Source organism: Aplidium turbinatum, chromosome 16, assembly GCF_918807975.1.
Source record: "Aplidium turbinatum chromosome 16, kaAplTurb1.1, whole genome shotgun sequence".
Taxonomy (NCBI): domain Eukaryota; kingdom Metazoa; phylum Chordata; class Ascidiacea; order Aplousobranchia; family Polyclinidae; genus Aplidium; species Aplidium turbinatum.
The window spans coordinates 15,021,120-15,300,054 of NC_137487.1; the positions used below are offsets into that span (position 1 = coordinate 15,021,120).

General features: G+C 37.5%; 17 protein-coding genes and 1 long non-coding RNA gene across 23 annotated transcripts; 8 read left to right on the plus strand and 10 right to left on the minus strand.

Annotated features, from left to right (window-relative positions):
• Window positions 1–489: 489 nt before the first annotated feature.
• LOC145785659 (dynein light chain Tctex-type protein 2B-like) lies at window positions 490–6,129 on the minus strand. Of its 2 annotated transcripts, none has more exons than XM_082597343.1 (4): window positions 5,934–6,129; window positions 4,706–4,839; window positions 4,197–4,330; window positions 490–1,296 (listed from the first exon to the last, which is right to left on the minus strand). In XM_082597343.1, the coding sequence occupies exons 1-4, from the start codon at window positions 6,014–6,016 to the stop codon at window positions 1,249–1,251; spliced, it is 399 nt and encodes a 132-aa protein (XP_082453469.1). In that variant the 5' UTR covers window positions 6,017–6,129; the 3' UTR covers window positions 490–1,248. The 2 variants fall into 2 exon arrangements, with proteins under 2 accessions (XP_082453469.1, XP_082453467.1); XM_082597341.1 differs by having other exon boundaries at window positions 4,197–4,342.
• A 6,187-nt stretch (window positions 6,130–12,316) lies between these two features.
• On the plus strand, window positions 12,317–16,834 carry LOC145785996 (uncharacterized). The gene has a single exon (XM_082597687.1). It carries the CDS (start codon window positions 12,373–12,375, stop codon window positions 15,142–15,144), a length of 2,772 nt encoding a protein of 923 aa, XP_082453813.1. The 5' UTR covers window positions 12,317–12,372; the 3' UTR covers window positions 15,145–16,834.
• A 4-nt stretch (window positions 16,835–16,838) lies between these two features.
• Window positions 16,839–26,890, plus strand: LOC145785997 (propionyl-CoA carboxylase beta chain, mitochondrial-like). The gene is made up of 11 exons (XM_082597688.1): window positions 16,839–17,047; window positions 17,361–17,480; window positions 18,975–19,100; window positions 19,406–19,519; window positions 19,770–19,922; window positions 20,100–20,287; window positions 20,535–20,616; window positions 20,907–21,030; window positions 21,558–21,766; window positions 22,212–22,410; window positions 25,198–26,890. The coding sequence occupies exons 1-11, from the start codon at window positions 16,874–16,876 to the stop codon at window positions 25,317–25,319; spliced, it is 1,611 nt and encodes a 536-aa protein (XP_082453814.1). The 5' UTR covers window positions 16,839–16,873; the 3' UTR covers window positions 25,320–26,890.
• Window positions 26,891–29,970: 3,080 nt separating this feature from the next.
• Window positions 29,971–46,965, plus strand: LOC145785467 (uncharacterized). The gene is made up of 9 exons (XM_082597117.1): window positions 29,971–30,062; window positions 30,270–30,416; window positions 37,931–38,017; window positions 39,628–39,808; window positions 40,968–41,064; window positions 41,605–41,717; window positions 42,218–42,388; window positions 43,154–43,305; window positions 46,678–46,965. Exons 1-9 carry the CDS (start codon window positions 30,023–30,025, stop codon window positions 46,815–46,817), a joined length of 1,128 nt encoding a protein of 375 aa, XP_082453243.1. The 5' UTR covers window positions 29,971–30,022; the 3' UTR covers window positions 46,818–46,965.
• On the minus strand, window positions 30,691–37,774 carry LOC145785466 (uncharacterized). Its single transcript, XM_082597116.1, has 7 exons — window positions 37,439–37,774; window positions 36,964–37,081; window positions 35,461–35,668; window positions 32,945–33,412; window positions 32,551–32,790; window positions 32,052–32,252; window positions 30,691–31,949 (listed from the first exon to the last, which is right to left on the minus strand). The coding sequence occupies exons 1-7, from the start codon at window positions 37,735–37,737 to the stop codon at window positions 31,777–31,779; spliced, it is 1,707 nt and encodes a 568-aa protein (XP_082453242.1). The 5' UTR covers window positions 37,738–37,774; the 3' UTR covers window positions 30,691–31,776.
• Window positions 46,966–64,012: 17,047 nt separating the features above from the next.
• Window positions 64,013–91,231, plus strand: LOC145785037 (elongation factor G, mitochondrial-like). The gene is made up of 17 exons (XM_082596740.1): window positions 64,013–64,203; window positions 65,093–65,257; window positions 65,685–65,873; window positions 66,211–66,359; window positions 67,428–67,618; window positions 68,418–68,494; window positions 68,687–68,868; window positions 69,761–69,842; window positions 70,171–70,308; window positions 70,993–71,094; window positions 71,637–71,783; window positions 72,639–72,769; window positions 89,097–89,166; window positions 89,833–89,925; window positions 90,217–90,364; window positions 90,560–90,774; window positions 91,047–91,231. Exons 1-17 carry the CDS (start codon window positions 64,099–64,101, stop codon window positions 91,179–91,181), a joined length of 2,319 nt encoding a protein of 772 aa, XP_082452866.1. The 5' UTR covers window positions 64,013–64,098; the 3' UTR covers window positions 91,182–91,231.
• LOC145785039 (uncharacterized) lies at window positions 73,802–78,656 on the minus strand. Of its 2 annotated transcripts, none has more exons than XM_082596744.1 (6): window positions 78,489–78,656; window positions 76,633–76,902; window positions 76,286–76,475; window positions 75,069–75,200; window positions 74,364–74,459; window positions 73,802–74,204 (listed from the first exon to the last, which is right to left on the minus strand). In XM_082596744.1, exons 1-6 carry the CDS (start codon window positions 78,527–78,529, stop codon window positions 74,148–74,150), a joined length of 786 nt encoding a protein of 261 aa, XP_082452870.1. In that variant the 5' UTR covers window positions 78,530–78,656; the 3' UTR covers window positions 73,802–74,147. The 2 variants fall into 2 exon arrangements, with proteins under 2 accessions (XP_082452870.1, XP_082452869.1); XM_082596743.1 differs by lacking the exon at window positions 78,489–78,656 and adding an exon at window positions 78,244–78,339.
• LOC145785038 (aldehyde dehydrogenase 1A1-like) lies at window positions 85,107–98,684 on the minus strand. 3 transcript variants are annotated; one of them, XR_014291105.1, is made up of 12 exons: window positions 98,573–98,684; window positions 97,898–98,002; window positions 97,170–97,310; window positions 96,407–96,536; window positions 95,870–95,931; window positions 95,029–95,194; window positions 94,626–94,805; window positions 93,281–93,465; window positions 92,652–92,819; window positions 92,323–92,480; window positions 85,419–85,537; window positions 85,107–85,117 (listed from the first exon to the last, which is right to left on the minus strand). XR_014291105.1 is itself a non-coding variant. In XM_082596741.1 (11 exons), exons 1-11 carry the CDS (start codon window positions 98,621–98,623, stop codon window positions 91,627–91,629), a joined length of 1,503 nt encoding a protein of 500 aa, XP_082452867.1. In that variant the 5' UTR covers window positions 98,624–98,684; the 3' UTR covers window positions 91,198–91,626. The 3 variants fall into 3 exon arrangements, 2 of the variants coding, with proteins under 2 accessions (XP_082452867.1, XP_082452868.1); XM_082596741.1 differs by lacking the exons at window positions 85,107–85,117; window positions 85,419–85,537 and adding an exon at window positions 91,198–91,783; XM_082596742.1 differs by lacking the exons at window positions 85,107–85,117; window positions 85,419–85,537 and adding an exon at window positions 92,041–92,099.
• An 8,053-nt stretch (window positions 98,685–106,737) lies between these two features.
• Window positions 106,738–149,859, minus strand: LOC145785822 (sucrase-isomaltase, intestinal-like). The gene is made up of 58 exons (XM_082597531.1): window positions 149,739–149,859; window positions 149,305–149,434; window positions 148,540–148,639; window positions 147,888–148,095; window positions 146,538–146,698; window positions 145,982–146,150; window positions 145,434–145,530; window positions 144,806–145,044; window positions 142,394–142,512; window positions 141,952–142,141; window positions 141,447–141,560; window positions 141,011–141,101; window positions 140,301–140,445; window positions 139,888–140,012; window positions 139,118–139,298; window positions 138,676–138,795; window positions 137,961–138,103; window positions 137,498–137,601; window positions 136,204–136,371; window positions 135,564–135,722; window positions 135,303–135,382; window positions 131,605–131,768; window positions 131,147–131,256; window positions 130,480–130,628; window positions 130,139–130,307; window positions 129,762–129,895; window positions 129,080–129,277; window positions 128,222–128,360; window positions 127,750–127,902; window positions 126,971–127,181; window positions 126,406–126,544; window positions 125,507–125,675; window positions 124,977–125,093; window positions 121,071–121,219; window positions 120,564–120,707; window positions 120,303–120,425; window positions 119,793–119,931; window positions 119,195–119,347; window positions 118,849–118,957; window positions 118,315–118,456; window positions 116,740–116,842; window positions 116,346–116,512; window positions 115,937–116,050; window positions 115,630–115,787; window positions 114,903–115,022; window positions 114,401–114,528; window positions 114,179–114,285; window positions 113,631–113,748; window positions 112,744–112,863; window positions 112,570–112,666; window positions 111,882–112,015; window positions 111,119–111,280; window positions 110,543–110,659; window positions 109,892–110,040; window positions 109,549–109,693; window positions 108,559–108,657; window positions 107,520–107,678; window positions 106,738–107,138 (listed from the first exon to the last, which is right to left on the minus strand). The coding sequence occupies exons 1-58, from the start codon at window positions 149,814–149,816 to the stop codon at window positions 106,917–106,919; spliced, it is 8,151 nt and encodes a 2,716-aa protein (XP_082453657.1). The 5' UTR covers window positions 149,817–149,859; the 3' UTR covers window positions 106,738–106,916.
• Window positions 149,860–153,461: 3,602 nt separating this feature from the next.
• LOC145785922 (uncharacterized) lies at window positions 153,462–154,904 on the plus strand. Its single transcript, XR_014291226.1, has 2 exons — window positions 153,462–153,666; window positions 153,874–154,904. It is a non-coding gene; the product is annotated as an uncharacterized LOC145785922 (long non-coding RNA).
• An 11,976-nt stretch (window positions 154,905–166,880) lies between these two features.
• On the plus strand, window positions 166,881–171,437 carry LOC145785528 (ubiquitin carboxyl-terminal hydrolase 10-B-like). The gene has a single exon (XM_082597186.1). It carries the CDS (start codon window positions 166,948–166,950, stop codon window positions 169,003–169,005), a length of 2,058 nt encoding a protein of 685 aa, XP_082453312.1. The 5' UTR covers window positions 166,881–166,947; the 3' UTR covers window positions 169,006–171,437.
• A 152-nt stretch (window positions 171,438–171,589) lies between these two features.
• Window positions 171,590–179,230, minus strand: LOC145785529 (spermatogenesis-associated serine-rich protein 1-like). 2 transcript variants are annotated; one of them, XM_082597187.1, is made up of 5 exons: window positions 179,143–179,230; window positions 176,229–176,379; window positions 173,723–174,124; window positions 173,570–173,629; window positions 171,590–172,148 (listed from the first exon to the last, which is right to left on the minus strand). In XM_082597187.1, the coding sequence occupies exons 1-5, from the start codon at window positions 179,153–179,155 to the stop codon at window positions 172,025–172,027; spliced, it is 750 nt and encodes a 249-aa protein (XP_082453313.1). In that variant the 5' UTR covers window positions 179,156–179,230; the 3' UTR covers window positions 171,590–172,024. The 2 variants fall into 2 exon arrangements, with proteins under 2 accessions (XP_082453313.1, XP_082453314.1); XM_082597188.1 differs by lacking the exon at window positions 173,570–173,629.
• Window positions 179,231–185,227: 5,997 nt separating this feature from the next.
• Window positions 185,228–191,485, plus strand: LOC145785432 (cilia- and flagella-associated protein 298-like). Its single transcript, XM_082597090.1, has 6 exons — window positions 185,228–185,487; window positions 188,275–188,380; window positions 188,700–188,829; window positions 188,985–189,135; window positions 189,440–189,675; window positions 190,380–191,485. The coding sequence occupies exons 1-6, from the start codon at window positions 185,349–185,351 to the stop codon at window positions 190,497–190,499; spliced, it is 882 nt and encodes a 293-aa protein (XP_082453216.1). The 5' UTR covers window positions 185,228–185,348; the 3' UTR covers window positions 190,500–191,485.
• Window positions 191,486–191,591: 106 nt separating this feature from the next.
• LOC145785644 (pfs47 receptor-like) lies at window positions 191,592–193,866 on the minus strand. Its single transcript, XM_082597327.1, has one exon. It carries the CDS (start codon window positions 193,838–193,840, stop codon window positions 193,154–193,156), a length of 687 nt encoding a protein of 228 aa, XP_082453453.1. The 5' UTR covers window positions 193,841–193,866; the 3' UTR covers window positions 191,592–193,153.
• Window positions 193,867–199,502: 5,636 nt separating this feature from the next.
• Window positions 199,503–213,893, minus strand: LOC145785561 (uncharacterized). The gene is made up of 6 exons (XM_082597218.1): window positions 213,619–213,893; window positions 205,410–205,751; window positions 204,631–204,717; window positions 203,563–203,748; window positions 201,890–202,744; window positions 199,503–201,414 (listed from the first exon to the last, which is right to left on the minus strand). Exons 2-6 carry the CDS (start codon window positions 205,731–205,733, stop codon window positions 201,403–201,405), a joined length of 1,464 nt encoding a protein of 487 aa, XP_082453344.1. The 5' UTR covers window positions 205,734–205,751; window positions 213,619–213,893; the 3' UTR covers window positions 199,503–201,402.
• A 6,434-nt stretch (window positions 213,894–220,327) lies between these two features.
• Window positions 220,328–232,404, minus strand: LOC145785639 (uncharacterized). The gene is made up of 5 exons (XM_082597318.1): window positions 232,169–232,404; window positions 226,635–226,733; window positions 225,181–225,520; window positions 222,980–223,091; window positions 220,328–222,410 (listed from the first exon to the last, which is right to left on the minus strand). The coding sequence occupies exons 1-5, from the start codon at window positions 232,299–232,301 to the stop codon at window positions 221,619–221,621; spliced, it is 1,476 nt and encodes a 491-aa protein (XP_082453444.1). The 5' UTR covers window positions 232,302–232,404; the 3' UTR covers window positions 220,328–221,618.
• A 7,108-nt stretch (window positions 232,405–239,512) lies between these two features.
• On the minus strand, window positions 239,513–251,850 carry LOC145785829 (uncharacterized). Its single transcript, XM_082597538.1, has 9 exons — window positions 251,630–251,850; window positions 250,684–250,813; window positions 250,155–250,261; window positions 249,076–249,331; window positions 246,522–246,714; window positions 242,745–242,957; window positions 240,600–240,775; window positions 240,223–240,326; window positions 239,513–239,796 (listed from the first exon to the last, which is right to left on the minus strand). The coding sequence occupies exons 1-8, from the start codon at window positions 251,833–251,835 to the stop codon at window positions 240,240–240,242; spliced, it is 1,368 nt and encodes a 455-aa protein (XP_082453664.1). The 5' UTR covers window positions 251,836–251,850; the 3' UTR covers window positions 239,513–239,796; window positions 240,223–240,239.
• Window positions 251,851–260,872: 9,022 nt separating this feature from the next.
• On the plus strand, window positions 260,873–268,055 carry LOC145785523 (ribonuclease H1-like). The gene is made up of 4 exons (XM_082597181.1): window positions 260,873–261,291; window positions 263,151–263,259; window positions 263,642–263,783; window positions 265,497–268,055. The coding sequence occupies exons 1-4, from the start codon at window positions 260,922–260,924 to the stop codon at window positions 265,731–265,733; spliced, it is 858 nt and encodes a 285-aa protein (XP_082453307.1). The 5' UTR covers window positions 260,873–260,921; the 3' UTR covers window positions 265,734–268,055.
• Window positions 268,056–278,935: the final 10,880 nt, after the last annotated feature.

Sequence of the window (278,935 nt, forward strand, 5' to 3'; positions counted from 1 at the left end):
ACATTAGTCACAACAAAAAGCTGGCTGCTTGGCGAGACTGCCTGCACCACCCTTGAAAGGACATTGGTTTGACTTTTCTGAAAGGAAGTTATGAATTGGTTTCAACAAGTTTACAAATCTATGCAATACATGGCTGGTTGAGAGCTACTTTACACAGCAATGCAAAGACACTTCCGATGTGCAAGTAGCAACAGAGCAGGCTATGCTATACCTCTGATGTCAAACAGCCATCATGCAATTAACCTGATCCACTGAACATTATGAGTGTAAAAAGTAAAAACAAAAGGCTGAGGAGTCACCAATGATCTCTAGTTCTTCGACGCTCCAGTTGTTCATCATGTTGCGTCCCCTTTGGAACGCCGATGGGCTACTGAAATGTTGTCACAATAGGCGAAAAATAAAAATTCCTGTTTTCCTCGATGCATGTAGGCCTGCTGGCAATTGTTTTCTTTCCTGTTTCGTAACAGTTAAAAATTCAGTTAATTACTTGCCAACATTGCTTTATTAATGTTTTTTGCGTGTTAACATTCACAAACAATAGGACTTAAATCACACACGAGTTTGTAGGCCAATGCAAATTCACAAAGTATAAAGTTCTGAAAATACAAAGTTAATAAAAATGCTCATAATAAAACCAGATTTCACTCTAAGCGCAAAAAGTAACAGTGTGGTGTGTTTTCCGTTATTGACGCTAAGCATGACATAGGCTACTTCATCATTTTATTAGTCTACTGCGGCCCTGACCGGTAGCGTTGACAGGGGGTTCCAGGAGTAGGCTACTTTTGGACCAGAAACTGATTTTAAAGGTCGAAACCTTCACAAGACTATTGCGTGCTCTTCAGATGTAGTGCGTCATCATCCAACCCATTTCTTTCCGGAGAAACTCCATTGGGCGAAAAAGCACCAAATTCACATCTTTCGATGGAAATTGGCTACCAGTGTTGTATCTTTTTGAAAAAGAGGTACCGGTATTGTGTCTTAGAGAATCTCATCAGTACCAGGATCAAATTTAGCCTACCTCCTACTACTAGCCCTGGTTCTTCCAACCCCATTAAAGAGTAAAGTATCACGCGATATTTGAAAAACTTCCAAAATAAATTTAAAAAATAGTTTTGCGTTGTATACAAAATCGACAACCAAAGAAAAACAACAACATGCGAAAATACAAATTCATAATTAGTGAAAATCTTTCCTGAAGGAACAAATGCACCCATCGATCACTCCATATCAGCCACTATTGATATATCATCAATAAAAGAATACGCCATACGCCGCGGTGACACAAAAGAGTGAATTCTGAAAAAAAGCAAGGACACCGATTACGTTGCATTATATAATTCATTTTTGTACCAAAAAAATTTCATACGAAGCAGATTAACAATCTCTACCATTTTTATATTGATTCATCTTGAAACAAATAGCAGACATTAGAAAGAATTATTTCCCCGAAAAAGTTATTAAAAAAGTAATTGCCAGAGAGAATATGCCTGCTTCGATTGAAAAAGGCTAGTTTGTTTGAAGTCTAAGGGTTGGATGCAGTTGGATGACTATTTTTTTGCATGGATAGACCAAACGTAATGTGCTGATTAGAATTGCCCATTACTGATCAGCAGATGAATTTGATCCTCGCAAAGATTTGTGAGTTTAGTAAATTCTTGCAAGCTTATTCTCGATCGTCCAATCAGACGGCTGGCTTAATCGGCTGCTTAAAAGATCAGCTTTGATGGACGGAAAGCAAAGAAAGAACCTAAAGTGTCAGCTCGTAAAGTTGCCTATTTCGTTTAATACATTCTGGACAGAAAGTAATAGGCTGCAATCATAGGCGTCGAAATAGGGTGGGCCGGGTGGGCGGCGCCCACCCTGCCGTGAAACGAGGGTGGGCAAAATATATTTTGCCCACCCTGTTTTTATGACACTAATGAAGTGTTTGTTACAATTATTTCTGATTACAATTATTTTGTTAAACGCTGAATTATCCAACCAACTGCAGCGCAACTTCTTGTTTTACGTTATGTCTCTCGCAAGGTATCCGACAGAAAGCAATTTTGCAACAACGCCGCGTTGAAAAAAGGCGGTACTCACTGCATTGCTGTTGCTACGGCAACTGCCACACGCTGACAAATCCTGGTGAGAAAGCCACGCCCACATTTGATCTTTTCTCCGAATGGTCTCACTTTCGTTACCTCACAATCAAACTTCAGCTCCGGGTCAGCGTAATGGAATGTGAATATGACATCATAATAAACATGACAATAAAATAACCGATACAAACTAAAGACTACTGAAACAATCGATTTTTACAAATCTTTCCCTACAAACTTGTTGCTGGGTATAAATTGGGGCACCGCGCGATGTTGTCATTTCATTATTGAAAAGTTAAACATGAAGCAAAGTCAAACATCTATTCGCGCATTCTTTAAACCAGCTTCCAAAAGGCGTCAATGATCATAACGCTGAAGAAGCCACGTCCAGCACGAATGAACGTAGAGATGACATTGATGAAGAAAACAGTGCTTCAAGGATGGACAGTGGTGAAGTCAATGTCTCAGGCAATGCACCGGTAGTTGTAGAAGACAGCATGAGCCATGGATCTCTACCTGTTCCATTTGACGTTAGCATGCTGCCGGATCAGCTTCCGGCTCGGGAAGATCGTGTGTTGCAAAGGAAGCTTTTTTTCCGAATTCCAGTGGATGCGTCTTAACCCTGATGGTACTTGTTACTGTAGTCACCTGTCCGAACATTTTGCTGCAAATCCGAAGGCGCCACTTTAAAGATAACAGGTCACGAGTCATGCGCTTTTTAGGTCGCAAAGGAAAACATAAAAGAAGTTTGTTTAGTTTAGTAGCGCTCATAAGATCGCAAGGCGTAAGAAAGCAAACATCAAACCTATTAAAGCTTAATTGCTGCAACGACGCTAAATGCAGTCTTTGTGAGAAAGACTAACCATTGCAAATTTGCGAACATACACATTTAATGAAATCTGTTTGAAAACTCTCGCCCACCCAGAATAGGCTACCTCTCTTCTAAGAAAAAATCGACGCCCATGGCTACAATTATCGTTTATAGAAATGGTGGAGAGAAATAGAGGAGTCATGACAGACAACTGGTCTACCCTTATGTTTCGAAATGAAGACCAGGCTTCTTTGAAGCAAATGGAGAGGGAAAGCCATCCCGGATAAAAAAAAAAAAGGGAAAATAGTCAGAATCAATGTTTAGAAAGTATTCTTCAAACAAAACCATGTTACCAGCTGTTCTTCAGGTCACTGACTGTCACAAATGCACAGATCTCAAGCATTCGTCGTTGGCTCCAGCTTGTGTCGGAGCATTGGTTTTGTCTTCAAGTCGAATTTGGCTTTGGATGGTGATATCGTATGTGGCTTTGGAGGCCCTCTGGCCCGGTCTTTGATGGAGAAGAAGTGGACAAAAGTCACATTGTATGGACTCTTGCCTTGTCCACGTCTTTTCCATCATAGACTTGGCCAGTGGGCGCAGGGATATCTAGAGAAGGGGATACGAAGGCTTTTAATACGTCTGACAATAGAAGGGCTTCTGTTTATCGTAAATAATCTCTGTTTATCGTAAAATGACAATTGGCACCGGTAGTAGTTTAATAACTCTTGTTATGATAACCTGCATTGCGCTATTAGCATCAGGCCTGGATACTCACTGCATGCTCATGGTTACATGTTAATTCAACTACCCGTATACTTGCCTTACATCTAGCCTATACTGCAAAGGCTTTATTAAGAAAAACGGCTTACTGGTAACTTTTCAACTGTCTTTCCAAACATGTATTCTTTAAATATGCTCTTTTATGTAACATTTACTAACTGTCTTCTGTAGCTGACTGTACCAGCAGCACAACAAAACTTTCTGAAATTGTGAAAAGAACCGCATGTTTCACGCGTTACAAACTACCGCCCTGGTAGTGTAACAAGAATAAGGCAATCGCTGTGAACCTTCGCATCCCCTTCTTTAGATATCCCTGAGTGGGCCTCCTAAGCCACATACGACATTCTTCTTTTTTAACAGATTAATCATGTTTAATCACTGTGTTTACTGTTTATGCTAGAACTTCTAGCATACTTTTTATTCCCGCAATTTGCTTGATATTGTCAAAATATTTTATTTTTTATTGTCCTTTTGTTCATACGGCATTACTGTCGTTAAATATCACACAAACAAAAAACGCTTACGTTCATGAACACGTCTTGTGCGTAGTTATCCGTATCAGAATCCCAGAAACATCTACATGCCATCTTGACATCTTCACCTCTTTGTTCTCCAATGACGCATTGTACCACGAATTTGTATCTATCGAATCCCATTTCTGAAATACATTCTAGACATAAAGAAACAATAACTTGAGTGAACGTGTGTATGCTACTTGAAGGAACAATAGCGATTAATAAATGATTAAAATACTGTTTCTAAAGTAATGACAAGATGAGTAAAATGCAAATTTAGATTCCAGAACACTACTTTCTTTAAGAACCAAACGATACTTGAAACTTTGTTTCTTAAAATGCCGTGTATCCTGTAGATGTAGACGCCTGTACACTTGTTTCATTAACAATAATTGAAGCAGTCACTTCCATAACATAATAAAAAAGATTCATACGTGTTGTGTGAAGAAATACAGGTCAAGAGATGATAGTTGCACACTGTTTACGGTAATACAGTTAAAGTTAGTTACGTGGCTTGCCTTTGAGCTCTAGCTTTATTTTATTTGATATTTCTTGAGTCCATGTCGATACTTCTCCTGCATTGTACTGTTTTCCATGTAGTATATCAGATAAAACATGATGAATACATTCTTTCACAGTAGCTTTCTTGAATCTGCGGAACCACAATTTGAGGCGAAATGTCTCATTGCAATGCTCATTCATCAAACGTGACACTACATGAAGCATGCCACTGATCAAAATTGTAACCATTGATAATTATTTATCGGCACATTTTTACTGTAGCCATTTATAGTGTATTTGAAAAGTGATTCGTAAAGTGAGATTTCGAAAAGTGAGTGGCAAGGTAGGGTATTCTCCGATAAATGTGTGTAACATTTCATAAATATTCGGTAAATGAAAGTGTTCGTTCTTGTACTTGCAATACAAAAAACTCGTCTTGTATTTAAATCTGAATAATAAATGCTTTATTTTTTAACTGTATTCTGAAATATATTCACAAATACACGAAGTGTAGTCATTTAAATAGAAACAAGGTTCCTAATTCATTGATGTTGCTTTGATAGATGAGTTTTCAAGAAACAAATTTAAAGTGCCTAACACATGGTACACACTACATTGTTTCAGCCTTGAGAAAGTGATCAGCACAAACGGTACCGGTAACAGTTATTGGCGTTTTGCATATTTAAACTATGAACAAATTTTCAATCAGCACATCTGTATTGTCATACGTTTGACTATGTTGTTGGTTGTTGACATTGCCAGTAGTCACTGCTACGATACCAAAAAGATGCACAACAAAGCTAAAGAAGGAAATTACACATCACAAACTAAAGCCTTCTCCAAGGCCAAGCCAATGAGCAGAAATCTAGAAAGATATTCTCAGGCAAATTCCAGCAAGACCTAGAGACGTTATGAGAAGCTTTTTGACACCATTGTGGTTATTCATAAATGTCTGCTATGCTGCAACTTGGGAGTGCAATCAATTAATGCTAAAAAAAGTTGGAACCAGACTATGTTAAAGGCTTTCACTCTTTGTGGCATGATTGCGGCACATTGACTTAAATAGCCTAATCTCTGTTCTTTCAGTTGTTGTATGGTTAGTTAATTGCATTGCATAAAATTGCCAGGATCCAAGCATCGCCTATAAAGTATAAATATTGACAATAATCACACAGTGTGTTTGACAATAAAATTTGACAAATTATGTATTTAACTGGAAATGTTTGTTAAGGTAAATGAAATTACTTGTGTTGGTAGTTGGGACGAATCATGTATGTTGGCTTTATTTCTGAATTTTTCAGATCTTCATTTTCTTCTGCATGTTCCATGATTATATATATTCGTTAGATGTGTGTTAGCTATTATAAACTCAATTTGCAGAGAAAGGCTTCTTCCAATTGTAAATCAATGGTATTTAAAATTGATTATGTAAAGATAATAAAACCTTTTGCAATATAAAAATCTTACAATTATGCTGAATATACTGACTTATTGTATGATAATAACTAGATGAAAAAAAACTATTAAATATCTCATATTAAAATTAATCACGGTTTCTGCTTTCAAAATATAATAAGTCTTGGTTATTAGCAGATTTGATTGGATTATTGAAAAAACAGGATGATACAATATCAGTGAAAAAGTTAGGCTAAATAAAAAAGCTAAGCAGAGGTGGGCATTACCGAGTACAATTGTACCGCGATACTTTTTGTGTACCGGTACCGCTGTACTTTTTGAAATTTGTACCGATTGCCTAAATACCCAGTACTTTTTTGGTCAAAATACCCGGTACTTTTTTTCAACAATGTTAACTCCGCAACGATTTAATCCGTAACGATTTAATCCATGAACGAAAATGGCGCGAAGAGAAATCATCATGAACGAAATGGTACTTTGGCATAGCCTAAAACTAAACAAGTGAAAGTAGAAAGTAATGAAAAATAAAACTACTCAAAAAGTAGCCTACTAGTTACTGAACATTGCTACTTAACATAAAAGTAAAAAGGAATTGTAGTGTCACTGTCTTCTGTTTATGCTAATTTTTATGGTAATTGCAAGCCAGTCCATTTTAGATGGATAGGCTACCAGTTGTTTTGTTTTATTGCTACTTAAGTAACACTACTTTCATTACTTTACACCTCTGATGTTGAAAGGCCTTTACTTCCAATAGCTTTCTATACGGCATGTTGGGTTGGCCCTTAACTATAAGTCTATAAACTAACAAGTATTAATAAGTACTAATATGCCAAGCCTTAAAGCAGCCTGCGGCCATGGCCGCTAAGTAGTGCTTGAATGACCGCCGGTGCTACTTCCTCCGTCGGCCAAGTTTGGCCGCCGGTTTCTTCTAGTCAATTATTTAATTTCGCAATAGAATGATCGTGGATTAAATGTCGAAAATATGTAGCATCAAAGAGTGACGCAGAATTAGGTCAGCGCATCATATTCATAGTCACTACTGTTGTATTGAATACATCCAGCTGCGACCACCTGCGCTGTAAGTCTTGTTTGCAATTCCCGATGTTTATTTTAACGAAGTGTTAATCCGAAGTGCTAATTTACATCGGCTGGCAATATTGTCGTTTTTATATCGATTCAATGTTGCCGGACATTGAATCGTTGTTAAAAAGGAGAACTAGGTTAGTTGACATCCGTGGGTAAAACACGTGTCTCCATAGTTGAGAACGCTGTGGGTTAGTGACTTCACACCCTCAAAGGTGACATCATAACGGAATAAATGGTCAGGTTTTATGAAAGGCGGTATGCAGTTGAAACAATTTACTGAGCTGCGAGCAGGTAAAACAATTTAGGGTCGTTAGATGGTCCCGCAATACCGGATTACAATCCCGATAAAGCATTTAATGCGTGGTACAACGATTCTATTGCAGGACGTCGCCCAGACTTCAACAACGCTAAGTGATCATTTTAACATTGTTGCAAGTTTAATGCTATTTACTTGTGCTATCGTTAGTGTTTTGGCCTCCAAGCACGCAGATTTGGCCGCCGAGAAGGAGCTCTCGGTAGGCCACGATGGCTGCCGGAAAAAAACACAAGTTTTAAGGCCTGTATGCCTACCTTAAATTTATACATTTAAAGGCGACTGAGCAAAATCAAGAGACTTGTGACTTTATTTTCCGATCTGTTCCATTCAGCTTTGCGTGCCTACCAAAGGGCTGGTTGAGCAGTCTTTGTGTAGAATATGAACATCGTCATGCAGTAGCGTAGCCAGGAATTTTGAAAAGGGGGGGGGGTTTGACGACCCAGCGGTGGTGGGTCTGGGAGGCTTCCCCCAGAAAATTTTGAATAATTACTTTGAATTTGGTGCATTCTGTAGAGCACTTTCAATAAAAATGTGGGTATGAATATTCCTGTAAAATGGTGCTGTCCGGTGGCTTAGCAAAAGGATAAGATCATGTTTTCTTCGGCATTTTTCGGAAATAAAGCTAAGTCTCTATGTTTTCTTGTTGCTACTTCCTGGCTGAGATGTTTGAATGTTTGGTATTAGCAAAACTCGCTCTTTTAATGCAGTTTTGTTTAAAATTAGGCAATTTTTTTTTGATTGAAAGCATCATTCTCAAGCATAAAGAGACTGAAAGCATCATTCTCAATATCGTGACGTCACACGCGTGCCAAAGGGGGGGTGTAACCCCCAAACAGAGATGTACGTATACGCCACAAACTTGCGGCTTTGTTTACGCTAACGCTTGCGGCCACATTTTTTGGATAGTTTGCGCTTGAGGCTACGCCGTAAATTTTCGCGGTTTTTTAGCGCATAGCGTCAACGCATACTTTTTAATGTTTTTTTTTTCGCTACAACACGCCCATAACTTCCAGCGCTGCAGCTGAAAGAATGTTTTCAATGGACAAAGACATATTGGAACCAAAACACAGCAAAATGTCAGATGAACACTTTCAGATGCTTGTGTTTCTTCGTGGAAATTCAAAATAAAATTTCTTTGTTTCGAGTGGTTTATACCGTGTGAATGTTTGGCACCTAGCAAACAAAATTAGTTTACGCTAGTGTATGCGCTAATGCTGACACCGCCAACTTTTTTTTACAAGTTGCATTGACGCATACGGCGTATGGTTTTTTGAACGTTTGCGTTAACGCTGACGGCGTCAATATTTTTTGTATGCGCGTACATCACTGCCCCCAAAACCCCCCCTTGGCTACGCCACTGTCGTCATGGCGCGTTGCTGTTACTTGTTAATATAATTGAGATGGAGATGAATCACATTTGTGGTTTTAAATGTAAGATTATTTCGATTACCCAATCAGAAAATTCATCATTCTAAGTCTTGTAACTTGTATTTAAAAAAGTACCGTACCGAGTACCGTACCGCGATACTATTTTTGCCCAGTACCGAGTACCGGTACCGTGGTACTTTTAAATTGTACCGTGCCCATCTCTGAAGCTAAGGTATCACCATAGATACATGACAATACTCAACCTTTTGATGAATACAGAAACAGCCAACTTGAAACAAAAACATGGACAGTTAAGTGGCATAGAATAATGAATCTGAATACAAAGGTTTTATGTCTAACTCTATTGAGAGCATGTAGACCCAGAGCAGTAGTACGGTACCTATCAGGGTCCCAGGTATGGGTTAAGTACCGGGAGAAGACTTGGCTCTTGTAGGTGTGATGTGTTGGCGTACTGCAATTTACATGCTCCAACATACCCAAACCAAGCCCTCCAGCACTGGGTTAAAATGCCCTTGCAAGTTTGATGGAAAAAGAAGTCTGATGTAAAACCTACAACTCAGGGACCTCCTCGTCTCAGCATGCTGAGCTACGGTAGGCAGACAAACCTTGTGTTTAATGGGTGAGGCCAGGATTGCGCACAATGTACTTTACCTTAAAACTCTATAGCGCAGGCTCAAGTTCACTTCACGTCTTAGCCTAAACCCCAAAAGTCCTGTAACAATGGGAAAGGGATGAGTAGGCAAGTGAAAGATGTCACTGGAAGCCACAGTCTCAATCCTGCATGCAGGTGGTTCAGAAGTATGGGTCGTCTGATGCTGAACTAGGAGATCCTAGCATCACCCGGCAGCACCCTGAATGACCACGCAGCCTTCTCTAGGGAAGCAATGCCTGCTCCACATGGAGAGAGGCCTAGTAAAGGTGGCCCAAACAAAGCATGTCTCTACTAAAACCAGTTAGCATACCACAGCTAACATTTTCTAAGCGGTAAAAAAAATAAAATAAAACTGAAACTTGCTTGCTGGAAGGTTAGGACCATGCTTGATGATGTAAAAAATCCTATCAGAACAATACTCTGCACCGACTGCCCACAAACTTGCTAGACTGGACATGCCACTATCAACGAAAGACTATTGCTGCTATTAGCAAAGCTCGCTTTCCTGATGAAGGCAGCCTCATAGAACATGGTGCTGGTTATGCATTCTTTGGTTGGGTAAACCTCTAGAAGAGAAATGCATTTCTGGTGTTGGTTTTACAATTAGGAGCCCTATTCTACTCAAGCTTGAAAATCTACCCAAGGGACACTCGGATTGTGTCATGTCCTTATAAGTATATGGTACAACTCCGACTTGGCTGTGACCACTACTCAACACTTATAAGTGTCTATGGGATGCTCTAACTCTAATAGCAGAACAATCTGAAAAAGAAAGATTTTTATGCCTCCATGCGCCATCTCGCAAAAACATCTCCACATTCCCAAGTGAATATGATTTCTGTTTTACTACATGATTGTTCAAACTGCAAGCCACGCAGCTTATCAAATACTGAAAATTATCCACAAAATAACATTCCAACTCAACTTCACAAAGGTGAAAAATGAACAAAACATACGAAATTTTCAATGAAAGCGACAGTAGGCTACCGGTAAGCTGTTTTTAAAACAACCTAAGTTCAAAACAGGCTGGGCCAATCGCTGTTGTGGTTGCCAAGGTTGGCGGCTTTTTTTTTTTTATTTTGGAAGGACTACTTTTGGAACACTACAAAATTTGGTTTTAACTGTTGCGATTTCTCATCTTGCAAGCCTTTTTGGGATTTGATCATCTTCAAAACTTTGATTTTGGTCACTGACAGTAGAGAAACGAGATTGTTTAGGCCAATCACGTAAAAAATATTTCTTTTTGATAACCAAAAGTTCCAATGGCAGGGTGGCAAGCATCTTCACTTTGAGGTTTTGTTCGTACTTTATTTGATTCCGGTTTGCGTAAGATACGCTTTAAAAAACTATTGAATGTTTTCTTTTTACAAAAAATGAGAATAAGTTGAGGTAATTTTTTATCAAGTTTCAACTTAACTTTGTAACTACAGTATCATGCAAAATTGAAAAAAATGTAGTTTCTAAATATTTCAGCAGTCGTAGTGCGAAAGCACAACAATGAACACGGGAATATTTATCATTCCATGATTCAGCTTAAGTATTACTAAAGTTTAGCAGTGAAAATATAATTAGTTATTTTCACAAATTCTTCGTTTATAGCTTTAGCTTATTTTCTGAGTTTCAGGCTTCCTATTCAGGTTAATTCACTGCTCTTTCCGTGAACACACTTGCTGGGTTTTAATAATGTAATGTGGTTTTTCAGGACATAAAAAGTATTATGCTCATCTAAACTGCCTGAATTAAAAACATACAGTATGCGCCTCCTGACAATGTAACATTTTCTGCCAAACCTGTCGTAATCGCTGGGGTGTTAACAAAACACTTCAGCCACTTGGTGAAAAAAGCATGAGAACTTAAAAAAAAAGTACTTTCTATTGCGGATATTGTAAAATCGTGGCTATGGAAACAATTGTGTTAGGTTTGGATAGTAGAACTGGTTGAAGGTAGTTCAACTCAATTTTTTTCCAGGTAGGCGTAAATCACAAATTAAAAGTTTGGCAATCGGTTTGGGTAAGAAATTATGTCTGCTTGAATTAAGAAACTCTGTTCTGAAATTTATTCCAATAGTTGATTCTAGTTATCCAATTGAAGACATTGGTGCTCACTGGCACTGCTAGTGCAGCTACGATAATTCTTACAATTTAACATACGGTAGGCAATAAAAAGATTTGGGCTCAAAATTTACTCCAGTTTGAAGTTTTGGTAAAGCTACTACTTTTCAACAATATTTTCATGAAACAAGAAATTACCGTAACTTTTTTTGTAATTATTTACCGTATAATTTGCAGTGTGTGTATTATTTCATTGTTTTGTTTTGGATATGGACAGCTTTGTCTGACACAAATAAATAATAATAGTTTTTGTTGCGATTGTCTATATTGTTCTGATTTGCATTAATCACCATGCAGCTGCATTGCAGCACAATATCAAGCAAATTACGGGAATAAAAAGCATGCCGGAAGCACTAATAAAAACAAAAGACAGAACAAAATCGAAGCAGTTCATAAGGTACCTGGTAGATCACAGCTGATCAAACATGATCAATCTGTTGAAGAAGTGTAATATTTTATTGTAAGCCTAAATTAAGTAAGCCTAAATTCACTGTAATTAAGTGTAAGCCTAAATTCACTAAATTAAGTGAATATATAAAACATATTGTACTTACCACAATCCATAGTTAACGCTTTTATAAACCTTTCTTTGAAAGCCACATTAATCATAATGTTTTTTGTAATTGCTGAAACTTAATCATTTCTCTTTTCAAGGAAACAGAAGTCAGGCTTACACTAAATTATTTAATTAAAATTTCATAAATACTGCAAATTATGGGAGCCGTTGAAAAAATAGAAGATGACATAAGAACGATTTTAAAGACAAAACGTGTAAGGGTCACAGAATTTTTCAAGGATTTTGATCGCCTTCGTTCTGGCTTCATCACAGCATCCCAATTTAAACGCTGTCTTGATCAGTGTCTTGGTCTTAGATTAACTTCAGATGAAGTGAATTCTTTGACTGACAAGTACAGTTTGAGAGCAGATGACATGGTCAATTATCGAGCTTTTTGTGATATTATTGATAAAAATTTCTTGACAGATCAATTGGCAGGACACCCTGAGTCTCAAACAGTTCCTGTTTTGGAATATCTTGGTACAGAAAAGACTCATTTACCATTTGGCCCAGATGTCATGGAAAAGGTCAATTCGATTTTATGTAAAATTGAAAACTACTACACTTACCATGGAGTTAACATTCGCACGTGTTATGAAGATTTTGACAGACACCACAATGGTCTTGTTACTTCTTCCCAGTTTGCAAGAAGATTTCCGGGACCTCCGGATGTTAGTGAAGAAGACATATGGCTTTTGTCCCGATATTATCAGGATCCAACAAAGCCAGGCTTGACAAATTATCTTAATTTTCATCATGATGTTGAACAGCTGAAAAGAGTTGCTTCACTTGATAAAATCGTTTTGGGAGGCAGTTCTAGACCTGATGCTGAATCACCACAATATTTAGATGCAATCATTGCAAGCAATCCTGATTTAAAAGCGATTTTTGACAAAATTCGAATTGCTGTTTACAAGAATGGGATCAGGACCACTGAGTTTTTTAAAGATCATGATAAACTCAGAAGCAAAATAATCACCAGAAATCAATTTATTTGCGGGTTGTCTTTAGGTTGTGGCAAGCAAGCCAATTTGACTGCTGCAGAAATTGAAAAGTTGGCAGATTTGTATCAGACTCCAGATGGAAGAGTAGAGTACAAGCCTTTTTGTGATATAATGGAAAATGCTTTCAATGTTCCTGGGCTGGAAAAGCACCCCACTGTTCATCCTGTAGTACCCCCTTCTGGCTCGTTAGCTCGTACTCTAGCTAACATTACTGGTGATGATAGAGAGCGCTTGATTCAAATTCTTTCCAATGTGAGTGAAGTGGTCAGGAAAAGGCGTCTTTTGCTTTATCCTTTCTTTAAGGATTATGACCGAGGCACAGCCTATACGAGGAATGTTACAAAGTCTCAATTTGCTCGTGTTTTGCATACTGTGAGCTTAAGTCTTAATGAAGAGGACGTGAAATTGCTATGCAAAAAATTTGAAGAACCCATCAGTGGTGATGTTAATTACCCGGCATTTTGCCAAGCAGTCGACCAAGAGTTTGATCATTATACCATTGATGCACCCGCACCAATTCCATCAACTGAGTATGTTCCTCCACCTCTTCTTCAACCACTCGATTGTTCCCATGTAAATATGGGAGAAGTCATTTCTCGCATCAAACACCATGTCCTTGTGAATCGAATAAGAGTTGGAGAGTTTTTTGAAGATTATGACCCTCTTCGCTGTGGCTCTATCTCTAAGGCTGTTTTTGTTCGAGGTCTGAACTTAATGGGAGTAACCTGGTTAGATAAATTTCAAACACACTTGCTGTTGCAATGCTACACTGATCAAAAGAAACCGGACTGTATTTTGTGGATGAATTTCATGATTGATATTGAGTCAGTGTTTACACAGCCTGACTTGGAAAAAAACCCAACAAAAAAGATTCCTCCCCTGGAAACATTCGTTTTGCCAAAGGAAGGAGCACATGTTAAATGGCTGAGTGCTCCTTCTGAGTTGAAGTCAGTTCTGGAAGAAGTTATGGCTAGAATGCGGAGCAAGGCAACTCAACGACGCTTACTTGCTAAGCCTGTTTTTCAAGACTTTGACATGCACAACAACGGTCATATAACTAAGTCACAGTTTCGCCAGTGTTTGGCAACGCTAGAACTGAGTGCTGATGAATTGGAGACCAGTGCTATTGAAATCAAATTCTGTGACAACATTGGTTTCGATTATATAAGATTTTTGCAAGAACTTATGTCCAAACCAGTGGCTGTTCCAAAATACAAAGAACATTTGGCAGAGTTGCAAGCAGTAAACTCCAATAAAAAACCTGTAGAAATTGATGCTCTGGTTGATCTGAACGCCATCATGACTAAAATCATGTCAATTGTGTCTAAGCAGAGGATGCGACTGTATGAGTTTATGAAGGATTATGACAAACTAAAAAGTGGTCGGATCTCGACAACAAATTTTGAGCGTGCTCTTGATCTTGCTGGTTTACAACTAAAAGAATCGGAAGCGAAAATTCTCATTGATGCTTTTAGCTCTCTGGGACATCCAGGATTTGTTGAGTATTATGCTTTTTGTGATGCAGTTGAGTCAATTTTCACAGTAAAGCACTTGGAAAAAAATCCCCTTTGCACACCACGGCAGTTTGTACCACCAATTGAGTGGGAACAAAACACTCTAACACCAGAAGAAGAAATTGTCTATAACAAATCAATGACGAGAGTTGCTGAACATGTTCATAAAACACGTACACAGTTGTTTCCACTTTTTGAAGATTATGACAAAGTGCATAACGGATCAGTGTCAAGATCCCAGTTTCAAAGGGTTTTGAGTGAGTTGGAAATCAGTTCCTTGCTCAACGCTCAAGAATTTCACGTCATATTTACTAAGTTTAATGTGCGCATTGGTGGCAAAAATGATGTCAATTATATCCCTTTCTGTGACCAAATTTACGAACTTGCAAAATTTGATGCATTTAAACCTTAAAAAGATTAATTTGCTTTAATTTTTTGTTTCTGCTGTCTAGCTGTAAGTATTTATATATGTTTTTGTCATGTGCTTGTGCTCATAAATGGCTCTCAATTCTCATCTAAGAAGTATTGTCTATTGTTAAGTAAATGTTGAATTCTTATACTGCGTCTGATTTTATTACATTATTGGTACTATTTGTACCAGTTTTTTAATTCATAAAATGTTTCATTTATTGTTGCTTGTATATATATGCTTATCCTGGTAATTGAACATTTGTTTAAATAGTGCTTGCATTTATAGCGAACTTGAGTGTTTATACAAAGTAGTCTACACTCCAAAAATACTTCAAGCCATGTTGTGTCAGCCTCCTACTGCACTTAGTTTTTTTTTTTTCTGAAAATGTAGTTGGTGGCATGGTTTGAGAACATTTAAACTGCTCACTGACATACCAGACCTAATAGATTCTGCTTTGAATTGTCAACAAGGTTTGATAGTCAACCTTCAGTTGAATTGAAAGTTGTAATTTCTTTCTTCATTTTTTCAACATTGTTTTTGTTGTAATTTTTGTTACTTGTTAGGGCTATTTGTAGTAATGTCTTAGACATTGATTTGCACTGTGTGCTATGTGGTTTGATTTGAAGATATTTGCTTGATATTGTATTGAGCACAATTTCTCACATTATTTTTGCTTTTATTGTCTGTACCTTGAAGTGCTATATATTGTATTTCATTTATTAATTCTCTCATCGAAAATGAAATTATCAGTATGAAAAAATATTTGTGCTGGTAACAATTGAAAGTTTGTTCACTCATTTGACTATAATTTTAAACATGAAACGTATCATTATTTGAATTTGCCGACATGAATTTTTTTGTGTAAGCTGGCAAAAACACCAGCTTGCTCTTCGTTGTATATAGGATTCAAACAATTTTAAAAGTTGTTTTGTTTTTGTCGTATCCAGGGTTACGCTCGGTGATTGAAAATTTCAATTACTTGAATGAGAAGGCAAGGAAGGCAATCTTCAGACATGCCTTTGAGTGTCTTGCCAAAGATACAGCCGCATACTCTTGAGCGGTGTCGAACTGGCGCCCTGTCGAGTGTCGTTCTACTACTCACTACTCGGCAATGCAACTGACTTATAAATATATATATATATATATAAAAGTTTATGCGTACGTAATTGCTTACTTTATGCTTAACTGATGTTGGTTTACCAAGTGTGTTTTGAAAAATCTTTAAATGGCGGTTGGTTTCGTTTTGTGCTCTAACCTTGATGTTCTCTATGGCTACTCGTTGAATAGCAATTTGTATTGTCGCACTGTGTTGAAATAATACGTTTCTACATTTTGTGTAAAATACATTTTGACATTTTCACGCATTTTGCACCAAAATATCTTATTCTAATTTATGTAATTATTCTTGGATTAAGTTTCACTATGAAAAATAGTCCTTAAATTCTGTAGTTGCCGCTTGATAATAAGTTGAACTGTACAATGTATAATGTATATACCACAGCAACTTAATTTTTTTGCTCTATTTCCTTTAAAATATCATCAATGCTTTCTAAGCGCAATATACCGGTAGCCCATTTTCAGACGTTTGCCGTTCAACATCTCTTGATTACTTCAATCGAAGCGTCATAAATTAGCCTAAAAGAGTGAATTTATGATTGTGTTTTACTTGACCTATTTTCATGTCTGTTAGGTTAGTTCCGTTGGAAATTTAAATAAGTAGTAATACAAAATGATATTTGCGATCAAGAAATGCTTCTCAAAAGGACACCCTGTTTCTTTGGCTCTATCATTCGTAAGGAGAAGCAGCCATGCGGCAACAACTATACAAGAAAACATTGAAAATAAACGAAGACGTGCCAAACTTGGTGGGGGACAACACAGGATAGATGCCCAACACAAGAAGGTATATCCATCAATTAAGTGATTTAACTCGTCATTCATAAAAAACCCATTCCACCTCGACTAGAAAATTAGTTCATTTTTACATTGATTCGACATCTACAACTCTAAATGTGGCAGTTGAACTACGTACCTTTGCCTTAGTATTCCTTGGTGCAGAATGTTGTTTACCAGTTGAGTTATAGTGACCGAAATATTTATGAAGTAACTGAGACTATAGGTTAATTGCGTTGATAATTATCTTTCTGAAAAACAATCTTTTTGTATGTAAATATCGGCAGTTGATATATAACGAGATGTCGCGATATTTTGAACAGGGGAAACTGACTGCCCGGGAACGAGTTAACCTCCTGCTTGATCCGGGAACCTTCACGGAGTTCGACATGTTTGTAGAACAGCGTTGCACTGATTTTGGAATGGACGCTGAGGAAAATAAGGTTCTTTCATTTGGACGGTTTTTGTCGAATTCATGATATAGGCTATATATATACTGTATAATATGCCTAAAGTTATTCACATTCTGTTTACTTTCGTGACTTAAATACACCACCATACTGCATTCGTCCATATACTTCACAAAGTTTTGTCATTGCCAAATACGTTAATTTTAACAGCATATATGGTCATTCCGTATGAAAACAGCCAATATGAAGATATCTCGTATATGGCACCTCTCATGTTTTGCTGAATAGTTGTCATACTATGCCTTAGGTTACCAAACGAAAGAATCCTAAGTTTTATATCAATACCGTATCTCAAACGGTTTTCCCATGGCGGCCATTTGAATTTCGGGTGTCACCCTCGTTTTTGACTTGCGGGAGTAGCGAATAGAAATTTCAGCCATTTTTAGAGCTCCATAACTTCTATTGCAATTGTGATAGAAGATTAAAAATTCCTGTGCTAGTTCATTATAAACTATCGGACACAAATCAATAGTAAAAAAACAACACCTCTTGGATGATGCATAGGTGTTATGTGGATCATCAAAATCCTTTTTTTTTCAATTTTCAAATGCTTCTAACACCCAAACCAATGGAAATATTTCTCTAAAACATGATTAATACGTAATATTTGGAAACTTTTCTTTCCCATCTTGAATTTGAGAGTTGTGGTGCCATTAACAGAGATTTTATGGGGGTCTGAAAACCCTATCGGGCAGCCAGAAATGGCCCTTTTTTAGCCCTATGTTCAGATCCCGAAATGATTGCGTAGAAATTTTTTGACCAGGCTGAAATTTATGCTAGACAGATAGGCTACATACATTTAGTTTTCATTTTATGAAATAAAAATTTTGACTCTTAAACTTCCTTAACTGTAAATTGTACGTCTTTAAAATGAAACATTGTGGTCATTTTTGGCAAATAATTTCAAGTCCGTAATGTAGGTCAGCGAAAATTCAACAATGATTCACCATGAAAATAAGTAGGTACTATGCTTAGAGATCATAAACAGTTGAATGCTCACACTGTTGGCCATTAATTTATGTTCACAATGATGCTTTCATCCCTTCTCACCCATGAAAAAGTACTTCCCTGCAATCAATAAGCTATTACGTGGAGATTAAGTTGTAGGAAAATGATCAATCCGTTTTTAAAAAAGGATTTTTTTTCAATTTGCACTATGATTTTGAATTACATCAAATATAGTTATTACTTTCTTAATCTCTACAGCCTGTTTTACCCTAAAAGGGATCATCAGAAGATCCTTATTCAAATATAATTGTATTTGCATATATGGATCTTCTGACAATCCCCCTTTTAGGGTGAAACAGGCTGTAGAGGTTTTAGAAAGTAATAACTACAGTATATTACATGTAATTCGCTCTGCTTGGCTTTTTTGCCAGGCATTGAGCACTTTTTGTAGTATTAATATTAGTTTTTTGCTTTATTTTGAATTATTATATATGTATACAGTATTTATATTCTCTACAGTTTTCTGGGGACAGTGTTGTCACAGGACATGGCTTGATAAACGGCCGTCAAGCTTACGTCTTTTCACAAGACTTCACTGTCTTTGGCGGCTCATTGTCCAGTGCTCATGCACAGAAAGTATGCAAGGTATTCTGTTCAAGCAGTTACTTTCATTCTGTTTCTTGGTGTTGTCATATCATTCATAATCAAAACTTTTGAGTGTGATATGCAAAGTATTTCTCAATAGAGCGATGTTGGCTTATAATGCATTTGTCAGCATTTTAACTTTCATCCGATATCACGTTCGGTATTTGTGCTATTCGCAAAATGTTGGTGGTCATTGGCCAAGAAAATATTCTGTGTAACCTTCTAATACAAAACATGACTTGCAAGCTGATCTTTCCACACGTTGACAACTTGACATGCATATTGCATATGATATGTCGTTTCAGATAATGGATCAAGCTATGCTTGTTGGTGCTCCCGTCATTGGTTTAAATGACTCTGGTGGCGCAAGAATACAAGAAGGCGTAGAATCACTTGCTGGCTATGCTGATATATTCCAGGTGAAAAGCAAAGTAAAGTAACTCGCTGTATCTCAAAAGATGTGCTTTTCTCATTAGTTCAAAGCATCTGCAAGGACTGCTTAAATGAAGTTTCCGTAGAGGTTTCCTCAATCCAGGGATGAAAATTCCCGCAATCGGTCTTAAACTTTCGTATTTGTTGAATGAGGATACACGACACGTATGCTATTTACCTGTAATTGGATTTTTCCGAAATACCACTTCCACAGTTTAAAGTCCCTTTTGTTTCCAGAGAAATGTTATGGCTTCCGGGGTGATCCCACAAATCTCCATGATCATGGGTCCGTGTGCCGGAGGAGCTGTGTATTCTCCTGCTCTTACTGACTTCACCTTCATGGTCAAAGACACATCTTACCTTTTCATAACTGGACCTGATGTTGTGAAGGTTTGTGGGGCTTGTGTAGTGCGTTTAGTTATTTATTTGCACAATTTATACGTTTTATCACGTTGTTTTTTTGTGTTCGCGGTCTACTCATTAGTTCAGATTCTATCCACACGTTTTCGGCTTCGTCACGTGACTTAACTTTTGTGAACAACTTAGATTTTATGGTTTCTTTTTCAGTCTGTTACCAATGAAGACGTGTCTTCTGAAGAGTTAGGAGGAGCTAAACCTCACACAACCGTGTCCGGTGTTGCCCATGATGCATTTGAAGACGATGTGGATGCGCTTCTTAAACTCCGAAAGTTCTACAACTACTTACCTCTCAGCAATCAAGACGCAGCCCCAATTTTATCCACAGATGACTCGAGGTAAGAACGGGCTTCACCAAGAGAGTATAACAAAACATCTATCTCGTCGCATAGCATACTCTGCTCTAAAGAGGTTGCCCATTTCCACCGATTGGTTACTTGGGGCCTGTTCCGGTAACTAGTTTGGATCAACTGTGTCTCAAAAATGATAAAAAACATAATTCCTGGTAATGATGGAGTGAGGTTTGTACAATATCTTTCCTACCGCTATGAGCAAAGTGTAACCTTGCCTTGCGCATTTTTTCAGCGAACGATCTTGTCCAATCTTAGACGATTTAATTCCAGTCGAGAGCACAAAAGCTTATGATATGTTGGAAGTCATAACAACGGTACGATTGATAACTATTATGCAATTTATGCTAAACTGTCCTTGTACAGTATACGCATTATTCATTTTCCAAATAGTAGCCATATAGATGTCTTCATTTTTAAAAGTTTTAAATCATTGCAAAGTGTGAAATTCTGTCAGGAACCGTACATTAAAACACTGTCAAATCTACTTGTATTTTTGTAACATATCTTTCGAAAAACATATCTGACATGCGTGGTCATATTTTATAATATCCAGAAAATGAGTTGATTGTTTAAAGTTGTTGAAAATCTATTTTTTTATCGTCAGCTTACAGACAGCCATGATTTCTGGGAGCTGATGCCGAGTTATGCGAAGAATATCGTTGTGGGGTTCGGTCGGATGAACGGGAGAACAGTCGGCTTCGTAGGAAATCAACCAAAAGTTGCTTCTGGTGAGGGCTTTAGAGTTGAAAGTTTTCATAGTTTTGTGCTTAGTTATTATAACGAAAGTGTAGGGTATTAATTGCAGCCAGAGCTGTGGAAGTTGAGTCTGAATGATTTTGGCGTATCCGGAGTCGTTAAAAAAAGGCCGATTCCGGCTTGACACGAAGCGCTGAAAAATAAAATTTTTGTTCGCATTTTTTTTCTAACCATTGTTTCTTGTTCTCCGCATGGTGCTTTCAAACTTTTCCAGAAAATAGAAGTGTTTGTTCTTGCTAGTTTTTGTTAAAGTCACCATTTCAATTTCGATCGCAACTTAAATGAAATTAAATTTAAAATGAAAAAGGACACAGATTTTATAAAAAACACTGAAGCCGGAGTTGGCTCATTATAAATCGAGAAGTCGGAGTCGTCTATTTTTCGCCCGACTCCACAGCCCTGGTTGTTGAAAGGTAAAAGGCTGAAAACCACTGGAATAGACCCCAAAAAAGCATTTGTTTGGCAACTTTATCACGTTAACGACATCTCGTCTCAACAGGATGCTTGGACATCAACGCCTCCGTTAAAGGGGCCCGGTTCGTTCGCTTCTGCGACAGTTTCAACATCCCTATTGTCACACTGGTTGATGTTCCTGGCTTCCTGCCAGGCACCTCGCAAGAACACGGCGGGATCATTCGTCACGGCGCCAAACTTTTGTTTGCCTACGCCGAGGCAACAGTTCCCAAGATCACCGTTATCACAAGAAAGGTACTAATTTTATTTTTGTTATTTTATTTATTTATTTTTTTATTGTTATTTTTTTTTTGTTATTCTTCCTCCTCAAAACCTTGTAACTTTTCTCAGAGGCCGATAATCATTTGCGTCACTTCATGGATAGGGAAGGAGTATTATGGTAAAAAATAATGAGTTCGTAGATTTAATGTCAGGTTTCGCAGTGCTGGTGGTGTGCTTAGTAAAGGAAAGAATGATTTAATTTCCTCCCAACAATAACAATAAGGCAACTGTGTTTCTCACAGGCAGTTAAAATAACAGTTTTTAACATTGAAAAATAAAGAACATAAGCTTCTAAGCTGTTTAAAACTTACTTACTTTTGCCAAGATTCGAACCATTGTCGCTTAATCTTGTCACTTCATTTGCAAAATCAAGTACTTATCCAGCAACTTTGCGCATTCAATGCATTTTCATTTCCAGGCTTACGGAGGTGCATATGATGTGATGTCATCGAAGCATCTGCGTGGTGACCTGAACTACGCATGGCCGACGGCCGAGGTGGCCGTGATGGGGGCGAAAGGAGCCGTCCAGATCATCTTCCGCGGAAAGGAAGATCAAGCGGAAAAGGAAGCGGAATATATCGAAAAGTTTGCCAATCCGTACCCGGCAGCTATCCGAGGTTCGATTGAAAGAGTTACCGATTGTTTGTTTTTAATAAAATTTGGAAATGCATCGGTACACTGTGATTGTTTCGAAGGGAGTCTTACAGATGCTATAATTTTTTTATAAAATGTATCATCTACGTTTATAACGACCCGGCCAGTAAGTCAGTCATTTTCAACATTGATTCAATGTCTGCGGAATGGGAATAGTTACTAATCTGAATAAAAACTTGCAACAAGATGATATCTGTGCGCTATATGCCCATTAGGGTGTTTCATTTTTTCACCATTTTTGAAATTCAAAATGCCTGGGGTCCCATCTGGTGGTATTTGGGGAAAAAAGTTTACACCCCAAATTTTTTTCAATTATGACGTCATATTGAGGTGGTCCACGAGGTTTAAAATTTTTGGGCCTCAAAATCTCGAAATTTGGCCGTATCTCCGGAACCACTCATCATAGATCGACAAAATTAGTATTAAAATGCGCAGAAGGGTCGGTTTCCTATACCTGATGTAGAGAATATTAAGATCTATCTGCTTCAGAAAAAAAGTTATTTCAAAAAATCTGATTTTCGGTGTATTTTCTCCTGATGAACAGAGATCAGGTGATCAAGATCAAAAGTTTTTCTGTATTTTTTCACTCTTGAAAGCTGTTATTGCGTAATAATAGTTGGTGTTAAGGTTTCAGCACTGGGCTTGTCTAGTCTTGCTATCTGGTTAAGCAAAGCCCCATCTTGCATTGCTCCGGGACTCTTCTTGGCGCCGTCCACAAAAGAAATGACATGGAAAAGATATATTTCGTTTATGTTGAACATGTATTTAATTTAAGGGTATGAATATCATGACCAACTTCATCATTAAAATAATTGACCAGTCGAGTATTGACTCCGGACTTTTTTCCTGTATTGAGAGCAGTCGTATCAGCCATGACTGAATAGTGAATATACTTGGGGTAGGTGAACTTTGCAAGCCTCCTGGATGATGTTGTCAAAAGTCAGTGCTGCAGTGACTGACACACTTTTGGGAAAATTTTTAACAGCAAGCACACTTTCGTGCTTCATGCCATTATCATCAACAAGTTGACCTAAGAAAACGTATCGATCTATTTTATCGACAACGCGCCCATCATAACATAACTGCATGGTAGAAGCTGAGTTAAGAAGGTTCTCACTTTCCATCAGAGATTTTTCTCTTGTTTTTTGTCGTTGGTGGTATACTGTCGAAGGTGATGCAGCTATTTGATCTTTTCCAAAAACCGACCTCATAAGATCTGACTGTTGGCGTACCGAAGTCATCCTACGATCAGCAAGTAAACAACTTCTATCATTTATTGAAAAAGAATGTACTTTCTTGTAGCCTACACTTTTCCCCCAACAGCTGATTTCAGAGGCTCGTATTCCCTATCATCTTCCCAATTTATATCCCCATCAGAGTCGCTTTCGCTACTGTGTAGACATCTAACTGCTTCATTTCTTTTTCTCTGTTTCGAACATAGTAGTGCCGATGCTTTGGCAGATTGTATGCCAGAAGTGCTCGGTTGTTCAACTTCACTGCTCGTTTCCCACCTCCTTTTATGATTTTCCCGTTCCAAAGCCTTTTCTACATGGTTGACATCTACGCCACCGATAAACATTTTTCGATCTTTTCGCTGATCTTTCAAGAACGCGATTTCTTTCTTCTGGACTCGGTTTTCGAGTTCACAGCTGCAAGAGAGTTTCTTTTGAAAAACAACCTGATTTTCGGAGATCGAACACTTCACTTACATGCACATATATCGAACAAGTTCTGCAACCATTCTTGATTAACCTCATTACCTCTGCGTTTCATTTCTTTCTTTCTTGCTGTATTGTAGTCTACTTCTCTATCACGTCTTTTAACTTGGCTTCAATTCTCTGTTTGCTAAGCACTGGAAGACCAGCTTTGTTCCATATGCCAGCTACATCTTTCAGCAGTTCATCTCTCAAATCTTTGAAATGGGGTATTTTCTTCAAAAACTTTGGGATTAGTTTCGGCTACCGTACTTTCTTCCTCAAGTAAAAATAGTGATGACTATATCTGAATTAAGGGGAAGCACATTTTTCTCCGATTCCTTGAAGTTTTGCATCGACTTACTAATACTTGACCTTAATGCCATAATGACACTTAATCAAAATCTAAAGCAGGTGAACAGCATAGCTCTTCCTCAACGGTCACATTATAATATCCTCGACGAGGGGTAGCCGTAGCCATCATCATTATAATAGTAATACCTTCAATAATTAGTTAATTACCCTTTCGTCTCTTGCAAAACAAACAAGGACTATTATTATGCAATAGCAGCTTTCAAGAGTGAAAAATACAGAAAAACTTATTATCTTGATCACCTGATCTCTGTTCATCAGGAGAAAATACACCAAAAATCAGATTTTTTGAAATAACTTTTTTTCTGAAGCAGATAGATCTTAATATTCTCTACATCAGGTATAGGAAACCGACCCTTCTGTGCATTTTGATACTAATTTTGTCGATCTATGATGAGTGGTTCCGGAGATACGGCCAAATTTCGAAATTTTGAGGCCCAAAAATTTCAAACTTTGTGGACCACCTCAATATGACGTCATAATTGAAAAAAATTTGGGGTGTAAACTTTTTTCCCCAAATACCACCAGATGGGACCCCAGGCATTTTGAATTTCAAAAATGGTGAAAAAATGAAACACCCTAATGCCCATGCTAATAGTAAAGAAAGGTATAGCCGATATAAAGCAGCAAGCCTCCAGGCTTATTTCGTCACGAAAATCATTAAATAAAACTGATATGTTTCAGGCTACGTTGATGACATCATACAACCTCGCACTACAAGAACGAGAATATGCAAAGACTTGAACTTACTCGCGAGTAAGAAGCAAAGCAATCCATGGAAGAAGCATGCAAACATGCCATTGTAGTGCTGTGTTCTTCCTCGTGGCACAAGATGTTATTTCTCTTTGGTTCGCCTCAAATTCTCACCAGAATGCTTCCACAAATTTTACGAAAAGTTTTTTCTTTGAAGTGGGTTCACCACGAAAGGCATGAGTTGTGCTTTCCAGTTACAAAAAATTCATTCGTATGATATTAAGGTATCGCAAAATCTATATAGGCCACTGCTTTGTCGTCATTTTCTTGTCGTCAAGTCAGTACCAGTTCAGTTCTATTTATTTGATTTGGCTTATGAGAATGTACGCGTGGCAGCACTGCGGGTTAACGGAATATTGAAAGACATCTTAATCTACAAGACGTAATCAATTGATCATGCTTGATGTCAGATAAACGTGTTGTTTTTATTTATAACGCGTCTTTGTTGATCGTGTAACATCGGGTGTTACGTTATGGCAATTTCTTAAATTATGTGAACCTCGCATAGTTAAATGCTTTGATAGCTAACACGAGATGTTGGTGTGCCATCGTTTTGCTTCTTAATTTTGCCACATATTTCATGTCTTCTAGGTCTTGTTTCTTGCTGCTTTCAATTAAACTTGTGCGCCCTATTGGTGTTAAGTAAATTCAGAAACATGCTCACAATGCTAAAAAAAATCCGTCAAAGTTCAAGTTATTTACTTACAGCTTACGTCTGCCATTTTACGTCTAAATATTTATAAAAAATATGTTCAACCTCTTTCCTTTTAACGGCTAGGCAAGTTGATAAAAAGTCTATTCAGATTTTGACACGTGTTTAGTGGTAGTTTGAAGGCACGGCCCCTCGTATCTTTTGCATTAATTGTAAAGTTTTACCTACTTCGCTTTTGATTTACGTCATTCAATAATTGTTTGGTATAGTACTTCAAGCAAAGTCAAGTGGCGACGATGAGAATTTTAAAGATTTGGGCAACCAAGATGTTCATCTTCTAACAATCAAAATGTGATTACTATGTAATTACATCGCAATTGCGACACCATATTATGAACACATCAGGGATAAACCAAAAATAAACATTGTTCATTTTTCTTTGTTGCAACAAACTGTTCGGTGTTTCTAACGTACTGTATGTGGAGATAATGTACAGTCCATGTTTCCCGCCTATTCAAGCAAGTTGTTAATCGGCGACCATGCAATCACATACTGGCCAATATTTAACATCACTCACACTTATTCCAAAGCATGCTTAGAGGAGTGCTACAGAAATAGCGTATGACACAACTCTTTTGCATCATACAACACCACACTGCGATTTTCGCCAACCTATATCGAGAAATGTGACAGTTATGCCCCCTCCCCCTTCAAGGGAGTCATATGTTAAAACAGCCTCTTATCACTTTGTCGGATTAATTGAATCAGACTTCATTTTTTCATTTTGATAAAGTTAAATATAAAATTGTCGCTTGTCTACAGTACGTTAAGTTACATGATATTTGCTTTTTATACTACAATTAGTACCCGGTATGTTAAATTATTATTTCATTTCTCGCACATTGCCTTCATTCTTTTACCCAATCATGTGTCAATGACCTTACTTGCCGTCAGAAAATAAACAAACAAACGAAAAAGTGAAATGCTTGTTTATAAAGAAGCTATCTTGTCACTGACTTCAATTTGCGTCACGCTCAAATGATGTACCTTACCCGCAAACGAGCGGACAAATCTTTGCAGAATAATCATCAGGTGCAATTTATTACTTTCTCCTTTGCTCGGTAAAAAACAAACTTGAATCAATTAACTGTAACAGTTTTTAGTATTACCTTGTAGGCACTTTTTGTGGTAAGTTTGCGGAGTGACTGAGTTGTTAACGATTACCTAAACGGGATCTTTTGCGCTGCTATTTGTTTTTCTGCCTGGCCTCTTGTAGTTTCACCGGTTCAGCATGATTAAGCGCTGAGCTGAAGCACGAACAACACGAGTAAAAGGAAAAGCGTGTACCCACTTCCGCTCTCAAACAATCGACTACAGTCCTGACATCATAACGAAATTTGCACGTAAAAGATCGGAAAAAGCTGGTCCAGAAATGTAACAAATGAGACTTGTGGCACGAAACAGCTTAATCCGCTTTCGGGATTTTGTTCTATTTCGGTGCGGCAAACCTTAGTTGTTTCTGGTAGAACACAAGTGTCGACTTGCCTTCGCTGAAAAACCCAATATCGAGAGCTCCCACTCTCGCATGTGAGGCAACGTCGACCAAAGGGTGTGAAGACTAGTCAGTAGTCACCCTCCCTCGCAGACTTGTGTGAATTTGCAAACACGTATTTAAAGAATACACTAGTGTACAGAACAGTAGGTCTATGTCTAGCGCAGCTACCCTCGTTAAACCTAATAACCTGCAGATTCTGTTACACTATAAAACAAGTCAAAATACTCGTATTATTCAGGAACATCAGATCAAGATTAGAATAAGTGAATGAGCAATGAATACACGGTCGAATCAGAGTTATCATTTTTTTCCTGTCTCCATGGGCTGTATCCAAGGGGGGGGGGGGGGGGGGTGATCACCAGAGGTGGGCAGTAACTAGTTACTGTAACTAGTTACTTTTTGAGTAACTGTAACGGTAACTTCGTTACTATTTTCCAAAAGTAACGAAACGCGGTAACCAGTTCCTATTTTAGCACTTTTTCAACAGTTACAGTTACAAGTTACTTTTGTATTGAAATTTCTGTTTCTAATCGCCGTCCATTTCTCTGCACATGTTTGTGTCATGCTTTATGCGTGTTTGCTGCGCGTTGCGCAATAATGCATTCTTCTCGCAGCTGTATCGGAGCAGCACTGCCCATGCGCTGCGCTCTTGTTTTGTGATCTTATGGAGCAGGATTGCCATATTGGCGGATTCATCGCCAAAATCCAGAAATCTGGCGATTTTTTAAGACGTTTTGCTTAATATTTAAGGTTTGGCGATTTGGCTCTTTTTTAGCGCTTTTTGAGAACTAATTTGGCTAAATTAATTGCTTTTGGTGATTGATCAATATGTGACTTTCTATGCAATGTTTAGCAAAAGTGTTTGGCAACACTTGATAGCTTAATTCATGCTTGTCGTATAGCTGCCAGAGGTGTACAGGAGCCGTAGTTTTGGAGTATAGGAACCGGAGTCCCGGTGTTACGTTCACTGTTCGCAATTTTATTACATCATTGTTTTTTCGATTCAAAATCGGAAGTCGATGTCTAAGTAACTTCGAGTTATAGCAGAGAAAACAAATTATTTCCTTTGTTTCGAGCATTTAAAGAGAATATAGTTTCGGGAGAGAGTTTTCTTTTTTGTACCAAAGACAGGCAAAGCACAACAATATCACAGAGTTGAGCATTACAACAATATATTTTACATATTTACAAGTAGTTTAACAGTCAAACGTTTCCGGCTTAACTTAAGCCCTCATCAGGAATCTGAAAATATGTATAAATTGCAATAAATTTAAACTTTTTGAAAGTAACTATAACTGACTGACTATAAGCATCAAGAAACACGCAACGATTATTGTAAGCAATAGTGTGGAAAACAGACAGACGGAAAACAAATTACATTAGGAAAAGGCAACTGCGTAACTAGAAAAGAATTTGCACCACAGGGTGCGTGATACATCTAATAAATGTTGAGGAGAATGGATGCGCCTCCCGCAAATAATTGTTTGTCTAAATTTGGATTACAGCGTTTACGTTGAGATTTATGAGTACCGGTAACTGAAAGTAACTAGTAACTAGTTACATTTTTGAAATCGGTAACTGTAACGGTAACTCAGTTACTATTTTGGCCAAGTAACTATAACTGTAACTCAGTTACTTTTGAAAGTAACTTTGCCCACCTCTGGTGATCACCCCCCACTTATTGAAGTGGTTTGGAATAACTAAGACGATTTTAGCCCACTGTCTAAAAATCACCCCCCTCCCGAATTCTGAAAGTGGAAAGAGCCCCTGCCTGTCACCACAGTTGCAATATACAAGTTACAGAAGCACAAGAGTCAGGAAAATAAAGCAAAGCACGCGCATCTTTAAACAGACAATCTTTATTCAAATCAGCAGCTACTGATGGAAAGCATTGTGCATCAACATATCAAAAGTTTGATACATTTTTTGTTGCTGTGTTTGCATAATTATTGCCAAGTCATAATGACATAGCAAAACATTTTTAAGGAAGGGATTATGACATGATTTATTGTTAAATTCTATGCCCTAGCAAAGATCACTTTTTTATGTCAAATTAATAACGTTCTTGAAATGTAGGCTACTACCGTAATGCAAACATGGGATCTTTGAATGACAAGGCACCATCATATTTGCTGAGTCACTAGTCTGGTATAAAACTGTCTGTGTTGTTTAAATGTAAACAGAGGCTAGTCACAATGGTAAGTAGATACCACAGCGATTGTGAGATAATGGCGATCAACCTAATGTTCGCGTACGCGTTCAGTCGCTTCAACTTCTTCTAAACCGCTGCTGTTTGTTTTGACTGGCAATGGTAGAAACAAAGTTAATATTCAAGTTATAAGAGAAACACTATGGTTTGTAAATGGGAAATGCTTGGTAGTAGGCTACAATTTCAATCAGTTTTATCTTGTGGACTGGTTAACCAGTATAACCACACAGGGCTTGAGGATAGGTTAGTCTGCCTCGAGGCGAGTTGTTGATTTAACAAACGATTTCTACACAGGTTCAGTTGTTGTGAGTGGCTTACTTATTGTCATTGCTGAAACAAAATGTCGGTGATTCCAGAGGCAGTCAATCAGGCATACAAAAGTAAGTAATTGCTTGGTAATACAATTGCAATATGCGTCTTGCAGTCATTTAGGTAGGCCTACAGCTGCGCAGCTTAAAGAATAAGATTAGAGCCAATTTTTTTTTCTGTATGCTTCACCACTTACAAAACTTTCACTTGAAAAATAGTTTCAAATGTTTTGTACGAAGTTCGCTTTCTTCGGATTAAACAATATTATGGCATTCCAGGTATGTTTGCAGCAGATGCAGTAGCCATGCCTGTTCACTGGTATTACGATGCGTCCAAAATAAAGGAGCATTATAATGGCTGGATCACGCAGTACGAAGAACCCAAAGAAAAACATGCAGCCAGTTATATGTCTTTGCCACCTTCAGGTAGGTTAGACCTATCCTGTAACCTGTATTTTTACCACTATTATTGTCATATCTAACTTTTTTTTAAATAAGTCTTATCAAGTTGCTGAGCCATAGACGATGCATATTTTTTTTTATCAAAATGTCCCGTTGGATTGCAAGCTGTTAGAAAACAGAAAAAGGATGCATAACTGTGCGCCTGTTTGATAATGAAACTGTGATTAATAAAGCTACTAATTTTCTTCAAGGCAACTGAAGTTTTCTCTCCTGTAAAAACCAGTAACCAGTGTAGTACATTCATTCTTTTATTCCTTGGTACAACTACAGCAGTAACGAAATATACGTGAATTAATTACTAAATAACCAGTTAGTTACACAACGGTTTGCAAGAATATAGGGAACACACCGTCTTAAAAATAAAGCTTTGGCCATATAAAATTCAGAAAAACCAAATTACTTTAATAGAAGTTTGCGGTTTAGTCGGACAAATTTTCAAACCGATTATTACTTTACGTAGAAAAAACACAACTTTACATTTTTACTGCAAAGTTGTTCTGCTTTTCCGAGAAAACACATCACACAATTCTAGCAGGTTTCGCTTCCCACCAAATGATGTGTATAATAAAGGGAATATTTCCGTCAGCTTTAGTCTTGTAACATCCACGGAAGGAAGCCAAACTACGACAAAGCTGATCAATTGTACAGTATGAAAACCGATTAATTCTCGAAATCGATTCTATGTGTTATAAGCATTTTATGTGAAACGTTAAACATATGAGAGTAGGCTTCCAACATTGGGTGTACGTCTGGATACGACAAACCAGTATTGGCATATTTCCCAGGAAATTTCTAAGCTTGACAACTAAAAGATTGCATCAACCACCACAGCGTTTGACCACAATAGCCTACGCCAGATAAACTACAAACCCAGAAAAGAGACCACACATTTGCCGATTTCCCTTTTCGCAAAAATGATCGCGCTTTATAGGCCAAATAAAACCATATAAGGGAACGTTCAAATATTACGTAACGCCTTCGAGGGGGAAGGGGGGGTTTATGCAAAGCGTTACGTTAGCGTCACATTGGGGGGTAGGGGGTTCAAGCAAAACGTTACGTAACGCTTTCGAGTACGGAATGGTAGTTTTTTGTGCTGAATTCGTACTGAAAAAGCGTTACATGGAGGAGGGGGGGGGGGGGGCAAAAATTCGGAAAAAAAGCGTTACGTAATATTTGAACGTTCCCTAAGTCAGCAGCGTTTTTGAATAAAATTTAGTTTGTTAGTTTGGAGAGGAATTACTTCCTGCTGGTGGTAATTTACATATGGCACAATCATGACAAGATAGTTGTGATAAGCCAATAAGAATTGTATTCCGCCAGCTTATTAATTTTGGAACGAGACTCTAGGTCTTGGAAGAGATCGAAGATGATAGGTTGGTTCTTCCCGAGTAGGGGGCTGAGGGGCCTTCGGTTTCATTGCCTGTTGCTCTTTTATTTCAACGGGGACCCTCGGAACTTCAGGCTTCCATTGCGGCTGTTGGTTAAACAACATACCGGCTGGGAAATTTTTCAAAACATATTAATGATAGCTGAGAGATCATGGTGAAACACATTTGCACGTTAAATTCGGAGCGTCGCGATATACACTCAATAGCTTACCTGGTCTGGGGTTGGGGTATTTCCCAGGAGAAATTTGCTGACTCTTTAAGGGCAACGGAATGATTGTGGGGCGAGACTGTATCCATTGTTTCGTCTGTGGGCAGAATATTCCTCGAGTAGGCCAAGCAATGTAGGCGGGCTGCAACACCGAATGCGGAGGAACACTAATGCGTGTGCTGGATGAAGGAAACGGAGGAAGGCCTGTTTGAGTGACGCAAAAAACGGTGAAACATTGCGTCAATGATACATTAACCATTGCGTCAATGATACATTAACGTTATGAAACTGTATTTTTCAAAACGTTAAAACTATAAAATACTTGATTATAGTCTTGTCAACTGAGAAAGAGACAGAAGTTAAACCGGTTAGCCTATTGCTTTAAACATTATACGATGGCGTTGGTCATAAACAATTTCGGATGCAAGTTCAAAGTTGCAGATTTCTTAAATCTCATGTCTCATGTACTTTATGTTTTGTATTTGCGTTAAAAATATCCTACCTGAAGACATTGCTTTTGTAGCGTTGTCCATTGCGCCTGGATGCTGGTGCAATGGGGTTTGACTGCTAATTAGAAAAGTTTGCGACTGGTTTTGCTGTTGGGGCAAGGCAGTCTTCGGCGGTGCAAGAGCATGATTTTCATTGGCTGGAATGAAGTTGGTGTTGCTCCCATTCAAAATTGCCATTGGTTTCGTTATCGGCTGCTGCTGCTGAAATCCACTTCTAAAGTTTTGCGGAACAGCTGGAAAGGCAAAGTGTAGATATTTGTCATTAAAAGTTTACATTTTGAACTTTCTCTATCAAGTAAAGTGCAGCATATCGAATGTGCGCTCAAAAACGATCTATATCAACACTGCTTCGACTCCTTTTTGGGAAATGTTGAACTAGGAACTTACCCGGTGGTTTCTCCATTGTCACAATTGGTAGTTTCTGGGAAGATGCTGGCTTGCTCAGATCAAGAGGCTCGTCTGACCCAGGATTTTTTTGCTCTTTTTTGAAAAATACGACCTGATTGGTTGATACCAGTGTTGGCACGTGTTCAGCAGCCTTGGTGCTTTCTTTGTTAGATTGATCGCAAGCCTTCGTTTTTTCCTGCTTCGTGGTTTCTTCGTTCTTTGTCTTGTCATCCTTTTCTTTCTGTGGAAAGTCAGTAGGTTCCACTAGAGTCTCTTTCTCTTTACTTTCCACAAGCTTGTTGATTTGAGTGCAGTAATCTTGAAGAACCTTCATATCATTTTTGACTTCTTGTTTTACCACGATAGGAGTGCGCACAAAGTTGTTTTCTAGTGTCACAGCGGGATAGTTTGGTGTCAATTTGTGCTCTCTGAAGTGAGGTTGAGTGACCATAGATGGAGGAAAAGAATCTAAAGAATAGTTTTTTTTATATTACACGATACCAACATGCTGACAGGACTGATCCATATAGCACAGTACTAGATTTGAAATTAAAGATAACCCAACATAATTTTACACAAAATATGTTACAGTATAGCCTATCTTGAGATGGCTTGAACAGTTGGACACGTTGAGCGCAGCACAAGCTGGATTTCTCAGGTTAGATGGATGATCATTGCAGCTAGGGGTGTTCAATTTCGATTTTCGATTCGATTTCGATTAAGGTGATATTCGAAATTCGTTTTTCGTATCGGACATATTCGAAATTATAGCCGCCCTTTCGGCTGAACGCGGTTGAAAGTAACGCGAGTGGCGCGAAATCTGTCTTGTCGCATTTTGCAAGCAAAAAAAGACTTCGACGCATGCGCATCGTCGATCACGTGACTATCACACGCTCTCGCGGGTCCAACGGCCAGTCCTGCACCAGGGATGCCAGGTTGGCATTTTTAATGCCAAATTTCTCTTAAGAATGAAGATAGCTAGGTTGTGCAATAGCAGAAAGTGTAGGCTGAGCTTTGTCGCAGTTTTATCCATTTTTACCGAATCCATAGGCGCCTAAGCCGTGGGGGCAGGGCCGTAGCCAGACCGCAGAGCAAGGGGTAGCCAAACCGCAGAGCAAGGGGGGCAACTTTTTTTAGGGGGGGGCCGAAAAAATTTAAATTGGCAAAATCATTATCATTGTAGCTGTTGCCCGAGAATGTTGAGATTTTTCCAAAGGGGGGCAAAATTTTTTTCAGGGGGGGAGGCCCCCCTTGACCCCTGGCCGGCTACTTCGGCCTGCGCATATTTCTGTGTTGGGGCAAATTTTTATGCTGTATTGATACATAAAACAATAAATGAACTAGCGATCGGCAGCAGGAAAACACTTTTTGAATGCAAACCGCAACAGCTTCGCGATAAATATAATCACTAGAACGAGTTGCGATGCTACATCCAACACCAGACAACAAAATCTGTCATTTTTACATTGATTTAATGTCTGCAGACGTTGAATCAATGTAAAAATGACTGATTTTGCTTCCTGGGACATAGCAAAAATCTACCATTTTGTGTCGATTCAATGTCATCAGATGTTGAATGCACCCAAAAACAACATAATTTGCTTACGTAGACGGAGCGTGCGTTTAGCTTTATGCGCTTGCAAACATACTCGATGTTGCTTTCGAGTCGAAACCTCTGCACTCTGCAGTGAAATGTCGCGGCAGTGAATCGCTCGCTGTGAAAATGAACTTGAAGTGTTTGGGATCCCAGCGACCTCGGCTCCAGCGGAGCGATCGTTTTCAAAAGCTGGCCTGACCGTCACAAAGCTGAGATCCCGACTGACGGGTGATCATGTCGATCAGCTTGTGTTCATCAACACCAACTTGGGCCTGGAGCTGTAGACGTTATTTTGTGTTCTTTTTTTTGCAAATTTTCATGGCTTTTTTTAGCGTTTTCTAGCGAATTTTCATGTCGTTTCTTTCAATAAAATCACATTTTGCAGTTTGGTGAATAGTTGTGATATTCGAAATCGAAATTCGGAAATCGAAAATAAATTGAATTTCGAATTTCGAATATTGAAATAATCGAAATTGAACACCCCTAATTGCAACACAGTGAGCTCAAGGCAGACCAAAGCTTTCTTGAAACGAGCTCTTGAAGCGGCGTGATCTTGTAGCACATGAACTCTACCAACTAACCGGATCGCAAGGCAGAGCAAGATTTTGCTCTCGACAGACAAACAGGCCATACCCTCGTTATAATGATTAAATAATGACCTGTATAGTATAATTAAAGTTATAAAAAAGCGACTGAATAAAAATGCACAATTTTTTTCAAAAAACAAAGCCACGCACAAGACTATAAAGTATAGGGAACAACATTTGAATGTGAACTCCTGACACTGAATCTCTCAACTTTATTGATCTGCAATTAATACTACTGTGCTGCTACAGTTAAGATCCACCCACAGAGAGTAGATCTGCAATAATGATGCCATTCATGCATTGAAATTCTGCTTGTCACGCCTGCTACTAACCTTCTTCGTCAAACTGAAATTCTTCTTGAAACGAAGGATGCTTTCTCGGTTGAGCTTTTCTACGCCTCTTGTTGGGAGTTTCTGTTTGTGATCGGCTTATTTCTTCTGCTCCTAAGAACTGATTCGGGCTCCTCAAGACGGACGCAGTGCTTGTTTTATCATATAAAATAGCTTGATGTCCCATTGTTGTACCCGGTCGACTGTGACCCTACACAAACCCCAGGTGTAAAATATTGAAAAGTACACCGTGAGACTTACACGCAGTTTATAATATAAAAAAGTACACAGGTAGTAGCAGCCTAAAGTAATTTTTTGTTTCCTAAAGATGCAACACGCTTATTTTCGTTCTGACGTTTCACAACTTCAAACGCAGGAAAACCACGGTTAATCATGAGCAGTGGGGTACCGTACATAAAGTTTTCCTTGGAAAAGGTTTTGAATTTTTTTTTTCCAGAAGACTACGTTAAACTGTAACTATGGTACGGTAACCTAATTGTACTCTACGACAGAAACGAATGTCGGTCTACTGTATATGGCACCTTATAGCATGTGAAAGGCCATATGTAAGTGTAGAATTGTACTAATGAGTATGGCTATGAGACTGCCGAGAAAATTTAGCCGATGAACTGTTTTGGTAAAAATGTTGAAATAAAAATTTATAAAACTTGTTGTTATACAACCAAATCAAAATATAAGGTCTCATTCCAACTAAGCCGTTAGTCAAATTAAAATTCAAGAGACGTCCAATAAACGATGGAAACTTTCTCACCAATAATCTGGTAAATCGTGAAGGAAGCTCACTTGGGTCAACAATAGCCTAGTTTTAAGTCAAATAGCTGTATTACGCTAATAAAACGCAAAAGCTGCAGCGGGTCAATCATTTAGAAGTCTTGATAACACCTAGGAAACAAGGAAGACCCAAGAAAACGTGGAAAAGGCAAGTTGAGGAGGAAAATAGCATGGTAGGCTTGGCAAGAGAGGACGCGTTAGATAGATCGATGTGGAGGCAGGGCGTGCAGGCGATTGCGGCACTTAGAGGTGAATCCGGCCACCCTCGGTAACGGAGACATCACCGGATTTAAACTGGACTAGTACTACTACTACCAGACTAGGTTACCTTTTCAATTTTTTATCACGTCACATTTTTGCCATATCACTGAAAAAATACGTCTTCCTTTACGTCAATTTAAAAAAAATGAATAGATTGCTGTGAAGAAAAATAGAAAATACTACGCAATATAACAATAATAACCTACGCAAAAAAGGCTCAATAAAACATTTAAAAAAGATGTATCAAGCTCAGTGGGTGGGTTTGGGACCCCCAAAATTCCACTTTACGTATCCCACTGATCATGAGTAACTTAACTGTAATTTTGTTCTAATCTTATGCTGTAAATTGTTAAGCGCGTTATTAATTTAACAGCCGTTATTTTGTTTATTCGGTTAAATAAGCGGGCTTGCGTCTAAGTTTCATCAACAAGCAAGCTACATTTTAAAACTCACCGGTACTGGTTGCTTGTTGGATTCCTCAAATATTCTAAGCGGGTGCTTTTTAGCAGATCCTGACCTCATGCTTCGCTTCATAAACATTAAGAGATCGGGGCGTTGCCGATGAAAGTATCTTAAAAGTAAAATAAAAGCACATTATAAAGCTGCCATTACACCATAAAATACCAGTGCACTCACATTATTTTTCAGCACCTATAGAGGTTTTGCTCTTATCTTTGAGCTTCACCCAAGTTGTGTTTTATAATTTATTCTAATATTATGTGCTGTATTGAGGTGTTTTTCCAACTGAACCAAACAATTTTTCAACTCCACTGCTAACGTGATGGAAAAAATATGGCTCCTTAGATTAATAACTTCAAAATAATACGATTTATGCTGCACTTGCAAGAACAATTGTTTTCAAACTGTGGTAGGCTACCAAAATAGCCTACAGTTAACAATCTCAAAGTTAAAAACTTTGCCAACTTACGGGTGATAATATCGTCGAATGTTATTTGGCTCACCGTACCCTTCTATCACTTTTCGAAATCCATAAGCATGCAATTGTCTGATGAAGCTTGTTGTCGAAGTAGTTTTCAACTGGTATTTCCACCTAGCAAGAGTTTGCTGAAGCAATTCATCTTCAAAAGCTCTGGTATTCAAAACCAAATGCTCTCCATCACCCCCCCACGTCATGCAGTGACACTGCGCATCGCTAACCATTCGAAAAAGCTTGATAGGGAATAAAGAAGCAGATGCAGCAAAGTCATTTAAACTCAACATGGCCATGCTTTTAAACAAAAACCACTCACCACTTTGAAGCGAGTTCAATCGGAATCGATTGTTTATCGAAGCTTTTAAGTTTGCAAATGTTTTCCACCAATTATGACGTCATAACAATACACTGTTACCATTCTCGTATTTGACGTAACGCCGCATGCACAGAACATTCGTTGATTTTAAAATTTTCCACTTTTTAAAGGAGAAGGAAAGCCACCTCAAGTCATCGGAACAGTGATCATGCATGGCAAAGCGGATGATTGGAAAAAGGATGTCCATTACCATAAAGGTTCGTGCTTTCACGCGGTTTCGGCATAATGATTCGTCGACGATCACCGAGACTTAACTTTGTACCAGAATGAGACTTATGAGAATCTACTGGATGTTGTTTTTGCAAATGTTATGTGCTTCATGTTTGATAAGTTTATTTTTCGTCTTGTTCCCGTCCCGATGGCTCAAAGTGCTCGATTTCGAACGAAATGAAGAAACAGCAAGATCAAGTTATGCTGGTTCAACTTGTTGGGGTACGCGCTTGAGCAAACTATTTCAAGTACAGCTCAGTTTGTTTTTATTTCTGACCATCACAACGAAAAAACAATATATGACAAACATAGCAGAGGTCTAGAAAAAAGTAGAAGCGCCTAAAGGCGGACGTTATAACGTGCATGATCCCAAAGCAGGACAATCAGTTTAAAATATGGCACGGTCGCAACCCCTCAAAGCTCTTAGTTTTAGCAGCCAATTGGTGAATTTAAAGCTCACAGACTACAACACCCCAAAAACAAGCGGAACTTTACACTTGTTGTCTTTGTATGGGCGGAATAGGCCTATAAGGGCGAAGATCTATTTTTAACACGCCATGTTAGTGATATTTCACCGGGCTACACCAAGAAGCTAGGCTACTGAAGAGTAGCCAGTGGCCTTATCGTCCAAGACATCCCCACCTTCTGGTCCTTTTTTTTACCGTAAAACGGTAGGTTTACAAACTCGTTTCTCAGTGCCACACTCGCAAAAAGAAAAATGTACCACACTCCTATGTTGAGCGGAAAAGAACGACATCGGTGCGAAAGCGGTGGAGAGGAGATGCACCCACCTCTGTTTCGGCAAGGACAGACTGGTGGGGTGTCATCATAGGAGATAACTGCTTGCACTGGATCTTTTTCCGCTTTTCATTTACGGTTCGCCCATTTAGGGCAGAGGTCTTTTGTTTGTCAGTTTCGCTAAGGAAAAGTTAAGCGGCTGGCATGCAATGGGTATAGTTATTTTAGTCAACGAAATTACTCGTTTGGGAGAACATAATATAGGTCATAGACCTGTGACAGAACAGTAGGCTTTAGGCTATGTGGTTTCTTTGTCACGGATTTTTAACAGGTTGGGTGCTTACAAGAAATGGAAGGACGCGGGCGTTAATTGTAGTATCGATGCTGTAACAAGGAACACTATGGCGCCGGTGCACAGAAGTGTGCTGAGGAGGTGCGCGATAGTCTGCTGAGTGCTGAGTAGACAAGAGCTGCAGCACGTAGTCTGTTAGTACTTGCTCGCTGCTCCCCAGCTGGAACCTGCAAAAGGCTTCTGAAAAACAGCGCAAGACGACAGTTTTTTTTACGCAGAAACAGGTGACGGCACGTGAGCGACCCCTATAGTTTCGCTAAGTTTTAATCACCTGTTCTGAAGGTAAAGCTAGTTAAAATTGTTTTTGAATTCAACACTGGCTTTTTCAGTGGATTGCACGATTCTAATCATGTGCGTGCTCGAACAACATTAAAATACTTGCTATTAATTTTCCATTAAAAATACCTTAGTTGATTTAGCAGATGTATTATTCTATTCATTTACTTACAATGATCAGAAAGCCAGACAATAGACTTACATGCTAAACTTTTTCTGCTTTTACTGCAGGGCTGAAAGCAGGCGAAAACACTCTGAACTGTGTGCTTGCTCTTCGAGTGATGAAAATTCTCCGTGAATGTGATTCTTCTATGAGTGATACAGATGTTATAAAACGGATTTTTTCGAACTTTGTTGAATTTATGACCACTCCTGGAAACCACAACGATACCTACTGTGAAGGCTGGATCAAGTAATTGAGACTGCAATCCTTAATGATAATCAGGCTTCTTTTTTCAAACTAGACTTCGGCAGGCTTAACCTTAGAGTCAATACAAAAAATGGAACGTCAAAACGTAGTTTTACATGTTTTTTTTTTCAAACAGCCTCAGTTGCTATATGCGTTAATGTCAGAGATGTACGTATACGCGCAAATTCTACACCGTAGACTTGCGGCGTAGACTTTTTGTTTACGCTAACGCTTGCGGCCACATTTTTTTGTAGCCTATAGGCTAGTTGTCGCTTGAGGCTACGCCGTAAAGTTTTCGCGTTTTTTTAGCGCATAGCGTCAACGCATAGGCTACATTTTAATGTCTTAGCTGTTGTTTGCATTTTTTTTTATCAAACTTTCCAAATTTTGAATAAGTTGAAAGAATGTTTTCAATGGGCAAAGACATATTGAAACCAAAACGAAGCAAAATGTCAGATGAACACTTTCAGATGCTTGTGTTTCTTCGTGGAAATTCAAAATAAAACTTGTTTGTTTCGAGTGGTTTATACCCTGTGAATGTTTGGCACCTAGCAAACAAAATGAGTTTACGCTAGTGTATGCGCTGACGCCGCCAACTTTTTTTACAAGTTACGTTGACGCATACGGCGTATGGTTTTTCGAACGTTTGCGTTTGCGCTGACGGCGTCAATATTTTTTGTATGCGCATAGATCACTGGTTACTGTTAAATAACTTCTTGATAAATATCACCCTTGAAAAAATTTTCCCTCGGAAAAATCCACCTTGGCAATTTCAGGGATATGGGCAATTTCCATCTGAAAATTTTTTACCGGGCAAGTAGGTATTTAGCAAGGTGGATTATTTCCTAGGAAATAGTTTTCAGGTGTAGTTTCTCTGGAGTTATAGCTTATATAATACACTTAGTGTTAACAGAGTTGCAAGCTAGAGCTACTACAGCACATAGGCTAGCTAACAGTACGTTTTTGTTGATGTCATCATAATCTGGACTAAGGCCAAGGTCTGAAAAAGGTGCGAGAAATTAGCTTTGGCCTACATCAACCCAACAAACGCCAAAATATTTGTCAAAATAATCAGTAGCCTACATTTTCAATTCTAACTTCACATTCTTTTTTGTAGGTACCGCTTTGTAAACAGTAAACGAAGATTTTATTTACTTTTTAGAACCTTTTTCATCGATTGGGTTGTGGCTGGAAAACCGACCAGCGAAGATGATGTGTATAAGTTTGTAACGGAAAGATCAGATAGAATTCTTCCAACGGTTAGATTTGTTATTTTGGTTAATATTATTTATTTGTGTTATTAGTTATTTTTTTGTTTGTCATTAGTTACTTTTATCACTGCTCATTGTCGGCTGTGCTGTAATAATGTATATTTCATCTTTTGTTTCATTGGTAATTGTCTCCGTTCGACGATTGTCATCGGACGGAGAATGTCCTTTTAGCAACTTAAACCCTGGAATGGTAAAAGGGTAAACCCTCGGCCCTGAACTTTTAATAGTCCTGGCACCAGCTTGAAATTTGTGATGGTGCCTGAAGTGTTCTTGTCATTAAACGTCGTTGAATGGAGCACCACAGTTGAGTTCTTCTGGTCAGCTACACCTACATACCACTTCGAAGATTGAAAAGATCGTACCTTGACATTCTCATAACTTGACGTAAGACAAGCCGAAAGTATCTACTTAGCTTTTTTACGTTGAAAAAAATAATTTTATTTTTGACTTATCCGGCGAGTTGAAGTTGTAGTCTAACGTTTCTCAACCAAAATGTCACGTTATATAAAAGCTACTTTTTATTTTTAGAATAATTCTAGCCTGGCCATGATTGGAGGTACAGTTGTCACCACTTCAATAATTCTTCATAACATTCATCGGCCTTTAGATGAAGTAATGGAGATAGCCAAGAAATTTTACATGTGAGAGTTTGTAAACGTTTGTTGATGGTGCACCATTCTTTGCCGAAGGAACAGCAAGCTAAGATCATTGCAGAATGATGGTTTTTAGGCTACCCCAGAGTCCTTTTCATTTAAATTATCAATGAATAACTTATTGATTAATTGATCGTAGAAATCTTCATCCTCGGATTGAAAGAACTTCTGTGATAGCTTGATCCTGTCAGTTTCGCATACTTGTGACGAACCACTTTGAACCACTGACGCAGGCCGGCCTCCAAGATTGATAGAGTGAAGTTTCCGCTTGTTGAAGTGTTGTCTGTAAACTATTATTCTATCGGCTAGGTGCCGCTGAATGGAGAGAAGACGCGCTGCTTGAGCGCACACCCTGAGAGCCGAAGCAGTGCTGTTTGATCTTAAGGTTGCAATGCTAACTTCTAGGGGAATGACCACTTCTAGATACAAGTAATTAGTGTATCGATGTCAAATCCGAAACATTTATATTGTTTTTTTTTTTCATGCAGTTGTACCCATCCGGTGGATGAGATGGTCAAACCCCTCAATTTATACATAAAGATTTTGTATAATCTTGTTCGTGGAGGTTCTTTGAAAGAAGAGGCCGAGAAGGGATTGCTGGAACTCTTTGGGGATGAAGGTCAAGCCACTCTAAAAAGATTTGATGACATTGTTTCAAGGTGGATAGTTTAAGCTACATTGGTTGGTACGAGCTGTAAGCTTCTGTTTCAGTTAATAATTACCTTAAACTTCAAGTTGGTTAGTTTTATCGATTAAAGAAAGCGGATCTATTTATTTTGTTTAACGTTTGATAATTGTGGTCACCCCTACCTTATCTTGCTGTGTCTGATTGTATCCATATGAAGAAACGTATTTGGTCATTCAATGACGAACTGCCATTAGGCATGGAGCACTTAGCTGTTTCTTAGATTTAGTTCCCTATCAGTAAGTTTTGCTTTGTCTTCGTGCAGTCCCTCGAAGGTTGTGGCATGTAGGCAAGTCGTTGATATATTTGCAGGACTGCTGAAGATAGCTGCTGAGGCTTGGTACCAATGAGATCTTCGGGCCCCCCAAAAAAAATAAAAAAACAAGACATCTTATTAGAAAAGAAAACAATAGCTATTTTCTTCACATTTTTGTGACTTTTGGAAAGCATTATCCGAGCCCGGGTTTCAAAGTTTTTTTTGGCCCCCTGTCAATGCTATTGTATGTAGACCTACCGGTATAGGCTTAAATATTTTTTTTAGTTGAAGGTTATAACTTTCAAATTTGCTTCTTCATTTACATCATTGATTTGCAAGAGAAGCCAGACACGGTCCTTTTATTTTTCCGTTACCCATTTTTCATTTTAGTTGCCGGCGTACAATTGTTAGATTAGCATGTATTATTATGAAGCTATGTTTATTTTTTAGCTGACACAATAATATTATGTATCATGGTTTCAGCTCTGCTGATGAGTTGTCTGGATTTCAAACGATTGCCAAAGAGTTGGGTTTGCAATGTAGCACTCAAAGTGCTCTGCCTATTGTGCTCTACATCGCAAGACGCTTTCACGATGATTATGAAGGGGGGATTCTCATGAATGTAAATGTGGGAGGTATGGATTTGGTTTGTTGATTTTGAATCTTTATCTTCAGACTGACAAAACTTTTGATAGGTTATTCCTGTTAGTTTTGCATACATCTAGAGGCTTTTGACGTAAGGCCGGTTACCGAGATTGGCAGAGTGACGTTTTCCGATTGTTGTTGAAGTGTAGTGGCCGGAAAATTATTCCATCCACTAGATGTCGCTGAATGGAGAGCAGTCCTGAAATGCGTTGCTCAAACGCATACCCCGAGAGTCTAAATTGACTAAATTTATTTGTTTCTTAACAACTGTGAAACATTGTTGTTGATCTCTTTCTGAACTTTACTGCTGTATCGTTTGAACTGAACTACTGAAAATTTTACTATAGCCTACCTGTTATTAAGTTATGCCGCAGAGAATTTAATATTCAAAATCGCGATACACAACATGATAACTTGATGCAATTTGAACTTGTCGTAAGCTTACATTTTCTGTTGCTAGAACCTTGAGATTTTTTCAAAACGTTAGTTGAAGAGTTGATTGTTGGTACAGAACTTGAAGATTGCGAGTAAAAGTTTGCTCATTGCTTAAAGCTGGTTTTCGTCTGACTTACATCAGGAGCTATCGTCAGAATAAAATAAAGCTAAATGTTGTGAGGTATTTAGTCGTTGATGTCTGAAAGCTCTTTCGTTACTTTAATTTCTCTGGTTAGCCAAAATTTACATTTTGTTTTTACTAGCACAGCTGTGGCCGAGTGGTTTCGCCTTTGAAAACGGTACCGATTGTGTTCTTTCTTGCATAACGCAGTGAGGATAAGTCTGGTAATAATGTGATGACGTCGTAAATCTGATATAAAATTAAAAATGAACCTTATCGCTAAAAGACCTCATAGCAGTTGTAGAGCGACAATAAATAAAACGATAACATCATTCTGACGATAGATCCTGATCAGAATCAGACGAAAACCACTTCGAGCAGTGAACCTTTTACTCGCAATCTTCAAAACATTAGTGTAATCAAATAGGCAGATTAACTCCAATCAGTTGAGCTGCGACTGCTCTGCAGTTAACAAACCGCTTTGACTTCCGTTTTTTTGCATTTTATGTGAAAGATATGTGCATGCTGAGTCATTAAAACCAAATTTGAACTTTTTTTCTCATTAAAGCAAGACTGATAATGATGATCACGACGAGGCCAATGTAGGTAATAAGGCTCATGGGCCCATGGGGTAGGAAAATTGTACCGTTGTGCACCCCTGGTTAAGAAAGTGAGGATTAAAGACTTGAGTAACCCAAAACATTCTTGTTACACCATTAATCCAATTTTTTATTGCAATGGAAATATCATAATTTTAGTATCAAAATACTATAGCATCCCTACCATGTCCATATCTAAAAACACCGTGTCGCAGTAGCGTAGCCAGGAATTTTGAAAGGGGGGGTTTCGACCACCCAACGGCGGGGGGTCTGGGGGGCCTCCCCCAGAAAATTTTAAAAAATTACTTTGAATTTGGTGCATTCTGAGAGCATTTTCAACAAAAATGTGGGTACGAATATTCCTGTAAAATGGTGCTGTCCGGTAGCATAGCAAAAGGATAAGATCATGTTTTCTTCGGCATTTTTCGGAAAAAAAAGCTAAGTCTCTGTGTTTTCTTGTTGCTAATTCCTGGCTGAGATGTTTGAATGTTTGGTATTGGCAAAACTCGCTCTTTTAATGCAATTTTGTTTAAAATTAGGCAATTTTTTTTTAGACTGAAAGCATCATTCTCAATATCGTAACGTCACACGCATGCCAAAGGGGGAGGTTGTAACCCCCAAAACCCCCCCCTTGGCTACGCCACTGCCGTGTCGCTTCGAAAAAAATGGAGCATGGGGTTGGGAGGGAATAGTTGTCTCTGTGTATTTACTTATTAGTTCTGTGCCTGTGTTGTCGATTAGAAGTTGTTTTGTGGTGTTGCTATTGTGAAAATATACCAATTTTCTATCACTTTTGGTGCAAATTCTAACCGGGCCTTATTCACAGCACATGCATCTAAGGCCTGCTTCAGATTTTTTTTAATATTTCACAACTCCTTTTACTAAGAAACTTGTTTCACATATATGTTGTTTAGATAGACCCAAAGTATCCGTATTCCAAGTTTCGTTCAAAATTATGCGGTATTTAGAAGAATATTGTGGTTTGACAATTAGCGGACCTTATTAGCTGCAGGTACCTTACTTGAAAATATCACAGCCCAAGATTCTTTTCAAGACAAGCGTGAACAATACATCTCATGCTTCTACTGGTCTGAAATAATTAAAAATAATTAGCCTCCAGTAATTGGCTTTACTTCACATCAAAACCACTCTGCCTCAGTGACTTCTCAAAACACAGATCAAGAAAAGTAACCTACGATCCCTTTACCTAATCACCGATAGCTTTCACACGCTTACCCTAAAGATTTACGAGAACCAAAGTTGGAATCCCTGACCAGGGTCTGTTCTATATGCAGTCCCCACAGCGCTTGTTCAGTGATGCTACAAAATTTTTTTCTGAAAAAGCTACGTCATAAAAAAAGAACAAGCAACACCTTACCTGCAAAATTTGCAGACCCAGGGTTGCCAATTATTTTTTTTATTACAAAAAAAATTAATATTAAGAATTTTTTAATTCTTCAAGCGAAATAAATAAAAAAGGCAAAACTATCTATATGTATTATAATTTACATATGCACAAAAATGTTGGGGGGGCTGCAGACCCGCAGCCCCTTATGACGAGCCGCCACTGAGTCTGACTATGCGCTCAGCATCATGGAATTGGTAACAAAACTTACCGATGCATAGCGCTCAAGTCCGCTTTCCCGCAATGCAGGATAAATATATGAAAAACAAACAAACAAACAAATAAAAAAGTAATCATGAAAAGTGAGATAATACCATTTCATGTTGAACTGCTACTAACTTCTGTAAAGTGATTTAACCAACAACTTGAGTTAAAGAAACCGAAAGAACTCAAAACTTTCGTTGCTTACTTAATATAGTAAATTTTGAACTATTTGGCGCAGAAATGAAAGCTTGCTTAGGGTGCAGGATAGCTTTGCGCCGGCCCTCTGCGCTACCGTATGTTATGTAGTTGTACAATTTTATTTCTCAACATCATACCGAAAACAATGCATGCCATCAACATAGCAGACGTATGGGCGTATAGATAATTTAGCCCGGATAGCTGATATCAATAAGAGGTCCGGGCGTCAAAATAAGCGTTTTCCTTCCAAGCCCCCTCCCCCGAACGATTTCTACCCCCTAAAATGATCATAAAATATGTGTGTGTCCAAACGTGGGCTACCCAGTACCCATGGACCAGCAGTTAACGCTACTGTGTGTTGATAATCGCGTTATGCATGACTTCCTTGTCGTATTTGTAGGAGAAAATGTTCACCGAGGGTCTCCGTTGGGTGCTCTTCTTGGAGCGACATGTGGAGGACATGGAGGGAAAATTCCAGCTAAATGGATTGATGGGTTGAAACTGAATTCTAAGATCGATGAAGTTTTATCAAGAAGTTAAACTGTGTAGTGTATAGCCTATATGCTTAAACGAGTTGCATATTTTAAGCCATCATATGCACGTCATGTTGTCTTCTGCTATCACGATTGATGTAAGCTTCTGTATTTTACACAGCTTTATACATCATTACATCTCTATTGGTCCCTGTGTAGGAAATTACGCATGGTTTGAAATGGTTCATTTTAGTTAAAGAAAGGGAATTTATATGATGAAATAATGGATCGCTACACCTGTACCATATCTCCGTATATTTTGTATAACGAGGCATATGAAAATACTGTACATAGTTTCTGAAAATATCTGTCATAGCTGATGGAGCTCTATCCTACAAAAGGCTTATTCTGGTTAACCTGTTTGTAGCCTAACCTGCAGATGTAGAAATAAAATTCCGCTCCGATAGCTCAGTTGGTTAAGCGCTCGACTATGTGGTCGAAACCGCAACATCAAGCAGCGCTGGTTAAACTTTCCGTATGAGCGCTTGAACAACTCATTTCAAGGACCGCTCTGTAGTCTACGCAGCGATATTTGGTGCATGGAATAATTCACAGACAGCAATGGAAACTTCATTCTGTCAATCTAAGCTGACCGGGTCTACTTCAGTGGTTCAATGCCTTTATAAGTAGCCTGTGCGAAACAGCCAGAATTAAGCTTGCAACGAAGCTTTCACGGTCCGAGAATAAAGGTTTCCATAAAGAAAATCTCTACCCTAGCAAGCACAATGTAAAAAATAAGCTCTTGCAAATAAAATTTTAAGCAAAAGTTATCTGCTAGGCTACCAAAATGTGCAGTGCTGTGGGATGCCGCAGCGGATAAGGCGTTGGCTTTTCAATAATGCGAACCTGGTTCGACTCCCGGCTCAAGCTGGTTGTTGAAAAACACCGCTCACCTCTACCCAGGGAATAATAAGCTTAAATTGGGTGGCCATAGCTGCTGAAGGAAAGGCGGCGAGAAATAGAAACTAGACACCCTACTCTCGTTAGTGCCGAAGGCTAAGTTCAATAAGAACCTTAATTATCTTCTCATTCCCCAAAGTTCAATAACTGAGTAGGCTATGGGCAGGGCCTCCAAGAGCCCTGCCGGGCCCCGGTGCAGATGTTGCTGCCGGGCCCCCCAGCGCGACATGTCGCGTGATATCTCACCAATCACAAGCAAAATTTGCGATGCGCGTTCTTACAAAGGATAAATTAGGTTAAAGTATTTACCCTCCATTATTTCACAAACAATGCACTATTGTAAATATAACTTTAAATTCACAGACACACACTAGTTATACACAAAGATAAAATGCTAAAACACTAGGCTACATAGTGTAAATATAGCCTCAATAGTGTTGTCAGATATGGAATTCTGCCCTAATTTGAGGAATAGTTTATAGCTGTTGAAAACAAAAACTTGTATTTTGGATATTTTTTTTAGTCCTGGGTGAAGATCAAAACCCTAACCTTTCCTAACTCTAACCCTTCCTAACTCTGGCAACACCTGATTGTAACCATGGCAACAAATCGGTAAAATCAGCCGTTTCGAAGATAAAAATTGCAATACTATCCGACATGGCTAACATAACATTGCATATGTGTGCTTACAGCTTTACATTAACATACAATACCATTTCTGACCTTGAAATCTGCAGAGACTAGGGTAGCAAACTTAGGATGAATGCATTGCTATTGTTCATGACATTAAGAAATACCAACTTCAATATAAGAAATACCAACTTCATATAAGAAATACCAACTTCAAAATATTAATAAAAAATTTATGCAAAATTGACCTTAACACGCAAATTTAAACATTTTATTGACCCCCTGAACGCAAAAAAATGAAAATATAGTTGTTCTAAAAAATGGCATAGGCTACCCATGAGGGAGCCCATTCAAAATACAAAACTAATATTTATATTAAAAACAATATTTTATGCAAAATCGACCTGAGCACGCAAATTTAAACATTTTGTCGGGCCCCCCTAAACTCAAAAAATTAAAAATTCTGTAACTTTGAAAAATGGCAAAATGGGGCCCTATTTGACAAACGGAACTAATATAAAAACAATATTTTACGCAAAATTGTTAAAATCAATCTTTTTGTCGCGTGAATTTAGACATTTTGTCGGGCCCCCTTAAACTCACCGGGCCCCGGTGCAATGCACCGGTTGTCTCTCCCTCTTGTGGGCCCTGGCTATGAGACCGTTACTTTGCTTATTAAAACGAATACAGTGTGTCGTATGATACAACATTACAGAGGTTCAAAAAAAAAATCGTAGATACAATACAAACGTGAACCATGACATAATCGAAGGCGAAGAAATATAGTAAGTTAGGTTAAGCGCAGGCTTTTATTCAAGTTTGTGACTTTTTTGACAACGGAAGGAGGTAACTGCAACATAGTTTGTGTAACCACCACAGGTTGAGTTACTGATTCTATTTGGCGACCAATAGTAGTTATGCGGACCGCACATACATTAAACAGAGAGAATACAATAAGGGGGACCCAACACACAGCAAAACCTAAAAAACAGGGCTTAGCCCCACTGAGACCAGGGAGCTTGCAGGGCGTGGAATAAGAGGGCTAGTTAAGCACCATCCAAAGTCACGAATTTATAAACTGAGCGCTAGTAATGGACTAGGCCAGCATAGGGGTATAGCAGAGGAAAGGGATGAAAGATTTACTGAGCAGTAGCACCAGCAGCCATTTAGTTTTCACGAATCCAGTAGGCAATTACATCTACATTGATCTTTCAGTATGATACAAATCCGATATCAATTAGTTACTGATCCCTTTCAAAGAATAGAAATATAAACATTAAGTTAGTTTAAGAGTGTACTTACATACTGTGTGACTTCCACGATAATAAATATTTAAACCCTAAATAAAACTGCTTTCGAATCTTCCGCCTCGCCGTCAAAACATCATCGCGGTGACAACATCCGGGAATGTGCATAAAGCCTATTTTGGGAAGGGCAACGCAGTCGACCGAAACTCGCCATGTAAACAAGGGCTTCGTAAAGGGTCAGAAAGCAGGCATAAACAATTATGATTAAATCGGAACTGAGCATGAGGTTATGAAACCAACATACCGGCCTCAAAAACATTACTGGGGTAGAAGTAGCTGTTTTTCCCAAGAGAAAAATAATCGAATGCTCTTATTACATGAGCTTGTTCAGACAATACAACGTTTCAAATGTACAATGTCGCATAACTATGGAAAATATTTATGATCTCTGAAGTGGGTCCCCTGAGGTCGTTTGGAACACAAAAGCAAAGCTAGGCAAACGCATTGGAAACAAAACACAAGCAACAATACCATACAGTAAGTTACGTAAATGTTCGCGTCGCGCGCGTAATAATAAACCTGTCTCTATCAGTAAGTCCAATCATCAAGGGAAATCGATTCAAATGTCTGCTTCCAAAAGACACAGTTTTCGAACATCACGCACATAGGTTGAAGTCGCAGTCTTTAGACGAACCGTGCGTACAACGTCGTCTTGATCAGGAAACACTTCCGTCACTCTCGCTTTGGGCCACAACCCTCTGGATTGACAGTCATTTATTACCAAGACCACGTCGCCAACGGCGAGATTTCGAACTGGCTTCTGCCACTTGCTACGGGTTTGCAATAATGTCATGTATTCTGCAGACCAACGCTGCCAAAACTGGTCGGCAAGGTAGTTAACTAACCGCCATGACTTACGGTAACTGTCAGCAAATGTAAATATATCACATGGCATGCTTGCATCAAGCTTGCTTTGTAGCAAGCTATTAGGTGACAGAGCCGCCAAATCTTCGGGATCGTCGCTAACTGTTGTCAATGGCCTGTCATTCATAATGTGTTCTGCTTCGGTAACAAGTGTTATTAGGTCTTCATCCTTCAAAGTTCGGTCCTTGACCAAGGCATGCAGAATTTTTCTGGCAGATCGGATGCATCTCTCCCAGGCTCCACCTCTATGCGATGCCAATGGGGCATTGAAGGACCACTTGATGCCTTTCTGTGATAATCCTTTCTCAATATGGGCAAGGTTCCATCGTTTGATGCCTTCAACGAACTCTCGTTTAGCACCGACAAAGTTTGTGCCATTGTCACTCGTGAGTTCTTCAACCATGCCTCTTCGATTTACGAATCTTTGAAATGCTTGAAGGAATGAGGAGGTATCGAGGGAATAAGCAATTTCAAAATGTACAGCCCGAGAAGCCATACAGGTAAATACACACAAGTAACGTTTGGACATGCTTCTACCAGACTTGGTCATAAACGGCCCTGCATAGTCCACTCCTGTGCAAGCAAACGCTGGTCTACCAGGGGTAACCCTACATTTTGGAAGTGGTGCCATGATTTTTTGACCCCCTGTAGCATCTCTCAAACGACACACTCTACACTCACGCAACACACAACGCACAGTAGAATGATCTTTAATCACCCAAAAAGCCTCCCTACACACACTAAGCGTATGAAGCGCGCCGCAATGGGCACTACAAACATGAAAAAACTCATGGCGCGTCACCAGGCGCGTCACATGGTGTCGGCTGGGCAAGATCATTGGATGTTTTTCCCTAAAGCGAAGCAAAACTTCAATCAGATTGCTTGTTTGGTCTGGGCCTTGAAGTAGGTTGTCATTTAAAGAAGTGCCCCTGAACTTAGACGCACAATCGAAGACAATGCGGAATTTTTCACCGGTAGCATGATGAGAGGGGTACCATGTTCGGTTGGTCTGAGGCAATTGATCATGTGGCATCCTTTGTGCATATCCGTTGTCTAAATATTCTCTGATCTTCTGACTATACATATCGAAGAACTCGTCATCCTTTCCAAACCTACGCCGAAAGTGGTTCAAGCGTTTTTCGGCAACCTTTCTGTTGCCAGAGAGTGTAGTTTCCTCATCTTTCCATGGTAGTCCTAGCTGATAATGTCCCTCCACCTTTTTGACCGATTCTTTCATTAAAGTCAGCGCTTGTTTGTCATTGATGGACATGGCAAGTTCATCTGGATCACCAACATCATTGAAGTCATGATCGTAGGTTTGCTGCATGTGACGATGCAGTATGTCACTACCAGAGTGAATAAAATTAACATGCACCAAGGCCTTGGAACTATTATGTCCCACAGGACCACTCAATGTCCAACCCAAGCCAGTACGAATGGCATTTGGTTCACCATTCCGGCCTCTGCGAAACGCATGCATATAGTGTGCTTCCTGCACATCAGCACCAATTAAAAGGTCAACTGACTTTTCAGCCAGCTCTGGGATGTCAACGCCTTGCAATACATCTGGAAACATGCTAGCATCATCAGCATTCGGAATACTTCCATCCAGAGCAGGTAATGCCGGAGCCGCCAATACAGCATCAATCTCCATCCCCTTACATTCTTTTATGCCACGTGTATACAGACCCTGCAACCTGTAACCACGTTGTTGACTGACGCCGTTCATAGTTGAAATGGAGTAATCCACACTCTTGCCTGTCATCCCAAGCCGCTTCATCAAGTCGATTGTGCAGAGGGTGGTGTCTGAGCCTTCATCAAGAAAGGCATAAGTATCGACTTGTGACTTTCTATCCGGGCTCCAAACTGTAACCGGTACCACCTTCAGACGTACCATATAACTCTTTGCACCACGCAGCCCCGAACTAGCGCAGGTTACTACAGAAGTACAATTGGGAGATGTAGAAGAGCCGGCCTCTTTGCTGTCCTGGCCAGGTTTCATGGGTTCCGTGGCTCCATACTTTCTTCCACTCCTGTCATCTTGAGGGCGGTGCAGCAGAGTGTTATGTCTTCCTTTGCAAAGCTTACAACTCCTGTCCCACTTGCACTCTTGTACACGATGTCCAAACTCTAAACAGTTAAAACAACACTGGGCAGCTCTAACTGTCCGCTGTCGGTCCACTTCAGCCATGCGACGAAACTGCCTGCATTGCCACAATGGGTGTCCGTTAGAACACACAGGGCACTTCCAATCGCATGGTTCTGAAGAATAGTTTGCACCAACGCTACTCTTAGCAGTATGAGGTCCACCCCTTACTAAACCCTGTGATGAATATGACAGAACACCTTTACCTGACTTGGTTCTTCTTTCCTGGTTCGATTGAATCTTGTCTCTGTTGAGAGCCTGTGCCAAATATCCACCTTGGACCCGAGCATACTGGTAAATCTGATCAGCCAGATGAGCAAATGTAAGCCCTTCAACAGAGACCTCAATCAACCGATCTTGCAACCTGGGTGGCAGACGACTCACAATACTTGTCAGGGTGTGACGTGTGTTCAACCCACAATCTAGTCTCCCCCCACAAGTCATTTCACAATCCTTCATCTGACGCGACAAATCCAATAGTCCCTGCGTGTTCCCTTCCTTAAATGAAGGTCCATTTATGATCTTTTCAATAAAGGCTGTGGTAACACTGTCGATCATGCCAAAGTTTCTGTACAGTGTGTTACGGGCATGCTGGTAAGCAAGGCTTGGTGGTTCCATGACAATGCATTGCTCGATGCTGCGTCGTGCCCTCCCAGTGCAGCAAGAGATCAAAAGGTCCAACATAGCAGCTGGATCGTTTACATCGCGAATGACATATTTCTCAAAATATCGGACAAAGCGATAATAATCTGTTGGCGTACCATCAAATTTACTCTCTTCTGTTACCCGACCACCCTGGGCGCGGCAGACCGCAGTTGCCATTGAATGCAATGCACCGACAACCTTTTCAATCTGTGAATTTGCCGGATGCAATGATGTATTCAGACCTGTGGACTCATGCCTTACGGGCAGGTGCCTCCCAACACCTTGGTAGCCAGGCGCAGACCTCATGTCTGCGCTGTGCTGGCCATAAGAATCTCCTTGGTATCCCATCATCATGGGTTGATGTGGTGCTCTCCAGCCATTCCACTCTGCTTGGCACTCCACGTGAGCATCCTTAGGCTTGGCTTCATAATTCACAAACGAATTCCAATGCGAAGCCGTGACGCGTTCACCAGGCAGCACAGACCGCGAATCCATGTCGGCATGGCTCCTGGTAACAAAGGCCTTTTCGCTAGAAACGTCTAGCCCTTTGTCGCTACGGTGCAGTTCCCCTTGACAAGATTCGAAAGTACTGTGACTCTCATTTCCAACGAGATTGACAACTGTCTCTGTTTTTGGCGGAACTGCGTCTTTAGACAGGGGGACATCGCCAGTCACATGGCGAGATACAGATTCCTCACGAAGTAAACCCTCCCCCTCACCTATTGCCTTCTCTGACTCAACCTTGCCATCGCCCGTCAGAGAAGATTTAAAACGTCGACGCTCCAGCTCCAAGGCCCGGCGCTCTAAAGCCATCTCCTGGCGTTGGAGCTGCAAAGCGCGGCGCTCCAGTTCTAACTCTCGTTCCTCCAATTGGAGAGACAACTCAGCATGGCGCTTATCCATAGTGAGTTCAACAAAATTAATGAAAACAAATACTACCAGTAAGTATTAACAAAGTAAAATAGCCGCAATATATCCCTACAGTAGATATAGGCTACAGATAAGCCAGACAACACAACAGTAAACAAAAACAAGAAATAACCAGGGGAATTCCCTTCGGAAATAACCTACGAGTCAGCAGCTTACAACTAACAAAGCGAGCTACAACTGATCACAACAGTAAATCAAAAATTATGTAAGTTGGAGTAGAATCAATTAATGCGCATTCAGCCACAATTAACCGAACTAGACTACTGCAACCTCACACAAGAAATTGAATGACTGACATTCAACTCACACAGCAAAAGCAGCCACTACACACATTCATGAATCAATCGTAACGTAGCCTACCAGGGTACGCAAGAAATCAATAATTGATATGATGTAACCACCACAGGTTGAGTTACTGATTCTATTTGGCGACCAATAGTAGTTATGCGGACCGCACATACATTAAACAGAGAGAATACAATAAGGGGGACCCAACACACAGCAAAACCTAAAAAACAGGGCTTAGCCCCACTGAGACCAGGGAGCTTGCAGGGCGTGGAATAAGAGGGCTAGTTAAGCACCATCCAAAGTCACGAATTTATAAACTGAGCGCTAGTAATGGACTAGGCCAGCATAGGGGTATAGCAGAGGAAAGGGATGAAAGATTTACTGAGCAGTAGCACCAGCAGCCATTTAGTTTTCACGAATCCAGTAGGCAATTACATCTACATTGATCTTTCAGTATGATACAAATCCGATATCAATTAGTTACTGATCCCTTTCAAAGAATAGAAATATAAACATTAAGTTAGTTTAAGAGTGTACTTACATACTGTGTGACTTCCACGATAATAAATATTTAAACCCTAAATAAAACTGCTTTCGAATCTTCCGCCTCGCCGTCAAAACATCATCGCGGTGACAACATCCGGGAATGTGCATAAAGCCTATTTTGGGAAGGGCAACGCAGTCGACCGAAACTCGCCATGTAAACAAGGGCTTCGTAAAGGGTCAGAAAGCAGGCATAAACAATTATGATTAAATCGGAACTGAGCATGAGGTTATGAAACCAACAGTTTGTGTGCTATGCATTCAGACATGAGCTATGCTATTTTGAGCCATGCAGTTAGACTAGGGATTGTAGATCATAGGGATGCGAAACTTCATCCGCTTTTGACTTATCCGCAACACTAGAAGGGTTACGTTTTTTTGTAATTTACAAAATATTTTACTTTTTATGGGTTATATAAGAAGAGTGAAGTTGGTTTTAAAGTAATTTAAGGTTTTTAGTTGAAAGCAAGCCAACAGTAAAGCGTAAAAAAAATGTCAAAGTGGCAATTGACCCTTCTAATGTTGAAGGAACAACGGAGTTGCGCGTCCCGTAATGTACCGTCCCTAAGTTAGACTTGTTGGCCATCTTGAAAACGAAAAAGCGGACAAGTCTGAATCAGGCTTTTATTGCAGCCTATGTGGTTGGCGTGCATAGGTGCGAAGAGGAATGATGAGGCTTATCTGTGCTGTACTGTAAAGCTTATGCTACAAAATGAACATAGGATGGTTGGCTGGAGTTCTTGTTCAATTGATTTTAAGTTCAAGTTCAACTACTTAGTTGGTCACAGCGGTAAACCATAATCTCTTCGTGGGAAAATTGTAACGTAAGATTCCCGAATCCGTTCGTCTGTATGTAATGACCGAAAAACAAACACTCTTTTGAAACGTCTTTTCAAAAAGTGTATTCCTGTAAAATTAGCCCGCGGCTATCGAAATTGGGATGCAACACCGTACACCACTGAAAAATTGTCACTACGATACAAACTACTTAGATAAAAGACGGAAATTTTGTCCAGCTAGCAGCACTAAGCGAAACAGTTAAATCTGCGACCAACTTCAAGCAACAATTTTACGAATGATCAGAATACATGGCAATATCTCAAACTCACGTACGCAGTTATGTGACGCAATAATCCATATGCATTGTGAAGTAATTCTCAACAGGTGTGATACAAGTCTTACGAACGATGGTGCAATCTCTGCTCATGTTTTAGGAATTTCCATGACGTAAGATTCAGTAGACCTGAACGGTTTTATATGACGTTTGATTTGTACAGAGATTGGCCGTAACACTAGTAAATGGAATAGTTTACAAACAGTGGCCGAGTGGTTAGCGCGTTGGGCTCGCAGTCGAGAGCCTGCATGTTCGACTCCAGCCACCCGCGCTTGCTGTTGTTTCTCTGGGCAAGAAACTTTACGCTAATTGCCTCTACCCAGTGATCGATTTCGAGTAATTTATTATTATTATTATTATTTATTTGCAATCAGACTCAAAGTCCATAGAATTTAAATTTTTAACAGTCATCACACAAAATATCAGACTAACACAACATCAAGCAGGCTACATCAAACAACGTACAAAATACTGTTGTAGTGAATATAAAATGTAGAATTAAAGTAGTAATCAGAAAACATAACATTGCGCAAAAGTGGATTAATTGATCTTTTGCAACGTTCTACAAATGCATAGCAATTTTTTCTTAATAGAGCATCACATGTTAACACGTCGTTCTGTACCTGATACACTCTAGCACTGTCGCATCTCGACAAATTGTGGATAATTCTGTACGAGTCGTTGTAAGCAACTCGTATGCGATTTAAAGTAGAAGTTTTATAGTTACACCATAGTTGCGAACCATACATTGGCATACAATATGATTGGTACATTACATTTTTAACTTCGGTAGAGCAATTTCCAAACTTGGACCTAAGCTGATTGGCAGCGACATAAAGAGATCGCACTTGCCTTTTAATATCTGCGTCATCACTGATGGTATCATCAATCAGTATACCTAAATATTTCACTTGTCCAACAAATTTAATTTGTGTATTGTACAATAAGGCGATGTGAAATTTGAATGGACAAAATCGAATTATCACACAGGGTGACTACTGTTGTGTAGAGTATTTTTGTGAAGTTTTATGCAATAAAATCCAGTATCCGTAAACATGTAAGCGTTTTAAGGTTAGTATTTTCTAATTCTTGCAAGGTGATTCCACAAAAAATGCTATCACAACGCATCAATCCCCGTGATCCAGATAGCGCGCTCTGAATGGCTAGTTAGGGAAAACGCGTTGTGTGCCGCACACACGCGCGCGCGAGCGATTGCTGTCTGCTGCTGAGAGATTTATAGCTTGAGATGCTGAATTGCTGAAGATAAGGCTGCAAAATTCAGATAAAAAGTTGTGTTCAGCCGAAATGTTTGCCATAATTTTATGCTTGGTTGTTAAATAATCATTCAGGCTTCGGTTCAAAGTTAGTTTAGGCTAGGTTTTCCAAATTGTGTAAAGTAGGCCTAAGAGGCAGTGTCTGTAATTATCAGGTCTTCTGGAATAAGAACTGCTTATTCAGGTGAAGTTGCTGTTTGTGGTTCTGCATTTTTTATATGTAGCTTTGAGAATGACACTATTAAAGTTCATAGTATTACGGAAGGCTCAGACAACTAAGTTTTCAGCACTTAAAATCTTAGTTCTGTGTACTGTAAGTGGGCTATGTTTATTGTTTATATGTTTGTAGTAAGTTTATAGTAAGAAGCATGGAAAGCTCTTCTGTCATTGGACCCTCCAAGGAGCTTCCCACTGCTGATTTACCAACACAACGATATGTTCTTGCATTCTGTACTTTGTTAAAGGTGATACTCAAGTACTTTATTACTGCAACTTTTTCTCTGACCGGTTTTAATTAAGCTTGGTAGTGACATAAAACATAGACCAACTCGTATATCTTCGTATGGATGAAGGGTAATTGTTAAAAATACTAACATACCGGTATAGCTTGCATGACTAAACAGTACACGTAGGCTACAATAATCAACTAGCAGACACTTTTCAAAACCTTAATGTGTTGAAATAATTAATTGCACGTTTGCAGAGGCAGAGCACTCATAAGGAATTAATTTTTCAGGAAGCTGGAAAAAAGCTAACTATTCAAATGAAGATCGCATTCCTAAAACAATTGAGGTTTCTCCTCTGTTACGGCCAATCTCTGTACAAATCAAACGTCATATAAAAACCGTTCAAGTCTACTGAATATTACGTCATGGAAGTTGCTAGAAAATGTGCCAAAATTGCACCATCGTTCATAGACTTGTGTCAAACTTGTTAGGACTTGTTTGGGCCTGTTTAAACAGGAAATATTACATTAGCTTTAAACACCTGTTGAAATGACTTCATAATTGTCTTTCATTATTGCGTCACAGTACTGCATACGTGAATTTGAGATATTGCTATCTATTCTGGTCATTCGTAAAATGATTGTTTGAAAGTTGGCCGCACATTTAACTGTTGGCTTAGTGCTTGCTAGCTGGACAAAAGTTCCGTCTTTTATCCAATTAATCTGTATTGTATAGTGACAGTTTTTTTTTAGAGGTGTAGGCGTTACACCTATTTTCGATAGCCTCGGGCTAATTTTACTGGAATACACTGTTTGAATAGACGTTTCGAAAGTGTGTTTATTTTTGGGTCATTGCATGCAGACGAACGGATTTGGGAATCTTACGTTACAATTTTCCCACGAAGAGATTATGGTTTACCGCTGTGACCACTCCTCTCCCAACGTTATCGTGGAGTAGAAGCACTGTTATACCAAATTGAGCCTCTTGACAAAAGGACAACGAAAACGCTTCAAAAGAGAGTTAACAAAAGGTAAGTTCTTACATACGGTCTCTTTTCAAACTTTTTTGTCTAGTAATTTTCTATGAAATGTAAGGCTTTTATAAGTATATTCTTTGATAACAAGGTCAATGGGTCATGCATAGACATGTCCCATGTTGTGTACTGGGGTTGGTCAGTTGTTGTCATTGACATGGCTCTTCTAACAACATTTGTTGAATAGAGCCATATGAGAAGGAGAATGGGTTACTGCCAATTCTACAACCCCACTTCACCATTGCAGATGTAGTGCAACCAACTCTAGATAGTATATAGGTGGTTTAAGGATTTTTCGCTTTCCTTAAGCATTTCCTCGTGGGAAAGTGATTCAGATGTTCTGATTTCTATGTCTGTAAAGGCAGGCAGCTTGTGCTTTCACTAAAGCTAGTCGTGCTATGGCGAGAAGATTTTTCTTGACTATCACTGATTTTTACTGCCATTTGTTCGAAAGAGTACTATTTGTTATGTTTGGCATATATTGTTTTTCGTTGTGATAGTCAGAAATAAAAACAAACTGAACTGATTTACATGGATTATTTTGTGTTCTTTACATTTATCATTCACACAAAAAACTTGTTTTTCAAGAGCCTCAAACAACAGCGAGGAGATGATTTCGCTGCAGCAAAGAAGTCACAAGTGATCGAGGAAGAGAACTGGAAAAAAACAGCAGTTTTCTGCAGCAATTGATGAAGAAATTGACTCTCCTTTCGAACCAGCTGCACCTGGTACATCTGAATGTGACAATGCCCCGGTATCCAGTGATGATCCTGCTCTGCGATCTTTTTCTGTGAACATGTTAGAAAATATTCGCAAAGGCAGTAACTCTTGTGATGTTTCTGTCGATGTCCGCACTTTTACCCAACCAAAATTAAATTTGGATGCCAACTCACTGTTCTCTTTGATTGGGACGATGCCACGCTTACTGAGTCTATCCTTACTTCACACTTGACCATAGATGGGCTAAAGGGTTTGATAAACACAAAGTTTGAATGCCCTCATTTTCCTGCCCATACTCAGGCTGTGCAGCGTATCATTTGGGAAGTCACTAACGACTGTGGAAGTGTTGCTGGCCATCAATGACGGTATGGTTTCATTCGGGCGAGAATTGCTTCGCGTAGGGTCTTGCCGAAAGCAGACACGAAATCTGACTTTCTTTCATTGGCTGCAGTACAATGTTTTGATATTCACCATTGTTTCTTGTTCATTGTCTTTATTCTGCATTCGTTTGTGCACGTTTTACAAGCACATATAAAGTTGGTTGGTTGATGTGTAAGCTACCATTGGAGAGTTGCAGTTACTATATCTGTCAAAAAATAAATGTAAATCGGCGAAAACAATCGAATATTAATGCAGTGCGTTGTGTGATTATGTAATACATATTACTACAACAAAACCAAAGTGTCATCTTATGCACAGTGCATTCCTACTCTTGCCATTGAAGTGAAAAAGGCTTTAATATCATCAGTTTTTGCTGACCAAGCAATAATAGGGTTGCCAGGTGATTGCTTAATATCTTACTGTACACCGCCAGCCTTTACTTAAAAGGGCAACTAGCAGTCGCATCATATGTAATTGTTGTTGTGGTTGTTAAAGTTGGAAATTTTTACAATTTAAAAAAGATAAACAAAGTTTTTTCTTCAAAAAATTTGTACCTGGCAACTCTGTGCTGGCAACAAATGCCAAAGACAAAATCGACTACATGTTTAAGGTTACTGAATATTTTTACGTGAAATTTTACAGAAATGCTCTACATAGCAATAGTCACCCTGTGTGATAATTCGATTTTTGATTTTTTTAAATTTTTTGATTTTCACATCGCCTTATTGTACAACCGCATGCATGGAGAAGTCAAAACTTTAAATTTGCGACATTGATGGACCAATCCAACAGTTTTGTTACAGTTGAAAATAATGTCATGTCTAGAAGCATAGGATTCACACACATCAATGAGTTTTTGGGTACCTTTAGCACTTGGACTAAATACACACAAGTCATCTGCAAACATTAGGTGATTCAAGTGAGATGAACCAGTATTACATCCGACATCTAGGGAATTCAATTCAGTCGATAAGTCATCTATATACAAAGAAAACAGGTAAGGACTTAAAACCCCTCCCTGCCTTACTCCGTTGGTGACATGGAAGGGGTCAGAAATTTGATTCCCCCACTTTATTCTCATTATTTGTTCTTTATAACTTACCAATGCTTCAATAATCGTACAAAGCACATAGGAACATTCCGTGAAACTAACTTGTTAAATAAGATATTGTGATTAACTCTATCAAATGCTTTGGATGCATCCAGAATATGGGTAGTACCAAATTTAAGTCATAAGTAGAGTAGACAACCGGAAACAGACATTGCAGTCGGCTACAGCGTGGGTCAGGTGTAGGCTACGTCGGAAGGCGTACACCGATGCATAGCGCTCAAGTCCGCTTTCTCGCAATGCAGAATAAAGATAATAAAACAAAAACAACAAACAAAGTAACACTTCAAGTGTTCAACAATCGGAAACTTTTTTCTGCAACCAGGCCTGCGTCAGTGGTTCAAAGCCTCTTCAAGTTTGTGAAACTACCAGAATGAATTCTGATTTTACCAGGATTGCGTTTGCAATAAAATTGCAATAATAAGCTCTCAAAGAATCCTTCTCGCAGTCCGAAGATAATCATCAGCAGTAGCCTAAGCAAATGAGTGTGGTTTACGAAAACAAGAGAGGAAAAAGAGAGACTTCATTCAAAAAAGTGGTCTTTTTGTTCTCTTCTTTTCGTAAACTACACTGGCTAAAATACAAAGGTCGAAATTCCAAATCATAATCGTTTCGTGTACTTGTGCTGTTGTTATGCCATAAGATTTTATGGTAGGCTACCCAATATGAGAAATGTCAAATGGAAAACGTTGACTGTATTGGCCTACGCATATCGAAAAAATCTCTCCGTTAAAAACACAAAAGCATCAAAAATGATTTTATTTTTTGCACAAATGGACAAGAAAATAATCCTGGCACAAGTTTAATTTGCAATCAGCAAATTGGACAAACATAATTGTAGTAAATTATCACCACAAACCCGTTTATCTAAAATTGTATATAGGCATTAGACAAGTCAACAAGAAATCGCTTAATTCTTTTAGATTGTGCTGTTGACAACGAGCAAAATAGTTCACAGGTTGCTCCAACTGGCAGTTTCACAGATCACGCACTCCATGACAGGTTTATTTTGCTCCTAGCTTAAAACCTAAAGTTTTAGATTCAATAAACAAATCTAAAAGCAATGCTAATTTATCACACGTTGATCAGTTATGACTGCAAAAAATTACAAAATTATGTCAAAATTAGCCATGAGCATCTCGATGTCCACAAATCAGTCTAAAAAAATAATATAATTTTCAGGAAAAGCCTAATGGAGCATGTTAAAACCAAATATATCCACAATTGGCACTAAAAAGCAGTATGAATAATTTTAAGGTGGCTGGTTTGAGGCCCAGGTGGCCCATGTTCACAGGACCCGCTTTTCCCTATTTATTTTACTTAAATCTATGACCATGTCGTAGCTTTACTGTGAAACCAGCAAAACTCATGTTTGGTTTCCTCGAAATAGTGATGCCAGATCATTATTTTTTTGTAAATTAGTGAAATTAGAAAACCGTTGAAGACCGTTGGAAGATTAAAATTGCCATTGAAGTAGTCTAGAAATTTTAGTGCAGGTTTGTCTAAGCAAAAAAATTGTAAATTGTGAGTTTTGTTTTTAGAATCAACATTTTTTTTTAATTTGAGTTATGTTGTGAGAAATTCACTGTTAAAAGTCTGGCAACACCGTTGCGAAGGAAAAAGATTTCATCATGCCAAGGTGAAAAGTGGGCCCAGGTCCCAGGAGCCCAATGTTTTTTTTATCTTTGATGGCCCAAAGGCAATTGGTTCAGATGTAGCTAAGAGTAAGACAGATATTATTTGCTGAATACTGTATTACTCTTGTTATCATAGCAATGTCACCACAAAAAGCATCCTCTGAAAATCTAAACAATTATCTTTGATCTAAACATTTATCAAAGATCTAAACAATTATCTTTGAATGTACGGTACCATTGGTAGCTTTAAATATACTATAGGTAGCTTGGAATTGGATGGCCTAGATTAGTAGACTATAACTATAAGCCAAAAACCTGGAAATTGTAGAATAGCTTAGTATACAACTTGTTTAAATTTAAGCATTGGTTGTTATAAAGACTTCCCAGGAGATTATGTCTACCTACTATCCCTGCTTTGCTCGCTCTACTGCCATATACATATTCTTGCCATCTTTTGTGTTTTGATGATTTTATTGAGTTTCCTAATGGGATAAAAACCTGATTTTTTTGTCGGACACTTAAGGACTTCAGTACAGAAAGAAGTGGTCAAAGTTCATCTTGTAACATCACAGAGATAATTAAACTTGAAAAAAGTCCGATTGCCCAGTTTGTTAAAAATGCTTTGACCATACAACTAATGGCTGGCAATGCACTGTGTTGTGTATTATGTAATAAAGCACTGATGAACTCCTCCAAGTTTAATTAGAGTTGCAAACAGTTGTAGGATTGATTGATTGAATCTTTATCCTCGGACTGGGAAAGCTTCTTGCAGAGCTTAATCCTGGCAGTTTTGCATACTTGTAGAGGCTTTGAATCACTGACGCAGGCCCGGTCACCGAGATTGACAGAGTGAAGTTTCCGATTGTTGAAGTCTTGTTGCCAGGGAGCTATTCCATCCATTAGATGCCTCTAAATGGAATTAAACTGAATTAAACCACACAGTTGTGAAGCCCAATGCAACTGAGTTGCAAATTCACAATTCACATGATTCCTAGCAATATTGCCAGATCACAATAAACCTTTTTTCTCAAGCAAATTAATTAAACATATCAATTAGATAATTCTATCAAAACGTCTGGCAAATGCCTGATGCCATTAACCGATTTTGTCTGTAGTGGATTGTTGGTAGCGAGATAGAACTACAGAAAATAAGGCCCCCATATTTCTCTAGTTTTTAGTTATATATACATATGGTTATTATCTTAAATGATGCTTATTTTGTATAGTTTAGAAGTTTAATATACGTCTTTGTAGTCTGGAAATGCATCTGCCTTGACAAGGCATATTCAACTTACCCTAGTTAATTGTATGTATGGTTTTTTATGATGAGTCTTCATTTGGTAAGTCGTTTTAGTCTGCCAACAAAATCAAGATTATCACATTTTTGTCAGCTTGTGTTGCAAAAGAAAATACCTAAAAGTTTTGAAGTAAGTATCATTGTTACAATAAAAAAGATTTATTTTCGAGTTGTGAGAATTAGTTTTATTTTTCGAAAGTCTAAATCTCAAAGAATGAGTGTTAAATTTTTTGTTTTGGTATTATATATGTATATATATTCAATGTTTTTTATTTGTTGCCATACTTCTGCAATATTGCTAAATATGTGTGGGCCTGCAATTTGTAATATTACATTTTCTGAAAGATTAGAAAAATTAAACTTGCCTACTCTAGCATTCCGACGTCTTCGCCATGATATTATTCAAGTGTATAAATATTTAAATGGTTTTTATGATGTAAATTATACTGTATTGTTTCAAATGAATACAAATACCTATGATACAAGAGGCCATAACTTAAAATTGTATAAGCCACAAAGTATGTCAAGGCTGAGAAGCACCTTTTTCACAGTACGTGTAGTAAATGCTTGGAATAATTTACCACCAACAGTCATAAATGCACTTAGGTTGAATGCATTCAAGGCAAGGCTTGACAAGCACTGGAGCACTAGCAGTGATCCATTGAAATTTACCTTGAAATCATCTTATGATGTTATTTATTAAGTGACAGTACTATTGTGTATGTATTTTTCATGTACATATGATCGTATTTTTTTCATTTTCTGCTCCCACTAATATGTCTTCTAAAAGTTTATATATGTTATCAGATGTTATTGATGGTTAGAATTATTAGTTATGAAACTAGCTGTTAACCTAATTAACAGCAAATGCGTTATGTATATCAGAATGATGAAAAAGCACCTCGGTGCTTACAACATCAAATATTTATTATTATTATTATATTTTATTGGTAGCTGATCATTTCCTGTACCATATGACATCTTCTGCAGCTTTACACATTTTGAAAACTATGTTTTAGCTAACCAGGTTCAGAACAACATGGTATTCTACAAGTGTAGAGGAGCAAGCTGAATTATTGCAAACAATGCGAAATATTGGAATTGCAGCACATATAGATTCAGGAAAAACCACAGTAACCGAGCGATTGCTTTTCTATACTGGGAAAATTTCTGAAATGCACGAGGTTTAGGAAGATGTTTTTGGCTTTTTTGTGTAATAATTTCTGTCCGAAAGTTATATGTTTAACACATGCTACTAACTTTAACATTTTCAGTTTGCAACTTAGCCTACATAACAAAATGTTATATTCAATATTCACCTTTATTCCGGCTTCAAAGTGTTTTTGTGCTCTGGTAATAACTAATAGGCCTAAGTTACTACTGTATCGCCTATTGCTACCAAGTAAACCATTTTAATGGTTTTAAGTTTGTGTTTTGATTGATGTTTTCTAAAGTGTATCTTACTCCAACTTGGTTGATGTTTGATTTTTATACGTTTTAGTTTAAGTTTACCATTTCATTGAAAAAACTCACAAGAAAACTCACAAGAAACTCACAAGCAATATCATGGTATGCAATTGTGAAATATGATTGTTCTTTGACTTGTATTAGGTAAAAGGCAAAGACAAGGTTGGTGCCACTATGGATTCTATGGATCTAGAAAGAGAAAGAGGCATCACCATCCAATCAGCTGCGACATATGTCCAGTGGAAAGGACATGATATAAATATCATTGACACTCCGGGACATGTTGACTTCACTGTAGAAGTAGAACGTGCTTTGAGAGTTTTAGATGGCGCTGTAGGTTCTTGTGAAATGAAATATGTTATATACAGTATATATATTATATAATGTTATTTGGTAATTATATAATTTTATTATAGCATATGTAAAATATGTTTAGAAAATGAAAATAATTACTGAAAGTGTTAGTAAATGTCATGAAATTATGTGTCTGTGTGTTTTTTGTATAATTTAATAATGTGCAAAATGTATATAAATGTCAAGTTCCTTTTGAATGCTTCAAAGATGTTGAAACTTTTCATAGCTTTAACCTCAACACATTCACCTTGCAATCTTATTACTAGTTATAGTGCTTCGTATGATCATTAATTACTGTTTCATTTTTTCTTTCTAGGTATTAGTGATTTGTGCCAATGGAGGTGTTCAGAGTCAAACTCTGACCGTTAATCGACAGATAAATCGCTATAATGTCCCTCGGATTATATTTATTAACAAAATAGATCGATTAGCTGCAAATCCTCACCGATGCTTAACTCAGATCAGGTGACACATTTGCAACTGGAACAGTAAATTGTTAGTAAAATTAAAACCACAGTACTGCTTGAAAGACACAAAGAAGCCTTTGAATAGTTGTTCACTATTTCAATTTACTATAATCAGTGTCTTATACTGTAGTTTTAGTTTGATCTTTATGCCATTAAAAGAGTGAGAGCTTTTTAGTTCGAGCAAATTTGGAGCACCTTTTCTTTTTTCGTGGTGAAAATGTGCAATCTTTATTGTACTTTAAACTTTTAAAGAAACAATTTAATTCCTCATTCTATTGTGATTGAAGATCTAAAATGGCGATGCTCAAACTTTGCTCTATTTCTGACTTTTTCCATTTGGAAAGTTTGCATTCTCACTCCACATCGTACAAAACAAATAGAATGTGAAGTTTCAACAGCAATTTATTTTTACCCTTAATTTGATGCAATCTTCTAAACCAGTGGGCTACCTGTAATTGTGTATCTGACATTTGCTTTGCATGCGACAGCTTTATTCACTAAATATACTTCATACACCAGCAGATCATTATGCGAGAATGGTCGTCAGATCACTCGGCATGCGATAACTCAGCAAGTGCTTCAACTCAGCAAGTGCTTCAACTCAGCAAGTACATTTCAGCTACTGCCAAGTCAGCAAATGATATTTACTTGCTCAGTTCGGACCTGCTTGATCATTGCTTGTTAAACTGAATTTGCTGGCTTGTGACATGCCAAGTTTCGGCTTGCTCAGTTATTACTTTCTCAGTTTCATCACTTGTCAACTGCAGCCACTTGCTGAAATGTTGTGAGCTCAGTTGTCACTTGCTCAACTGCCATGTGCGCAATTTACAACTGCTGACTTGTAGGAGACTCTGTGAGAATAGCTGAAAAACGACAAGGCAAAGTATGCACAAAATTAGTCAACGGTGGTTAGAAAAAGGTCTTATATTAATACTGTATAATAATTGTCTAAACATGCAATGGGTCGTCTGAATTCCACTCTTGATAACACAAAACTCTTCAGTGGGGAGGACTTCTCTCCTGGCCGTATCGCACTGCATTAGAAGTTAAGTGATTTCTTTTTTAGGTCAAAATTGCGACACAACGCTGCTTTTGTTCAAATTCCGATTGGGCTTGAAGATGACAATGTTGGTGTGGTCGATGTGATTGAACGCAAAGCCTTGCATTTTGAAGGCAGTCACGGTCAAAATGTTGTTGAAAAGCCGATCCCAAGCGACCTTAAAGAAATCACAGAACAAAAGAGACTAGAGTTGATTGGTAAGTCATGTGGATAAAATGTGAACTTTGGTGATGTGAACGTGACATATTGACCGGAAAATGACATCTTGACACGAACATGACATGTTGACATGGAATTCTATTGATTGTGTCGGGTTTTTGCAAAATGACAGGTGGAATAATGACGTTCTCTAGAATTTCCGATGACAAAACTTACATTACGAGTGACTATGCAAATTTCAGCGACAATAGGTCATGTTGTGCAGTGGCATGGTCGTTCAACGCACTAAAAGCCAAGCAGAGCACTCCATGAATTCATTGGAACAACGATTGCAATTGTAAAATTCTCAAGCATAAACTAAAAATCTACTCCTCATTGGGAATGTCAAAGATTAATGAAAAATGTCAATATCATGTTATAAAATTTGTCGCTATCAAGATCGGCATTTACAAAGGATTGCATCTGCTGGCAAAAATTGGTTTTCGGACAGGGTTACTCCAGAAATTCATACTGGGTTACTCACACGATTTTTGCTACCATAACGCGCCGTAACGTTCTGGCTTTGAGTCGTTTAGATAACAAATCACCCCTGCATGAACTTGCTGCTTTGTTTGACTCATAATTCTTTGTTGGCCTAAGGATCTCGAGAAACTCTATATTCCATCACCTTTGAGACGTTGACTGGCGCTTGATGTCAGGAAAGGTATCGAGCAGCCATTGTGTTATTTTGGTCATCCAGTTCGCGCCAAACACTCGTTTGAGACGCGATAGACTGTGCAGTTAATGATGTACTCTGCGGCTTGTGCCTTCATGCTATGCTAGCAATATTTGTTTCAGAATGCGTTAGCAACGTTGATGAGCAATTGGCTGAAATGTTTCTGATGGACGAACAACCCACGTTGGAACAATTGAAGGTCAGCTGAAATTCTTTTCCCTCTCAGGGAATGATGTTATTTTACTGATGCTACGCTCATACACAGTTACACATTGCATTGAATTTGAACTTTAATAAAATGCATTTCTATGTCCTATATATTTTAAGTGACACTGTTTGCCAAACATCGTTATTGTCCTTCTAATATTCTTTAGTGACTTTTTTCAATCAGGCTGCAATTCGTCGGGCTGTTCTAGCCAGAAAATTCACCCCAATTCTCATGGGCACTGCACTGAGGAACAAAGGCATCCAGCCCCTGTTGGACGCGATTACCGATTACCTCCCTAACCCTTCAGAAGTCGACAACTTTGCGTTACTTGCGGAAGAGAAACATGCGAAGTCTAAAGACGAAGGGTCAGGGTTATTTTTTATTGCCTTTGCATATTTATTATGGTGAAGTGAAAACTTACGTTTTTGTATTCAAAAACCAAATGTGTTAAAAGTGGCGTTTAGGTCTAAAAAAAACTTCCAAAGTAATTTTGGTCTTATGCCACCTGTGCCCAGGTGGCTAAATGGCCCGGAAGGTCATGTGACCTTTCAAAATCGGCAAAAATTACATAACTTGAGAGCCGGTTAAGCTAGAAAGCTGGTTTTTGACTTAAAATGCTCAGAAGGTATATTTAGAAGGTTTATATCCAAGTTATTCGCTCTGCCTACGGGCAGACTGGATATAGGAATCAAACGTAACTGTGTTACGGTCACGTGATGGAGACGTGGGCGCTGCCTGGCTATCAAACGGCGGTCAGTAACAGCCACCTCACACGACGGGCCACCCGGCCTGACGTGGATCGATCTTTTTGCGTTGCGGAAAGCTAAGTCTGTCTCCCTCCGCCATTCTAAATGTTGCGGACGGATCGCATAGAATTTTCAATCCACACCCTCCTTCCACAAGTACCTAGACTTCCCAGTCTGGCCCCCCGCGACCTAAGCAGCTGCTGGTGAACCTCCCTCCCGGGTGCACCGTAACCCCAAAATCACCCCGCTCCCCGCCGCCGCGGGGTGTAGCAGACCGGTTTTCTAAAGTCTCTGACCTGGTTACGTTTATTGTGTTCTTCTCGCCGTGTCAATTATTTTGTATAGTTCGTGCGTTGTCGATCCAAATAAAACAATCTATCACCGTGAATCCAAATTGCCACAGTCCAGCTTTGCAATTTTTTAATTGCCTAGCTCCCGAATATGACGCCGTAATGCTTTCAACTCCACAGCGCTGCTCGTGGTTGCCTTTTAATTAATCCTTATTCCGCAGGGAGGCTAAGCAGGAGAAAGTGTTAATGGACCCCACACGTGTGATGACCAATCCCTGTGTCGCCCTGGCCTTCAAAATTGAGGTTTGCTTTTTCTTGTACTTTTAAACTCAGAGCTTTTGCTGCAACTAGACGAAGACCACAATGTTATGGTGTTTGTAACTTCTTACCAGTTAACTTCTAGGATGTGGATTTTTATCTCAGGCTGAAAAACTAACCGTCTATTTCGTCCTTGTTAAGTGATTCCCTATTTAGCTGCAACGGTAATCTTGCTGTATGTGACATTGTGACAACAACAAGTTATAAGTCTGTTATTTGTCTTTTCAGCTTAAGTCTTAACTTTTTGTTGAAAAAACTGATTGCGCATTTTATTATCCAAACCGGAAATAAATCTTTTGAATTGTTCTTCCAGCAAAGCAAGTTTGGTCAGTTGACCTACCTTCGTATGTACCAAGGAGGGATTGAGCGGGGCGACAACCTGTACAACGCAAGGACCGGGAGACGCGCCAAAACATCCAGGCTTGTCCGAATGCACTCCAATAAGTTAGAGGTATGTTTACTCCGGCTAACGAATGTGATAATTGACAGCTGATGTATTTTGTTTTACCTTGTCTTGCAAGTTTAAATGTAGTCCCGTACATGCAGTGTGGAGAGCAATGAAAAGTTGGGTTTCCACCTTACTAGCAAGCATGCAATTTTTTTATGGTTATTTTTTCGCATGTTTTTCCTTCAGCACCTAAGTCTCATCTACCAAAGAAGTCTGCCTCTTAATCTGGAGATTTGTCGCACAATTCGTAATTTCTCAGAAATTGGACTGACAGTGTGAAAGTTTATCCTGAATGCGAACCAATACGGAAATTACATTAACAATTAAAACAACAAAATTGAAATATTTTGGCCATATGTTTCGCAGTAATTCTATTCAAAGACAACTGTTTGAAGGAAAAATGAATGGAAAACGAAATAGGGGCAGACCACCACGAATTCGGACTAGTGATATCAAAGTTTGGTCATGACTTGATTACAAAGCTGTGATAGAAAAATCCCACAACAGAAACACTTGGCGCTTCATTGCCTCCAACCCTCGACGAGAGGAAGAAGGTTAATGATTATTTCTAGACCTGCAGTATTCTTGTAAAACCGCATAAGGTTAACTTCAACAGAACAACTTTAAAACTTGCAAAGTTGTTATTTTTCCCACGATTGGATTGTTGATATGGTTTTGTTCCCCCAGGATTTGAGCCATGCTTATGCCGGGGACATTTGTGCCGTGTTCGGTGTCGATTGTGCAAGCGGAGATTCTTTCGTCAGCAAACCCAAGCTTAATCTCACCATGGTTTGTTTAATGGATTGGTCAGCGTTTTTTCAAAACAGCTACTTAAAAACTCTTATTCAGTCTCCAACTGCACTAGATTCCTGAAAAAATTTACATTCATTTACAGAAATTTACATTTCTGAAAAATAGCATGAGGAGAATGTATAGAATTTGAGTAAATGGAATGTTACATTTAATCATTTTTAAATTGTTTTGAATCATTAAAAAGTTGCTAACGTTGCCAGTTGAGACCATACTTTCTATACTTGGTAGGTCCACCGCACAAATACACCTGAGGCTTTTGTTTTGTTACCGGGGGTGTTGTTTCGAGTTTATCTCAACCGCAGGGGACGATTACAATTCAAGCATTGCAAGTTTTTAACTGAACTTGTTCGTCCCAACCATGCCCAGACATCAAATCAGTCGTTTTTGACATTGATTCAATGTCTGTAGATGTTGAATCAATGTCAAAAACGACATGGCGACGATCCCAAACTTATTAACGTAAAAAAAAAAACGATAATGGTGATTTTTTTCAATTCAGTCCAATAACTGTATTACAGGAATCCATTTATGTACCTGATCCTGTCATCTCCCTCTCACTTAAAACTCAGGTCAGAGACGACGGCGGGAAGTTGAGTAAGGCTTTGAATCGATTTTCCAAGGAGGATCCGACCTTCAGAGTCCGATGGGATGAGGACTCTAAAGAGGTTGGTCATCAGGATCGATGCATTTTGATTTGAAGGGTAGTTCACAGGAAATAGTGGTGAAACATGTATTTCGATTATGTTAAATAGAAGGCTGTATCAACTATCAACTGCTCAAGCTGCTTTCTTTTTAATGCCAATGCATGGTTCTTGGGAGAAAAAGGGTTAAGTCGACGGCAAAACTTTCTTTAAAAAAGTAACAATTATATCACATTAAGTTCGTGTCATTATGAAAGTAATCTGTGCGGTCTCAGATTGGTTTTCAAGGAAACTTTGATTGTCACGAACGGACTTTGCACTATAGACTGGATGAAAAACAGTTTTAATTGAACTTTATATCGATCATTCTGTGCTGCATGCGACAAAACCGTAAAGCGTTTAAAATAATCCGCTCAGCCAACTTCGGTTCTTGGCAATGAGGAAATACGCTTTCAAAACGCGATTTGCCACGTAGTAATGAAGAGCTCTACAAATCAAGTTTAAATCCTGTCACTGTTCTTAATAATATGTAACTATGATCGTCTCTGCTGCCACCTTGCGCTGACAAGAAATGAGATTTGAAGAAAGTGTTTTGCTCTGTTTATAAAGCTTGGCATAGTGACTCCATTGCCTTGACAGCAAAATCAATCAACATCTGTTGATGTTGATTGAATGAAAAGTAGACTATCTTTTTCCTCAAAAACGACTTGCAATAGGTTCAACGTTTTCGTTAGCTGACAACATTTCAACAAAATTGCTTTCAATTTACGATGTTTTCTGGTGCGGCTAGATTCTTATCCAGAAAATTATTCCTTTTATTGATTTTAATGTCGTTGATTCAATGTAAAAAAGGACTAATTTGCTGATTGGTTTGAGCAGATGATTGTGTCAGGGATGGGAGAGCTTCAACTCGACGTGTACGGACAACGGATAAAAAACGAATACGGACTATCCGTGGAACTTGGAAAACCGAAGGTCGCTTTTCGGGAGTCCATAACTTCACTTGTGGAGTAAGTCCTTGAATTTGCTTCATAGATGCAGCTTCACTAGAGCTATTGCTTGATTGTGTCGCATCTCAGACAGCAAAATTTGTCTGGTGTGTTGCTCGGTTCGGTTTTATAGTTTCATAGATTTAACCACTTTCTGCAGTGCACTTGGTGCATTGACAGTGTGGATGTAATACCGACCACGATGAAGGTTCAATTCAAGGTGTTGCGCCCGTTTGTTGAGCTTTCGGTGTATCATTCTTGTCTAGCTCAGCTTTGTCACGCATTTAACTATTATCATGATATCCACTTGCACTTGTGTTAGACTTTTACGAGGTATTACAGTACAATGACTGATATTAAGGGACGTTTTGCTAACAATGCTAGCAACAGTGTTTGTTTGCAGGATAAGTATTTCACCAGATCGAGTTAGACCACCCAGTTAATAAAATCTTATTTTTTTACGTTGATTTTACTCTTTGGACTTTGTGGTCAGATCCCTATTTTTAGCAAAATCTTGTGTAAAGACGAAACATTGTGACGTCATGATTAAAATAGTCTTGTATGAAGCCTATGTTATCACTTCACATTCGAAAGCCGTAATCAATGAGATTCATTCGCATGTTCTTTGGATTTGCAAAGTGATTTAAAGCACCGAAGAAGACATTTTCATTGTGTTAGTTGCTAACGGCAATACTTGGCGACGTTGAGTCATGTGTGGCTAACAACTTTTTCTACCTGGGTTATGCTTTACTTCGTCTGTCGCCAAAAAAGTGAGTTAGCGCCATTAAGTTTTCTTCAAAAAAAGTCTGCAGTGCAGGGAAGATCTGGTCTGCTCACTGATATTGCTGTGAATGACAGACTGCTCTTTATAACGTTGTCGCGGTCGCCTTTTGATATGTTGATTGTTGAAAATCTTTATTCAAGTTTTATCCGGTTATATGCGGTTACTAGCGTTGCTATCATTATGTGCTTTCTCAATTGCTAAACCGAAAATACAAAACACATGCATTATGAAGATAGACGTTTATTGACAATCATATTGCAACTGTGTAAATGCGCGAAAAAGAAAACATGGAATGTATATTCTCTGCAATGCAATGCAAAAACAACGTAAACGTTTGTTACAACAAAACAACACTGATGAAAACTGACCAGCCAAACACCTCCGTGGCCCCTTTACAAAACTTCACGCATTGTCATTTGAGGCCTGACTGTCCATAGCTCCAGAACTACAAACGATATTTCTATCCCATAGTCTTGCAGCGGTCAAACTTTAACGTCGTGTGGTACTATTCTACTGCGAACAGGAGCTAAATCCCTCTGAAAACAAATTTCAGTTTTGATAATTTGTCGTTGTTTTGAGCTCTCATGGGTGGATGCGTTGCTTGGAGACTGTCGTTCATTCGAGGGTTAATTGTTGAATTCTCTCTTCGTTGGTAGTATATTGCGTGGGATGCTGAAAACACAGTGGCAAGAGGGTTTAAGATTTTTCTTCGTATATTTTGCATTTCTTGAATTTAAGCTAAAGTTGTATGTTTTATTCTTTGCAATACAATACCCGAACTCAAATCCTATGAAAACTGAAATTGATCAAAGCCTTTAATAGGTCACTCACCAAAACAGACACACCTTCACATTCGAACACCAGATCCGTAATCTCTTCAGTCTCGAGTAGGATTGTTCCTTTTGCCCTGCATTTTGTACCAGGAGCCTGTGAACAAGCATACTTGGTAACTTCATTTGTTCAGCCGCCTATGACATCACAAACACTTTATCTTGTCGGTTCGAATCAGTTGGTATGGTTGAAGTTAGTCCGTAGCGATTTTTCCCGCACTGGTGTTGCCAGATAAGGAATTCTTTCGTAATTTGAAAAAAATTCTAAAGCCGTTGAAGACAAAAACTTATGATTTGGAAAGTTTTGAAGTTCTGGGCAGAGAAAAAATCCTAACCCTTACCTTAATCCTAACTGGCAACACCTGCCACGAAACAATGCTTTTTAATCGCAACCTTGGCAAGTAGTTGAGAAACAACCACTTCGTTGAAGTTAACTTCCCTGCCAGAAAATCAGTCCTTGTTTACATTAAGTAAACGTTTTCATACGTGGAACAAATAGTAGAAATAACTGGATGTTCTTGTTGAGAAAGAAGTGTCACAGTTATTATATCGTTTCTAGTCGTTTATCAAGAGCGAGTGGTCTAGCAAAAACCACTCTTTGTTTGGTTGTTGCAACTTCAATATATGATTAAACTTAGTATCGTTTGGCTTTGCAGTAAGCTTATCGTAAATAACTACCGATATTGACTAAGGAACGGTTTCTTACATGTGTCACTGGCAGACAGTTACATTGACTTCTCCAATTGCATCCGTCAGTGGGCGCTAAAGTGACGTCCATATTTATTTCATGACGACTCTTCAGGCATCCATCGCTGGTGCATGATTTGCCAAGGCGAATCTGAAATTATTTTATTTATAACTTGTTTTATCTTAACGTTGATCCAACATCACGTTAAATCCAGTAAAAATGTTAAATCCAATTTTGTTTCTTGGTTTATCAGAGGAGGTTTTATGTTTATGGGTCAGCATAGTAAAAAAATGAATTAACTAAAAAAAATATGAGTTTTTGTAAAAGTTTGCGTGTTCTATGGAAACCAGAGTCGAGATATAAAAAGTTACTCCTAAATTCATCCCTTTGCTGCGTGCCAAGCAGAAATGAAATGACCGGTTTGAGTGTCGAACCCATATCTACCGCATCAGAGGCGGACGCTTGCACTATTAGGCTACCGAATTGATGCTGAAAAACTCACGCCAACTTGTACTTCATAACCCCAGGACGTATTACCTTGACACTTGCAATCAAGTGCCCTAACCCTAACCCTGAAAAGATTCCAAAGCAGTTGTTCGTTTCAGTCGCAACAGGTAGCTCAACCCATAATTTTGGACCCGCTCTTCAAATTAGCTCTTGAGTTTTTCAACGATCGGAAATTCCCTAGTCCGAAGAATTAATGCAAAATTGCTTATACAATTTGAAATGGAAGGTTTTTCAAATTTTACTGAGCACAATCTTAAGGCTATCTATATTTAAAGTCGATCAGCTGCTGATAAAACTATAAACAAAAACATCTATAAACAAATTTCATCATCATGAGGTTACATTCCTCTCGTTGAGGGTTGGAGGCTGTTTTTTTTTCAGTCATTTATCGGTCATTCACCGATTTTTTAGCAAAATGTCCGAAAAAATATAGTCAATTCGGTCAAAATGTCCGAAAAAAACAACGTTTCTCAGCGAAACTTAATGTTGTAGCTAGTCAGAAACTGCAAATTTTGGTTTGTATCAGCTACTTGAAAGGAAATATTTTCATCAGAAAAATGACCGAAATCAATAAAACTTGACCGAATTTTTTCAAGTCTTCGGACAGATGACCGAATAGTCCCAGCGAAAAAAAAACAGGATCAGCAGTTGTTGGCGCGCTAAGGAGCGTGAGTTTTTGTTTGTTTTTACACTTGATGCGTTTGACCAATGACCACACACTAACTCACCGATGATCTCGTGATGTCTCGGACTGTGTAGGAATCTATCTTTTCATATTCAATGAGTAGCCTCTTCAGCAACGTGGCTTCTTCAGGCGATGTAATGCTGCTCCAAGCACACATGCTTACTCTTCTTCTTTTGACCACCCCCGCAGACGACATACGCCTTATACGTGTCGGAAATCGTCTCTTTTTGGTTCTGTGGATATATTTTTTTTATTTTATGGCTTCAGAAGTGTAACGGTTATAAAGTTACAAGTGACTTTTGCCATTTTCGAAAAGATTCGAAAACTTTTCAACATGTTTGTACTTTGACCAAGTTAATCAATTCTAGTGCGGTTTTGCCATTGGCTCACCTGTAAGCCGCTGTCAACAGGGCGGGAATGGTCTTGTAGCTTCCCGATTGAACTATTTGCTGAATTAGCGCCAACGGAAGCTCATAAGGATCAGCCGACATGCTGTTGCGCCAACTGTACCGAGGCCGGGGATATTTGAAGCGTCTCCCCGAGTAGTGCGGTACCAAATGACGGCTAAGGTAAGCTCGTTTCTTCGATCTCCAGGCCATCCGCGGCATGATCCGGCGTTGACGAGTAGTTCGGTAGTGGTTGTCGGCTCGTTCAATTTGTCTGCCAAAGGAACGGATTGTCATACAGAGAGAGTAAAAGATTAAAGCAAAAATTTTGTTTCGAACGAGATTTTTCTATCTTCGACGTTGAAGTGATTTCGTTTCGTGATGCGCTCACAACCGAAACTGAACATTTGAGAATCTCATAATGAAGTACTCGTCCTACAATCCAAGGTGTTTGGTCTCATGTTATGTTTTTCTACGATTTTCTTAGTTATTTCATTATCGGAAAAAAATATCCAAGAAAACACATAAAAAGAAAATTTTGTTTCGAATTTTTTTATTGACAGGTTTCGTTTGACGTTTTCAAAGTTGCGCACAGATCTTTCCCTGTGAATGTTGTTAGATGAAAATTTATTCTTATTTGTAAACAATAAAAACTGATCCAAATGCTTTGCATAACCACCTCGCACAACAAAATCAATAATTTTTACATTGATTTAATGTCTGCAAACGTTGAATCAATGGGAAAATGACGGATTTTGCTGTCGGGAACACTCATCATTTTACCCAGAGTGAAGTGACTGCACTAATTTTATCTTTTTCTTGACGCAGAGAACGTACTTGAAAACCTCCAGTTTGTTTATTGTTTTGTCTTATATTTAGGATTGAACTGCTTTGTTTGTAGCGATTTCAATTAGTTCGATGGTGTAAGTGATAACATCTTAATTTGGTTGCTGTTTTGACGCATTAATAATGCAATGACCTATTGACACATGATACTGTTTTTAACGCAGATCAGTTACGTCAAAGAAAAAAAGTGAAAAAGCAACGCAAAATGATCAAGTCGTCTGTTCATAGTTGCGCTTACAAAATTGCATGATTTTGAAGGGTTTTAAGAAACTACTTTACCAGACCGTTTTAATTTCTCAAGGTCCTTCATAAACCCTCTCTGCGCTGTGTCTGAGAGCAACTTAATTTCAAACTGACAAATGACGCACAATTTTAGAAACGATTTGCATCCGCATCTACTTATGCAAAACCAAATCATGGAATCATAAACAATTTTTAAAAGACCAACATCTTCTTTTCTTGATATTTTGATTGACATGCTGCTGCAGAAAAGCGGCAAGATACAAACGCACAAATCCAAGCCTCAAGCACAGTGTGTTTTGTGTCTTTGACATCCCGAACGAATTAATAATACATAAAGCAGCTGCAGATAAGGGATGCTATGTCTGGTGAATTTTTCAATTCAAAACTATTTCAGCTAGCAAATGTCACTTATACATTGATTCAACGTATGCAGACGTTAAATCACTGCAGAAAGGTTAACTTAACGGCTGTGTTCTCAATGTTTTGCATAGTTGCATCAACGGAATCGGAATAACTATTTATTTACCTTGGTCCCATGTAGACTGCAGGTATTTTCAACGATGCTGTGTAGTGGACAGCGAGCAATAGCACAAAGGCGACTACAGTTATCAAATGCTTCATATTTCTGTTCAAGTTACACAGACTCTAATAATGTCGTAGTTTGACAGCTCTTCGTATATAAAGACAAAGCTTTTTTCCGCAAAACAACTGCCTAAAAATGGCCTTATATAACCAACAATTTATTGAAACCTCACTGCCAATTTTCTACACCTTTCGCCTTTGATGAGACCACGAGCTTCGGCAACGTGCATGGAGCTTGTCAAATCTTCTTCCTTGCCGACAAGTTTCTTCAGCTTATTTTGCAAAGCCCTGGGCCTTGTCTTACGATTTCCTTCTGAGGTTTTCACTCATTTAATAACCAGGTAGCTGGTTGATCTAAACGCAGCACTGGCTCGTAATTGCCCAGTGTCGCCTTGCTGCAAGTGGTCATTGTCTGCGGCAGTTGTTAATTTCGATCGACATCCTGGAAAATTACACAATTGATTTCAGTTGAAATGTGTCCAAAACTGCACAATATTGGTACCTAATGTCCTCTTGACAAAAATCATACTGCTGATTGTAATCAGTGGTTCCAACTTTGTACTTATTTTCAAATCCAACGTGACTAATTGCCTAAGCAACGCCAATATAAATAATAGTACTGCATTAAGTTTTTAAGCGTGTTGAGCAATTAGGCACAGCCGAAGTTCAGAACGTTGGATTAGTTGGAGTCTAGGCAGAATGGAAATATAGAATCCAGAAAAAATTCATATTCACGACTAAAATATTTAAAACTAACTGATATGACTTAACCCCTGATATGATATAACCTCTTACATTTCCACCATTTGTACCAGGGTTGTCGGTATTTTACCCGACCCAAAAAAACCCGGGTGGGTTTTTTTGAAAAAACCCACTTAAAAAAACCCAAAAAAACCCATAAAAAAACCCAGAGCATCATGTTTGTCCAGTTTTTATTAGAAAATTAAAAAAAATGAACAAAAACACTACAAGGCACTTAAAACAAACTTTAAATTAGGACTTAAGGATGTGATTATGAAGTAAATTTCCAAGAATAAACTGAAAACGCAGTGGATATTGTACAGTACACAAAAATCAAGTAATGCCACTTTGTGTATGTATACTACATTGATTGATTGATTGAATTTTTATCCTCGGACTGGGAAAGCTTCAATGCAGAGCTTAATCCTGGCAGTTTTGCATACTTGTAGAGGCTTTGAATCACTGACGCAGGCCCGGTCACCGAGATTGACAGAGTGAAGTTTCCGATTGTTGAAGTCTTGTTGCCTGGGAACTATTCCATCCATTAGATGCCGCTGAATGGAGAGCAGTCCTTAACGTGCGTTGCTGAAGCGCACACCCCGAGAGTCGAACCAGCGCTGCTTGATCTTGAAGCTTCTTCGTTCCAAATGTGACGCGCTAACCAATTGAGCTATCGGGGCGGACATTAAAACTCATTCATGCAAGAAGGCCTTATAGTTAAACTGGTGAAAGTACTACTCTACTGTAGTCTGTATATATGATGTGAAATACAATTTAGGAGGCTATTTACCAATTACAGATTCTGGATTCTAACGCATGGCTGTTTCAGAGCATTTGCCTAAATGGCCACGCAATCGCTCAATTGCTCATCCATTACTATATATAATATATATTTAAATGATGAAAAATATTTAAACATGATGGCATAAATGCTCCTTGCCTTCAAATCTAAAGCAAATGATGCAATAATGTGATTTCTACCACGGTAGCATCAACTTGGTATAAAAATCAGTGGATGATGCAACATCCAACTTGATCTTGAAATTAATGGATGATGCAACATTCAAGCAACAACAGCCCTAGTGCATTATTTTATTGAGTTATGCAAGCATGTACTGTGAGTGAAAGGCACTTCATTCGTAAAATGTAGTTTTGAGGTGAAATAAGCATGAATCTACCTTTTTTTGGGCTTTTTCAAAAAAAAACGGGTTTTTCTCAACCCTGATTTGTACTCCACTAATGTGAAAGGCTTTGTTTTTTCCCGTACTCGCTGGCCTAATGGATGGAGTGCCCGCTTTTGCCTCGATAGACCTGGGTTTGATCCCCTATTATGCCATATCAAATAATGTACTCTGTTGAACCGCGATACGCTTACAACGATGTATTTTCTATATATACTGTAAAGCAAGCTTACTCAACTAATGTTAGCAAAAGTCCAGCTTGACCAATTAAATTTTTAGTGGTCCGGTGAATAAGTAATTTCACTCGCAACCACGTAAGTTAAACTATCAGTACCAGCACCAAACCATCTTCTTTAGGTAAAATGTAACTCGATTTGGATTTTTGATGTGAAGTGTTGGGGTCTGAGGGGCGAAGCCCCCCAGCTCCTAAGATAATCGCAGCAAAATTTCTTTCTGTAAAATATATATTTAAAGAGGACCTGAAACGTTGCAATGAGGTTATTTATCCTGAAGCCCGAGGTCCATTATCAACACCCAGATGGTCCGAATTTGGACTGCGGTCCGCTAGTTGAGTAGCCCTGCTGTATAGCATTGAATGTAACATGTTGCCGCACTGACCTACGTTGCTATTTTTTGATGTCCTAACGAACAAAAGGAAGGCATATCATAATAGCTCATAAAAACCTAACTTTTACTAAAAGTTGTTTTGAAATTGATCTGCAATAAAGGTGATGAAATTCCTTTACTAAGTGGACGGCCTTTGAATACCACTTGTGCAACGTGTCTCACCCGCGCTAATCCACTTGTGCACGAACTTGACTGCGCTAATTAAAGAACTTGCTCGCTGCTGTTGTAGCGGTGATGGTGGTGACGGCCGCTTGTATGCCTCACAACATGTGCAACGAAATTTTTTTAAATGAAGATTTGATTTAGAACAGCTGGCGTTGTCACGTCTCCTCCTTGTTTTTCAACAAATTCCGCTTGATTTATCAGTTTTCATTTTGGTTTATCAAGTCGCTCAAACGCTTCTCCGGCTCAGTGCGATGATTCGCAGAACTTGTGACGTGTGTGTACTGTGTACTTTTGGTTTTCTTAATTTACTCCTCTCTCCAGTAGGAACGAAACATCCAGCTCTGGCATCCGCGGGAAGATTGTAGCCCAGCTGGAAAATTAGTTTATTTACGGTAATTTGATGTCTTCAGACCTTGACGAAAGATAAATTTCAATAGTTGCCCAAACATCGAAATTCATGATTTTTACATGACTTTACAATGTAAAACGACGAATTTGTTGTCTGAGTGTAGAACGACTTGTGTTTTTTACGTTTGATTATAATTTTATTTTCTGCCTTTTAGTTTTTCAACGTTGATTGAGTTTGATTAATGTTTTTTGAGCCTGTCTATTGTTATTGTCTGCACATGATCTGCAACATGGATTAAAATGAACACAAAACTGAATTGTCAAAGCATCGGTATTTTCTCATCATGAAAGATGAGGATTTGTTTTTGATAAAACTATCAGAATATAAATGGTGACATGAGCTGAGGTCATTGTCCATTCCAGCTTTTCCAAACTTTTTTTACGTCTTCAAAGAAGCCTTCTTCGGCATTAGGCTAATCTGTAATGATTACTCTTAAAAAGTTTTTTTTCACCAAATCTAATCTTGCACAATGCGTTAAAACTCTTTGCACCATCTCTGCTCACTTGTGCTTGTTCATTTGGTCATTTGCGTTGATGTTGCTCTTGTTGTTCATCTTTTTTTTAGCTCTACAATTCAAGAGTTTATTTTTTATAACACAATGTGCAATCCTTATTGTAAATGAAAATTTCTCGCTTTTGCGAACGACTACAGCGCGGCCTATAATTAAATTTGATAGTTTTCTTTTGCTTGTTATGCTCTCGTGTGAGGGTTCAATTAAAATGATAGGACCTCACCATCATAAATGACAGCCCACTTTGTTACATCGTCGATGACTGCGAATAAATTTTGCACTTACATAAGAATTACTTGCGTTATTACCAAGATATCATTTGTCATATGAATAGTTTTGCGTCGTGGTTTTGCTAGATTAGCTTTGTCTGAGAGTAATATTTTTAGAATGAAACGTACATTTTCTGCTAACACGTTAGTTTCGTATCTGAGTAAGCAATGCGCATCGTCGACTAGAGTTGCTGCTTTTTGTGCTTGGCGTGATTGGCAAGATCATAAGTTAGTTCTGTTTATGGAAAAAAAAACGTTGTCACACATGTGGTACTTGTCCGTGTGAGAGAAGTGACCGCTCAGGCTTGCTGCGGTTGAGTCAGACGAAGTAACAAGTCATAGGTTTTTTTACCGCAGCATCTCAAGCAACCAAATACCGCCATCACAATTGTGGTTATTTACAATTATATTTTTTACACTGAAATTTCCATCTACACTTCTTAAAGTTCCACACATGATATAAAGGGCTACGTGGCGAAGGATGAGGTCACGAAGGTCCTCGAAGGCTATTCCTTAAAATTACAGGTTAACACTAACACAGGTGGTGGCGCGCCTTCAACAATTCTTACAACATACTGTTACTGTACAGTGTACACTAAATAAATACCAATAAGTGATAACTCAATTACTGTTTTTCTACCAGGATTCAATGTCAGTATCACTTGGCTAAGCTTTTGACCATCATTTGGTTTTCGAAGAAGCAAGCAATTCGATCTCAATGGTTTTCCGCTCACCTATTCACCGTAATTAAACATTGAATCTATGCAATATGTTGCATATGCGGTTAATGTATTAAATGGATGTCGTTTCTCGACGTTGCAGTTCTTACTGTAAGCTTCAACCAATAAATCTGTGCTTTTTTACATTGATTCAACGTCTGGCTGGGAACAATGGCAATCTTGCTCTCAGAATTGTGTTGTGATTGTAGCATAACGTTCAGAAACAACTCTAATATCTGTTTTTGAAACAGACATTGAATCAATCTTTCTGAGCCACAGGAACCCAATCACAATTAGAAATAAATTGACACTGTCCGAGTTGGAAATATTCTTGTTGTAACTATCGCCCTTCTTTTATATAAAACTGTAATTATTCTGATCCCATAAATCGTTTGCTAGGCGGTAAAAAAAGCTGATCGAAGAGCTTTTTTTAGCCGTTTTGGAGGACTTTGTCAATCCCTCGTTAGCCCTCTCTGGTTTTTGCTTCATCGCCATGTATGCAAACAATTTTTTCGTAAGTCTGAAAACAATTTATGGCATTTACTCGGTTTCACGCGTCCCGCGTAATTGTTTCAGGATTTTTTGTATTTGAGCATGATTTGCGATTCGGTGGGTGTCAACCCGGTGTTCAGTTTTTACGGACAATTTCTGATGCTTTGCTGGAAGAAGTGTATATTTTTGTTGAACCCGCTGTAATAATAAAAAAATAAAGATTCACTATCCCTGCATACCGGTTGCCTGTCGAATAAGTTTTTATGAACCACAAAAGCAAAACCTGTCAAAAGACTCTTAATTAACAAAGTTTCATTTTTTGTAAATGTTAAAACAAGTGTAGGTCTCTCTTGCGTTGCTTAAAACCAGGCCGTGAGTGTGGTGTAGGTACGTTTACTATGTTTTACTACCGGTCCAAAACATTCTTCAATATAAAAGTGTGAGACTTCCTGCATAAGAGTCCGTTTTGTCACGTTTATCATGTAGTACCGATATGGGTCTAACTTTGGCTACAGGTGACCAAACTCAAGTTTGCACATTTTTTCAAGGTTTATTGGTCTCAACCATAACATGTCTCAACATACGTGCACCAGCCACCATGACTCGAAAATCTGTTCAGTTTATACAACTAGGGTTGAAGGAGGTAGAAGCTTGTCTTTCAATAACTAATTTAGTAAAATCAGACAAATTTCGCCAAAAGCGGGAAAATTACACTGGCAGCTTACGATGCAACGTTTACAAGTTAATTATGGTAATTTGCCAGATGGAAATGATCAAGTTGCCAGGTATAAAAATAATTTTATCTGCATATTGTCGGACGTTCGGTGATCTTTACTGATTTCACTTCTGCCGTTGCACACACCGCATTCTTTCACCAACGACATGTATTAATTACACAATAATCATAATTTGGCAATAACAAGACTGCAGCACATCGTTTTTTTTTAGCTCAATTCACTTTTATTCCAAAATTGACTCGACAAAATATTGAATTTATTATTTTTAATTTGCTTTTCGGCTCTGTCGCATCAGATCATCTTTGTCTTTCACAAAATTCTTCTAATTTGATCCTTGAAACTCATTACAATGGAAATGGGTTTCCGTCATATATGCTCCATTGCTTCTTTGACGTCTTGGCATTTTCTTCTTTGTTCCACGCACCCGCATTGTAGTCTTCTGGAGAATTTTTGAAAAAGTAGGATGTGTCATCCATCTCCTCCGGGAGTACGTTCTCTCTTCCATTCCGGCATCTTAATGGTGAGAAGACATTCGCTGTGAGGAGGTTCACCATCACCATGCATTTTTTCGAGACCTGCAGAGAACGCAGTGGTTTAAAATTCGGTTGATAGTTTTTCCCTGAGAGAGCGTGTCATATCTTATCATCAATGCACAAACTCTCTCCAGCTGAATTATTGCGTAACTTGTTTGCCTCTTGAAGGTGACTCTCACATTCCAAAACGCAATTTCAACAATATTTCTTTCGAAAACGTCTTTGTTGCGTTAATATTGCATTTAATGAAGTTAAAAAATGTTAAAAATCGCTCCGATGCTTCACTTTATCCTGCAGTAGTAGTTGCAATTCGATCATGGAGAACAACTCACCGCATCCATCATGGCTGGCTTGCAGTTGGGGTTGGATGTGAAACGACTGCACGGGGTTTCCACCAAGTAGACCGTCATATGGCAAGAAGAAATATCTTTTTCCTGCAGTGAAACGTGTAACTTGATGTTTTATTAGAATGAACTTGGTTTTGAAACACTAAATTTCACTCACAGCACTGAAGATAAAAACTGAAACATTTAGTTTTCGAACGTTTGTTGATTATGAGTTTATTTTCTACATTTTGGGCTCTTTATTTTTTGATCAAATTGGCCAGGTATTCCGACCCTTTTTGTTCCTGGTTTAATTTGAATTTATAAATTTTATCTTATACCAGTACTGTACAGTTTTTAAAAAATACACTAGAACTTATTTCAAGTTTGTTGTACTCTGTCTTGCTCTCACCTTACAAGCAACGCTTGGAGCACGTGACTGAATGTAGAGCTGCTGATTGGCTCGTGTCACTCTGTTGTATTCGGAGGTTATGAGGTCACCAAGAACCTTGGTCACTAACATTGGTTTAACTGGTGATTGAAACATGCGCAGTTAAACATCGATAATACATTTCATCAACATTGGAATGAAAATGTTAAATGATAGCAGTATGAATTGAATATCAAGACGAGTTGTTTCTTGGTCATATTATTCACTCCTAGCTAGCAAATTTTGTATTTTTACGTCGTTTAAACGTCTAAGACTACAAGCAGCTTTTACTGGAGTTGGAGTATTGCATTTCGTAATTCTTCCCACTAAGTCACCCGATTTATTTACCTTGGTCTGCTTTTGAGTTGTATTCTGAGCCTGACAGACTCATTATCTCTTTGTCTGCGACGAAGAGTCTTTCTTCAGACAAGGCAAGAAAGCAAAAGAACACGAGCGTAGTTGCGGCCGCTTTCGACATGTTTTTCTTGTTTTGTCTTTTACATAAAATTAATGTAATAATATTAAAATTTGACGATTTTGTATAAGTTGATCTGAAAGATAAAAAAACGAAAAAACGAATAGATCTCATGGCTTCTTCAGACATGTTCCGCATTGTTCCCTTCCATATTCATATACAGTATATCTACTTGCGAATGCCGATAGATTTACTTTTCCTACCGTGACTTTTACTCAATTCATTCTTTGTTTGACCCGACATTGAAGCAGCCATGGCGGAGGCTGTCTTCTGGCTCCAGTGTAGTCTTTTCAGGATTGCATTTATCCATGAAAAACATGGTCTTTTATATTCGGTGGTGATTTTGTATATATTTCATTTGACAATTTATTGCGTCACTCTTTTTCCACCATTTCAACTAATGGATAAAATTATTAATGAAAAATTCAAGACTTGATTTGCCCTGTTAAGCTCATTACATCCTATTTTAACTGTCACGAAATGTTTGTAGCGTAAATAAGTCTACAACGGTGAGAGATTTTTAAAGTATTCTCAGAATCTTTTTGAAGAAATTAACAGCGAATGTAAAATTTCCCAGTCAGCAACAGTTGCCTTTTTGGATCGGGGTATAATGCTGGTCACTGTGCGGCATCAAACTATATTTTCTTTGTACATTTCAATTCTTTTTGTTGAAATATTTCAATATAATGCAATGTACCTCCCACATGGAATGTTGGGAAACTCTCCGCACAAACATTTTAAAAGTTTCGTTATCTGCCAACTCACATCCGCAGGGCCGTTGAGTGGATATTTTGGGCCTGGTACCAATGAGATCCTTGAGCCCCAAATCAGGACATTCATGAGAAAAACGCACTGCATCCCAGCAATATTTTTTCATGTTTCCTGGCCTCTTGAAAAGGTTTTGGGCCCCTAAAATTATCGCGGGCCCGGGTCTACCACCCCTTGGACGCCCTGTCAACGCTACTGCACATCCGGGTTAGGTTTTTGTTAGTTTGCAATGTATTCTTTTTTATACGATCTTTGCTGCTTGTTAGATTTGATTCACCAGAACGTAGTAGAGATTAAACAATTTTTAAGGTCAAAAGTGGGAAAAACTAACTGGAAAACGCGATCTGGTACTATGACACTTCCTCAAATGGGCGATCTACACAATTTTTAAGGACGTTATTTTTGCCATCTTAGTTTGAATTGTTTTTATGTGTGAGAACGAAGTGAACATTAAGACGTTTTGTCGGTGTTACAGGGTTGATCTGACAAACTGTTGTATGTTGGCATCTTCAAAGATCGTGATTCCAAACTGAAAAATCGGTTATTTTTACATTGATTCAACGTCTGCGACTTTCAAACGTCTGGATATTTGAGAACGACATTTATGCTTGACATGTCAGACGTTGATTGCTTCTTAGTTGCCTCTGGTGTGGTAAATTTTCGGACACAACGCATTGAACTTTTAAACTTGTATAAAGGTTTCATCCACTCTTTTGAAAGCGTCTGCCATGTGCCAAAACTGCCATTTTTCTAATTTATTATCTGACTACAACTTACAAGCAACTTAAACAGAAAAAATAATTGCATCTGAGAGGTTCGATGTGTGGCTTGTTTCAATTCTGCGGTTGCATGAAGTGGTAAAGGCAGACCAAGCAGAGTGTATTTGGCAATCAAGATAGTGTTTCGTTTTTTAACAAAAATAATTTATTTTCTCTTTCTGTGTTGGTGCAGAAAGAGCACATCGCTTCTATCAGGCCCGGATTTAGGGGGGGCAGAGGGTGCAGGTGCCCCGGGCCCCCCGACTTTTGAAGGGCCCCTACGTGGAAAAATTGTGATTTTGTGCTATTTTTCTTCTTTCAGCCTTCGAAGTTTCTGCAAAATGCTGTGCAGCTGGATTAATGCTACTGTGGACGTAAAGGTGGTTTTTCGCGCCGTAGGTGCGAAAAAATTTTTTGCACGGGGGGCCCCCTGATCTAAAAGTGCCCCGGGCCCCCCATCAGCTAAATCCGGCCCTGGCTTCTATGCATATTATCAAATGTGGTTATGGAATAATTTTAGTAAAATTATAATGTTAAGTTTAATTTAGAATAATGCTCAATTTTTTTTTTTTGCTGAGTTCACTCGCAGACAATACAGCAACGAAAACAAAATCATTCAATGAAATAATTGTCTATCTGTGGTTGAATAGGCATCAGCACCCCGCAATTATCGCTCATGTGAATCTTCTCGTGCTAGTTGTGTAGTGTTTGATCTTGAATTGAATAAGTTTGTGCGAGCCTTCCACTGCTTGCAGAAATATCTTCATGTAGAGTGGTTCAAACAAATTACGGTTTATTGAATTTGATTTTTGTTTGACAATTCTAGCATCTATCCTTTCTTTGTAATTATCTTAAACTGAATCCGCCGTGTTGTATTTAACTTTGGTACGGTTTGTAGCTCTGTATTATAATAAACACTGAGCACTTATTGCAATTCATGCACTGAGCTCAAACAAAAGGTTGATTTAATATAATTTTATTTTATGTGCATGCTGTCGTGGAAATTCGGAAATGCACCCAGCCATTTTGTTTGATCTTGATCTTCAAAGAGCGAAACTGCTTTCGAGGTTTTCCATTGACGATCTTGTCATTTCTGTCACGCGGGCTGCTGTTTACAACATATCACTTGTCACCGATTGTCCAAGATTTCTTCTGTGCACATCGATAGGCAGATTTATAAATGAAACAATAAGTCTTGTGGTGGTTCAATCAATCTGCGTGTAAATTTGTTTTTTGAATCACATTTAACATTTTCACCTTATCGTGGTGAAAATGTTGCTGCGGCTTCGGCGTGTTTCTTTATATTTCGCTTTCAGAGTTAATTATAATAATGTTATTTATTTATTGTCGCTCTACAACTGCTCAGGTCTTTTCGCTGCTTTTAGCGATAGGGCTCAATGGCTCATGTTTAATTTTGCACCAGATTTAGGATGTCATCACATTGTTGCCCGACTTACCTTCACTGCGTTATGCAAGAAAGAACACATTCAGTTCCGTTTTTTTTTTTTTAATCTTCAGTATGCCCGACCTGAAATCGATCTCTAATGCTGGTACTGTAGATCAGAGTCGAACGCGATAACCACTCGTCCACTGAGCTGGTGCTTCCAAAGTTGGTGTTACAAAGTATCAAAGTACTCAAAGCTGTTTTTGCTTTTACAGATTTGATTACACTCACAAACGGCAGTCTGGCGGTCACGGGCAATATGGCAGACTCATCGGTTATGTGGAGGTGAGACTTGCTCGGACTTTCACAGTTTCTGTCACATTTTCATGGACAAATCCTCCCGGTTTTGTAATCATTGATTAGTTTCAATTGGGCAAAAAGCAAACTCAGTCAACAAACTAATTCTTTTTCAAGGTTTTAATATTTTGTATCATTTCTTGTTTTTTTTTTTTATTGAAGTGGTAGTCTGTTATTGTTGCCGCGTTTCTTAGTGGTTTGCAAACCTTCACATTATTTTCGTAATTTGCTTGATTTTCATATGCGAGCAAGGATCTCAAATGAAATGAAGCAACACTGACATTTTGGGTTAGACCACTATGTGTGGTTAAACAACCCAGACAGTAAATTGGCCGTTTTTCACATCGATTCAACGCCTACAAACGTTGAAATAGTGTGACAAACAGTTGATTTGTTGTCTGGGAATATAGCCTACGTGCACTACTGCACAATGCCCATGTAGTGCGGCTTTTTCACGTGTTTCGAATATAGATAATTGTATATTGGAGCATTATTTGCCAGATTGTTACATGTAGATTCACCTCGGTGCTAGAAATCCAAGGATATTCTATTTATAAGATTGTGGTGCGGTTTCTTATTTAACATATACACCAGCGCGTTAGAACTTGGTGTATTTTTTACAATTTAATTGATGTCCGAAATTTGTTTTCTCAGCCTCTTCCAGCTGACCAAAACACGAAAGTGGAATTTGTTGACAAAACAATCGGTACCAGCGTACCTAGCCAGTACATGGGCTCCATCAGGAAGGTAGTTGTTATTTCTAGTTCTGTGGACAACCTCATCCCCATCATGTTGTTCTTGTGCTTTCAAATCTTCATAGTGAAATTCCAGAAACTAATTTGTGATTTAAAATAAATGGAGCTTTTTTCTTGGCCAGTCCGCGGGCTCTGCCTTTTATCAACTTGGGGCAGCGGCGGTGACTGGGGCTATATGTTTGGACAGGTGTCGAGCAGCCATTGTATCTTTAGTTAAAATTTTACGATATGCACTAATTGTTGTGTCTTCTCTACAATCACATATTTACTTTTTCGTCTTCAGGGATTTTTGGAAGATTCAACGGAAAAAGGAACATATATCGGAGCAAAAATAACTGGAATCCGGATTGTTCTACAGGATGGTGCGAGTCATCTGGTGGATTCCTCCGAGATCGCATTCATGTTAGCCGCAAAAGGAGCCTTTCTTCAAGGTACCGTACGAAGATAATAATCCATTCACTCGGTTGTGAAAGGCATTCCCCTGAATTGGCAGTATTTTTTGTCGCTGTGGGAATTCACTTTCTTTGCGCACAAATTCGTGGTTGTAGTCGCACTCTCGTGTTAGCTGTACTTTGGGCAGACGTGATACCAGAACTCCCTTTGAAGCATTATACCTTAAATTTCAGCTTACGAAAACGCGCCCAAGTGTGTCTTGGAACCGATAATGAACGTGGAGGTCAGTGCCCCCCTGGAGTTCCAGGGTGCTGTAATTAGCTCCATCAATAAAAAGAAGGGAGTGATCACAGACCAAGATGGCGACGGCGAATACTGCACACTGACATGTGACGTGCCCCTAAACGATATGTTTGGATACGCATCGGAGCTGAGATCCCTGACAGAGGTACGAATAGTGCTGTGACTTCCATTGGGCAATACTTATATTTTGCGTCCAACAGAGCATTCGGCCAGAGGGGCCTATTCAGGCCAGTGCCTATAATTTCACCATACTCGCCAATTCTTAATCAAATGCATGTTTTTGTTGCAAGTTATTGGTTTGTAGACGATTTCACAAAATTCACCTATACAAATTAGGCAGCTCTTCTTCAAACACTCTGTATAACGACATCTAGTGGGTTTTTTTGAGTTCACTTACAAAGTGCTTGACTATTTTAGGGCAAGGGTGAATTCACGATGGAGTACTCCAGATATGAACACTGCCGGGAAGATGTGGAAGACCAATTAATCCGGAAGTTTCAAGAGGAAAACGATCCTTCAACCAACAAAAAGAAGGCTGGACGCAAGCGATGAAGGAACACTCGTGTCATCATATAAGCGATTAGGAAATTGTATTTATTGCAACACATCGAAACATACAATCGCTGCCTGTAAAAGTTATCTTGCACGTCAGAGAATGCAGCTTTTACTGGATGGAACGGGCTAATAACAACGTCATGCCTGTAGGCACTTATTCGTATATTCATTTGTTCAACTATAAATAATTATGTGACTGAAACCACAGTGTACTTTGGTATGAGAGTTTTTCACGTAACTGAATGGGAAAAATAAACATGTTCAGACACACTCCACACGCCTTGGTTCCAGGTACGTTTTTGGATAGTGTTATCCATTTGTGCAACAATACAATCAAGAAAAAAAAAATTAATGCAGCATATTATTGAAACAAACGCAAGGAAGACAGTGTGTCATTTATCTGAAATTCTCAATGCAGCATCAGCTCCTAACGTTTCAAACATCACTTTTCAATCGCATCTTCAGGAGCAACTTTCATCACCACTGATTTAACTTCAGTGAAGCTCCTCAGCGCCTCTTCGCCCATGTCTTTTCCGAATCCAGAAAGCTTGTATCCTCCAAACGGTACCGACGCTTTCATTGCAAAAAAGCAGTTAATCCTGAGGAAAAATAGGAATTTGTTCTGGCTGTGCAGAGTTATGTCCATCCGCCGAAAGTAACAAACTCTTTGCCCCTTTTGAATTGAATCAATGCAAAAAGGACGGGATTGCTAGCTTGGGAAGTCAAGTATGAAAACACGATCTGAATAATTGCAGTGATGTAAAAGGGTCTTGGGGTTTAAATAAAAATGTATCCCAGAAGAATTGGCAAACCCAAGTGCAAGAACTACCTTGGGCCAATTTTAATTGCAAGTTCGTGCAGATTGATCAAAGTGTTCCCCTTCGTTTAAGCTTTTCAAAAAACTACCCCAGGTAACTGGAAGAAAGAAAGTATTATTACCCTTATAAAGTCTCACTATCCCAGGTAACATTGCTCAATGCGTGACGTTGCTAAACCTTAACTCAGCTTCAAACTAACTATCCTACTAATGAAAAAAACAAACCGATTTTGATTCAAAAGTGCAAACAAAGCCGTTCAATCAACTACAGTAGCCAGTTTAAGTTTACGCTTTTTATGAGATAATTTCGCTTCCACTTACCAAATAGTACCAGCCTTTATTCCGTTCGCAACCGCCATCGCCCTGTTTACATTATTTGTATACACTCCAGCCACCAAGCCATAGGCACTGTTGTTTGATCTGCGAATCACTTCTTTGACAGTTTTGAATTTGAAAATTATCTGAACTGGACCGAAAATCTGCAAAGTCACGATGGTTTTCTGAACTAAATCAGATTAACAATTTTTTTTTTGAAACACGGTTTAAGTTATTTTCCAACCAACTAGCAACTATGCCATATTTTCCTCTTTTGGATTAAGGTCTATTGCAGAGGAAAGTGTCGGTTGTCGGCGACTTTTTATTGTTAATACCTCTTCCTTTGCTAAATGCGCATCATCATCAAGATCAGTGATGACTGTTGGTTCGATGAAATAACCAGCGAATGAACTTGGCTTGCTACCTCCGCATCGAAGGCGTCCCTTTTTGTTTAAACCATCATCGATCATAGCGAGTATCCTAGTACGTTGTTCTTCGTTGATCTGCAGCAAAAATTTAATGCTCAAATAGCGATAAATTATGAAGGTCTATATCACGGATGAATTGCATATCTTTTAGTTCAATGACATTACAATTACACCATCTGCATTTTCAATTCATTGTTCTGAATTTATCAAATTACAATTGCTTCCAAATGTAATTAAATTACACATTTCAATTACAAAAAGTAAATGTTTCATTTCAGCCTATATGTTTATTTTTTACAGTTTGTTTTTATCAAGGACATTTTTACACCCTATACATTTGTACAACGATTTGCTGATAAATATTAAGTTATTAGCCTACCTGTTATTAATGCAGTTTTTACCTCTAACAATGTATTCTAGGCAACCTTTCCAGCAAAGCACTGCTCTTATGATACGGTATCCCGAACAATTAACGCAACCACCTTATATGTCAAAGTAACCTACTGCAGACATGGATAACTACATCTTGTGTTCACCTGAGGTCCTTGGTCGACAGCGACATCTAGCGCATTGCCAAGTTTTCTCGATCTGGCTTTTTCAATGCTTTTCTTTACAAATTCCTCGTAAATATCTTCGTGTACGAACGTTCGAGATCCTGCGCAGCAAACTTGTCCACCTTGCGAGAAAATGGCAGTATGTGCTGCGTCCACCGCCTCGTTTACTGCAAGTAGTGTTGTTTCGTTCAGTTTCGTTACATAGATGTATCTTATTTTTTTTGACTACAGTAGACCGATTACACAAACTATTGCTGGTTAGCAGCTGTCTACCAGACTCTTCATATGTAGGCCTACTAGGCTATGGCGGCATCTTCATTCTTTTTCTCTCTATGGACACTAATGCCAGATATGATATCTGTTGGGCGGCTATTCAATGGTTTTCAAAGCTTTTTACAAAATGTAAGTCACAAATGAAGAACGCTGTATCGCAGGGTACTTAAAAATACAAATTTAGGCCGTCTAGTCTATACAATTGTATGTAGGCTAAGTCGGCTGCATAGACAGGTAGCCTACAGGGCAGTAGCGTTGACAGGGGGTACTTTTGGACCGGGGCCCAGAATAACTTTAGGGGCCTATCCGCCCGGGTATATGAAGAAACCACCTTGGATATTGTGCGTTTTTCTTGGTTTGGGGCTCGAGAATCATATTGGTACCGGGCCCGAAACCAGGGATATCTAGAGAAGAGGATATGAAGGCTCGCAGCGATTGCCTTATTCTCGTGACACTACCAGGGCGATAGTTTGTAGTGCTTTAAACATGTGGTTCTTTTTAAAATCGTAGAAAGTTTTGTAGTGCAGCTGGTACAATGAGCTACAAAAGACAGTTAACAAATGTTACGTAGAGCATATTCAAAGAATACTTGTCTACAAAGACAGTTGAAAGGTTGCCAGTAAGCTGTTTTTTTTTTAACAAAGCGTTTGCAGTAGGCTAAATGTAAAGCAGGTATATGAGTAGTTGAATTAACAAGCAACCATGAGCATGCTGTGAATATCGAGGCTTGATGCTAATAGCGCAATGCAAGTTATCATAACAAGATTTATTAAACTACTATTGGTGCCAATTGTCATTTTACGATAAACAGAGATTATTTACGATAAACAAAAGCCCTTCTATTGTCAGACGTAATAAAAGCCTTCGTATCCCCTTCTTTAGATATCCCTGCCCGAAACATCCTCTCAACGGCCCTGCCTACATGTGATCCAATTTGTCACATATTCCAGACAACTGACAACAATTTGCAACATCGGACAGCTTGGTTGCATCGTGACGTCGTCATGGCAGACATTGTATTATCCAAGACATATAAAAATAACCTTGCTCTCACCATCAACATCGGGAAAAATGATGATTGGACTTTTTCCTCCCATTTCTAGTGTCAGCTTCTTGAAGTTGGAATTGGCAGAAGCTGTTTGAATTAGTCTCCCAACAGCTACTGAACCGGTGAAGGAGAGTTTGCTTACATCCATGTGATGGGAGAGAGCCGATCCAGCCGTTTCACCAAAACCTTAAAAATGTCACCACATCCAACCTTTAAGCCTTAGAGTAAAAATGTACTCGGTAGCCTGTAGCCTATAGGTCTACTTGGTGAATTAAAAAAATTAATGGTTATCCTGTTACCAAAACGAGCTTATTCAGAATTTACATGGCACTGTCAATCATAGGCTAGTCCAGCAAATAGGCCTGTGGATGTTTAACATTTTTAATTTAAAAGAATAAGTTTGACACACCGGGTACAACATTGAAAACGCCAGGTGGAAACCCTGCTTCCTTCGCTAGCGAAGCAATATATAGAGCTGTGAGTGGAGTCTCTTCTGCCGGCTTTAAAACCATTGTGTTTCCGGCAGCAAGGCAAGGAGCCATTTTCCAAGAAAGCATTATCATGGGAACGTTCCACTGAAAAACAACAATCACAGCGGTGGGTTAAAGATGTGTTGAAATTGACAGAACTAAGAACAACACTCACTGATTTTTGAAAGAGTGCAGTAGGCCTAGCCCACATCACACAGCATAGCTGAGTGGTGAGAGTCCTCGTACGACGTTCAAAACGACGCCGGTTTGACCCCACTAAAGAACTTATGCACTTATGTAAATTCATTTAAAAATTATCCTTTTCTGGTAAGTTATAGCAACTTGAGAGGATAATTTGGGTCCGGTACCAGCGAGACTCTCGTGGCCCCAAATTAAGACTTTTAAGAAAAACGCATCATATCCAACAGATACGAAGTGGTTTTAAGTTTCAGGGACCCTTGAAATGATTACGGGCCCCTGAAACTATCCCAGGGTCCGGGACCAAAAGTAGGCTTACTCTCTGAATCACCCCTGTCATCGCTACTGCTTGCAATCTTTTTGGTCTAGGGCTAGTTTGTTTGTTCAACGCAAAAAAATGTGAATCATCAAGTCAAACTTTTCATTGATTAGTTTTTTTAGCTATGTTCTGTTGTTAATGTTCTTCATTTTCACATTTGATGGAAAACCAAAACAATGGATGGTTGGTATATTTCATCTATAAGAGAAACAGTTAAGCTGATTATCTGCAGTAGGCCTACAACATGTCAGTAGTAAAGGTACCGGGATAATTCCTGCACAAACTCCAATGGGTTCCTGTTTTGTGTAAGCGAAAAAATTTCCGTCTGCAAGGCAATACAAGTTGCTGAAATTAAGAAAGTAGCCTATATTAATGATATTTCATCGACGCTCTTGACTTAAAATTTGGCTAATTTCATAAATTCAAATATAAAACTGCAAGAGATATGGCTTTATTTTGAAGACGCAAATAAAATCTTCTGAGAATATAATGTTAGGATTACATTTAGGGTCGTGGTGGGCATCATCTCGCCTCCCCGAAATCCACTAGTGGGTCCTTGTTTTTTTCATTGACGGGCCTTAAATATTTCTTAACCATGGGTTATGAATTCGGATCAAAAACACCAGACTTTGACTCCATAACAATGTAAGAGCTATAGAGTTTAACTAAAAAAAACTGTAGGCCTAAGAGAACAATGGACATTAACTCATGCAAGAAAGCCTTAATAAGCAATAAAATATAAATATCAAGCTCAATTGGAGGTTGATCTCACCCCCCTTTGCGTACGCCACTGGACTCACCCATTGGTATTGTTTGTCCACACAGTTTATCTGTCCATCCAGCAAAGTATCGAAATACGTTGATAACCAACTGGAGATCACTCAAGTAAATGCGGCTGTAAATCTTTCCATTATTAAGACTTTCCAAGGACTGCAAAACATCGATAATGAATTGTGTGGAAGCCCACACCGTACACGGGTTGTGAATTCAGATCGAAATCAGCTGACTTTGACTCCACTTCACAACCCTTTAGGAGCCCATACCGTATTTGACTCCATAACAATGCAAAGGGCCATGAAGTTTAACTTTGAAAATGATTAAACTTACTTTTACTATGAACACGCAGAAATCTTTCCAATTCAACAGTCACAGAATAACATTGAGTTCAAGTGACCAAAAAAGAAGACTAAAAATTAAACAAAAATCAGTAGGCCAAGTCAAACAATTTTGTGAAGAAAAAATTGCAGGCTTAAGCGGAAACATAATTATGCAGTCGCATACGCAGGAGGAGGGGGGCATTGGAACATGCTCTTAGTAATTCACCTTGAAGGAGCACATTAAGTTTGTTTTAGATAGCGCAAGTTAAATAATTAATTAACAATACTGCTATATAGACTTACGCAATCCACGGCTTAAATGCCTTTACCCCTATCCCAGGTAGATAATGTCACTACTCTTCGTTAAAAATTTTCAAAGTAACTCAAATGCCCGCCTTTCATTAGAAGATTCTCTGTAGGCTACGCCACTATAAGCACGTCTTAGTAATTTCAAAACGGTACTTACTGCAATATAAACTCTATCTCTTTCAATCAAATCTGCCATTTTATTCAAAAGTGAACCTCGCTTCGAATGAGTCATTGTCCGCCATTCTGACCCTTCTTCGAACGCTTGCTTAGCTGCAGCCACAGCAGCATCTACATCAGCCTGAAATCAAAGTACAGTTTAATTTTATAATTTTGTTTGTAGTTAAATCATTGCAGAGTCAACGTCCTGATTGTACAAATGTACAATAGACTTAGTCTGCTGGCTACGATAATAATCTACACTAGGCCTACTGCAATCAAGGCTGTTTAAGAGGATAATTTGGGCCCAATACCTATGAGACCTCGAGTCTTAAATCAAGGCACTTTTAAGAAAGACGCACTGTAGGCTATACAAAAAATACGCGGTAGTTTCTCAAAGTTTCCTGGCCCTTTGCAAAGGTTACAGGCCCCTAAAATAATCTCGGGTCCTAAAGTACCCCGTGGACCCCTCAGTCAACGCTACTGACCACAGCATGCAACAGACATTTTGAATAGCTCAAAGTTGATACGTTTTTGCAAACAAAGCAACAACAACATACTGTATGTCATTCACACATCGCAATAACGAATGGAGCCTGAGGTATAGCCTATACAAACATTTTAGTCGTAGGCTATAGCGATTATAAGAGTAAATGAAATAGGCCATCCTCTCATTGGAAGAGAGTGTTGATACACAAAAAAGGTTTTAACAATTTTGTGGCACCATGCCTGCTTTGCTTCGGAAACTTTGCAAATTTTCTCGGTTGTTGAAGGATTGTGTGTTGCAAATGTGGCTCCATCTACAGCTGGTATCCACTCGTTGTTTATAAATAGCTGTAAGCACAAGATAATGAGCTAGTAGGCCTATAGTTAACGTTAAGCGAATGGGTAAATCGTAAATTGCTGCAAGCCATGTGATAGAACTTGACCAATCAAAACATACAAGATCCTAATACGAATTTTTCTTAGAAATGTCTCGTTCTTGATTGGTCAAATTCTTTCCACATGACTTACAACAATATACGATTTGCAAATTCGCAAACGGTTATGTAAAACAGTGAAGTCTTTCTATTTCTCTTTCGTAGTCTACGCTTAATGTGTTAGGCTAATAGCCAGCAATTCAAAATTGTGGAAATAAAAATAATGAAGCAATCTGTAGCCAAACACATTCATACATAAGCTTACTAGAAAGGCCAGAAGGAGAAGATTGGGTTTTCTATTTATGCACGTATGTAAGGGAGAGATTCTATTTTCTTTAATTTTCCATTTTTATAACTATAACCTACATATTGCATACTTACTGGCTACTGCAGCACATAGCCCTTCGTTACTGAAGGTGGTGTGTAGTAACTAGTATACAATGCAAAAGCGCATAAACATAATAAAATAAAGCTGTTGGCCTACCTTTGTATATTTGATTTCAGGATTAGACAGTGGAACAGGGAGTTCAGTCATATTGGGTTGCTTTCTATGCCAATGCCACTTTCAACAAACGAAACCTAATTCAAATATTATCTGTCTCTGAAAATGCAGTACAACTGGTAGTTAGGCCTAGGCTATGTGGTAATGTTTAACGATGGGACAAGTTATTCAAACAAAGAAGGTGAAAAAATGTAAACGGATACTGTGTGAAACATAATTGTTATGCATGAGTGAGGCTGCAACATGACAGCATGGCTTACAAAAATATGCTGTTATCAAACGTTTTGCACTATCTAGCTTAATCCTAAGGAAACTGCCAGGATTAAGCTCCCAAAGCAACGCTCTCAGTCCGAGGATAGACTAAAGATTTTCAAACTCAATTAATGTCTTTTATTCTATTTTGCCTTTTCAATCTATTCAACCAACACACTTTGAGCAAACCTTGGTTACCTATTCACTTGTGGACTATTGTTTATTCGCCAGCAGAAAAAATAAACTGAACTAAACTATTCTTTGCATACTTCTCGTCGGCAGGTATTCACATTCACACAAAACTTTTGTTCTAATGGCACTTCGAAATTATGCATTTTGCTGGAGTTTTATCCACGTTTCCTAGTTCAAATGCAGCCTAGTCAGTGGCGGATCCAGGGGGCGGGGGGAGGGTCGTTTATTGACACGTTCGGTCGTTCTAACTAAGCAGGCTTTATATGCTTTATGTCACTAAACTGGTTGTTGTAATGTCAAAATCCAAAAAAATAACACCATCTGGTCATTACCTGAACAAAATAGCTGTCATTAAATTTAAGCGGTAAAGATTAATGTTCGACAGAGATATGAGACATTGAATACATGGCTTGTAACCTACTAGTTTTAGGCGATAAAAGTTATTCACCTGCATCTGGAAGTAGGCTACGGCTTTCTACAAAAGTTTTAGTGCCGCGTAAAGGACAGGGCCAACGTAAAGTGCAGAGTTTCCATTGGACAGAGCACAGTGGCCAGTTTTCAATTTTTTGACATTATGATAAAATAGCTCATATATAGACATTTTATTGTTTATCTACAAGTTGTTTATCTGATCATTGTCGTTAAAAGTTTGGAACCCCTTACTAAGAGATTAGGTGCATTAGACTAAGCTAAGCTACCGGACAGCATCATATATAATGGGTGAAACGTTATATATGTGAGAAGTGAAAAAATGGGGAATACTATAATAGTTGAATAGCCTCTTTTGCTACTGATAGAATGTAACATTATATAGCATCCTTTTTCTCTAATCAATTTTTTTAGATCATTTTGTTTTGATTTGCTCTTCTCAACTTTTATAAAACTTTTCGACTGACACCTCTGAGAAGCTTCATTTTCTGTGCAGCCTACATATACCAGCCTTTTCAACAACGAATTGTTATCAGTTGCTATTACAGGTATTGTAGTACTGTGGCCATTTTTATTATTACTCTATAATGTAGAATAGCGCACCTGGCTGCTCATGCACTTTTTAAACTGTATCGTTACCAGTATAATATTTTCATTCGTCACTAACCAAAGTAGGATACATCACACTGCAGACACAAACAAAATTTAAATCGTTGCCTGAAGCATTTAAGCATGAAAACTAAGCGCTCTTTCTGGCGATAAATATCTGCGACTGGCATGCACAGTGCAACATCGATGCTGATCAAGCCATCGTTTTCAATGCGATTAATTCTTCTTTTATAAACATTGGCTGCGTTAATGTGCTGGCCTAACTTCCTGTCTGTCACCTTTTTGAAAAGTTAAAAAAGTTTAAGTTTGCGCTGTCATAACTTAAAACTAGTCTTCTCTACATCAGATCGCTTTCACGGAGATTTAAAGATTTGAGTAATAAGGACATGCATGGCTGAGGCATGAAATACAATAAACCACTTTAGAAAACAACTCTAAAAAGCTCACTGGTGTGTGCTATTGTTACATATATTCATTACCCACCAAACAAACAGAGAAAGATGAACCCACTGATGCGTTTAAAATACAAACGTAATTCTAACTTTAGTGTTATTTAATCTGTAAACATTGTATAAGTTTCATAAACTTTATATAAGTGCTGTAGATGCCAGTTTGAAACAAATATGAAGTAGCCTAAATAACTTGTCAGATGTCAATTTTTTTCCGTTTTGCTCACTTAGACTTGTTATTGCTAGTTTGCACTACGACTTTTATTATACTGTATCTCTTGCGTGGGCTATTTGTCGGCGGTAGGATGGTCGGGTTAGTTGAGCCACTTTTTGCATTTTTGCGATTTTTTTTATATGAGTTGCTTTTATTTCTTCATTCACAGTACTCTACCTTCTGCGTATATTAAACAATATTTGTAGGAAGTACAAGCCTTATCGAACGACGACAACCGGGTTCACAGGTGTTTAAAAACTAGTAGTCAAATGGCTCAACTAACGCCACGGTAAGGGTTAGTTGAGCCACAGCCTGGGGTTAGTTGAGCCTCATTTATTATTTTTGAAAACACAAATTTAATCACGTTTCTTTTCCAAGCCTTAGTTTATATTTAAAGTAATAATATCAATGTATGAAAACAGGTTAACAATTGTTTCAAGAGTCGCTCGTAACTCAATTTGCAGATAAAATAATGAAGGTATTGCTACGGCATCCAAATAACACCATTTCATTATAGCTTGACCACGTTTATGAGCTTTTGTTGAGTTCTATGTAGTTCAAAGAGATTTATTGGACGGTAAACAGACTTATCCAACGGCTGCAATCTATGTAAGGTGTTTGAAGGTATTGTAAGCATTATAACGCCCTTTATACACTGGCTCAACTAACACCGAAGGCAATGGCTCAACTAACACCTTAACTATACCGCCATGAAAATGTTAAAACTACAGCAAAACTTCATGGCACACCATGCCGCTTTTTATTCTGAACGTAGCTTGTTTGGTAAGCTACCAAACAAATTAAATGAAACTGTCTCAGTAACCAAGCAAAAAAAATATTATTGGACATACCTCTATTTTCAAAATCTACTTTCCAAGGTCAAAACACAACTTTTTAACTTCAGCACCACGAATAATATCAATCGTCAACTCAAACCAGACGGGAGACCACGCGATGAAAAACTTTAAGATCACGTGACGATAAAATATGGTTACCTCACCACATTTAAGAATTAAAAGGGGTTGATCAACTAACCCAGTGGCTCAACTAACCCGAGCTTCCCCTACTATGCAAATGCAAGAAAACAAAAATTTAACTTTGCTATAATGACACAATTTCAAGACAAGAATTAATTATTGTTTGACATGATGAAAACAACATTATTTATTTGAAAGCTATCCCATGCAATAACGTTATTTTTGTATTTGTGTTAGACTTTAGCAATAGCCTGCACTCAGTGTTCCCGGACCACGAGCTGAATTGTAAACGGTGACCTTCGATTAGGCTGCTTCGTTAGTTAATTAATTTTGCGTGTCTGTTTAAATACTCCTTCAAACAGTTTAGGAAATCATTTGCAATTCTAAAGCTATCTTTTGCTTATCAATTTGTGTAACATATTTTAATTGATATGAGTAACATATCTTTTCATGTGAAATTGCAGGGCCGGCGCAAGAATATTTTGTACCCTTGGCAAGTTTCAATTTTGTCGCCCCCCTTGGCCAACCTTTTAGTGTAATAAGTAAACAATAAAAAGTGTGAATTTTTTCGATTTTAGTAACTCAAATTGCTTTGGGTTTAATTGCTTTACAGTAGTGATTAGCAGTTCAAAATTAAATGCTAGTCAAAATTTACACAATCTTTTATCACAAAATTAAAGACTAAGTTGATATTCGGGCAGGAATTGCATAAAGAAAACTCGAAGTACTTGTGATTTTCGACCGGTATTCCATGGAACACTAATCAAACTAATAAATTTCTTGCGGAACACCTGACGATCTTTTAAGGAACACTAGTGTTCCGCGAAACACCAGTTGAAAATTACTGCTGTAATGTATATGCGGCTAAACTAACAATAGGTGTTGTGAGAGTGGTGTATTGTTTTTTTGACTTTGTTAAAACTAGATTGAGGCGAATTAGGCCTACATATATTTTTGATTGTCTACAACTAAAAATGAAAAAACTATTTTATTGCATCCATGCAGTCAACATACAATGAAACATATAAAAAGATATCGCAAAATTCGATGCGTATCTCGCACAAATCTTTTCTAAAGGAAATAAATCTATTATACAATTGACATAAGGGGATAGTCGAAGACATGGCTCGAATGACAAAGAAAACTCGACTCTGCCCTACTTTTGAAACGCCAACGACAGTATTGTTGTGAGACAAAGTTAGCACTAGCAGCAGGTGTAGGTTAAAGGCTTTAAATCGGTCATTATTCGGCTGCTAAACTGATATGGTTCAACTCTAAGCTATTGTAAACTACACTTTAAGCTGTGTTTGCTGAAAATGGGTACAACAACTGTTTGTGTCATGAAACAAAAAGCAAGTTTCGTGAAAAATTGAATTTTTATCCTCGGACTGACAAAGTCTTGATAGGTTATTTCTGATAGTTTCGCATAAACTTACTAAGTTAGTAGAGGCTCTTGACACACTGCCGTTTACCGGGATTGACAGAGTGAAGTTTTTCGATTGTTGTTGAAGTGTAGTGGCCGGAGAATTATTCCATCCACTGGGTGCCGCTGAATGGACAGCAGTCCTGAAATGCGTTGCTCAAACGCACACCCCGAGAGTCTAAATTGATTGAATTTATTTGTTTCTTAGCAACTGTAAAACATTGTTGTTGATCTCTTTCTGAACTTTACTGCTGTAGCTTTTGCGTTGCTCAAGCGCACACCCCGAGAGTCGAACCAGCGCCGCGTGATCTTGAGCCTGGCGCGTAACCACTGAGCTAACGGGGCTAACTGGAATGCGAAATATGTTGCCCCTGTGAAGTAGAGTAATAATTGTTATGCAAGACACACTTTTGCATTCATCAGATTGACGTTGCAACTACTGCTAAAAACACTCCTGCACTCTACAGTACAACTCAAATTATCATCAGTAATTAAATAAATAACAAATAGTAATGGAGCTCAAATACACAATTATTGTTTCAATTCAATTGACTGCTGATAGGCTATCTCTCTCTAAAAATCTGGTAAGCTTTAGTTTAGGCCTACAAGTCAGTGACAACGTAATGCATATCGGAATTTTGTTCGGCTTCAAAGCATGTATAAAATATGGATAAGCTCCATTTAGTTTGGAAACATGTTTTTGAAACTGATCAAATCTTTGCACTTTCAACACTGCTGTCTTGGTTAGCTTGCTACTGCTGCAGGACTCTGGGGAAACAAAAAGAAACGTAGTAATGTGGCTGTGGTTTTTCACTGCGACGCTGCATTTCTTTGTAAAGTGTTGGACTTACTGTACGTTGCTATGCTTCAAGCACAGCATATTTGCACAACCATTTGTTTCGAGGCAAAACAAACCTCTTATATTATGAAGGTTCGCTGCTGACACGCGGCTGATGGTTGACCAATTAATCATTTCCTAAAGAGAATGATGATTGAATTCGGCACGCTTGGATCTGAATGATCTGGATTTAAACTCATGACCATGATTCAAAGCATACCACCTTGGACGTTGCTATAGGCTAGGCCAATAATGGCATCATCGACAGGAAGCCAAACGATGCAGTGCAAGATGAGGCACAGAATTGCAATATTGGCGGTTTTGATGCCAAATTTGATAAAAATATTTACGGTGTTCTTTTCGATGCGTTTGGCAAGCTATTTTGAGTGGCATTTTGACATATTTTTGGCGTTTTTAAAAGCTTTTTAGCATTATATACAGTATAATAGCTTAAAACACTCAGGTAGGAAGAAACTGAAAATGGTAGAAATCATGCTGTTGACAAAATGAGCCTAAAATGCAATATTACGAAAAGCTTTATTAGGATTGGGGAAAAGTTGCCTTTTCAAACCTGATGTTTTGTAAATACTACAAATTGATAAACAGTTTTTAAACTTCTCTTTAAAATACTAAAAAAATTAAAAAAAGTTGTAGGCCAAGAGCTTAACAATCGTTGCCTGATTCTGCTACCATTTGCTTACGTAGTAGATTCATTTTTTCATGAAATTATCAATTTTCGATTTAGAACCTTTACTCCGGCGGCAAAGCTGCAGGGCCTACGAAAAGGGGAGGTAATGCCTGCGACAAGAAGGCTAGGCCTAGCCTACACTACTAACACCCTGCCAATTTGTAGCTCAAATTTACTTGAACGATGACTTCTACTTCGTGTTGCTACGCCAAAATGTTTGGGCAACTACTCTACAATGCATGATTGGTCACCGACAGCCATGGTGAGTTTAAAAATTTTCACCAACAACTTTAAACCTTTTGCCAGATCAAGGAAGTGGTTGATGATTAAGGGAAACCTATAGGGGAGGTGTATCAATAGAATTTTTTCTTATGCCAAAAAAAGGGAATTTATTTATAGAAAATTTAACTCAGCTAAAAGATAGATCAAGAAAACAATTTTTTTAACCTAAGCAAACTATAGTCCACAGTAGGCTATATTAAAAAAAATGTTTGTTTTAAATTCCCTTAGTAGTAACAAGCAGATTATAAAGTTAGAAGTCAATTTTAGGTCTCACTTTCAAGGTTGTCATTGAGTGTTCCGTACATAATCAGATTTGCTTAATTGCCCTCAGAGAGTCTCAAACCGACGCTCATATCACTCCCCTGAGTACCAAAAATTCCGCAAGAGAAAAATCTCAAATACACAAAGAATCATGATTTTCAGCTATCTGATAAATCTGAAAACAAATGAGTATCTCGAGGCACTCCTTTTGTTTATTTTTTCGACCTCGATAATATAGGCATCTCCGATAAACCAATGTGGTTTGACATCGCTAAATGGCAGTGATATGTACCTACATGAGTCGCCGGTTTGCCATACAAAGAGCTGTAGGCTGCCATCGCTACCACGGTATTTCATGAAGTCTGTAACTATTCGGATACAAACACGTCGTCTTTAAAAGAGAATTTAAAATGTTCTACCTGCAGTACAAAATTGATATCATTGTGTAGTAGGCTATGAGTGACGTCAGAGTAAAGTCAAGTTTCTTTCTCTCATCACTGATGTGGTCACCAAGATTCTCTAATGTTTCAAGATTGTGAAAACAGAAAACAAACTGTTAATCACAGCCTCCAACGTTGGCTCAAACAAAATTACAATGCACCAATGTAGAAATAGATATGAAACATGGCCAAAACCAGTTCAGTGGACAAGTGGGGATAGCCTTCGATTCTAGTGCTGGTCAGTTTGGGTTCAATTCCAGGGCGTGTTACACCAAAAACTTTAAAAACGATACCGATTGTGTTCTATGTTGATTGAGGAAATCTTTATCCTCGGAATGAGAAAGTTTCTCTGAGAGCTCAATCCTGGCAGTTTTGCATACTTGTAGAGGCTTTGTACCATTGACGCAGGCCCGATCACTGAGTTTGACAGAGTGACCTTTCCGATTGTTATCTGTGTTATTCCATCCATTATAGGTGTTGTTGAATGGAGAACTGTCCTTGATATGCATTGCTCAACCGCACACTACGAGAGTCGAACAAGCGCCGCTTGATCTTAAAGTTTCTTTGTAAATTCAGGCACTTAACCAACTCAGCTATCGAAGTTAAGCTATAGGCTACTTGCATGACGCAGTGAAGATAAGTTGGCTAGTAGTGTGGCGACATCGTAACCTAAATCTGATTCAAAGTTGAAAAAGAGTAGGCTGCTGTTTCTAAAAGACTTTAGATGTTGTAGAGCGACTATAAATAACCCATAAAATACCTTACCTTTAAATATTATTATTTTACAACCTGACTTTAAAATCATAAGTTGAGTGCGTGAAATCGCCATTCGAAATTACTGAGATACTATAGTATAGTGGAATAATGTTGACTTTATGGTGTTGTTTTTGCCAAGTTGTAATTATCTTGACTGAAGCTTGTCACTTAATTAGCTTGTGTAGGTTTGCTCGTAGCCTATGTAAGCTTAAAAATGGAAGTGTGCTGTTGTAGTCTATTGCACTTGCAGAAAACTGCACATGAGTTTCTCTCAATTAAGGTAGCTTTTTAAGTTTGGTTTCATGAAGTTGCATTGGTCGAAAGTGCGCAGCGAGTATACTGTAGATTCAAAATGAAAGTGTCACTTTATTATTAAATTCAACATGATCGCATTTTTAAAAATACAATAACGATGAATAGTTTCAAATTCAAATACTTTCAAATGCTTCCCACAATTTTAGAACTAAACATATCGTCTCAGTAGTACGGTACCTTGAAAGAATAACATTGACTTAATCACTGCCAATATATAGCTACATCACTTGCAAAACTTATTGCCAAGTCCGATATGATTAAAACATTTGTTTCTTCTTCGATATCAAATGTTAGATCCATCGAATCCATGACCACACTGGTAGGTTTATCTTTGATGCCGCAAATGGTGATCCTTTCGAAGTAGAGAGAATCGGCCTCAGGTAAATTAGAAGCTGGGTGATCAACCGAAATAGTCAAATGCGTCTGAAGAAAAGAAACAATTTAAACGTTATTTTCTTTTAAGCACCACCGTTGTTTTAAAATCGTTTCGAACACTGCTTCATTTCATCCTTGCGCATTTGTTCGGCCCTGCGTTCAAAAGTGTCTGCAAGTATGCGAAACTACTAGGAAAAACCTATCAACGCTTTGTCAGTCCAAGGATGAAGATTCACAACCACACTAACTAAGCCAACCCATGTTCTTTACAAATTAAATATCATGGGACAGAAATGATTTCCAAACAGGCAAGTCCAACTATAATAAACAAAATACTGTAGTGAACTACACTTGTAAGCCCAACTCTAAAAGAACAGATGACATTTGCTGCTTGATGATTGGTTGATACATAACTTGACAGTTACTCACAGCATTACAAGAAAATTGGTGCAAGTAGTAATTCTCTGCGACATCCCTGGCTTCACCATCATCCCAATACAGCTCTCCCTGGGCTTCATAGGCTGAGTTGAGCGCTACCATCAAGGACAGAGGCTGTGTTCTGGCAAGGGTGGTAGTCACGTTTGGTTTCTTTGAATAGAAGCGTAAGTGTTCATTGTGTGAATGCTAAATGCAAGCAAGTTTAACCATTTCTTTCACATGACTTTTTTCACACGAAATAGTTTGGCTATGTTCATTTTTACCACATCAAAGCAATACAGGTAACATGTAGGCTACTTTACACTTCACAAGTGTAACAAGTTAGTCAAAATCTTGAAGCAAAGACTTTTAAAGACAGTAGCCTATGATGCAAGTTATAATTTAAAACCGGGCTCTATTTACTAGTCAAGCTTTGGGTAATTTTCTGCTATTGTATACTTGCAGTAACACATTTAAGACAACACCTGTTGCGATTTTTTGACCAAAAATTTGACCTTTACCTCGTATGAAATACGTAGAAGTCATAAAAAGAACCACGCTGATAAGAATTTTGCATACCGTAAATGCGTATGCATCGAATTACTGTAATATATACGCCTGATGCACTTTATATTTTGAGTGGATTTCTATTGTGCAAGATATAAGAAAAATGTTTTATTTGGCTGTAAAATAACCAGTCCTAGTCCACTTCTTTGGAACATGTAACAACTGTAACTTAGCTGTTCATTGCAAGATCAAGCTTCGAATTAAAAAAAAAACAGTTTTGCTACATTCTTAATGTGTTCGTGAAACATTATTAATTAAACCTAAACAAACGCCCAGATAAGAAATTATTTTTTAAGACAAGCTTTGCCACTTCCTTTATTCTGTTGTTTGACCTTTGCTGGCTACTGTGTTCAACAATGCGTTTAACCCAACCAGCTGTTTTAGAATAGGAAATTTTGCTTTATCATATATGCTACTGTTACTACTATCTCTCCGCTTCAGTGAATCATTGAAACCCTTTGATTTAAGACAGTAAGTTTCTTACTTGCATAGGTAAAATATAGCCTCCTCGTATATGCAAGTTGATGTAATCCATAGGAGCATCCAATGAAACAAATTTTCCCACTTTACTTACTTCTGCTCCCTAAACAACACATCAGAGTTGGTTAAAAGTTCCGTATTCACGGTCCATGTGCTTTGCTTGCAGTGGTTTTAATGCAGACAGTTTTAATACAACAGCATAGTCCACAGAAGCCAAGAAAGCAACATTGTAAATGCCAATAAAAAGTCACTAATATTAATCAAACGGCAAGCGTGTGGAAGTGCATTGTACAGTGTATACAAATGATCCATTTATCTCATTGTTTTTTTCAGCTATCTTTTAACATGAACAACGAGGGCACATTGGCAAAGTGAAAGACCAGCAAAAAACCGTTTCTTTAATAAACAAAATTTGAAAGGGGTTGGCTGCCCTGCATGACAACACAGTGACGTGAGCAGTATTGTAGCCACGAACAAAATAGGTCTACTACATCTTTCTCTTTTGACATGTGTGACGTCACAATAATTGTATCAATATTAACAGTAACAATAATAATAAAAATAAAAAGAATAGTATATTAATAATAATATAAATAATACTAAGAAAAAAAAAAACACTTTTTTTATTGACTGAATCATGTTAACATCTCACACGTTTCAGGGGGGGGGGGGGGGGGGAGTTTATCACCCAGTTCAATTGGCTAGTGGCTAGGCTACTGAACTTATCATTGGTGCACTTTATTTGCAACTTTTTTCGAATGCTTTGCAACACCTATTTAACTCTTTTGTATTTCTCCAAGTATTTATGGAAAAGATGACAACTATTGCTTTTACCTCCCTGTGGCGGAAACTGTGACTCAGACAAGGCAAAATTGAGAAGACCTCAAACAACAAGGTTTCTTGTTTTTAAAATTGCTCAACTTACAGTATATCTTACAGATGGTGTGAGTGATACATTGAACAACTGACCCTATGGGCCTATTTTCGTTCTCACCGTGTAAAAGTCAAACCATCTCGATGACGAAGGAAAATAAGCATTGACTTCTGTAGCCCCTTCTTCTAGTACTGGAGTGATGAGGAATGCCGGCCCCAATAAAAACTGTCGGTCTTGGTTCAACACGTTACCGTCAGTTGGGAACCTACAAAATATGAATAAACTTTTCAGAGTGTTTCTGGTAAACGTAGGCTATACAGGAAAAAGCTCTTGGATTTACGCTACTGCCCACCATCAGGCATTCAAGATTGAAATAAGATACAAAAGTAAACAGGATTTTGCACGGTCTCAAAACAACAATATTCACACTAAAATATCATAATATGGTAATGTAGTAACTCACTCATGGATTAAAGCACGCACAACGGTACCACCCTGAGTGTGAACACGGTAAAACAATGTGTACATATATGGAAGAATAGAATAGCGGATGTTGAGGACTTTACGAGAAGACTCTGTCACTTCATCACCAAAAGCTGTGGGATGTTGAGGCTGGTGCAAAATACAAGGATAGTTGAAAAATGGAAGCTTAGTCTACGCTGTTTCCAGAATTATAATTGATATAGGTGTGCTGCTAAACGTATTCCTTAACAAAAATACAGAAGCATGGTTTACTTTCTTCAGTGTAGCTCAGGTGTGTATTCTTCCAATGCATTTCCCCCAAAAATATCCTAATATGAGCACAACCATTAAACGTGTGTTTCTTCCAAAAAGTTGTTTTTGACACTTTAATGTTGTCGGTTTAGCAACTAGGCTACACCGAAGCGATACTGCCTGGTTGTTGTATTAAAATTTACAAGCTATTTTTAACACTGTTTGTATTAAAAATCTGACATAACCCAGGTGTAATGAAACGCATAACCCAGCAGGCAGTAAGCCTACTAGAGATGACTAGCCACTGATACAATTGCTTTATAGTTATTACTTTTTGACTGCTGGTTGCAGCAAGCTATATTCACTTAATTTAAATAGACTTAGAGGCAATCTTTTTTACAATCATTGTGGCTCCATTGTGGTTTCTACTGAACGGATAGAAAGCTCCGACTTGCATCCACCTCTGACACATCTCGGCGGTTGTGTTGAACCAAAATCCACACACGTCAGCTCCAATCTAAACAACAAAACGTAAATAGTTACTTTTCAACGCAACATGAAGTCTATTTAAAGTTTTTCAATTTCTTCAACGAAGAAATTTTTTGTTTTCTGTAAATGTTGTAATAAATTCAAATATGTTAAATCTGATTAGGTTACTTGGCTTCGTATGCCTATGGTTCAACAAGACAAACTCTCTACCAAAGCTCCACTATTCTTCAAAGGAATAGATGATTTGATATGTCTACTTGATAAATATAATCATCATCATTTTCAACCTGTGGTGGTATAGCCCTATACTGAGCAAAGACGTTCCACTGTTTTTGTCAATCCAGTCGATCATGAGCTATATATAAGCTAGTATATATATCTTGCTTATGCTTTTGGAATGAATAAAACTATGTCTAAATGTCACTTGTGATTACAATTACTGTAGTTTCAACGTAATTATGGTTACTATCGTTTCAACATCACTTACGTATGGAAAGCCAAAGAGGTTAAACTCGAACATGGCCGGAATAGACCAGCCCATCTGTGGCCACTGGCTTTGGTTGTCTCCGAGCCAGTGCTGGGCATATTTGCCTGAACCGGCAAAGGTTGATCTTGTAAGAACAATACTCCGCTTGTCAGGAAATATTTCCTATAATTACAAAAGGTTAGTTTAATAGTGATATGCCATGAAGATAAAATAGGAAAAATACAAAAACTATGTTTTTTGTCTGTTCATCTAGTCTTGACATTTACTAAGCCTAGACCTGACAAAGACAGAATTGAAAAGGACAGAATCTAATTTGCTTTGTCATCGAATATTATGAATATTCAAGAAATGATTTTATTTGCATTACAAGCTATATATATGAATATCAAGAGGTGACGTGATGGTAGGTGCGCTTGTTTTTTGTTCTGGAATATTGGGTTAGATTCCATTGCTGACTTCCTTAAATTGATTGACCACGCATTTTAATAAAATAGATCACCGTTTTACTCCTCCAACAAAAGTGGAAAATGTGTGGCCACCTTTTCATGACATATGTTTATCACAGTCTTGTTATGGAATCTAGATTTTTGTGGTGCTATTTTATTCGCATTGTTTATATTTGTACCGTATACTATTCTCGCAACAGACAAAATAAAAGGTTTCACTCTCTTTCTATCTCAGTCAGTTCGTTTGCTGATCGAAACTTCTTAAACTCTGGCTATGACATAAGGTTTAGGTGCTGTAATTGACATCACAAGCAAACCTTTAACGTGTCATAAGTAACATATGACATTGAGTGGCCATACAAGCTGTGCACATTGTAATGCATTCCCATGTACTGGATGTTGTCCATACAGAATGTCTTGTCATGTAATCCAACCTTGAAACCAAGGATCTCTGTCAACAATAGTTCATATTCAAAAGTTCGTGTTGGCAAAATACTAACATAACATGCGTTCATTCTATGCTTTACAACCTTAGAAGTGTTCGTTTAAAAAAAAACAGGTCGTCGTCGTCGTCATTTGAGCTGCTGGGGCCGAGGGTCTATGCTGGTCAGGGCCGGATTTAGCTGATGGGAGGCCCGGGGCACTTTTAGATTGGGGGGCCCCCGTGCAAAAAAATTTTTTGCGCCTACGGCGCGAAAAACCACCTCTACGTCTACACTACCATTAATCCAGCACTGTACAGCATTTTGCAGAAACTTTAAAGACTGAAAGGAAAAATAACAACACAAAAACACATTTTTTCCACGTAGGGGGGCCCTTCAAAAGTCGGGGGGCCCGGGGCACCTGCCCCCTCTGCCCCCTCTAAATCCGGGCCTGATGCTGGTGCCGAGGATCTATGCTTTTACCATCCCAGCTTCACGATGTTTCCGGATTACACTTGAAAGCTAATTGTGCTAATAGAGAGCAGCCAGTAATGGGAGTAAATCAATAGGAGTGTCAACTCACTAGGAATGTATGGAGGAAAGTTATAGCGTCCTGTGCAATTCATCAATGCAAGCTTATCTGGGTCATCTGGTTGAAAGTTGGCTGGTTCATTCATGTCCTAAATACAAAAAAAGAGTAAAATTAAAAACCTTGTTTTTGTTTCAATTCAAACTTGCTTTAACTTAATTGACTTACAATCCAAAGCGCATCGTAATGCACTCCTAGTGTGTTGTAGAAGTCTTTGCACTGGTCGGTCCACCATTGTTGGGAAGCAGGGTTGGTGTAATCAGGATGATGGGTGTCGCCTGGCCATACCTAAAGAATAAAAACTGTCAATTCAGAAACAAATAAAAAGTAAGTGACTCAACAAATACTAACAACTGACATATTCATAATACTAGCCTTAGAACTATGAGCCTAATATTGAAGCTCATAAAAAACCTCAAGCGTTGAATTATTATCGAATAAAATGTATCTTCAAACACTAGCTGACTGAAACATCTAAAACAATGCATAGGCCTACGAGAATTGAGAAGTGCACAACATACGACTCCACTGCTATTCTACTATTGAAATAAACTAAGTAATTTAATTGTCTATTTTTTGTAAGAAACGAACTTATGCCATGTAAATATCTACAAAACCCACCACACTCAAGCTTAAATTTAACCCGACATTTTTAAACCTAATCAGACGTAGCCTATAGCTTTGATACAGCAAAGAATTGGATGCATCAACAGAAAATCATTCACCAATTAACCAAATTTGCCGATTAGAATCGCCGATAAGGCTACTGATCCACACAACAAATTCGTGCAAGCTGATACTCAATTGTGTAATCCTTTATTTAGCTTAATCGGCCGTTTAAAGGATTCAAAATTGCTGCATCCAATTTTAAATCCAAGTCACCTCTGATACAGAAAATATAATCTACAACAATAATTGATTAGGTAAGATTTGATACAGTGTGGTAACACGCTTGGAGTAAGACTAGGATAGTCTAAAAGTGTCGATTGGTCTCTCTTTAGTTTTTCAACATTTTTATACTGAATATTCCAGTGCTTTCTAGGTCAACAACTTACTTCTGTCAGTAGTGGCATTCCTTCCGGATTTTTAATAAAAATGTCCGCGCTGATTCCTTCGTCGTAAGCTTTGTAACCACTTTCTATTTTGATACCAGGGTCAACAATGATGATGTATCTGAAAGCACAAAGTTTCGAACAAATCTTTTCATATCAAAAATTACGTTATTAAGACACAAGATACTGATTAATTGCACTTATACATATCTATTTTTTATCAAACATGCAATAGAGCTTTAAATTTTATCTAACAGTAAACAATAGACTAACACCGAAAAGCAAATCCCCTATTTTTTCGTATTTTTTAGTCCAAACATTTTGTAGGCTACAATAATACTCGTTTATTTTTGATAAATCAAATCTCTTTCAATGCATTGCACTTAGTTTTACACATTTGACGTTCTAATATGAGCCACAGAGTTAAGAAAACTTTGTGGCTGCAGAATCTTCCTGAATCGTTCACGTCAAGGTTTAAACTACAGTCACTTGATCTTAAAGCATATTTGTTTACAAACAAGTTGAGGATCGACGCCCATGGACTTATATACCTCATTCCCCAATCGTGGAGTTGATCGACGAATTCCGGCAAGCCATTGTATGCGATAGGATCATAAGTGAACGACTTTTTAGCGTCCATATAATCAATGTCACCGTACTGCAAAATAATGAATTTAAGCACGGGTTTCTGACCTCAAATTCAAGTACATTTTGTGTATATGAAATCATGTATTGACTGAAAGCAAAATTTAAGATATAGTCGGCACAAACACCTGAATATCAAATGGCATCTCAGCACTCCTCATCTCATCCACTACTTCTTTTACTCTATCCAGAGAGCCATAGTCCCATCTGGATAACTGAAAGCCGAGACCCCAGTAAGGTGGCATCACAGGAAAGCCTATTAAAGGAATAGAGTTGGAGCTAATTCAAATCACAATACATTTTACACGTTTAGTCAATGAGATTGCTTGATTGTCTATACAACGATTGGCTTCTTTGCTTTTCCTATCCACTTTTTTAGCTATCAGAAGCAAGCTTGGATCCAACAAAAAGTTTCGATTATTTTAGAAATGTGAGGATTTGTAGAAGTAATTAAGGCCTCCTATCATAGGAAAATGGAAAGCTCCAAACTCGAGTTTCACCCTTGTTTGGGATCGTCAGTGGTGCACATCCAAGTTGTCTCGGACGGGAATCGATTGGATTCATTTCCAGATGATATCACTCTTCAGATTATGTTCTTAAATTATATCACTCAATACAATATCAACCAACCTATCAATTGATGGTACTCTCTGACCACATCTTCAGGGGAATCTCCCATAAAAAGGTAAAAGTCGAGCACACCCCCAGTGACGCGATATGTCAGTGCTGGTGTTGGCTGCAGTAGCACATCTGTGAAAATGCGTTAGTGAAATTCTTTCAACACATTTTATTTTGTGCAGGAAATAACAAAGAATAAAAGTGGCATTTGTTTTAAAAACTCAGTTTTAAGATTTTTTGAGATGTTGATACATTAGGGTACTAGAACGTGATGAACAGTATAATGATAATAAGTTTATAATAATGCAGCACACTACTCAGTTCAGTATTCTAGTGAACTTGTCTTTCACATCGAGTCAAAATGCCTAGTTTTAAATTCTTTTTTCAAGATATGTCATTAGGTGAGATTCTTCTTCTTCAACAGATTGACCATGTTTGATCAGCTGTGGTCTCCCTTATAAACTGCCTTCTTTTTGTTCTGTCTTTTGTTTTTATTAGTGCTTCTGGCATGCTCTTTATTCGAAGTAAGATACTGTACGCCTATTGCTCATTTTATGGTGAAAGCAAAGTAGCTTATTACCTCATTGGTGTTAGTCATTGTGTATTGATATTAGTTATATCATTGCGATTATCATAATTTTATAGTCCTAAAAAATCTAATATTAATCTTCCATTTTTTATTAAAACTGAAAAAGTTACACATCAGAAAACCGACTATGAAAAGACACAAAAAACTTACCCATGGCATTGGTGTTGTGCAAATACAAGCCAAAGCATTTGCCATCGCCAGTGCCCATCATAGCCATGAAAAACGTCTGCATGCCGTAAAGATTCCAGTCGTCTACAGGCGCCACATCTCTTGTAAACATCGCCCATCTCCTCCAGTTTAAGTCATGCCTAAATATGTTCATACAATATGCATTTGCTGGGATTATTATGCCTATTAGTTGGGTTATTGGCGTAGTTATTTGTCATTGAGTAGACGATTGAAACAGTCCAAAGGTAGAAAATTAGCTTGCATATTATGACTATAGTTTAAATTTTACCTGTATCGCCTGTGGTTGTGTTCTCCAAAACCAAACACATCCGACGACGGTAAAATCGTTGAGATTTGAAGAAACTGATCAGCAAATTGCAAGGAACCATATCTGCTGTCAAACCTATGTAAAACAAAGCAAGCAAGGTGTTTATCGACAGTTTCACACCACTAGGCCTATTGTACTAAACTCTGATGAAATTTTGCATTTTTTTGCTCAAGTAGGCAAAACCTCACTTTAAGTTAGAAGTTTAATAACAGTACCGTAGCCTACAGTAGCCTATTTGAGGTCCAGTTTCTCTACAGTACACAATGTTTAGTGTATATTGTTGAACTTTTTATGTGGAGGTTATGAATACAGTTTCATGGGAGATCTTGGATAGCGTATATGTAAAGATCCAAAAGACTAGAAGACTTACATAACCCGATCGTTGTCTTTCCTCCTAATTAAAATAGCAAACGAAGGATCGTTTTCGATTTCCACTTTGTAGTCAGCATCGATCGCGTTTGAATTTATTGTATCAGAAGCATTAATAACATTTGCACTTTCCGGTATTTCCCACCTTGTTTTTGCTGGATTGAAAAACTTTAAAAAAAAGAAGTTAATACTTGCTACAATGTCTTCATAGCTTAAGCAGGCTTTCTGTTACTCAAATCTTTATAATCAACAGGCAATTCAAAACATAATTTCATTTATGCAAGCAAGAAGCAGTTTTATAGCCTCATAGTTGACAACTTAAAATAACTCAATAAATTTTTCCTTTTTATCACGTTATTAATTTATATGCATAATACTTCGCAACAGTCGCATACTTTAAAGTGTAGCCTTTTTTTGGTTTGAAAATCAACATTCAGCTGTATAGTGGCCACATCACCTCCGTACATAGTTGGACTTGGTATTCTTTTCAGTGTATACCTAAAAAGATTATTTATAACGACGTGATGATGGTAAACTGAACAATAGTATCTATTGCATAAAAAATAAAATCTGGAAACCAGGAATCAAGAGAAGGTTAGTAGTATGACAGTGAGTTTGTCAACATTAGATTTATGTGCAAGATAGAGCTATTGCAGTAATTCAAACTGCAATGCCGTACAATGATAGAAATAACTTACAACTTTTTTTTATATTGGCTGCAAAAAGCAATAACCTACGACAATCTTTCGTGTGCGAGTGCAGCAGTTAATTTTGAACTGTTGTTTCTTGCATAGCGGCAGATGACTTGTAAACTGTGTGGTCGCTTTGTTGTCTACATGTCCAAAACGCTAAGATTGATCAATATAATCAACCACAGCCTACATAGCACGTAGTAGCGTACCCAATAGAGTTAATAGGGGGTCCACAGAATACTTTTGAATCGGGGCTTGGGATAACTTTAGCAGTCCGTAACCTTTCTAAGTGGCCTGTGGTATTTACGTCTTGACAACGTCTAGGATTTGTGTTTGGTAGTTACGTCATCTGCTGCTTGATTAAGAAGCGCGATGCCTCTGGCACCGCAAGCAACCTTTCCTTTCAACTGCTTTGCCAGAGCGTCGCAGTCTTATGTTTGAAACTATTAACCAGCTCAGTGGCCGAGTGGTTTCGCTTTCGGCTCTGGTGCTGGTAGATCTGAGATCGATTCCAGGTCGGGTCAAACCGAAGACTTTAAAAACGGTACCGATTGTGTTCTATCCTGCGTAGCGCAGTGAGAATGAGTCGGGTAATAATGTGATAAACATCGTAAACCTGATATAACTTAAAAATGAGCCCTGTCGCTAAAAGACCTTAGCTGTTGTAGAGCGACAATAAATAAAACCATAACATTATTATTATGTTTGAAACTATATGTTACAGTAGAAGTTTGTGTTGTATGCCTACTACGTTACTTATTGCTATTAGTTTGTCTTTAGTTCTTATTGTTTTGTGTTTCTATATTTTAGTGAATAAAAGCCTCAATTGGGTTATTAAATGTTTCATCACATGGCCCAAAAACATGAGAAAACCTTGTATTCGTTGGATATAGGCGCTTTTCTTAGAAATGTCTTAATTGGAAATTTAGGAGCTGAGGATGTTATTGGTACCTCCCAACGGCCATGTACACTCGTACAAAAGTCTGCTGTCAACATTTAGTTGTTCCTTCACATTGGAATGTGCTGCTCTATCTGCGTATTTGATGTAAAAACAAATAGGCTACAAATAGAATAGTTATTTTAACTTCTTTGACACCAAACTGTCTGAATGTTGGATGAATTTTGCTTGGAACGTAAAGTGCAAAAGAGTATAAAGATAAGTTAAAGAAATATTGTATGCAGTTGGAAATGAGTTTCAGGACTCTCACGTTGATGCAAATATGCTTTTTAAAAAAACACACCAACCATAATATAGCTAAAAATTTAACGAAAACTAACATGTATCTATTTTCTTGACTCGATGAGTTAGCCACTTTGTAACCATGGGAACCACCAACGGGATAGAAACACCACGGAACGTTTGGAGTATTTGAGCTCCTCCATATGCAGTTTCGCTCTTCACAAGCTGTTCTGCTTCCTTCTGTTGAAAATAAATATTCTACATTGCATGATTGTGAAGGGTGACGAAACGAAAAAAAAGTTAAGCACTGTCTTAGATGGATACATCGTCTGTCCCAGATATTTGGCAAAGTAGGCTACACAGTTTGAAGATATGCAACGGATTCAAGGATTGAGTGAACAGTTTTGTGTCAAAAAATATGATCACATTGCTTGCATTAGTGGATGTTAGGTTTGTAACTTGGCGTAGAGAGCGTTTGAGCAAAACAGATGTCTTGGCAAACCAATTTATGATGTGCTTAAAACATGAATACAAAAATTTACCTCCTGGGCTTGTCGAAATGTAAAAACCTGGTTTGAGCTCGCAAACTACAAGTTAAAACTTCAGCGTTAAGTTGACTTGTAAAATCTTACCTTCTAGCAGATCAGGCATGCAATCGAATCTCGACCATTCATCGTTAACTTCCCATTTCAGTTCAAATTCTTCGTTCAAGTGAATTGAAGCCGGAAAATTAACAAACACCTGAAAGGCAAAATTATGTATGACTAAGGCCACGAAAGTAGCCTACAATGGCAAAGGATATTGTATTTGAAATATGTTGAATTATGTTTAATGTATTCACATCTTCATCCCCAGCGAACAAACAGGGGATTTGACGACTCATCTCGAAAAACAAAGTTAAAGCATGAAAAAGTGTAAGTTAAACAAATTTTAATGGCTAATTGAAAATTGAGCAAATGATTTTTTTCTTTTTTTTACCCTATTTGCTCCATCATTATTGAATGTCACCGGTGCTCCATTTAAGAACATTGTAGTGACGTCATCAGGCAATCCCATAATGGTGACGTATCCCAAGTACATCGACGATGAATTGACGAATCCATCATGAACAATACGATTACTCAGAACATTCTAGAATAAAGCGATGGGGTCATTAACTTGTAGCCTACTCAATAGTGTAGCCGAATTGGTCTACTGCAAAACACTGCTGAACAATGAACATTCCTTTAAACATTTAATAAAATAAAACTATTTTCATGCAAATAAATCAAATACAGCTACTTGCCCAAATAACCTAATTAAAACCTGCAAACTATTTCACTCTTATTGGGATCATCAGAAGGTTCTTATTCAAATAGAATCTTATACAAATTGATAGTTATCATAGCACTTACATGTTCTGGCTCAATTGGCCGATGGCCATAAGCAATCTTTTAAGATAAGGTCACTTCATTTAAGATGTGAAGAAGATGGCTAACATTTTTGTTTTCACAAATGTTAGACATCAGTCTGTGATTGAATCAAATGGTTTTTTGAATAGCGTACAAGTGTAATAAAGTTAGAAAGTCAGCCTTACTCCTTCACAAGAAAACGTGGAATAGAAATAGTTCTTGTTTGAAAAAGTTGCTATCGATTCTCCGTCATCCCAAAAGAGATCGCCTTTTGCCGTATAAGAGTCATCAAGAGCCACCGTCAAAGAGAAAACGCTTTTTCGACTGAAAATAGAAGTAAATCACACTATAGCCTATAACTTACTGTAAATCACGCTTGGAAAGGTAAGAATTCAATGCGATAATTAAGAAAAATAGCAAGCAAGAAATTCAATACATAGATCATTCTAATCTAAACGTACTTAAATAATAATCTACTTAATTTTGGAAAAATTGAGGAGACAGAAAATGCCATTGATTTAAAAAATATTGTGCTTACTAAAAACAGTAAGTTGCAATGCTGAAGCAACGTTTTTGTTTCGTGTAGGCGCTTTAATACTTAATAGAACTATGACTAGTTGGCACGGATTAGAGAGCAGAAGTAACATAAAGAAGAATGCTTGAAATCAAGCCTCTGAGTACTATTTTCAACCTACCTTTCGTAAGTGGTGGTAGCTGGTGCTTGAGTTGGAATGATGCATCCGCCTCTTAAGTGGAGGTTGATGTGTTCTTTAGGTGCATCCAAAGTAACGGTGTTCCCACGTACCCCAACTTCGTCACTGCCGCGTAATAAATGGTTAGAAAACTCTTCACTTTCCAATAAGCTACAACCAAGAATTGAACTAAATACGCAGGTTTCAATAGCTTTCAAAGTGCTCGTGGTTTTAACGTGATATTTTTATAAAACTGTAACTTACTAGTTGTACATGTCGAACCACCTAGCATCAGGTACATACGCCTCGACAGCTGTCTTTCCTGGTTCCAACACGGGACTTATAAGAAGGGCTGGCCCCCACAAAAATTGACTATCTATTTCCCAGGTCGCTTTGTCTGACGCAAACCTGTTTTATAATGCATAAACAATTATTCTACATTGCTACTACAAAACTTATTCCGGAAAAAAACTTGACAAGTTTGTTTTGATATTTTGCATGCTTCAAAGGCATAGGTGAGTAGGCTCAGTATAAAGCTAAGGATGAAAATGACTATCTTATAAATATGCTCTCATATGTTGTACTAGTTCAATGTAACCCATGTGTAGGCTACTATAAACTATAAAAATGAAAAAAAGGTATAGTTGTCATTGCGCAAAGACAAAGTCACGCTTGCAAGACGAGGCCATACGTATATGATTAACCGACTAATTTTTGTATTCTTTATTTGGAAAATACCACAACCTTAGGTATCTTGCGATACATACGTACTCGTGCATCAAAGGCCTAACAACTGTTGAACCAGAAGTATGGCTGTGATGAAACAACGTGTAAAGATATGGCAATAATGTGTATCTCTTCTCTAGGACGGCTTTGACTGCATTAGCAAAGTCTGGTCCCCATGCAGCAGGGTCTTGGCGCTAAAGAGGTTACAAGATACGAATAAGTTCAAAAATAGTTATTATTATGTAATTCAACAATGGAATGTGTTGTTTTCGAATTGTGATTATTTACCTTTTCAAACAACAACAGCTACCAGACATAAGACAAGTCTGCATTTAATTACAGCACGCAAATGTTTTTGGAGGGACATTGACGAATTTGTGTTATAAGACAAAATACAATTTATTGAAGTGGTTAAAGTACTTTAACCCTTTATCCTGTGACGTATTTTGGCCAGTTGACTTGCGGACGGGGGGGTCGGTTCGACACTATCACTTTGAGCTCGTGTAACTCAAAAACTACGCAAGATAGATCAATCAAATTTTCACATGGTGTAGATAATTTATCTGACAACATAACATCGAAACTCTTTTGCAATTTGTTCAACAGCGCAACTTGAAAAATCAAATAATTTGATGGTTGGTCATATTTTTTTATTTGACTTGAGAAATTGCTTCTTAATTAACTTATAATTGAGTGTGACGGGTTAATTCTATTGTGTAGATTTTAATCTCTTACGCGGAGACGTCGTCCACGCTTCAATGAAATCGTAATTGGCGTCCGACTTGCGTTTGCTTGTTGTTTTGCCGGAGGCATTGCAAAAAAAATTTGCTTTGTTTCAACATTTGCAGAGAATGAGACATAATCACCGCAAAAAAACTATTTCAAGTGCTTTTTGAGCCACATGTTTATAGTCTACACTTTTTCAAACGTACTGTCATTACTTGATATTGGAACTAAATCAAGCAAATTTTTTTTCACATTCACACTGTCGAATTTGGTTATGTATGATCAAGAAACACTTTGCATTTCACAGCACATCTCAGGAAGCTATTTATTCGTTTTTAACATTATTTCAACGTCTAAAGAGGTTGAATCGATGTAAAAAGTGTCTGATTTGCTGTCTGGGTAGCGATTGAATACAGAAAAGTAAGGTAGCCTGATGGTGTCACGTGGTGTTTGAACAACAACCTATCCAAAGGTAGTGACTTCCTTCGATAGGAGCTTGTTCCATTTTAGGCCATCATGCACTCCAAAAACAAAGAGCGTCTAAAACTCCTGACTGATAAACTATGTCACGATGCATTCCAAAGTGATATGTTTCAATACTTACCAACAATGATCACTTTGAATGAAACAATTTTGCAAACAGCTGTGACAAAATGTAGTGATAATAATCGTTTAGTCAAATCGTGTTGGTAGGTTATAGAAGAGGTCGTTTGCCAAATGGAACTCCCGTTCTGCGTAACAAACTCAAAGTCGTGACATAACGATACAAAAAATAGAAAAAAAATCTTTTTCAGGCCGAGTGCTTTTGTCGTAAAAAAACAAAAAATCACTAAAGTGTTGACTTTTTCCTTGGGCAAAATTGAAGGTTGTTGATATTTTAAAAATGCACGTTTGTGTCAAAATGATTGAAGTGTTTTTTTTCATGTTGTTAACTAGATTTGCAAAATAACGTTTTCTACATTTTTTGTCTATTTTGTTGGACATGCATTTTGTGTCAAGTTATTTATTACGCATGAGAAGATTTCTTTCTGTTCAAATTTTGAAATAGCATTTTAGATGCAGTTTGCGGTTGATGGCGTTACTGCAAAAGCCATCTTTTGTAATTGACACACATCTAAAAACAAAAGACGCATAAACTACTGCTGGCTGATAGACCACGTCACAATACATCATAATGATGTTTTTCCGAACCGAAGACCCAGAAAACCAATTTCGTCGTATATTAGTTTAGACGTCTGCAGACGTTGAACCAATGACAAAAAGTGATTTGCTGATTTGAAACAAAGTGATTGCTGTTTCCAATGTGCAAACATTTTGATAAAAAGTAATCAAGTTTTGGCTATCAGCTTTCTGGTCCATTTAGGCTACTCTGGTCAATCGACTCACGTTGCAAATAACTTGTTTTGTGTAAGGTCTTGCTTGTGAAAAAATCGAAGTAAAAACACAAAAATGAAGTAAGCTATATTTACAAAGTGTTATATTCTTGAATGAACCATAGTTTTTAAAAAAAATAGTTTGAACAGGTTTCACCTGATAGAAACTATAATTAATATCATCGCGAAGGATCAAATAGCTGCGAAAATCACTTCAAGCAATTCTTTGGGGTGATTTTCATTATGCAAACCAAGGTGAACTTCAATACACATATTTTTATGCCAAACGATAAAAATCGTTCTTTTCTTTTTTTCAAGGATAAAGAAAACGATCCGTATAAAATATAATTCAATTCAACATATCTTCCTTATTTTGTCAGATATGCATTTTGTGTAACAATGCTTTAGAAAAATTGCTGAGTATGGTATAGCGTTTGAGATGCAGTCAGAGAATACAACTGTATGGTTGATGGCGTTATTACAAAAGCCAATCTTTTGTCAGGGAAGTGTATTCGAAAACAAAAAGGCACAAAAGCGCTGACTGATAGATTACGTTACGATACGTTACTAAAACGAGGCATTGATTTCAGATTCTTTCAACCCAACAAACAACTTTGCTCCAAATGACACAAACGTCCAAATTTATGGAGAAAAAGATATAGGCCGACACCGTTTTGTGAAAATAAGTTTTTGTAGACCAACATTTGAATGAAAAGTTTGAAATTATTGAGTTGGTCCTAATAGTGTTTCTGCTGAGATATATCAAAACTTTTCAATCCTCGTATAAAAAAATAATTTTGTAATCTCTCAAGCAACTGCAAAATTACCATTTAGGCAAAGATTCAGTGATGATACAATATGCACAATGCTTGTCAAAGCACAATAATTTAGCTGCGCGTGTTTTTCCACAAAAGCCAAGCAGTTTAGATAGTCTGTGTCAAGTTCTTTTCAGTATCCTTCAATCTCTCGTTTTCATAAAACATTTTCACAACATCCATAAATATTCATGTGAATATAAGTGTACACTGTACAGGTACATGCAAAAGTTTATTGGCGGGTCAAGAACGCACTCCTTGCTTTCCGACAAGAAATCAAGAAACTTACCACATCAGTATGTTTGTTTTATGAGATAAACAGAGTTTTGTCAAGAACTTTCCTACTGCTTTTTGTTAGAAGTTAGAAACAAAATGTATTCGCCATAGAAAGCAACGTAAAATTACATTTTTTTCAGCATAGCTTATCCGATGCTCTCTGATAATTTCAAAGCAACTCAGATGTAATTAAAAGATTAATCAAAGCAACTCAAAACTCGAGTTTGCAAACAAAAGGCGGAATCATTACGGTTGAATGCTTTACAACAAAACCAAATCATGAGATATCTGCGTCGCAGTTCCACGCACGGCGGCGCTCAGTAATCCTATTAATCCGTATAATTTGAAAACAAAAGGGCTAGCTAAAATATCAGAGTATGTTATGAAAATCATGCCATATCTCTAAAACTATAGACAATAGCAACGTCATTTAAAGCGGAATAAATACTTGAATAATTTTTAGGAAAAGTCAAGAAATTTCAAAGCTGTGGATCGCGTAGTTCTTTAATGATATTGCTTTGAAAAGTACCAAGTCCCAACCGACCCCCCCCCCACAGGAAATAGGGTTAAGTTTGTTAATGCTTTATATAAATTTACTTATCTTTTACATAATGTTCTGAAACGGGTTGTTAGACTACTTATTATGGTTTTTCATTCTTCCTTGCAGCAGACTTTCCACTTTAGCTGATTAAATTTTTTTTAACATCGCCAGCGAAATAGCCTAACTTATTGAAGCAGTCTAGCAAAAACAGAACACTCACTCTCACGCCCTTCATTGCGTGATTTCGACTAAATGGATAAAAAGCACCCAACTGGCTCCACCGAAGGCACATCTCCTCTTCTGCATCGTCGAAGAATCCGCAAATATCTGCTCCAGTCTTCATACAAGAAACGCAACAAATGTTTATTTAGAAAGTTAGATAAGAAAAGGATATATTTAAAATAAAGTTTACGATCTATAACCCAACAGGAATGACGCACTAAAGATGTTGGTTGATTGAAGTCCATTGGATTAACGATAAGTAAAGCTGCACACCTTATGCATCTGCAGCTATTCCCACTGTTTATACTACCATGTGCAAAACAAGGTGATTAGTCTAACACGTTTCCAAAGTCTTAAGAACCAAGATTACGCTCAATTGTGCAAACAAATCTTTTTAAATGGAACGAAAAAACAAACTGTTTTCCAGATCAGCGCAAAATACTATGCAAATTTCATAGCTTACAAAAAGTTTTTGACGTTATTTTTCTGGTCAGAATACCAGTCTTCCTAATGAGCTTCATAACTTACATATGAGAAGCCAAACAATCCGAACTCAAACATTTCAATGATAGAGGAACGAAGATGGGACCATTTGCTGGTGTTGTCTCCTAACCAGTGACCGACGTACTTCCCCGCCCCAGGATAGGTGGAGCGGCTGATTACGTAGCATCTTTTACCAGTAGCTTCTCTGCACGCGCTGCCAAATTTAAATCGATAATGATTTGCAAAAAACTAAAAAAAAAACATATCACTTTTACCACACTGAAATGGCACTGCAAGCTTTTGTAATAATATAAGAGTAGCCCAAATGTCGGCTGCATTGCAGAGTGGTGAGAGCCTTGGACGACGTTCGAAAGTGCGCCGGTCTACACCGCTCAAGAGCATGCGGTTGTGTTTTTGGCAAGACACTAACATGCATGCCTGAACGTGGTCACGATGATTGGCTTTCTTGCGTTCCCGTCCACTTAATCTTACGACAAACAAAACAAACAAACAAACAAAGTAGCCCAAATGTATACAGTATTATACGGTCATAAAACTCAGATAGATAACAAACTAAGCAAAATTTCTATTAAAGTTGTAGGAATGCACTGGCCCAAGTTTTTGATAATCAAAAAGCACTTAGCCTATTTTCCACAACTAATTTCTTGAGTTTTGATGGCGAAACGATGAAAGATCAACACGCTGTGGATGAGTAAAATATATTTGATGGTAATGGAAGATTGCATTGACTGAATGTATTTAGCAGTAGCCTAATAGTCCACAGAAAATAGTCTGCGTTGATAGTTCATTGTTCTTCATGATTTAACCTCTCTGTGATCATGATTTAAAACCAACATCCTTTAGCCCTATTAGCTTTTAATTTCCCACAAAAGCTGAAAACTGATATTACTCTAGCTGGTTTAAAGTTTCTTCTACGGTTTTACCTCATTGTGGGCGCGGCTTGTGACCAACCGTAGAGACTGTGTACGTCATAATGTCGATATGACTTTGCTCCACCGCTTGAGTGGCTGTGCATAGATGACATGCAGATCGTGCCATCAGATATCGATTTTCCTCGGATTGCTAAATTACAATTTTGGTCAAATGCAAAAACATCAATCGCTTTATAGAACAAAAACAAGCTAAACCTTCGTGATAGCACAACAAATATTTATTTATTTCAAATTAATAGTTTTTAAAATCACTTTTCTGTGTAGCAAATATCGTAGCTGAAGTCTCTAAAAAATGACTTATATAGAAAATCGAGAGCAAGCTGGTATATTAGCCTGTGCAAATCATTCTTGAGGAAACAAAACTTATTGCAAATACAGTAAAACGATAACAAGTTACTACAGAGAGGTTAGTGCGCCTACAGCCCCAGAACACTAAGTAGGCTACAAAGAATGAAAATATAATAAATAAATGCTTAATCATCAATGATAGAAATAAAAATAAAAATAAAAAACTTCCAAAAATTATGCCAATACAAAAACACAAACTCATTTTCACCAGGTATGTAGGGTGGATTATCATATTTGCTGTTGCTCGGGCATCCCCCGTTGTTAATTTGTCCATCAATGAAACTTTCAGGTTCGTTCATATCAATCCACAATCCGTCAAACTTCATCTTATTGTTGTAGAAATCTAGTATTTGATCGTGCCACCATTTTGAAGTGTTTGCGAAGAAAAAGTCAGGGAATGCAACGTCAGCACGACTTTCCTGTGTGAGTGGGAAGCAACAGATACTGATAGTTAATAACAAAGACAAAAAATCAAAATAGCCTGCTATCCCAAAGTAGCCAACGATTTTACGGTATAGTCGTGTACGTCTAAACTTAAGCAATATTCAAAATGTTTTTCTTTGGAAACAATTCCTAAAGTTTAAATATTATCTATCGGATAGCCTATACTGAAAAGTTTTGTTTGTGCCTTTTGCATGATTGAAATGCAAAACGTGTAGGCTATGGGTCGAAACTAAACCTAACCAGCATAGCAAATACAGTACAATATTATAAAATCTCAGCCATTCTTTCTCATAAACTGGATTTGCTTTTTGGTCACACCAAAGTCATTTATAAATATTGTAGTGGTATTGATTGTGTTCTTTCGTCCCAAATCAAAGTCTAGGACTCTAGGACCTAGGTAATGGTGTATTCACAACTCATATGATAATTACTGATACAAAAGCTAAAAAAAGACAGCTAAATTTTTAGCTGTTCTGTAGCAGCTGTCAATGAAGCCATTACAATATTAATTACTATTTGTTAAATCTAAACGGCCTATACCACATATACCGGAACATCTTCTGTTTTTCCAGGAGAAAATGGCCATACTTTTCCAAGCAAAACCTCCCCACTGCTTGTTTTCACAAAGATGTCTTGATCTACGCCTTCAGTATAAGGCGGATATGGTTCTGTTTCCTCCACGCTTATAGCTGGATCCTAATAATACGTAGAAAGTAGTTGGCAAAATGTGGTGATAAGTACCTCAAAGTGAAAGTTCCAGAGGGCTAAGTTATCAACAGCTAAGCCTATTTGAAGACTTGCCAGAACGAACAACTCCATTTTGAAATTTAAAATTAGCAGTTAAATCCTTTTTCTGTTAAAATCCCCCTCCCTCTTAGGGCGACATGTACGATCCGCCCCTATATCGTACTCCATTAAATCTACACTTGGCCAAACGAGTTACGTAAGCGTAACAATTTACTATTTTGAATGTACGTTCGACAACTTACGAAATGAACGTGACCACTCTGCTCACCAAAATAATGACGTATCTCATGTTATATTCATTTCTCATTTTATCAACGTAGTCACTGAGTCCAACGTAATTTATCGGATCAATCGTAAAATCCAGTTGCCGGTCCATGTAATCAATATCGCCATATTGCACATCGTAACTAAAAGAAGAAATGAAATGCTATAATCCTTGAGGTTGTTAAATGTTGATTAGTTTTATTGTCGATTACATAGCCGAGTAGTGAGAGCTCTGGTACGGAACTGGAAAGGTTCGACATCGCTCAAATATGCTGTTGTGTCTATGGTAAAATACTTAAAGGTATGCCGGAATGTGGACACGACGGTTCTTTTTGCTTTTCCGTCGACTTAATCAACATTTTTATCCACTGGGTGAAAGCCTGGATACGATAAAAAGAAGTTCTATGACAACGCAATTGCCTTCTTAGTCTCCTTTTTCAATATACATCGTCGTATCCAAGCCAACGCCTAGTTGTGGCCGGAAATCCACGCAAAGAAGCAAATGTTCATGTCTACTTCCAAGCACGTCATGAAGAAGCATACAAAGTTTGGTGCTCTCGACCGGTGTCGCTGATGTCCTTTTGAGCGTCATACCAACGCTTTCACCTCTCGGTCACGCAAATCGGCATATACAAAAACTGATAGTGATAATAATCGATCAAGAAATCTTTAATAAAAGACATAAGAGATAACCTACTGTACATAGATAACGACTGTATAACTAAACAGGTAAATTTCTTGCTAAAGCTCAAACAGTGCCGCTTTTAAAAGGTTATCTACCAACTTCTGGCAAACGTAAGCTAAGTTTCAATGTTGTTAAGACGCTTGTATTTCATTGCTTAAAAATGGAAAGATCACATACGGAATCTTGTAATTTCGCATTTCTTCAACCACTGTTTGCATAGCTTCAAGACTTCCATAACCATATTTGCAGAGTTGAAACCCAAGCGCCCAATATGGGGGCATCATTGGGCGGCCGATAGCAGCAGTGTATTGCTGAACAACTTGCTCTTGTGTTGGGCCCATGAATATGTAGAAATCTAATATTCCACCAATTGTCCTGTAGTGGTAACATACGAAAATTATGGGTAGCCTATTGTTTTTATTGTGTAAAACCTCAGTCAGTAAAGCTGTCGTTTTATGTTTTTTAGCGACGCTGAAAAGCGGAAATTTGTACTGGCTGGGCAACACAGTCATACAAACGTTTTTGTGTGTTCCCTTTGCGTGGTAGACGACTGCGTCTGTCCATTATTCAGATAGGCGTCGTTTGACTATTGGTGTTTACTCATCGCAATAACATGCTTGTGAGGAATTTTTTGCCTTTCTTTTCATTAATATTAAACCATTACCTCAAGGCATTTGCTTAGATATGAACAAATCGTTCCAGTTGACATATTAATTCTATTTACACCGATTTACCCACTGCTAACAATATAAAACAACTTTCGTTGGTAGGTTTGCTTGAAAACTGCACAAGATAATACTACAGAAAGTCAGCCTATCAGCCGATTAAATACAAAGCAATGGCCACGTTGATTCTTTACCTATACGTAATGGAAGGAAGTGGTGTCAGGTTAACTTCCATAGCGTTGCTGTTCAGGAAGAGGATGCCATGAGCATCACCATTCGTTTCTTTCGTCATCAGATATGGATGATGACCGTACAAGTTTGCGTTTTGCTATCAATGTACAACAAAACAATTATTCTGCTGCACACCACATCTAGATTTCCTGATTAAAAGTCCATGGAAATCTAAAATATTTTAGCTGCATCTTGCATTTTTTCTTTGAATTAAAATAAAGTTAAACTCTCAACTAAGCATACCGTGAAAAAAATGTTCATTGTTCGTAAACGTAGAATCCAATGTACAGTACAAAGCGTTGATTTTTCTAATCAGTTGGTTAAATCAACTACTGGCTACCTTTACGCCTTCTCCTCTGGCGTGTAGTGCTTGAGTTGTCCAATCAAAATCTAACTTGTAGTTTGGATGCTCAGCTTCACCCAAGCCGTACGAGTATGTGGATGACACTTTTGATGAGATTTGAAGAAATTGGTCCTCGAAGATTAATGCGCCAACCGAAGTGTCCATACTTTGTAACAAATAAATGGCAACTAATATTTTGTCTCTATACTTGAAATATATTTATTTATTTTACTTGACGTATAAGTTGTACTCGATAGAAAACATTTTCTAAGTCTTTTAAAAGCAAACGTTAATGTACAAAGAGGTTTACCAAAAACAAAAATTGGTCTTCCGCTTACATGACTTCCATGGTAGATCGACGGATTATTTTGAAGGAAAATGGATCATCATTATACATTACTTGATACAAAGGCTCGGTGGGTCTGGATTCCATTTCTCCTTCAACAGACAACGGAACCTCATAACGGGAATTAGCGGGATCAGATATCTACAGAGGGATAAGTAATAAGTTTTACATTAAATTATCTTATTGCACAAACCAGTGGTTTCCAGTAGACTCTAAAAGATCAAATTTTAAGAGGAAGCATAAATGCACTGATGTTAAATAAAATAGTAAAATTTAACCACAGAAGTCCACAGAGACACGTCTTCAATGGTTAGGACACATGCTAAAGCGAGAGGAAGATTATATTGGAAGAAGAATAAGACAATTGGAAGTTGGGAAACGAAAGCAAGGAAGGCTGAAAAGAAGATGAAGACAAAGTGTGGCAGACGATTGTGTAAAAGTAGGAGGGAAAGCAGAGGTTGCTTCTGATAGAGTGATGTGGAGAACTGCAATCTGCACCAGCAAACCCTCTTAAAGTAGGAATAAAGTCAGAAGAAAAAGAACAAGAAAAAACACTTGCAAAAGGTCCGTGGCTACAAGAAGTATGGGAACCATAGAAACTGCTTTCTAAAACAAAAAAGAAATCGGTTTAATGAAATCTTTGGAACAAATGTTCTTGCCTTCACACGTAGTTGATGTTCGGAATGTGTTTCAATTTCAACCTTCAGTCTTTGCACAGGATCGTTGAAAAAGGTTGGTTTGTTTAAACGTTCCAAAAATAGTTCTTCTCCTAAATTGATGAATCAGATATAATAAAAACTGAATCAAGTAAAGCAAGTAAAATAAATTTAGATTAAGCCGTTGCAATTACAACTATTTGATAGTTTTTCTACTTCGAATGCTTCTAAACTTAATTCTTAAAAGTGAAAGCAAATTAAACAAATGTTTGATGTGGCGAGGATGCAACTTCATGATTCTACAGTAGTTGGTGAAGATTATTTCGTGCTACCAGGAAATGTAGGTACAGTTTGCTTGAAATGACTTCAAATTTCAAATCAAATACTTTATTAACGTTGAAACAACAAACCGAGAGTAATTTTCACTGATCTTAATTTTTTTGATTCGCATGCAGCATTACCTTTGCCAGTTGGAGTAGCCGGAATGTCTATCTTATAAGTACCATATATTGGCGGATAGTAACATGATGGTATTCCCGGTACTTCTATTTCATCCCATATGCATCCTCGGCTGTTGCATACTTCTTCTGTTACAGCCACAAAAGTCTCAGGTTGGCAATCAAGTCTGGAAACAAGTGGAAGTACTGACAAGTGGAAATGCTGACATATTTGCAACCAAATTTGAAACCTTTGACAAAAGCAAGTCTTGCGATGCATACGGTAAGTTGCAACTCCAAAACTGCAATTTGCTTTAAGAGGGCTAAAATTATGGCTGGTTTTGATTGACTCTTTAATTGCCTTTTCGTGCAGTCCAGAAAACATCTCCACTCTGGGATGGTAATAAAATAAACCTTGTGGGTTTCAGAAGCTCAAGCAAAGGCGACTGGTGTTCCTTGCTTAGTATGTTTGTTTGCGGGTAGAAATTTAATTTAAGTGATTCATATTCTTATCCAGTTAAATTTTCTTACTCAATTTTTATAGTTTGGAAGGGATGTTTGGAAACATTAAAAAGGTCATAACAAAAATTAATAAACACCGCAAAAACAGTAGACCCAGATAGGACTTAAAAAATTGTTTCTTAAAACTTTTTTTCCTCAACTATAATTCACTTGAAGCTATCATGGTTAGAGGTGAGAAATATTTTGAATTTGAATTGCCATTAAGGCTGCTTAAGCTTAAGTAGTTTCATCAAATCAATAAACTCAATGAAATGGACCAGTCGTTACAAACAATGCTTTTAAACTTCAAGTACCGATATGAACCCATAGTGGTTTTTCCCTTCAGGTCAGACATTATGACCCTATAAACAGGAACTTATCCTATGGAATTGTATCTCAGGAAGTAGTTAGAAAATGTTTGTAAAGTGACTTGTCTTCGCCTATAGGCTACTGTTGTTGAGAGAAGATTGATTGAAGCAAAACAAAGCAAGCTAAAATTGTCCAGGGAATAAGTCTTCGGTCCTTTACCGGTAGGGGAGGGTGGGGTAAGATGAGCATCTTTGTGCTCAAGTCGCTTTTGCAAAAAAAACAAAAAACGTTTGCTTTGGAATATTTAAAAAGAGTGGGCTTGAAGCACTAGTGGATTAGCTACATTTTAGATTGAATTTGATCACTTTGTGATTTATATTTCAACTTACGCCAACGAAATTGTGTAGGGTAAATTGAGCAATGGCCTGGGGTAAATAGAGAAATTCCAATAAGCTGAAGCATTGCCCTGTCAGTATATGTTGTTATAATTGAGAGACATTATGCTTTCAAACATAACATTGTTATTTTTTTAAATATTAAAAAAACTACAAGTCTAACTAATCTAAACTTTTTATTGAATATCCTCACCTTTTATACTTATTGATACTTATATTAAGATTGAACATAAAACCTTTTATGCTTGAGAAAATCGTATTATTACAACACGACACCTTCTCCTCAAAAGCTTTAACTGACTACAAAATTTTCTTGCAAATTTATACGATCGTATATCACTTGCCTCGACCTTCAGACGTAATTTAGAATGTTTTTTTTTTTTGTCAAGAAAACAACATTCGTTTTAATGCCAAACGTATTCAATTCAATAAATTTTCACTTAGCCTGCACCACCAGTAAGATAACCAGCAGCCACACACAGACAATGACTTAACCTAATTCTTGCCATCACCAAACAGTTAAATGCAAAGAAAACATTTTATTTCGTAAAATTAAGAACAAAAGCGAAACATTACATAGATATTCTGGAGAAATAACAAAAAATCAAATTATGATAAATGTCGTGCAGGATTGGTTGGTGAGAAAAGTATAATAAAGTTGAACCAGAAAACAGCTCTTCACCTGAAAACACAAACAGCTCTGTTTTAGGTCATTTGACAAAATGCAGAAAAATGTAAGAAGCAACTAAATGCAGTCATGCAGGTATTTTGATTATAAAAAAACAAACAGGTAAATACAGAACTGGAAAAATAAAGCAGCACCAGCTTGAGTATCAAACGAACTTATAGAGTACATGAAAATAAATTTTAAATAACTAACTCTTTGTGTTTACCTCAGTAACATAGACAAATAAAACCTAACAACCAGACGACATTTAATATAATAACATGAAATAACTAAAAATTACAAACGTCTTCGGCCATACTCATTCGGCTCATTCGGCCTATTGAGGCGAGGATTTCAAGATTTTATGAGCAAAGCCTCATGGATTTTAGTATCAAATTCGGTGAAGCACTTACGTACAATTCTAAAAGACTCCAGGGATGGTTTATTGTTTGAACAAGTTTGGCAATCGAGTATATGATCTTTAACGGCACTTTTTCTGTTGATAGCAGTTAAATCCATATGCTCCCTCACTCTTGTGGCAAAATGTCGTGTGGACGTACCAATATGTGTACAGTCCGCCTCGTGCGAACAAATGAACTTGTACACGACATTTGAACACAGAACAGTTGGTCACTTGAAAAGGGCTAACATGAGTATGGCCGAAAACGTTTGCAATTTTTAGTTTATTTTCATGTTATATGCCGATTGGTTGTTAGATTTTTTTTGTCTAAGAAAAATTACTTCTTACCAAAATTGTAGCCTACCTTAGCAACATGCAAACAATTAAGATTTAATGCACAATAAAAGGTGTAGCTTCATAATCCAGTGCAAGTAGGCTACTCAAAATAACTGACAAATTAGGCAGAAGAAGTAGAGCAACATAAATAGTTCTTTTAAAATTGAATTGAAAATCGTCAAAGTTTTTGTTCAAGACCGCCATATATGTCCTGAAACAATTTCAAGCAAATTTTTAATATCCAGTATCGGTAGTAGAAAAACAATTTTAAAGAAATTATATGAAAATTACTAGATCCAGTGTCAGTCAAAAAGTAAAAGACGTGCATGGTCTAGTGTCAAAGATAGCTTACCTTAACCTGACTTCAAAGCCTGATTATCTCGATGATTGAAATAGCCTAGCCTAATATATTGTTCTATGCCTGCGATTGCTTATGAACTGCAGAGCAGAAGAAACTGAAGGAAACATCAACTGATAAAGACACTGCATAAACCTTTTCTTAACAATGCCACAAAAACCACTTAAGATTCTACTGTACTTGCCGCAAAAAGACCAGGTTGCAGATGAACACAAGTCCCTACTCAAACATATTTTAAACCTCTACGCAGCAGTAAATTAAAACTGATGGTAAAACAATAGAAGACACGAAGCATGCAGTGTCTTCAGCCTACAAGCTGTGTTTCTAGACAAGTTGGTGTAGCTTAAAAAAGCTTTTGCATTACATCCAAAGATTTATGTAGGCCATATATAACAGATGCAGAAAGTAGAATAAAGCGAAGTGAAAATTTTGTTGCATCATGCATATCATATTTTATTCATATAAAATCATGCAGCGTTTTTGTGCAAAAAGAGCAGCGAAAGGTCCATAAAGAGATACATGTCAAAATAAGATCAACATTATTACATAAAAAGTTAAAATGTCAAGAATTCTGGCTAAAAAATTATTCTGCAAATAAGCCTAGGTGTAGGTTAAGTAGGCTAATTATAACTTTCTAAAGCTGTTTATAGGATTAAACTTAACGTTAATGTGGGCTATCTAAGTAGGTCAACATCAGTAACTTTACCTATACGGTATATATATACATTAGAAATTTATCAATTCTATTACTGTTACCTGTCATCAAACTGATCTGTGTGCCAAGAAATGTCCCATGCCGAATTTAAACTTAGACTCAAGCCGGTAACATTAAGCATCTAAACAGAGATAAAGAATTGGTGCATTTTCCAACTTTCCACCAAAAAAACAAAAACTATCCACTATTGAAAGTGCAAAAGAAAGCATTAAAAAGTATACAACACAATTAAAAAGCAGGTGTAAAAAATGACAAACAATATTAAATTACATCCAGTTTTTACAATATTAATTGACGCGTACCCTTGTGGAAGAATCAAAGATGAACTCTTGGTGTGAGCTAGAACCCACAAGAACCGTCGCTATTTCTTCGTTGGCCACCCCCATAATTGTCACGTGATCGAATACCATCGCTGAAGCCTCGGTGAGGTTGTCATGTCTGAGAGACGCGGATAGTGAGCTCTGTGAGAAGGTGTTGAATAAATCAAGTTAAAAAAGTTATTACAAAGCTAGTTTAACATTTAGCCTATAATAAGTTGCCCACAAGAAAGTTTTTTGATTTAATAGAAGTTACACACCGTCAATTCCAGAAATCATAAACTTTTTCACTGTTGTTTAGTGTTTATATCTTTTGCCATCTTTTCAAAGACAAGCTTATCAGGCCTACCAACTCTTTCGGATCAAAATGGAAAGATTTACATCCAAATTCATCTTTCCTTCTTTAGTCAATTTACCTTATTAATAGAAAAAACGTACCACATGAAAATAAATTAATCTCCTTGGTTATTCCCTGGTTTACCTCACTTGGTTTAACTCTTATGTGGGCATAGACACAATATATTTTAATAACGTTTGTGAATGGTAGGCTACTTGATACTTTACTTTTTTGTCTGTAACACATTGATAGAAAATATTAAAATACAAAAAATTGTCGTTTAGTTACAGTTGTTCCTTGGAAGTCCACTAAAATGTATTCTCCGCGTTCGATCGTGTCAATAGATGTTCCGTCGTCCCAGAAAAGATGACCGGTAGACGGCGCTTCTGAGTCAGATAGAGCATACAGAACTCCAAGTCCGTTGGAGCGTTGAATTGCAGTCGTCTTTGCTGGAGTCTACGAAAAATCGCCACTATAAATGCTGCATATCTATTACTAGTATTGTAGAATTGGAAATACGGATAGCAGATAGGAATTCTCCACTACAAGCGTTGCCATTGTGCATCATTGATATAATTTTGAAGAACGGTAACTGATGTTTACACTGGTCAACAGCAAGTTTTAATCAGAAAAGCAAATAGGCGATTTTTGACGCTGATTCCGAAAACATCTTTATTTTTTCTCCAGCACACCAGGCTTTTGAGATATTTGTATTTTTGTTGTTTAAATTTGACCTATAGCGACGCAAATGCGACGCAATTTGACATAATAGTGACAATTTTGACCTCAAGCTTGTACAAAGCGGATTTCACAATGCGTTGTGATTACCAGTTGCATTTTAGAAACGTATTTTTATATAGGCTAACTACTGTAAATAGCCTACGTAGAAATACCTAAAATATTAAAATGCTAATATTTTTGAAACTAGACGTTGTAGAGAATAAACAAGCGTAGATTCGGAATCAACGTCGAAAATTTATTTAGAAAAGTTTACTTGTATCTCTGTTAAAAGATTTAGTTAAAATTTGTTGACCAGTGTTATTATCAATGATGATGATACGATTGAATATAACACCGTATGATATTGTAACCAGCCATTTGTGCCAGTTTGGGCAAACAAGGCTGAAGGGAAAGTCATCAGCCTTGCAAATGTCGTCTCCCAGCTGTTACATTCAATCTAACTGATCAGGTTCAACCATCAACCCCGTCAGCTAAGTCTCTCAGCACATGCAGTTCTGATCAAGACAGACTTTACGAAACTAACACACGAATGATGACAGATATCTTAGATGACAGACATCAAAGACCCCAAATAGCCACTTTATCTGGTCCAGATCTTTATCAGATCGGGTACGGATCGGACCAGATCCTTACCAGATCTGAACCAGATAAAGTGGCTGTCTGGAACACTGTAGCAAGGTGGTGTATCTGGCACGATAGAAAAAAAACGTGTAAAAAATTATTGAACTTTTCATCACTTTTGATATCCGCTCACAGTGAACAGCCGAACATTACGGCAATCAACCTTCTTTTTTTTTATATATAAAAACACAATTGACGTATTCGAAAGTATTGCACGTACTTGCATGGCAATAATGCTTCCTCCCTTCACATGGAGAGGAATATAGTCCATTGGAGCGTCAAAGCTAGTTTTGGTCTTCCGCAATTGTTCTGCAACCTCCATGCCTGATGTAAAATACATTCAACTGCGCTATCGAGGGTCTGTACGTTATGTTACGTACAACGTTGTAGGTTTTACGTTCAAGTATTGTCAACAACCAAATTGCAAGACTTTTATCGAGCTGGCCGAAAAACTGAGTGTAGGAAATCATTTTTTAAAGTTTGTAAGAAAACAATTTTTGTGAACAACTGAGCAAATATCTATCAAACAAAAGGATTTCTCTTAGGCTTTTGAAAACTTAACGATTTCCTTTATTAGGTTAACTCAATCGTTAAATGATTAATCAACTTTTTATTATTACGTCAGTCAACGCTAATCTAACGATACATAATACCACAGCAAATGTTAAGGCATCAATTCTTACCAGTGTAGAAGTCAAACCACCTCGCATCTGGAACGTAAGCTTCCACTGAGACTTGACCGGGTTCAAGCACAGGGGATATTAGAAACTCTCCTCCGAGAAGCATTTGCTTGTCTACGGTGTATGTGTTCAAATCCATAGGAAATCTGAACAATAGTTTTATCTAGTTTTAACACAATTATGGTAAAAATATGTAAAAAAAAAATTCAATTCTTGAATAGTGATGCGAATGTGATAGGCTACCAGCAGTTACTTCACCTGAAAAAGGCTTGTTGTAGCTACTGTACATTCATGAACTTTCGGAGACATAAACCACCAATCTATAGTTGCATACCGCAAAACTAAAACTGAAACATAGGCGATTTTCATTTATGAAAATAACATTAGTCGCGTGAAAGCTATCGATCACGCGTTTTTTAAGTTGCACAAGTGTGGGCTTAGTTACTGGCCTACTGTCGGTGTCGGTGTTGAGCCTTCTGCCTCGTTCTATTTTTTTGTTTTGTACCCCAAAACGTTTACATTTGTACTACCAGGTCTATATAGACCCCTATAAGTTAGCAGCTTAGTTGTAACCCAAAACAGCACTTAATCAGCAGCATTACACATTTGACATACAGGTGACCACAAATTTTGACTATAAAGAAATAGGCTACACCTTTCAACGAAATCGTAAATAAACGAAATTTTGAGCTGTTACGCGAGCTCTTATAAAGCTTACTCTGCCATCAATGATCTGACTACGGTTGAACCGGTAGTGTGAGCATCATAAAAAAGAGTGTAAAAGTATGGGAGAATGGAATAACGGATTTCCAATATCTTTTTCGAAGCAGCAACAAATCTGCCAAAACAAGACACAATAATGATATTTGTAGCAGCATTAACTGATAAGTGAAAAGAAGGTAGAAGGTATTTAACAACATATGGTTGAAAAATCAAAATTGATTGACTTACGTAAAATTTGATATCAGAATGTCTGATACCTTGCTTCAATAAATGCTCCCTTTAAAAAAGAACTATTTCCACTAAAGAACACTACCAAAACGCAAAAGAAAATTGAAATACTAGAAAAACATTTAAAGTGATATTTGAGCTTTCCAGTGAAGATAGCATGCAATAGTTTGCAAATAAATAACTGATTCCACATTCTTTTCAAGTCGTACTCAGGTCCAAAAACAGCAGGGTCTTGGTCTTTGAAGCCCAATCCGTTGTGATTTCTGTCAAAAGGATAAAAGGCTCCCAATTGCATCCATCTCAAGCAAAGTTCTTCTGTTGTGTCTTGGAAGAACCCGCATATATCAGCTCCAATATAGGGGATACCAAACAGGTTGAATTCGAGCATCCCTGGATGAAAGTACATACTATTAAACCCACTACGCTTTATATTGTTTATTTCAAAGGAATGATTTGTACAAGAATCACACATCCCTATCCAGGAATCTAAGAAGCACTGCCGCATGGAAAATAGAAAACAACATTTCTGCTATTTTAAACTACAGTATTTCTGACCAATAAAAACACGCACTGTAGAAAGTGCAATCGTAGACTAGGGTATACTATTGTAAGATAAACCAAGGATTTGGTGTCTTTATGTTGTGTAGCCTAGCTAGGCTATCTAACTACATGTGAACAGCTGATAGGTGAGAATTCTATTCTTATTTTGAATTGTACTTATTGTAGGTCTAGGAGGTAGCAACTACATCCAAACCATTTCAATGGCTTGCCCATGATTAATAAAACAATGATTTTAAAGCCTCTGGGACATCAACTAAGAGGTACAAACATTGAAACAGGCAATTAGGTTACTGGGGAGTGGGGGTGTGTTGATCTTTCAGCACAGAAATTTGATATATTTGAATTGGTTACATGTTATGATTAACACTGCTTCAGAGTGATTTTAAAATTATTTTATTGTAAGAACGTTTAAACATACCGATGATAGAAGCCGCTAGATGGGGCCAACTACTCGTATTGTCTCCAAGCCAATGGCCTACATACTTCCCACTCCCGGGAAAGGTTGATCGCGAAATCACCATGCATCGTTCTCCTGTTGATTCTCTGGCAAAAATAACGTAAAACGTTGTTGAAATGACGTCCTTTAAAAATAGGGATATACCTAAATACCTAACATAATATGAATTCAGTTTTATATCTTTGTATTAAAGTTTAACAAAAATGAAGGGACTCAAGGGAGATCTTTACCAAACTTGTTGGAGGTCCGTACGCTATGGAATAGTAGATAGACGTCCCACCCAACGTGCAAGTAGAAAAGAGAGAAGAAAGAAAACAGAAAACTATTAGAACAAAAACGAAAAGAAAAAAGTGAGGAAAAGTTTGAATTGACACCTGCAAGCATCCAGTGTTGGTTCACTTTGACTCCATCCGTACAAACTGTGCATGTTGTAATGTCGTTCCATTTTGCCTGTTATCGGGTGGTGTTGTAGATTTGCCATGCATGTCGTCTTGTCGTATAATGAAGAACCAGCAATGTCTGCAGAGTTAAAGTTGGAGGGGTTTACACAAATCGTTTGAATGTCATGCAATAGTTCCGCAAAAACAACGAAATCTTGGGCCAAGAATTCCAATTCATCTGCTGGATATCTTTCTAATGCCAAAAACATACAGAGCCTCCTGGAAAAACGGGGGCTGTCGTAGACCATCAATCGAAACACACATGAATCATATAAAATAAACATTTTTTTGTCTTTTATTTGCTTGTTATATTTCTTAATAAGCCATATGTAGAATGTCAGTCAGATAAAGTCAACTATCTGCTTTAAATTGATTTTTAGCAGTAGCATAGGATGATATAACTGTAGACTAACATTAATCAGGCCTAAGGATGTCGTCCTTGAATATAACAGTGCATATAGGCTACTTGAAAAATGTGCTATCCAAATTTTGTTCAAAAGCCCAGTGCTCGGACAAAAAACACACTTAAAGCAAACTTGAACATGTAGGCTACATTCGCTAAAAAGCGTTAGTTGTTGATAGGCGATAATGACAGAACTAACAACATTATCTAAGTTGCAAATGACGAAAACGTGAAAGGTTACTTGGATGATATGGAAGGGGGTCGTCCCATTTAGAACTAGGACAAGTCCCGGATGGAGTTCCGTGCACAAAGCTGGCTGGTTCGTTCATATCCTATGTTGAGAAAAATAAGTAAATATAACGGTACACTGGCATGTAGTCAGAGCCCGCAACTCAACGCAAAATTATATAATGAACGATACGAATAGTTTGTAGAGCAGTGGCTAAAATGTAAGATTTATATTTTTGATTTTTTGCTTCTATATACTTTATTGCCAATAAAATTTCAGTTTTTTTCCTACATCATACTAATGCAAGACAGTCTATTATGTGTTTTCATTCTTTTCTTTAAGATTCAATAAATGTAAGGCAAAGTATCATTTATTGGAATCTCAATCAGAAAATTAGTCCTTTTCACATTGTAAAAAAAGCTTATTTGGTAGCTGGATTATAGCTTACAATCCACAAGCCGTCAAACTCCAATCTTTTATGAAATTCTACGGTTTGATTTTTCCACCAATCTTTTGTTTCTTGCTTAAAGAAGTCCGGAAAGGCTGTGTAAGCTCGAAATGTCTGCGCGGAAAAAAAAGAGCAGATAAAACAATGCAATGGCTAACATGTTCAAAACACTAATAGTGTTGCAATGGTTTGTATTAAAAGAAAAAAAGTAAATTTGCAAATACTGTAGTGTACAGTTAAAAAAAACATACATAGACCTAGCGTATAAAGATCATTGTAAAAGTCATACGGTCAAAATATATGCTGTAAAAAGATGGAGCTCATTCATAATTGTAACATTATTTAGCCTAATACGTGTACAGTACAGTAAGATTTGCACTGCATTCAAGAGCAAAGCACAGCAGTAGCTTAGCCCGTCAAACAAATTTATATCTGCAAAATTGCATTTTCTACAAAAACTATCTTTTGCACCGATTGTTTCGCTTTGAATCAAAGCTACACTCACGTTTGTCTGGGATTCCCAGTCCCACGTCAAATTAACGTAGATATTGGGTAAATCAGGCCAAACTTTCCCCCAAGCTATTTCCCCTTCGGCATCAGTGATGAAAACTCCCTTTTCTACTCCGAGTTCATAAGGTGGATACGTGCCTGCGGATTCATTGCCACTGATTGCAGGGTCAAAAATAATGATGTACCTGCAAACAAGAGTGAGCATTTTAAATAAATGTGTTCAGCTTCAAAGTTGCTTTAGATGTTAATTTTTACTTAGGTCGCCTTGCCTATTGTTGTGAACCGAAGTTTCTTGAATTTCAATTTATAAGTTGATGAAGTCACTACAAGCTAATTTACAATTCCATTTTTTCCTGAATGCTTTGAAAGTAACTCAGCGAGTAACTGTAGTTGTGGTTGCCTGCCATGTAATGTACAGATACATTTGTTCGATTTACCTCATGTTATATGTCGACTTCAAATTTCGTGCGTAATCTTCCAAACCATTGTATGTGGTATCGTTGATTGTGAAGTCAAGTTGTCTATCCATGTAGTCAATGTCGGTATATTGTATGTCCTGATACAAAACAAATTGATAGACAGCCTTGACAGCAATAGCCTTGACAGGAGGGTCCATGGGGCACTTTTGTACCACAGCCGGAATAACTTTGGGGCGGTAACCTTTCCAAGAGGGCCGGGAACTTAAAGAATGCACTGAGTATTTATTGAATGTAGTGCGTCTGTCTTAGAAGTGTTTAAATTGGGGGCAAGAGAGTCCCATTAAGAACGGGCATAAATTGTCCTCTCAACGACCCTGCTTGACACTGATAGTAAATTGCAAAATATTCAACAATTTGCTTCCTTTTGCACGAACAGAAATAATTTACGAGTTTAATTCAAACACGCACAGAAATAGCGCAAAGTAAGCAAACAAAAAGTGTTATGCAACTACGGCAAACAGTTTGCTATCAACTCGCACAGGGCAAGTTTAAATTTAAGCTCAATAAAGTTAGCTCCGGCCAGTTGTAGACTATTTTGTTTCCGCTAATAAATATTACGATTCCAGTAACCATTAACTCAATTGTTTACTCAAGCATACAGTGCATTGCAATTTTGTTCTCTGCAAACCTTAAAGTAGTTATTTTTGATTAAAATGTGTGTAAAGACTCAATACTAATAAATGCAAACGTGATAGCAAACACAATATCGGTCTTTAGTAGTGGTGTAGTATTCAATAAACGTACAATGAGACTGTAAGCGAAAAAGATATCGGTTGCGTAACAGCGACTGCTGCGATTCACTATATGATGAGAGTTAAGTTCAAAGGTATAGTTCATTGTAAGTATATAAATATCCTATTCAACAATAAATACTATTAATACTACAAAAAGTGCTCAATGCCAAGCAGAGCAAATTATATTAAATATAGTTACTCCTTTCTAAAACCTTTACACACAGCCTGTTTCACCCTAAAAGGGGGATGATCAGAAAGTCCTGAAAAACATTGTATGCTAAAGCAATAAATCGGTAATACCTGAAAAGATATTAAATATTATAAACCTAATTTAATCTGCAAAAAAACCTCAACTCCTTTCTAAAACCTCTACAGCCTGTTTCACCCTAAAAGGGGGATGATCAGAAAGTCCTGAAAAACATTGTATGCTAAAGCAATCAATCGGTAATACCTGAAAAGATATTAAATATTATAAACCTAATTTAATCTGCAAAAAACCCTCAAAATCTTAAAAGGCTACTCCATCGGTTACCACAAAGCCTCAATTAAGACGTCCAAATGGAAACCAAGTCAAAATAAATATCCTATTTTTAATTTAAAATAAATCTTTCATAGCTGAATAATTTTCTATTTGTTCAAAAAAATTTTAAAGTAAATTTATAAATTTTTGTATCTAAGTTAAAGAAAATGAAATTATAAAACAGTGAAGACATTTGTGTGTTATGGGCTGTTTGAAACTTTTAAAGGTAACGTTGGTGGGTAAAACTAGTTTATTTATGTTTCGGAAAAATTTTTAATTTATTTTTATATATTGGATAAAGAATTTTTCTAAGCATTGGTTTAGAAATTTTCGATTGATGTATAGCCTAATGATTGTGCTAATATAGGTTACAATAAAAAAAATTTCAAGTCAACTTTAAAATTATTTTTGTATTTTGCAAAGACACAGACACTGCTCTCGATAAATATCCAACCGACGTTCTTTCCAACATCGAGCAGGTGCTCTTGCCACTCAATCTCACAGCTGACTTGTTTATTGTAAATTGTTTCACCTCAATCCAAAGCGAAATTCGACTTGAAGATAAAAAAAAACAATGCTCGGAGACCAGCTGGAGCCGACGAAAACAGACGCTCGGTATAGTTAAAGATCTAGATTGCTAAAAGTGGACGAGAAGGCAGGGGAACCAATCTTTGTGTTCACCTTCAAACATGTTATAGATCGACTTTCGCTTATAGCAGGGGTCACCCAACTACCGGGATAACTTTTCCAGCAATCTTTCGATTTTCATTACAACTTTACTATTCCACCGCTGACTTTGTTGTTTATTGTGCTCAATTCAAGTCAATGGAGATTCTAAATAGTTGTATATCTTTTCGCAATTTGCTTCCGCCCACAGTTGTTAATCTCGCAGCAATCCGGCCCTCAGAGAAAAAATTTAGGTGACCCCTGGCTTATAGCAACGTGATCATTGCTTACTTCACACATGTTATTAAGAATCCTGCTAAAGACACAGCTGTATGCTCTTGAACGACGACAAACTAGTAGGCTACCTTGAACATCGCACTAAGATTCGCTACTCGGCTATGCAGATGACGTACTAGGTAGCTTTAACTAAGAATTGAACTCAGAACTTACGTAGGGCATTTCTGTGGCCAACATTCTATCAACGACCGTTTGCAGGTTATCAAGGCTCCCGTAGCCATAACGACACAGCTGAAAGCCAAGTGCCCAAAATGGCGGCATATAGGGTCGACCTATCGCCTCTGTATATTGGGAAGTGACTTGTTCTGGATAAGGTCCGAGAAATATATGAAAATCAAACAGCCCACCAACGGTACGGTATGTCAAGGCAGGCATCGGTTGGAATGTGACATCTAAAATATTAAAATTGTCGATTCAGTGTGATTGGAAATGTTTTTTTTTTTTAATTTCTTTCCATTATCAGAAAGATAAACAAGCACAGACGTATAAGACTGCACTCTTGAATTTGCTATTACTCGGTGCAAGTTTTCTAACTGCAGGTTATGAGCTTACATTCTTTGGTACCAAGATAATATTTTTTTCGATGAAGACTTGCAACCAATCAAAAAATTCCTTAGACTACATACGTGAGGGACACAAACCCAATATGTACTAACAATACAAACTGGCAAATGAAAGATATGTTACATTACCCATTTAAAGGACAATAAGAGATACATAGAACAGCTTTATTTAGTTTGATGAAGATCAGGCTTAGGTATTTGTGGTTTCACAAAATCACCTTGAGCATTGCTGTTAAGAAACAGCACTCCATGTGCATTTCCATCTCCCTCCATGCAAGTATAATACGGATGAACCCCGTACAGGTTCACGTTTGTCTGCGTAGAAAAATGGGGTTAGTTAGGGTACTTTGTAAATTTAATAAAATAAAAAAAAAAAAATCGTTATTAATCCAATACCTTAGAACAGTTGAATCGTTTTTTTTTTTTTTTTTTTTTACTAAATTAAGACAGATAACAAGATCAGAAGAAGACAGGTGGTTCTTATTCCACACTTGGATCTAATTATTTTTTTGTGCTTCAACAAAAAAATAAATTTTTTAACGTGGGACTTTCCAACCCCTCAATGAGCGAAGAAAGGTTCAAAACCTTATAAGGATTGTGAAAGTCATGAATAAATAATTGTTTAGGAAGAGAACCAGTGTGGTAGCCTACATGTGAGATAGACTATCCTTGCAACAGAGCATATTTCGACATAGTTTCAGCATTGAAAACGTCTGCAATTTGGAGGCTAATGCTACGAAACTATGAGATATAAAACTTCTCTCACTCCGACACCCTGGTCCCTTGAGAACATGCCATAGCTTTTCCAATTCAAGTCATGCTTGAATGTCTCGTGCATGTGCTCCCCGAAACCATAGACATACTCTGACGGAAGTCTTGTGGATATTTGTAGAAATTGATCAGCAAATATCATACGACCCACAGTAGTGTCCCATCTGAAACAAATGTTTTCAATCTGCTTAAATGTTTTCAAAGTAGCCTGCTATAGGCTACATTTGTGTGTTAGTAAGTGACAAAATAAAGACCCATAGGTTGCCAAAGATAAACATAAATTGCGTCATGGTTATTTGACGTGCTTAACTCCGCTTAGTTTTCTACCCATTACACGTTACGGTTTACTCTTATCTTAGCCAATGGAACAAATTAAGGAACGGTAGGTAGGTAGGCAAGTAGGTAGGTAGGCAGGCACGGTAGCACAGGTACGGTAAGCAATAGGTGCCATCAATTGAGGTGGACGTTGAGTAGGCTAAGTGGAGTAGTTGCAGAAACATATTGTTTTAAACATCCAAAATTTAATCAACTTTCAGTCAATAGTAACGTACAAAACTTTTCCAGTGCTTTTCCGCTTTACTTGAACACCAAACAACCCGCCAGGTGTTTTAACGGTTTCCACAGTGTACAATGCATCCGCTTCTGAGATGGAAGAAGGCGCTTTGTGGACTAAAGGTACTTCAAATCTTGGCTCGTTATTATCTGGTTGAATCTGCAGAAAAATGGCTTGAGTTTGAAAGTTATATAGCCTACCCTAAATTTATACCACAAGCAATATGCTTAGGTCGGCAGGCAGGTTGCATTCATGTTTTGAATAGGTGAACTAGTTTATTGTGTAATTCTGCCGTGATGTTTTAACGATTACTGACCGATAGTAACTTTTAGGTAAGTAATCTTTTTTGTGAAATATGCTCGTAGAAGTTTTTGTGTTCGTGGGAGTATGAAAACGTATTTGACTTGTTGACCACAAGAATGAGTTCTCATAATGTAATATTACCCCAGTCTCTGAAAGTTTCTGATCCAAACAAACTTGTTATAACTAGCTGCGTGATTTGATCTTTATTATTATTAGAGTTTTGTTGAGAGTTGTGTTTAGAATTGTGTATAATGGGGATTACAAGTTGTAATGAAAAGTGTATTGAAGACAATTGTAGAGTTCTAGTCGATATTGAATAGATCGTAAAAGTAGAAGTTATTGCTAATTGTAAAGTAGCTGTTGCAAGTAGGCTACTAGTGTATAATATCTACTTTGAAATCGACAAAAATGTTTGTTCAGAATTTGATGTCTTTATTTGCTGCAAGTGGTGAACCATTGTCTGTTCAAATTTTTTTATTTATTATCTCACAAGTAGAACTATTCGACCATTTATTTGACTGTTTAACGTTTGATATCCCTATAAACTACGTCATTAATATTTCCAACGTCTCTTTACGTGTAAGAACTAGAAAGAATTGTGATAGTTTACATGTTACAAAGTATACTTACTAAATAGCTTTTAAACTTGAACATAAACGTAACGTAAACGCTGAGGATTTTTTGGTTCATGCGAAAAGTTTTAAGAAGCACAGTGGATAAGGATATCGTGTGCTTGCACAATCATTATCTACCTCATTTAGCCTAGAGCTTACCCAGAAAAATGTAAAAACGTAATCTAAATTGCCAGCGTTTCTTTTACAATCTGGGTTCCCTTGTTTGGAAATGTCAAAGGTAAGTTCTGCTACATACAATAAGGACAAACTAAACCTCTACTTGATGTGCTTTCGCTGTAGTTAGCCCACATGAGACAGTTACTTGCAGCAGAATAAGCAGTCCTTTTGACATACGGCATATCCTTTCATTTGTGTAAATATCGCATAACATCATGTTGACAGAACCAAAAACTGCATGTGTGCTTTTTTACCTTTATCCGTAGGTATTGTGCCGACATGCGGTCAATATCAACGATTAAATTTGGAAATTCTGTCCCGTAGGGTTCAGCAACCGGCCTGGTTCTTTCCACTTTAATCCGGTATCCTGTGGGGGTCGTTTCTTGTGTAGAAACTTGATAACCGTCAGTGTCTGAATAAAAGCAGGACGGAGAATTTGAATTTGACTCCATCCAAATACACCTGAAAAGAAAAAGTATTTATTATCAAAATGCGAGCGAATTCACAATAGAACGTAACCTACATAGCCTATATACTTATAAGAAAAAGTCAGTTTTTCATAAACCACGTAGGCTACAATGTCAGCTAAACCAGGTGTACGTTTTTTTGTAGAATTATTATCAGTGCAACCAGCAGCTACATCAAGAAAATATACAACATGGTCTCGGTAGATTTTCTAACATTTTAATATGATATTGATTTAATACCATGGACAAATCCAGCAGAAAATATATTTCTTACATAAAAATTTAACCCTGGCTGTGATACTTGCAAGTGTTGATTTATTATTTTTTTGGATAAATTAAAGTATATTGATGCATTTGGTTGAAAAATTAACAGAGATGAACCAACACAAAAGAAAGTTTTAAAAGAACATTAAAAAATATACTGATGATAAAAATTCACCCTCTGGCGTTGCAGGTTTGCTCATTAGCGCCCCCTTCTGGAAAGCAATCAAATCTATCACTTTCTGAAGGAACAACTTCCTCCTTGATTGGGTCAGCAACTGTGGAAATAAATGTCAATATCTTAATATAGATAAATAATTGTCAATATTTTTGTATTGGTTTTGATTTGGAGAAAATGTTTCATCGATAACCCAGTTTAACACTGTTCGATGTTCATCCAAGAAATTAACGCCTGTTGTCAAGCAGGATGGTAGGCTAATGGAAGCCCAGCAAAACTCTCCAAAGGACCTTAATTCAATACCTTTAGAAAGCAATAGGTTGAGTCGTTGAAAAAGCAAAAACTAAACACTTTTTGAACTAGAGTTTAAGCCTAGAGTTGTTTAGCCTTGGCTTTGGTTAAGCTATGCTATAGTATGTTTTTGCTGCTATAGCAAACTTATTCTTTTGATAGGTGAAATTGTATCTCCAGTAGTAAATTTTTTCTTGTTGAAAACCCCTGAAATGTAAGATATTTTGGTAACTCTCCCTAGAAGTAAACATCAAAAGTAAGAACTTTAGCATCGATCTTAGAGTTCCCGCGTTATTGGAGTGACGGACGCCCCTAAGGTGAAATTATATGTGCTAGCCAGCATAAATGTAAGTAAATGCGTCAGATCGTGTTAACTGTTAATTACAAAGTTGTGGATCACTTTTTAACGTAGGCTACCGAACCAACAATTAATCTTATGTTACTAATAATCCAAAAAATCAACAAATGGCTTACCAATAACTTCAAAATATATTGGAAGGATAATGATCAAAACGACAATGCCGAGTAAGGCAGCTAATCCTGCTATTTTTAAAAAGGTCTTTCCATTGTCATCGGTAGGCTTTCCAGTTGTGCTTGTACGTTCCTACAATCACAAAAAGATGGAGAACGTGAGCTGGTCCCACTAAACTGGTAACTGCATCCACCAACAAAAATACAATTTTTTTTAAAGCAATTCAACGTCTAATGATTCTAAAAGGCTTTCCATTTCACAAAGCACTAGTAGGCCTACTGTTGCCTACCTGCTGTATTGTTAAAGCAAGCGTCAGTGCAGAAATTTCGAGGATTCTTCATAGATTCAAGATGTTATGTTTGCACTTACCATGCAACTTAATCTAGCCGAAGATTTTTACAGTAGATCTAAAAACTCGTATCAAAGGATGACTTACGCTTAAGTTTTTGGTGTTTTCATAAAAATGTGTTTCATGTTCCCCTTCTTCAACTCTGTGACTACTGCTGCTAGCCATAGCCCAGTCTTTGAACTGTAGGTGGTTGACAAAAAAGCACAAAAATAACTTCACCACACTGCGCCTGAATATTTTTAAACCACTTGTGAAAATTGCTTTTTAATAAAATGTTCTCAATAATTTAACAGATATTTCAAAATATAAGACATCTCTCGTTTCTTGTGTGGTTTGATTAAAAGCTCGCACTGCCGCTAATTAATACTTGCAATGGCTCAAGTTAGGCCTAAGTCTTGTCTGCAGCCTACTGCTCAAAACATGCAATAATTCTTCTCTTGCTCAGTTTTTTCCTTGGTTTGTGATCCGCTCCACTAGCCAAATATTGAGGTGATGCGTTGCTTACCAAAACTGCGTTTCTTTAATTTGAAGCGAAATTGCATCTTGTCCAAACTTGTTTGCCGCGCCTTTGCATTGCCAATTGTTTGCATTCAACCGTTCAACAATTATTAAGCTAGAATTTTTCGACGCTTGTCACAGCAATGAATGGCTCACTTTGATAATGTAATACTCATGTCAACTAAACGTTCAATAGCAAGTTTTAAATCTAATAAAACTGAGAGTGCTGACATTAAGATTGCTTTCAACCATTTACTTCTATTTAGCTTACATTGGAATAATGTCCTGATTGTAATGTGATTAAGCGTCCCATGGGTAGCCTACTCTGCATATATTGCTTTTATGTTTCTTCATGGAAACTACCCAGTAGACCTTACTCTGCAACGAATTACCCACATCATAATGTTCAATCTTTCACATGCAAGAAGTAGCCTACAAGAATCAGAATTACAAGTGATGAGAGGAAATGTTTATGATTTAATTATCACTAGGAGAACACGTTTTTATTAACCTAAAAATAAAAAAAATGTCTTTAAAATTCAATAAAATTGACTTAAAGAAAATTTGACTAAATGAACCATTGTTTCTTGCATTTTATACTTAAAATAAGGCTGCTTGAACAAAAAATGTAAATCAACGAAAAAACATTGAAAGCCTCAACAGCATAGGCCTATGTAGTATATTAGGCACGATTAAAGGCCATACAAGCAGGGAACTAAGTCTGGGCCACAATGAACATCACGTTCACCAAGAACAAGAGTTGAAATGTGACATAATGTTCAGTTCAGTAGGCCATAGCCCTAGGAAGGGCAGTAGAAATTTTTCTCCAGATCAATACAATGTTCATAATCATGAAAGAAATCATTAGCTATAGTCGAAAGGACGCCACTCCGCAGTCGACGGCACATCTTTTGGTGTCTTGCCAAAGACACAGCCACATGCTTTTGAGCGGTGTCGAACCGGGGCTCAGTCAACTTTCTGATCTTTTGATGTTCATTATTCTGACAATTTCGACATTGTTTTGCAGTGTTTTTGACAAAAGGCTAAACGAAGCACATATTGAGATCGATAAACAAACAGTTGTTAAAGCAGTAGCTTATCAGTTTTTCTCACTCAGAATTTAAAGAAAAATTTTTGAACTGAACTGTCAATTTTTTGTTTGAAGTGCTTAATTGTTTGATTGTCAAAACCTTTATTTTCGAACTGAGAAAGCATCTCCTGCAAGTTAAATCCAGGAAGTTTCGTATAGGCTATTTGTAGGCGCTTTGAACCACTGACAGCGGCCCGGTCACTGAGATTGACAGTGTAAAGTTTTCGCTTTCTGTTGATGAGTTCTTTGTGCATTCCATTCGCTAAATGCAGCTGAATAGAGGGCCGTCCTTAAATGTGTAGCGCGCGAGCACACCCTGAGAGTTGAGACAGCTTCGCTTCATCTTGTCGTTTCTTCGTACACAAAATTAAGAGTGCGTCCATGTGAGCTATCATGGTAAATTTCGTTTTGTCTGTAGAATCGACATAAGTCGTAGATAGCGATAAGCAAGCTTATAAATACAGTATAGCCATCACCAGTAGCGTAGCCAGGAATTTTGAAAGGGGGTGGTTTTAACCACCCAGCGGCGGGGGGTCTGGGGGGCCTCCCCCAGAAAATTTTGAAAAATTACTTTGAATTTGGTGCATTCTGAGAGCATTTTCAACAAAAATGTGGGTATGAATATTCCTGTAAAATGGTGCTGTCCGGTAGCATAGCAAAAGGATAAGATCAAGTTTTCTTCGGCATTTTTCGGAAATAAAGCTAAGTCTCTACGTTTTTTTGTTGCTAATTCCTGGCTGAGATGTTTGAATGTTTGGTATTGACAAAACTCGCTCTTTTAATGCAGTTTTGTATAAAATTAGGCAATCTTTTTTTAGACTGAAAGCATCATTCTCAATATCGTGACGTCACACGCGTGCCAAATGGGGGGGGTTGTAACCCCCAAAACCCCCCCCTTGGCTACGCCACTGGCCATCACAATAACATTTCTTTTTAGTTACTTGCAAAAAATTTGACATGGGCGTCAATGGCTGCTCTGTCAAACAGACACAAAACAATCGCTAGCGATTGGATTTAGCTTATTAGAGCCTGTACAGTACATAGTGTTCATTACGATCGATGTGGTGTTGGGTTATGATTCATAGGTTTGTGACGGATCCAATACACATTTGACATGAGCGACGTGTGTGCTAGAGAATGAACGCTACTCAAACTCTCTCACGCTTTAAAAAGACAACGTGGTATCGGTTACTTGTCGGTCCAACCCGTTGTCGGTGATGTAACCGATATTGGATATTCTCGTCAATTGTTGTTGATGATGTGGCACGCGACAGAGCGATTTGTATACAAATCAAACTTGATTGGCGTGTGTCGACTCCATTCTCAAAATATGTAAGCTATAGGCAACAGTACATGATTTTACGACGTGATATCAAACTGATGCCACAAATGACGTCCTACTTTTGAAAGCTAATAAAAAGCACCTTACTGTTTTCAGTGCAATTGAAAGATGTTTCTTGTTTTACCTGCATAACTGTGAAACATCCACACGTCGTCAAATATCTTAAGGAGCAGCTTTAGCACAATTTTTTATGGGGATTACAGAATATATAAAGATGCAATTGCTTTTTGCAGCCAATTTTCAATGGTTTCGTTTTATATTTTTGATTGGTCTTGGTGTCTGGAGGTACCGGATTAGGCTTACATGGCGGTTCGAAATGACATTTCGAAGCAAAACTTTGTAGCAAGGATTCAAGGAATCCAATTGTAGTTTCTACCTTCGAGCATGTTGATAATTAATTAAAGAACTTCTTGGGGCACAGTCGCATGCTCTCAAATGAAGTCGAGCTGGCGCTTTCCAATTCGACCACTCGGCTTTTGATAAAAGTAGTGACACACTCTTCACTTAAAAAAACACGCAAGCCTGGTCAAAGCTTTTAAAATATGCTGATTACCGTTGTCAAATCTTAATTTAAAGAGAACTTTACAATAAAATGTTTTCAAATTTTGTTCTAATTCATTTGTCGCGTGCCGTATCAATTCATGAATGGCAACAATACACAAGAATCAGTTATGTCAATCAGCTTTGTGTAATCGATATCACCAAGCCTTTCCAGAATGTGGGAAAGCGATTCCAGCATCTGTCCGGTAACACTCCAACACAACTTGTATCTTATCTCGTTAGTTACGGTCAAACACCCATTGTTGCCATTCATATAAATTAAAGAAAAAATTGTCATGCTCATCACAACTGTTCAATTTTCAAGCGATAAGCAAAGAATTTTTACAGATGAAAATCATTTTGACCGTGCTGCTCATATCAAAAGTCTTAGCAAGCACATGAGAAAGCTTATAAAGATAGGCTGCTGTATAACTTCAAAAAAAAAAGATTGATGTCTTCTATAATGGATGCACTTCAACAAAGAGGCGAGGTGGGCAAAAGAAAAATTTGAATGTTCTCTTTGACGATGGGCTCATATTGCTGAGGTGAGATCATTTGTTAAAGCCATATGTTATTTTAAGAAATAAAATCATATTATTTTTAATTTGTACAGTATAGTCTAAGCCAGCGTAGGCTATCAAAATCATTTTATTTACCTAATTATTTTTATTCATCTTTCATTAATATTTGTTTATTCATTACAGAGCTGAAGAATTAATTGAAACATGCTTAAACAAATCATTTTTTTACAGACTATAGTGGAAAAAACGTACAGAAAAACCAAATGCGGTTTTGATCACAGACGATGGAGTTCAATGCGAATTACCAGGAATTTCGTTTGAGAGTCTTTTTCTGATTGAAAAAAGAGTTGGAAAACTGCAGATGAATCGGCCGTTGAATGGATGGTCATATTCGAGAAGTTGTCTTTGATTAGTTTATTAAATCACAAGGACAAATTGGCAAAGAAACTTTATTTGAAATGCTTCTGTTTTTTTGTTGCATTTGTCGATTAGTATTTTGTATTATGTAGCTTAGTTAGAACACGATTCAAGCTTAATGATTTTATATTTTATTCGACTTGGAGGAACTTACGACCTCTGCTTCAACAAATCAACAACAAAGCTTGTACTGTCGTGTAGTCTTTTACCTATGTGTCTAAACATTATAAAACATATACTTGAAACATATTTTTGATGTGTACCTGACTACATGTTTATGGGACCATTACCAGTTTTTGATACAAAAGATATTTCTTTTATACTTCTATCTTTATTTCAAGCTCATTTCAATATATTGAATGATAACAAAAAACATAAACATGTTTTGCCACATTATTATGTGTAGAGTAGAGCCTGTAATCTATTATTTTCTCACCTACTGTAAACCCCATCCCGAGTTTCCTCAGGGCGTTTAATAGTTATTTTGACTTGATGTTAACAGTTTTTTTTAATGTTTTTACACATTGCTTTTAGTGCCTAACTGTTTAAAAAAACATTTTATTAGTCGGTTATTAATGCTTTTGACTTATCCTTCAAAGGGAGTTAGCAGGGATAGAGTTTATTGTTATAAATATTACTTGATGATTATTTTCTATGAGACGACACCTTAAGATTTGTGATGTTGACTTCTTCATTATTATGGTGTAGAACCGTACCGTAGCTTTTGCATTTTAACAAGACAATTTTACGAACGTTTTCTAAGCGGAATGTTAGTTTGGAGTGGTTTTAGGTGTGGTAGGCTACTTTCTCATTTTCGCAAAGAATAAATTGTTGATTGCAAAGCATTATGTCTGTTGAAAATTGTTTTAAAAAAGAAGACCTTTTTCCATTTAGGCTTAACTTGTAGCCTATTGATTAACTTAACTTTGACTTAGGCTTAATTTAACGTAGACCCAGTTGGTTAGGCTAAGTGCTTGACTTTACAACGAAGGAACTGCAAAATCAAGCTGCGCTGGTTCGAATCTCGGGGTGTGCGCTTGAGCAACGCATTTTTAAGGACACCTAGTGGATGGAAAAATTCACAGGCAACAACACTTCAACAATCGGACACTTCACTCTTTCAAACTTGATGTTTGGACCTGGATTAATGGTTTGAATTCTCTAGAAGTACGGTATTCAAAACTGTCAGGATCAAGCTATCGAACAATATTTTTCAGGCCGATGATAATGATGCCCACAATATCAAATAAAATATTCAATGACTTCAAAAGCCCCACTTTAATTGTAGGCTCCAGAATTTAGAAAAGTATGTAAACAGCCGATTATAGTAATGCAGACAATTTAATGGAATATTTCATGGTGCGCTCTAGTTGTAGTCAAATGCCAGTGACCAACGTATGCTTCTCAATGAAGCTCTTTAGCGCTATCCGGCGTAAACTGAGAGGTATTTACAAATTCTTGGCTAATCAGTAATCACTCGGTGGTAGGCTAAATAAAGTAATTTGCAGTTTGGATGAAAATTAAAACGCAGTAGCCTACAACCAGCTGAATCATCATGCGAATCCGGTGGAGTTAAAACTTAGTTACATTCGTTTTGTTTGCGTCTCGCACGTTTAATTCCGTTTTGGGTTGTCTCACCGCAAGAGCAGATCCATCAAGTAGTCTTAGGAGGAGACGATTTAAACAAAAAAAAGTGATGTGTAGGTCTAAATGAGGCTAATCCTATTTTGCAAATATGCCATAGGCCTACCGTGAATAAAGTTACGTTTCTGTTTTTTAGAGAGTGTCACTTCGGTTCAGTTCATTTTTATTTCTGACCATCACAACGATAAACAATATCGGCCTATGTCTAACATAGCAGAGGTCTTGAAAAAGGCAGAAGCGACAAAATGCGAACGTTACAACGAGCTTGATACCGAAACAGAATAATCAGATAAAATACGGCCCAATCGCAGTACTTTAGTAGAATTTTTAAATTTTTAAACTTTTATTCTGATTGAAAGAGCGAATCTTGATGTACGGCGACCGGTGGGTTGTGGGCCGTGAGTGCCTTTAGGCTATAGGCTATATTAATCAAAGGAATGGGTATTGTCCTATTGTCACAATGTCACTATTGTCGCAAATCACTTGGCCGACATTTCTGAATTAGCCCCCCCCCCTAAATTTTTTTCGGAGTGCGCTACTGGCGCCGCTTATAGCAAGTCAGGCGCTTAATCTACTGTTGGCCTACTGAGCTATTGCAGCCTATTGGGGACTACTGAGGTGTAGCCTACTATTAGCCTATCAATATAGCTAAGATGTCAGACTACCACCACAAGTGGAAACTCAAGCTCAGTAAACCTAAAACGGTGTCGACCGCTTTCCGTCTAAACAACAAGGAAGCAAAGCGTGAGCTGACCATCAATGTCGATCATCCTGCCCTTTAACCCCACACCAGTCTATGTTGGTGTTAGTTAGGACAGGACTCTCACGTACCGACACCATTTGGAATCACTCCGCAAGAAAGTAACATCACGCGTTACCCTTATTCGTCGACTGGCCGGTAGCATACGAGCTGGGGTGCGACAGCAACAACTCTGCACACCACAGCCTTGGCTCTTGTCCATTCCACCGCGGAGTATTGCGCCCCTATATGGTGTCGTAGTGCTCATAGGCCTACTCAATTGCTCGATAAACCCATCAACGACGCTTTGCGTATTGTATCGGGATGCCTGAAACCTACACCTACTGAGTTTTTACCAGTTCTTTCAGGCATCGCCCCTGCTGAGATTCGCCGCAGAGCTGCCACACTCTCCCTAGCTCACCGATCACTGGAGCCACACCACGCGCTCCACAGCTACATCACCAGATCGGTAGGCCTAATAAAGAAACGCCTCAAATCGAGAAGCCTCTTTGTTGCTCAGGCACAATCCTTGCTGGAGCACACGAGTGCCTCATCCTGGATCACCAATACTTGGCAAGAGGAGTGGACACACAACACCTCCAGACTCCACACCTTTGTCCCCAACGCTGGACACATGCCCACCAAATTAAAGAAGGCATAAGGCCTACTACAACTAGTTGTGTCGTCATGTGTTGCGATATCTAGTAGCTTAGCTAGCCTCGACTTATAAGTTGCCGCAGCTAGTGAAGACCTAGTAAGAACAAGAGTAGGCCAGGCCTAAAACCATCACAAGCCTCCTAGATCAATAGGCTAGCCTACCCTTTATTTTGGTAAACTCGCTTTTGAGTTTTCCACTCAAGTCAAAACTTTTCAGCCAACTTAAAACAAACATCTTTGAGTAGAGGCTCCATGTTTTCGTAGACACTCATTTTTGTGTTAATTAAACTCCACCCAATGCAATTCTTTTCATAACGATTGCATCTTTCATGTGTTTTTTTGACCTTAGGTTATTTGAATACTTATAATCGTTATAGCCTAGGCCTAATTCCCAAAAGAGCTCAATGATCAATCAAATTTTGTTCAATTCTCAGGGTAGGCGCTTGAAGAACACATTTCAAAAACCGTTTTCTCTTCAGGGACATTTTAATGGATGGAACAATTTAGGCTACAAACTGAATTGCGCAAATAGCAGAAACGTAGCCACGGAGCAATCTCTCCCGCCAAAATTGTATTTTGTTCACCTCAAAAGAAAATGTTTTTGATATTATTTTACAACGCTTTAACAACATTGTATTTGTATGAAAATGACATTTTATCAAAGTCAAGTGGCACCTTGACTCAAATAACCGCATGTTTTTTTGGTGCCTCAATGGCGTAGCTTTCATATCAATAAAAGTAGGCTACCGTAATATGTATTATATTATTTATATTGTCTGTAATTTGTAAGCTACATTGAAACAAATTTTCCAAGATAAACTTGATTGATTTTATAGCTGTTTTGCTGCATTCAGTTGATAGGCTATAGGCCTACCGGTACCGGTATTTTAAAAAAACTCTTTATATCAAACATTTTCCCCACAACTGTTGCTTTTGTCCTGCTTTTGTCTCCTTAAATTTGTCTTTCCAGCTAGACAGACGTCTCTGGCCAATATGGCACTTGCTTAAAGCGACCAACTTTGTAGGCTAAAGGAAGCAACCGTTCCAGTTGTTCACTTGTGAAATATTCCATACGCCAGATGGGCTGAATGGAGAGCTTTTCTTGAAATGGGTTGCTCAAACGCAAGGCCTGAACGTCGAACCAGCGCCGCTGAGATGTTGCAATTTCTGCGTTTGTTCAGGCGTTTAACTAATTGAGCTGTCAATGTTTTGAAAGGACACTTGTGCTGAACCTTACGTTACCAACGATAATTTTTATCGCTTTTGAGGCACATTCTCTTGGACAGTGACGATAGGTGAGGGAAAGCAAGGAAAGCAGTGCTTACCTGAGCGAAAACTATGCAAAATATAATGACTGAATTGTAGGTTTAACTTCTTATTATTTTTATCACGTCTATTTAACTTGAAAATTACTGTATTCGTGACTAGAATTACTCGTACCGGTAACGCTTGTGACTAGTCTAAGTCCTCACCAAACCGCATGTCTTGCCTATAAATGCCAATTAACGCAAACGCTTCTGTCAGAAACAGCCACTGAAGCTCCAGGGAAGCAACTATCAAAGTTGCTTTCCCAGGTTCAAAAATGTCAAAAAACGCCTTCGTTTTATCCAATCCTTACTCGTTTTGCAAAACGTCACCAGTTGCTTATAGCCAATTAGATGTGTTATGGTTCTGGTATTATGGTAGAGTTGCTTACCCAGTGATGTCAATGCGTACATTTGCTAGAGGGGCTAGACTAACTCGTCAGAATGGTATCTCGTCACGGTACACAGCACAGCATCATAATGCCAAAAAGCTTGTTGCTGTTTTTTGATGTCTCCTCGCCATGTACTTTAGCTTACTAGCTTTCATAGTCATGCCTTTGCCCTTTTTACAGCGTTGATATAACGTTACTTCGACAATGAACGTTCAGGTGCGGATGCAATATTTAGTTCGTTAGGCCTATAAGCTTCTATACGCAGGTGGCAAACTTATCCAGCTTTTTGTACAAATTGCTTGCGGTTATAATGTTTAGGCCTAAGTGTTAGTTTTTGTAGTGTAGGCCTAACTGAATATCTGAGAATGAACATTCATGACGAATTAAACATTTAGACAACTATTATTCCATGTCTAACACAGGATTTTGGTCCTGCAACGTTAAAATTAAAATTGTTCATGACTTCTAAACATTAAATGGACGTATGATCACGACATATAGGCGAAGCACAATTTGACAGATTTTTATTTTTGATTTGTTTTGGAAATGCTCTCAGAGCGCACCAAATTGGAAGTATTTTTCAAAAATTCTGGGGGAGGCCCCCAAGACCCCCCGCTGGAAATGCTCTCAGAGCGCACCAAATTGGAAATGTTTTTAAAAAATTTCTGGGGGAGGCCCCCCAGACCCCTCGCTGGAAGTGTTGCCTTCGGCAACAAGTCTTTGGGCTTTGCCCGACGGTTACGCCCTTCATGCCTACTACCTTGCTGTAGCATATTTCCAAGTTGCTTTCCCAACGGTTTAAGCCACCGAACGTCACTGCTCATGGATGCATAAAATTCATTTCAGAAACTTTTTTCTTGAATGCAGGTCTGAATATTATGAAATTTTTGTTTAAGATTGGTATTCGTTGTTGTTGCAGCAAGCGTAACTTCAGCAGTTCACACATCTTCAAATGTGCCTCTGAACACCAGAATTTAATTTTCCTGTTTTAGAGGAAAGGTCCAGATTTCATTAAACGTTTATTGCAAGTAGGTTATATATTTTTGAAGCTGTCATACCATGTTGATATTTCAATTTTTCCCAGTCCGAGGATAAAGATTCAAATCAATGAAAAAAATCAATTTTAATTTGAAGAAACATTGATTACAGACATAGGCCTAGAGTCACAATTGCTTCTTTTTGATGCCTTAGTGCGGAAATATGTTTTTTTCTTTTGTTTGAAGGTGCGAATCGTCATCTAACTTTGTTGTTGTCTCCCTGGTGAGGTCTGATTACTATTGTAAATTGAACTACTGTCTTCATTACAATAAGACTATGCATGCTGTTAATTAGCCTTGATGGCTGCCATGGCACAAAGATATCAACAATCATCGTTTGCTAATGTTAAATGTTACTAGTTGGTTATGTGAACAAAATGAGCTTGTAATTTCAATTAAATTACTTTTGCGCCGCAGCTGCGTGTTTATTGCTGTCGCCTATGCCTTTTATTTTTGTAATTTTTCGTGTGATTTGAATATATGCACATTCTTGTCTGATACAAATATACATACAATAAAAAGCCGCCATTCTTCAATTTTCAATGACGCCATCTTTGTTCTCAACTGAGAAAATTAGCAACTGGCCAAAATGAAGCCACAACTAAAAAACAGCATGGTAGCCGGTGGCAGTGGGCGTGTGAAACATGGTGTAATACCGGTATGCAAAGCACATTTTCCTAAACTTTATAGGGCGTTTGCGGTTATTCTGCTGAATTCGAGCTCCTAGCTTGAGGAATTGCAGAAGAGCGATTTATGAAATTATTGAAATATACGAGACGAAGTTTTCGAAAACTGAATGGTTTATTTTTTTATAAAGCCTGAAGTCAATGTTTTTTTACAAAAGTCTTTCTAACAACAAACTCCAATTCAATGTGACACTTCTTAGCTCGGCTATAAAACTGATACATTTTTTCACAACTGACAGCACGACTCGAAATTGTGTTATAATATTTAAGTTACTGGCTTCATTGCAGTAATACACAAGTAGGTGCATGCAGTGCCTTCAAAAACCATTATTGACTGGGTTCTGTACTTTCGGACAATGCAGTAGCCTACACAAGTGATACAAAAGTAAGCAAGTTATATGTTTATTTAAATATAGCCTAACTGATTTTGTATATTTATTCAATAATTTTGTTAAATTAGGAGACCAATTTTTACGGTATGTGTATTGGTTGAATAGGCTATACGTAGCTAATGTAGCATGCCATTTTTGTTATTTTCTTTATCCCCTGTATCATGGTACCAAATATCATGTTTGTGTCAATCTAGGCCTAATGATTCTGAATCCCTCTCGAAGTCATTGTACATTATTCACGAATAGACTATGTCGGTCTAATTGTATAAATATTAAAGTTTTTATGCACATACAAATTGTGAACATTTGTTTGTGCTACACGTAATGATTATACTTTTTAGTGAATTGGTGCTATTGCTGTTACTTAATGACAGGCAGAGCATCGACTAGGAAACCACAAGGTTATTTGGTGCGGGTGCAACCTAATTCGTACCATGAACAATTCGTACCTTGAAAAGATCGAGAGAAAAATTTAAAGGCAGTGGCTATTTGACCGGCTCCGGTCTTTGAATCTGAAACACTATTTGACCGGTCATGACGTCACTACACCCTAAGCACTTTTTTCTTTCAAAGCAAAAGACGATAAGCGTCTTAAGTTTTAAATTCAACACGTTTTCTTCAACTGAGTCCGTGGCGCATACGTAACGTCTCGGGCTGCCATTCTAGAGGGAATGAGTTCGATAGTATCCGAAAGCGTTTTTTTTTTTTTTAACTACTAAAGGATACAAACTGATATGAATGAATCAACAAGTGAATAAAAAAGGCAGTGGCTATTTGACCGGCTCCGGTCTTTGAATCTGAAACAGTATTTGACCGGTCATGACGTCACTACATAAGCACTTTTTTCTTTTTCTCTTTCAAAGCAAAAGACGTGAAGCGCCGAAATAAGTTCTAAATTCAACACGTTTTCTTCAACTCAGTCTGTGGCGCGTAGGTTACGTCTCCGACTGCCATTCTAGAGGGGATGAGTTCGATACTATCCGGAAGCATTCTTTTTTTTAATTTTTTTTTATCTAAATTTTGACCCGAAGCGCATTTTTGTGGTCAATTTTTAATTTGAGTAGCCTACAGCCCATTTTTTTTATATCTTTTCAAACCGTGTTTGCCGAACGACCATAAGTGACCTTTTAAAAAAAATGGTAATAAAGGTAAAACCATTTTTTAAAGAAGTATTGTATATAACTAACTTGAGAGCAAAAATGTAATTGGTCGTTCGGCAAACACGGTCACTTATGACGATCGGAAAATTACCAAGAGAAATTCTCAAATTCCAGCAAATTAAAAAAACTTTTAACTTTATTACTCACATTTGAAAGACATAAAAAACTGGGCTGTAGGCTACTCAAATTAAAAATTGACCACAAAAATGCGCTTCGGGTCAAAATTTAGATAAAAAAAATGAAAAAAACGTGTTGAATTTAGAACTTATTTCGGCGCTTCACGTCTTTTGCTTTGAAAGAGAAAAGAAAAAAGTGCTTATGTAGTGACGTCATGACCGGTCAAATAGTGTTTCAGATTCAAAGACCGGAGCCGGTCAAATAGCCACTGCCAATAAAAAAGTTTCAAAACGAATTAAAAAATTTTTTCTAGTCTTTATTTTTAACAAATTCCTTTCATTTCTTAGCACAAAATCTCTGAAAAAATCACACCTTCTAATAGGCTGTAAGATTACGTTTCGCTGAAGTCCGAAGTTAAAAATTAAATCCAGTCTCATTGTCGCACGACAATCAGTCAAGTTTCAAATCATCATCTCAACCAACCCTTCAAGACAACTTTCCACTTTCACTTTACTACGCTACGCTGAAGAGGTCGGGAGATTGAAACACTGGCCTTTGTCCGTAGTTGCTATTCATAATGTCTTTTTAGACATTCTTTTTGGGTCAATAATGTCTTTTTAGATATTACTTTTAAAGAAATACAAAGGAGTCAAAAGGCATGTAAATTTCACTCTGTGTGGAGCTACATGTACTTGAGAGGTTAACTGTTATTCTTTTATTCACAAATTAAAAAAACTTAACTTTATTACTCACATTTGGAAAGATTTAAAAAAATGGGCTGTAGGCTACTCAAATTAAAAATTGACGACAAAAATGCACTTTGGGTCAAAATTTAGTTAAAAAAAGAAAGAACTCTTCCGGATAGTATCAAACTCATTCCCTCTAGAATGGCAGCCCGAGACGTTACGTATGCGCCACAAACTCAGTCGAAAAAAACGTGTTGAATTTAAAACTTAAGGCGCTTATCGTCTTTTGCTTTGAAAGAGAAAAAGAAAAAAGTGCTTATGTAGTGACATCATGACCGGTCAAATAGTGTTTCAGATTCAAAGACCGGAGCCGGTCAAATAGCCACTGCCAAATTTAAAAAAGCTGAAGTCGCTGATCGCAGTTTCCGCAAACATTTTAAAAGGGTTTAGGTATCGGAGTATCGGTATCCGCAAACAAACAAACTGAATAGATCGAGAGAAAAAATAGAACATCGCTGATCGTAGTTTCCGTTTTTCTGCAGTTTCCGCAAACATTTTAAAATTTCCGGTAATGATCCTAAGAGTTTGCCGAAGTCGCTGATCGCAGTTTCCGCAAACATTTTAAAAGGGTTATGGTTGATCGGAGTTTCTGCAAACATTTTAAAAGGGTTAGTGTGTTTCCGCAAGCAAACAAACTGAAAAGATTGAGAGAAAAAAATAGAACAAAGCCGAAGTTGCTGATTGCAGTTTCTGTTTTTCTGCAGTTTCCGCCAACATTTTTAAATTTCCGGTAATGATCCTAAGAGTTTGCCGAAGTCGCTGATCGCAGTTTCCGCAAACATTTTAAAAGAGTTAGGGTTGATCGGAGTTTCCGCAAACATTTTAAAATTTCTGGTAATGATCCTAAGAGTTTTTGTTTGTTTGGGAAAAATTTTAAAATGTTTGCGGAAACTGCGATCAGCGACTTCGGCTTTTTTTAATTTTTTCTTTTTAAGGTACGAACTGACGGTACGAATTGTTCATGGTACGAATTACGGTAGGTTGCATCCATTCGGTGTTGCCAGTCCTTTCCCCATTAGCTTATATAATATGTGTTCTATTGTGTAACTACCGTACGCAATTTTTCTCATGTTGAAAGGACAAATAAGAAAACATCTATCTCTCTCGTATGATATCCCATAGTTTATATTTTACTCCATATTGATCAATAGGTATTAGTGGCATTATTGAATAAAAGCAAAAAGTATGAACATGTCAAAATTTTAATTTGCTTATTAGGCTCAAAGTTGTGAGATAGCCTATGTCTCATTCCATTCACTGCACAATAAAGTTTTTGTAATGCTTTTTCACATATTGTTTTGCTCACATATAGCAGGAGAGTGATTTCATTAGAATATTCAAATTGCCAAGTACGGTAAGAGAGATGCCACCAATGTCGTCACTTGAAAGCAGTGTTGCCAGATTTTTACAAGGTCAAGATAAACACATAATGGCTGCAAAATAACTTCAAAGAAGAATTTGCTTTTCTTCATTTCTGCGATTGTGATTTTCCATTCAACGTATTTTCAGACACATAATTAAACGGAAGTGAACATAATTACTAGCCACATTTTTACCGCTTTGTTCCCCTAGGCCAGGGTAGGTGCAACCTAGTTCGTACCCTGAAAAAATCGAGAGAAAAAATTAAAAAAAGCCGAAGTCGCTGACAATCGCAGTTTAATAGCACAAAGCCGAACTCGCTGATCGGAGTTTCCGCAAACAAACTCGAGGGTTAGGGTTAGCAAAAATGAAACTGCGGAAAAATATTTGTGGAAACTGCAATCAGCGAGGAAAGAGAGAGAAACCTTTTATTTTGTCTGCTGCAAAAAATAGGGTTAGGGTTAGAGCATAGATTACTTTATGGTTAGGGTTAGAGCATAGATTACTTTATGGTTAGGGTAAAGGTTAGCGGAAACTGCAGAAAAACGTTTGCGGAAACTGCGATCAGCGAGGGTTAGAGAGCATAGATTACTCGATTGTTAGAGTTAGGGCAGAGTTAGGGTAAGCGGAAACTGCGGAAAAATGTTTGCGGAAACTGTGATCAACAAGGGTTAGAGCATAGATTACTTTATGGTTAGAGTTAGGGTAAAGGTTAGCGGAAACTGCGGAAAAATGTTTGCGAAAACTGCGAGGGTTAGAGTATAGATTACTTTATGGTTAGGGTAAAGGTTAGCGGAAACTACAGAAAAATGTTTGTAGAAACTGCGATCAGCGAAGGTTAGGGTTAGAGCATAGATTAGTCTATGGTTAGGGTTAGCGGAAAAATGTTTGCGGAAACTGCGATCAGCGACTTCTGCTTTGTGCTATCTTTCTCTCGATCTTTTCAGGGGGGAAATTTTAAAATGTTTGCGGAAGCTGCAATCAGCGACTTCCGCTTATTTTAATTTTTTCTCTCGATCTTTTCAGTGTACGAACTAGGTTGCATCCGGCCAGGGTTACTCAACTGATGTTAACAAAAGGACCGGTTTGACAAATTGAATAATTTTAGCGGTCCGGTGAATAAGTTATTTCACACGCAACCACAAAAGTTAAAGTTTCTGTACTAAACCACTATTTTAGGTAAAGTGTAACTTGACTTGTATTTTTGAGAAAGTGTTTGGAAGTCCGGGGGTCTAAGCCCCCCAGCAACTAGGATAATCACAGTAAAAATTGCTTTTTCCCAGTACAAATCTGTTTAAAGCAGCCCTGAAACGTAGCGATGAGGTTATTCTTCCAAAAGCACAAGGTCCAACACTCACAAGGTCTGGATTTTGACCGCGGTATACCAGTTGAGTAGCCCTGCCGTAGCAGTAGGTTATGTTATTTTAGAGTTCTAAATAATAATAAATAAACACACTGTTCACTTGGTTGTGCAACACCGTGCACTTGTCAGTCACAAAATAATTAACCCTTTTTATTGAAACAACGCATTTTCAAATATCGAAAGAAGGAAAACATAGTTAGAGTAAAAACAAACAAATGGTCACTGTACGCCACTGCTACACAGTAGGCTACAATCATGGTTTAGGATTATAGGGTCTGCTACTATTCGGTGAGTCCGATTCGGTGAGAGCCTTTTTCGGTGAGAGCCCTATTTGGTGATTTTTTTGAATTTTTTTTTGAAAATTATCGGGTACCGTAGCCTAATTAAAACCCCTAACCCAAAAAACCCAAAACCCCCAAATCCTATCCCTAACCCTATAACGGCAATGATAATTAGGCTACGGCACGCAATAATTTAAAAAAAAATTCACCGAATAGGGCTCTCACCGAAAAAGGCTCTCACCGAATAGGGAACTCACCGAATCGGACTCACCGAATCAGACTCACCAAATCGGGCCATTCCGAGGATTATAAACGGCTACACTGGATTAAGATTAAATAATCTTGGGCAGTAATCAATAATTTTTTACCACTACGATTTCCTCGTTCATATTTCTTCCAGTATTTAAAAATGACACCTCCGATCAGCGACTTTGGCGGTTCTATATTTTTTCTCTCGATCTTTTCAAGAGAAAAAATTCTTGAAATGTTTGCAGTAACTTCGGCTCTGTTGTACATATATTTTTTCTCGATCTTTTCAAGGGACGAAATGGGTTGCTCCCAGAGTAGCCTATACATTAATTTCTTGCATTTGTTCACTCAAATTCACTGTTTAGTGACTGTAGACTAGACTATCACAAGATGTTAAAATAATAATTAGCTTTTTATTGAAAGCTAAGTAAACTACTGAAATATTACCACAGTGCTTATCCTTCATTTAAAGCGCTTTACGATATTTTCAGTTTATTTCCGTCGTTTAGTTAGTTCCTGTAGCCTAGCGTTGTCTCTGCTTCAGTCATAATACGGATATACAGTTCTTTTTAAACAGACGTCCCGCACGCAATTTTTTGGAACTTTGCAAAAACGCAAGACAGCTGAAGAAATTGAAAAATGTTATTCAAACACTCAGTTAATTTGTATTTTCAGCATTTTTGAGAAATATAATAAGCTTTATTAGCATCTTATGATGTGAATTGAATATATTAATTGTGTTGGACTAAATATTTGATACTGATGGAGCATTGTTTTGAAAAGAGAAGTGAGTTTGATAAACTTGAAAATAATTTCAACGACATATATGCAAGTGATGATTGTGTTGAATTTCCACCGTTTTGGCCGAAGAATGAAATCAACGTCAATGGTGGACTGTCATTTATTCAACCTAATATACAAGAACCCTCTAATACAAAACAGAAGATAAGTACAATTACTGAGCCATCAGTTAAACAGCCAAAAGAAGATAACAATGATACAACAAAACAATCAAAGGATAAGTTACCAGACAAGGTTGCTAACAATGGCCAAAGTTGTGAAAATGTTAAGGTGGTTGAGCATGATGGTAACATTCAACCTACAATAGAGAAGAAGAGTTTTGAAAGTATTGAAATTATTGAGAAAAAGGTTGAAGATCAAAATATCTCAAAAAGTGATAAAGTTAACGGACTGACTGAGAATTCCTCAGTTAAATCTAACTACAAAGCTGGTGAAATAAAAAATAACAGCAGCGGAGAGTTAAAAGAAAACAAAGAGCAAAGTTTCAATGGCACTTGCAATGAAGATATGCACTCCAAAGGTGAGGAAGTTAATATAGATAAGGCTCAAAAAGATATAAAGCCGTTGAAAGCAAGCTGGGCAGGAATAGTTCGAAACAAAGAACAATCTGTAAAGTCAGTCCAGGTAACTAAAGTTCGGGATCAATTAAAAAAAGAAACTAAAGAAAACATTGACATCAAGCAAACTACAGCAAAAGCACCTATTGAAGACCCATCACCAAGTTGTAAATCTCCTACTTGCAAAGACAACGACAGTTCAAAAACTATGACTATCGTTAAACCTGAAGACGATCCTGATGCAAATTTATTTGCTGAAAAGTTGCTTTGTATGAGTTTGATATTCAAACCTCAAGCTTTCATCCCAAGAGGACTAGTCAACACTAGCAACTGGTGTTATGTCAATGCTACACTACAGGCATTGTTGGTTTGCCCTCCATTTTACCAGTTATTAAAAAGCTTACCAGCCATCAATCCAAACAGGCGCTCTTTAACATCCACTCCAATTATGGATAGTTTTATACAACTTGCATCAGAGTATCGGCCATTGTCTACTAAGCGGGGTTATCAATCAAATAAGGAAGTTAGGCAAGGACCTCCATTTCAACCCAAATGTATTTACGATATGCTCACAATCATCAACTCATCTTTGTCTGAAAAAGGAAGCCAAGAAGATGCAGAAGAATTTCTAACTTGCATTTTGAATGGGATTCATGATGAAATAACACACTTGCTTCAGAATCACAACAAAAATGTTGCCGATGCCTCTTCAGAACAAAGTGAATTAGCTACATGCAATGGATTGAATGGTGTACCTCAAGCTGATGAATACAATCCTTTGACAAACGGAAACAGTGAGGATGTGAATGAGTGGGAAGAGGTGGGCCGAACAAAGCGAAATCGCAGCACAATTACAAGAAGGGCCACTGTCTCAAGGACACCAATATCTGAAATGTTTAGGGGTGAGCTGTGTACCACTGTATTTCGTCCAGGGCGAAAATCTTCTGTTTCCTATGAACCTTTTTTTTCCCTTCCACTGGATGTGCCATGTGATCATGCTTGGACCGTAGATAATGCCCTCCATTCTTTGATTGAACAAGAATCTTTTGTTGAAAATGATTCTGAGAGTGATGCTTTTCGACAGCAAACTATTGAAATTTTACCACCAGTGCTTATCCTTCATTTAAAGCGTTTTGTTTACGATAAAAATGGTGGGTCAAAAAAAATTGACAAAAAAGTCGAATTTAAAACCGATCTAGTTGTGGGAAAAGAACTTTTATCAAAATCATCACGAAAATATAGCTTGTCTCAAAGGTCTTACAAGCTTTTTGCTGTTATTTATCACCATGGAGATAAGATGACTGGCGGCCATTACACCACTGATGTCTTCAATATCGGGCTGAGTTCTTGGCTTCGCATTGATGACCAAAAAATTTGGGCCGTTCCGCGCAATGAGGTGGTCAAACACTATTCAAACAGAACAGCATACCTACTTTATTACCGCCGCACTGATCTTGGTTAAGTACAATGCTAAACTTTCACAAACACATTTTAATATTATGGTAATGACAATGTGTGTACCACTCAACGCTAGCTGTGGGCTAAGATAGCATAGATGTCTTGTCGTAACGATGAATTGAACGTAGAGTAGAAGTGTTTAATGAATATTTGGATTATTTCAAGTCGTGACAGTTGATTTACTGCAGTAGATGTTTTTTTACAAAGAGCCTAATACAAGTCCAATGCTTAAAATTAGCTTTTGTAGTGATTATAAGCTTATTATTTTCAGTTTATTTCTTGTGAATTTCTGTCGTGTTTGTTTTTATATTTTACGCAATGTGTCCTCGCTATGATTGTTTAGTTTTGAATCTTTATCCTTGGACTGAGAAGGCCCAGAAAGCTTAATCCTGGATTCCTGGCAGTTTCGCATACTTGTAGAGGCTTTGACCCGCTGACGCAAGTCCAGTTAGCGAGATTAGCAAGTCTCCGATTGTCGGAGTGTTGTTGTCAGTGAATTTATTCATCCACTAAGTGCAGCATTAGAGAATCTTTGAAATGTGTTGCTTAAGCACACACCCCGAGTGGCGAACCAGCACTGCTTGATTTTCTTCAAGCGCTTAAGTAACTGAGCTATCTGGGCGAGCTTACCGATTGCTACTCTGTTTACAAGTTTTAGTTTTTACACTCGTATTGGAAATACTGGTAGCAACTTCAAAAACTGTATGTATATTGTATTAATGTATATGTATATACAATGTGCATTTTCTTAGCAGCTGGTCAGGCGATACACAGATGTTTTTTTCTTTTTACTTGGGCTTCCATTTTTACTAGCTGTGCTCTAATGATGCTCATAATTCCTGTAATTTTGTTTGCTATCGTTGCAGCAAGTTGTTTTGCTGGAAAAAAAGCCTACTATGTCGTCCATAATTTTTGGTAGGTCTCTTTATTCACGCCAGTCCATTGTTAGTTCCTTAGTTGGACCAATATCAGTAAAGTTGCATCAATGGTAACACAAGCTTTTAGTGCTTCTGGTGGGGTAGGATACACTTTGAATTGACATTCGTCTCGGTGGCTATTTGACAAATGCATTGCCATTATGGCACATTGTGTGGACACCGATTAGTGATGGAAAGTTGTACTTATGAATGAATCACAGAAAAACTTACCTTATGGATATTATTTTAAAGCAAAAGGCGGCATTGAGTTGTGCATCACTTTACAATTGTCTATTAAGAGTATCTCTCATAGGTCACGTTTGGAGGCGTTACTGCCGAGATAATGTCGATGATATTGGGTAGTGAAAAAAGTGGCATTAAAGACCAATCAGTCGCAATGCGCAAATGAATTCGTGCATGTTCTGGTGAGAATGAAGTCAGCATGTCCTCAATTTTATATAATTTTTCTATGATAAAATTGTTGACGATCATTCTCCTAAGGATAGATAACCCACCGGTACCCACAAACCAGCGTTTACTGCTAAGCGCCCAAGCTCTTCACGGTTTGAGCATGTTTTGCAGTGATTACAATATAAATAGCTGAAACAAGGCAAACACAATATATTATAAGTGAAACATAGTTTGTCTATTTAGTAGACTGAAAAATATCTGTTTTACCCAGTGATCTCGTTTTTACCACGAATCGAATTACATTTCTTGTGTTTGTTGTGGCTGAGAGTTGAAAATACTTTTCATAGTTACATTTTATGTTTGCTATTGTTGGGGTTTCACAATTCTCCCTTCCCTCAACTGTCTTAATTCCGTATTGATATCTATTAGGCCTACAATCAATACTGGATATGCTTGTTATCGTATTTCGGTGTTGCCAACTTTTGCTGAACCCAAGCATAATTGAGCTCGTCGATACGTTCTTTGTATCAACGAGACCTTCAGTTGTTGTCCTGATCGTGCAGGCTTATAATTGTGCATATCTGCCTATTTATTTGCAACCAACTTATTGACAGTGTACAAATTCAATGTTGCATGGCGTTTTCGTGTTTGAATTGTCAAAGAAACTTGTGTTTCTTACCTAAGTCGCCCTTGTTTGCTGCGGGCAAAACAATATCGGTTTTTAGTGGTTTAAGATTTTTGCTGCATTGTTGTGTTTCAATTTTGAAGCTTCATGGCTGTTGCATAATGGCAACATTAATGTTTGAAACAAAACAGGTTCCCATTAACATTTCTGTGAATAGTTTCCTACACATTTGTCCTCAATTTCCATCACTGAAATGATGCCTTGCATCACTGAAAATGCTTTGCTATGAAAAGTTAGGACCTTGCAGGCAAAGACTGCCATTGTGGGGCATCGCTTAGCTCTCCAATCATATTGTTCTGTTGTATAGTACTTTTTCATGCTTGCATATATGTGTCAAAAATTGAGACATTGATCTTCCAACAAGTTTGACGTGATTTGTCTTGTCTTGTGATTAAGTGAACTTTAATTGTCAACCGCTTCATGACATGATACCAAACTCTAATACTCTACAGCTACTCAATGGTTAAACTCTGTAAAATGAAGCAATTATCTTCATATTTTCTGAAGTTTTAATTTTGTGGTCATTTCATTCTGTGCGAAATGGAAGCCATGCTCAATCAATAAATGAAACCGAATGAAAGAGCTGTATGTATTTCCATGTCCTGAAGGCAATTTAAGTTTGGTGTCAATTGAGCAGTCTCTTGTTCTGATAAAACTGGCGCTGAAACAGTTATCACAGTGAATGAAACGTGTAAACGTAGCAGTTTAACTATAAAAGGGAAATCAAGAAATACGTAGTTGAAACATGTGCATTGTGCAAATATCTTAATGATGTGAGTAAAGCAATGCAACTTCCTGATTTCAAGCGTGGAAATCCAGGCTATGAGTATTGAGTAGGTAAAACAGGGAATTTGAAATGTTTAATAGGGAAGCTAAACATATCACGGACAGGAACCAAAAAATGTTCCCGGAGACAGGCAGCTAATCGCACTTTAAATAATATTCGTGGGTTATCGCAGGTTTATTTAACTGCATAGGAGAAGTAGGGTTATCAAAGAGCTCCTTTCACATCAAGATTTGGGGTCAGGAACGGGTATTGTCAGTGGTGTTGCAGGTCTCCAAGCGTTTAAAGACTCCACCACTTTGACCTCACATTCAAGACGACGTTCAGCTTCTTTCACAGTGTATGGCTTTCTGTTGACACAAGTGAAATTGTGTAAGCGTTACCATTTTCATTTGACCATTGTTTTATGCCATCAGTCACGTAGCAGAGAAAAAATTAGAGGGGCAAAAGCAACTGTTGTGGGGAATATTATATATGAATCGTCATTCGACAGTTATACAGTGTCATTAAAATGTCGCATTACATTAAAAACCCTTTTTTGGGGGGGCCGTTGCTCCCCCCAGCCCTCCACTCCCCTTGCTACTTCTATGTTTTATTGAGAGAATAAAGAAATTGAAACAAACATATTTTCATACAAACACTTAACTGCTTTTTTATGTAGCACAAAAATACAAATTAGATACATCGTAAACGTGCTCAGGTCGCGGAACAAATTTCATCGGGGGTTAGGTCAGTTGCGTAGCTAGAAAGACAACTTTAGGGGTCAAAAGAAACTCTTGGGGGGGGGGGGGGGGTAAAACATTGTAATACTGAAAGTATAGTTGCTGAATGCAGCCAAATATTTATGAAACGTCATTCAACATGCAGTAATGAGCCAACCATGCGCTATAGAAATTTTGATATCGGCCAGGATAGGTCTTGTTTACGTTTCTATTTGCTCCATTAAAGACAATTTTTGGTGTGATATCACTGTGACAACACGATAGAGATGTATAGGATCCGAATCCTACTGTTTTTCTTTTGATATATTGAATCTGGATCTCGTTTTTATTTTTTTATAGAAGAGCCGGGTCCTAAATTCGCATGACTTTTTTAAATTTTGAACACGAAAACGTAAATGTTGATTAAGCCCGGAAAAAGTTTTAAGCTGTGGCGTTTGTATCCGTTACTGCGTAAATAGCATAAAGCATAGCCTACATGGTTGGTTGGTTTAGAATTTTTATCTTCGGACTGGATAAAGCCTTGATACGTTATTCCTGGTAGTTTCGCATAGGCTACTTGTAGAGGCTTTTGACGCAGGACCGGTTAGCGAGATTGGCTGAGTGAACTTTCTGGTTGTTAAAATGTTTTTGCTAGGGAATTACTCCATCCACAAGGTGCCGCTGAATGGAGAGCAGTCCTGAAATGCGTTGCTCAAGCGCACACCCCGAGAGTCGAACCAGCGCCGCGTGATCTTGAATCGGGCGTGTTACCACTGAGCTAACATGTCATGCCACTGCCTAGCAAATGTCACGCCAAAAATGCTTTGCAGCATTTATCAAAGTTTGCAAACCTTTTATCAAAAAATATAGGCAACATTTGTTAACTTGTCATTCATGTAGTGAAGTATTTTTTAATACACTTTCAATTCAGTAATTTCAGTAAAATTAATTGGTTCTGTTCCGGATCTAAGATATCTAGAAATGTCGGATCCGAATTTAAAAAAACAAAAGCCGTATCGGATCAGGATCCTAAAAATCTTGGATCCGTGGGCTACACCCATGCTACTTACATAATTGAATTTTCCTTCATAGTTTCTATCGGCGGTAACAAGCTTTGCGTCTTCACACGTCTGCAAACACAAACGGCATGGTATCGATTTCATAAGCAACAACAACTTCGTTTCGTAGGCAAAACTACAAAATAGGATAATCTGATGTCTCACCCAAAGTTTACCACTGGCCGAGTAGATCCCATTTTATGGAAGTTTCTGGAATATTCCACAGCTTGATACGGTTTGTCGCCTGGAGAAGCTTCATCTATCCCATTTCTTGGATGCCCAAAATTTCCGTAACTACCGAATTTAAAGCAGTCCGAGATCTCCGTATTAGAAATCTGTGAAGCTCGGTGTATATTACCAAACATAGTTTGTTTTCCTTTTCCGTAAACAAGGTTGATCCCATGCGGTGGGTAGTATGTGTATTCTTTCTTCGAAGGTGTATTGTTTTGAGAATGAAAATGTCGAATCGACTTCATAGGAGGATAAAAAATGTGGTCACTAGGTTGTCCTGGCCTGGGTTGCGGAGAAGGAAGCCACCTTAGCTGCGAAGTCCAGTCTGGCCCAGAGCTGAAAGCATCACAATTAGGCGGATGTAAGTAAAAATCTATACAAAAAAAAGCCTTATTTTTTTAAAAATGGGGATAATTTTCGAGTGGGTATTTTCCAGTCGGAATTTTTTCTATATTGGTATTTTCTGCATGGATATTTTCCAGTCAGAATATTTTCTGTAGATATGGGTTTTTATCGATTAGACTACCTAATCAGAGCGCTGATAAAATGTTTCGGAAGTCATTCAGTGTGCAGTTTTACGTTGAAGAAGTCTATAATCATACCTACAGTATTTCAAGCTAATATAGCATGCCATAATGTCACGTTAGTAGGCCACAATTTGAAGGCAAATGTGTTTAAATGCAGTGTCAAAGTACGAACAACTTATAAAATTTCAATCAGCGGTTCTATCCAACTTCTTGCAGTCAATGAAGGTGCACTGCACACATAGGCAAAGTTTTAAGCACTTTAACATGTAAGTTAGGCCACATGGAAAAACAGAAAAATTTGAACTTGTAAAGTAAGAAAAAGCAAAGTTGTAAGTAGCCTACTTGTGGTTGTGGGTACTGGGTAGCCCATAGCCTATTGGTTCGGATTACTTTCATTTGAATATTTTCAAAAATAAATACCCATAATAAATAAACTTTCATTTAAACAAGAAAAAGTAAAGGTAGATTATTCTAAACAACCTTCTTCTGGCTTTATTTCTACTTCAAGTGGGGTTTTGCAGATTGCAGTCCTCTACTATTCACATCACTCTACCAGCAGCATCTTCCCTTACTCAATATCATACTATTTCTGTATCTTCTGTTACACAATCTCTCCATCTTATTTTCAACCTTCTTTACTTTTTGTCATCAACTTGCAATTGTCTTATTCTTCTTTCGACATAATCTTCGTCTCTTTGTACCACATGACCCTCCCTTTCAAGGCTTGCATTTGTTTTCTGGTCATTTCAATTCTCACTCAGCCCTGCTTTGTCAACTTCAGAGACCATTGCAGCATTTTCATTTCAGCCACTTTTATTTTTGTATCTTTATCAGGGCTACCGCCTGCATCCCATACGATATTCCTGGTCTTACCATCCTTTTATAGAGTTTCTCCTTCAGCTTTTCTGGCACCTTTTTGTCACATATGACTCATAATGTTAGTTTCTCCATGATTCCCATCCTACCTGACATCTCCTTGTCACCTTTCTGTCGCTTATTTCGTTCTCATGGACTGCCGAACCAAGATATTTGAACTCATCTTATCATTGAAAGCTTTTTATAATTTGATTGATAAAATTAGTTTATAAATAATATAATTTAATCAATTTTCAACAAATTAGATTAATTGTTTATACAAAACTTCAAGTGCTATTTTTTGTATGTGACATAAAAAATGCAAAAATGTTACGTCCAAGAGGCAAAACAAATTTTATTGAGGGTTAGATTTTCCAACCACTTAAATTACCTTGTTTACAATCTAATTTAATCAATTTTCCAACCAATTGGGAAAACCTTTTATTGATGAGATTTTGTAGCCTACCGAAGTTCCAAAGGCTGTTCAAAATCTATATAGCATCCTGTTAAGGAGGATTGTCAAAGACATGCCAGATTACGAAGCCAAGTAACGTAATCAGCATTAACATATTTAAGTTTATTATGGTAGGCTAATATTTACAGAAAACAAATTTGTTTTAAGGTAGTTTTCTCGGTAAATAATACCATAATTTACTTAAATATGTTAAATCAGATTACGCTGCTCGTCTTCGTATGCCTATGGTTCAACAAGACAAACTCTCTACCAAAGCTCTAATACACCGGATTATATGGCATCATTTGGGGAGAGCATAAAATGCAAGAACATGACCTCATATTGCATCTGAACAAACCTTATTTTTGACTAGAAACATGCACATTGTGATTGAAACTAAAGCATAATAAGATTGTCCACAATCACTACAAGTTGTATGAACAACCCAACAAGGATGGCTTGTCACAACTTCAAAAGTAAAAACATTTACCAATGAAATAATCCAACAATACATGTTAAACTTCAATGAGACATTGTATACTACATTTGTGTTAACACTTAATAGGCTAACCGTCAATTTTTTTTATTAACAACTAAATCTTACTCTGAATAACTGGCATTAACATGTGATATGTGGGGTTTAAAAACTTTTTCTTTTCCACATCCATGTGGAATGTAAAGTCTTCCTTTTCTCTTTTGTGGTGTACTGGTGGTGTTCGTGGTACTATTCGAATGCTTTGTAACCATCATACCACCTGTTAAGGCAAAAACCACAAGTAAGAAATGTATAAAATAATAATCTTTGTACTATCAAAGCGTAATCTAACCAGGACAAGTTGGAGAGCCTGGCGAAGGTATTCAAGATTGATGACATAAACTGAACACAATAATAGCGAATAGACACATTGTTTGTCATGGAATAGTAGTTTAATAACTTCATTAAAACTCTATCTACATTACACACTTGTTCTTCCCATTTCACATATGATTTTGAACACATGGAAGCCAACAATAAAACTGCAAAACACCACTACTGATTAGTGATTACTAGGGCCGCAAAAGTCAATAAAGTCAAAAATTTTTAAGGACCTCGTCTGCCCATGAATCAAAGAATAAAGTTGTTTTCACCACCTAGGGGAGTATTTCTAAGAACTTTATAGTTCAAAATAAAGTCAAAGTTTTCAATAAAGCCAAAATTTGTCAAATTATGGCTTTTGACAAACTTTTTGTGTTTCTTGAGAGTACTTTTTGTCAAAATCCTCATGGAAACATTGTAAATCAGGAACTGCGACACAATTAAACCATATTAACCCATAAAAGCAGGAAATATGTCACAATACCCACTTGGATCAGCAGTAACTTTTATCGCAAATTTTCCATTATTATTCATTGTTACGTATTTAAATAATACAATTTTGGTAAAGAGGTCACTTTCTTCAACCACAGACATACTATTATTAAAACAACTATATTTAAATAATTTTTATAAAACATTTCCTCTTCACAAACGTGGTCTTTTCGAAGATCAACAGTTTGGATTTTAGAAATAGCCTACTGACATTCTGTAATACAAAAATACCTTAGCAAGCTAAATCGTCTTCAGATTTAGACTTTTGTCAAAATTTTGCTGATGAATTTAATTTACCATGCGGAGAAAATCGAGGCAAAGTGTCCTTTCCACAAGGACGGAATTACACAGGCTACCTAAATCTATTGCCAAAAACACGACGCACTTTTTATATTCCATAAAACACCTTGGCTTTTCGTTTGTTTCTGAAATCGACAAAAGACTATGTTTGGGTAACTAGTATCAATTCAAAGAAGAACTGTGGCCTTTACAAATTAGCAATTTTGTTAGGTCAAAATATAATCAAAAACATTTTTTTAGGTCAAAATAAAAATGGCCCTAGTGATTACACATTAATTCCTTCACTGTACGTGTTTTTTTGTTTTTTGATTCCAATATGGATATTGGACAACCTTGTCTGGTGCAAATAAATAGTGCTTAAAGTGAGTTTTTTAAAATCTTACAAACTGAACATGTTCATGATTTACTGTGCAGTGGTGTTGGTAACACTGCTTCAAAAAATTAACACACAATAAAAAAAATCAACTTTTTATGTAAATTGATCAATAGCAAATGCAAGAGAAAACTAACTGTATTATATAAGACTTTTGTGCAACCAGTTTGATCGATCTCTAAACACATCTTGAAAGGACTTAAAAGTTTGCCAACTACAATGTTTTTTTGTTGACATTAGTTTAGAGCCATTTGTTGTAAAATAAGCCATTAGGCTATACTCTAATACTAGATCTTGTATTTATAAAAGAATATGGCAGTACTATGTGGGCTATATCATCATCATTAGCCAGTCATGCTACTGCTGGCAGATAGCCTCCACATGGGCTTAACATAAAATGTAAAAAAGTAACAGTAATTTAGGCATCACTTCTAGAATGAACTCTACCAGATATAGGCTACTACATTTTTGTCATAAGTGTGTCCATCAAATATGAAATGCTTTAGATATATTATTGATAATGTACATCACAATACCAGTACATCAACAAATAGAAAAGTGGAAAAAGTCTGGCAGAGTTTAAAATATTTATGGACATTCATTTAGGTACCATACTTAGGTACAAGTCTGTAGCTATAGCATAGTCAAACAATTTCAATGCGCTAATTTATTGCAATGATCTGCGAAAGTGATTTCCTTGACGTTAACCAAACATAAACTTGGTTGAAATTAAAATGTAAAACAAACATAGCCTACTTTTAGCCAACTGATATAACAGGCAAATGATACACAAAATGGTAACAGTGAATTAAAGTTTAAACATAATCAAGCTGAATAAAAATAGAAATATATCGAAATTATCTGATTAGTTTCAAATTATAGGCCTACACTTTGGTACATGCTTACACTTTCAGCAAAAACACCAATTTTGAGACTTAAAATGTGGCCATCCAAAATAGTACGGTAGGCTATTGCTCAAAAGCGTTATTTAAGTAAATTGTATAAAATAATGACAAGCAATTCGGATAGATTCCTGTTAAATTCCAAAATTTAAAACAAAAACAAATAGTTTGCATTTTACAACCAAATGTGAAAGAATGTTGGTTGGTTTTGAATCTTAATCCTTAGACTGACAAAGTCTTTGATAGGTTATTACTGGCAGTTTCGTATACTTGTAAAGGCTTTTGATGCAGGACTGGTGACTGAGACTCACAGAGTGAAGTTTTTGATTGTTGTTGCCAGGAAATTATTCCATCAACTAGGTGCCGTGAAATGGAGAGCAGTCCTGAAATACGTTGCTCAAGCGCACACCCTGAGAGCCGAGCTGCTTGATCTTGAGTTGGACGAGTAACCACTGAGCTAACAGGCAGACCACTGGCCTACAATAAACGACTAGGCCTATACATTTCAGTTTTTACAAGAACCTCACATTCATACTATTTATTTTTATTACAACTAACAGGATTACCAAAGTATTTAATACATTTCATAACGTACCATTCTTTTCCATGATTGCAATCAGCTGATCTGGGACATCTCAAACAGACACATTCGCTTTAGCGGCGCTCCTCAAAATGAATTTAGCGTATACGCCAATGTAGTCATGGCATCGAAATCACTGAACCATAACAAGGATTTCCTTGGATTGGAATATTTTTGCACTTGTTTGCTGCCGGTGTAAACGGATTTAAAAAAAAGAAGTTTAATCACACAAAACATATGCTGAACATTCAAAACTAGCCAATTTTTTTCGCAATAAGATGATCGAAAAAAAAAACAGACAAACTTTATTTGAAAGTTGAAGCTTGCATTGGAAAATTTTTGAACTTTTTGTCGGATCATCCACTATTAAGGTCTCTAGTCAATAAAACTAGCCCATAAAACCAAAGACCTGGCAGACAGGCTATTTGTTTTGTGTAATCTCGTTTGCACCAACTTGGAATATGCTTTTGCTGTAATTGGAGTTTTTTAAACTGTTCGTTAATAACTGAATGGTAGGTCATGCATGACCTATGCATGACCTACCATCAACAACATGTGACAAATATGCATATGCTGATGACTTGGCCATCTTGCACTCTGCGAAAGACTGGCAATCATTAGAAATGACATTGAGCCAAGACATGACGACCATATCTGGATACCTTCATCAATGGAAACTGAAGCTCAGCGAAAGTAAAACTGTGACGGCAGCCTTCCATCTCAACAACAGGGAGGCAAAACGTGACCTGAAAGTGACCGTTAGCGGCAAAATTTTGCCGCCCTGCCAGAACCTACATACCTTGGGGTTACACTTGACAGGTCACTCACATAGACATACCGTCACCATTTACAGTCACTACGCAAAAAGCTGACATCTCGCGTCGCCCTGCTGAGACGTTTGGCAGGCACAACTTGGGGTGCAGGTGCTGACACCTTGCGCACTGCAACCCTGGCGTTGGTCCACTCCACTGCTGAATACTGCGCCCCTGCCTGGTGCCGCAGTGCCCACACCCGTCTCATCGACAGCCCAATCAACGACGCATTGCGAACTGTAACTGGATACCTGCGCCCAACTCCAACAGAGTATTTACCAATCCTTGCAGGCATCCAACCTGCTGAACTTCGCCGAAAGGGAGCCCTTATACACCTGGCTCGCCGGGCGGGGGATCCTAACCACTTGCTTCATGCAAAACTCAACATCCCACCTCAGGAATCTCCCCGGCAATTAAAGTCAAGACACCCCTTTGTGCCAGCTGCTGTTGAATTACTACATCCATTCAGCGATCATGCCATCAGCGCAGCACACTTCATGGAAGACAATTGGAATGCAGCGTGGTGTGCCACCGACACGAAACTACATCGTTTTATACCTCACCCGGTGGCGTGCCCCCCTGGTATGGACCTGCCTCGGCCGACTTGGGTCAAGCTCAACAGAATCCGAACCGGAGTCGGTCGCTTCCATTCCAACATGCACAAGTGGGGTTTGGCTCCCTCACCGGCCTGCGAATGCGGCGCGGAAGATCAAACTGCTGACCATGTCGTTCTCGAATGTCCGATCTATAAGGCACCAGTTCAGTTCAGTTCAGTTGTTTTTTTATTTCTGACCATCATATCAAAACAATACACATCAACATAGCAAAGGTCAAGAAAAAGGTAGAAGCGACAAAACGCGAAGGTTAAAACGTGCTTGTGATCGAAGTAAGTTATTGAGTTGAAAAAAATTTGGCACGGTCGCAACACCTTCAGAAAAATTTAAGATATAAAGGGAAAAAAAAAATAAAAAATGTAACAAAACAAATAAACATATATAGGCTACAACTTTATTAGCGTACATAACTTTAGCTGATATATTGAAGATTTGTATGGACAGTTGCTATGAAGATCGGCCATGGTGCGTTATCAAGAGTGCTGATGGTCGTAAGGGGAACACGTCTTGATGCGTTTAGCTCATAGCAAAGAGCAAGGCAGGCAAAGAAAACCCCACAAAGAAATCCTACCACGGGCAAAGCCATTTCAAGCGCAACGCACCAGGCCTTGCACGACTCACAAAATAGATAGGCTATAACTTGACGACATGAAACAATGACAAAAAAACAAATAAAACAAACTAGCAAAAAACAACATCATCATCTTGCGGAAATTCAATTATACCCAGGGAAGTTATGTCTTAAAGATATCAAGCGTGCTTTGATAAAAGTTGCGTTGATAAAGCGATAATTTTAGACCCCTGTCAGCTAAACTCGCCACTTCCACACCGATCCAACGTTGGCTAACGTTGAATTAATGCAAAAATGACAGTCATCGCCAGCTGGGATGACTGTCACCAAATGGAACGCATGGTATAGCAACGCTGGCCGAAGCTACACTCACCTGGCTCTCCATCACCTGCCCTGAAATTTGATTTGATCTAGTCTCAAACGAAAGAAGAAGAAGAATAACTAAATGAGATTTTAGTGTAACTGTCACATTGGCAGCTTATTGGTTCTTATATAGCAAATCTGCAACCACAAGCGCTCATTTCAAGAATGCATTTCTTTAGCCTACTTTCCTATTGCAGTCAATGTTTTTGCAAGTGTGCTTAGGATTGGCTCATTGAAATAAGTTTACAATTGAGTTAAGAGATTGGAATTAGCTCATGCAAATCGAGTTTCAAGAGCAGGCCTACGCAGTAAAAAAAAAGCAAAGGAGATTGCAGTGTAGCAACCAAGCCAAATTTCCAACTTATAATTTTATATCGGATTCAACCACGTTTTGTTGCTTCTACCTTTTTCTATACTTCAAGCTATGTTTTAGCATGGGTTGTTTTTCGACATGATGTTCAGAAGTAAAAACATACTGAACAGTGTTTCCTTTTAAAAAAGGTAAACATTGTTGGCTAACCTACACCGATTACTTATACATACTTTGTCTATAACAACACAGCTAAGTGTTTGAGCCCCCCCCCAAAAAAATTTTTAGGAATGCACTCCTGGTTAGCAGTTGTTGTTTTTGTAGGCTATAGGTGTTTTTTTTCTAATGCTAGTTTTGTAGGGCATGATATTTTTTTGGTATTTGAATACAACCACAAAAATTCACTTGACTGTCGCAGCATTACAAAACTTTTTGTTTTCATTTTTACGGAAGTTAAGCCTATCTTGTTTCAACGTTATGCCGATGCTTGACATTTGTCACATTAAAAACAAGGGAAGCAACTGACTCGATGACTAATATAGTCTCTCGCTGCTTGCTATCTGTTGTAGAATCTAGATTGTTATTGTACTATTTTATTCGCATTGTTAACATTTGTACCTTATGCTAATATCGCAACAGACGAAACAAAAGGTTTCTCTCTCTTATTAAAACCCTTTTATTTATTTTATTAATAGGCAAAATAAGTTTTTGAGAATAGTAGGTGATTGCTTCTCCAATTCCCCATGGCTATTTAGAAAAGTTTAAAAGTTCATAAAGTTTTCTTGGTATTTTTGAGCAACTATTTACTAGTAATTAATTATGTTTTCAAAAAATAAATAAATGCATTGAATCTACAGGAAAAGTATATTTGACGAAAAGGGGAGTTGTAAGTCCAGGGTACCATATTATTTACTTCATGGCAACTAACAACCAGTTGTAGTTTGAAAACAGCTGGTAGCCCCAGTCAAATGTTGGATTTATTTTCCATGTTGCAATGCATGTGCTGATTGGATTAGTTTCCTTATTGTGCGTTTGTATAAGTTGGTCAGCAGTGCAGGACTAGAATACATGGCGTATTTAATAATTAAATGTTTATTGAATATCTAATCGGAATGTGGCTGAATGGGCACAAGTTTGATGTAGTAATATGGTACCTTACCATAAAACCTTTTGGAGTTTTTAATAGAATCCTTCAAACAAGGGTATTGGGTGTATATTTCTTTCAATCAAATTTATTTCGGCACAGCCTACGTTCATTTTTATTTGCAGTAACATAAAATTGGACATGGGATACTGTATTATTTTTATTCGAATGGATGCTAAGGTACCGGTATCCAGTGATTCTCAACGTGGTCCACCTGGAGTTTCTGTTGGTCCACAGGGAGTTCTATAAATCCTTGATAAAACGTTCTTCAAAATTGTATCATTTACTAGAGTAAATTATGTAAGGACTGCATTACAGGTGTAAGAAAATTATGTAGCATGTATGATTGATTGTATGTCAGCGTGATGTAATAATCATGTTTACTTCATGATTTTTGATCGATTTTTCTGAAAGTGCAAGATAAGCATCTCAGCAGTTTTTGAACTTATTTTACTAGTTGACGAGTAGGCAATTGAACTGTTCAAGGCATAAGTGAAGTGCTGGAAGGCCTAATCAATAAATCATATGTTGCTGTAATTGTAGTGGTGTTGTCGATGCACAAAGATTGCGTTTCTTCAATCTTCATGGTACAAAGTTTCTTTAGACAGAGTAGAGCTATTCATTGTTTGTGACGCGACAATTTATCGAAAGACAATTTATCAAACGACAGTTAATCGAAAGTCAGTTTATCTAATGACAATTCATCGAAACGACAGTTCATCGAATCGACTGTTTATCAAAACGACAATTCATCGACTAAGTGTTATCAAAACGACAGTTTATCAAACAACAAATCTCCCGAAACAAATTTTATCTAAAATTTTAATGCACATACCGTATGCAATAAAATACTCAAGGGTTAGGTTTTCGATTAACTGTCGTTCGATTAATTGTTGTTTGGTGAACAGTTGTTTCGATTAACCGTCATTCAATTAATTGTCATTCGATAAACTGTCGTTTCGATTAACTGTTGTTCGATAAACTGTCGTAGTAGCCTACCTTCGTTGTTTTACTGAATATTAATTAAATTATTTTATGAATGTCAAATGTTAATTTTTCAAATGCTAAATTAAGTAGCCTACTGTATTTTGCAGTTCTATCAAATCAACAAAATGTTACAAGCTGTTTTGTTAGCATAAAATTTAAAATTATGTGTATTCAAGTAGTTATGGTTGAGTGTATAAAATAAGAGGGTTTGCTTAATTAGTGAATTACGTATCATTTTATTAAGGAATAAGATTGGACACGCCCTTGATTTTTCTGACCTATATGCAGTACAGTTTCGACTAGTGGCGTTAATGAGGCGTCGACATAGCAAAGTTGTCCATCGAATATCTTTTTCAAAAATATGGTCCATGGGCCAAAAAAGATTGAGAATCACTGGATACCATACATCACATGGCCTAAGCACTAAAAAACTATTTTCTTCTTGGTAACATTTTAAATTCTCTTACTGGACCCATAAGGCTTGCTTGGACATGATATTTTTTTTTTGTTCTTTGTTTGAGCTTCTGATGCCAAGGGTCTATCCTTTTACTGCCCCAGGTTCATGATGTTTCCTTTCTTTGTTGAGCAGTTTAATATTTAGATGTGTATAACTCTTTGTCCAAAAACATTAAGGTCCATGTGCGTATTTGCGTCATAGATATAATTGTAACCACTTCACAAAAAAAAAAATGATTTGACAGAAAAAAGTTTAATGGCTTATTTATCAATAATGTTATTACAAATTGTGCAAGTTATACCTTTTTACGCTGACTATGTGACTTGTTTTTATGTTTTCAAATTACGTTTTTAGAAAAACTCAGTTTTTTATAAAAAAAAATAGCATCCTGACTTTCGAGCGCCATAAAAATTATTGTGAAAGAGAAGTGCTTTTATCAGGTCCTGACATCGCATTATATACCACAAGTTTTTTTACAGATTGTTGTATTAGGTGCAATTCCGTCAGAATGTCTGTGACGTTTGGACGCATTATGGAATTGCAACAACAGTTACAAAATACGCTATAGCCTAGTCATTTTAATACACGCAATAATACCACCAAATTATTGCACGCTTAAGAGCATGAAAATATATTTCTAATAAAAAAAGACTAACTGTTTCAGTTAACAAATACAATTTTCAGAGGTTCTTGAAAAAAAAATAGTTGTAAATATGCACATGGAGTGTAGTTGTTTTGCAGCAAATGAGCTTTCTTTTTCCATTGCAAATAAGCTTAGATAAATTATAATAATAAGTTAATAAACTCAAACCTACCATAAATTGTTTTTGTATAGGTGCAAAAAAAGCTTGTACCGTAGTTTGTTTTAAACTATTTACGTATATATGTTATGATATATCTTGAATTGATTTTAAAAACATTACAAGTTAATTGGAATCAAGCCTTTTTTATCAAATTGTTTCAATGGTTCGTTTAAATGTCAAACATGGCGAAGAAAGCCAGTTTCTTTATGACACTACAACTACCATTGCTGTTGTTGATATTGTTAACCAGTTACTTGACCTTTATAATGGAAGATTAAAGATTGAAAGAATTTGCTCAGGTAAGGTATTCAGTATCATACCATCTATTGTATTTATTGTTTAATGTTTAATCTAAATAGTATTTATTGTTTAATGTACATAAATACTATGGTACAAAAAGTGCTCAATGCCAAGCAAAAAGCCAAGCAGAGTGAATTACATCAAATATAGTTACTACTTTGTAAAACCTCTATAGCCTGTTTCACCCTAAAAGGGGGATCATCAAAAGGCCCTGAAAAATATGCAAAAGCAATAAATTGGTAATATATACGCCACGGGTCATTCCATGCCAAATGAGCAAATTTTTTGGAAAAATTACACCACATGTCATAGATTTTATTGAAGTTTGGCATACTTGTAGATGTCGAAGAAATATAAAGAATGCAAAAAAATTTTTGAAAAATTTCAAACATTGGTGGAGTTATGGGTATTGGAAAAATCACCATTTTTGCCTGTTCCACTTCAGTGATTTTGTCCAATTTCTTGTCATATTTCTAATTTCTTATCCTACGATCATACAATATGGCTGAAAATTGCTAAACAGACATTTTAAGATCCAAGGAATCTAAAAATGTAAACTAAAAAGTTGACAGAGAACTTCTTTATATGATTATAAAGGTTTCAACTTGCTACATGCATTTTTCGGAGGCCAAACTTTGGGGGCCTATAAAAAAAATGGGTATAAAAATTAAGAACTGAAATTCACATGTTTTATACTTATACCAATACACTTTCATGTCAAATAAAAAAATTGAATTAATTTTGATAACTACTATGATAAAAGTTAGATTTTCTGACTTGCAAATTTTGACCTTTTTTACACTCATTGTTTAAGATTTTTGTCTATGACATCACAATTTACATTATTGCTTGTTGATGACATCACAATTTACATATTGTTTGTCATGACAATTGTTATGTAGCTCATGAATGAATTGAATACTGGTAATACACTAAGGTTTAGTGCAGTAGGCCATGCACCATAGTATTAGTAGTGGTAACTTGTAGAGTTATTGAGTTAATTACTCTTTTAACTGTGATTTCAATTTTAGGTTGTCCTATTAGCAATGTATTATTCCTAACATGCTCCACAGATCTTGCAACCAGAAAAAATACTTTTCCCACTGTTCAAGTGTTCACAGCCCGTCTACCTGCTTGAAGCAGAGAAATGTCAAGGTTCATAATAAACATGTTCATCTGTTTCTGCAAGTCCACCAATGTCCAAAAACCCAATGCTTCTAGCAAAGTGAATTTTTATGGTACAATACCTTATTTTTTTCCAATGTCATAATGCTGTGTAGAATCCATAACAATTGTGTTATTGTAAAACTAATGTAGTACTAATAATATGATAACTACTATAGTGCATGGCCTACAACGTTAAACCTTAGTGTATTACCAGTATTCAATTCATTCATGAGCTGCATTATGACAAACAATATGTACATTGTGATGTCATCCACAAGCAATAATGTAAATTGTGATGTCATAGACAAAAATCTTGAACAATGAGTGTAAAAAGGGTCAAAATTTGCAAGTCAGAAAATCTAGCTTTTATCATAGTAGTTATCAAAATTAATTCAATTTTTTTATTTGACATGAAAGAGTATTGGTATAAGTCCAATACATGTGAATTTCAGTTCTTAATTTTTATACCCATTTTTTTTATAGGCCCTCAAAGTTTGGCCTCCGAAAAATGCATGTAGCAAATTGAAACCTTTATAATCATATCAAGAAGTTCTCTGTCAACTTTTTAATTTACATTTTTGGTTTCCTTGGATCTTAAAATGTCTGTCTAGCAATTTTCAGCCATTTTGTTTGATCATAGGTTAAGAAATTAGAAATACTATAGGAAATTGGACAACATCACTAAAGCGGAACAGGCAAAAATGGTGATTTTACTAATGACCATAACTCGGCTAATATTTAAACTTTTTCAAAATTTTTTTTTGTATTCTTCATATTTCTTTGACATCTACAAGTATGCCAAATTTCAAAAAAATCTATGACATGTGGTGTAACCCATTTGCTCATTTGGCATGGAATGACCCATACCTGAAATTTTGAAAAGATATTAAATATTATACAAAACAATGAAAACTATCAATACTACAAAAAAGTGCTCAATGCTAAGAAAAAAGCAAAGCAGAGCAAATTAAATCAAATATAGTTATTACTATCTGAAGCCGTTACAAATTGTTTCACCTAACGGATCATCAGAAGGTCTTATTCAAATAGAATCTATTTGAATAAGACCTTCTGATGATCCGTTAGGTGAAACAATTTGTAACGGCTTCAGATAGTAATAACTATATTTGATTTAAATATTATACAAATGTATGTTATGTAGGATTGAATTTTTCCGTAGCACAGTAAAATTCTTTTGATGAATTCTTTCAAATATTAAATCTAATTTTCTTTGAGACGGACTTTTCAAACATGGTATTAGTTGGTGTAGTAGTACTAGTACATAACAAATACTGGATGAGTTTGGGTTGCTGTGCAAATGCCAGCTACCAGAAATATAGCGATCGAAGCCAAGTTCCAGGTAATAAGTTCTCAATGTTCATTCTCAAATGACTATGCAGAATATTTTGTACGGTATGATTTCAAGAGATTATTTAACATGTGGTTTTAGACATTATACATTGTACAAACTACCGTACTGTAGTTAAATAGTTATACAGGAGTAGTAGTATTTTTTGCTGTCGAATATAAATTAAAAATAATATCTAGTATCAGTAGCCTATACATTTTTATTTGTACGGTAACTCAATAATACCATGAGTCTGTTGATTTGTAAATAGAAATGGAATTCTTAGCAAAACATGGGACCTTACTTCCACCAAACATGCAAGGGTTAACTGATGACCAAATCACTGAACTAAAGTTAAAGGATGAGTGGATTGAAAAGTATGTTCTTTCATCTTAGAATAGCTAGCAATACTTTACCTCTTGATACCTTTAACATGCTCTGTTTAGATGTTTTATAGAGTCCTAGCTTGCACTTGATGCAAACTTTTGTAGAGTAAGACAATTGCAGATGGGGATATATAAGTGTATAAGATATTGTAGGTTAACAACATTTTGGTTTTACAATATGCTACAAAGTGCCATTTCTTACTGTAAATAATGTTTATCCACAATATGTTTAAAACACTTTTTAGAATGATTCTATATAACTTTAAAGTGGAATAAAATGGATCTATTGGTTACTTATTGATTTCTTTAGATGTGTTCCAAGTGGTGGTTCTGTGTTCAGCAAAGATGATATTGGACGAAGGAATGGCCATGCACCAAATGCAAAGATGGCTGAAGTCTTGAATAAAATGATTCTTGAGGCAAAAGCGAATATTAATAAGGTAAATCAAAAGCATGCAATATAGTTCTTTTAAAATTGACTGATAGATAGTAATTTCACCGGATAAGTTTGTAGAAAAATTCCTTCATGCAAATGCCAACAAAATGTAAGATGCACAAGACGAGTTACATAAATCGCCTGTTGTGTTTTCAACAGAAACTTGTTGAAGCCAACACTGTCATGACGAAAACAATTATCAAAGACACCTTGGACCAATTGAGAGGTGCTGTTATGATTGTTTACCCCATGGGACTTCCCCCTCACGACCCAATCAGAATGGAGTTTGAAAATGCAGAAGATTTAACAGGTTGTTGTCATGATACTGTAATGTTACAATGACACTTCTCTAGCTTTAATCCGGAGAAAATTCATTTTATCTTTGTTGTAAATGCATGAGCCATTATTGAGCATCCCATGCTGAAATATCATATAATGTCGTTTGCTTGCACTTCTTTTACATCCAATATAGCGTATGTCCGTATTTTACATTCTTCTAAACTTGTACACTGCATAATTTAATATGTTGGTTCTGACACACCCAAGGGGGTCATGTGATATAGGAACAGTGAACAAGCCCATGGCGTGAAAGTATGCGTTTTATGTTACGTCAGGAACCCAGGCGTCTCTTCAAGTGATTCCTGAAGGACAAGGTACTCTGTGGTGGGCTGGCAAAGAAATGCAACCCGGCAAAAAGTTATCGGATTATGTTGGCAAGAATGAAAAAACGAAGATTGTGGTTAAGTTGCAGAAAAAAGGAACTGGACCTCCTGGAAGGGAGCCAGTGGTGAATGAAGATCAAAAGAAACAAATGATGCTGCAGGCATATAGACGACAAGAAGAACTGAAGGTGGTTATTATTTCCATACGTTGAATAAGTTAGTCTGAATATTTCACATGACATAAGTCATTGTTTGAGCCTTAGTTCAATCAAATATCTTCTTTTACCACCTTAAATTGTCGATGTTTGCCCGGACTACACTGACAAATGCAATAGTGTAATTATACAGAATTACATATATTTGAGTTTTTTTAGTCAGCTTTGAATCATCACATTATTTAAAGCATATTTGGTATGCTTGCGGGGGAGGATGATTCGTGTTACATACTGAGATACGGTATTAATTTAAATCTTAAAAGTTTCACAAATACAAAGTGTCAGGCAATCTTTCTAAAAGATTCAGTTTCACTTTTAGCAGCATGATTGTTGCTTACTTCATAATGTAGATACTAACGAGCTCTTTTAGCCTGATGCTGCGAGTTCGCTATGGTAGTAGCGGTTTGCACTAGTTTTCGGAACACAGTTCCCTTATCATGTGCTATGACGATTCGACGACTATTCGTTATATTATAGTCCATGACCTGGAAACTGTGTTCTGAAAGCTAGTGCAAACCGCTACTACTATAGCGAACTCGCAGCATCAGGCTAAAAGAGATCGTTATTATCCGCATTGTGAAGTAATCTTTGTAAAGCTTGGCGCTGTTGAGTGTTGATACTGCTATTCTGTTAACATTGTGAAGATCGGAAAATTATTCAATGCCACCCTCTTTTAGAAACTGGAAAACGTTGATGAAGACCAACATTTGAGCTCACAATGGGCGGATAATCGCATGCTGCAGCGTCAGTTCCAGGGACTGAACAATGTGTCCTGGAGGCCTGGAAAGAACTTTTAATCAATCCTCTCAGCAACTTTCAACATACAAGCTGTTGGCATCCCAATCATTTCTGAACTTTTTGTTGCAAGGAAAAAAAGGAGTTCTTTAATCAACACTGTGTCCCAGATGGTATATGCCCAGCTGCTATTCAGTTGACGTGAAACCGCGAGTTGGCAAAGTAAAAACGTTGCAAAAAAGATTTTAATATTTATCCGTTGTCAAGTTTAAACTTGTTTTCTTTACTATTGTCAATACATTGTTTCTCAGAGGAAGTGTCTTTTTTATCAACACGATGTCTGATATTTTGCTATTAAAACATGACTACTTGTTTGTTGAATGGTTTACCCATGGTACTTTAAAAACATGGCTTCAATGGACCCCATTGTCTTTTGCACTTGCTCAATCACATGTGATTTTATTGGCTTAGGATTGTGATAAAAAGATTGAAAGTGAAGTTCTGACATAAATAATATAATACATAAAAGTAAGATTTCATCTGAAAAAACAACATAAAAATGCAGAGTCCGAAAGTTATATGTAGTTTTATATTGTGAATAAAGATAGCGAACAGTCCCAAACGTATAAGAAATCAGATATGGTGTTTTCATACCTCCTGCATGGTTTCTGAAGGAGTACTGTACGTTGAAATGTTCCTTTAGTGATTTTGAAAACTAAGTACGTTTTTCGATGATGGCTCAAAGCCAACTGTACTATTCAAACAGGATAGTTATTGATGTTCAAATAGGATAGTTATTGATGTACGGTACATGCTTGAGTGCCATAAGTTGTATATCATTCATTTCAAAACGTTGATTTATATCTTTCCAGATTTCTCACAAAACTTGATATATTATAAATGTTTCAGGTTGAAGCAAGGTTTTATGCATTGACATTCATTTGTAAAAATATTGTGTTTACTAAAACGACTTTTGGCCATTGGTGAGAGCAGTCCTAAGATTCAATTTATGAACCTGTATGTTTTACACGAAGAGTTCAGAGTTGTGTCCCTCAAATTATAATGATGTATTATGCAACTGTCTCTTCTACCTCGACTCTTGTTTAAAGAAGTGCACTTGGACAACAGGATAGTCTCAAGCCGAAACTCAATGATCACCACAAACTGAAGTTTATTGTTGCATTTTTAAAAGATGATACATGTGGGTACATTTAAATTAACAGCATACAGTTTATTTTTCTTTGTGATGGACAAGCATGAAATAATCTTTTTAAATAAGCAATCAAGTAAATAAGGGAAAACTTGGTTAGTCCCTCAAAATAACAACAATTGCTGAGGTTGCCTTCAAGATAAAATGCAAAATCTCAGTTACCTGTTGTAAAATTAGAAAAAAATGACATGAAGTTTATGGTTATATGAAAAATCCTTAGAACCGTACAAATGAGTCAATTAAAGTATATATATATTTGGAATTTTGATAAGAATACTGCTGCTATAAACTTCAGCTTAACAGTGAACTAAGTTAATCAAACATTAGTCCATTATCTTAACTTACTTGCACTGAAAGAATAGTAAAAATATTGAAGAGAAGGTTTCATAATTGCATACAGACACTACCAAATAAAAGTGCCAGAAAAACAATTTTATATTAATTAATGAATGTCTAATGTATTAAAACAAACAGATGGCATTGTACGAAAAAGAAGTAGCCTACCGTATATGCAAGTTGCAAACAAAAACTAGCTTTTCGCTGCGGATGCAGTTGGAAAATCTTACATATTTTACATTGTTATTGCATAAGTTGTGCTTAACATAAAAACCTAATCTCCGGTTAAACAAGCCAAACATATGTCCAGGTACAAATATTGCTTATTTTACTTACTTCTGGAAATGGGAAGATGACAGGTTTGTCATAGCTATGATTGTAACAATTCAGACTCTTAGAAATTTCCTCAAATAGCAACATATTTGGCCGTGTTCTAGTAGGCCGTGATCAACCAAATGCAATAATTTATTTCAAAGAATAAATTACCTAGGTTGTTTTTAAACTTTAAGCTGTCAACAATTTAAAATCTTTGGAAGCAAATAGAATTGTTTGGAATGAACTTCATAAAATATTTGACACATTTACATGAGTGACAATATCAGTTAAAAAATGTCATAAACAAAATCAAATATTTTCACCAGAGTACTGTGCCCTTGTCAGGAAAAACTAACCAACTGTATCTGTGTAAAACAGTTGTACACTGGTATGGTATTTAAGGTTACAAAAGTTTAACAGATGTTACTCATACCATAACAAAGAGGAACAAACCTAGCCTACTTGAATCAGCAGCACAGAGGTAGTCAATATTATTCCGTTTGCAAGAATATCACAGAAAAAAAAGAAATAATTGTTATAGTAGCTGCTACCACTGTTTTTTTCAAACGCAATTGGTTGCTTCTCCATAACAAGGCCAAAGTGTGATACTAAAAATGATTGAACGAATTTGTTTTAATTTTGACATAATTTGGCAAATATTTTTTCATTAAATACAATTGTAAGTACATTGCATCAACAATTCATTGTTTGCATCAACATCAACAATTCACTGCATCAACATCAACAATTCACTGACAAAGCACTTATATATGTAATAACTTTTGATGACAGTTTGTTTTGCAATGGACTTACTTACAATATATATATTCATAAGAAAATGTAAGTCTCATCACTCTACTGCATTAAGTAATTCTTTATCATATGAGGCAAAGGTAAATCAATAACAGCTTTCTTGCTTTGATTATTCTTTTTTAAAGTTGTAAGAATCTTCCATTTGCAAATAGCCTTTAGCTTTCCAGGGGTTGGCTTGTAGCATAACACTTCATATGTATCAAATATATACTCCCCTCCATTGTAAGGAACATACAAGCATCTGTGTGGTGGAAAAACTTTTCCAGGTCGGCATCCTTCAGCTCTAGTAAATCTACTCAAGGTTAACATGGCTCCTAAATATGTTCTTCCATTAGATAAAGGCGTGCAAGTACGCCCAATGTATTGCAATGTACGCCCATCAATTCCTCCAACTACTGCTGTTTTTGGAACACTACCATTTCTGTGCTTAAGCCATTGAAACCGAAGTGGATCCTTTACTGTGAGAACTTTGTAGTTTTGAACGACACGCTCTATGCAACCATATGGTATATAAGCATCAGAAACTTGTCTGGTGGTGAAACCACTCACTGTTTGGTAATCAACATCTGCTTGAGCAATATATGCATCCTCTCCAGTTTCAAGAACACATGCAGAAAAGTTGAAAGCTTCCGAATTTGATGAATCAACCCAAGAAATATCCCCAACTTCAGTTGGAAAATCATCTTGCACCCCTTCAAACCGTCTTCTGGCCCGGTAACGATTTTCCATTACACTTGAGTTTTCTAACTGTGAATTGTTACCAAAAGCAAATCTAGTTTAATGTTAAACCTTTACACATTTGAACTAGAGACACAAAGCTATGAAAAATGAAAGTGATAAATTGAAATAGTGCAGTGGCGGCTGGTGGTGTTTGTGAGCAGTGGGGCTGCAAACGACTCTGCGGGGGGTCTGGGGGTCCCCCCAGAAAAATTCTGAGCGTTCTGAGCATGTTTTTACCCCAATTTTTGAAAAAATGTATTCAAACTTTGTTGAAAAGTTGATGTATTCCTAAGATGTATTTAAAAAAACTAACACTACGGTATTGCTTTGGAGACAAACTTTACTAGTATTGAGCTTAGTCTTGACTAGCCTAGCCGTTGCATTTAAGGTTCAAGTGATTTTGAGATGCCCTAGCACTTCCTATAACCTGTTGAATACCTTAACTCTGAAGCTAACACTTCTACATTCATGGCTCATCGCTACTCTGCGATATAAAAGCTAACTTTAAAAAGTCTGTAAAGTTATTCGGTTACGTGGGGCTGTTTTCCATGCAGCCCCAACAGATTCAAAAATTGCTGTAAAATACCAAAAAAGGTGGAGCTTCAAGGATAATTTTTAGCCAATCAGAGCGCTTGAAATCCAGAATCTCCAGCTGCAGAGCAGTTTGGTAACAACTAGAACATCACACAACTCAGGCGAAAGAGGAAATTGAAAAATAAAAACTAATCGGGAAAAATGATGGTTTGTGAAAATGAGAGAAGTAAAAGTAGTTACTTTTAGCGCCAAAAAACTCAAGAGTGTGATAGTGTGATGTTTTAACTATTTCCTGATTAGTTTTCTTTTTTCAATTTTCTCTTTCGCCTTAGTTGTGTGATGTTCTAGTTGTTACCAAGCAGTTTGCCTAATAGCGGTGTTACCAAACAAAACTTTTAATATTTTAATTTTCGAACCGCAATTCTTAAGTGTAAAAAGTAACAGGGTCGGACAAACACAGAGGAAAACATATTTTCCCTCTTCTGTTTTCACCATGTATGGTAGATATACCATTACTAATACCAAAGACAAAAAAAGACCAAACGTCGACCTAGCACTTTGCTTATTGTCAGGTTGTCAAACTTTTCCGATATTGAAAAAAAGTACAATACGAATGATAAAAACCAAACATTTAAAGGGGTACCAAATGAATGAAAAATGTAAAATGTATCATCATTGATTTTGGAAGCTATTGCATGTGGATGATGTGGTATTGAAATTAAGCAGAATGATAAGTTTCCATTCAACATCTGCAAAAAGAAAGTGTAAAAGAGCACAATTAGCGAGTAGAGGGAAGCTATTTCACTAGCTTGTAGGCTACATTTCTTCACAGGTAGGATAATAGATAATGACGTTGGATCGGTGTAAAGGTGAGGAGTTTAGCTGGCGGGGTGTTACCGTATAGTTATTGCTTTATCGACGTAACTTTATATCAAAGCACGCTTGATATCTGCAAACTGCAAGACATAACTTCCCTGGGTATAATAGGATTTCCGCAAGATGATAATGTTGTTTTTGCTTGTTGATTTTATTTGTTTTTGTCATTCTTTATGGGGTTTTCTTTGCCTGCCTTGCTCTTCTTCGCTATGAGCTAAACGCTTCAAGATGTGTTCCCCTCACGACCATCAGCACTCTTGATAACAGCCGATCTTCATAGCAAATGTTTATTTATACAGTTCTTGAAAATATCAGCTACAGCTAAATAAGAGAGGTAGGGGACCTATGGAACCAAATTCAGATTTTTTGAAATTTAGCGATACATGTCAGCACACGTTGGCCAAAGCAGTGTTTTTCTAATACTGCAGTCCACGCTCTACCTAACTGCGAAAAATAAGAAGATTTCAATAACTATTTGTTATATTTTTTTATATATTTAAAACGTGACTCAAGTGTTCCATAGGTCTCCACGGATGGGGACCTATGGGACATAGTCGGGGACCTATGGGACACGCATTTTTAGAAAATATTGTTAAAGATACTGTAGGGGAAGGTGGGGTAAAGCGGACCAACGGGGTAAAGTGGAACCCCTCCTTTTTTGCTATTAAAGTTTCACTACTGAGCGGATACCATTAAGTTTAGTGAAGCATGACGAAAAGTAGCTGCACACGCCATTATTCAAGGTTTCATGGTTTAGAAGACACAAAAAAGCACTGAAATTACTTTTTGCACCCTCTGATCTATTGAAAGGTATGTATGGTAACTTAAATTGTATCTTATGTAGCCTACATAAGGTAGAAGTTTTTTTGAATGATAAAAATGAGCCTCACTATATCACGTACGCATTACGTGGATTCACTCATGTTGCTGTCTAGCCTAAATTTGGCCAACAGTTAAATTAGTAGTAATGTAGAGGTGGGGTAAAGTGGACCAGTGGTGATCCACTTTACCCCGTCATACATATTTTTTTTGTTTGTTTATGATTTCTTGACCGAATTAGGTGCTGTGTTACTTATAATCTTGTAGCTTATTTTACACAACAGCTGTGTAGGCCTAATTAGCACTCAAGTGGATAGTTGCTCTGATATGGTTGGTTGGTTATTGAATCTTCATCCTCGGACTGACAAAGCCTTGATAGGTTATTCCTGGTAGTTTCGCATACTTGTAGAGGCTTTTGACGCAGGGCCGGTTACCGAGATTGGCTGAGTGAAGTTTCCGATTGCTGAGGTGTTGTTGCCTGAAATTATTCTATCCATTAAGTGCCGCTAAATGGAGAGCAGTCTTGAAATGCGTTGCTCAAGCGCACACCCCGAGAGTCGAACCAGTGCCGCATAATCTTGAGCCGGGCTCGTAACCACTGAGCTAACGGGGCGGAATATCCCACCAATCATGATCGAGTACACGAGCTGGTTCTTAACTTAGTTGTATTCTTGTTTTTCAGAATGCCTTGTTATCACCAAAGGACATCCTGTGGGCGCATGAAGCCTGCGCTGGTTGCAATGAAGAGGATGACAACTTTATCTGTGAACTCTGTTTTTAAAAAAAATTTCAAAGTTTGATTCGTAATGGACTTATGAACTGCAGTTGTGAAGTTTCATAATGTCTTTGCTAATGATGCTAGTTGTAAATAATTTGATTGCGTGGAAAAAAATTACGGAATTTGCTCAAAACTTACAACGGTCCAGTTTACCCCACATATGTGGGGTAAAGTGGACTATTGGAGGTAATTTTAAAATTAAAAAAATTTATATAAAAAAGCTGGCAGTCATTAAAAGCGCACTTTAAAAATTGTCGAAATATGTTACAGTTAACGCTCAAATAAATAAAGTTAAATGTTTTGGCAAAATCAGTGAACTGTACTGAATTAACCCTTAGGTATTCCACTTTACCCCACCTTCCCTACAATTAACTTGATTTTTACTTTTAATGTCACTGTTTCTTCTGTATATTAGAGCGTACAGAGATTTTGCGACAATAGGTTGTAATTACTGGACAATAAATGCACAAAATAAAATCAAAAGTGAAGGGTATTTGTCAGTTACAGATTTACAATCCATAATGTGTAAGATTTCCTTCAAACTGAAAAATTCCAGACAGACGTTTTGTAGCAGCACAAGGTATTGGCGCAGACAGAATACAGACGATGTCAGCACCTTTTACTGATGCCAGGTCATCTTCCTCTGGAAACAAAAAACCACCCGTAATCTTCTGAAAGCGTTTCATATATTTGACATCAAAATCACCATCATCATCTGGTCCATCTGTAATAACCGCTATAAAATTTTGGTGTCGTTTTCCGTTCCTACCTTCACGATGATGTGATCGCCAACTTTTACAAGATCTGCAAGCGACTCTTGGCCACAATCTTCTGCAGTTTGCCTTTCCTGGTAATCGCTGTCTTCAGCGCTTGATGATTCCTCATCATATTCAGTGTCGGAATGGAGAGACATGGCCAGATCACTGTCGCTACTGGAAGAGAGCTGTTGTGCTCGTTTAGTAAGCACTGACACTTTGGCTCGATTGGAAGACACTGGTACTTTTTTCTTTCGCAGTGATGAAATCCTTTCTTTCTCTGGAGTGTCAGTAATGATGGCTGTTTTTGATTTCGTTCTGGTACTTCGCTTTGCTGTGGATGACACTCTCGGATAAGGCAGAATAGACGTTAGGAGAGTTTCATCATCAATTTCAACATCGGTTGCCCAAATGCCATCGGATAAATTATTAGCAGGAGTTCCTTCTTCAACCGGCATTGCCGCAGACTTAACCTTATTACAAATATTCATTACAACACTAGCTTAAATTTCTTCATCGGTGCAATTTTGAAAGCCTGCTGGTATAGGCCTAAGCTTATGAGGTTTCTGTTTTGGCCTCGGAAACCTTTCATTACAATTTAGAGCTGAAAATACGCTCAAACTGCACCAAGTTTAAAACATTTTTTCACAATTTTCTAGAAAGGTCTCCCAGCCCCCCTCTCCCCGCTCTTTTTCTCATCTCCAGTAACACACATGGCCCCACTTTTACAACTCACCACCTATCACTATATGTTAGTTTTAATAAAATGTTAAAGCATTATATGGCTCTCACGGAAATCCATTTCTAAAAATGTAGCTTTTGTGGCTCTTTACCTGAAAAGGTCCCCAATCTTTGTAGGCTATTAGACTATCCACTATCTCAAAGGTTGTAAGTAATGTTGCGTTATTGAAAATATATTTGCAAAGACCAAATTTGGGCAAATTTTATTCGCCTTCCAAACATGTTTTGCTCTCCTACGGCTATGCCATGACTTAGGCCTACTTTCCTTATCCCTAGTAGACCGTATGGTCGTTTCGTTGTCTCTCTGTCAGTAGGCTATAGGAACTTGTGCTACTTTTGCAGTGTAGGCTATAGCTAGGCTTGGTTACAAAACTTCCGTATTTCGACCAAGTAGCTAGGCTACTGTTTTTGGCAAATAAACCATTGATTGAAGTCATGAAAAGAAAACCATATTTTAAAATAAAAAATGACTGTTTAAAAAGCAAGATCATAGAAGTACACAAACGTAACAACTGGCAAAAAAGACTCCGGCTCCTGTTTTTACCAAGAATTTTAGAGTCCTGCTCCACTCCGACCAAACACAGAGATTTTGGCTCTGCTCATATGTTAACCTATGCTTTCTGCCTCTGCCTGTATCAGAATTTAGAAGTGTAGAGCATAGGTCTATGGAGTCAGGTTTTCTGGACTTCTGCTCCACTCCGAATTAGAAGTTTGTGACTCCCAACTCCACTTCGACTCCGAATGCAAACCATAATCCCGAATCCAAGCTGTTTTTTTTTATCTTATGACATTACTGCCTTCGGGTTTTCGGGGGGGGAGGAGGCGAGATGGTGCTCAAGCACACACTCCAAGAGCCGAACCAGTGTTGTTTGGTGTTGCGCTTTCTTCGTATACAAAGTCAAACGCTTAACCAACTGTAAGTTGCCAGAAACTCTCAGCGAGTGAATTTAATAGTTTATGGTAAATTCAATCAAAAACATTGAAGCATGGAGATGGATTTAGCTGCAGCCGACCAAGTAAGTTCAGTGAATTGTGTACAGTATGTGGCGATGACAATTGACAACTATGCGGGGCAGTTATCTGCATTTTGTTAAAGTATCGTAAAAAATGCTCAAACATCACCTTATAGCTATACATTTTTTGTCGCGATAAACGATAGAAGTTGCGACGTCTATTTTGGTTTAAGCTTACGTAAAATTATCACAAATAGTGTAGTAGACTACATAAAACAGACCACCATAAAAGCATCGATGCGGATTAAATCATGATTGTGTGACAGAAGATATAGAATGCTGCTGACAGAGTGATGTGGAGGACTGCGCACCGGCGACTCCACTTGAAGTGAGAATAAAACCAGAAGAAGAAGAATCACAAAATTATTATTGCAGCATTTCTTCTCCCATCGTGACTTTACCTACGACTTTGACCTTCATGCTCAGGTATCTCTCGCAGAAAACGTTTTGGTATTCAACAAATGAATCAATTAAAGTTTTTCTATAACGAGGAGTAGTCGAAAAAGCAGAAAAAAGCAATGATTTCTAATTTCTAAAGTAGCCCGATTGACTATTATGCTGAGAAATAAAAATAATAGTCTCAATATGGATTGTAACTCACTAAATTTCTGCATATAGCTCAAAGTTTATCAAATGTTGATCCGTTCCTGATGCTAACCTATGCTATGGTTTCCAAGCCATTATCCGTGTTATGCCCATTATCCATGCTATGTAGTCTGGTTAATCAAGAATGTCATATTATAACAACAATATTTAGTTTTAATCAACAGTTTACTGATAGTCCACAAATAAATACAAAAATTAAAAACAAATAAATTGACAAACCAAATTAATTGTGCGCAATAGTACATAAAACAAATAAAACAGATTACCATAAAAGCACTGAAACAAGGTTCAGCTAACTAATGTGCTGCTGTGGGACGTAGATTCCATAGACGTGCCGTTGGCTAACATCTAGAAGTTGATCATCGAAATGCCTTTTTTAAACTATTAGTTTCGTTGGCCGGTGGTAAGGAAGTCAGTGTAACACCATAAAGTAGCCTACACTGTAGTTCAGTTGGTTGGTTTTGAATCGTTACCCTCGGACTGGACTGACAAAGCCTTGATATTCCTGGTAGTTTCGCATACTTGTAGAGACTTTTGACGCAGGGCCGGTTACCGAGATTGGCAGAGTGAAGTTTTCCGACCGATTGTTGAAGTGTTGTTGCCAACGAACTATTCCATCCATTAGGTACCGCTGAATGGAGAGCAGTCCTTAGAATGCGTTGCTCAAGCGCACACCCCGAGAGTTAAACCAGCGCCGCTTGATCTTGAAGCTTCTTCGTTCACGAAGTCATGCGCTAACCAACTGAGCTATTCAGTGACAAGACACTTGATGATATGGACGGCAAGAAGAGGATGTCGTTGCAAGTGTTGTAGTTAATCTTAGCCTGAAAGAGATAATTTTATTGTCATTGATTTGGACTATAAAACTAGTTTCTTGAATATCTCCATTGTCTATACAAACGTAGTTTATCACTCCACAGGAAAGACTTTACACGTTAAATAAAAATTGTCGATAAACCTCAGGAGCTTGCGATGTTTCTTCTTCTATTCTTCACTATGAGTTAGCAACTTGCAAGCTATTCAATGTCTGTGTGCTTTTCCAACAGACAATAAAATTTGAACTGCAATGTCATTCCTGTAGTAGTCTTGATGCTCAAACTGTTTACCGGTACACTTTTCATGCAACACTTGACGATACTTGGACCAGGCTATAATGTGCCGTTTCAGACTATGGGTTGAAAGGTTTCACCAATCTGATGAAAGAATGCGCTAATAGGCCTATTGTAGTCTATCATTTTCTATCTTTCGGCTACGCTTTGGTCTATCATTTTAGGGTTAGGCTACTATTGAAAATCCAATAGACCTTAAAGCGATGGTATACTTGAAGAAATGGTTTTATTTGTCTATCGGAACTTTTGGCGTTTCTTGGCAGGTTTCAACTCAAGAAATGGATTGCATATAGGGTATAGATTGACATGTTGCATCTTGTTATATCAAATGCTTTCAATTTCATTCTTTTCTCTAAACAAAAAGGAAACAAGTTAAACCAGCAGAGATATAAGCTCAACAGCTTGTGGGCTAATCACTCATAATACCGAGCTATAAAAAAAATTGAATATTTGATAAACAGTCGATTTAAAACATTTGGCTTAAGCTTTCAAAGAAGCTTTCTTGGTCTGAGGATAAATATTCCCCGTTCAGTCAACTGGGCCCAAGACGTGAATTGTCGTCAAATTAAAACGGCAATAAACATAAAACCTAAGCCTTTCAAATAAATTATTTCGGCATGGGACTGTTAGCTACTTATATCAAGATCTACAAAATCTGCAAATTTAGGTAAAAATTTGAACAAATCTGTTTGAACTTTTGTTGAAAATTCAGGGTCAATTGTGATTTAAAAACCTAAACCTTCTACGCAGTTTCAGTCTGCAGTAGGCTAAGCGTCAATTGTTTCGTATACTTACGTCAATGTATGGCAATGTCGAAGTAGACTTACCTTTTGTGTCTCGACATAGCAAGTGTAAACAAAGGCTATTGTTATCACTATCAGGATCAACCCAGCTGGTACCAATACTGCAGTCAAAAGGTTTTCTAGGGGAAGGGTAAATGAATTCGGTCTGGATGAAGTGATCACTGAAGCTTCATCTGTACTGGTTGCTTCGATTTCATCAGTTTGATTCATGCCGAGAATTTCAGATGTATTTGTTGGAGGACTTGCAGATGTACTTGTTAGGTGACCTCCGGATACATTTGCTGGGGGATTTTCAGATGTGCTTATTGGATGATTTTCAGGATCACTTGTTTGAGAACTTGCAGATGTACTTGATGGAGGACTCTCAGATGAACTTGATGGAGGACTTTCAGATGCACTTGTTGGGCGACTTTCAGGATCACTTGTTTGAGAACTTCCAGATGTACTTGATGAAAGATTCTCAGATGTAGGCCTACTTGATGGAGGACTTTCAGATGCACTTGTTGGGCGACTTTCAGATGCACTTGTTGCGCGACTTCCAGATGTACTTGTTAGGCCAACTACAGGTGATTGAGAAGAGGTAGCGACCACATTACAATCTGTGAAGTTTTTTTCCGTTAGAAAATATAGATTTTGTCCTGCTAGTAAATCTGGCGTTGAACATTTTGTGCAAGTGCTAGTCTCTTCGGTACAAGCCTCTGTCGTTTGCAATGTATTTGCAAAAAACACAAAATCAAAATAGTTGTTATACAAGCTGCAAGAACAAAACCAGGGGTTCATTCCAGTGTATAATGTGGCTATGGACAGAGGCAATAATGAGAAATCAAAGGATGTCAGCAGATTGTTCGATAAGTCCAAACTAGCTAGCTTCGATAGACCCTATAGAAAAAAAGTAAACTCGGTTATCGAAAACTAATGCTATTTGTGAATAAATGAGTAAGCAGTCTATAGGCTACTCATAATTCGGTTAATAACAAAGTTAATCTTCTTCGTCGTATGAGCTTTCTTTTGGACTATATGTTTGGGCATGAGGTCATCAGCCACTCGACAGTCTCGTCATCCAGGGCCTTCAGTCCAAGCGTTCCATGTGGTGATTGATGGATTGGGCAGTCATGGACGACATGGTCTACTGTCTGGTCTGTGGCACCACACTCGCATCCCGGTGAGGGAACCAGGCCCCATCTGCACATGTCTGAACAAAAGCGACCGACGCCGGTTCGTAGGCGGTTAAGCCGGACCCACGCAAGTCTTGCGAGGGACATTCCCGGAGGGTGGGGATCGACGTCGGGTAGGAATTCACGGTTAATTATACAATAATACATGTCGAAATAAACTCATTTTACCTTTAGTACTTTTTACGAGAAGTGGACAGAACAAACCGGACAGAACAATGTAAACACACTGTTTTGTTGATTTACTCACACATGTAGAGTCATCATTCAAACTAGTTGTCACATTCTATAGCTTCAACCACTGACGGAGGCCAGTAACCGAAATTGACAGAGGGAAGTTTTCGGTTTCCCCTTGTTATCTATGAATTTATTCTATCCACTAAATGGAAATTAGTCCATAAAGTAAGTTGCTCAAGTACACACCCCCAAAGCAGAACCAGCGCCGCTTGATTCTGCAGTTTCTTCGTGGAAAAAGTCAGTCGAGTAACCAACTAAGTTATCTAGGCGGACTTTTTTTTAACTTACCTGAAATGCATTTCTTTGTACGCTTGTTATGCTGTTTCCTTGCAGTGAAAGTTCCATCAAGTCTGTAAGGTTGCAAAACAAACAATCTTCCAGCACAGTTATCTGATTGTTGGCCAGATTTAACCTTTCCAAGCTTACCAAATAACGAAAGAGACCACTCTTCAGGACACCGGAAATAGCATTTGCCTTGCAAAAGGAAAAGCATTTTAGAGTTTTACTCCACAATCCACATGCAATGAACAAAATCATTTTTAGAAATCACTGTACGTAGCCTACTGGCTTGATTTATAAACTTTAATAAATGCTATGTTATTTATCAAATGCTTAGCTTAATGGTTAATGCGTTCGCTTCTGAATCGGTAGGCTTGGGTTCGATACTTATTTAGGTCACACGAAAGACTTTTTAAAAGTAGTTCTGAATCTTATTCCTGCTTGACACTGAACCATGGAATAGATTTGGTTAATAATGTTCTCAGTTGCGCCTCTATACGACTGGATTGACACCGTCTGCTTTGTAAACCGCTGAGGAGCAGCGCATATCTGCGATGGCTGCAGCGCAATAAAAAAACACGCATTTGTTATTCGAAATCGAAATAATTCATTCCATCAGTGGAGCGAAATTTAATTAATGAAGAAAAATCAGGGCACAAAATCAAGATAAGAGAATTTAGAATTTAAAATTCTAAACTAATGTTTCCTCGTAGTCAAATATGTCTCTTGCTCCGAGTTAGTTTTAAATATTTTTCTTTAAAACAACCCTGTAATAAAATAAGCAAGACTACTTTTAAAATGCATAATCTAGTATCTCGATAGCATATTGAGCTATAAGCTTAACTTAACAATTGAGCTAAACGTTAAGATAAGAATTGATACTGATACTGAACAAACACGAAAATTAGCTTAACGTACAAAACAACTAGTTTCTGCCTATGGGAAGAATAAGTTCCCAACTCCTTTGACTGTGAAACATAATATGTTTTTTTTTCATGGAATTGGGTACCGTAATCATTCTGCATAATCCTAAAATAAACTGAATATGTATAGGCATCTCTCTTTGATGTATCTTACCTGTAACGTAAGAGCTCGCAGTCCAGACAGACCGAAGAATGTGTTCTTGTTGGGCGTGGGTATTCTATTTTCATCTAACTCTAAGGTCTATAATGAGTAAGTAGTTAATGCAAAGAATGCAATTTCAATACAGAAGCAAAAGCCTTTCATTAGTTTACGTTGTTTTTCCCAAAGTCAATGTTCGTTCTCGGGGTAATTTCCGTGGTCACAGGCTAATGATGAAGCACGCCGCTTTAATTCACTTAATAACTTCACAGTAAAACGAAAGCATGTAAGATTTGCTGATTTACTACTTTGGACACTATCTTCAATTTATTTTCTCCACCAAATTTATGCTATGCTTTTATACTGTAGATATGAAGAAGATACTGTATTTAAAGATGCATTCTAAGTTGTGTAATAGAGGACTTAAAAGATATTTAGAATAAAATTAGAACTGAGCCGATTACAAAAGTGAAGTTTTTCACTTTGTCAGTATTTACATTATTTGATAATATAATAACTTGACCGAACAATTAAACCTCAAAAACGTATGTCGTTTTTATCAAGTGTTTGTGGGTAATCGGTGAAGTTCAAACTTCTCTTTGTGCATTAAATTTAATTGGTCAGCCAATACGTAATATAGCCCATCTTATATTTTTCTATAAATTATTATTAAATTACAATGACAAGGAAAGAATCGGCCACCTCCACTAGCGGGGAAAAAAAACAAATTTGGATGATGATAATGCTGATATTAAATTACCGTAATGGTTTAGAAATTAGTCGTAAGTACAAACCTGAAGACGGAACTGGCTTTGGAAAGAAAAATCTTCTATTATCTCTATGATGTTGTCTGTCAATGTTAGAACGGTTAGATTGTACAAGTTTGCAAGATCGGTCACGGTGATATCATTGAAACGGTTGCTCGCCAATGTAAGTACTTCTACGTTTGTTGGAATCAAGTTCTTGGGAAGAGCAGGTAGGGTTCCTGGAAGCACAAAGCACTCTGTGTTGTCATCACCACACGTGAGTGGTTCCCCAAAGTTGAAAGACTCTTGACGGGTTGGCGTAAACAAAACGATCCAACAAAACCAAATCGAGCAAAATTGTATTAATTCCATGTGTGCGATTCTAGACTCCTGAAAAATAAATTTTATTTAATACATAAAGGAGTCGAAATCGTAGAATGTTTCTCTGAGAGGCATTACTTTACACACAGAGAATGGGGTTTTTCTAAAACGTATTTGGTGGCTACTTTATAACAACAAATACAAACAGGGATGCTGAGATGGCGTTACTGTCGCAATAGAATTTTATGGGCAACAGCGACAGTTTGTCTTTAACTTTGTATTATTGCTGCGCTATATCAGTAAAGTTTCGCCATTATTTTTCTGACTTAAAGATATGGGTTTGCGAAACAAAAAAGGAACATATCGTTTAGTAAAAAGACAATTTGATGTAAAGTGGCCTCAAAACAAAATACACGTCAGCAGTGTGTCAAAATAGATGGCCTAGACACCGTGCACAAGATTTCAAAGCTGACGGTTGAATTCGAATTCTTATAAAGGTGTAACTTGGGTCCTAATAGTACGTATGCCTAAAATGCTTAGGTTTAATATGATACAAAATTAGTATTTCGTCAAGCAATGATTAAACTCGATTTATTTGTTCAAACTATGAATGGAATTTTCTATCTGTAAATTCAATAGTTTTGCAAGTATTGCTTTATCAACAGTCTTTGCAAAAATTCAGATTGCAAAATGAAAAAAGAAGCACTGAACACTGAAACAATTGAACACTGGAAGCACTTTAAGAAACATTTCGGGCAAATTTATAACTCAGTTACACTTCTATCTGCAATCGACTTCAGCCTTCAGTTCTGAAACTTTGTGCTCGGTGTTAGGTGATCTAGGCCAGAGTTCTTCAACCACCGCGTCGCGAGCCAGTACCGGGTCACGAAAAGGTTGCTACCGGGTCCCGAGAACACGCGGTCAAAATGGCCGACAAAAGAGCGAGTTAGTTGAAAGTATGTTTTCTGCCTTAAAATAAATTGATTACAGTGAAAACAATTGAAATCATACACTTTGTACGTAGGCCTACAAATGAATCTTTTTTATAGGCCTGCTCTGCTGTAGCCTATCTATCAAAAGCAATCTATCACAGGGTTGCCAGATCCAAAATAGCTTTGCCTGCCAAATGTTTCGTAAAAACCGCCAAAAAACTGCCAAATTTTTCAGGGTTTCAAAAAAACTGCCAAAAAAAATGCCAAACTGTTAGTGCGGCTTGTCCTGTTAACCAGCAAGGCCATACACCATAATATAATGGTGCTAAATATAGCTCTGATGGTATATTCTCTTAATTTAACTTGATAGACCACTTAGTATGAATAATGAAACACAAACTGTATGTATCAAGCTAGTAAATTAAAACAAACTTTCAAAGGTTGTAGGGGGCAGCCAAATAGTTGAAGCTATCAAGTATCAACGAAGCGCATTAGAAGAAGGTGATAAAGACCAATTGGCCTGGGGGGAATCTATGGGGAAGGGCTGCTTTTCTAGCAGGTTTTATAAGTTTAACCTGCATGCAATAGCATTCCTCATTATCAGAATCACTGGTGGTGGTATGTTAGGTAGTTCAGGTTTGTTTTCCTTGCTTGGCGACACAAACATTCTGTCCCACATATCTACGGTAGCCTACTTTTTACAGTAGGCCATCCATTTAATGCATGCTTTATAACCAATCTAGCCAAAGTCTGAAAAACAAGAAAAACAAAAAAAACTCGGTGTTAAACTTCAACAGGTCGTCGTCGTCTGAGCTTCTGGGGCCGAGGTTCTATCCTTTTACCACCCCAGATTCACGATGTTCCCGGACTACACTGGAAGGCTGCTAGAGAGCAGCCAGTCTTTAGTTTCATCATCCATGACGCGCAGACCTTCCACTCTGTTAGGTGGCTTGAAGATGGTACAGTCATTGATGATGTGGTCTGCGGTCTGTTCCTCGGCACCACATTCACAGGAGGAGGAAGAAGCCATTCCCCATTGGTGCATGGTTGAGCGGAAAAGCCCGACGCCCGTACGGAGACGGTTGAGGCGCACCCATGCCTGTCTCTGTAGTGTCAGGCCGATGGGGCGTGTGTCGGCGTCGGGGATGAATGAATGGAGTCTGGTGGTGCTTGACCTCCATTCAGAATGCCATTTATGGTCCGCCCAAGTAGCCGCAGAGATGTCTTGTTCGTCAGCTTCGTTGATCAGAAGCCGAGCGGCTGGCACGAATGGGTGTCTTGATTTCAGTCGGCGGGGGTGCCCGTTTGGGAAGGCAGAGATCTTGTGGTGGAAAAGATGATTAGGCTCCAGTGCCCGTCGACCGAGGGACAGAGTGGCTTCTTCGCGACGAAGCTCAGCAGGTTGGATGCCAGCGAGAATGGGGAGATTGTCCAATGGTGTGGGACGCAGGCATCCGGTCACTGTGTGCAGGGCGCTGTTTATGGCAGTGTCGATGTTGTGGCAGTGAGCACTGCGGCACCAGACAGGTGCACAGTACTCTGCTGAAGAGTAGACAAGGGCTAAGGGCTTCAACAGGTGAAAAGAGGACAATGTCAAGAAACACCATTGGTAAATATCACAAAAACTTTTAAGGTTTAAGGATTTTCACAATGTTAATGGCATAAAGGAAATACACCTACAGTACACCTGATAACTTTACATGTCAAGAGGCTACAGTTATTAGCAGAAATGCATGGCATCTGCATTGACGCCGGTATGCCAAATACGTTCCGGTTCAAATTTCTACAAGGTCTCTGGCTTACGCTATGCTTTCAACTCAAACGGTGCGACATCGCATTATTAACCATAACCTGTTAACACTTACTAGTCCATTGGCAAGAAAATAAATGTCAAAACGCATCCCTCCAGCTGTCCAGGCCAACTCCAACTTTGGACTTGGTTGGTGACTGGCCAGCCGCCAGTGGCCTCTGGAGCTCCCATTTGAATAAATTAGGAATTCAGAGTTTCCAGACCATAAATTAAACTTTTTTGATGGACTTTCATTGATAAAAGTATTTGAAAAACTTTAGTGGTGAGTTGTTCCGGTAATAATTACAAAAAAACGCCAAAAGATGCCAAAAAAAACACTAAAGTACAAACTGCCAAAAAAATGCCAAACTGCCAAACGTAATTTTCTCCTGCCAAACGCTTTCAAAAAACGCCAAATTTGTGGAATTTGGCAGGAAAAACGCCAATATGGCAACCCTGATCTATCAGTGTCGCAAAAATTGCCAAAATTGTACTTGGAGTTTACAAGGAAAAACGCGATGGATTAACCATAAAAGCAGAGTCTTTGTTACATCACAGCATCATAATTCCGAAATAGTTCTGCTCCACTACTCCACCCGGAGCAAAACTACCTTGGAGTCACGATGCTGTGATGCAACAAAGATGCTGATTTGTGTTTTTTTTTTCGAAAACAAGCCCGATGTCAGCATTCAGCAGGTGGTAATTAGCTGGCAGCATTTTATTTTTCCACTTAAAGCACTTAGAAATATAGACTGCAAAAATTTACTTGAAAGAAATATGATCAAGAACCTGGTATCGCTTGAAAAATACTTTGATGGAAACAAACAAAGAACAAATAAAGATAATACAGCGACAACCACGCTTGCCGCGATGAATAGAAAAGCTGTTTTTAATCGAAAATATGATAAATCTTACCTCAAATTCAGTTTCATTGCTACAGACGATCAATATGCCCCAATTCTAATGTGTTTGATTTACGATTTTACGGAGATGGACCGAACCTCGCCAACCAATTAATGAAACCATCAAAACTACTGCGGCATCTCGAAACAAAGCACGTTACTTTGAAAGATAAACTCAGTAAAGCTTGATTTTAAGCAATGGCAGCAACTAAAACAAAGTTGAGAAGCAGATTGGAGGGAACCAACACTTTAAAAGCTACGTGTCTCCTTGTTTGACATCACCCGCGTTGAATCTTGTCACCAACAAACAATTCCAACGATCTTATTTATGCTAATGCCTTTTTTTATCCTACTATGTGTAGGTGATATAGTGGTTATTCACCTTTGATAAAGAACAGTAGGCCTATTGTTTTTGTGCTTGGTGCTTCTGAAAGCCTAACCAGGAGGGACTGGCAGCGTAAAGTGTGTTAAAGCGCTGTTAAAAGTTAGTCCAATAAGCAGCTAGTTGTTAAACTTGTCCTTTTTTTCGCCCCGTTAGCTCACTTGTCCGCCCAGCAAGCTCAGTGGTTATAAGCACTCGACTCAAGATCACGCGGCACTGGCTCGGCTCTCGGGATGTGCGCTTTTCAGACTGCTCTCCATTCAGCGGCACCTAGTGGATGGAATAATTCTCTAGCAACAACATTTCAACAGCAATCGGATAACTTCACTCTGCCAATCTCGGTAAGCTGCCTTGCGTCAAAAAGCCTCTGCAAGTAGACTATGCGAAACTACCAGGAATAACCTATCAAGGCTTTAGCAGTCCAAGGATAAAGATTCAAAAACCAAACCAATTGCTGGTGCGAGAGGCTATTTTCATTTCAAAACTATAGTCCGTGAGTGAAAAAGTTTGGGGACCGCTGGTCTAGGTCATCTATTTTCGTAGACCTTGTGTTGAATACAAAAATGTTTGGAAAATATTTGGCAACTTTGAAATATTGTGCTTCGCAACAAAATTGCTTGACATTACTTCATTTTCTTTCATCTTCTCTTCTCAGAAATTTCGTTTTTTCCACAAAAACAAGCAATAATTTAGAACAGCCCAACCATCACGGTGGTTAGCTTAAAAAAGGCGTTTCGATCATTGATTAACATTCTGCACAATTAAATCACTGCACAGCACAAAGGCAGTGAAAGGGAAAATTAATAGGTTGTCTGGTGCCTACGCAATTAAAACAACTCGGTGCAATCCTACGAACAAAAGCAAAGTAAAGCCATGAAGTCGATTGCCACCAACGCTAGTGGTCTTTTTCGCATAGCTTCAACGTTATCAGACGGCCAAACGATGCAAATATGGAATTACTGAATTACTGTCCCATAAAAATGCTACTTCCCAGACAGCCAAATCCGTCATTTTTACATTGATTCAACGTCTGCAGACGAAAAAAACGACTAATTTGCTGTCTTGGTGGGTTTCATTCAAAGACACAGAAGCACAATACGAAAAAATTGTTTGCTGAAACTCTTACAGCCATGAAGAAATATTTCTAATTTAGATTCATCCTCGTCAATAAAATTTTGTTTTGACAGCCTACTGCTACATACAACTAAACAGGGTAACAGCAGATTATGTTCACAACAGGTTTCACTACCACGGTAATTTGCGTGTCATGGATGATGAAACCAAAGACTGGCTGCTCTCTAGTAGCCTTCCAGTGTAGTCCGGGAACATCGTGAATCTGGGGTGGTAAAAGGATAGACCCTCGGCCCCAGAGGCTCACACGACGACGACGACGAGATAAAGCTATAATAATTATATCACATAGAACGTTTGACGTTTGTTTCTCGAATGCCTAGTGGTTCCCAACCGGGGGGGAATTCTCCACTAGGGGAGAATTTTGCAATTTTCGGGGGGGACTTTGGTTTTAGGATTGTAAGCCTTTTTAAGCGTAATAAGTTGACCTAGACTAGAGCGTTAAAGAGGATATTATTGTTAGATTAACTCCCGATTGTTTAAGCAACTGTGCACTGACATGGATGCAGACCATCATGCAGGCCTAGCCTACTTCTTTTTCATGCAAATACTCGATGGCTTTCAAGAGGAAACGTAACCAAGCAAGTGTTTGAGCTTAGAGACGAGCTTAAATTATTTTTTGACCTTTAAATAAAATTGGAATTTGTTCCATTGCTGAATGATGACAAATGGATTAGATTCCTTGCTTATTTGGTTGATATGTTTGGTCCATTGAATAAACTAAATATGAAAACGCAAGGGAAAAACACCAATATACGATATATATTCAATCGCCATTTCCGTTTAAAGCAGATTGCGCATCAACATGGGTTATCTGTATCCATGAGCCATTGACATATTGATGCCATGTGAATTTACAAGCTGTAGGCTACTGCTTCCATGCTGCTCAAGGCAGGTTGGAAGAGAGTGGTGGATTTACGTCACTGTCAGTAGGAGATTGTCTTAAGGTACTAGAAGGCTCTGCTGTCCTGGTCGCGGGAGACTACATTTTGTCTGGCCTCTACCCTTCGACCAGCCTGGCTTGGGTGGCCCTTCCAGGAGCAGATGCCAGTACCGCTCAACATTTAACGATGCTTTGGAAGCTTTCACCAGCAAGCTTGATAATTGAAAGAGAAAAGTTGGAAGGAACAATTGAACATGTTTAAAGAACTATCATCGGTGCTAGTTTTTGACGGCAAAGAACACGTTCTTCCAGAGTTGGAAAAAGAAATGATTTCGCAATATCTCACAGCACTAGAACTGGAATTCATTCGATATTTTCCTGAAATTTATGACGATGAGCTTGATTTAATACGAAATTCATTCACATTGTTGATGGAAAAAGTTTCCAATAAATTGCAGGATGAATTTTTAAAACTCAAAACGGATTTTTGCGCAAGAGACTTAGCTATTCAGAGAAAAATCCATCACTGGATTTTGGCCATTATTGTGTAATTCCTATCCCAAAGTGGCACAGAAAGCTATTCGAATGTATTCTTCCGTTTGCTCCCACTTATCTATGAGAATCAGGTTTTTCAAGTCTTGCAAATGAAAACAAAACAGATTAGACGTGGAGAATGACATTCGTTGTGATCTTTCCAATACTCTTCCACCACTTTCATGAGTTGTCGAAACAAAAAAATCACAAACTTCACACAAACTGTTAAATGTATTGACTTTTATATTTTGAATGTATTCTTTGAATAAAATACTTTTTAGCAACGTTCTTCATTAATTAAATTAATATGTTAGTATGAAAAGAAATACTACAGGCTAAAAAGCTGATTAGTAGTGAAAGTTTAGTTTATCTTCCAAGACTTAGATTAAAATATTAATGTAAACGAGCTTTTAACACACTAAATTTATAGGGGGGGAATTTGAATTTGAATATCAACTAAATGAGTCCACCGGATAAAAAAAGTTGGGAACCACTGCCTTATAAGTTTTCATCGTTTTCATAATAAAGCAAATGCTTCACATTTTTAGTTTGAAAAGAATCGGGTCATCAAATGAACTTGAATTCGTAAAATATCCATTGGAGAATCGTAATATTATGGGTTATTTTTAGAATAATCATGCAGTTTGAGTTACATCAAACATATGACAATATCTGTTACATCATAAAAAAGAAACTATTATGCAGCGCGGCCATTTTCGAAACTGCGTGGTAGCTATGTCTTCCGCCGATAGATGATGACGAAGAATAAACGGGTTATCATTGCAAACTGTATATTTTATGCACCTTTTTTATGCATGAACATTTTTATTTTTCACCATCCACGTCAAATCATTATAGCAACAATTTTTTTAATTACAGAAGCCACAAGGGACAACAAGAGCAACATTATCACATGCTACGTCTGCAGACATTGAAATAATGTAAAAAAAAACGGACTTTGCTGTCTGGAACTTTAAGTCGACAAAATTCAGTTTTGATTTTGGAGAATAAAAAATAAAAAAAACAGTTTGGAAACAAACTGTCAAGATTGCAGGTTCCACATACTAACGAAACTGAATGTTACTTACTAGAAGTACTTTTACCACGATACAGTGGCAATTCACAATATACCTTCTAGAAGTCAATTATAGTGTTTAAATGAATTTATTTGTCAAGTCAAGTTTTATTTTTTTGCGTGCTTTTGGTGTAACTCTTTTACTTAATTTTTTTGTCTTGCTGAAAAAAAGAAAAATGAAACAGGTCACACACTGCCAACGCTGCGAACACAACTGTTCACATTGATGACTAAAAACCGAAATTCTTAGACAGAAAAAGTAACACATTACATTTGAATACATTATATTTCACATCAATTGAACATACCTTAGGTTGCTTTTGTTGATTTCTGCTTTTTGTGTCTGTTCTTTTCCATTAAATAAACACGATAATTGTTTAAAAGAAAAATGCAGCACTTTTTTCTTCTTGTTTTTGGAAATGGTAGAGGTTTAGCAAAGAGTGCACTTTGTTGTACTAGAAATATGCCAACCAAGCAGCACAGTCTAACTCAAAACAATTAGTTTAAGACACGACAACTAAATAGACAGAGAGTAAACATTTTCATTTTTCAACACAGAATTACATACTCGTCAGTAATAATTATAACCTACCTATATCTGAAGAAAAAAAAAGACAATTAGATGATAACTTTGCTATACTAACATTGTAAGCAATGCCCTTATTAGCGATACATTAGACACAAGAAATAACAAGTCGAAAGCTACACAGTTTTTGGAAAGCGCCTTAATTTTAGTTGCTAAAGATCCAATATCAGCAATAGACTTACAAAGCAATAGCTTACAAAGCAAAATCTTGCCACTTGCCTGAATGGAGACTCTTCAAAGAACTGTCTTTTGGATAGTTTGTCAATTATATTTTGTATCCAACATCGCTGCCCATGACTTCTTCAACTGTTGTGTCACTCATGCATGACCGCCTGCGCTTAAGTGGCGCAAAATTACTTTAATCCATGGTGCAAGCACCAAAATATTGACAATAGGGTTTAAAATTAATTTTGTTCACTAAAAGGAGAATTTTTAGTCTCTGATTGATTTATCAGAGTAAATTTTGAAACTTTTTTTTATATTTGGTTAGATTTTGTATAGTAACCGTTAAAAAATTTAGATTCAATATTGTTGCTAAACTCGAGAACTATTGAAAGCCTGTTAAAGTCGCTATAAAACCGTTTCGAACCATCGGCAATAGTTCGTCACTACCAAAAGACCCAACCCCTTTTCACAATAAATGTGGTATTGTTTATGAAATTCCGTGCAATGATTGTGACGCAGTTTATATTGGCAAAACTGAACGCTGCATAAATTCCTGGGTCAAAAAACATCGCAGAGCTGTCAAAAATATGGAGACGAAAAGTCAGCCCTTTGTTCACACATGCTAAAAGAAGATCACAGCATTAACTTGTCAGAATTGAAAAATGAAACAATTTATTATCAACGCACCACGGCAGAAAGTTGCTTCGTCAAGATTACGTCAAAAATTGCAATGTACTCAACCGTAACGATGAAAATCTATTACCGAAAGGCGAAAGCTTATAAATGTGTTTCTCTTACGGTGACGTATTAGGCCTATATTTGTTGTTGTAGTGATTGTTACCTCTTACAAAAGTTGCTTTTTTGACCTCCTCACAACGTTGGCTATACGAAAACGGCAACGTTTTATCACCTAGAAACGTAATAGCCTTATGCTGTTTTTTTTTAGTGGACACAGACGAAAATTTATTTCAATTATTTTAAACTTTCACTCATTCTCTCATTTAGTGCATCCGATTAACATTCTATCAGTGAAAGATCTTTCAGAAAGTTAGAATGATTTTTTTTTTGTTGACCAGGACAGGGGTTGGAGAACCTGCGGCTCTGTTAGAAGTTTGTCACTATACATAACTTTGTGTTAAAACCATTATAAGATGTAAAAGTAACATATTGCTCACTTCATTTTGTACTGTTGCAAACTTTTGCGCTGTTTTCAACACCTTTTCCAATAGTGGTGATAGTGACCAGTGGCGTAGCCAAGGGGGGGTTGGGGGTTAGAACCCCCCTTTGGCACGCGTATGACGTCACGATATTGAGAATGATGCTTTCAGTCTAAAAAAAATTGCCTAATTTTAAACAAACTTGCATTAAAAGAGCGAGTTTTGCCAATACCAAACATCTCAGCCAGGAATTAGTAACAAGAAAACATAGAGACTTAGCTTTATTTCCGAAAAATGCCGAAGAAAACATGATGTTATCCTTTTGCTATGCCACCAGCAGTGCCGGTCTTAGGGTTTTTCGGGCCCTGTGCGGAATATGCTTTTGCGGGCCCCAATGACAATAATCCAATTCAGTGGCGTATAGCTAGGTACTTTGAAAGGGGAGGGGTGGCGGCGTGATCGCCAAAGACGACAACCAGCGGCGGGGGGTCTGGGGGGCCTCCCTCAAAAAATTTTAAAAAATTACTTTGTATTCGGGACATTCTGAGAGCATGTTCAACAAAAATTTAGATATGAATATTACTGTGAAATGGTGCTGTCCGGTGGCATAGCAAAAGGATAAGATCATGCTTTCTTTGGCATTTTTCGGAAATAAAGCTATGTCTATACAGTACGTGCTAGCTGAAGATGCTATTACTATAGCGAAATCGATTTTTAACTTAATAAATTACACTAAGAGGTTAGATTGTTGTGCAAATGCCAGCATTTGATGAATGCAAAATAGCAGTACTGTCTCTACAGCAGTGATTCTCAAACTGTGTGCCGCGGCACACTAGTGTGCCGCAACAGATTCTCAAGTGTGCCGCGAATCTTTTTGAAATTTTGGAAAAGAACTGTATAAATATTTAAAATAAGCCATTCAAACAAGCATGCGATTTAAAAGCGCTTTAACCCATTTACGGCCGGTGTCCTTTTAAAAGGACATCGTTTTGAATGCATCAGTATTGCATCATCTTATTTTGATTGAATCATTTTGGACTTGCTAGTAGTTGTTAAGGGTCTGTTTTGGAAGGTGTTGATAAATATTTGCGAACAACATATTTTTTCTGAATTTTGTGAAAGTTTGAAAATTGTTGAAAAATGAGAAGAGCCGGATGAAGTGAAGTGAGGAGGAACATGCATGTTTTACTGCCTATTGGTAATAGATATGAATTATGTTTCTTCATAGTTTGACACTTTATAATATTGTGCTTTCTACTACACTCTAATTTGTGTAAGGTTTTGCTTCTTTTATTTGTTTATTTTGCTTTATATTTATTGTTGCCTTTTAAAAGGACACCGGCCACATGGCCACATTTTTTTGCTTGTTTGTAACACTGTCAAAGAATATTGAACATCGTGTAAAAGCAGCAGATTGCGCCTATGGAAGACTTAACCATCGTGTTTTCAGCAACCATGCTATATCTATCCGCACACAATTATGGTCCTACGGGCAGTCGTTCTAAACTTCTATCCACTCTTCTCTATGCTTGTGAAGCCTGGACATTATACCACCGTGACACCAAACGTCTTGAAAATTTTCAGCAGAGGAAAGAAACTGGGTCAAATGCTAGGCACTCGTTGGGACGATTGTCTCACCAAAGATGCACTCCTTGATCGCGCTAGGTTGCCCAGTTCAGAAGCCACCATATTGCAACACTGCCTTCGCTGGACAGGACCTGTCATGAGAAGGGACAACGAGGAGGGACAACTAGAGACAGGAAACCTCCCCCAGAAGACCAAAAATGAGATACAAAGATCAGCTGAAAGTCTCCCTCAACCATGCAAACATTGATCTGGATTCATGGGAAAACCTTGCTAATGACAGATTACTCTGGAGAAAAAGATCTAAAGAAGGCACGGAAGTTTTAAAAAAAAAGGATACAAAAAGCCCAAGAAAAACGAACACTAGAAAAGCTAAAACTACCACGTCCCTCCCTCCATACAATCCATACCCCCCATACAATGTGACTTTGCCTACGTCTTTTCCATCATAGATTGGCCTCCAAAGCCATATATGACATCACCATCTAAAGCCAGAATCGATTTGATGACGAAACCAATGCTCGGTCACGAGCTGGAGCCGACGACTGTCAGTGGGGTATCGCTATGGTTTGTGCCGCCGCGGCGGACCATGATTTGCACTCCTGAACGCGTGAAGTAGGAACCAACAAATAGAATTCGAGCCAAATCCGTTTCAAAAAATATTTTTACTATGCTTTTTTGTTTAGGTTTAAAAATATTCTGCCGCTACAAGCTTCCTACCGGGGGGGGGACTGCCTAATGGGGGGGGGGCACCCTCCCACTAGCTACGCCGATGGTTATCGTGAATATAATATGTTCATACAATAACTTTGAAACGTCCTTCAAGAAAGATCTGACAAGTTTTTACCGAAACAAACACCTTCTTATGTTAAGGCATCGCGAGATTTACATTTGACTATGTGGCCGGTGTCCTTTTAAAAGGCAAACAAAAAAATGCATCAAAAAAGCAAAAATCGTCAAATTTTTTTAAACTAATTCAAAAGTTATGGCAATACAACTTTGTGACTGAAATATTTCCTAAAAAGAGCAATGGGAACTTGTGGCGGCTTTTAATGGGTTAACTCCTTCAATAGCTGATAAATAAGCACATGTGACGATGAAACCTATTATGGCATTGCCGATACAGCAGGGTAATTGCCACGTCACTATTGGGCTGCTGTGTTAGCTATTGCTAACATTAACATTACTTCCCACCATTTGGAAGCAATGAATCAAGCAATCTTTCTGCAGAAGAACAGCTCATTTGATTTACGAAACGACCCATTTTTCAAACGCTGTTTCCACAAAAAAACTTGGATGCGTTTTGGCTGTCTGCTTCCAAATTCTATTTCATGATCCCGTGCAAAATCAATCAAAATTATATTGCCATTGCATCTTCATGGCTATGTGAACATGGCTTTTCTGTTTTGACTGAAATTAAAAGCTGTAAACGAGAGAGACTGCTTGAAATTGACGATGAAATTCGGGTATATGTTTGTCAACTTCAGTCGAAGCTTATATTGGGATAAACAAGCACATCCATCGCATTGACACGTGAAAATAAATTTTTTTAAAGCAACTTTTCTTCTTTTGCAAGTGTGCCGCGTGCGTTTTATGTTTTTTCTAATGTGCCACAAGCTGAAAAAGTTTGAGAACCACTGCTCTACAGTATGTGAGTCTGGATGCAACCTATTTCGTCTCCTGAAATCGTGTAACAAAATTAAATTTCGACTTATTTCGTCCCCTGAAAAGATCAAGAAATTTTGAAATGTTTGCGGCAACTCCGATCAGCGATTTCGGCTATGTCGTTTTTTTTTCTCGATCTTTTCAGGGTACGAAATATTTAGGCGACGAAATAGGTTGAATTCGTTGAGTCTCTATGTTTTCTTGTTGCGAATTCCTTTGCTGAATTCACTTGTTGAATTTTTCCTTTGAAAATGACAAAATTACTGCATTTTCTGAGTAAATTGCGGGCCCCCTAATTTGCGGGCCCTGTGCGATCGCACGGTTTGCACATCCCAAAGACCGGCACTGCCACCAGACACCACCATTTTACAGGAATATTCGTAACCACATTTTTGTTGAAAATGCTCTCAGAATGCACCAAATTCAAAGTAATTTTTCAAAATTTTTTGGGGGAGGCTCCCCAGACCCCCCGCCGCTGGGTCGTCAACCCCCCCCTTTTAAAATTCCTGGCTACGCTACTGATAGTGACGTCTGGCGTTGCAAACTGCGTTGACAGTTCAAAGTAATTTGGCTTGGGATTTCAGTAAGGTTAGTTTCATTTTGTCAACTACAAAATACTTTCAATGATCTGCATATGTAGGGTAGTAATTATTTAATAATTTATCTCTGTACGGAAATTCTGTACATCTTTTTTTTTTAGCTTAGTAGTATATAAATCGAGGCTATTCAAACTTTTTATTGGTGCAAACCTATTTTCAAAATAATTTTCTATGCGACCCTTTGGTGGGGATTTTCCAGTGTAAACTACTCACTGTTGGCCCACTTTTGATTAGTTTAGCGGCCCTGCAATTACGATTTATTTGCGCCCTGTTTGGGTTGCGACCCATAGTTTTGAAAGCTCTGCTATAGACTACAATTATAGAAATAAATTTCGATTAATCAAATTTTTATTGGTATTCGGCGAACGGATTAGCAATGCTGCGTCTAACTCTGAACCGTTTTGAACGAACTTTTTACCTCGACAGAAATTCAATATCTGATCTTCCGTTTGCAACTGCAGGTCTACCCTTGTTACTTCTCTGTGGTTAATTTACTGCAAGTTGGTGAATTACGGTTCCTGTATTCACGTTATAAATAGCTTCAGGTCTTGCATCGTTCGGTGTCTTTTATACGATTCGTGTGATGTATATGCTGCTCACCTTCTGAGTGTCTGCTGCTCACCTTCTGTAGTTGGTGGGTTGTTACTTTCTTTACGACCGTGCTTGAATGCATTTGAATTTGCTGGAATTTCCTGGGTCGTTGGGAGGCTCAGGAGCCTTTAAAAACGATCACATGTAATATTGGCTAACTGCATTTAAAGTAAATTCCTATTTCTGTTGCCCCAACAACTTTGCACCTGCGCTTGTGCTAACAGACAAAAAACCCTACTACGCACGTCACTGAGAGGTGTACAGAAAAAACTTAAAATAGTTTAAACAACTTTGACTGAAAAAGACAAATGTCACATTTTTTCAATCGATCAGCCTGCTAGAGACCTGTTTACAAATCTAGATATGACCTAGGCTGCTGCAGCTTTGATAAAACGTAGCCTACAACTATACTGTATTATTGGGATGTTAGAAACGCTTTATCTGGTCTAAACGAAATTCTTTATTAAAAATTTACTTTATAATATATCAAAACTACAAAAGTTTGTTTCAAAATAATCAATTTTTCTGCTTTCTACACGTTTATCTTGTAGATAAGGAAAAAGGCGACTTCCGAATTTGAATTATAGGCTATATTGATTGCTACACATTTGTTACTTGTCACAAGCAATTCCTTTTTAGACATACTGCATTGATGAGTTGTGCTGGCCATCCGCGGGCGCAATAAAATTACATATGCAGGGTTTGGATGAATAATTTTTTGAACAACTAATACAATGCGTCACTAATGACTCAATTAACTACTGCACAAGGGTTATTTATTGTGATCTATATCCTTCGATATCAATGCCTATAGGCACAGCATCCAATTTTATTCCGGAAATATGCAGGATTTCGTAACTACTAACATGGCTTGGCTTACAATTACCTCAGTTTAATCGTTTACTCAGTATCTGAAGAAAAATAATCACAATGAGGGTATTCGCATACAAATATTTTTTGGCTTTGTGATTGCCAACAATGGCGACAGCAGCGTATTACCTGAATCGGCTAATGAAATAGAAATATTTGGTGTTACAAGATGAAAAAGGTTACCAAGGTTTGCTCAACTACCAAGCTTATTGTCACAAGATAGTTTGAGATTAAAAGAGATACTTTGCTTTTTACGAAAAAAACTGATATATCGCGTATATGCACCGTTGAAATATATATTAAAGTATTTAATTAACTGTTGTACGGGTTTCTCAAAACTTAGGTTGAAAACGTTAAGAAACTATATGAAATGAGATATAATTTATCTTTCCAGTTCAACTATAACACATTCTGTAATGTCCACAGCAAAACTATAATATAGCAATACCATTGTATTACTTTTCGCTTATTGTATTTTATAGAAATGATGCTATTAGCATTGCGCAACATATGAAACGTACAATTTAATTGTTGAATGTAGTCAAACTGATCATCACTTGTACCACGTGCTACTTTACACAACTAACCTACTGTATAAAGATGACACAGATTGCAAAGTAACTGTAAAAAATGACGCTCATAGTAATGTATTTTTCGTTAAAAAAACGCAGCTGTTTTCTATCAGTCTCAATTCGGTATGTTATTTCTGTAACACAAGGCTTTACTTACCCAGACATCAAAGTCCGTCATTTTTACATTAATGCAACGTCTGCAGACGTTAAATCAATGTAAAAACGACGGATTTTGCTGTCTGGGTACCGGTACCTCAATGGTTGGATCAGTTACAGCGTTTTGAATTGTGGTCTCTCGGATTTAGCTGCAAGCTACACAAGGGGATCTAACTGGAATCAATAGCCTCTCTAGGTTTTGATCTTTTCGATCTCATTTTGTCCGATAATGATTTCGGGTTACGTCTGCTGGATAGGCTACTATGGCAGTGCAGCAACCAATGTGACCCATGCAAGCACATACCACGTGTTTCAAGAATTATATTATAAGTAATTGAGCTTCCGAACAGAAACTACATTCACCTACAGACCATTTGTCTCGGTCTCTGCAGGTTTATTTACCGATGGACTGGGCTGCATTTCTGTTTCATCCAGAGGTGGATCGACTTTCAACATTTTTTGGTCGGACTTGCGAATAACACATATTGCAACTACAATAGCACTTATTAAGATCACCAATATTACAACAATTATTATTATAATAGTCGAAGTAGGCACTGACTTAGAGTCGTCTGAAATAAATATATTTGTTGTGTTAAGTGTTGTTGTGTTTGGTATTTTTTCCGTAAAGTGTGCTTTCTGTGTGCTTTTTTGTGTGTGTTCTGCTTCTGTTGCTGCGGCTGTTGCTGCTATTGTTGCTGTTGTTGCTGCTGCTGCTGCTGCTGATGCTGCTGTGGTGGTGTATTGTTGTAGCGGCTTTGTGCTTTCTTCTCGAATATTCAGCTTGCGAGAAGTTGTAAGGTCACTTGTTTCACTGGTTGTTTCTACATTAGGTTGCGTTGTCATCGCTAGCACTTGGCTGGTTGACGGTTGAGAAGTGACTGTTTTGAGTCTATCAATCTTTTCTGCGCAGTATTCTGATGCAACACTTTCCCCATCTGAAGTAAATAGATCTGGATTTTGAGTTGTAGCAACTAGTTCGTCCATGGAAGACGATGTCGAAGTGTCGGTTTCATTGCTTCCACAATCTGTGAAGTTTGAAAGTGGCAGCAAACTTAAAATCTGTCCCTTTGCAGGGATGGGATACGAACACACTATGCACATGCGATTGAAAAAGCTCCCGGCAATCTCTTGAACAGCAAAAGGACAGTGTACCTGGAATGTGAATTATTGCGTCATAAGCAAGCAGGAAGCTGCAAATCAAAACATAACCAGCAATCGCCTGTGTTTATACACATTTATATTGGATTGTTGTTTGTTTCAGGTCATCAGATCAATCTCATGGATAGGGGACCTCAGACAGCAAATCAACCATTTTTGACATTGGTTCAACGTTTGCGTACGTTGAATTAATGTAAAAAAAAAACGGTTGGTTTGCTATCTGGGTAACTGTTGTGCTTACTGCTTAGCCTATTGTATGTATGGTGTGGTTTGGAGCAAAACATTTCATCTGATTTAGCTTATAAGGGCAACAGGCTACATCAAATAGGCCTACAGTTACCATTCACTAAAAATCTAACAGGCTGTTTCATCCTTAATTGGATAATCAGAAAAGTTCTTATTACAATAGAATCTTTAATCAAACAACATATTCAAAAAGAGTAAAGAACTATAAAATCTTTTAATGAAGGTAATGCAAATATAGAAGATTGTTGCTTTTGGATTGAAAGCATCTCTTTTGAAACTTCGTAGTTTTGTTGACAAGAGCACTAAAGTAAGCTTACTTCGGTGTTGAAAGTACTTAAAATATACGAATAGTCCTTTTTGAGAGCACAAGTGCAATTCCAGGGATTTTGTCCAACCAATAATGTGAGATTGTTGACGTCTTGAAACCACCTACAAAGAAGACCAGAAGACACGTAAATAAAATTACATAAATCACAAAGATCACAATATTTTCAACCAGGAGTGGGTAATCTGCGGATTTTGAATAGAGTGAGGCCGGCGAAAGAATTTCAGTTTGCATTTCTAATAGATTCCAGTATTGTTTTTTTCAAAGTAAGTTAGCACATTGCACAAATGACTGGAACTGATACTTAGCACGCAACAATAGCACTACACTGTTAAGGTTAGCAGTAGCGTAGCCAGGAATTGTGAAAGGGGGGAGTTTTGACGGCGCTTTTGCTAAAGGCGACACCCAGCGGCGGGGGGCTGGGGGGCCTCACCCAGAAAATTTTGAAAAATGACTTTGAATTTGGTGCATTCTTTGAATTTGGAGCATTTTCAACAAAAATGTGGGTATAAATATTCCTGTAAAATGGTGCTGTCCGGTGGCATGGCAAAAGGATAAGATCATGTTTTCTTGGGCATTTTTCGGAAATAAAGCTAAGTTTCTATGTTTTCTTGTTGCTAATTCTTGGCTGAGTTATTTGAATGTTTGGTATTGGTGAAACTCGCTCTTTTAATGCAGTTACGTTTAAAATTAGGCAAACTTTGTTTTAGTGACATAAAGACTGCGCTTTCATGAAAGCATCATTCCCAATATCGTGGACGTCACAAGCGTGCCAAAGGGGGGGGGGTTGTCGCCCCCCCCCCCCCCCCCCCCCTTGGCTACGCCACTGAATGGGAATAAATTTGAGCTAAATGGCCCGAAACTAATTGAGACAAAACAAAATGAATTCCTAAAAGTCCTCGTTAACTGAGGTTGTGAGACTAAAGATGCTGTTGCGAAATCGATTTCTCGTCAGTAAAATGAGGCTGGTTAACTGTTGCTGCTTGCTTGTCATCCTATAAACCAGATCATGGACATTTCAGAAAACTTAATTTCAATTAAAGGATTTTCTCATCGAGAATTTTGCAACCTCTTGTTCGTTGCTTTGGAGTGCCCCTTGCATTTTTTGTATGAGGATTTTTTTTCGTTTCAGAATATTACTATTTTAATGAAACAAATTTTTTGTCAGATTCTGAACAAACGATAGCGTCTGTTAAAAGCCACAACTTGCGGTGGAACCAGGTTGATTGCAATCAGTCCTTACACTCCTATTTTAAACCGTTAAATTTAAAACAATAAATTGAAATATATTCATCTCTGGGTTATGACGATAAAACTACATCAAAATTACAAAAGCATCGTTATTTCTTGAAAAATACTGGGGCTTATCAATGCAAGCTTACAGACAGCAAATTAGTCTTTTTTACATTGATTCAACGTTTACAGACGTTGAAACGTCTGATACTTTAACTGGGGTTGTTTAAAACAGAACAGCTCATAGTAAAACTTATTTATTTAAAAGCAGAGCATGTGATCACATGCTATTTGATCCGTATTTAAATAACACATTGTTGAAACCACATCACAAACAACTCTATAATGCTTGCAGGCATGTTGTGGAGCTGGTGAAAATATGGAAAATCCATTAAATACGAAACATTTTAATTCGTTTTCATAGCACGCTTTGATGGTTGGAGGCAATTTGACTGGTAAGCTAAGTCTAGTAATGACTCATGTAAAAGCTCAGCGTAATAAATAGCATTGGTGCCACTAAAAGTTTCCTCCTTATCAAGAACAATGCAGGTTTGGCGAAAGGTGGCTTTGGTAACAATGGTTTTATTTACTTTTTAAATCATACGTGGTTTATGAGTTTGTATAACATTGTTTCGTAACATACTTTAATTGAATGACAACTTACAATAGATTGCCGTGGACGCTGGACAAGTAAACGTTGATTCGACACTTCTCCAAAGCATGCGGCTATAACTTGGCAAGACACTTAATAACATGCTTGAAAGTGGAAATGAAAAATAAATTTCTTTCCTTTTTGTCAACTTAATGTAATGTAACAAAACTGTGACCACCAGAAATGACCTTGAATAACAGTTTCTAGCCTATAATTGCACATACCCAGGGGCAGCCTCACTGGCAAAATACCATACATCCAAATATTTTTCAAGTTTTTGAAAGCATAAATGTAAAACAACAACTTACTGCACATCGAGCTTGCCGAATTGGTTGTTGTAAATGTTGATAGATACAAGTCTGCTCAATCCATTTAAAGCTCTGTGTGGAATTTGAGTCAAAGCATTGGATTGTAAGTGCAAATACTGCAAGTTTGACAAAGTCCTAAGCAAGGTCGGTTCTAGACTAGCTATTTGATTTCTGTCAAGATGAAGCGACTGCAGGGTAGAAAGTCCCTCAAAAGACCTTGCATCCAATGTTGTAATGTTATTGTCACTCAAGCGAAGACTCTCCAAAGAGTGGAGACCTTTAAATGCACATTCTTCAACTTTTCGAATGTGATTGTTTGGCAGCGAAAGGCTTTGGAGAGCTGAAAAAAGCGATTTACAGTCAATTTTTATGTGTTGCTCAGTGCACACATGGACATGGACAAACCAAAATTTTGAAAACTTAATAAGAACTATGGACAATCGATCGTTGTGGAGACTCACAGTAGCCGACGTCTTATTCAGGCATGGCCGATTATGATAATGATGATGAAGTACATACAAATCCTTTCTTGACTTAAGTTTGGTTAATTTGTGAAACTATTTAGAAAGCAACTCTTTCTGATCTGATGCAAAGGTCGATTTCGATCTTTTATTAAACTTTTCTACAACATGATTGGGGCCGCAACATTGGGGCCAACAACAGGGGCCGCAACATGATTTCAGTGCGGCCCCTGTTGTTTCATCATCTCATGCTTGCAATTAGTATATTAGTGTATGTAATTAGTATTGCTTTTGCATTCAAGTGGTATACTATTAAATGTGTAACACAAACCGATCGTGCCGAACAAAAGTTATGTTGCAACGTATGAAGTCACGTGACTTCTTGTACAATTTAACAGAAAGCGTTCAGTGCTGAAAATTCAGCTACGTTGATATTTTAAACATCTACATCAAATTGTGTCACAAATACTATTTCCAAATGGAGGTATTATTTAAGGCTGCCATTAATAGGGTGAGCAAGACTTATTTTAACACAACAATCCAGTTTGCAATAGACCTGAACTGGTCACGCCTCAATTGCAATCTTACTCAAGCGTATCTCAACTTGGAAGTTATGAATTGTGACGTCATTACATTCATGGGTAGGTATTGACACAGTTACAAAGCAAATAAAAACTAAGTTTTGCGGCATTGCAGTTTTGTAAACAAACCAAAAGCGATTGCAGTTGTGGATTCGCTTCATTACTTCAGAAAATAGTTTCGGCTTCATTAAATTAAGCTTCAGCTTTGAAGTAAAGGTCGCTTCAAAAACGAAACTTTATGAAATGGACGGTAATGTCTCAATTTCTGTTTTGGTTTCTCGATGTTATTGAGGATGAAAATTTACGCAAGGATCCTTCATTCAGGATACAACCGAACGACTAAACACTAATAAGTAAACAAAATCATTGGGGTTGCAATAAATTCCTGGTCCAGTTTCGACTGCCATCTTACCAGACAAACTGTAAAATACTCCTGACGATATTTCTCTTATATTTTCATTCGATATTTCCAACGTGAGCAAATTCACGGGTCCTTCGAAATCCCGGATTCCTAAAACAGGAAATAAAAATATGAATGCAAGGCCTACTATACAGCTAGCAAACACATCGTTTTTACGTTGATTTTGCATTTACAGACGTACGAAGCCGATAGCTCAGTTGATTAGCGCGTGACTTCTGGAACGAAGAAGCTTCAAGATCAAGCCGCGCTAGTTCGACTCTCGGGGTGTGCACTTGAGCAACGCACGTTAAGGATTGCTCTCCATTCAGCGGCATCTAATGGGTGGAATAATTCCCCACAACAAGACTTCAACAATTTGAAACTTCACTTTGTCAATCTCGGTGACCGGGCCTGCGTCAGTGATCCGAAGCCTCTACAAGTATGCGAAACTTCCAGGATTAAGCTCTGTAAGAAGCTTTCCCAGTCCGAGGATAAAGATTCACTCAATCAAAGACAGGCAGCAATGTCTGTAGCGTAATGAAATATTTCAGATCAGTTTGTTTTTACTTCTGGTCATCACAACGAAAAACAATATATGGCAAACAAGGCTGAGGTCCAGAAAAAGGTAGAGCACCAACAACTTTATCGGAAAACCATTCTAATCAAGAGGCTTTCAGAAAAATAGACTATTTGAAATAATTTTCGAAATTTTATCATGAAAGCTTAATTCAAACTTTCTTCATTGTTTCTATTTTGAAGCAAACGATGCTGACTATTCCAAAAACAAAGAGAGGAAAAAAAGTAATTTACAGAAGACTTGTATTGACAGTGATTAACACGCAAAGCTTAACAAAGAAAGTGGAAAAAATTTGTGTCTCTAGACTAGAGTCTAGTTGGACTGCTTCTAGTTCAAATTTTCAAACCGGATGCATGTGTTCTTGTGTAGTTCAGGAGGTAGTAACTATAGTACTGTGAATTCTGGCTTTTATACGTGTTCAGTTCATGCATAAACGCAGGACGAAAGGCATTTTGTGATGTCCAGTAGAGCTCCGGTAGGCTAGCTACAAAATCACCATGACGCCACTGGTTAGTTGTCAGTGTTTGCTTTTCTGTCAGAGATTCGTTTAACGAATGAGCTCAGCTCAGTTTGCTTGCACAGGCGCATAACCCAACGCCTGGTCTGCTTGTGCGTCGTTTAGTAGTAAGAGCTTCACGGTGTATCTCTTGGCTACTATTGGCCTTAGAAGCTTTATCGTTCGGGCTCTGTTTGGATTTAACCACCTTGACAATTCATTGCAATAACAAACGGTTTACAAACGTTTCAAAATGTTAGTAAACCAAAACGTTTCCAACATTATACTGTATTCTGTAGGCTATATCTAGGCCTAGAATCAATGTCAATCAATTGCCGTGTTATAACGATGTTGCATTTGCATTCGACATCAAAAGCATATTTGCAATCGTGGAAAAACAAGACAAGAATCAAAGAAAAAAATTCCATTTACTTAAGTTGTTATCAGACAATACGACTAAATTCTATGAAAGAAAAAGTTTCTGGTTAAATATCTTTACAGCAATTTCAAGGTGTGGTCAATAAGTGGCGTAGCGGATATTTTCCATTTATTTTTGCATACGTCGTTGGCTATGGTTAGCCAAGATCGGTTAAAAAGCATTTTCATTTCTCGTCTTTTTGTCCTTGCACATGGAAAAATAACTATGTTTTGTATTTCAAAATAAATGACAACTCCAGGATCATTGGGAATAGTTGACCCCTTCAAAATGTTTTATAAACACATAAAATTTTAAATTTAAAACGTATTTTCATATTGAATGATTGCAGGAGTCCTTATTCTCCGATGGTAAAAATTCAAATTGAAGCTTAATCTTGGAAATTTTACCATTTCAATGACTTGGAATTGGATATTGCAACAACAAGAATTGAATTTTCACGTAAAAAGATGTTTCAAATTAAAAAAAACAAAACAAAAAACAAACGTTTTTTATTTCTAACAAGTTTTGTCTGTACTGTAGTAGCATAATGTCTACTACAATAAATGAAGATTCTTTTTTTATTGTTAAAATGCAAACATTTTGTTTAATCTAAAGTTATGTGGAATTATAACTTGAAACTCTTTACTTGAAACGGGTAGCGGTGAAAATTATGGATAAAAACCGCACAAAGAAAGTTGCAGTGAGACGTTTGCAATAAGTTTTTAATTGTTTTAGGCTACTGGTACTACTCAAATGTTTTTTTCTTCATGTATTTCGTGCCAACCTTGAGAAGGTGGTTGCAGCCCAATGGCGGCTAGTGGCTGTATTCAATGGATTGGATAGGTTGCAAAAATGTTTTACATTGTTTTACAATATAATACATTTACATTCACTAATTTCACGAAGGTAGGCTGCAGCGTTGCAGCCTATTAGAACGAGCCGCCACAGTTATAGCCCATGCATTTCCGGATTAAAACTTCAGCATCTATATGTAGTGTATCTTTCTAGGTTTGGTAAATTTGCGCCCTTGTTTAGTAATTTTGTAATATTTACTCATAGAGCGTGAACGGATCATGATGAGTTTGACATGAAGAGACACAAACAAACTGCTGGAAGGATTGAAAGTTAAACGAAATTGTAATAACCACCAAAAACTAAAATGTTCATATAGCAAAATATCAGCACAACAGACTAACAAATTAAAATATTGTACACTCTGGGAAAGCAATTCAAAAAAGAAAAGCTCAAAATGAGAAGGAGAGAAGATATTTTAAGTACTGGACGTCATCCAACCGGTATCAAAAGATACACAGTCGACTGAATTGGCAGAAAAAGGGAAAGCTTTCGCGTGGACATCGTCTGCAGTGAACTAACACAGGCTGAAAAGTTACACGATTTGGCCTCAAAGAACGTCGAACAAAATCAAAACTTATAACAATATTTGAGTTTTTGTTTATCAGCTGTTTGGGACCTCTGAAGAGTCAAGGACAGTCCCAATTAGCTGGTAATGTGGAAGTCATGCTTTTGCCTTGCCAATTGTGAGGAGAATGTTGTACAATCGCACAGCTCGAAGCCGCAGGTTTTCGTCAGACAACATTCTACTCACCATTTTCAAGTTTTGTTCCACCAATCGACTCTTTATTCCTTGCCATGAAGTGTAAGTCATGGTTGCATAGAAATAATCACATGTTTGAATGAAAGCAGTTTTATTTCAATTTCTGCCCAAAAAGAATGTTTGCAATTGTCATTGACAGCATCCCTCTACTGATGAATGTAGTTGGATTACCATGTAATCACAATTAGACTGTTATGATCAATTCATGAAAACAAGAAACATGTCAATAAAAAAACAAAAAAAAAATAGCTGAAGCTCATTTTGTTGTAAAGATGACAAAAATAAGAAAAATAATTAATTAATTTTTTTTAATTAAAACGAGAATATTTTTTTAAGCAAGATCCATAAAGAGAAAATCAAATAATCGAGACAGATTGTTTGGTTGTCTTTCAATATCACAAAATCAAATACATCACTGTATGTAGGCAAGAAGCACCAAGTAACTTTAATGTTTTCTAGTCAAGTGCCTAATAGAAATAAGAAGGATATAGCAAATTTGTTTATAATAAGTGATAAGGTGAATCTGAAAACGATACGCTGCAACCAGGCGCGGATCTAGGAGTTTTTTTCGGGGGGGGCCAGAAAATTTGAAAATCAATTAAAAAGAAAGAAAAAGATAGAACACATATGAACAATGATACTACGACATATAGCCTAGATATGATATAAAATAGACATTAAAACAGCCATTTTCATCAATTGTGAATGTTTAAAAAATAAATTTTGCTTCAATAAAAATTGCTAAGCATGCAAAGTAAACTTGAAATCTGGTTTAAAACCCTGCATGCCTATCCATGACCAATTGGATATAAGTTATTTTATGTTTGCAGGCATATACGGTAATTGATTGAAATTATAATGAAGACTAAAAACTAGAAAACAGCCATTCCAGTGGCGTAGCCAGAAATTTTGAAAGGGTTTTTTTTTTGACGTTAGGCTGGCGAAGCCACCGGAGTGTTCGCCTAAGACGACACCCAGCAGCGGGGGGTCTGGGGGCCTCCCCCAGAAAATTTTGAAAATTTACTTTGAATTTGGTGCATTCTGAGAGCATATTCAACAAAAATGTGGGTATGAAAATTCCTATAAAATGGTGCTGTCAGGTGGCATAGCAAAAAGATGAGATCATGTTTTCTTCAGCATTTTTCGGAAATAAAGCTAAGTCTCTATGTTTTCTTGTTGCTAATTCCTGGCTGAGATATTTGAATATTTGGTATTGGCAAAACTCGCTCTTTTAATGCAGTTTCGTTTAAAGTTAAGTAAACTTTGTTTTAGAGACATAAAGAGACTGAAAGCATCATTCTCAATATCGTGACGTCACATGCGTGCCAAGGGGGAGGGTTGTAACCCCCAAACCCCCCTGGCTACGCCACTGAGCCATTCAATGTTTCAGATTGTTTCAACTGACGCCATTTGGTTCAGCGTTGGTTTCAGCCCCAACAAATGTTGCTATTAAAGTGTATTTGAAGTTGTATGAAAGAAAATAACGGAGTCTGATCGATGGGTAATTTCAACCATAACAACAAAAATCTATTCCCCCCCCCCCCCCCGGGATAAGTTAAGTCCGCCGTGGGACTAACATCAGCTGTATAGAAGCATATCAAACCATTTGATGCGGAAACATACAATTTCAACAATTCCTCACAAAATTTCGGGGGGGGCCCGGGCCCCCTGGGCCCCCCCCCATAAATCCGCGCCTGGCTGCAACCCCGTTAGTCCATTCATTAAAGGGATACTAAAGGAAAAACCTGACTTGGCGATTTTCCACGTTCTTTCTGTTTAACATGCTACCATAAAACGATTTTTAATAAAATTTTGCCCCGTTGCGGTCTGATCACTATTGCGCGAGTGCTTTTGTCAGAGCTTTCAAAACGAGATTGGGCTTGAGCAGCGAAGCGTGCGACTGTACAGTCTGCGTCACTAGAGACTAGCAATCAGCTGATCTCGCAATTATTGTTACTGCGGGCGATTTGACTGTAGGCTATGTATGTATGTACATCAAAACATCAGATTTCAACATGAAAACATCAGACAGTTTGCTCAAAACATCAGATGTGGTAACGTGGCTTTTGTTATTGCTGTCTTTTGTGACGTTTTCTCGAGCAATGGTTGCACTTTTGGTTATTTTGAAAAAAATGAAAATAAATGAAACATTGGACTTTGGGCCTTGCCAGCGCCATTGAAAACAATTTTTTTTCGGTCATTTTTCTTGAAATGAATTTTTCAATGTTCAGTTTACGCATTTTCATGTTTAATTCCCGTTTGAAATTTTCATTTAGTAGGCCTTTAAAGCGTTTAGATTGTATTACGTAAAGATGTATTTCACTGACACACCAGTTGATGTAGGCTACAGGTGTGAAATTTGTCTTACAAAGTCTTTACAAATACAAGTCCTACAAAGACAAAATGAACACAAAAGTCTATTATGATAAACTTTGCTCACCAATATCAGTAATCCTGTTTCTACTGATACTGATTCTTCTTGCGCAAGCAGGCATTGGGGATGGTATAGACGTGAGGTTTTTCAACTTGCAATCCACATAGCCATCCAGATAGCATTCGCATGGGTGCGACATGGTATTGCATGTCACAGAACACGCAGTTGTAGTGATCGAAGGAACAGCTCCCGACGTGGATTGGTTAATCACGGAAACGAATAAAGAAATTAAAAACGAAGCAAGCAAGATGACATTTCGCATCATGACTTTTCAACCTAGCCTATTTATTACAAAAGTCTGATGAAAAAAAAATTTTCTCCATCATTTTTATCATGTTTTGCAGTGGGCTGTGGTTGCTTGTAAAGATTTAGATTCAGTAAAAAGAAGATAACCCTTAGGTCCTATCCGATGCCCTATCTACTTGCCCGTGATTCTGTGCTAAACAGATTGATATGCCATTGCTCTGACAGGCAATCGAATTTACATCCAGCCAGCAAAATCCTTACTTTTACATGCAGACGTTGAATCCATGTAAAATTTGTAAAATTTTCGCTGTCTGGGCAGTTCATTAAAATCAGTTCCGCTTCGAAATTTTTCAAAACAAAGTTTCGAAGTAACCGATTCTTGTGAAAGGAAAATAGACAACAACATCACATTGTAATCAACCATAGGCCCTACACAAATACCACTTTTTTATTTGTCCTTATTCTTTCATAAACTGCTATTTGAAAAAGTGCCACAGTAGGCTACTCTTGAGAGTGCTGATTCCGTGTCTTCCCAAGACACCTTCTTGGCGATCTCGATGGACGTTAAACCAAGATCGCTTTCAAGGTCTTGCTCTAAACTTGTGAAGACACCTTCATTTTTGGTCACTCAGTTTTTTGGATGCTTTTAAATGTAACTTACGCAGATTTACAGTTCTACTAAAACTTTTTAATGCTTTATTTAGGTTTTGTTACGTCGGAACGACTTTATATTACGCTCCTGTCAAATACGTCAGTCAATCTAACGAATTGTCAACTTAACTGAGAGCTTCCAAAAAGATTGCTTTTAGAAAAGTATTCTCACTAACTTATCATTGTGGTTGCGAATCAAAAGCTGTTTTTAGCTACATAGGCTAAAGCCTGAACTGTGTACGAACCTTCCCTTTCCAATGCGCTTGTCATGCATCAAACAGGAAGTAACTGTCACGATGATTTGTTCGACCGTGTTAGCAATATTGCAAGCAAATTCAAGTCAAATAATTTTTCATCAAATTTGCACCATTAGGCTTCTTAAATCTTGAAGGTGGTGATTATGTCATAGATAGGCGTGCTTAATTTTGCATTGTGGCTAATAGCTGTTGCATAATTTGACAAGGTAACAGACTATACCTTCAATGATAATAAAAAAATTCTCGTTTCGTTTTAGCAAGGAACAAATCGATTAAATAAATTAACGCCAACGGTGCAGACGAGGTGTGATATGTCAATATAAGACCCAGCAGTTTTGTTCTGTTACGCTTTAACAGCCTCTTTTGATAAACTGACTATTTTGATTGGTTGTGCTCGGAAGAACTTCAACACTATCTTGGCATGCAGCCTCTTGTTGCACAATTTCTTAGCAGTTATCTTGCAATATTGTCATTTTCGCTTTTGGTTTTAACTCTGTAGGCTGTATGCATTAAAACGACTACTTTGACAGTGTTATTGTTTATGCCTAACAACGTCAATATTAGATGCAAAACAAACACACAAAAAAGAAAAAATAACGTATAGTCTACACGTTTTTTGCAGCATAGGTAGTGGTTTTGCTTTTAGAAGTGTTTATGTCTTGATTGACAATGCTGGGCTTAAAGCAAGCGGTCAAAAACGCTCATATCAAATTATAGGCCAAAAGCTAAATGGGAAAATACCCATCATCAAACTTCAGTGATTTTGTATCTGCGGCTATTGATAGATTAGTTGGATTCACAGGTCTCTTTGACAGCAGTGTCAAAGGTCAACTCACTGGTATGCTATGCTGTGAACAGGACGATTAATTTACAAACCACCAGCCAATCTTCATGGCGGAGCTGAAGACGTTTCTCAAAAACCGTTTCTAATGCTTCTCTGTTTCATGCTTCAATTTTTCTTTAATGGCACTCATGGTATTTATCTGTGAGCAGGGAATTACCAACTTAGTGCTGACGTAAGACAAACTGAATCGCGAACAAGATTTCATTTGCGACTGGGCAACTTTGGCTCATAAAGCCAACAAGAAGAATGAAGTAAAAAAGTATAGTTATTATTATTAGTATCTGGCATTACAAATATTGCATAAGTAACATCATTTTAATCCAACAAAGTTTAATTGAACGATAAGCTGATATTTTAGGCTGCTCTGCGAAACATTTTCAAAACTTGGCAAGCAACCGGATGAGCGTTAAAATGCGATTTGTCAAAGATGTCACAGCCGACAATAAAGAAAAAGTCACAATCAGGTCTCAGTGAAAGACACGGCGCTTTGCCACGTTATTAAGGGCCAAACAATGTTGTTTCGACAAGTTCGATTGGTCCAAACAAAGTCAAAATTTTTCATATCTGCTGATGACAAACTGAGAACTTTATATTTGTGTGATTTTCCTTTTTGTGACGTTTTAAATAAAATCAATTCATCACAACTTTAAATCAAGTAAAGATATGAGGATTCAGGAATCTCAGGCTTTTGGCCCAAAATTTCTATGTTTGTCAAGCGTGTTTTGACGACGTGAGGTCTATCTAACTATCCATGAAGTATGGCAAGTTTATCTCATTATTATAACCAACTGTTGTTTAAACACAAGCAAATTGGACTCCTCCTGTAAGCTATCGCTAATGCTACAAACTGCTTGAATTTGAAACCACTTCAAAGCTCAAGTTTGCTACTGCTCTGATTTCAACTTCATTTTGAATTTATCTGTAAACACAAACCTGTGAAGTATCTACCTATCCTGTTAAAACACATTCATAGCCTACTACGTGCTGAAAGCATAACTCATATTGGATGTTTTTTTTGCCACAGGCGATATTCATTTACAGTGAGTAAGTAACCGGAGGTAAACTGTACTTCTCAGCTTGGTTGCAACGATATTTTGACTATGCAATAATGAAAAAAATTAACGAAACGTACTTCGAAGTCTGTCTATTTATATCAAGTTAAAGTCTATGATGAAAGTTTTATAACTCACTTATTACACTATTTCCGTTACGTGATGTTGTTTTTACGCGTCAGAGCTCGTCTCTATTCCTAACAGTAGGTATTGCGGGTGATCTTGTTCAGTTTTTGTCAATTATTTATAAATGTATGCTAAGATTTTAGTGTATACCTGCAACATTTCGTATGGGGTCTCGAATTATTCAGAGATTGGACCCATAGAACACCCTTTCAGAGAATAACCCGCCCAAAAATTATCTCATGACTATTGCAAGTTCTTGTTACAAATACATAAAACCAATTTACAAAGCAATAATAACTTTTTCTTTGATTGTTTCTCGCAGTTACATTGACTACTAGCTGACAATAAAAATTTGGTTGCAATCTTTGTTCAAAATATTTTTTTGTATTGCGCCCCAAAACATTGTCAGAAAATAGAAGCGTTTGTTCTTGTCAGTTTTTGTGACCGGCGCTTGCAATTTAGATCACAACTGTAGCAAAATTAAATTAAACTTTAACTAATTTTAATGAACAAGAACAATAATAAAAAAATTCTGGCAACCTTCAAAAATCTAGCAACACTGAAACCGGAGTCGGAGTTGGCCAGTTATGAACAGAGAAGTTGGAGTCGCATATTTTTCTCTGGACTCCACAGTCCTGGGAATCACCTTCGGCTCTAGTGCTGGTAGATCTGAGATTGATTCCAGGTCGGGTCATACCGAAGACTTTAAAAACAGTACGAATTGTGTTCTTTTTGTAATAACGCAGTGAGGATAAGTCGGTTGATAATGTAATGACATCGTAAACACGATACAAAAATAAAAATGAGCCCACAATAAATAAACTATAACATTGTTACTACTGTATATTCAATCGCCATCTCCACTTGCAGCAGATTGTGCATCAATATGGTTTATCTGTTTCCATGAGTCACGGTTTCAGCTTGCTCGACCAGTGTAGTCAAATTGAGTTCGGTCCATGCCTGAATGTTGTCATGCCATTGCCTTGGTGGTCTGCTTCTTTTTCTCTTTCTGTTAACTTTATATTTCATGCAGATTATGCTGACTCCGCATTTTTGTGTTTTATTATCACTTATCAGTTATATTGAGTGCAACGTTTTTCCGTCGATAGTGTTGCAAGCCACCAGTAGGTTAATACCACTCGACGGTACCTAACTATGCTAGAGGATTTGTACAGTCATAGATTTTTATTAAATACCATGGTAGAGCGATGCGATTAAATCAGCAATTATTATCGAATTAACAGCGCAGCAGTGCAATTTTAGGTGTTCGTTAAGCAGAAATATAACAAAAGGTTAGCTGTAAAATATTTTGAAGTAAGCTGCCAAGTAAGAAAGGTGCCACCAGTGACCGGTGCAAATATTTAGCAGTGGCAGTACGGACACGGTAACCTATATGCTAACATCTCTGACTCTTCCCTGAACACTACCTTGTATTCGACGGTTACGCTAAATCAACGTTCTATTAACGATCGAACTCCGTTTATAAAAAATTATTTTTTCTTATTGTGGCTCTTGTAACCTGCTGTTTTGAGTTGCTCCAACGCTGCTCCTGCTTGGCCTAGGCTGGAACCAACTCAAACGTGGGCTACATTCCAGAACAGTTCTATTTGATTGAAAGGCGTTAATGAACCATTGCTTTTATAGTCTAATTGCTGCAACCTGCAAACGAGTATATCAGTTCTTTTTTGCACTGATTCAACGTCTGTAAACAACATGTAAAAAAACTCGCTTGAAAATATTTCTATTTTACTGAACATTATGACTGAAAATACTGTAGGCTATTATTTTATCACTATTGTTATGTACATTGTACAGGCAGAGCACCCAGAAGTATAGTTTGCACTGTGCATGTGGCGCGATATAAATGTTGTTGTTGTTATTATTACTTCCCCCTGTTAATTTGATTGGTTGCTAGATAGATGTAAAAAACGACTGATTTGCTGTCCGAGGTGATTCATCGATTAAGCAGCAACCTGAATATCGGCTTTGAGAAAAAGAGCAGCATCATGCAGTGGCGTAGCCAAATGGGGGGGGGTTTGGGGGTTACAATCCCCCCTGTGGCACGCGTGTGACGTCACGATATTGAGAATGATGCTTTCAGTCTAATAATAAATTGCCTAGTTTTAAACAAAATTGCATTAAAAGAGCGAGTTTTGCCAATACCAAACATTCAAACGTCTCAGCCAGGAATTAGCAACAAGAAAACACAGAGACTTAGCTTTATTTCCGAAAAATGCCGAAGAAAACATGATCTTATCCTTTTGCTATGCTACCAGACACCACCATTTTACAGGAATATTCGTACCCACATTTTTGTTGAAAATGCTCTCAGAATGCACCAAATTCAAAGTAATTTTTCAAAATTTTCTGGGGGAGGCCCCCCAGACCCCCCACCGCTGGATGGTCAAAACCCCCCCTTTCAAAATTCCTGGCTACGCTACTGGCATCATGATGTTTATCGAAGAGGCGCACAAACGTTTTCATTTTGCTGTTTTTTATCCTATTGAAAAATCCTCATCCGTTGACTTTTGCAGAAGTTGATTTCTGATCAATAGTTTCATGTACGATGGAACCTCATGACTAACAAGCACTCCATGTAACACACAGACAAAATAATTGTTAGATTGTTTTCTAGCCTATTTTGTTAGAAACTAGAAAGCTTACAAGATGAAAAGACATAATGTAGATTGTAGAAAATAGGTTGGTAGTTTTTATTACAACATCACTTGGGGAACGTTATACATGCATAGAATCATAAAAACATTTAACAAACACTTTCCTTGATCTTGTTGCGCAGCCAAGATTGCGAGTGTTTGGAGGCTAACCCCCTGACACGTGCATGTCATTGCAATAATGATAAGAACACAAGCCTGAGAAAAACAGTTATAGAGTGAATCGAGCGCCTATCGTCGTGTGTGCGTAAAGTAGTGATGAGGAGTCAAACATTGAAAAGCTTTTTTTTTTTTTGGCACGATCGTATAACCTACAAATTGACTGGCAATAATGGGTCAGTTCTTCTGGATTATTTGAAGCTAGGCTTAATTAAAATGAATTTAGCCTACGTGTTAAAACAGAAATTGCGTTTGTCATGTGGCAGAAGCGATGGCTCCAGTGTAGGCTATGTCACATAGCTACATCCGAAGGCAGGCCACATAGTTGAAAACAAAGGCGAGATAACGTAACTATGGTAACAATTGCAAATCCAAGAAAAAGCAATCGAGCCACCGAACAACTAGCATGATGCAATGCTAAAAAAGTAAAGTTTTTTTTTAGTTGCTATTACAGAACACAAACGCTTTTCTTTCTCAACGGTTTCGGGCTAGGCTTTTAGTTGTACTGATTGTGACATTTTGGACAGTATTCTAATTTCTAGTACGTTCAGTGTTGCCTTTACTACAAATGCTTTTCACACTGACTCAACACAATCAGCCTAATAAGGAACGAAATCTGCAAAATTAAAGTTTCTCTACGTTCAACGGTGGTTGCCTAAACTTAATTTTCAATTACTCTTTGGTACACTCTAGCGACAAGATTATTTTGTGTCATTGAGCTCAAGCTGTCATGAAACGGCGCTGTGGATGCTTTGATTGACAGCATTTCCTATGTTTTATTGCATCAAATGCAACATTGTTTTTGACACAAAGTCTATGTGTAACCATGGTGTAACTTAAACAATTATCATTTTTCTTTTACAAGAACTTACATTCATGGACGCAGCAGAAGAACTGTAAACACTGCAACTAGAACAACTAATTACGTCTGAATAACGCATCTTATTCAAAGCGTGGGTGTGACAGTGCACAAGGCATTACACAATCCAAGCATCAACACCTAGAACTGTCTGGTTTGATTTGAGCTGGAGAGGTTGAATAAAGTGATACAGCTAGAAAGAAAATTTTCGGAGGACAAAAGCAACTGTTGTGAGGAAGCAAATATTTTAATATTTGAAATAAAGAGTTTGTAAATATAGTTATTTAATGCAGCCAAATAGCTATGAAGTGTCATTTAACATGTAATATAATGTCATTAAAACCTTGTAATATTATCCGAAACCCATTTTTTGGGGAATAATGAATTATTGGGTGTTCGATTTCTCCCCTAAACCGCCTTAGATAAGTCTCTTGTTAAATAGACAAAAGACCACAGTACCACCATGAAACACAATCAAATTATTTTGTATTTGCTTGAAATGAGAGACGTTGGATAACAGCAGGAATCTTGATGTTTGTGGGCATGAATGTGCGGAGGTGGTAGCTTGGCCCCATTTGTAAATATTTTTTGTTCGAATTGCGGAATACATCCAAGGAATGGGCCCATCGAATCATATTTACCTACACTTGACCCAGTTAAACTATGGCTTCTGTGCTTAGGTAAATACTTCAAGTGGATTTATTGAATAATAAAGCAAGACAACAGTTCATAGACAGCATGAGACCGACGTTGTTCCACATCTTTGACCTAAACACAAGAAATTAAAGTCAATAGGTTGAAATGAAACAGCTTCCTTGTAACTCTATAACCCTTGATATCAAAAGCAGTTTAACTATTTGATTTTGAAGGTGGTTGTTCTTTTCAGCAAAGTTCAAACTCTTTGCCCTTGGCATCGCAACGTTAATTCAACGTTAACCTACGTTTGCTTCGTTAAAATAGACGCAAATCTCAATTGGAATAGTGCCATGATATTCCACTGGGAAAATAACACAATTAACTATCGGTTGAGCGGAGCTTTAGAAGTGAAATTTCATGGTTAAAAAGCTCGTCAATAAAAAGTAACGAAAAGAGGTTTTTATCTGTGGGCGGACACAGCTGGATTAAAAATTAACAAATCTATTTTTACATATAATTAAATGACCTAAGTTACATTGGTCGAAGAAACGCGTTTACCTGCATTGAAATAGGCTTCAAAGTACATTTCGAACTAACTGATCATTTTTGGGAATTCGCTTCACGATTTTCTTTCTTGGTTCAGCTTCATGTTGGGTTCGAAACTGCAACATCGTCAGTAGCAAAAATGAAGCAACGAAATCTTCCGGTTACCGGCACGCACATGAATCGGTATTATCAAAACATGAACAGGGACCCAGACAGTAAAATTGGTCATTTTTGCATTGATTCAACGTCTGCAAATTGTAGATTCAACATCTGCCGATGTTGAATCATTGTAAAAATGACGGTTTTGTGTAGAAACCAAATATTCCGGCTTATTTTGTTATCGAACAACCTTAGTTTGACATTAATATCATGGCGACCTTGATTTGTACCTTGCGGTGTAGCTTGGCGAAGGGCAGGAGAAAGAAGGGTCGAAATACGTCATCGATTATGAGATATACAATGACATAAGCGAGTCCTTGAAGGGGAAGTAATAATTCCATCACCAACACACCGATGCAACTGGATCGTGGTTTTTCGTACACCATTATGTCATCAACCACTTTACCTGCAAAAGTATTTTTGGTACTGAGCTTTAAATAACTTGCCTTAATACTTCGTTACATCGTTTCAGCGATTGGTAAAAAAAGGTAGCATAAAAGGACAGAGCATAAAAGGACAAAAGAAATTTTGTCACCGCACCAGTAAAGTTAAAACAAAAACATCAAAAAGAGAGATAAGTTTTAAAATGAACTTTCGTCAATATTTATGGCAGCAAATCAGCCATTTTTAATATTGTTTCAACGTCTGCAGACGTTAAATCAATGTAAAAAACGGTTGATTTGTTGTCAGAAACCACATATGACATTGCGAAACATGAGCTCAAAAGATGATTCTTAGTTAATTTGTTGCCTGCCCACGAGCAAGACATTAGCCAAGCTAGCGTCTAAATTATTCATAGGCACTAGGCTTTTTGCATCATTGGCACTTTTTCGTGTTTAAATCTGATGAATTTTTACAAACATTTCAATCTGGGTGCAAAGAGTTTATTGCAAGTAGTGAAGTGCATTATCTCATGCTTGGTAATAAGTTTTGCTTGCATTGCATAATTTTTATTCAAGTAAATTGATTATATTATTTATTAGTATAAGTGTTGTCGATGACCGTCCATGCTGCTGTATACAAAGTGTATATTGTTACGTGGGCTAATAACTACAAGTGTATAACTTGAGTTGCATTTGAATCGAGAATACAGTAAAACAACACAAAGACTATCATAAAACCACCTACAACTAGCTTGTAGTGCATTTCGGAGGACAAGGAATGTGACATGCACGGCGTGTAGTATTGACAAGTGTGTCACGTTCGACAATGGGAAATAATTATATCAAAATTATTCGATTTCTGAACATGTTTTTTTTTTCACTGAAGGAAGTTAATTATATCTTGCGACAAGGTTTTGTTCGGCTGAAAATGAAACCAAACTTGAAATAAAAGTCATCAGAATTGGTTTGATATAACAAGAGAATAAAAATTCAATATTGACATGAATGAATGGATGAGAAAAAAAACTTTTGAAAGGCAATATAAAATTTCGTTATTAGTCTATGATTTCGATGACGTCGACGACCAACTGAATAAACTACTTGAGTTTTATTATCTACTCTACAGTGTCAGTGCATAATATCAAACTGAAATCTCGAAAAACCCACTTTTGCAGAATATTGACGTCAAAAATGAAATAATCTCATCAAAAAGGAAAGATAATGTTTTGATAATACAAGATTTAAGTTGAACTGAGCCACTATGTCTCAGTTCAACTTAAATCTCGCAGCTGGACTTGGGTGGAAATGCAATATCTTATCCCGACCAGCGAAATCGGTCCTTTCCGCATTGATTCAACGTCTGCACACGTCAAAAGCATCGATTTTGCTACTTGATCACTGATTGCTGGTTTTCGTCACTGTCTGAATATTTCATGCTGGTAAAAAGGTCTGCTCAATATGGAAAGCTAATGAAAGAATACGTTGCTTGTTGGCAATCGAGTGTTGCATGAATTGACAGCGATAGACACGTGTTTCGCCCATAACGTTGCGCTCATCAGTATCGCACCACTAATTCATGCCACATAGTTCTCAACCATTACTTTTTTTAATCAATTGAATCCTTACTTTTGTGGAAAGAAAACAACTAAACTATCTGTGGCCAAGGATATGCTCAGTTGAGAAGGAACGATCTTCTTGGATCATTGTTAGGCTACATTAATTCAATGTCGAACAGTTGCAGAGTCTAAATATCTGCAGACTTTAAATCAATGTAATGGCAACGCATTTGTTCCCGGCCGTCTCTTGCAAAAACATGAACGTAAAATTTGGTAACGTTGATGCATACAAAAAGGTCCGCAAAAATTTAACACAAGAACATCGAAAAAACAGTGTACAAAAGAAACAAAATAGGTTGTGATGAGACAGGAAAATATTAAGCGCAAAGACGCTAAAAAAAATTATTTTAAAAGTGATAAAATTTAAGTTACCTACCTGAAAAGGTGCTTTGAGGGGGGTCAACTAGGACAAGAACGACAAAAGGAATGACCAAAAGCAAAGTGAAAGCAAGGACACAAATTGTTGCAGAATATAAAGACCAGATGTCGCGAATGCGCCGCAGCAGACTGGGACGGTAATGAACCGGTGTGAAGATAGTCACTTCTTGAACGCAATCTGTTGGACGACGCTCTGCGTTGGGACGCAAACCTGACGATAAAGAACGTCACTGAAATGTGTTTAGTGATTCATCGTTTTCAGGTCATGTAATTTTTGTCCGCACGGTCAATTGTGACATTAGGCTAAGTTTCGTGTTGAGGCACAGTCTCACAAAGAAAGTAACGTTCTTTCTCTGTCCTCTGCCAATCCATGCTAATGAACAGAATACGGACCGTGTTGACCTCTCAGTGTGGTCCAAAAAACAATGACACTCTGGAGTAGTATACAGACAGACCATTGGCCAAGAGGTTTAAACAACCACAAGATAGTCCCACATTTGCGACAAACGTGAAACAGACGTAGTTTTGAGCAACCATCATGTACATGTCATTCTTCTAAGTGGCTGAGATTGGAAACGTACTCTCTTAGTGGATAAGTTCATTTCATTTTGAATTTTGCGAACACTTGCACGGAACAGTAAGCTACGACATCCAATTGATCGCACAATGTAAGCTAGTTTCGAAAAAATTGACTGTAACAAATTACTTATCCTATGTCAGATTCAAATAGTCCGAACCTATGAGCTTAACCAGCTAAATGTAAACAAAGAAGCTGCACAACATTTGTTGAAAGAAAAACCACAAAATTAAACAATACTCCTCTACTGATCAGTGGCGCCGCCAGACCTTCAACATTGGGGGGGCAAAATATTGACAGTGCAAGACAGTAGCATAATCAAAAATTTTGAAGGGGGGGTGTTGACAGCCGGCGGGCGAAGCCCGATGGCGTGTTTGCCGAAGGCGACACTTAGCGGCGGGGGGTCTGGGGGGCCTCTCCCAGAAAATTTTGAAAAATTACTTTCAGTTTGGTGCATTCTGAGAGCATTTTCAACAAAATTGTGGGTATGAATATTTCTGTAAAATGGTGCTGTCCGGTGGCATAGCAAAATGATAAGATCATGTTTTCTTCGGCATTTTTCGGAAATAAAGCTAAGATCTATGTTTTCTTGTTGCTAATTCCAGACTAAGATATTTGAATGTTTGGTATTGGCAAAACTCGCTCTTTTAATGCAGTTTTGTTTAAAATTAGGCAAACTTTGTTTTAGAGACATAGGTTGATTGCTTTTTTTGCGAGATTATTACAGTTTTATTATTTATCAATTTTCTCCTTGGTTGATTCAAAAAACGATCTTATTCCGGTAAGTCACTAACTTTTATGCTCTGAAGTCAACCCAAAGTTTAGAAAATGTAACGTCATAGAGGTCATACATCTTGATGAGTGTCAAACAAAAAGCTTTGAGACAATGAAGTTACTTTAGGCTATATCTGATATATTCAAGTTTTGTATAACGAATAGCCGTTTAGATGTTAATTTATATCGAACAAGCGATCTCAGCAGTTGCAGATGGCTTGTATCCTTGCACAGTTTGACGAGAAATTACATTATAGGCTAAAAGTTTTCTTGTAAACAATGTATTAACATCCGTAAATTCAATTTGAAAGGTTGAAACCCCCGAACCCCCCTTGGCTACGCCACTGGTGCAAGACATGCAAGACAGTGGTATATTATTTAATTTCTCTTGTTTTCTACCAGGGCTGAAAAAAATGTTTGGCTTCCCGGGAATCTGTTTTTTAGAGAAAAAATTTCCCGCGGCTTACAATCACGATAATGAGAACCTTATATTTTACTGATCTCCGGAGCTGACGTAAATCTTAAAAGTCATGTCGACATATTCTTGATGCCCCCCTTATCGAAAATTGTTCTTTGTATTACCGCTTTGAAGGAGGATTACGACTATGAACAAAAGAATAAATTTTAAACTTCATTTTGAATTGAAAAGACATGACGTAATGTCTTCCGACCTTAGTTATATATTTTTTCATTACGTAACGTCTTGTAGGAATAAATTGAAAATCAGTATGATCACTCAAAATGAAAGCAATGGGACTACGAATCCTCACTAAACCAATCAATCAATGGTCTTGTTGCACTGAAGATGACAACTTTATATTTTACTGATCTCCGGAGCTGACGTAAACCTTAAGGCATAGATCTGTTGACTCAATGCGAACCCTTTGTAGGTTGGGGGGGGGGGGGGGCTGTCAATTCAACTTTTTTGTATCAACAATTGTATCTCTAAAACCACTGAGGCTGCGACTACGAGATTTCTTGACTTTTCCTAACTTTTATTCACCTCTATTGAGCTGAAATTTTGAGCGAATAAAGGTTATAAATTGAAAGATATAAGGCATTTCTCAGCACATCCTCTGAAATATTTCATATTCTATTGTGAAACATTTTCCCATCAGCTGGATGAAAGTAGCCTAATTAATTTGGCCCATGTCTCGTTAATCCTAACTGTTTCACAGCGTAAAGGGCATTGGCTGTGTGTAAAATAATGTAAAAAAAATTAATCACAACATTACTATGCACGTTCTTCACTACTCTACCAAAAAATAATGTGTAAACTCACGCTACAAATTACACTCATAAGTGACCTCAACATTTCAACGTAGGCTATATGAGCAGTTCTAAAATTCACATAGTTTTAATTTTCGGATATGCTCAGCGTGAATAATTTTACAAAGTGAATCCCAAATTTTGAAACCGTGCCAAAATAACAGAGATATCACTCCTAAAGCATAAGAAGAATTGACAGCCCCCCCCCCCCCAAACTGAGCAAGACTCCAGGAGCCCAGCCTTCTAAGAGTTAAAAGTCATGTCGACTTATTCTTGATGCCCCCCTTATCGAAAATTGTTCTTTGTAGTACCGCTTTGAAGGTGGATTACGACTATGAACAAAAGAATAAATTTTAAACTTCATATTTGTATTGAAAATACATAACGTAATGTCTTCCAACCTTATCACATTTTTTTCATTATGTAATATTTACCACCACCAAACCACTTTTGACGATCGAATTTGTTAATTTATTATTCTGTAAAATGTTTAGATGATGTCACGCCATTACGCCGATTTGAGATATAATTTCATTTATGACGTCGTATGGATGAAAAACTTTTACAAGTTTTATACTCTGCTGAGATTAAAGAAGAAACATAAATGATAAATATTGGAGAAAATGAGTCTCCTTTACAACTTAAGAATCGAACAACTCAAAACTGCTGAAACAAAACGTTTTGTTTATGTGAAAGAATCACCGCAAGCAACCAATGCTAAAATGCGCGCGGAAGAAGTCATGGGAGTGTGAGGTATCAAAAATTTAACAGGTTGTTATTTTTTTACATCAATGTGACGTTAGTTAAAACTTTAAAAAGTCTATATCTTTGCTTCTGTAGAAAATCTTTTTATCTACTGTACAATTTAGTCATCAAGGTTTTCCATACTTTTTTTTAAAGAGAGAGCTTTTACCTTCCCCCCCCTTGCAACTTGAGTTGACTTACTTGAGGTTGGGATCCAAATATTAAAAAAATAATATTAATATGTATTAATAAAAAAATAAAATAAAAAAAGATGATGCCCAAAACATTGGGGGGGGCAGCTGCCCCGCCTGCCCCCCCCCTGCCGGCGCCACTGCTACTGATCTATTTGCAAATGCTGTAGCCTAGTGCAAATCTGTTAGTTTAGCCGAGTTTTTGACAAAAGTTGCTTACCAAACCCTCCGCCTCCAGACATTAGAAATTCATTCGCCTCTGCTTCAGAATTATCGCCGTGTGGTTCAAACGTCTGATTGACAGTTCGTCTCCCACTGACGTGGCAAACCGAATTGTTTCGGCTGCGTAATGGTTCTGGGGCTTCCCCACCGTTTAATAACTGCGCCTTCCGCACTTTGGCTCTGTTGATGTTCTGCAAGCAAATACAAATCCGTGGAAGATCAATATTTCATTACAGCGATGGCGTCCATACGGTAAAATTAGTCGGTAGTGCAAACAGATTGATGGGCACTCCTAATCACTAGCCTGCCATAATCAACACATTAATAACTCATTTGTATAACAGTGAACAAGTGAAACTTTGTTATAAAGTCGAGACTTAGAGTAATTTTATGCCTGTTTTCCAGCAAAAAGGTATATAGGCCTACCCGATTATATTCATTAGATGCAACACGGTGTTATCTTTTTCACGTGCTTCAATGATCTTGTATGACCTACTGACTACTGTTTCGAAACAAGACGTTAATCGAAACAGCATTTTGTGCGATAACTGGCGCCATAATTGCGTTTGTTTGTTATCAATTTTCTTCATAAAAAGTTGTTTCGCTAAATTGTTAAGTAAAAATTATTTTCGATAAGTTGTCGTTTGATAGAGTGTCGCATCATAATGCTCTGGCTCGAGGTAAAATGCAACATATGCCCGAGAGCAAAGTGAAAAAAATTGTTAGAGAAACTCTCAATAAAATTTTTATTGCCTGTACTAAAATGTGTAGGCCCAGTTATTTAGCAGCATTTATTGTTTTGTAACAATGTTGGTTCGTATAAACAGGAAATGCAAACAACAATACAGTACAAATATTTAAAAATACTCAGAAAAGGACACTTCTTTGGCTCGGGTTGCATAACATTGGCTTAGACTTGATAGCATGTCTAGATTATTCTTTGTAAATTAATCCATCAACAAGCCGAAAGCCGAATGTCAAAAAAATTAGCTCGTATCTCGTTACCCTGTTTAGTTAGAGGCTCACTTCGACCAATACCTTAGCCATGTACTCAAAAACAGTATCAGTAAAACTATCTTTAATTTCAATTTTAACGAACGATTTACTATCTCTGTTTGTAAAAACACTTCTTAATAAACCTAACTGTATCATATTACAGATAACCGTCAGTTTATGTAACAATACTGAACCTAAACTAACTACAGGAAGTTAATTGTTACTTGGATGCTTGGTCATGACCAGGGGCGCCGGAACGGTTTTTGATTGGGGGGGCAAGATTACGAAAAAAGGGCACTTTTTTTTACTAAAAGGCAAATTTTTTTTCAAGTTTTAAGATAAGATATAGCGATAATGCTAATCTATCAGCTCACTATGTATTGAGTAATGATAGCCTACAAGTGTCCAGTATACAAAGAAGGGCATCATGCTATGTTATAATGATGTAACCTACTGTCAAGCCTTAAAGCAGCCGGTGGCCATGGCCGCTAAGTAGTGCTTGAATGACCACCGGTGCTACCTCCACAATCGGCCAAGTTTGGCCGCCGGTCTCTTCTAGCCAAATATTTAATTTCGCAATAGAATGATCGTGGATAAACTGTCGAAAATATGTAATATCAAAGAGTGACGCAAAATTAGGTCAGCGCGTCATAATCGCCACTGTTGCGTTGTGCGGGGATATTTGTTATTGATGGAATCTATCCATCTGCGATCACCAGCGCTGTAAGTCTTGTTTGTAATTCTCGACGTTTATTTTAACAAAGTCTTAATCCGAAGTGCTAAATTACATCGGCTGGCAATATTGTCGTTTTTATGTCGATTCGATGTTGTCGGACATTGAATCGTTGTTAAAAAGGAGAACTAGGTTAGTTGACATCCAAGGGGAAAACATTTTTTGATCATATTTTGCAAAAATTATGCTTTATTTAGTAATGTCCTTCACATCATTGAAATACTTATTTTATTACCTTGTCGTCATTGTCAACACAATCATGTCGAGCGTTGTTTTTCGTTGCTAAAAAGAATTCTAGGGGAGTGGCGAACTTCGTTAAAATCAGCCACATTGGAGACACTCGTGCGAGTGTCGTTAGATGGTCCCTCAGTACTAGATTACAATCCCGATAAAGCAGTTATTGCGTGGTGCAACGATTCTATTGTAGGACGTCGCCCAGGCCCAGACTTCAACAACGCTAAGTGATCATTTTAGCATTGTTGCAAGTTTAATTCTATTTACTTGTGCTATCGTTATTTTTATTTTGTATTTTGGCCTCCAAGCCCACAGGTTTGGCCGCCGAGAAGGAGCTCCCGAAAAAAAGGCCTGTACTGTGTTGCAAAATTTTCTGCCGTAAATATTGTTTTGAGACAAAAATGAAAGATTATTATTAGGTTAAAAGCGAATAGCAGAAATTGTTATATTGTAAAATGTGCAGTTGCTTACATGACTTTAAAAGGGCACCATTGCCCCCCCTGCCCCTCCATCTGCAGAAAAATTGAGGGCAGGGGGAGCATCCGCCCCCCCTGCCCCCCCGCTTCCGGCGCCCCTGGTCATGACTTACGATAGCAAGAGCGATGCATAGCAGTCCAACGGTGAGAAAATACAACAAAACCATTCCCCCTCCAAGTAGCAACTTCTGCAAACCAGGAAGCCGGTAAAGAGGAAACAGAGTCCCGGAGAAGAGCAAGACTTTATTTCGCTCAGCGGTTTCTAGCGCTTGTGAAGCAACGCTAAGCCCGATGACCAAGCAAAACGCCCAACCGGATGCAACTAATATGCACGCAACTTTGGAAGGAAGAAGTTCTCCACTATGATAACTGAAACACACAATTTTAGTAGATTGGTTCACTGATTGAAGTAAATTATTTTTGAAGTAAAAAATTTTAGAAGTTATTTTCCCAATTTTTGAGAACTTTAGCTTTTGTAAGCACAACTGTCCATTTAAATTTCAAAGCAGATTTTAGAAAACAAGTTAATCCTATAACGGTAAACAAACTGATCGCTTTACTTCTTTAAACTTTACAGCATCATTCATTTTATTTAGTTTTGTATCAAACTGCTTTCAGCTTTTATGGCAAAACAGCGTTTATAACTTTTATGTCGATTCTGCATGGTTGAACAGAAACATGCAAAATGCATATCCCACTTCGCTGATTTCGCCAGTGTTATTCTTGCGATTTCGTGTCTTGGACCAATTACTTAGAAATAAGAAATGGTTATTTATTTAAACAGCAATTTGATTCGACTGGCATGTCCGTAAACATTTCTAAATTTAGCCTTTTGTCACAACCTGCCACTAAAACGTAGCGTATGACAGCAAGCAGGTATACGTACTGTGATACGGCCACACGATGACTTTGCAGGGAATTGCTGAAAATGATAGCCTATTAAAATGATAGCTTATTGTAAGCAATCAAGATGTAACTTGTGCATATGAGCTAATTATCACAAGGTATTATCAGTCATAATCCGCATTTATTCCAACGTTTCCACAAATCGCTCACTACTAACTTCTTCCAAGAGCTAGATCAGGCAACAGTTATCTGAATACAGTATGGCAAAGTAGTGGCAAAGAAGTGAACTATACTGCCAACAACTTAACAAACGAAATAGGAATCAGAAAGACCATTGCATACCTACCGAAAGGGCCTGGATATAACTTGGTGACGGTCGAAACTGATCAAAAGGAAATGGACAAATGATGAAGCAATGCATGTGAGAAAAATCACATTGAAAAGGAATTGGGTCTGGTGAAAATAAAATGCATAAATCAGATAAGTCGAAGTCATAAGCAAAGATAAAATACCGAACCTGCAAAGCCATAAATCAATGTAATCAACGCCCAACTTAATCAAAGACTAATACGTTATGTTACATAGAAAGAGTAAAAGGCATCTGTAAAGTGTAATCCAAAAACGATTTCGAATGACTCTCATCTATCGCATGAGAAACGCCGAACGAGTCAATGCTTTCGTAAATCTGATTGATTAACTCTTAATTAAAGCTGATATTGCAAGTAAAGTCATCAAAGAATGAACATTACACAAGGTAAGGGCCATTTTCGCTGTTGCAGATATTACACAGGTTACACAGCCTGGACGACAAAGTATGTTCTTTTTATAGTGATTCAACGTCTGCAGGAAGACTGTACAAAATATGATATTCTTACCAAATTAAAGTAATTTTTTGTTTCTATTACGCCAACACCTCGCATCTCCATGGTGTCAATATCCATGGTTTGCACAGCGCACACTGTCATGGCCAGGCAAAAAATGAGGTCTTTGACGGCCATGGAAGCTCTGAAAGTAATGGAAGGTCTGAATCATCGGCTCACGGAAGCTCTGAATTTTATGATTAGAACGACACAGAAGCACACCCAATATAAGGCCAATAAGACAATTGATGTTTTCATTAAAAGCTTAAATTTAATTAGAAATTGGAGCTGTTTCCGCAGGCGGGTTTTAATGCAGATTAAGACGTCAGATAACTTTCTACAAAAAAGAAAAAAGCTGGTAGGCTACATACACCAAAACATCAAGTGTGTAGCTTAATCTATAGAGGTGATTGAACAATGAACAAGGTTTATTGTTTGACTCCATTTATTGATTTACTATACCATAAAACACATGCATCACATAACACTGGTTTTACAAAGATTTGACAGCAAATCGTTATATGTGCAGCGTATAAAGCAATAAACGTCACACACATATACGATTTGTATTGTCACAAGCAAATTTTTAAAGATAATGGAGTGGTAGCGTTATGTAATGGAATCATGAACTGAAGACTACGAAACTATTAGTGGCTGGATTATTATATACATAAAGTTACAGCATAAGAAAACAATGTGATAATTTGTGATTTTCAGCAACTTGCTTTACAAAAAAAAAAATTAAATTAACAAGTGGTTGTGGAAACAAAGTTGAATAAGTAAAGCTGCGCTATGTTGCTACTTCAAACTGACAGCAAAACGGTGGGCCCTGTCACTGCTTGACAGCAAAACGGTAGGCCCTTGACAGCAAAGCGGTCACTGTCAAATTTCTAAAAAAAGACCCAAGTATTATGCTTCAGTAACTTGATACTATGTTATCGATCAAAGGTAAGCTACTTACTTAAATATCCAAGTTGGTTGTCTTAGCTTGGCGTTGATAAATGTTACAGTCGCACACCAAGTGCTGCAGATTATACTCAGAGAAACGCTTAGCCAAAGCACAAGCGAAATAACAGTTTTCAAGACTTCTTTGTTTCCAATGCTCAATTGCTGCCAACAACTTGTGTAGCTAACTGACGTGGCGGTAGGCAATGACGAAAAATTCATGTCAGTACTTTTTGAAACTAGCAGCTGTTCTGAGCAAACACAAAAATGTTAGTTTCTAAGCTAAACGCAACAAAATTTGTAGCAAATCACTGTCTGTGTCACTGAACACGTAGCTTTCATTTAGCATGAGCAACGACAGTCTGCAATTTGAAGCGTTTCCGAGGTTTTCATTCAGCAAAAAAGGTATTTTGATTCGATCCTTGAGTAACTTTATAGTTTCACTCCAGTACCTACAAGTGCGACTGCCTTCTGCATCATTAAATAAAGTGGTCATTGAACCCTGAAGGAAGAGTTTTGGTTGAGCGCCAGCAATATATTTTACATTTATTTAACCTTTGATGATATTGATTTTTTGTAAAGGGTTTTAATAACCTTCAAAAGTTTTAACTCTTTATGAAAAAGGTTGATTTCAAGTTTACTTGACTAAATCTAAAATAAATAAAATAAACTACATCATTAGAAAGAATTTCGACTGCGGCATTAAAGTTGCTTGAATTTCGTTTAAGCCTAAGTGATAACAAACATTTTATTGAAAATAATCAGTTTCCACATTAAACAACGTAATAAATCAGCAAAACGCGCAAGAGCATACGTAAACTACGCTTTGCGAAACACACTTTATCATAACTTATCCAACTGCGCAATGTATTTCTGGCTATAAATAAACTATAGGCTAATATTAATTAGTTTATCTTTTCCTTTCGCAATGGCTTCAAGAAACTTGCTGACAAGGCAGTGCTTTTCTTCACACTAACACTAGACGGCTGGGAAGCTTATACAGTAGGCCAATTGAGCTTAAATAAACCAATCTTTGAAATCATGTTATTCTTAGATCGATTACATAGGTTACACTAAATTCTAATATGTTGCATTTTTGTTGAACATAAGTTTTCGATGAGAATGTTTTGTTGGAGATAGTGATAAATTATAACTATTGAAGCTTGAATAGTTGTCTTGAATTGTCATAATGTTGCGCTAACAAAACAATCTTAACCAAACCCGTATTTAGCTCACCTTTTTTGATCACTTTGAATTCACACAGCCTATACTAATACCATGACCTTTCTAAAACTTACTAGCAAACACGGTGCAAATACATAAGAGACCTTTCAATTAAGAGATCTTTTCGCGTAAGTAACCTACTGTAGTTATGAATGCATTATTCTTTCTTCAATAGATCACTCGCTTTTTTGATGGGGAAATTAAAATTTCTATTTCAGTGCGGAACAGTCGTCCACAGTGAAAAATAATGCTATGACACTTCCCTAATATAGTTCTGTCATCTCCGTCCACCTGTTTACAACAGCTTGAAACGGTGGTTACATTTAACCTCATTAATATTAAAACTAAAGGTTTAAATGACAGGGCATACGCGAACCGACAAGTCCACCAAGCCAAGTCAACCTGTTGCTTTTTATCGGCGCTAAAAAACAATAAAATGAAGCTTGCATAGAACATATGGGCAGAGCCGTGTTAACTGTCCCCCAAACCTTCGGCCGAGAAGGGGCACGGCTGTTTAAAGGCCCACTCATTTTAGTCTGTGTAATGTTTTTTGGGTATTTGAAACAGAAAAAGTTTGCTACAAAAGAACGATATAATCAACCACACTTTATTCACCGAACCAGTGATATTGAGCATGCATAGCTTCAGACGTGGAATAAGTGGAAAACTTTTTTTGTGTGCTACAAAAACCTAACAAAACAATGCAGGCAAATATTCAGAAATGAACACTGCTCACTCAAATAACCTACAGTTGCAATTAAATTAATAAATTTCTCTGTGAATGGAAATGGGCTATAAAGTGAAATGTGCCGTGAATATAGGCCTACTATAGGCTATAGTTGAAGGTGGGGAGAACTCAGGTGAATTCTCGAAGTTCTAACCTGCTGAAAGGCTACACCACACTATAGGCTATACAAATTTTCAAGAAATAAATAATGGAAATCTTTGAGTGATTGTGATTTTTTTTTGAAATGGTAGACTAACTTAAATTTTAAACCTAACTTTCACCCAATTCCTATTTTAATTTGATGAATTTGGTTACGTAGGCTAGGCAACATGTAGCTGCAGTTGTGGTCATAAAACTGTGTATCTTCATAAAAAAAAAGCATTATTGCTCCTATTTACAAACTTTATCCATTTATTTTATAAACTTTAAAAATTTGATCCTTTCCTAATTTTTTTCTACATATTTCAGCGGCTGCAATGTCGGCTTAGGCGATAGCTTATAAAATATTTTTTTTTGTAAAAAATCTGAAAGCAGCCTAGTTTACTCTTTGCTAAAATGATGAATGTGAATTTTTTCCCCACATTGAAAGATTTGCGGCCCTAACGTAGAGCTTCATCATCTTATTTTAAGCGTCATCACTAACTTAAATATAGGGGGCCATTAGTGGAATTCGAGAGGGGGAAAGATAGTGCTCACACGGCAAAACACATAACTTTTAAAACATCGTGTTTTTGCAAAACTAAAAAAAAATAGAAAAGTTTTTTTTTGTAAATAATCTGTAAAAAATTAAACGATGATACATAATTTGTATTTATACAATATAGGCTACAGTAGAACTAGAATACGTTATCCTGTATTAGTTGACTGAACTAAACGCCCTCCAGTTAGATTTAAAACATTTACTCACAATAAGCTATACACCCCTGTACATTCCTAAATTACATCTCATAAAACTAGGTGGTAAGTAGCCTAATCTAATTTTTAACAAGCTACTCAGCAGTCATAATTTTGCTGGTCTCTTTTTATTGTCACGGTTTCACCTTTACTGTTTTTTACAATAATTATTGTAAACCTCTGTTGCTTGAAAATGTATGAAATGATTGAAAATACTGTTGTATAAAAACAAAAGCCATACAGTAAACACTAGTAGAAAATCAGAAAATACTAGTAGAAAAGCATAGTCCACTCACTATTAAACCAGCCAGGCTTTAGCATGCTTGGCCTTTAACTAACCAGACAACTAATTTAAAAGTTTAACTCAGCATTCAAACACTTTTTTGCAGGTTATCTTGCAGTGTCAGTGTATCATTCAATCTCCAAATGTTGCGTCCATAAAATATTAATTTTCAATATTCGCTTTCTGTTTAGCCTCGTATAATTTTCATCACCAGTCTTCAAGGTGTCGTCGTATGCTTCTAATTATTTGTTGTCTTTTTTACAACTGCTCAACCAATTGTAACGCAAAATTGGCATAAAATTTTTTCATCCCTTCTTTTACAAGGTTTCAAAGATAATAAAACTTTAATTAACCATCGTATAGAGCCTTTCCTGGCCTACTCTCATGCTGTTAGTATTATATTTTTAGAATTTTATATGAATCTGTAATGATTACGTTGCTTCTGTTGAAAACAAACTTCTACATCATTATTGTTTTGGTTTGTTGTGTGACAAATTGCTAATATTGCTGCTATAGGTCATATATATTGTTTTATGACAATTGGTTTATGACATATATATTCCTTTATATTGTTTTAATGACATGCGCCCTTGCGGTCCGAACAAGGTTAACGCAACATTTTTGCCCAAAGAATGTTAACATCTGACTACGGTTGTGTTAACCACCCCTATACCTCCAGTTGGGGGCCAAACGCCGTCTAAAGCACCCCCTCATTTTCAGTTTGTTCAACGTTTTTTTATTGCAGAAATCTTTCAACGACGCAGTTCAGTTTCAAAAATATTGAAAATAATAGCGCCTGGTTTTTATTGTTGCTCGATCTAGCTTACAATGGTCAATCATTTTTGCGACAGTAGACTAGAGGTAGAGTCAAGTTGATTTGGTTTGGTTTTGAACCTTTATCCTCGGACTGACAAAGCCTTGATAGCAGGCGCGGATCTAGGAGTTTTTTTGGAGGGGGGCCAGAAAATTTGAAAATGAATTAAAAAGTAAGAAAAAGATAAAACAGGTATGAACAATCAGTGGCGTAGCCAGGATTTTGGGGGGTTTTGCCGGCTGGCGGGCGAAGCCCGACGGCGTGTTCGCCAAAGGCGACACCCAGCGGCGGGGGGGGGGTCTGGGGGGCCTCCCCCAGAAAATTTTGAAAAATTATTTTGAATTTGGTGCATTTTGAGAGCATTTCCAACAAAAATATGGGTATAAATATTCCTGTAAAATGGTGCTGTCCGGTGGCATAGCAAAAGGATAAGATCATGTTTTCTGCGGCATTTTTTCGGTAATAAAGCTAAATCTCTATGTTTTCTTGTTGCTGATTCCTGGCTGAGATGTTTGAATCTTTGGTATTGGCGAAACTCGCTCTTTTAATGCAGTTTCGCTTAAAATTAGGCAAAGGTTTTGGAGACATAGAGACTGAAAGCATCATTTTCAATATCGTGACGTCACACGCGTGCCAAAGGGGGGGGGGTTGTAACCTCCCCCCCCCCCCCCCCCCCTTGGCTATGCCACTGTGAACAATGATACAAGGCATATACGATATGCTATAAAATAGACATTAAAATAGCCATGTTAATCAATAAATTTTGCTGGAATAAAAATTGCTAAGCATGCAAAGTAAACTTGAAATCTGGTTTAAAACCCTGTATGCAGTGTCCATGACCAATTGGATATTTGTATGTTTGCAGACATATAGCCTACGGTAATTGATTAAAATTGTATGATGAAGACTAAAAACTATAAAAAAAATTCAGGTTTCAGATTGTTTCAACTGACGTCATTTGGCTCAGCGTTGGTTTCAGCTGAGCCAGCTCCAACAAATGTTGCTATTAAAATGTATAATAATCGATGGATAATTTCAACCTTCAGAATGACAAAAAATAATTCCCCCCCCCCCCCCCCCCCGGGATAAGTTAAGTCCGCATTGGGACTAATATCAGCTGTTTAGAAGCATATCGAACCATTCAACAATTTCTCACAAAATTAGTAGAATTCCCGGGCCCCTTGGGCCCCCCCCATAAATCCGCGCCTGCTTGGTTATGCCTGGTAGTTTCGCATACTTGTAGAGGCTCTTGACGCAGGGCCGGTTATCGAGATCGACAGAGTGAAGTTTTTTGATTGTTGAAATCTTGTTGTCGGTGAATTATTCCATTAACAAGGTTCCGCTGAATGAAGAGCAGTCCTTAAATGCGTTGCTCAAGCGCACACCCTGAGAGTCGAACCAGCGCCGCATGATCTTGAGCCAAGCGCGTTACCACTGAACTAACGGGGCGATTTATTTTGTTTCAATAGCGCCACATATAAACAAACAAGCAAAGTAAGCTAAATCTTTCTTTTTTTTAAATCATAGTGGTAACGAAAGATCACGAGCGGTCATCTATAGTCAGCCACCACCCCCATAGACCATAACAATAAATCTAACTAACACATTATTCATACTCATATCAGATTATTCTTGAATTAAAGAGGGATGGAGACAGGGCTGGATTTAGCTGATGGGGAGCCCGGGGCACTTTTAGATCGGGGGGCCCCTCAAAAAAAAAATTTTTGCGCCTTCGGCGCGAAAAACCACCTCTACGTCTACAGTAGCATTAATCCAGCACTGCACAAACAACATTTTGCAGAAACTTCAAAGGCTGAAAGAAAAAAAAAAAATAATAACATAAAATCACATTTTTTTCCACGTAGAGGGGCCCTTCAAAAGTCGGGAGGCCCGGGGCACCTGCACCCTCTGCTCCCCCCCCTAAATGCGGGCCTGGATGGAGAGGGAACAACTATTTTGTTTTTACTGTAGCCTAAGCGTATGTGGTGGGCCTATGACCTAGAATCGAACCGAGGCCTAGTTGAAGCACAAATGGAAACACACTTATCGATTAAATTCTCAACTTAGCTGGTAGTTTCTGCAATACGCTACGAGTTGTCTGTGTTGCGATGGCACACTGGCACAGATATTATTAGCAAGTAACTTGCAAACAATGACTTGTTGGAATTCAAAGAAAGTAAAGAGGTGTAGTCTACCAGAAAACATCAAGAGGATTGGCCCATGATACACAGATCCACAGAGGAACATATGAACTGATATGCATAGATCAAAAAGTGAAAAAAAAAATCGATAACCTCTCAAGTAGCCTACATGTAGCCTACCTTTACACAAAGTAAAAATTACATGACTTTTGACTCTTTTTTATTTATTTAAAGAAGGTCTAAAAAGACATTGCTAAATGTTAACTACGGACAGTGGCCAATGTTTCCATCATACAGATTTCTTCAGCGTATAGTGCAATGAAAGTATAGAGTTGTCTTGAAGTTTCTGAGAAGATGATGGTTTCATTCTAAGAGTGATTAATCAGAGTTGATTTAAATTTTAATTTGGACTTTAGCGAAACGTAATTTTGCCGCCAATTAGGGGAAGCTCGGGTTAGTTGAGCCACTGGGTTAGTTGATCCACCCATTTTAATTCTTAAATGTGGTGAGGTAACCACATTTTATCATCACGTGATCTTAAAGTTTCTCATCGCGTGGTCTCCCGTCTGGTTTGAGTTGACGATTGATATTACATGTGGTGCTGAAGTTAAAAAGTTGTGTTTTGACCTTGGAAAGTAGATTTTGAAAATAGAGGTATGTCCAATAATATTTTTTTATACTTAGTTACTGAGACAGTTTCATTTAATTTGTTTGGTAGCTTACCAAACAAGCTACGTTCTGAATAAAAAGCGGCATGGTGTGCCATGAAGTTTTGCTGTAGTTTTAACATTTTCATGGCAATATAGTTAAGGTGTTAGTTGAGCCACTGCCTTCGGTGTTAGTTGAGCCAGTGTATAAAGGGCGTTATAATGCTTACGATACCTCCACACACCTTACATAGATTGCAGCCGTTGGATAAGTCAGTTTACGGTCCAATAAATATCTTTGAACCACATAAAACTCAACAAAAGCTCATAAACGTGGTCAAGCTATAATGAAATGGTGTTATTTGGATGCCGTAGCAATACCTTCATTATTTTATATGCACATTGAGTTACGAGCGACTCTTGGAACAATTGTTAACCTGTTTTCATACATTGATATTATTACTTTAAATATAAACTAAGGCTTGGAAAAGAAACGTGGTTAAACTGGTGTTTTCAAAAATAATAAATGAGGCTCAACTAACCCCAGTCTATGGTTCAACTAACCCTTACCGTGGTGTTAGTTGAGCCATTTGGCTACTAGTTTTTAAACACCTGTGAACCCGGTTGTCGTCGTTCGATAAAGCTTGTACTTCCTACAAGTATTGTTTAATATACGCAGAACGTAGAGCACTGTGAATGAAGAAATAAAAGCAACTCATATAAAAAAAATTGCAAAAATGCAAAAAGTGGCTCAACTAACCCGACCTTCCCCTACTGTATAGAAAGTGTGATTATTTTTTTTGAGCAAAATTGGGCTAAGAAATGATTAGAATTTAATAAAAATAACCTGTAAGACCTGTTCTGTTGCTTAGTCTATTTTGCTAACGGTCAAATACTAAATAGCCTACCTTTCATCTTCAGCAAGCCTAATAGTAATACTTATAAATTTCTAGGCCATGTACGGTACTGTAGTAAGAAAGCAAAAACTGGAACATCTCTCTATAACTGGTAAAATTTTTGGAAAGCGAGCACCTAGCAAACTAAAACAAACTCATGTGAAACAATTTAACGACAAGGCAAAAATATCAAAGGAATTCTTGGTTTAATTTTCCATCAGAGGCCGTCGATGCCTAGTTCAGAAAAAGCAATTGAAGTAAAAGAATACAGTAAGTAATAAATAAGCCTTGCTTAAATAGTATCAAAACTATTTGTAAAATGTTAATATGACATGATTGTTAGCGCAAAACACTCCGCCCAAAGACAACAACCAAAAAAGCTGAGATTTGAAGGGTGCTTAACTATATTTGTCAATGCATATACCGCAGAATTAGATCTTTTTATGCACGTCATAAACCATTAAGGCTTTGCCACCTTTTCCTTTTGTTAATTTTGCTACTGTATTTATTTTCCGCAATATCGTTTCTTCTGCATTCTAACAAAGAAAAATAAATTGAATTAAATACTGTTGTCAGATGCAAAGAAATAAAGTTCACCACTGATAATAATTTCACTAATTCCTCTCATATTTTAATCCTTTCTCATAAAACGCACTCATAAAACGATTGATGTTCAATTTTGGTGTTCCGCGAATAGGAGAATCTAAATTGTTAACTTGTTAGGGGAACCCCCAAAAGTGCAACATTCAACACTTTCCAAAATCAAAATTCTAATTTAATGTGTTCCAAGTAAACTTGGTCGAATCGCTGTGTCAGTGTGTGACCCGAATCACTGCCTAGTCACTTCAGTTAATGTTTTTATATCTAATCATTATTTTAAAAAGAATTTGTACAATAATCACTCTTGACCGTGCACGCCTCAGGGTCTCACCGAATGAACGTGCCTCCTGGGTGCAAGAAATTACAAAAAGGCATAATTGGCAGCCTACTAATGTAATTTTTTTAGTTTAAAACTAATATTATAACCAGCCTGGATCACCCTGGTTTGGTTTTTGAATCTTTATTTTCAGACTGATAAAGCCTTGATAGGTTATTCCTGGTAGTTTTGCATACTTGTAGAATGTAGAGGCTGTTGATGCAAGGCCGGTTAACGAGACTGACAGAGTGAAGTTACTTCTGTTTGACAGAGATAAAGCATTTCTGTTTACAGAATATTACTGCAATGTCATTTGCCATAACATAGCATGGGTTGGAAAAAAAGTAGAAGTAATAAAACGCAAACGTTAGAAAAAAAGAGATTCCGGTACATTAAGAAATATAGCCTAGAACGCTTTTGGCATGGTCGCAACATCTTGAGAAATTTAAAAACTAAAGCAACTGTGAAGAAAATCTTGATAGACAATTGCTATGTTGGTCGGCTGGGTTGCGTTATCAAGGTTGTTGAAGTTAGTGTAAGGGCCACAGTTCTGCCAATTGATCTTAGTGACCCAACCGTCTTCACCAGTGGTTCAAAGCTAATCACAAACAATCAAGGATCGTACTTTGGCTTACTTGTGAAATAAATAATAGTCTAAAATGCTAATTGAATGCAGTTTAGCTAATTTTCTCTACAGATATAGTAAGTTCACCTTTTTACTGTTGTTTAACATAGATTCAAATACAACTAAGATTCTGTCAGTTTTATGTTTTCTACCTGGTGCAAGCGACACATTTTCCATTTTATGATGAACTATTATGGAGTGCGAACAGGTCACAAGCCGGGTGTGTATGAATCTTGGAAGGAATGTGAAACACAAGTGTCAAAATTTCGTGGAGCAAAGTTTCGAAAGTTTTCTACATATGCAGAAGCTGAACATTTTGTAAAAGAAGGAACTGATTTCAAAACAGAGGAGAAATTAATGTGTGTCTTGTTTGCTGATGAACTGGATTCAAATGAAAAAGACTGTACTAAACAAACTCCAAGTGCAGCTGCTTCAACAAGTTCTTCACTTAGGAAACGAAAACTTGAATCTGATGCTTCTAATCAAAATAACAAAGCTGTTAAGCTTGAAGGTAAGCTATGGTGTTTATTAGTCTTGAAACATTTATAAATTTGAATAGACATTGTTTAAACTCATATGCATTGCATAGCAGGTTAAATACGTAGAGGACTCCTGACCAAACATACTTTTGGACAGTTGTACAAATGTATTTGGTTTGTTTTATACATACTATTCAAATGCGTTAACTATTTTGCCGCTTAAGATTTTTAAATCTTAAACTATTATAAAGCAAAATAATCTTATTCTGTTGGTTGTATGTATATCACTATCAGTTACGGTAGTCAATTTGCCACGTTTTTTTTTAATAAGTCTATGTGATTATTCGATTTCACCTGTATTAAAATATATATGATATATATACATCATGATTTCTACTGAAAGAGAAAAAGACAATTTGATACCCAGACTTTTTAAATCATTATTTACATATAAGCTTTTTGCAATTGAATTTTATTGATGTGGAAGATTTCAAAAAAGATTTCATTTAGATAATTTAAAAATTATAATAATTAATTGAAAAATAAATCAATCAAAATTTATTGACAAGTTAAAAAATATTTTACAAGTGAACTAAAGGAGATTAATCAGTGATAAAACTAATCAACACACTTATCAAAGATTATGGTACACGCAAGTGGAGGATAAAGGTGACTGATGAAAACTACTGTGCCAAGGGTATTAAAGGTTAATCAATTTAATTGATGTGTAAATTCAACATGAAACCTTCAGGCTGTTTTTTTTTTCGGTTTTATTTTAGCAAAATGTCCGAAAAAATATATTAAATTTGGTCAAATGTCCGAAAAAATATAAAGTCAATTGACTATATATGACCAAAAATGACCGAAATAAACAAAAAATGGCCAAATATTTTCAAGTCATTTCGGACAAATGACCGAAAAGTCTCAGCAAGAAAAAAAACCCAGCCTTCAGGTACCCTACCATCTGAAACTTACTTTACTATGTAATGTATAGTAGGGTGAATACTTTGAATGTTTCAAAATTGACCAAACCCTTATTTTTTGTTTTTTGATAAACACTAACTTAAAATTTTTTACCTTTGGGATTTAAGAATTAAACGGCGGGGAAACCCAAATTAACTTTTGCGAGTTTTTTGTTTCAGCGTGATGTCATTGTGTACAACATGCGTTTTAGCAAAAAAAAAATCCAAATTTTGTTGCCCTCGTCTCGCTAAGGCTGCTTTTGTTTGATACCTGTTTGCGAGGTCTCGCGCGCATCCAGCCGTGACGCTGTACGCTGTGACGTCACAAGGTACATATAGTCGTGGCCAAAAGTTTAAGACCAGACTTGATTTATGACGATTTTTGCATTACTTCAAAATACTGCATCAGATATAAGATGATGCATAAAGATGATGCAACTGAAACAATATCTGATGCAATATTTTGAAGTAATGCAAAAATCGTCATAAATCAAGTCTGGTCTTAAACTTTTGGCCACGACTATATGTACCTTGTGACGTCACAGCATACAGCGTCACGGCTGGATGCGCGCGAGACCTCGCAAACGGGTATCAAACAAAAGCGGCCTTAGCGAGACGAGGGCAACAAAATTTGGATTTTTTTTTTGCTAAAACGCATGTTGGACGCAGTGACATCACGCTGAAACAAAAAACTCGCAAAGTTAATTTGGGTTTCCCCGCCCTTTAACATTAAAACTTCAACTATTATGTTCATTTTTGAGTTCTGATTTGCTCAATTGTACCATTGTACTATACTTCAAGTAAAACAGCAACATATTAGGATTCTGTCCAATTTGCCTTTAAGAAACTATTTTTTTATATGTCGTTATACCGTATATTATATTATATATTATACAGTAGGTGCCTACATTACTTTTATTGTTTTTCAGAAAATAATACTTTAAGCTCTTTTGTTCATAAAAATGAGTCAACTTTCTGTCCTGTAGTCTATACTGATGGGGCTTGTTCAAAAAATGGTCGGAAAGGCAGTTTGGCTGGGTAAAGTTTGAAGAAACATTTTAAATTGTAGTAAGAATATTGCCACAGTATCATGGTTTACATAGTATCCATGTAAACTAAGTTAACATTTATTTAAACTTCATTTATTGTGTAGAAAAAATGTTTTACTCAGCAAAGTAACGACTTTATTATCAAAATAGTATGATAGCTTCCGTTCATTATTAGTGTTTTACTCATCATAACTTCGCTTAAATTGTGTATTATTTAATATAATATATACGATTTTATGTTTGAGTTGAGCAAAGGTAGTTCTTTTTGCATGTATACAGTGCTAGTAAGAGTAAACATTATGGCAATGGATGCCAACATCTATACATGAAAGCAAGTATAATATTAACTCATGTTCAATGTGGATTTTCAGATATGGCGTATGGTGGGGAAAAAGTCATCCACTGAATTTATCATGCAAGCTCAAAGGGATTCAAACTAACCAGAGAGCTGAAATTGCAGCAATAAATGCTGCAATAAAACAAGCTGTCCAGGCCGATTACAAGTCAATTTTAGTAAGTTTTCACTGTTTGTCGAACTTTTTTTGTTTCCATGCTGATGAATACATTCAATGCATATTAAATCAAATATAGTTATTACTATCTGAAGCCTTTACAAATTGTTTCACCTAACAGATCATCAGAAGGTCTTATTCAAATAGGTCTTATTCTATTTGAATAAGACCTTCTGATGATCCGTTAGGTGAAACAATTTGTAAAGGCTTCAGATAGTAATAACTATATTTGATTTAATTCGCTCTGCTTTGCCTTTGTGCTTGGCATTGAGCACTTTTTGTAGTATTAATAGTTTTCATTGTTTCAATGCATATTATATACATGAAGAGTTGTTCACATTGAAGACCGAAGAAGCACTGTCTTTCGGGCGATCGGCATTGGAGCCCATCTTCTCTATTCCAAGATCTCTGCTCCCCTAAGAGAGCACCCTTGTCGACTGAAATCAAGACACTCATTTGTGCCAGCTGCTCAACTCCTGATCAACCAAGCTGATGGACGAAACATCTCTGCGGCTAATTGGGCAGACCATAAATGGAACTTTCAATGGAAGTCAAACACAATCAGACTTCATTCGTTCATCCCCGATGCCGACAACCGTCCCACCGGCCTGACACTACAAAGACAGGCGTGAGTGCGCCTCAATCGTCTCCGTACGGGTGTCGGGATTTTCCGCTCAATCTTGCACCAATAGGGAATGGCTTCGTTCTCTAGTTGTGATATATTGCGGTGCTGAGGAACAGACCGCACTACCGCAGACCACATCATTAACGATCGCACTATCTTCAAGCCACCTAATTGAGGGGAAGGTTTGCGTGTGTTGGATAATGAAACAAAAAACGGCTGCTCTCTAGGAGCCTTCCAGCTTAGTCCTGGAACGTCATGAATCTGATGTGGTAAAAGGATAAACCCTCGGCCCTAGAGGCTCACACGATGACGACTTGATTGATTGCAGATAAAGAACTATTTACTTTTCCGCCAATGTTATTCTGTTGAGGATAATGCATGTGATCGATGTGCACAAAATAATTTTTTTTTTTTTATGGTAGGCTAAATAAGTGAGCACACGCGGAAAAAGTGGTCTACTTTTGTACGCTAATTTACTTAATGTGAAAACGCCGTCATGTCTATTTTACTTGTGGTACCACATGTATATACAATCTGAATTAAATCTTGCAAGTTTGTGTAAAGATGGAAGCCTTCTTGAAAAATGCAACTTGATTATGTTTAAAGTCCTTTCATTTTGCAATCACTTGTGCATCACCAGACCAAGTTAAATGTTATTTATAGAATGACGCTTTCACTGCTTGACACGACTCAACTCTTTACTGGATTAACTTGCATGTAGATGCACTTGTATTTGTGACTTAGAAATGCACCTTTCACCCAACCCCTCGCCATACGGGGAACAAGAAACGTTAAATCGTATAGATACTAGATAGACAGTGAGATCTTACTGTGATTGGATACTAAAGGGTTGACGGGTTTTTCAATGTGCAGACACTGCATCATGGCCTGCTGGTTAATATCAAAATTACAAATTTTACCGCGGTAGTTAGTTGTTGAATGTGTTTCTGAGTAGCATCTTATAGTCGAACGCGCAAGTTTATCTAATGCATTGAAGGCCAGGCTTACTTGAAGGTACTTCGGCAAAGAAGAAGCAATTATGTTTGTTCAGATCTATATCAGCAATAAACACCATATTTTTTGTTTCAGATAAAAACCGACTCACAATTTGTAATAAACTGCATGACAAAATGGGTGAATGGCTGGAAACACCGCAACTGGACGAAAGCTGATGGCAAACCGGTTGTCCACAAAGTCGAGTTTATGGAAATGCTTGAAAACATGAAGCATATTAAAGTAACTTTTGAGCACGTCGCAGGCCACAAAGGAATCTATGGAAACGAGATGGCAGATCAATTGGCAGTTGCTGGTGCTAAGTTGCCATGATTCATGTAAACTACCCAGACAGTAATACCATCATTTTTGCATTGATTCAACGTGTACAGACGTTAAATCAATGTAAAACTTTACCTGTAAAATGTAATAATGTAAAATGATTTAACGACGTTAAATCAATGCACAAATGACGGATTTTTGTTGTTTGGGCAGTTTTTGCACTCACCTAACCTTTTTTGTTACAGTATCCCCAGATATTTTTTATATTGCTGTTGTCATTAGTTTAATACTTTTTCGGATCTCTTGATTGATATAAACTGGTGACGTGGCAGTACTAAACGCGAAACTCAGTTTTATCTTCAGTTCACAGATCAAGTATCTGTGTTTTTTACCTACTGACGACCCTGTACGAATAATGTCAGGGTAGGCATCGAAAAGCTATTACGCAGTTTCGTCATCCAATCACGTTGACGACGAGTCCTGTTCGGGGCACGGAAGGTTGTGCATTTGTTGATATGGCCTTCAGTGTGTTTCTTTATGCCACACTTAACGAATCGTGGAAAGTGCCATTCCATACTTGAACCTATTAAAGTCGAACAATCCGACGCCGGTGGGTAACCAGACTGTCGCATTCAGGCGTTTGCAAGTTGACGCCAGTGGTCTCGGAAATAAAGATGGAATCTTTTGTGGAATTTTTCCACTCCCGTGCTTTTTCAGTTGTCTACTCAATTAGCTGCACTGATAGGGCGAACTAAAGCCTAAGTTGTAGCCTACAGCCAGTGCAACAGCGCATGTTTATTTCACCCGCCAGGGTTGCTCGCTCACAAAACTCATAAAGCCTACACTAAGAGATTCTCAATACAACTGAATTATTACAACTCTTTACAAGATTGTCTCCTGCCAGATATTTTACAATGTTTCTAAACTAGCTTCTCAACGGCTATAAAAAAAGCAACAGTTTATAAAAAAAAAATAATGATCCTTTTTATAGTGTGATAAATATGTCAAAGAGGATAATTATAGTACATTCTTTTAATCTAATATTCCTAATATAAACTTGTGCTTTAATGTTATGAAATCCTAAGGTTTTCGCTTGAGTTAGGCTAAACCCTGAAATGTTGTTTTGATCTCTAATTAAATCCTATCAAAGAAGTCTCAGCTTTGTTTTTACCATCAGTTTATTTCGTACCGTAGCGTCTTTTCATGCAGATAGGACTTTATTTTGTTACTCAAAGTTTTATTGTTAGATCTACGAGTTATCACAAGTGTTGTGAAAGTTTTATGATGTAAAAATAGCATATTAGTGACAGTCATTTTATTTTCTGTCTATTGCGTCTGTTATAGTCTGCTGTTAAATTTAGGTTTCTATGGTGCTATTTATTCGTATTGATATAGCTTACTCACAGGAGGGTTCAGCTATATAGACTTCGGCTATATCGACACATTGTCGTTGTTCCCGACGGAATTTCTGTCTTTTACGTACATTCCAGTTCGCCTATATCGACATACTGTTTAATAACAATTACTTCCGGACGTAATCCCACTTCCAACTTATCGCACTTATGAGATGATCGTTCGCACCTGAAGAAACGATTTTGCAGAAATAAAGCGCGTCTGCACTAAAAACAATAAATTGGACGCGTTGTGAGATGGTTGATCAATAAAAAGTCAAAACTAGCTGTAGATCTAGCCGTGGACGTCGCTATAATAGCATCTCGACTGGAAGCCAAACGCTGCCGTCCAAGATGAGGCCTGAAAAGGATTAGGCCTACCGTATTGACGGTTGTAAAAAAACGCCAAGTTTGAAGAATTTGGCGTTTTTTTAATGTATTTGGCAGGCTATTTTGAGCTTGGCAGTATGACGTATTTTTGACGTTTTTAATTTTTTTTTCAGCATTCTGAATAGTTTAAAAAACTGTATTTAAAAAATTTGCAGTAACTTATTTACAAAACATCAGGTTGGAAAGGCAACTTTTTCCGAATCCTAATAATGCTTTTCATAATACTGTATTGCATTTTAGGCTGATTTTGTCAACAGCATGGTTTCTGCCATAACATAAGGCATGGACTTCTAAATAGTAGAATCTGGACTGGAAACGCAGTGGACAACAGTAGGCCAAACAGTTGGTACAACAGTGGGCCAACAGCCAAGTAACTAACCCTGTTGGCCAACTGTTTGGCCTACTGTTGTCCACTGCGTTTCCAGTCCAGATTCTACTATTTAGAAGTCCATGCATAAGGTGTTGCGACCGTGCCATATTTTAACCTAAAAATCCATCAAAAATCGCCAATATGGCGGTTCGTTTTAGGCCTCATCAGCGTTTGGGTTTCAGTCCAGATGCTATTATAGCGACATCCACGGCTAAGCTTATATTAAATTACATTGAAAGCAAGCTTTTGTAATACAGTGTCTGCTTTGAATATTGTTTGTCTGTATGCTTGATTTTAATTTTTAGATTTCTGATCCAAAGTAGGTTATTTAATCCCTTGTGAACTTCTTCAACATAAATTAGAAGATCAAGATATGTAGCCTACTACTAAAGCCGTAGGCTAAGAATATTTTGTATTGGAATGTAATTGTGTCCGCCCCGTTGGCTAGGTGGTTAAGTGCCCGACTCAAGATCAAGGGGCGATGGTTTGGCTCTCGGGGTGTACCCTTGAGAAACGCATTTCATGACTGCTTTCTATTCAGCGGCACTTAGTGGTTGCAAATGTCCACCCCGATAGCTCAGTGGTTACGCGCCCGGCTCAAGATCACGCGGCGCTGGCTCGACTCTCGGGGTGCGCGCTTGAGCAACGCATTTCAGGACTCCTCTCCATTCAGCGGCACCTAATGGATAAAATAATTCCCCCGCAACAACAATTGGAAAACTTCGCTCTGCCAATCACTCGGTAACCGGCCCTGCGTGAAGAGCTTCTACTAGCAAGTTTATACGAAAACTACCAGGATTATCTATCAAGGCTTTGTCAGTCCGAGGATAAAGATTCAAAACCAAATAATTTCCTGGCAACAACTATCCGAAACTTTACTCTGTCAATCTAAGTAACCGGGACTGCGTCAATGGTTCAAAGCCTCCACAAGTAGGTACTGAACTGCCAGAATTAAGTTCTTAAAAAAGCTTTCTCAGTCCGAGAATAAAGATTCCCACAATCAAAGGTGTTCGTTTTTTATGGTAAAAGTCCTCTCACTACAGATTTAAAATACGCTCTGTCTCTTGTCGTGTTTAGGTTTTTGTGGTGTGATTTAAGAGAAAAGTTTTGTATAAATGGGCGTTTTTTTAAAGTTTTTGTGCAAGTCACCCTCGTAGATCCGCCACTACCCAATGCTCATATTGGAACAATTTTACAGTGAAACACTTCGCCATTAGGTTGGATACGTTTCGTTGATCAAGCGAACAGCGCTCAACATGCATGACGGATTTTCGTTGATACCTGCGATCTGACTTAGTTTTTACTCGTAGAATAACTTAGTTTTCATTCATAGCTGGTAAGTTTAAAAGGAAGATCATTTGTTTTGAAGATGATCTTCGCATGAACGATGTGGCAGACTGAAAAAAGTCTCATGAAACAATGTAGGCCTTTAAGGTAGCTTTTGAGAATTGCAGCAAGCAGGAATGGTGCTCGTGAAACTCCTGTTAAAAATTAGCAAATGTCAGCTTGGTTGGTTTTAAATCATCAAATTAAGAAAGCCTCTGATACAACATTTTTTTCCTGGCACTTTCGGATACTTGTTGAATGTTGAGGCTTTGAATCAACTTCCTGGGCCGATTACAAAGATTGGCAGAGTGAAGTTTGCGATTGTTGCTGCCTGTGAATTGTTCCACCCATTAAGTGCCGCTGAATGGGGGAGTTGGGCCGGTGGGGCACGTTGGGCCACCCATATATCTTGCGATACACAATCACTGCATGTCACGTGATGGCGTCATGTGATGCCGTTTCGTTCTCAGATCATACATTGGTGAGGTGAAGTTGATTGCAGTCACCGTTTATGAGTGAAGTAAGAAAGTTTAGTTTTTAGTGTTTTTTTGAAAAATTATCTACTTGAAACGTAAGCATGCAGAACTGTAACTGAAAGTGCTATACTTGTGGCTCATACATATTTATATCGCCAGGGGTTAAGTGTCAGTTTATGGTACTCAATTTTGTCGAATCTTTCACAGGTCAGTCTGGCAAGTTGTACAAAACAATATGGCTGCTGTTAGGGTAAGTTGGGCCACTTTGAAAAACATTGATTTTCGACCTATTTCTGCATTGTTTGTTTAAAAATGTTTTGTTGTAATTATGGGAACCTGTACACAATTATCCGAAAGACGCTTGCCGAAAAGGACACTTGCCCAAAAGGACACTTGTCCAAAATGATACTTGCCCGAAAGGACCATTACCAGCAATTGCACTTCCCTGAAAGAGCATTGCATAAAATACACTTTATTTTCGGGCAAGTGTCCTGTTAGGAAAGTGTCCTTTCGGGAAAGTGTCCATTTATGATATTAATTCATCATTTGCAGTTAACACTGATTTAGTATGGTTATTTCTTTATTATTCTGCACACCGGCCCAACGTGCCCCATGCACGGCCCAATATAACCCAGGGGTGGGGATACATTGGGCCGAAAAGTTATCGTTTTTTAAACCTTAATACCTTTTTGCCTGAAAGACTTAAAATAAATTCAAAATTCTGAAAAAATTACTCGAAGGATCAAGATCATAATGATGCACAGCGTCCTACAATCGAATTAGAGTTGAGTGATCTAGGCTACATTCAAAAATGTGAAAAACGGCCCAACTTCCCCCATTCTCCCTATTAACTGACAAAAAGATAACTTCACTAAACACAGACATGATATGTAGACTTAAGAAACAATCTATGTAATGAGCAATTCAAGCCAGGGACTTTAGCTTACCAATACTCAGACTATCAAGCGTAGCATAATTATAGACCTCCTTTTAAATTTGAAGTTTATGGGCTACCGGTAGGCCTACTGTATACAAACTATAGCCAGCCAGCATTGACAACTGGGTACCAAACGGGCTATATATTAGGTCATTTTATGCTTTCTTTTTCAAACTGAAAGAAAATAATAAGTTTGAATTAAGAGATGGGGTTCGTTTAGGGGCAATTAATTAAGCAAGCATGAAAAATTGGATTTGTGTTAACGCATTTGTGACCCATAAATAATCCTCATGGTATGCCCATAAGCCAGGTGCCCACTTGAATTTTCACTGGGCCCCGGTCGCTTGGGCTTGCTGGCTGGGTATATACAGTAGGTCACTGTCACAATCAATATGCATAGCCCCAAGGAAGGCTACATTATATGCTCTTGAACAAGTGTGCATTATAGTTGTGCAACCTAATTCTTGCGAGGTGTTATTGTCCTAAAGTAATCTTTAACTAAGTAGCCTAGTCTTTTATTGAAAAACTTGCTTATAGAAGATTTTTTGTTCGTGCAATTCTGGAACCGTTTTTGGCTTGATGACCAAAAGAATGAGTTCTTTTGTGATGTAGTATTACCGTAGTGTCTGGAAGTTACTGGTCAAAAAAACTGTATATAAATAGTGCCGTAATTTGTGTATTATTAGGCTATTGAAGGTGAAATAATGAGATGATAAGTTATATACTGTAGGTGAGAGGACATCAAAAATCTTAATCGAGAAGAAAGTTGTATGAGAGACTTTGAGAGTTGATATTATTAGAAGTTGTACGGTAGATGATTGTATAGAGTAGCAGATATTATTGTATTTGGAGCCGATTAATCAGGTGCTCTTCAGAGTTATTGTTGATTAATCGTTGGAAGTGCTGAACCATTCGTTAAAGTCTTCCAAGAATTTCTTTCTACAATCTCACAAGTAGAACTATTCGACAATTTATTTGACTGTTTAACGTTTGAAATCCCAATAAACTACATCTTCAATCTTTCCAAACTTTACGTGTGAAAGATAGAAAGAACCGTGACAGTCGCCAACAAGGGTCGTTGAGAGGAGAATTTGGGCCAGGTACCAATAAGATTCTCTAGCCCCAAATAAGGACATTTCTAAGAAAAACGCACCATATCCAAAAAATACGCGATAATTTGTTTAAACTCCAGGGCCCCTTGGAAAGGTTACGGCCCCCTAAAATAATCTCAGGTCCAAAAGTAGTCTACTCCTGTCAACCCTACTGTAGGTCGCCATGACACCACATTGTTCATTGTCAACCACTGATGATAAAAAGTGTGCGCGCCCGGCTCAAGATCACGCGGCGCTGGTTCGACTCTCGGGGTGTGCGCTTGAGCAACACATTTCAGGACTGCTCTCCATTCAGCAGCACCTATTGAATGGAATAATTCCCCGGCAACAACATTTCAATAATCGGAAAACTTCACTCTGCCATTTCGGTAACCGGCCCTGCGTCAAGAGCCTCTTACAAGTATGCGAAACTACCAAGAATAACTTATCAAGGTTTTGTCAGTCCGAAGATAAAATTCAAAACCAACCAACCAACCAACCATTTCATTGTATTATTTTAGCCGATCCATATTTCTGTGTGTTTTTAGAACTATGTAGGCTATTGAAGACGATTTCGAATAGGCTGCGTATCATTCCCATTCTGGTCGCAAATGTGGGATGGCTTTCTATGGATAAAATGCTCAAAAGAATATTCATAGGACGAAAGGATACGAAAGATTTTCTGTAAGTAGAACACCAGAAATTAACGACGAATAGTTACAAAGGCGTAATTATTTTCTAATAGGCTTGTTGTTTTGAATGGACGGGTTTAAATCTGTGAATTCTGTCAAATTGGCAATATGGCCTACGAAGAAACGGTATTTGCCTACTTGTAGTTCATTATGACAATTAACTCACTTCTAAATCAAGATAGTCTTGTGTTGTTCCAAGTTAGATGACAGAGACTGCTTCCATTGCCACATCGAGATGCATTAATTTATTCATGAAAATATTTTTCATATGATTAAAGACAAAAATCTTGAGGTCACGAAACGCCACACATAAAAATGGCAGATTTTTGTTTTATCACTGCAAAGATGGCACTAAAAGTGCTGCCTCTCTTTCCAATAACTTTGTTATTAGAAATATCAACATTTACTAAGACTACACATGTCCATGTGAAGCAACATTTGCGATACTTTTGCTATCAAACCGAAGAACCTGAGACAGGCTGAATAGGATCATGACTCATGACTTGAAGGTTGCTTTGTCTGAAATAGAACCGGAACAAAATGTAAAATACCTGGTAGCAGCCGTGCAGACGTAGGCCTGCGAATCTCATCGATGAAAGAATTGCAATTTACATTAGCCTACTGTAATAAACATGATTTTAAAGAAGGCGACCATTTTTAAATAACTTTTGTATCATACGAATACGACGTTGAGTAATTTCATGTTGGACCCAGAGCATGACCGGATATTTAAAAAGAAAGGCTCTCCAGGGCTACATAACTGGCAGGACCTTTTGAGTGCTGATGGGGGACCTTGAGTTTTTGGAAGAATAACCTCACTTGCCACGTTTCAGGGCTTCTATAAACAAATTTCTACTGGGAGGATCAATGTTTACTGTAATTATCCTACTTGCTGGGGGGGGGCTTCGACTCCCAGACTCCCCAACACTTTCTCAGAAATCCAATTCGAGTTGCATTTTACGTACAAAAGTACAGATAGTTCAACTTTCGTGGTTGCGTGTGAAATAACTTATTCACCGGACAGTTAAAAATATTCAACTTGTCAAACTGGACCTTTTAATTTGTTAAGATTACAGTAGTTGACTAACCCTGGCCTACATGTTCTTAATGTAGGCCTATAGGTATATTATCTGTTGTTTTATTTGAATAAGTGTTGCTCTTGATGATTGTTATCTAACATAAAACCTTATGCAACGCACAACTCTTCCATGTTAAAGTTTAACTGTTGAGTTATTGTTATTTGTTAAGTATTTTATGATTTGTTAACTGCTGGGTGATTTTTGGGCCCAATTTTCTGTTTAGAAAGGGTGACGAATTAGTCGAGCGGCTTCCGAAATAGATTGAAAGCTAGTGTTGTAAAAATGTATTTTTTAAACCTGAGTCTTTGTGGGTTAGCTACTGTAGCTTATATCACAATGAAGATTACAACCAATATTATTGTCAAACAACAACAACAACAACAACGCAATGATGACAATTAAGTCTTTACTTCGAATTAAGCAATAACAGAATATGACGTGTTTTGTAAACGCAGTATATGACACCGTCGAACTTACTGAACCCACACGGATTCTCGGTAACCAGGTGACCGAGCGCGGTTTGTTTTTTTTAATTTATGACCGGACAATTAGTCACTCAGCAGTGAATTGCTTCCAATTACATTACGTGGCTATTATCACTGCTTTGTCGTTTAACAACAATGTGATGTATCCTTAGATAAATCCAGCTCGCAATCACCCATTTCGCTTTAGAAAGATTTATTATTGCAGCCAGTAGTTTAGAAAATGAACATCACAGTTTCTTTAACGTAAAGATTTTTAGTAGACATTACAAAAAGTGAGACCTGAAACAACAGGCGAGGTCTGGGGGGTTTGTACCAAAACAGAAAGTGTCCTTTTTTGGGATATCGCTCTATTTGGTGACAAAAACCTCAGTTTTTTCTGTTTAGGTCAAATTTCATGGAGAGTTGTCAACATTAAACATTTGTTTAAAATTACTAAATATAAGTCTGAGCCAACCTGTAGTCTAATAATGAAACAATTAGTCGTTACCTATATGCAATATGCATTAGTCAAATTACTTAATGCTATGTTTCTCGGCAGCCGATTTGTAGCAAGAATGGACAGCGATAGACACGTGTTTCGCCCATGAGGCTGGGCTCATCAGTATCGCACCGTATTCTAGCCACAAATTTATTCGACCACCGCTTAATGCTTAATGCTTTTAATCTTTTCTTTGTTGAAGCTAGAATCTACAACTCCGTTTGCTGCATGCCAATATGAGCCAAACACAAAAAGCACTTATTACCATAGCAGTATTTATTGGAGTTGCTCTTATATTGGCGGTTGTTCTTACTATCGGCCGGTTATCATCTGGTAAGTTAAAATCAGTAGACCTACTTCTTGCCCGGCAATAAGCTTTTGACTAACCCAGAAGTTTTCATTGTCTCAGTCAAAGTCATATGTGAGTTGTGGCGTAGCGTGATTTATTTGTTTGGAAGGGGCCCTCCAGAAACACAAATATTTTACCTGATACAAAAACTTAGCTTTTGTATGTAACTTTTAGTCTATTTCTAATTTGGCTTTTTACAAACTCATACGATATGCACAAGACAAATCTAACTGTTGTCTTTACCAAGTCACATCCAGCCCCATAGGCTACTAGGAACATTTATAGATGTGATTTAAAGCAAATTGGTTTATCTGGGCTAGTAGGCAACGCCACAAGACTGGGCTAAAGATTTGTAAATGCGACGCTCAATGTCTTTTAGGTTACGTGCAAAAAGGTGATTGTACTGTATTCAGTGATGGGCATTATCGGCGATAATTTATCGGCGATAATTATCGGCGATAAATTTTTATCGCTTATCGTTATCGCTTAATTATTTTTTCAGTTATCGTTTATCGTTATCGCCAAAGGCAATATTTGATTATCGCCGATAATTAATCGCCGATAAATTTTATTTCGAATCAACACACAAGTGGAAAGATCATGAAAAGTAATATTTTTACTAGCCACCTAGTTAATGATACTAAAATTAAAACCAGTTCTTCTTCAGTGCCTGAAGTGTGTGTGCACAGGTCGTTGTCAGGGGAGAAGACACGCCCCCCTGCAGCGACGGCCCTGACAACACAATAATTCTTAGAGTTGCAAATTGCAATGCAATAAAATGCATGCAACAAGTCTCTTGTTGTTTTGCTGCAATCGGCAATCGCGAGTGAATTTTACAATTAAAATGTAAGCGCATGGCGGTACAGATTCCTTTGAAGCGAAGCGAAAGAAATGGGCAAGTGGTTTGTGAAAGTGTCGCAATACGAGGCCGCTTTTACATCGGAAACATGGTCTTTCGCGCCACCTCACGATCAACTATTTTATTTTTGTGTTTTCTTTTTTCGTTGGAAGTGTTAGTTTTTAGTAATTGTCGTAAAAAAATAAAATCTCTCGCGTCAAAACATGAAACTTACTGTTTTAAGCGCACGAAATCTTTAGATGAGTAGATTAACTAAAATTGTAAGAACTTGCCTTGAGACGTGTACGTCACAAACTCAGTTTAAAAGACAAAATTCATACACAATAACAACACAAGATCGGTTATAGACTGTAAGATCGATTTTTTTCTAGCTTGGCGATATAACTTTAATCCAAAAATAATAACCAAATGCGTAAGTGCCATTTAACTTAAAAAGTTAACCCATTTGTGCCGAAAGTGAAAGTAGGCCTACTTAAAAAAATTTCGGAAAATTTAAATATTGCATAATTATGACCTAAAAAACATATCACAATTATTTTTTTCCTAATTGTGTTTGTCCTTTTTGAGAAAAAAGCCGTCCTATATATAAGACGCTAGGCAAATCCGTTATCAAATTTCACAAGTTTCTTGTGCGTAATGCTTAAGTGTTATTACATTTTACTTATCGCTCAAAGTGATAAATGGGAAATGTCTTGTTCATGTTTTGTCATGTCAATATTGTCATCGAGCATTTTATTGAAATGAAAGTTCAAAAAATATGAAGATGAAAATTAGCAAAGTAACACAACATCACTGAAACAAGTCATTGCGGAATATGATATTGCTTGAAGCATTTGACATGCAGACCGACATCATATTTTTTGCATCTTGTAGTAGTTTTTGCATGACAATAGGCGCATCGAGTTGCGTGGTAAAATTATGCTAAATACAGTATTACCTTTCTCATTTACTTATGCGAATGCGACATAGCCTACCTCAATCAAATATTTTTATTCTCACTAATACAGTGCCTATATTGTAATTCTTATCTCAACAACTCAGCGTTCTGCCATTGCTTTAATGATGGTGTTCACAAAGAAAATTATCAGTAAATTACGATAATTATGTTATTGTTCTAAAACAAACACAACTAATTTGACAAGCTTGATGGATTTCACAGTAGGGGAAGGTCTAGTTAGTTGAGCCAGAAATCGATGTTTCTGCAATAAAAATTTAACGACAAACTTTACCAAAAATCCGAATCCATCATGATAAATTTCAGTCTTATGCGGTTCTTGTGAGCATGTTTGTGTTTGCGACTGACCCCTATTCATATCATTTATCGGCATTTTGAAATTGACATTCAGCCGGCTCAAATGATACCCTAAGTTTCACGGTTGAGCCACCCATTGTTCACGGTTGATCCACTATTATTTCACTTCCAAAAGATATCCCAAAAGAGAGCTCAATCTGCAGCAAACACAATAAACTCTTCTCTTGAACATCTTGCAAATAAACCCATAATATTAACCAGTGGCGTTGCTATCGAGAAAATTATAAAGGGGGAGTGCTAAAAAAATTACCCTCAAACTGGCGCATTACAGAAAGAATTACTTTTATGGAAGTTTAAGGTGGGGCAGTGGACCGCCCCCCCGGCTACGCCACCAGTTCTACGCATCAATTACAGTACGGTACAACAAAATTAGGACTGTACGTAAGGACTTTCGGCTCATAAACTAAAGTCCTTATGATAAACACATGGCTCAACCGTGAACATTGCAAGTGGCTCAACTGTTAACACCGCCGCCATTTGCAAAATGCATGAAAATTTTCCAAGAACCAACTGGCTAATCAAGCAACGAGAACTACTAAAACAAAGAGTAAGTTACCCTTACCTATCCCAGAACTTCGATTAAGACAACGATGAAACATCGTAGGAAAAAATAACACATTTCTTATTTCTCTCAAAACTACTTTTACTATAGGGGAAGGTCGGGTTAGTTGAGCCATTTTTTGCATTTTTGCAATTTTTTTTATATGAGTTGCTTTTATTTCTTCATTCACAGTGCTCTACTTTCTGCGTATATTAAACAATATTTGTAGGAAGTACAAGCCTTATCGAACGACGACAACCGGGTCCACAGGTGTTTAAAAACTAGTAGTCAAATGGCTCAACTAACACCACGGTAAGGGTTAGTTGAGCCACAGCCTGGGGTTAGTTGAGCCTCATTTATTATTTTTGAAAACACAAATTTAATCACGTTTCTTTTCCAAGCCTTAGTTTATATTTAAAGTAATAATATCAATGTATGAAAACAGGTTAACAATTGTTCCAAGAGTCGCTCGTAACTCAATTTGCAGATAAAATAATGAAGGTATTGCTACGGCATCCAAATAACACCATTTCATTATAGCTTGACCACGTTTATGAGCTTTTGTTGAGTTCTATGTAGTTCAAAGAGATTTATTGGACCGTAAACAGACTTATCCAACGGCTGCAATCTATGTAAGGTGTTTGAAGGTATTGTAAGCATTACAACGCCCTTTATACACTGGCTCAACTAACACCGAAGGCAGTGGCTCAACTAACACCTTAACTATACCGCCATGAAAATGTTAAAACTACAGCAAAACTTCATGGCACAAACTTCATTCACACAGCAAAACTTCATTCATACAGCAAAACTTCATTCATACAGCAAAACTTCATTTATTCAGAACGTAGTTTGTTTGGTAAGCTACCAAACAAATTAAATGAAACTGTCTCAGTAACCAAGCAAAAAAAATATTATTGGACATACCTCTATTTTCAAAATCTACTTTCCAAGGTCAAAACACAACTTTTTAACTTCAGCACCACAAATAATATCAATCGTCAACTCAAACCAGACGGGAGACCACGCGATGAAAAACTTTAAGATCACGTGACGATAAAATATGGTTACCTCACCACATTTAAGAATTAAAAGGGGTGGATCAACTAACCCAGTGGCTAAACTAACCCGAGCTTCCCCCATTTTACATTTAACTGCTTCACAATTTTTCTGCTTGTAGAAAATCCCTAAAACTACATGTGCTGATGGACTTTAAGTTTTTCCATATTTTTGTTATAAAACGGTTGACTAATCATGCACGACGTTGCGATAAAACCGGATGGATCAACCGTTACCCGGCTCAACTAACCAAACCTTCCCCTATGCACATTTTTACTACCAATAACGCTTAAGATTACTGATAAATTTTCAAGCATTTGGCGTTTTTTGGAATTTTTTAAATTATTGCTGACTTTGCTGTAGCCTAAACAGCCCTTTGAGCAGAAAGCAAAATACAAAGTTTGAAATTTTTTATGGT

Excerpts from the sequence above, each read along its gene's own strand:
- LOC145785659 (XM_082597341.1), bottom strand. The coding sequence starts at position 6,016 with ATGGAACATGCAGAAGAAAATGAAGATCTGAAAAATTCAGAAATAAAG. Across the intron at positions 4,840-5,933 it reads CGTCCCAACTACCAACACAA|ATTCAAGAAAGCTACTGTGA; the intron begins GTAATTTCATTT and ends GTGGTTCCGCAG. Across the intron at positions 1,297-4,196 it reads CACAAGACGTGTTCATGAAC|AATTCACTCTTTTGTGTCAC; the intron begins GTAAGCGTTTTT and ends GCTTTTTTTCAG.
- LOC145785996 (XM_082597687.1), top strand. The coding sequence starts at position 12,373 with ATGGGAGCCGTTGAAAAAATAGAAGATGACATAAGAACGATTTTAAAG.
- LOC145785997 (XM_082597688.1), top strand. The coding sequence starts at position 16,874 with ATGATATTTGCGATCAAGAAATGCTTCTCAAAAGGACACCCTGTTTCT. Across the intron at positions 20,288-20,534 it reads TTATCCACAGATGACTCGAG|CGAACGATCTTGTCCAATCT; the intron begins GTAAGAACGGGC and ends GCATTTTTTCAG. Across the intron at positions 21,767-22,211 it reads TCACCGTTATCACAAGAAAG|GCTTACGGAGGTGCATATGA; the intron begins GTACTAATTTTA and ends TTTCATTTCCAG.
- LOC145785467 (XM_082597117.1), top strand. The coding sequence starts at position 30,023 with ATGTCGGTGATTCCAGAGGCAGTCAATCAGGCATACAAAA. Across the intron at positions 39,809-40,967 it reads TACTGTGAAGGCTGGATCAA|AACCTTTTTCATCGATTGGG; the intron begins GTAATTGAGACT and ends TTTACTTTTTAG. Across the intron at positions 42,389-43,153 it reads TTTGATGACATTGTTTCAAG|CTCTGCTGATGAGTTGTCTG; the intron begins GTGGATAGTTTA and ends TCATGGTTTCAG.
- LOC145785466 (XM_082597116.1), bottom strand. The coding sequence starts at position 37,737 with ATGGCCATGTTGAGTTTAAATGACTTTGCTGCATCTGCTTCTTTATTC. Across the intron at positions 33,413-35,460 it reads ATTTCAGTTTGACGAAGAAG|ATTCTTTTCCTCCATCTATG; the intron begins GTTAGTAGCAGG and ends ACTATTCTTTAG. Across the intron at positions 32,253-32,550 it reads TACAAAAGCAATGTCTTCAG|GCCTTCCTCCGTTTCCTTCA; the intron begins GTAGGATATTTT and ends TCACTCAAACAG.
- LOC145785037 (XM_082596740.1), top strand. The coding sequence starts at position 64,099 with ATGATGAGTCTTCATTTGGTAAGTCGTTTTAGTCTGCCAACAAAATCA. Across the intron at positions 66,360-67,427 it reads CGATGCTTAACTCAGATCAG|GTCAAAATTGCGACACAACG; the intron begins GTGACACATTTG and ends TTTCTTTTTTAG. Across the intron at positions 72,770-89,096 it reads TCCATAACTTCACTTGTGGA|ATTTGATTACACTCACAAAC; the intron begins GTAAGTCCTTGA and ends TTGCTTTTACAG.
- LOC145785039 (XM_082596743.1), bottom strand. The coding sequence starts at position 78,338 with ATGAAGCATTTGATAACTGTAGTCGCCTTTGTGCTATTGCTCGCTGTC. Across the intron at positions 74,460-75,068 it reads ACTGTCTGCCAGTGACACAT|GCTCCTGGTACAAAATGCAG; the intron begins GTAAGAAACCGT and ends GCTTGTTCACAG. Across the intron at positions 74,205-74,363 it reads GTGAAGGTGTGTCTGTTTTG|CATCCCACGCAATATACTAC; the intron begins GTGAGTGACCTA and ends CTGTGTTTTCAG.
- LOC145785038 (XM_082596741.1), bottom strand. The coding sequence starts at position 98,623 with ATGACTGAACTCCCTGTTCCACTGTCTAATCCTGAAATCAAATATACA. Across the intron at positions 94,806-95,028 it reads CGTTTTCAATGTTGTACCCG|GTTTTGGTGAAACGGCTGGA; the intron begins GTGTGTCAAACT and ends GACATTTTTAAG. Across the intron at positions 93,466-94,625 it reads CATTTTTCCCGATGTTGATG|TAAACGAGGCGGTGGACGCA; the intron begins GTGAGAGCAAGG and ends CACTACTTGCAG.
- LOC145785822 (XM_082597531.1), bottom strand. The coding sequence starts at position 149,816 with ATGGCTAGCAGCAGTAGTCACAGAGTTGAAGAAGGGGAACATGAAACA. Across the intron at positions 130,308-130,479 it reads CGATCTACCATGGAAGTCAT|TATGGACACTTCGGTTGGCG; the intron begins GTAAGCGGAAGA and ends TTTGTTACAAAG. Across the intron at positions 121,220-124,976 it reads ACGCAATGAAGGGCGTGAGA|CGCCAAGACCCTGCTGCATG; the intron begins GTGAGTGTTCTG and ends TAACCTCTTTAG.
- LOC145785528 (XM_082597186.1), top strand. The coding sequence starts at position 166,948 with ATGGAGCATTGTTTTGAAAAGAGAAGTGAGTTTGATAAACTTGAAAAT.
- LOC145785529 (XM_082597187.1), bottom strand. Across the intron at positions 173,630-173,722 it reads CGGCCAGTGGTAAACTTTGG|ACGTGTGAAGACGCAAAGCT; the intron begins GTGAGACATCAG and ends TTGTGTTTGCAG. Across the intron at positions 172,149-173,569 it reads ATGAAGGAAAATTCAATTAT|AAAGCCATACACTGTGAAAG; the intron begins GTAAGTAGCATG and ends TTGTGTCAACAG.
- LOC145785432 (XM_082597090.1), top strand. The coding sequence starts at position 185,349 with ATGGTTCGTTTAAATGTCAAACATGGCGAAGAAAGCCAGTTTCTTTAT. Across the intron at positions 185,488-188,274 it reads GATTGAAAGAATTTGCTCAG|AAATGGAATTCTTAGCAAAA; the intron begins GTAAGGTATTCA and ends ATTTGTAAATAG. Across the intron at positions 188,381-188,699 it reads AAGGATGAGTGGATTGAAAA|ATGTGTTCCAAGTGGTGGTT; the intron begins GTATGTTCTTTC and ends TGATTTCTTTAG.
- LOC145785644 (XM_082597327.1), bottom strand. The coding sequence starts at position 193,840 with ATGGAAAATCGTTACCGGGCCAGAAGACGGTTTGAAGGGGTGCAAGAT.
- LOC145785561 (XM_082597218.1), bottom strand. The coding sequence starts at position 205,733 with ATGGAATTAATACAATTTTGCTCGATTTGGTTTTGTTGGATCGTTTTG. Across the intron at positions 203,749-204,630 it reads TGCGAGCTCTTACGTTACAG|GCAAATGCTATTTCCGGTGT; the intron begins GTAAGATACATC and ends TCCTTTTGCAAG. Across the intron at positions 202,745-203,562 it reads TACAAAGAAATGCATTTCAG|GGTCTATCGAAGCTAGCTAG; the intron begins GTAAGTTAAAAA and ends TTTTTTCTATAG.
- LOC145785639 (XM_082597318.1), bottom strand. The coding sequence starts at position 232,301 with ATGTCGCACCCATGCGAATGCTATCTGGATGGCTATGTGGATTGCAAG. Across the intron at positions 226,734-232,168 it reads AAACAGGATTACTGATATTG|GAATCCGGGATTTCGAAGGA; the intron begins GTGAGCAAAGTT and ends TTCCTGTTTTAG. Across the intron at positions 225,521-226,634 it reads AGTATTTTACAGTTTGTCTG|CTCTCCAAAGCCTTTCGCTG; the intron begins GTAAGATGGCAG and ends CGCTTTTTTCAG.
- LOC145785829 (XM_082597538.1), bottom strand. The coding sequence starts at position 251,835 with ATGAATTTTTCGTCATTGCCTACCGCCACGTCAGTTAGCTACACAAGT. Across the intron at positions 250,262-250,683 it reads CAAAAAATTACTTTAATTTG|ACCCAATTCCTTTTCAATGT; the intron begins GTAAGAATATCA and ends TATTTTCACCAG. Across the intron at positions 240,327-240,599 it reads TCGCCAAGCTACACCGCAAG|TTTCGAACCCAACATGAAGC; the intron begins GTACAAATCAAG and ends ACGATGTTGCAG.
- LOC145785523 (XM_082597181.1), top strand. The coding sequence starts at position 260,922 with ATGTTTTCTACCTGGTGCAAGCGACACATTTTCCATTTTATGATGAAC. Across the intron at positions 261,292-263,150 it reads CAAAGCTGTTAAGCTTGAAG|AAAATAATACTTTAAGCTCT; the intron begins GTAAGCTATGGT and ends ATTGTTTTTCAG. Across the intron at positions 263,784-265,496 it reads CCGATTACAAGTCAATTTTA|ATAAAAACCGACTCACAATT; the intron begins GTAAGTTTTCAC and ends TTTTTGTTTCAG.